The following is a 283,856-nucleotide window of genomic DNA, read 5'->3' on the forward strand; positions in this document are numbered from 1 at the left end:
AGGGCAATATTGCAGATAAATGCGGTGTGAAGAGCTTCTGCGCCACAGAAGAAACAGGAAAATTACACTGTGACACCTCCGAATCAAATAATAACCACATTAGAGCCTTTTAATGTTTGACAAACCCGATCGCCGCAATCTTGTTCTTCAAAAGGTTTTCTGGTTTAACTGATCCACCCCCCTTTGTGTGTTGTCAATCCGAGAGAGGAAAGAGCAATTAATGACGTGTAGAAACAATTACAGATGATGGTTCTGAGGCTTGTGTGTTTCTGTCTGAAAGGGATTAAGTTGCTGCCGCGTTTGTGTTCTGCTTACTTTCAATTGGCTCCAGGCCGTGTGTTTGGTCTTGTCAGTGCCAGCGGCCCCGAGTGAAGAGTACACTTCAGCTGTGATGAAGTATCCAGGAACGCAGAGGCTACCAGTGGCTGCTAATTAACCCCACATTGTGTCCGCTAACAAAGAAACAAAGGAACAAAGTGGAATTTCAATGCAGGAGATTATCACAATCACAATGAGCGTAGTGCCGGATCATGCACTTGATAGGGATTTTCACACTGGCCGGGACAACATGAGATTACATCAAAGACAGATGAAGTTACATTAACAAAACAATGTGGCCTTGTTATGCAATAACAATCAGCCATCTGGGGCCTTCTCCGGGGTTAGGAGAGGCCTCCGAGTGTGCAGCAGCCACGCCAGAGCGATGACGCGTCTTCCTCCGCAACTTCTGCAAGATTGCATTTGATGGTGGGAACTTTACTGCGTCTTTGTTCCGTCAGAGAGGAGGTAGCATCCTTCCTCAAACACATCAAGACAAAGAGGAAACGGGCTGTGTGCTCTTCGCCGGTTATTGTTGCCTCTTGCCTCTGTCCCACCGGCTGAATGGCAATTACTGCCGACTTCCTATCCAGCGCGGCGCCCGGGCCCGCTGAGGGTGCCCTGACCCCGCAGTATCCAGAGGGGAGAGACGGGAGCTGTCAAAACTCACACCTCTCCCTGCTCCCGTGGGGAGTGCTCCTCCAGCTGCTGCCCCACGGGGCCCCCGCTGCACACTCCTGCTAATCAGCTCCATCTCATCTCTGGAAGGAACCGGCCCCAAGTGGATGCAGGCCCCTTTTCTCACCTCTGCTATCTTGTGCACCTTTGAAGTCCTGCGTAAGTGTTAGTTTATGGCTGGAGAGGGTACGATAAGATCCCAAGGAAAAGGTGATGAATTAGCTTTTCGTCCCACATTTAAAAGGGGAAATAGCAGGCTGCTAAAATCCACAGAATCCGTTACAGTTCTCACACCTAACAGCTAAAGCACTTGAGAAGCGAAAACATTGCGGTGTCAAATCTGTTAAGTGCCTTCATTAAAGCCGATTGTTTGTATTTAGTAGGCTTCCCACACCAAAGCTCTGCACCAGCAAGCATTTGGTCAGACTGTAGCTGTGGGACTATGTAATTAGGAAATAAATGTGATGATCAAATACCTATTCAGCAGGACAAGCTGGGACAGAGCCGACACTTCGGGCTCTCAGAGCACACCCTCCACAAGTATGCACATTTTAAAACTAGGCAACAAAAACCGATTAATCGACAGTTAACACAATAGAATTAGAAACTATCATAAAACCCTCCCCGATTGTGACTTTTGCTTAACTCACACTAACAGTGAAATTAAGGCGAGGTCCATGTGAGGCAGACGTGAGGTTGAGGTTGACAGGCCTGGAGCCTGAAGTGTGATTGATGTTTTTTTCTGTTGGTTGTCTGTCTGAACCTGCCTCACATTTTCACACTCTCAGGAGCCAATAACAAGACATCCATATGTACAGAGACAGCGTCGGGTTGCCTCACATGTTGGAAAGTATGACAGTTTTTCTGTTACAGTGTTGTGAAACCACTGTCCTGTCCAAGGAAAACACATCTGAAGATGTTGGTCGAGAAATGTCAAGTATGTTTTATGAGCTGGAAAACCACAAATTTTGCCTTAAAGGGCTTTACAGTGTGTTTCGGCACATGGTGATATCTCTGACACTGTTCGGATTAGGGAAAACAACTCCACAAAAACAGAAGGAGAAAAAGGAGGAAACATCAAGAGCAATAGTCGAGAGATCTGTGTTTGCAAAATGTGTTTCCACTTAAAATTACATTTGAGGAAAAAATGTTTCCCGAATGTGAAATTCTTGCACGTGAAAACCCTTGTTTTTATTTTCACCGCTGACAATGTCAGAGCGGGAACCTCTTTCATTTGCACCTCACACACCCCATCTGGGACAATATGCATCCTTATCTTGAATAACAATTACCACCCCATTTCCTAGGACCATTACATCTTCTTTGCGACACCCACTTCCATTAGAGAGCTTAAATTTCACCGTCTGCAGCTCAGGAACACGGCGGAAAAAACTCCCCAAAATATATTTTCACTCATTTTTTTACCATCCTTTTTTTTGTGTGTGTGTGACAAGCCTGAATACGAACCGAGAGACCTTTGAATTTATCGCGTTGAAAAGTTTCATCACAGTATACGAAACCTCTTCAAAATCTACGGCCTGCTGTAACTTCCGCCTCATACAGCCACTGTCTGCTGCAGCTCAGTGGAATTTTCTCCGCTGCCACCCGCTGACATAATTTGTTTCACAGTCACCACCCAGCAGCATGAATCAGATGTTGACACTCTAATTTCATGCACACATGGGTGTTTGGCTGAGCCAGCCTTGAATGCTGCTGCACTCCCCCTGCCTCTCCCTCCCCCCGCAGCTGCCCACTATACCTGCCCTTTGCCCTCCGACACAGCCATGTAATGTATTTAGCCTGGGAGTCACACATTATGACTGATGATTTAGCCATGTAGTCTCATAATGATGATGTGCACCGTGAGGGCAGGCGTCGTCATTCCCACAATGCACCGTTCTTTTTGTGACGTCAAATAAAGGCTTTCTGTACGAATCTTGTGTTCCTCGCGCGTTTGTTTAAACAGTTTGAAAGATTTACTGGGTGTGATTTGTGCAGCCGTAGTTAAAAGAGTCACGGTAGGTCAGAAGTAAGTGCCTGATAATAACGATCCTCATCCAGCAGCTCCCTTCCCACCCATCACCGAGCTGCTCTATTTACTGCTAAAATAAATGTGTTTACCGTGGTCCACGGCTCCGTCTGAAAATATTGGTTTTACTTTGTTGTTTTTATAGAAAAAAAAAAACTACAAGCACTTGCAGGGGAAAAAAATAAATAAACCATAGCCACTAGCCATGTTTCAAAATGTCAAAGCCTTGTCAGGGATTGACACGTTCCCTGAGCATAATTAATGCAAGTTTTTGTCTATCAGTGATTATTTTTGCCTCCTCTTTTAAAAGTCAGCGCTGACAGTCTGCTCTGGGAGAGGAGAAGAGCTACCTTTGTGGTGTTTTGGTCCATGTCCTCATTCTGTCAGCCTCAAAAAAAAAAAAGAACCGGCACCAACTCTCTTTTCTCCAACACTTTGGTGACCAGCAAGGAATAACACCGTGAGCACACATGTATGCCAGAGAGAGAAAAAGGTGAATTCCCAATATCTCCAATCTGACAGCCTCCTCTCTGAGTGAGCATAAATCCACAAGATAAACTCATAAGCAAATAAGTTATTTGTGTGCGGCGGGAGGCAGGATAACGGCCGGGCGGTTTATATCAAACACTTCCTCTTGACAAATATCCAAACAATAAACACACAGTAAATAACAGCACCCTGTCCGTATCAGCTCCCTACTTGAGGTTAAGTTGAGTTTATTGCGGAGGCCACTGCCTGCATGCATTAAGCAAATCATAAATTATACATGCTAATTACCTTAGGCCTCCACTTTAATGAATTATTTTAATTAAACTACAACATTGAGGGGTTTTTCGCATGCGGTCTATATTTCATCCTCCCCTGCCGAAGATGACCTTCTTCTTTGTCTGAAGTGGAACATAGTTGGGGGAACAAGGACAATGCAGAGTCGGATTATACAACTGAGTTCATACTGATGCTGCTGAACTGTGGAGGATGTCGCACCGGATGATAGAAACAACCAATTTTATTTGGATAGGGAGGAAAAGGCAAAAAATGGAGTAGATTTAAAAAGTGACGGGAAATTGTGATTTAATTCAGAATGATGTGTTCCAGGCTGTTTGTTTGACTGTCAGGTGTCTGATGAGTTTCCTATGTGGCGGGGGTCTGACATGTGTTTTCCTCCCACCTGTTACATCATCTTTTTTTTTCTTTACACTTTTTTTTCCTCTTTAGGGGTTAAACTTTTATTTGCTTGTTTGAACATTTTGAGCAGGAAATGCTAAAGGTGGTTATTAGTTTAACTGTAATGGAACTGAGTGCCAGCCAAACAATGCCCTCGTTGTGTTTGTCTAGACCGACTTCATTCCATTTATGTGCCACATTTCAGTCATCCCCCCTCATAAAATCATCCCTGTGCAGGCTGATTTATATATGTCAGTTTTTATATCTTCCTATTGTATATGTTTTTATTGTCTATGATTTTGTCATTGGTGGTTACTTTTTATTTATTTTTGTATCTTTAAGCACTTTGACTTCATGCCTGTTGTATGAAATGTGCTATGTAAATAAACTTGACTTGGCTAAATCCTAAATTATTGGCAGGATGTTTCTCTCTCTGCTCCAAAAAACATCAAGTGGAAACTTTTGGTCATTTTTTTTTTTTTACATTTCACCAGATAAATGACTTGTAATTCACAAAAAAAGCTCTTTTCAAACATACATCTATATATATTTTTCCATAAATATGTTTTTACTTATAACAATAGCAATACATTCAAAACTAAAGTAGACAGTAAACACACTGCAATCCAAAGTGAATAGGAGAAATTATGCCATGAGTATAAATGTGTAATAAATATTGTCACTATATGTTGGAACAATGTGTTGCTGGATTAAATTTGCTTAAATGTACTCAGTTAAAAAAATTATATATATATATATATATATATATATATATATATATATATATATATATATATATATATATATGTTTAAGTCGCACATGCTTGTTAATGTGATTTAAATGGTAAATTGTAGTAAAAAACAAATAAACAGAAAACAAAATAAATCGGGTTTCTGAAAATTAAAGCTTGTAATCTGTCGTTGCACTTTCAACACATTTAATCATCCAGAGTCAGAATTAATGTTACACACACAAATGCACAAAGTGAGGAGGGGGGGTGAAGAGAAGAAGAAGGAGAAGAAGAAGAAGAAGGAGAAGCAGAAGAAGAAAAAAAACTAACACTGTTGTCCAAACAGTCCAGGGGGGGAGGGGTGGATTTAAATTCCAAAAGGGTCTTGCAGCTCGTTTCCTAGTTCCCCAGTCAGCAATGTGTTTGTGAAAAATCAGTCTTTTTGTCTCGCTGAAAAAAGGCTAAATCTACATTGGTGGCCCAGTCTAAGTTTGCTATTCTTTGCACTTTCAATTCAAGTGAATGAGGGGGGAATGAAGTGGCCCGAGACCCCCTTTTATTTGATCTACTCGATTGCATAAAGTGACGGAATTCTAATGTATTTGTTTAATACCCCGAAATAGGCTGCAGCCTTTCTATAGGGGAGGCAGATAAAGCGCGTTTTTTTCTTATTTATTTTATTTAAGCCATTCTTTAAAAAAAAAAAAAAAAAAAAAAACGAAAAAAAGGCAGGCATTTTACGCGCGTTTTCTGCCTGTTTATAAACCTGTTGAACAAAAGAAAAATACAAATCCTGCGATGCGGTGGAAAGAGTGGGAAAAAAATCAACATGACACTTATTAATTTAACTGCCCTCCTTAGAAAAAAAATATGTGACGATACTAAATCGGACACTGTGTGCAGCCCTTTTTTTCTCTAAATGTTTATTGTTGGGGCTTAATTGTGTTTAAGCCTACAGCTTGATGAATGAGCCCGGTTGTCTGCGCTGTGACCGAGGCATCGCAACTCCATGCATCCTAATCGACTGCACGACTCATTTCTCTTCCCCACTGCCTCAGTGCAACTCTCACACTCTGGAATCACACAGGTCCGCATAGAAGGAGAAAGAAAGTATTATTATTATTATCATTATTATTATTATTATTATTGTTATTATTATTATTATTGAAGGGAGAAATCCATCGAAAAAGATTTTCTGCCATTAGAATAATAACAGTAATAATGTGTATTCTGAGACATGTGAAATAATAATAATAATAATAATAATAATAATAATAATAATAATAATAATAGTAATAATAATAATGACAGTCTTAAATTAAATCTTCAGAAACATTTTTGATTGTTTACTTCACTTTTAATGAGAAAATATTTCGATGACCAGCTTTTTTTTCCTTTTTTTTCCAATTCATTGCAGACTGTTTGCACACTTTTTTTCTCGAAAGCACGCATGCTTGCAAAAATAAAACAAACAAAAAAACAAACAAAAAACAACAGCATTAACAACAACAGGAACAACACAAATGTTTGTTTTTTTAGAAAGCATGCTTTACCTAAAAAATAAAATAAGATAAAAAAAAAAAAAAGTACAAATTTACAGCATCTGATACACATGGTCACCACAGCCTTTTAAATTAAATGCTTCACAGAACATTTTCTGGAAAATAGATATCTAAAACATAAAACTAAAAAGTGCATTTTACAACATTTCAGTATCAGTTATTTGCAATATTCACATCTTGCATTTTTGAGGACGTCTCACAAATACTACTTTTCCATTTTGAAAAGATTTTCATAACTCAGTTTGCTTTTTCATTTTTCTTGTTTTTTTCTTTTCTTTTTTTGTACAGGGATGGTAAGAACAAAATCTAAATCCTAGTCCTATTTGGTATAACCCCCTTACCCATCATTCCAGTAGTAGAAGCAAACAAAAACACAGAGCCATTGCCTCGCAATTTCATTGACATTACAGTGGTCACACAGGAACGGTGCAAAAGTTTTGCTATTCGATCAAGATTGAAGAGAAAAACTGCCACAGGAATCACAAGCACCTCAGGATCACAGCTGATGTTGGTGCCAAAAACAATCCCCCCCCTCTCTCCTCCTGGATCCCCCCCTCAGTGGCTCCACGTTCAACACGCACATGTCACAATAAACTGAAAAATAGAACTATCAAATAATTTATATTTTCAAGAGCAAATACTTCGCTGTGCGATTCTGTGCTGGACTTCTATGACACGATTTTAAAGCGACACATTCAACACATACACAAATAAATCGATATGCAACTGCAACTCGCCTTGATAGTTTTCCCGACGACAGAAAATATAAACTTTGGACTCGGTAAAAGGTTCGGGCCTGGGTTTGCCGGGCCAGCAGTTCGTTCACTCGGCTGATGGTCGAGCCGGTCAGTGCACGGCCACAGACTGCAGTGTGGAGGGGCTCGTCAGAGTCTCGCTCGGGGTCGCAGGGCTGCTTTGGCTCGTCGCTGTCTGTGGGGACGTCGGGCTCAGAGACTGTGGAGAGTTTGATAGAAACGCGGGGATGTGTGGCGGTAACGCCGAGAAACCGGACATGGAGGTCGGGGTGGGCTTGATTGGCACGGGGATAGCCGGTAAGGACTGTCCCCCGTGACACAGGGACTTGATGGGCATGCCATAGGCACTGTAGTCGCCGCCCGCCATGGAAATGGGGGCCGCCGTGTCAATCACGCTGGTGTTGTACATGTGGGGCCAGGCTGTCGTCAGCTGGTTGTGGAGCGGGTACCCGGCAGACATGGACTGCATGGTGGAGAACGCCAGGCTCCCCGGGACCTTGTACTCTCTGGCGATGATGTTCTCTATGGCGAACGGGTGCTTAAAAGTTGACGTCTGAGACACTCCGAGGTTGTACGTTGACATCTGGGGCAGGTGCGTGCCGGTGGCCGCCAGCGCGCTCAGCCTCAGCTTGGCTTGCTGCTGGAGGTAATGCGCAGCATCCGACTGCTTACTCGGAGCCAAGTGATCGGACGAAGTCAACACTTTGAACCTTTTGCGGCGCCTCAAGAAACTTCCATTCTCAAACATGTCCCCGCAGCTGGGATGCAGAGCCCAGAAACTGCCCTTACCTGGCTGGTCTGGGCGCCGGGGGATCTTAATAAAACAGTCGTTGAATGACAGGTTGTGTCGCAGCGAGTTCTGCCACCGCTGAGTGTTTTCCCTGTAATAAGGGAATCTATCCATGATGAACTTGTAAATTTCACTGAGGGGCAGCATCTTCTCGGGGCAGCTCTGGATCGCCATGGCAGTGAGGGAGATGTAGGAGTAAGGTGGCTTCTGGTCGCTGTACGTGTTTCTCCCCGGACGAGGCATCCTCGATGTCTTCAGGGGTGAGGGGGGGAAAAAACAGTTTAAAAAAAGTAGTCTCCCTTAATTCCTGGGCGAAAGCTTGCCGCTCTTCATGAACCCAACCGCGGTGGAAAAAGTTTCAGCACGGGCAGAGCCGGAGTTGCGTTGCGCGTAAAAAACAAAATCGACAGCCGGGTTGGAGCGCCTCTGCAGTGTGCAGGCGGGCGGGCGGTGCACATTTATGGAGTGACGGCTGCTGTAAAGTCTTTTCTCGCAAAGTAAGTCAGCTTGTCCCGCTAGCAGAGCTGAATAGACTTCATTTGGCGTCCTCGATAAGACGAGCTAAGTGGATGCCTCCATGGCCTTCCTCTAACCATCTGATAGTTTTATGTGGTGACATGAGCAGAAAAGACCCCTGTAGAGGCGCTCCATTAATGTGCCACCTCTTTGCTATCACATGACAATTGCCACGGGAGGAGGAGGAGGAGGAGGAGGAGGAGGGGGGTGGGTGGTGGGGGGAGGCTGGGAGGGGAAGGCATAATCTGGTTTCATTTACACCTATTTACATGGACACCTTGGGCCAATGGAAATCATTTCCATTTGAAGACAGAAAAAGGGGTGAAAAGGCTCGGCAGCCGGAATTGAACTGCGATGGCACTCAGTGTGTGAAGGTATGCGCTTCAAAAATACTTCTTCAGCGGGACTTTGCGCTTAATTCGCGAGTATATAATGTTAATGGACGTGAGGATGATTCGGCGTATTGTAAATGTACTGACATCGCGTTATTACTATTTGCTCTGTTTTTTTTAAAAGGCAGGTCTGCATTGACTTGGATTTATTAAAAATATTCCTGTGTGTGATGAGCAAACCTTTTATTTTTGTATTTTTTTTTTAAGATGAGCTGATTTTTACAGACTGAAATACGTGTTTTATTATTATTTCTTAATTTAGCTTCTTCTTTCTCGCTGCACTCTAAATATTGTTGACGAGACGCAATACAAAAATAATTAGCCACGAGCGAGTGTTGCTGATGAGCCCGACTATTAGTTTTTCTCTCAGCTAATTTCGCCCAGAGCTGAGCGGAGGAAGCAAGACCGATATGAAAACATCAACACAATGCAAACAGCAAAAGTAAAAAAAAAAAAAACTTCATGAGGCAATCAGGTCCATTGTGTTTATGTAAAGGAGATCCAAAAAAAGTACTTCAGAAATGCAAATAAACCCTTGAGGATGGTGTGGCGAGAAACTGTATAAAATATCCATAAGTCAATTATATGAATGTGAAAACCAAATGGGAAGCCTATTTTGAGCTATTGCCATTCAAGTCCTTTTTTTTTTTTTTTGGCCAGGGCCACCTTTCCGCTTGGAGGATTTGCAATGCCGGAGACCACACACACGCACACGCAGATTTGCTCATAATTTATGCTAATTTCCCCCCATAAATCCACAATGCACCCCATCACCAGTCTGACGGATTACGAAAAGAATCGCATTGCGGGGGGACACCGCAGCTATTTTTTTTCTTCCTTCACCCAGAAAGCAGGAGCAGGCTGGAGAAGAGGAGAGTAGAGAGGAGAGGAGAGGAGAGGAGAGGAGAGCGTCCTCGCTGCTGCATGAAGGCTGTTTAACAATCGTTAAAAAAAAAAAAAAACACCCGAATCAACACAAATAAGGAAAGCAAATGTAAAAAAAAGTGTCTTTTTAATTCTAGAAAAAAATACAAACTGGGAAAAAGTCTCGTTTTAAAAGAAACTCTCAGCGCTGGTTTCTTCCCCTGCAGAGTGCCTTTTAACACCTGTCATTTCCCATTAACGTTCAGCTGAAAAGGTTTTGTCCAAAAGGAAGTGGCCCAGTCGACCCATCTCGGATAATGACAACACACTGCCAAGTACCAAACATCATCTGACATCCAGCTTATCCATTCATTCCTTCATTCGTTGATTTAAAAAAGGAATAACAAAACAAAAAAAAAAAAAGAAAAGAAAATACATATCATGCTGCTGGCTCTCACTCAGATTAGTATGTCCCTGTGCATAGCAGTCAGATCGGCGCGTTTTTTGTTTTGTTTTTTTGTAACTGTCAGACTTTTTTATGTGTGATTAATATGAGCTGTTAAAATAATACACATACTAAGGCACGCAACGAATTAAAAACAGGGTATTTGGATTTTACGCGCGATTTTACGCGCGATCTTTGCACATGTTTGCTGTTTGCCAAACTATTTGTCTTCATGGTCTCAACTCACTCCTTTGCAAGTTAACCTGCAACTCTCGCATTAACCAGCCACACGGGAGCAGTAAGAGTATTTTCTTTTTCTTTTTTTTTCTTTCTTTTCTTTACCTCCTCCTCTCACACACAGACCGGTGTGGCTTTTTGAGCTCCAGGGTTATGGGATATTGGTAGGCCTTTTGTCCCTGTCGAATGCACACACTGAAAATACCACCATGACTCTGAATCTGAATGGGGTTTTTAGCTGCTCCCAAACTCCCCGAGTTCAAGCAGCAGTAGATCAAGTCTGCACTATGTTTGGTCATTTGTAGAAAAACCCGAACAAAGGTTGGGATAAGCCAAATTGCATTGCACTTGTGAACCGTGCCTCGGCCTGAAGTATCCTTTATAGCAGGAGAGGGGGGGTGGAAGACCAAGAACAATTTTGTATGAGCTTTCAAAAAAAAAAAAAAAACGAGGAGCGAAAACAAAGGGCACTTTCTGAAACATCTTAAAGTAGAGTAGTGAGGCGTGACATTCCCAGGGTGACGAGACACAAAAGCTGAGGTCATGGGGATGAAAAAGAGAATCAAACAGCCACTTTCACACGTCTGCCCTCCGCCGCTGCGCCCCCCCCCGCTCCGACACAATAGGAAACAAATGTTGTTAAAAGAGGATCGATGCCATTCATCCTAAAGCAGCGAATGATAGCCAAACAATATTGTCACAGTGAATTCGAGTTGAGATATGCTGCCACCCAGACCTGCGGAGAGAGGGAGGGAGGGAGGGAGAGAGAAAGGGAGAGAGAGGAGGGGGGGGGGGGGGGAAGAGAAAGAAAAATCTGGCTTTCAGGGAACCATTAAGAGGAATTTAAAGATGGGGGGGGCTTTTTTACGCAGGAGGAGAGTGAGATTAAAGTTAGGAAATTAAAATGATTGGATGTGGAAGACCAACTTTTATTCCTTTTTTAAAAAATATTATTTTAAATGTTGGTCTACATTTTTTTGGACCCTTTTAATGCATAGTTTTCTTTCTTTTTCTTTCTTTCTTTTTTTTAAAAGTCTACAGGCAGACAAATCGTTGCCCGAGGTTTAACAAATACGCATAATCCCTCCCGAATTATGAGTTAAAATCACCGCAAAACAATGATTTGCGATCTCTCCGTCACGCAGATTTATCGTGACGAGGCCCGCAGACTTACAGGGGGATTTTTGTTTTCCTCATCTACCTGCAGCAGCCTCCGTGCTGCGGCTCATACACGTCCGGTGGAGGCAGGTACAGTTTGTCTGTCTGTCTGCTGCAGAAAAAAAAAAAAAACAACTCTCCAACCCAGCCAATAGGCCCGCGCTGCTAATTAAGTCCGTGGTGATTTCATCCCCCGCCCCCCAGAGATGTTTTACGGTGCAATTAAGGACGCGCTGATGATAAGGTATGAATATTCAGCAGAATGACAATTAATTAGCAGACAGAGAGGACTCTTACTGCACCCTCTTCGATGGGAGATGCAGCCTATATGACGGGACACTCACACTACTTAAAGGCCATCTTCATCACGATGCCCCCCTTCAATAAGATTTTTTTTTTTTTTTTTAAGATAGAAAAATAAAACCATTCATTTCTATATTTGCAAACACGAACACCGATATAACTCTACGATATGGTGATTTTTTAAAAAATGTTTTTGTCCGTTTATTCTATAACAAACAGTGGGATTATGGTGCAGGCAGAGCAGCCCGCTCCATTAGTTAGTTGTGTCTGGGTGACATCAGAGGGAGTACCTGGCACCAGACCTCAGGGCATTCACAGCATATGCTCAGATTATGCTTAATGGTCTAATTACATAAATTAGGCATCCATTATACGGCACATCATCTGTAACAGATATCTCAATTTATACAGAGGCTGGAACTTGTGATTTGAATTCGTCTGTGAAGAGTTTCTTCTAATTAGACACGAAAAGAGATTAAGAAGGGAAGAAATGTTGACCAATAAGGATCTTTTCTTTTAATCCAGGACACCAAGGGATTTAAAAAAATAATAATAATTTCTTTATTTTAATATATATATATTTTTTATTAATTTACATTTTTATCTTAATTTACTTTATTTTAATTGTGGGCCTTTTTTCTGTGTTTGCAGCAGTTTCACTCTGTGACCATCAGATGGTGACAAGCCCTGTACTCTTTTTCAGTTACTGTGCTATCTATCTATCTATCTATCTATCTATCTATCTATCTATGATTTTATTTTGAAGGGGTCAATGTGACAATTTGTGCCCAGTATAGAAAAAACTCATCCACCCATCTATCTGCTGTATTACTATGAATTTGTGTCTGCAGGCACGTGAGTGTGTGCATGTGAAGTGTGTGTGTGTGTGTGTGTGTGTGTGTGTGTGTGTGTGTGGGAGGGCTGTCCCAGTTCATTGACTCCATATGGTGAGAAACAGCAGGACTGATGAGTGTACTACCTGAGGTCCGTGTTTGTGCTGTGGACTGTAACCAAAACACAGGGCCCCCCTCTCCCTCCCTCCATGACCCCTCCCTGCATAATTCATTACGGACAAGACAGTGCGGCCCGAGCTCTCATTTCATCATTTAGCTTTTTTTTTTTTTTTGGTGACAGATGACTCGGCGACAACAAATCATCCTGTTAAACTACACATGATACTTAGCCAGCTGACAGATGTGGAGAGGAAGGAGCAAAAGAGCAAGAGGGAAGTGGCACGGCAAGACGGTGAGATGGAGGGAAAAATTTAAATGGGGCGAAAGATGAGAGGATACAAAACAGAATAACAACACGAGTCCATTTCAATATTGAGAAGAAAATGCGGGAGCCCCTCACTGCTACACTATGTATGACTGTATAATAAACTGGTTCCACATGAACTACAATCATGGAAATTCTCACTTACTGTATATATTGTTGAAAATGAGAGAATAATGCAATGTGAGGTTATAATATATTAACAACAAACTCGACTGAAAGAGTGAACTTTCACCGTGAAGCAGGAAGATTAAAGGGCTATTATGCAGGAAAAGAGTATGAATTAACATAGTTCAATCAGACACAAAGAGTTACCTTTTCACAGAGGATGAAAATGAGGCGGACGGCTTTGAGATGGATCATCTGTGCAGCTGCACAATGAGGAAGAGATCATACCAAGTTTGGAGGGGGGGGGGGTCTTTTTGAACTGATGTACCACACAACCGGATGACATTTGACATATTGACTCAAGAGCAGAAATGGATCAATACTTTGGGTCACTTTAAGTGAAATTACATCCTCCTGAGGTCAATGTTGTGGGTTTAACCTTTCACCTTTCCTTTTCATTGCGGGGAAGTGGTTATTATTGGGGGGTTTTTGACGAAACAATTTGGTTGAAATCGACCACATCAGCATGACAGCACACCATTAAAATTATCACTCTGGCTTGTAATCAAACATTTTTGGAACTTGCCTTGAACCGAAGTGGTCTTTGTGGTTTAAAATCAACTTTCTTTAATGAATATAATTTATGGTGCTGTTAGATTTGCTGTTAGACCAACCCTGTTGATACAGGTACGTCCCTGCGCAGCAAGGGATACACAACGCTACTTGCTTAGAGAAAGGCTACATTTGAAGTTCATTTGATTGTCCATGGAAAAAATATTTAAATATTTTGTTATATATATCTACAAGATTGAGCTAGCTGAGCAGGTTTGTGTTTATATTTGTGGATCTGAAATTTCACCATCTCTATAAAGCATTAGTGTTAGCTAAAGTTGGCTGGCTGACTCGGCAGAGACTAGAAATCGTCTCGCTGTTGTCGGGTCGTTACCACGGTTCGGCCTACTTGCTGGAGTAGTAACCTAGACGTTTCATTACCTTACAGGCCGATAGAATAAGACAATATGCTAAACTGTTGTTTTCCAACGTTGCAAAACACCTAGCGGCCCTCTTCTCCTGCGCTGTTGCACTTTTCTAGCATTGTCAGAGGTTGAAATACGTTTACTACCTTTTTTTGGCGCAAGGTCCGGAGTTACGTCGCTTTTGCTGTTAATTACACATAGTGGTTGCATGTGCACACAGCCCTGCTCCACAGGCGCATTGTGCTGTTTTGTCCAAAACAGGCTCTTCCAAAGGGTTTTAAAGCGAACACACCTGTAGCACCAAGTGCGCCTTAAGGGTCAACTGACTTGTCTAAACGTTTTCTAGTTATTAGTCAGACTCCCACATTTTGATTATACCTTCTATTTTGTTGGTAACCGTTGAATGATTGCAATATTACTCTCAAAGGTGTATGCTAATAATGACAGTAAAGCAGTCCCTCTTGTGTATTATTGCTTAATTAATTAACAATCATTTTCTGTTTAGCTCTGACTGTTTGCCACAAATGAATTACAAGTTTGTAGGATGTGGGGATGGCAAGGTGGGGGGGAAAAAAGCTTTGAACTCCAGGATCAGTTCAGAGAGAAGTTGACATTGTTGTTCGTCCTCGGCAACACTGCCAACACGTCTCTCCTTTGGGGGTTAGCGTGTAAGACGTCTAACTGAGGCAAATCCCTTTTTTATTGTGAGCCTGTGTGGTTGGAAGGCACGGTCCTTTGTGTGTGGCTCATGTTCATCCAAGACCTTGGCAGTGATCAGAACACACTTAACCAACTGGGACCAAACGAGGGGCATTTTGCTCTGTCTTTCATCTTATACATCGGGGAAATGCCTGGTCTCCAAGGATCGGCTAACAGAGCCAAAGACCAGAAACAGCACAATACACAATAACAATACAGGAGTGTTTACCATGCACACATAAACAAAAACACACTGCTTGATGCCGGTGACACCCACAGGGAAGGTAACGGAATGAAAAGACTTGGAAAAACAATGCTAACAGAAAAAGTTTGCATGTGTGGACATCCGGCTGTCAAAGCAAAAGAGAGACAAATTAGATACATTCTGACCTACATCTCCTGGGTGGCTCTTATTCTAGAGACAAGGCGCCATCCTGTGTTTTAATGTCACTTAGTATTTGTATTTTACAAGACAGCACTGCCGCCTACCAAAGCAGTGGTGGGTCCTTTTGCGGGATTAACACAATGACCAATCACCAAGTGGCACTTCTATTGATAGATTTTAATTGGTGTGTGATATATGCCGCTGTAAGGCTCAGATTTGCATTGCTAAGCATAAACAAGCCCCACGGTAAATCACAAAGAGCTTTAAAGAGAAACGCAAACAAGCAATGTGGCACGGCACGCCTCGCGCTGCTCCTTTATGCTTGACCAGCTCAATGTGCCTCCTGCTGAAAGGTAATGTGCATGACACATTTCCAGGCACTAATTCATTTGTTTAGTAATAGGGGAGCTAACCTGCGCTGGAAACACGGGTGCAGCGAGGAAAACATAAAAAGGTCCTGTTAATCCACGGCTAATCAAAAGGGCACAGGAAACAACCCCGCAGAAGGATTTTTGTCATATTAATTAAGGTGAGGCTTGAATATTTGTGCCTCTATAAAAAGCATGCTCATACGGCGGGGCACAGTGCCGGCTCGGCATCAATATTCCACCACCCTGCTTTGACACTGTCAGCGAGGGGATGCAACCCCTAGCTGGCAGCCAAGGACCTTGGAAAGCATGGCTAATATCTAGAGAAAAATATGTATTTACGTGTCTGAAATCCTGTTGATTAAGAGTTCTCGAAGCCACGTTGTAGCTGATGTACGAGAAGATTCCTTTCTTTTGAAGGATAGTGGTAATAGAGCTGATGAACTGTGATGTTGATTACTAGACCCTCGAGGGTCCACACTCGAAAATAATGTTGTTGACTCTGACCTGTTCAGGAGCGAGTACTCCAGATGAGACAAAGCATTTGAATTATAGATGGGAAATACACACAGACCGCACGCACACAGGCAAATGCAATTACGTTTCTACCAAACAAGTTTAATCTAGAGCTGAGGTTTGCGCCATTACAATGCACTGATGGAAAAAGCACGAGAAAGAATCCCATGAAATGTCAAGTGCCACTGCATGCCAGGAAAAATCCTTCCCGGTCACAGTTACTGTAGGCACAGACAGAGTATTAGCAGCCTTATCAGCTGGGGAAATGTTCAGTTCCCCTGTCTAAACCAAAGCTATTACAATCCCAAATAATTAACTTTCAGCAGAACGACCAGTTGTCGTGACAACTAAGATGAGAAGATCTGCATGCAGAAGCATTTTGATCAAAAGTATCTCTGTTTCACAAAGACGAGAATGAAAACTGCTCCATCTTTCTGTCTTCGTCTCTAAATCACAGACTAAACCGGGTTCAGAAACAGACGGTAATGAGTCAGTAAACTTTTTCCATGTTGATTTCGTGTTTTGATCTCAGAAAATCATCAACATTAAATTCAGAGCTCTGGTGGAAATGTGTCTGCTTTCTCTATGAAAGGTTGTTCTTATCATACAGCTGACAGATGCTGTATATACTGTTTATATCTATTTATATATATTCTCTGTATACTGATTTCAATAAATAAACGATTGATTGCGAGATGAAGCATTTTATTTCCATGCTAATGTAGGTTTGGTACGATGGAATGTGACAAAATGCATCATCGTCCATTGTTGACACTGAACGACAACCTTCACATGCTGCAGCTCCTCACTCATTCAGGGAGAAACTCGTACCCGGACTCTACTCGTATTTTGCAAAGAGAACATTCAAACTTTCCTATGAAACAAAATAAATCACATCACAATTTTCTGTATATTGATCTTTATCAACAAATGCTGATTACACACATTGATCCATTTGCTAATTTCCATATAAGTGTGCCAAAATGCGGTTAATCATCATGAATTGTTTAACAGTGAACTTACCAAATTGCTTTTTTTTTTTTTTTACATCTGTTTCCCTTTTTTCCCAAACATTTGGAAAAGAGCAAACTTCGTGCATTCAGGAGCAGAAGCACAGAGAGTTTTTGAATGGCTTGTTCATTAAAAACCACAAAACAAACACAGACAATCCCTCATGCAGTGGTGTGTCCTGATTCGGGTTGAAACTGTGTGAGATCTCAGAAAACATCATAGTTTACAACGAAATGAAAGGGTTTGTTTTTCCTTTGGTTTAACAAACACACACAATATGACAACATTATGTCCTGACAGACATGAAACTTGATATAAACTTGAAATATATAAGATACAGTAGAATGCAATACTGTAGAAATTCAAATGTGCACAGGAAAACAGTAAAGTTTCAGATCCCAGTATTTTAAATCTGTGTACCGCTGCAACCTGGAAAAGTGGAACAACAGGTTGGAGATAATGAAAATACTTAAAAGGGTAAAAAAAGGCGAACAAAACCTGGTTATTTACTCTAATGAATATACTGCACTTGACCCTTTCAAAATAAAGGTCTGAACTCTGTTTCTTCATTGAGATATTCTTAGACTGGTGTTTTTGTCTTGCCTTCTTGTTGTAGAACGTTTTCCATAAGTTGTTAGTCATGTGATTCTGTACATAAGCAGTCTTTGAATATTTGAGCAAACTTCTTAATGTTGAAAGTTAACAGCCCTGACTGGGAGGGAGCGACGGCCTTTTTATAAATAGCATTTTCTAGGTTTTAATCGAAGTGCTGAAAGTCAGCTGCAGTTCCGAACTGCCCCCCGAATCAGTGCTGTTATTCAATCATTACTCTGTTTATGTCCTCATCTCACTGACAGACTTCAACAGGCGTTAAACCAACTCAGGTAATATAGCCTAATAAATCGGCGCCAATAAAAAGCTTTTAATCGTGAGTGTCAACATGATTAATTGCGCACTAAAATCCATGTGAGACCTCACAGTCATGGGGGCAGTGAAAAAGGCATTTTGCATTTCAGCACAACTGGCACCAAGACGGGCCGTTATGTGTGTATCTGCTCACAGAATGGTATGAATATCAAATTAATAATTAGTCATGTAATTTCTCCTCAGGAATTACTACGCCTCAAACTGGTTGGTGAATTTAATTATTAGCAGCCTTTTTGTTTCCATGTCCCTCTCATTACTGTCAGGATTGATGTAACATAAACTTCATTAAAAATTAAAGCAGGAGTCTTAATTATGAGGCTACACTGACTGAAGTTAGAATTAGCCAACTCAGTGATGTGCAAATGAGAGCATTATTTAAGAAACACGCTGGAAGTAGTTATGCTAATTTCAAGAGTTCACAGTAGCAGACCTTTTCACTTGCAGTTGCATATTCATTAAACACACTATGCAAATTTAATGTAGCAGTCTTAGTAATGCCTTGTTAATTTATTCAGATTTATTGAGTACGACTTGTAAAAAGTACCAATTTAATTACCCTATCTCCTTGGAAGGTAAGGGATGTGGCCAAGGTTTTAAACTGTGTAAATCAGGATTAGTGTGGTTTGATGGAGAAAAAAGGGAATGAAAGGACACTGCTGTTAATGGCCATGCTTGAAAGACATATTGATTTACTTAAGACGTGATCCAAGTAAAAATCTATCTCTAAAGCACACGCTGCCAAAAAAAAAAGAAGGTAAAGATGGGCAGCATATGCGCTGTTATAGCTGGAGTAGCGTTCATCATGCAGGGTCGTCAATGTCACATAATGTAGCAAATACTGTCTCCTGAGTGTGAGTTTGTTGTTTTTGAATGGATATGATGTGAATTTAGAAACTTCATACTTGTACTTGTGCCAGAGACGGACCAGTGAGGGTTTGTTGAGGATTTAGTGTAAGTGAAAAAGCATAAATATAAACTTTAGAGGCAGTGAAATAAGTAAAAGTAGTAATACCAGTGTCCAAAATGATTGAAAGTCCTGCATTCAAATTTGAAGGACAAATACAGAAGTATTGTCTTAAAATGTACTTCAAGTATCAAAAGTAAAGTTCCATACTATGCAGAAAGGATCCGTCGAGTGTGCTCTATGGATATAAACCATATATAAATCTATTTAATTGTTATCATTGATGAATTAATGTTTAAAAGTCCACTGTGTCAGATTTAGTGGCATCTGGCTGTGAGGCTGCAGATTGAAACCAACTGAATACCCCTCCACTCACTCTCCCCTTCCAAGGTGTCTTAGTGTTACAGTTCTGGTAGTAAGATAATAAACCTACTGTTTACATAAGTACAACACTCAGTTCAGTATTGCTAGAAAAGACACATGCACTTATGTACAACAGCTTGTCTGTGAAGATGAGAAAACACATGTCTTTAAACTGTTTTCACAAACAAAGAAGAAGAAGTTATGTGACCTATTTCTCTAATGGCTTTTCATTTCGTTTGTAACTTAATAAAAAATTTATGCACTGTGTCACTGATCTACAGGTCGACACAGACATAGTGTATCTCTGCCATTTAAAATGCACATCACGTCTGGAGCCATCTGACATTAGTCTGTTCTATGTTCTTTTTTTCTCGTCAAGCTTCAGTTTATTACCAATCCTATCACAAAGTTTTCCAAAACCGCGAGGAAGTCTCAAGTGTCAGCACGCAACTTCCCAACTTCCCTCAGGTTCTTCATCACCATTTCAAAATAGGAATATCAAGCAGTGTTATCAGATGAATGTAAGTCCTGAATGTGAGGTTAGAAGTGGACTATATAAACACTAACAAAGGTGAGCAAGAAATGCATCATGAACCTTGTAGCTGTCTTTTCATATGAATGTCCACAACTCTGTTGACTAAAGCATCATTTGTGCTGTAAAAAAAAAACCCAAAAAAACCCCACTGTAAATAAAGATTGAAGGAGAAAGAGTAACCAAAGACGAACATCCAACCATTCAAGTGATTTCGTGAGGGTATTGGTAAAGTCTATATCAATTATTTTGTCTGAAATATTTCTTTGAATATAAGAGGAAACAGATTCTCTTTCCCTTCACACAGTCGGAAAAAGCAGTTCTCTGACTCAAAAGATCAACATGTGAGCTTGTTCATTTTCTGGAGCCTGAACTTTTTCCAAACTTCCATTTTTGGGAAACATAGACATGATATTTTATAAGTATAATGTGTGTACTCTAACGTTGAAAAAGACAGGGACCACAAACACACCAAAATATCTGTTCAGTGGTTGGTACAACAATGGCATCATTTCAGTTATTATATTGAATTCTTTCAGGTAAGTTATTTGAAAAAAAGGGAAAAAAACTTCTATAACCCATCTAATCGTGTTGCTCCAATAGACTGTGACGATGCTGCCATGTGTCCAGATATAAGCGACTGAAGTGCTGAGTAAAATTGACAATAAGAAATAACAGCAACAAATGAGACCACGGCTGTATCAAAAGTACAGCTTTCCATTATGATTCACTTCCTGCATTTAGACTTAAAATGTTCCTCATTTGCAATCTATAACTGTTGTGTCAGAGCATGTAAAATGCTGGTTCAATGAAAGGTGACTATTACAAACAACACAGCAATAAACATTTGCATCTGAGAGCCTGTTTACTGCGTGGCCCACATCCAAATGTAAAGAATTACTGCACAAAGCGAGGGGTGTTAATTAATATGCACTTTTAATTCAACACATAAACCCCTGAAGAAAAAAATAAACATGTCTGCGCACATCTGGGCATGGCCTATTTATTATAATAAACCTTTATTTTACAGTCACATCTTCTTACGGAGCAGCGTTTGATCTGTATTCTAACAGCACAACGATGTCGTGTCAGGTAACAGAGACTTCAAAAAAGTGCGAGACAGGAAATGAAAGCTGGAACGCTGTGCAACCAAATAATCTTGTTAGTTTCAAGTGGTATGGTCAGTTGCCAGTGACTTGATGTTAGCCCTCGGGGACTGAGTAGAAAAGGCTGAACTGGAGAAAAACATCCTTGGGGCGTATGTGAGAAGAAGCCCCAATCATTGTGGTGGTAAAAACAACCTGCAGACGAGCACTGAGGGCCACACAGCTCTGACCGCGGCGGAGCAGAGCTCACTGACTACATACACCACTCCAGGAGATAATTACGCCGGCTGGGTGTCTATCGCTCGTGTCTGTTCCTCATTCCCTGTTGTCCCCCAGTAGTCCCTTGGGGTGTGTATGCGGGATTGTGTGTGGGTAAGTCTGTGTGAGTGTGAGCACTGGGGCGACCCAACGAGCCGACAGGCCAGTACAGAAATCACCTTTTACTGCTTTGCTGAACAAAAAATTAACATGTTTGTCGCAACCATCCAAACAAAAGTTAAAATAAAGACACAAAACCTGTTAAAACACACTTTGTGCAATTAAGCTGCTTGGGGTTATATTTATTTTGAACTGAAGGAAAAAGGTCTGGCTTGTTTAATTTTTTATTTTTTTCATTTTAATACAGCCTCCATAAATAAAATAAAATAAAAATAAAAAAGGCACTCAGAGGAAGCGAGTGTAAGTGCCCGAAAAGATTGCACACGGTATAAACCACTGAAGTATGTAGGCGTTAACGCTGCACCACAAACTCCTCTGAGTTGATTACATAAATATTGCATTACTCAATTATTTATGTGTTATTAATTAAAAAACATTTTACTTGAAAAGGAAAATATTTGTAAGTAGAATCACCAGATTTTTTGTTTAATATATTGAAGCAAGCTTTAGCAGCATAAACATGGACATTACTGTATTCTGCACGCTCGGGGTCAAAAATTATCCCAAATAAAGGCTGAAATTGAATTAAAATGATAAAATGTTTTGTTATTTCAATGCAGGACTTGCAGTTTTACATAATGTAAACCCAAATAACAACCTGAGAAAACAAAAAAACTTGCATGCATGGGGTTTCACTTAAGGGAGAACATGTTACCTATTTACATACTTGAGCTCACATCTTTCCAGCCATATGGGGAATTTGGTCTATTTCACTCTTGAGTTTTTTAGTTAATTGATTTGTGAGTGGGAACACTGAATGCATGTTACAAAAAAATGACAAAACTGTGTCATTAGTATATTTATTCAACCAAATATCCAAATGTACACATTTAGATGCCCTACCCATTTAACCTCATAACAAAATCACTTCAGATAAAACACACATAGGCACACACAAAGGTTAACTATGATCATATATTTTAACTTTACACTCTTTTATTACACATTCTTTTAATTTTAAGTTGTGACAAAACTGTGCTGGTAGTCTGTTTAGGTTTAGCCAAAGAACCACTTGCTTAAGGTAAAGAAAAGGTAATGTTTTGGCTAAGATGGTTCTGTCACTATAAACACAACTGCAAAATGTCCAAAATATCCAGTGGTTTCATGCTGTTGGAACACAATCTTGACCATTGGTCTCTCATCAAAATTATCCAGTAGTTCCCCGCTTGCAAATGTTGAAGCACCATTTCGAACAGTGGTATCTCATCAGAAATATCCAGTGGGTTGATGCTTACAAATGTGGAAACGCCATCTAAAACAGTGGCCTCTTGCTAAAAACTATCTAGTTGTTCCATGCTTTCTAATGTTCAAATGCTATCTTGAACAGCATGCTCTTGCTATGAATGCTTCACACTTGCAAACGTTAAAAACATCGTCTCGAACAGTGATCTCGTGATAAAAATATCGAATGGTTTCACATTCAGATTTAAACGTAATTTCAAACAGCGGCTCCTATTTATAAACATTCAGTGGTTTCATGCTTGCAAATGTTGAAACACAGTCTGGAACAATGGTCTCTCACGCGGTAGCTGTCCCACCCAGCTGTAGAAATATTGATATGATGCATCTAAAACATACAAATTTAACATAACCGTGACATGGAGGTACAATGCCAACATTTGACTCTGGTGACTGGGCTGGAAAACACTAGAGTCAGATGTCATTATCTCCGTATACTTTGGTTAAAGGAGATGGGGTGTGTGGGTTTTCTAGCACAATGACTGTAAACATTGATAATATCACTTCTGCTGCTGCAGTTCTTTCCACATTATTCTGTCACTCCTATAGTGCTGATGTCAACATTAAAATGCTGATCGTATTCATCTCTATTGAACCTCCAACCAGCAGATGACTTAATATACATCCTCTATCATCTTGAGGGCAATCATTTCCATTTTTCTCACCAAGAGTGACAGATGTGAACCATCCCATTGACCATAATTAATCTGTGTTTAAAATGAACAGGCCACATAGTAGTGGAGGCATAGCCCAGGGTCTGAGGGCCTGTGTCACAGTGCTGTCTGTCTGGCCCCATGCATCTCACTGTAATTATCCCATTGCCATGAATAATGGGACAAGGGGGATCCGAGTGATGCTTTGATAGAGATGAGATTAGTTTAATCAAGTTCATTGCTTGGGCTAGGCCACCAAATCTCATCATCCCATCCTCTCAAATCACCAGACCCTCACCCCGCCCGCCAAGGCTCCCTTTCCGCCTGCCACATTAGCCCGAAAAATTTATGACATCGTTAGTTTTAAGTGCTACCTCTGTTAGGACAATGCATACGCAAAGCAGAGGCCTTTGTGACAAAAGGATTCATATTAAACGGGGCAAAAGCAGGAGACCTGAATCTGTGGGCAGACTGATGTCATATGGTCCGAAGGCACATTTACAACACAGGGGGAAAAAACAATAGTGTACAATAATTATGTTTGATTATAGTTGTGCTGGGAGTCTGCCCATAACAGTAAAAATGCTCAATAATGTTCTATATTTAGTTTAAATCAGACATATGGCATACCTCAGGTGCCTCATACATCCAGCTATAACCTTGTTAAAATAACTGAACAATTTGGTATCACACTTAGATCTATTATAAAGAAAAACTGTGGGTTTTCAATAGTTAAGGCACCTCTCATTAGAAAGTCAAACATAGGATTTATCATTGTAATGTGTTGCCCCCCTGAGGCGGATATTCATGTAAAACAGAAAGAAGGGCACTCTGGGTATTTACAGACAACAAATCATGTTTGTCAAAACTGACGAACCCAGCGTGAGACAAAGGCAGCGGACTCCTATCGTGATCTTAGCTAGGAGAAATCCATAAACACATGTTCCCTGCAGCGCACCATCACTCTCCACAGCCGGCCTGACGTCAGAGGACGGGGCTTAAACTGTCCACAGAGGACGGCAACTTTGCAAACAAAGCCCCAAGTCGAGACTCTCGGAAGTCCCGACTTTGACTTTCTCCTAGCTTCGTGTCAACACACCGCGCGAGCTGCGAGCTCCCTCCACAAAAAAATACCACTATTACAGCACAATTTGGGAGTCATTCATCAAATAAGACATAGGATTAATTAAGCCTGAGGACTGAATTAGCCTCCCTCTTCACTCATCAAGGTGTACCCTTGGCCTGGGGTTGGAGATGGGGGTGGGGGCTCCACGCTGGTGATAAAGGGGGGTGTGGGGGCAGGGATTTCATATCACGAGCATGTGTTTAGTACACCGAGCATTCACGCTGGGACAAAAAAATGAAAATCCCTTTATCCCCACTTTACATATGATGTATGGCAATAAAAAGCTCCAGAGGGGAATGGGACCACAGCGCTGTTCATTACATATTAGCTTTACGGCAACATATTTACTACTAGTCCTTGCAGGGGGAAAGTTGGTGAAAGATCGAATGACAAAAACTTTTTTCCACACAGAAACACTGTTGTTAACTGCTATCGAAACCTTTTGGTGTTGTTTTCAGTGGAATAAATTCGCAGCCGTCACAAGGACAAGCTCAGCAGACAGAGGTGAACTCTTCCCTTTGTACTGAAACACGATGCAGGTGGGTTGTATGTGTTGTGGTCGCCTGTAATAAGTAAAGATTCCCTCCCCTTGTGTACAGAGATATGACACACATACGTTCACACTACGCACTGGGTTCATTAGTCCACAGCGTCCCGTCCCTCACCGTAGAGGGTCACGCTTGATGAATGGACTGTGCAGCTTGTAGCTTGGGGCTAGGATTCGGCACCTCAAGAGGCAGAGAGGACCCAACTCCGGTTAGAGCGAAGACAGAGAAGAAAGACGGGAGGAAATGAGGGAGAGAGAAAGAGAGAGATGAATTTGGATTACCCAGGAGTTCTGTCTCCCCCGAGTCCTGCATCCGAGAGACATTAGGAATCTAATGTGCTATTATTCTCCATCACCCCCCTAAGCCTAAAACATCTGTCCTTGGGGTGTCTCCGGTAATAGACAAGGGCTTTCGGACCCTTCGCTAAGACAAGATAGCAGCTTCTACAAGGGCCCTTGACGTCCTGCCGACTTAATCTGCAAGTACTTTCACAAAATTGACATTGCCTAGAGAGTAAAGCAATCAGCAGACACAGCGTTACAGAGCATTTATATTTCAGCGGTGCTTCCAGAGACAGTGAAGCCTGACCTTTTCGGAGGCCTGGCAAAGAATTACATTTCTTTTCGCTGGTTTTTCTAACTTTAAAATAATTTCCTTTGCCATGAAGTTTCTTCAAGGTCAGCAAAAGGTGAATGTGTTCTATGTATTTTTTGAATATACAGATATTTAGTGTGTACACGAACAATATAAATAACAATATCCTGTATTTCTCTTTAAGCTTGAGCGTCATGTAGGATATCACAGTATTCTGATGGCTGTATTTGCATCATAGGAAGGGATTTATCATCTGGATAAATCTCTAACGCTCAACTCTTCAACGCCTCATATAGAATCAGCGCCTAGATGACTGTTGGATGAAATCAGTTGATCATTTGCTGTGATTTAAGTCAAATAGTACAGTGATTTTAAAAAGGAAACATGTTGTGGGCTCTAGGTTAACACTCCTCGTGCTGCCACACTCCCTTCCACACGTGACGTTCTTTTACCTGTGGATGTTTTATGCTCCAATTCCTGGAACCAGTTTAAATCCAAATCTTTACATAACCTCTTCACCTCCGTCTTAGATTGTGTGCAACAATGACTGTATTATAACAAGAACTATCCACAGCCAAAGCCTCACATCTCTCTATAAAAGCAAGGAATCTCTGTCCGTCTGTCTGTCTGTCTGTCTGTCTGTCTGTCTGTGTGTTCCTCAAATATCTCTGCGGATCAGGATCAGACTGACCTGAGAGTTTCAACATGGCTGCTGAATGGTTTAAGGGTGTGTGACGTCGGAGTTGTTTGGACTACAATGATACCGTTAATAAATTATTTCATAAATGCTTTACCAATTCCGCTAGCATTGTCAACCGTAGCCACCATAGCCACGTGCACACCAGAGCCAATCACTGCAGAGCTCAAGCCCACGACACACCTTAAGAAACAAGCGGATTTATACCTGCAGCGGCGCGAGCTGGCTGGCGGTTCGGTCCCGTTCTGTGCATCTAAACTGACTGTTGTGGATTAATGAAACTAAACGAGTCCGGGCCGAGTCTGTTCGGGTCTGAGGAGATCCGGAGACGCACGGACAACAAAGTGGAATCGGAATCTGTGGATGTTCATGTGTAGCTAGCTGCTAGCCCACCCCCACCTCCTGAGTCGACGGACGCGACGGCACGTCCAAAACCGGACTTTTGGTAAATAATGTCCGCCACACTTTTTCATGAACATTGCCGTCACGTTTGCGTTGTGTCTGGTGCGGGAAGAAACGGTTAAAACGGGCTTTTGTCACGAAAGTGTCGGCAATAGAGATCGCGAGTTTTGAGAGTTGAGAGATTTGTGACATATAGCGTGTTTGGAGTGTATAGTTAGTGTGTTATGTAGTGTAGTCGTTTTTTTGTGTTGTGAGTCAAAACGATGAGGAGACTGCTGAATGTTGAGAAGGCAGGGAGGAGCTGAGAGAGCCCTGAGGCACTGCCTGCATTTAAATGTAAATAGTTAATATAACTGTGTAAATTTCAAACACTTATGCACAAATTTAGCAAACAGCAATTTATATTTGCATTGTAAGTAATGAAAATGGTTCGTTAAACATATGTGTGGTTCTCATAGTAAAAAATCTAACTTTTTCCTACTCTGATTTTATGTTTTATGTGATTTTAGGTCCATTGTGTTAATACAGTATGTCAAAATGAAAAAATAACTGTACAGTCACACATGTGAGGTTGTGCTGAAAATAATGACACAAAACAAGACAAGGTAAATAGTTTTTAAGGTGAAATATATAGGTAAAATCAAAAGTAGTCAAAAATGGCCAATTATATCCCTGATGTCCCACCTTCAAACACAGCCTCATTTGGCCATCCATGAAAAAGCTACTTAACCTCCCACTTTTCAATAGAAATACATACTTCCTACGGGCAATGCACTAGTATCTATTAAAACACAATTATGAAGCTCAATGTTGCAATGGCTGAAATCTTCTATTTACAATTATTAGCATTTTTGTGTATTTTGATTCAATTCCATGTACTCCATTCTGGTGTCATAAACAAATCTGTACGTGAAACTAGTCAAAAGTTGGTATTCATGACGCTTTTTTTTTTTTCCTGGTATTTATTATGAAATGTCATTTTTATCTATTGGAGCTCTTTCTTTCTTTCAGTGTCCACTTAATATGAATTAACCTATTTTTGTGAAAGACTTTGGGAACCTTTATTCCTATAACGCTGTATATCTACACTATTTTTATTCTCTAGGTCCGGTAATTCCAGTTATAATCTTTACTTTCATATCTGAAAAACATGTGTGTCATCTATGTGATTGCAGGTGTGTAGCCACTCCCTTTTAAAGATGGCTTCTCATTGTTACAAACTATTTGCCAGATGAAGGTCTCGTACTCAAACATCACAAATAAATTTATTTTTGCAAATTAGACCAGATTCAGGAGTTTGCCTACAGCTTTTCGTGTGCTCATCCCTCCCATTTACACAACTGACTCATGAAATAGATGTTTTAAAATTGAAAGGAACATGTTGGGAGATGAACTAACACACCAGTGGTTTCAGTCTTTTAAGGGATTTATTGACAATAACAATGATATAGAATATTGCCAACCTTGTTCTTTAGGCCATGATGATTAACCACCAGAACTAAGACCCACCAAAACCTACAGGGTAAAATGTTGTCACTGCCAATGATCCTTTGGCTAAATACTATATTTATCATCTGACCATTTTGCTACACATTTAAGTGGGTTCTGTGTGGTGCCAATTCATATTAAAACAGTGTCTGTTGATGTGAACCTCACAGTCAAGACTTAATTTCCGTCAGATCTACTACTACCTGAACAATGCAGGGAAATTACTTGTGCAGGTTTTTTTTCTTTTTTTTTTTCTTTTTTTACATCTCCACAGCATCAGAGAATAATTGTTTTCATATGACCACAGATATATTATTATATATTCATGATACTCATTTTTAACATGAAAGATCTGTTAATGGAGGCATAGTATTTGATGTTGTATTTCTACTAATTGAATTAAATCTAGTCAAAGAGCAGAGATATTTGTCTTAAAGGCTTTCGAGCCCCCAAGCTGTGATTATAAATGCACCCCATTAAATGAAAAGAATATATCTTGAGTCATTAATTATTGATTAGGGGGAGAAAAGGAGGAGAAATACTATGGGTACTCATTAATTTAAGAGAAATAATGTCTCATCGTTACGTGGGACGGCATGGCAACAACTCCCAATAGATCCATCACGCTGGCTAGTGGAAAGCAAGCAACCTGTTTAAACGGGAAGTTTCTTTGTCAAAGAGATGATGTGGGCCGAACAGATGGCCAAACCTGTGCTTTTCACTCCTGCTGCTGTTGAGCAATTAAAAGTTTCTGGCTGTTTTTCTCCCTTCCCCCCAAAGTACAGATTGCAAACATGACAAGAGGTCAAATATCTGCAAGGGAAAAAGGAGTGGAACAACTGTTCCACCGAGCTGCTCTGGCCTCAGCTGGTGTGCAAGCGGACGAGTATTCACCTGAACGAGGACTGGTAATCACCCCACACCAAAGTGAATAATTAGTGCAATAATTACCAGGCTTAAAATGAATCTGCGAGCTGCCCTCTCTCACAATGCCATCAAGAATAACAGGTGTTGGAAGTGCCTTGAAGGGACAGAGATTAAAGATTATTTCGTTATCCCGGGTCTCCTTCAGGCACAACTGTCTTGTGTTTTATCCTGTCATCCACAGCGAGGGTCGTGTGGGGGCTCATTTTCCTCTGGCTTGGCAGTTTTGGGAGCTAGGCATGTGACAGAGAGTGAATGTTGTTTAATCTGGGAGTGTGAGCCGTCCTTGAGCTTCCTGGACACTCCATGTCCACATAACCTCCAGCTACATGGAGTTAGGTTGTACTAATGGTTATTATTAGCTGCCACACTGTCTTTTCCGTGTGATAAAAAAAAAAAAAAAAAAAAAGAATCATACAAATACGAAATACATTTGTGGTGTGCGGTCATATGATGTAAACAAAATTGCACAAGGGTTAACAATATAAGAATCCAAACAATAAATCCAATTAATTCAGAATCTTTCCAGAATCAGAAATCCTTTATTGATCCCTGAGGGGATATTGATATGTTTTGTTTATTGATGTCCATATGAGCAGATACATAATGAGTTTACACCCTCTCAGACAACCTAATAGCTCATATTTTCCTCAGTGTTGACCATTTAATCACTTCACTTTCCTTAAAAAAAGAGTGGGCACTACTTATCGGATTTCCGTGGCAGCCTAGTGGCTGTATGTACTCTCTGTTTTGACTTAAGCAATGAAGCAAGTGAGCCTAGGGGTGTTTGTTCTTGTAAGAATTACTTAAAGACTTGTCAAGATGCCACAACTCGTGCTTCGGTTCCCGGGCTCTTTCTGTGTTTGTTATTCAGACTTCCTGTGTGTTTTTGAAATTGCTACAGCAGGTGTAACAGATCTTAGACATAGAGGATTAAATATTTGTTTCCAATGCTTAACAAAGTGTATTTTGTGCTTTAATTACTGCAGAACTGGAATAGTCCCAATAGTATACGGCTATAAATGGCCGTTATTTTTCTCCGGCATCACTCCGATAACGTATCCAGGAACAGTAATGTTGTGATATTCTTGTCGCAAACAAAAGGATCCGGCATCATAAATAGCGATTTGTGTGGGATTCCTCGGCGTTTCCATTCAGAAGTCACGGGTATATGTGAATGTCTATGCAAAATCAAGATGAATGTGCGGTTGAAACAGACATTGGTCGATTATAATATCAGCATGACATCCTGCACTTCATCTTTTACCCCTGCTCTGTTGTCTTATAATGTTGTATCATTAGTTTCCCTGACAGTGATTTAGCATTCAGCCATCTACCCCATTGACCTGTGCTGTGTTTAAATGTAACCTTCTTTTAGCCCCGGCCATCATTTGTCACCTCTGAGCTGTCAAACGCACATAAATTGGACACGACCTGCCACGGCCGGTGACAAGAGGACACAGAGGGCCCGCAAAACAGAAGCAATCAGCTGCATCTATTACATTTACATGGTCTGGGAAGGTTAGCAAGTTGTTCCTGAAAGATTACCACCTCTAATTTCTTTGGGGAGGATGGGACCTTGGTGCTGCTGCCAAGCCTGCTTTTCAGGTCAGGGCCCCCTGAATGTTAACTAAGACCCAGGAGCAGGTCAGCAGGCAGGCCAAGGGACCAGAAGAGAGCCCGCGCCCTGCTCTTGCACTGGCGGCCAGCAAGTCGTGCAGAAAGTTGCCATCCATCTTTGGCACAATGCTAATGATCCATTCTGGGAGAGGTCTGTGGTTAGGACAGCTATCCAGGTATAGTTCTCCACTGGTGCCTCCCTGCTGCTAAGTGCAACACCAATTCTGTAATCTCTGCCAGCAGAAAAGACAAGCCCGCTCACCAAAAAAATTCTCTGGTACTTCTTCAATAGGAGGCAGAAGTGTTTGATGTCCTCACAACCGCTCGTCAACCCCCGTGGTTGTCTTCTTCAAGCTATGCTGCAAGAAATTTCCATGTGGTGCCACAAAGGGCACCTCCCGCTTTCGTTTTTTTAACTTTTACTTTGATCCAAATTATCATACAGTTTCAGCTCCGGCTCAAACTGTGATGAGCACTGCAACTGTTGTAACACTAGATCATTTCTGAGTGACTTTACAAAGTTACAGATAGTTATACTACATAATACACATAACAAGAATGTGTCCAATACAGCAGCATCTATTTGAAATCTCTCACGGGCAAGCAAGCAACGATAATAAGTGGTGAACACATTAATCATGGTCTGTTCACGATTGTTCCTGCATGCTCTTATTATGAAATATGTCCAAATACATGCATGTAATATAATGTAGAATACTACAAAATAAATGCATTTACATTAATTCTGATATTAATGTATAATGCACATCTTAATATGGCATGGACAAAAATAAACCTGCTATTTTGGTAACACTTTATAATTACCTTCATTAATCAGTGGTAAATAGTACCACTGTAAACAAACAAGGAAATGCTTTATAAATGATTTATTAAGCAACTGTTCATTGGAAAGTTGCACCTGATGATTACAATACTTTGCTAATAGTTAATAAATCATGTGTAATTTAACTATGAACATTATTTGACATTGCAACTGATGTTTATAAATGTTTACACTTAACATGCTTAATAAATGGTTTATGAAACATCTCATTGTTTAATAACAGATGAGTAACCATCAACTAATGTTTCATTAAAGGTATAATTTTTTTAATGACGGTAATTATAAAGTGTTACCTATATTTTTTTCACAATACACATCACAGTAAACACCTGTGTTTACATGATATGCAGCACATGTCACAATACCCACATTCACATGACCATAAACAGGTTATACACTGAAATAATGTTGACTTGCACGTTTCTAGTCCACATCCTAAATCTCTTACGTTTGATAAGAAAAATAATACAATAGAATTTGTCTTGACCATATGTCGCTAGAGATACGAAGGTGAACAAGAAAATAATAAACACTCCTGTTCTTCAGAAATGCGCCCGTGTCATTTTATCTAATTTGGTTGACGATGAAACGGCCAATTAAAAATAACTGCATTACTTTGTTAATAAAGCAGACGACTGACTCGAGGGAACATTTCATTGGCAGTTAATTATGCAGCCTGGTATTCTCAGATGTTCTGTGCAAATGTACAGTGAGACTATAAAGCTGCTATTGTGCTCTGGTTCCATTTCATATTTGCATAACAGAGAGAGCGCCATGTGTTTTGTTGCTTGCCGCCACATGCAAACAAGAGGCTCGGCATGTTTAGAGAGAAATGCTGGCGTTATTCATAGGTGCGTGGAGATGCATTTTTCAGTACGTCATACCTCACTGGATTCAGTTTCCTGTGACATAAGGTGGTAATCCCCAATGTTTGATTTTCAAAACATGAGTATAATCATATATTTATGTTGTTGATGCTCTGTAATCCACGGGTAAACATGCGCAACACACTGAAGAATTAATGTCCACTATGAAAAAAAAAACACATTTAATGTTCAATATATAAAAAAAATATAAACAAGCTATGATTCATTTTAATCTGATTTTTTTTTCCATCAGTGAACTGAACTGGATGCTGAAATGCTTTTACCCGTCTTAGTTGAGTTGTGCTGTGAAGCTCACTGATTCTGTGTCTTTCTGAGGTAAATGATGCTTGAACAGCAGGGAGATCGCTCACTGTTAACCATATGGTTTCGTGCAAAAGGTCACCAGCATGTCTGAGGGTTAATATCAAATGCCCAAACATAGACAAGAGGGACCCATGCATATTAATGATAGCCTATATTCCCTTGTGCAAAGAAGATCAGGTAGATGGCAAAGCATTGTTTTTTTTAAAGACAACAGTGATTTCGGCAGGCAATTAATTAATGAGCATTTTCAACACAGTCTTTTCTAACCAGACCATTACGAGATTAACCAAAAAACAATCTTTCCTAGCTATTTGCTCAAAGTAAGGGCAACAAAAGGAGTGAATTTCAGTCAGTTAAGACAACTATCATGCCACATGGACTAAAAACGAACTGAACTCATAAAGTTTAAATATATAAACTTCACGAAGGCTTACATTAATATGTGATTTTTCTCGTAGGTGTGATTTTTTTCCCGCTTTCCTTTGTCGACATTTCTCTTTACATTGACAGCGAGCGGGATCAGTCTCCCCTTGGCGATAATACGAAATATTGGCTTTTAACAGCCACTTTAAAGCATGTGGACGCTCAAGGCCATTCCAACATTGTGTTAAAAGCCTAAAGGGAGCGTCGTTTCCCCACAAATCTGCAGCACGCACCAAAACAACTATCACTTTATGTGAGAATTAGCAAATAGTTATCATTTCTGTGACATAAAAGGGCCCATGCCAACATGCACTGAAATAATAAAATATTGAAAGGTCTATGAAACATAAATGTGAATTCTTGCTACATCTGTCTCTTGCTAATTGAGTTGCTACCAAGAATGTTAGTACTCTGGAGAATAATTTGTCAGTGCAAAACATCGAATGGACCAATTTATTGGTTGCTGCAGGCTGTGGAGTTCCAACAGTCTTTGATCAACCTTTTTAGGTCAGTATCTCTCGAAATACAGAGAGGAGAATTACATAGCAGAGAAAATATTTCATCTTTTTTAAAAGAAAAGAAAAAGTATTTTTGTAGTTACACTGTTTGGCTGAAATGGTGAATAAATTGTTAAGAGGGCTCAAAGCCAGAGTGGGGGGAAATAGCAGCTTTTGTACAAGCTATTTATTGTTTTGTGTGGATGGTAACTTAAACATTTATCATAAAAAAGTGACAGAGAGAGTAATTATAAGTTTTGCTTTTTCTCATCTCTCCCTGGGAGTGAGACGCAGGCACTGACAGTTACCGGTAGGCTTTTCTGACACAGTAAATTAAAAGGATGCTTCAAAGAGGTTCCTGTTGGCTGAGGGGTTGATCAATCTTTGATTTTGAAAGATCCTTGGCATTTTGACAATGGATGCACTAAAGGTTGTTTGAGAGCTCAGTCAAGTGTCAGATTTTTATTTTGCCAAAATAATATGATAACTCTTTACTGAGTTGTGAGCAGTGTGCTGGTCTTTGAGATGAATGTCCTCAGTGAACCCGCCGCCGGAGGAAATTCACTGATATTGTATCAATAGTGTTGTGCCTTGATCTGGGTTACTGCACACATCAACTACGTGAACTCAATTAGGCAGTATCTTAACAGTAACAATAAATATCACCAACATTACAATATTACCTTAAGTGACTCTAAACTAACTCTAAAAAACATGAACTCAGTACTACAAATTCACACGGTAGTTATGCTGTAAATCAAAATATCTTCAGCTTTAACAGGATGTGACAATACAAGATGTGCTGATATCATACAAACTCATGTTTTATTTCAAATCCAAATAAACAAATTATAAACAGACCCCCTTCAATGACATCGTGTTCAACCATTCTGGGTAATACTTTACAATAAGGTACACAAACATGTGAGTAATTTCTGAGGAGCAAGTAAAGAATGAATCAGGAATGACTTGATAGTTAATGAATCGTTAATGACAATTCCTGAATAACTGAGATTCAAGGACTGTTTAGTAGACCGGGATATACTATATTATTGAATCATTAAGTCATGATTAGGTCATAATTGACATACTGACCACTTTCTTCATGAGTTGTCCCTGATTAACTAGAAAACACCCATCGATTAGGATGAAAGTAAGTAATGGCTCATTAATTACTAATTAAGGATTTATTAATAACTCTTACTGTGCACCTTCAAGTAACGTGAAACATGATAGTGAGTAGTTACCAAATAGACTCACTAAATACTGATTATGTAATCATTAGTTACCACTAACTTAATCTGAGAAGTTACCCAATAGACTCATAAAATACTAATTACCTAATCATTAATTACTATTTTCGTATACCTCCAAGACTCACTAAATACTTATCATATCATATCATATCATCATATCTTAATCATTAGTCACACTTTTTGTGTACCTTATTGTAAATTGTTACCCAATTTGGCATTACAATGTCTGAACAACATAGACCATTGTTTTATATTTGTTGAGTTACTTACATTATCCCAAATGTTTCAAACTATGTTCAAACCCAGAGAAATACGTAATTCTTTTCAAGGTAACAGTATGTTTCATTTGGTTGCCTGTTACGTCTTACGTCACAAATCAGTTACATCACATAGACTTTGTCAGCTATGATGGTTGTTTAACAATGAAGTCAAAAAGAGTCCTATGATCCTAAGCCACTTCATGATGGCACCAAACCACAGCTTTTGTTTCCTTTGTTTTGGTTGAGAAACTCCCAGCGACAGTCGTAAAATGGTGTGTGGTTATTATTAACCTCTATTTGGATGCGGAAAAGGTCATCATGACCATCATTCCTACTGTTACATAAATCCACTTCATACTTTACAAGGTAATTAACTGCACATGTTGGTGGCCCCACAAGGCAAACAGAGGTAACTGTAGTGTGGTCTGCAATACTGCAACACATGTGCAGTCATCAATACAGTCACTTCTGTTTGTACTCAAATGGTCTTTGAGTACAGATCAGCTTCTTAAAGTTGCTACTGAATTCATCATTTTATATTACCTACAGTATTTGGTTAGAAAAAGGATTGTGAATCCTCCTGCCTTCTCTGGATGATACAAAACTCGATAAAGGTTTGTTTATTTGTCTTAATTGTCACTGACCACCCAAGAATGTGAGTCAGTTCTCCCTGACAACCCTTGCTTTGTAAGTGTATAAAGACTATGTTTACTATTTGTAAAGACAATGCTTTCAAGGCACCCTGGGCCTTGTTGCCATAGAAACAGACAACAAATCCTTGAAATGTCTTACAGTAACAGGTAACAGCTGGATACATCAAACAATGCTGGGGATGCTATAGTGTTATTGCAACCAATGGCATGGTGTGTTTTAGAAAAAATAAAAATAGCCTGTTATATGACACACATTGTATTGTAATAAGTTAAAGGAACAGTTCCCCCCAAAATTGGGTTAATTTAGCCTTTAAGAGTACAGCTGGCTCATTAAGCAAATTCAGACAAATATGGAGAAGAGTCTATGCTGATCGCCACCTTTAACTATTCATTATACCTCTAAATGATCCCTCGGTCACATGGCTGGAAACTGCAACTATGCGAGCAGCGAAAGGATAAAATGGAATAGAACATTTAAAAATGCTGAATTGCTTTAATTAATTTGGAAATAGAAGCTACAGTGGAGGCCTATATCCTCCTGTGTGCCTTCAGAAACTGCTGCCTCAACACCAGGCTATAGCTTTGTTCATCTGTGCCCGTATGAATCTAAATGTAGTTTGATTGATTGCTTTATTTTCCACTAGTATTCACACTTATGTAAAGAGCTGCAGTCTTGTCTTGCCGCAACTCATCTAACAGTAATACAGCAATAACCACTTCACGTGTCGACCGCTGTGAGAACCTAATTACAAAGCAAATATCAGCTTAACAACTCGTTTCTGATCACAGCTCCATATAAAATCTCTGAATTATCAGCCGAGAACAGACACAATAAACTAAAACATGTTTGCTTGGAATATATCCACACTCCATAACAGTGAGGTCATGCAATTCCTTTCTACTCAAAACATTTCAACAAGGCCCTCAAGATAAGATATCAGGTTGTACAGCGCACTACATCATTAGCTCGCACATGTACAGCGTCTCAGAGGACCTTTAATTTGAGTAGGAAAAGTCTGTTCCTCCGCTATGAGGTTAAAGAGTGGGTGACAAGTGAGGAAAATCACAGCGGAATGCATTAATTAGATAGACCTAAAAGCATATTTATCAAAGGCTAAGCCGTATGGGAATTATCTCAGAAAAGGATCTAATAAAGACAGGACAGGTTAATAGAATAAAAGGCCTTGAACAGAATGTGTGCGTGTACATAAAATATCAACCTGATCTCACATGTAAACGAATCATTAGGATGTAACCATTAAATGTTATGGCGAGCGGAGCCTCCGCAATTGAAATGACCTTCATGTGGTCTGACAGTGACAATTGGCTTCTTATGTTCACTCTGATTAAAATGTAAGAGCCTCTGACTTAATTCATCACGGCATTTGAAAGATTCCACATGAAAGGGGCCAATATTTGCTCAGAGTGAAACAGACCGATTGCATCAAGTTGAATAAGCTGATATCCTTATAAAATAAATATTTCATGAACTCCCCTTAATCAGATAACACAGTACACTGTTGTCTCTAGTCTGCAGGGGAAATGAACAGCCCAGTGGTTCTGACTGAATCATCTAAACGGTGTCAATCACAAGTGAATATGGAGGGCCCCCGTCCTGGCTAGTGATGACTGATGGCCCTTCAGTGGCGGTTGAGACAGACGGAGCTGATTGAGAGAGCTTATCTTTATGGTGGAGCCATGGAATTGTTAACAGGATGTGATGGCTGGCGTCCGCCGAGTTGAGCTGGGAAATAAAGCTGTTGGGCTCGGGCTACCTTGCCATCATTCACAGAGGTAATGATCTCTGTCTGGCTCAGAGGTAAGTAATAGTCTGCCCATGGGTTAGTAAGGGCATGGCACGGCGACGCTGACAAAGTTGAACTTGGACAGATGAACGCAGGTCAGCACGCTGCTGAATTTTTAATAAATTTAAACGGCAATTTAAGAAAGATTAGAATATATTGTAAAACCTAAGGTTCATGAAATTTAAGTGAGAGACAAGAAGCCCGTTGATTTGTGGCCATGGACGTTTTTAGATTGTTCCTCATCGCAAGGAATAATGTAGAGAAGAGCAGAAGGGTGACCTGCAAAATTAAAATACAGCTCTTTAAAAAGTCCCACATGTCATTACACCATAATGAACCACGAAGGGAAGTGTTCACGCTGACCACATGTTTTGAATGATGGTGATGGCGGAGATGAGATTCTTCTTGAGATCATAATGGAGGCAGGACTACGTTGAGAGGACACAGTCAAAGATCTAACTCAATTATCTTTAGCAGGATAATTAATCAATTCAGTATACACATCCAAGTCTCAGAGGCGTCTTTGAGATAATTGTTCTCATTGACTTGAATAATTATTTGTTTGCTGATTTAATTATTTTCGCATTTGGAAAACAAACGAACTGTGCTGGTACATACAACAGACTCTTTTTCTCTTTCGATGCTGGCAGGTGGAATTTTACAACATGTATCAGAGTATCAGATGAGAAAACACTGATGTTATGAGTGACCCTAATGCAGCACGTCTCTTGAGAAATGAACTACAACCATATTCACAATTTATGTCATTATGTGTTTTTTGTTTTTTTGTTCCAGAACCCTAACCTCAACTTGAAGAAGGTCAATAAAACATGAATTGTTTCTGCCTCGTGGCATCAATACAAACTACACTGAATCAAAGGCTAATATTTCTCAGCTATGAGGTCAGCCCTGGGTTACAGACACAATGTCTTCACATAATGAGTGGCACGTTGAAAAACAAGTGTCGGAGTCCTCGTTGCGCAGCATTACGAGTCTGAATGAGACCTCTTGGCTACTGCAGCAAACAGCACAAATTATGAGGGTCATTTTAATGCCACTCACTACTATTTATCATGCCGTTTTAAATGTTTTCCTCATTTGTTTCCATTAAATATTTCATCTTCCCTTAAATATTCATTTAACTTCCTCTTTAAATTTTTTACCAGTCTCTTTGCAGTTGCTATCTTTTTTGCCTCCCTTTTAGGCTTTGCAATCATAAATAATTATTCATCTACACCCAGAAAGAGATTGCATAAAACATGCACATGAATCCTTTTTGTCTTTTCTCATTAGTGATATACTTCGAGTAGCCTAAATACTTCCCGCTACCCCACTTATGGAAATTGGTTGGCGAACCGTCCTAATGATTCTGCTTCACAAATAGGTTACAGCTTCCATCTCTGATCCCAGCGCTCAGCGCGCCTTTCATCATGAAAGGAGAGGTCTGCTGCAGCATCTGTGCTCAGATCTGGAGTACATGTATTACTTTTAAAAGGAGGAATCAGACACATCCTGCATTAGACAATGGTGCCTTAGCTTTTATTGTTCAAAATGACTGCTAGGCTACAGTGGAACTGTTACGAACAGCCCAACAGCTGCTTGCCGACTCTTCATTTTATATTGCGAAGAGAGATTTGCTTTAATGAACAATGCAACACGAACGTTATTCTGCTCCTTTTACAAAGACTACATAGCACCGGTTCTTTCTGGCTTAACAAGATCTTTTTTTTGGTCAGATTTTTTTGTGAAAATTCTTCCCTTTTTTTCGTTAATCTTATTTTGGATGTTGACACATGATCTCGGGATAAACTTTAAAAAACATTATAATTGTATTATCATTCATATAAAATAAAATAGGGATGAACTAAAAATGATATCAAATATCACGATTAATCAAATTCCAGTGTTATCGTTAGAACTGTCTGTGAAATTCTGGGTACAAATGTGAAATGAATTTACATACGAGTTAACGCTATACCCCGGCTCAGTAGATTTATCTTGTCTAAACAGACAACATTTGTCTTAATTTGTTAGATAATTGCAACATGACTCATTAGCAAACAGCACCATGGTGGACGGTGGAAGGGGAGCATAAACTCTCAATTTGACTGGATTATCCTTTTGTGATGAGGCCTAATGATCCAACAGAGTAAATAGCAACGTGTTAATTAGAAATTACACTGAATGATCCGCTGCACACAGAGGAGGTATTAACCATGCAACATCATTATGTTAGATCTATAGCTGCCTTTTCCTTTTTTTCTTTTTTTACAATGAGGTCTGTTGGTAAAATAGCTATTATAACTATCCCCAAAAGAGAAATTATAGTGCATGTGCTGCAGTGACTCCCTGCAGTTTGAATGTGTGTTTTGCAGAAAAGCTCTTAAAACGCTTGCTCCAGTCCAGTAATATCTACTGATAAGTTCTCTTGTGAGACGCAGCTGCAACATTTGAGATGATCACTATTTTCAAAGACATGCAGTTTTACCTGAATTACAAAGAAAAGTCACAACAGCATTTCGTTGCAAATTTCAGACAAATTCTAGAAATTAGTTAAAAGATGTCTCTTGTTACTCTAACTACAATGCGCAATTTCTGCTCATCACATCTCAAACTTTGATCCAGTTTTCTTTTCACGTTTAAGTTACAGCAGACTCTTTATCAATAAAGGCATCCCCCAGACTACAGCATGTACGTTAGCATCTGCCTCCACCTAGTGGCAAAGATTTGTCACCAAGTGTAAAGGTAAAACTTGGTGAGGTCAAAATCCTTTAAGTGGAATCACTATAATTAACAGAAATTATATATGAAATACAATAGAACAATTAAAATACATTTTGATACTTATTGTTATATGTGGTCTTTAAATTCCATCACCATACCTGAGCATGTGTATCCACAATCATCTAAGAGGGAAAAAAAGAGAAAGACGGTTAGATGCGACACTTACAATGACAGTGGAAGTCCACACTCTTATGAAGCTGTTAATTAACGATTAATTAATTCTGTCTGTTCGTTTGCAACACTATACAGTCTGACATTTTACCGTTCCCCAGTCTAACACTATGTATAAAGGGCTGCTGACTTCCCTTTATACATAGACTTCTTCTACTAATAGGAGGCCTACAGTAAACACTAATAGACCAGTGGTGGAAGAAGTACTAAGATCTTGAACATAAGTAAGAAATTCTGCAATGTAAATATTACCTGTTTACAAGTCAAAATCCTACATTCAAAAATTTGCTTCACCAAAATTATAGTATAAGCAGCAAGAAAAAAAATGAAGCATCAAAAGTCAAAGTAATTCTTATACATTATAGATATTTTCTGGGTGTTGTATTGTTATATTATCTGATTATCATTATTTATGATTCAATTAATGTAAGCAACATGTTAAGGTTGTCAAGGTGAACATTGCTTTGCATACTGCTGGAATGTTGACAATCAATGACAATGTATGACATTTTATAAGCTGATTGTATGTTTTGCACTCTTCTGTTAAAGATATAATATGTAACAGTTCTGCATTAAAATGTCTACTAGAAATGTTATATATTTTGCTGAGTTGTGTGCTGACTTTATCCCAAGTGTTTACAACAATGTTCCAACCCAGAATAATCATTCTAATGGCCAACTTAAGTGAGGTAACGCGTTTCATTTGGTCTTCTGTTGCTTTAGCTTCCACGGGAGCCACAGGGTGAGGAGGGAAGTTGGCGAATGAATTGAATATAGTTTTAAATTGTTACTTTGCCCACAAATATTTCTGCCCGAGTCACAGATTTTTCATCAGCAATGGTGACTACTGAACGATGAGGACAACAGCTCCCATGATCTCTGGTCTCTTAGAGACCCTTAGTATTGTGAGTTTAAATGGCACAGAGTTAAATGAACAGTACTTCTCTCTGGAATAAAGTAAAGCATAGAATAGCACAATTGAAAATATTTGTGTAAAATGACTTTAAATTATGACTTGATTTAATTGATTTAATGCTCAGTAACATACCTCCAACTATGTACAACTGGCAATGTAAATAGTCTTTATGATAATGTGGAAACATAGTGTGAAGATGTTATTTTCCCCCCATCAGCAGAGGGCACTGAAACCCTGCTGGGCACTGACACCTCAAGTCCAGAGCAGTCAAAAGTGGCAGGGGTGCCAGGTTTGAATATTTTCCACATTGCAGTCAGAAACATTAGACGCATATTTTTGTATTACCTATATAGGCTATGTATAAACCTTTGTTAAAGTTAAAGTGTTAACTATTGTCATATGAGATATTTTGAAGTACGGTTGGGGAGAAATGCGCGTTATCAACTTTGTTTGAATATTTCAACTTGTGGGACACTGAAAGGGGGAATCAGTCACTACATACAATACATTGTTGCATCGTGAGACGAGGCAGTTGACATGGAGAAAATGCCGCAACAAAACAGCGATGTTAAATAATCTGATGTGCTTTTTAGTGTGGACTTTGAGGCTTAGGAGAAGAAGACAGCGAGTTCTTATACAAACCTGCAGAAACACAACTGGCAACCCCACAGTACGCTTTGCTACCGCTAGCAGGAAAAGTAACAACAGAGCGCTCCAGTTAGTTAGCTAGCGTTGTTGGCAAACAACCGCTACAGGAGGAGCCGGTGAGTTAAATCAGCGGATACTGATTTTAAACTTTCCATGGATCAATGGAACAGTTGTCCTAACGTTGCGTCGTAGTTGACAACCGGGTTGATTTTGTGGCTTCATGCCGCCGTTAAGCGCACATTAGCTTGTGTTTTGCTGTGGCTAAGTGAGCTAACTGTAGCCCCGTACGCTAGCGTGACCAACGTCTGTTACGTTCACGGGAGAGCACTCTGACTTGGAGGAAGGAAGGAAGGGAGGAAATTGATAAGTAGGATCACTGCGCACCGTTGCTTATGCAAAGCTAGCGCACTTTTTGTACTCCCGACTTCTCCCACTGTGACGCATTTAGGAAAGGTGACTATATGTGCACCTGGTGTGACATTTAACACCGTTAAGCTAATAAGATATGCTGTTAGTTGTCATAGCTAGCTGTCAACAACAACAGCCCTCTTGGCTCGCCGTATAGCGGACGAGAGCTACCACGCTAGCCACAAACTTCTAAAGAAGTTGTGTAAGTCAAATTCGGCAATCTGATATATGCCGATAAGCAAAGCGGGGTTTTGAACGTGTCATTGTCGAACTCTTTCACCTGTTCTGAAACAAGGTCGACTGGAGAAACTCATGGCATCGGATGTGATAGAGAGCGAAGCTGTGCTGAAGGGTGTAAGTGATATGAGTTTGAACAATAGCAGCCCAGATTTTGTCACACCCAGGAGGACTCAGGAGGAGCTGGGAAACAGACATGCATCTAGTCCTTCATCGTCTGGAGTGTCTGGAGAAGGCTACGAGGAGGAATTAGACGAATTGCAAACTAGCACAGCGTCCACGGTTGAAAATGGCGAAGAGGCTCTTCAAGAGAGTCCAACCAAAACAAGAGGTACGCCACAGGAAAGGACAACTCCAGACAATGAGCAGAAACAGCCGGGAGCCAGGAGCTCAACCCCAGTGAGCATGCCGCCACCTGCACCCATTGGAAGGTCTGTATTTATGCTGGCAACATAAAACCATTAGCTACTTTGTGGTTTCATCTTTTCTGTTGCAAGAATGCTGTTCTCCCAGACTACCTGCGGCAGATGGATGTTTTTCAGTGCCCTGGGTGTTAATGTTGTTCGACATGCCAGAGATTCATCTCCTGGTCAGAGCCAGTGCCAGTGCTTATCACGCTGATTTGCTTTGCACAAGTTCAAATTTCTCTCTTACAGGCAAAAGTGACCTATTTGACCCAAAACCTACCCTATAATGGCTGTCAAACCTATAGCACTTTAGGAGGGGTTGAGCGATTATCTACCCTGGCCGATTATCAGGGCCGATATTCAGCATTGTCAGATTATCTGTATCAGAATCTGCTTTGGCTCTGAGTGCTTCATCCTCTCACTCACTGTCCTTACTTCTAACATGTCACAAGTAATAGTCTATAATATTTAATACATATAAACATTGAATAATCTGAATCTGCAAAGTGACCAGTAACTAAATATATCTAATAAATGTAGTGGAGAGTAAGTATAAAGTAGCAGAAAATGGAAATAGTCAAGTAAAGTAACTCAAAATTGTACTTACAGGGATATTCCGGTGTAAATTTAATCCATAGTCTAACACACCGTGACACCAAGTAAGACCCCCCCCCCCCGAGAGATCAAGTTTTCCGACCGCTAGCTTGTAGTTTTAGCATCCTCAGAAAAGACTGCATGATAACAATTAACTCCAGTCTATGCCTCCAACCAAGAAACCGCCATCCAAAAGCCACTCATAGCCACAAATAATGCTCAGAACACCACCAAACTTCAGCAACAGTACAAATAGGATCCCAGTGCATAGTTCGAGGCATCAGACATCTGCTAGCTTTGCCGGAGTTCTATTAAAAAGACAATACAACTGGCCACTCTCCTGCAGCAGCTTGCTCGTTGTGGGGAACCCCTGATGAGTTGATTACTGAGTGCGTTAGACCATGGATTGAATTTACTCTGGAATATCCCTGTAAGAACAGTACTTGCTTAAATTGTACTTATGTTTTAATATCGGTTTTCAGTCTGCTTGATTTCATAAATCAGTATCGTATCGACTCCTGCAAAGCCATATCGGTAGACTCTGACTGTTAAGACTACTACTGTTTAGATTTGTAGTTCATCGCCTGGCCTAAAAACAGACATTAATCCCAAATGAGGTGGAAATATCATTCCCTAACCTCTTGGCATGCCTGTGTTTGTAGCCTGGCCAGTAAAGCAGAAGCTAGTCTGAAGATGGTATGAAATTTATTTCCTGAACATCAGAGAGAGGAGAGACACAGTAACAGGAATACCTGTGCAATCTCATTTTACTGTGTCCAGCTGGGGTTCAAAACATGAGGATCATATAATAATACGAGGACTAGGACTAGAAAATTCTGCAAAGTTATGTCAACATTGGAAACTCTTAAGTTGTGCATATGATTGCAGGGGTGGTTTTTAGACTATCATATTGTGCAAGTGTAACTGTCATCTGTGGACAGCTGAGCAACGTCACTTGCACAGAGCATCACTTGGCTGACCTTTGTCAAATGTATTAAGGAGATGACAAATCTTCATCTCTGGTCCTTGGCAAACAAAACTGGATCAGGATGTTATTTCCTGGAAATACCTATTGTGTTGATATTTTTGAGAGGATGAGGCGGTGACATATTTTCTCTATTTGTCCTTAATCTTCAAAAAGAATAACCAGAAGTTTCAAAATTCCTTGGCATAGGAATTATAAATTTGAACTCTGAATCGGCCACTTTTCATCTGATACGGACAGATTGCAAAGTTTTAATACTAATCTGTAGCCAGCAGGGGAGAAGGTACACAAATTTTAACTTATGTACAAATAGTATTACTAATAACAGTCACTCTAATAACAAAATGTTCTTGGTTACTTTCCACCACTTTCTGTAGCCCAACTCGGCTCAACACCACTATTGAAATTATTAAAACAGTGCGCTTTGACTGCAATGGTTCCCTCTCAGGAAACCACATTCCTGTGGCACTTCTACCTCTCTCAGTTGGATTTCAACTGGGATGTGGGGATTATGCTATACATAAGCGAACAGCTAAACTGATACATTATGAAATGTTGAGAACCGAATGCCCAGAATGTTTTTGTGTCTGGGAGCACAAGTACAGTCATGTACACGATTAATGCATCAAAGGGAGCTCTGTACATTGAAAGATACAGATACCATGATCAGCATTAGCGAGTAGCCTTATGGTTTATAAACTAAGCCCTTCACACAAGCTTGTAAGCTATTCAAGAAGCCAGTGATCTGATTATGGGGCCAGTTGTGAGCTGAAACTCTTGAGGAGATTCTCGGTAAGCATGCAGGACTCATCTGTCCGGAAGCTGGTACAAAAAAGTTGTCATGTTTAATGTCTTCGTGTGTCAAAGTATTTTGTTTGTTGAAAAAATGCTGGTCGCTGGTCAGAACCACTGTGATAGAAGCACAAACTCCTTGGTATGTCCTGACTTTGTGTAATGCTAGGTGGTAAGTAACAGGCCATGCTGAACACACCAAATGAATAGTGGTTATTATCCTTCTAATTACACAAGAATTGGAAGTTAAAGGTCCACCCTGAAAATAAAAAAGTGGCCAAAGGTGTAAATATGATGCATGATCCCATAGTACTTCTTTCATGTCATGTAGGAGTGCACTGATCTGATATTAAGATCGGATATCGGCCTCGATATTCACAAAATAGCTGGATCGGAGATTGGAAATATTAACAGATCCACGGGCCGATCCAGTTTTTTTTTTTCTCCGTTGCAGCACATCCTACGTCGCACGTCAGCAGCATGTGTGTCGCATGCTGGAAGAGTTGAGTTAACCGTTAAGCAACATGGAGCAAGCCAAAGAGTTGGCTGTGTGGAGATATTTCGCGCTTGCCAGGGCAACTAGTTCAACGGCTGTTTGCAATGTCTGCAAAATAACTATTTCGAGGGGTAGTGGTAGTACTGCAAAGTACAATACCTCCAATTTAATCAAGCACATCAAAAAGCACCATGCTAAGGAGCATGTCGATTTCCTGCAGCTCAACGAAACCAAAGGAGCAGGAGAAAGTACAGCCTAGCAACTAACTTTGGCAGATGCATTTGAACGCAAAAAGTTTCCGATGGAAAGCTTGAAAGCATTGGCAATAACACAGAAAGTTTTAGAATTCATTTTTTTAGATGCTCAACCAATGTCAGTTGTTGAAGATGAGGGCTTCCGTCGCCTACTGGAATACTTAGAGCCAAGGTGCTCTCTTCCATCACGCAAGTATTTTTCCAAAGCCGGTATACAGTTTATTATTAATTCAAGAACGGTCTCGGATCGGTATTGGGTATCGACAGATACACAAAGCCCAGGCATTGGTATCGGGACTGAAAATGTTGGATAGGTGCACCCCTAATGTCATGTACATTGTTGAGCCTGATGGATACTGGATTTTTGGGGGCAAACGCCAAGACTGATTGGGTATCGATATTGCACTTGTTCATATTGCGATTTATATTTTTGATTAATTGTGCAGACTAAGCGCACATTAGACAACATGTAACCTGATACAAATATATCCTGATGTGTCTTTGATAGGCCTTTATAAGTTAAAAGTGAGGAGTAGGCATGATTGATTTGAGTGTTGGTGAAAAAGTTGTCAGTGAACTTAAAAGCCAACAGCTACAATATTGCAACAGATACAGATAACAACAGATAATACTTGTGTAGACAAATAAATACATACAATGACTGGAAAGCAAAGTCTGTTTACATAAATTAGCTCGTAGATGGGTCTGTCTGTGGTTATGTGTTGTTTTCTCAACATAGCCTTGCCTATTCACAACATTAAGACCTCCAACCTTGTTGGCAGAGTGTATAATCATGTGCTTTTGTGTAGTTTTTAATCATGTGTAGGTATTGTCTAGTAGTGTTTTATCACTGTCACTATCCATATCCACTAACTTTGTAAAGGTTTAAGATGCTTATGTATTAAATGAACTAGAATTACCTTTGAATCTTAGTTTATGTCTCCCCCATAATCCTTTGAGGATTGTACAAGTCACAAGCAAAATGTTGACGGATAACCAATTATGTTTGTGGATTTAGGTTGTCATACATAATCTCTCCTAGCCCAGCTCTTGATCTTAATACGTCTGTTCTGCAAGGGGAGTTTTAGCAATTACAAATCACTAAACATGAAAGATGGCATAACCTTTTTAATGTTATCTTTCCCAGCCTGGAGCGCCAAGAGTCAGTTGCCACAACAGAAGCCCGTCTAAGAATGGAAGGAGTTGAACTTAAGGAAGAGTGGCAGGATGAGGACTTTCCACGGTACTGTCAATCATCTTATAATGTTGTTAAATCACTTACGGATCACGGTTCAAAGCTTTGTATCACATGTTTGTGTTTTGAAAGTGAAATGGACAATAACCCTACTAAAGGCCTGATTACCTCCTGTTTGAATATTAGACCATTGCCAGAGGAAGAGGAGCTTGAAGATGAGCTTTTTGCAGGAACCTCTGAAGAGGCGGACCCTGGTAGGGAAAACAGACTTGTTTACTGTGCATCAGAAAAAATCTGAATGTATCCATTAATTGTTCTTTCAAACATTATAATCACTGATGATTTGGCATCTACTCTAGGCTATGCAATGAACCATGGCAAGAAGGCAAAGAAGAAGCTTGCAGCTCCAGAAATCAGTCTTACACTGGACCGCAGTGAAGGCTCTCTTCTCTCTGATGAGCTGGATGAAAGTACAGAGCTGGACCTCGATGACATAGACACACCTTCAGACAACAGCAATGAGTTTGAATGGGAAGGTAGGAACTTTATATCATGCAATGACAGTGCTACAATAGCAGTTAGTACTTCATATCTTATCACCTTGTTTGTTTTGTTCATACTTAAAGTTCAAACATACAGGTTGTGTTTACTTGACAAAGTGGGGAGGTACAGAGATAATTAAATAAGATTCAACCTTGTTGGGTGAAGCAAGTGTGTTTTATAAGACCAGATTTTTTTTACTTGGTGCTTTGATCCATTGGCTTTTTCCTTCCTTGATCTTACAGATATGGGTAGGCAGCTGACTGCCCCGAGTGGAGTTAAAATGTGCTCTGTTGTTTTTGTGTTTCCACACTGCTGCCTTCCTCTTTTTCACTTGGAAGAATTGTTTCCATTCAGTGCCTGGAAACAGGCAGCAGGCCAGCAACAGGTTTCTCTCTTCCGTGTGGTAAGGTCTCCTGGACAGCCCCCGTTTCTTTCCCTCCAAACCATGAGTCAATCAGCCCCAATTGTCCAGATTATTTCTTAAATTGTTCGACAAATCCTGGGGAAGTTTCACGTTTCATACCCTTCATTTTCAGTTGATGTTTTTTGTGCATGTCATTTTTCCTTTCTCTGACATTTGGATCTTGAGGAAACAATCAGAAGCAACTTGTCAGTAAGGAAGTGGTTTAATCTGCAGAGTAATGCTGCAGTTATCAGTTCTAGCCTTTTGAACTATTTCCTAACGTGCTGTTTAGCTTTTAGTCATATTTTCCAAGATATCACAAGAAATTAGACAATAATTGAATATCGACATCAAAGGATAATTAATATGTGTGCCTAATGAATTGCTTTAATTGGAGGAATATTCCAATTGTCATCGTACTCCTTGAATCTTACATTATTAACACAAGATAAGCCTTTATTGATCCCCAGGGAGGAAAACACGGTTTTGCTGCAGCACAAGGATATGAATAAGCACAGGTAGAGAGTGAATGCTACAAATGAATCATGCAAAGTATATACAATCAAATGAGAGTAGAAATATGACCTCACAATTACAAGGAAAGATTGAAACAGTGGTGTGATCAGTAGCAGCAATTTTATGCAGCATTATGTGATTCTAAATGTATTTTTCTTGATGGTTTCATAAATGATGAACATCTCACTAGTTATTTTCAGGCTAAATTTCTAAAGAAGAAACACAGATCGGTGTGTTTGATTTGTATATATTTATGAAATGGGCAGCTCAAAGAGAGATCCTCAAGAAAGCGTGTTGCTGTGATTTGGTTGCACTCTTCACTTATTTTTGATTCTGCTTGTTGCATGTTCAGTACACATGATCATTTCAATACTTTGCTTGATGTCATACACGTCCTACAAATGATGCGCAGATGTCTTCCTGAGAAATGTCAGTGGTAGTGTGTTTATTGTTTGTGTGGGAGTGTTTGTTCGACACATTTATTCGTATTTATTAAAATGTGATGTGACTGAGGTTCATGAGTGCAGTTAATTTTCCCCATTGAAAAAAAAAAAAAATGACCTGGAGTGACAGAGAGACCCTGAAGTTTAAATGTGATTGTTGGTGTTAATTTGGAGAGAAAGCATGTCAAGATAAAAACACCAAATTAAATGTAATGTTAATTTTCATTGATCGAAATGCATGTAATTGAAAAGTTTGATAATGAATTATTAAGTGAACCTTTGATAAATTATTTGATCAAAATGGATCTGATTTGATAATATCAGGCAGCCCTCACATCCAGGGGATGTAATATTCATACTGAGTCTTGTCCTTCAGACGATCTTCCCAAGCCGAAAACCACAGAGCTGCTACAGAAGGGTGTGGAGTCGGTCCAGGAGTACTCGGTCTCTGAGGAGAGGGAGGAGGGTCGACGCTGGCGGATTTTTCGTATTGGAGACCAGGAACACAGAGTGGACATGAAGGCCATTGAACCTTACAAGAGGGTCATCAGCCACGGAGGTTAGTGCCATTACATTGTAAAGTGTGGTGCACTCACACAAGAATACAGTCATTTTAAGTATGTCTATGCAAGATGAACAAGCCGTTTCAGATTTGTTAGACTTGAGCTGATCAGCCTGTGTCAGTGTTTTGATGCCGAAACATCAATTTTTTAAACTCTGATTTTTCACTGCAGGTTACTATGGCGACGGTTTGAATGCCATAATTGTGTTTGCTGTGTGCTTTATGCCTGAGAGCAATCAACCAAATTACAGATACATCATGGACAATTTATTCAAGTGAGTGTTTATTAGAATTCCTCTAGCCTCGCGAGCCAAATATTTTCCAACCAGCGCTAACGGAATTTTCCCGTCGCAGGTATGTCATCGGCACACTTGAGCTCTTGGTTGCTGAGAACTATATGATTGTGTATTTGAATGGGGCAACCTCTCGGAAAAAGATGCCAACTGTCGGCTGGCTCCGAAAGTGTTATCAGCAGATTGATAGGAGGTGAGTGTCAGTTGTAGTTTTTACAATTTGTAACAAAAAACAATGTGTGGCTCAACAGCTTCTCTCAACTCTTTCTGTGCAGGTTAAGAAAGAACTTGAAGTCTTTGATAATCGTCCATCCCTCTTGGTTTATTCGCACTCTGCTGGCAATCACAAAACCTTTCATAAGGTAACTTTAGTGTGTAAAGTCATTGGAATAATGAGATAAAGATCTTCTCGGTTAACCTTTAGATTCTGACACTTGATGCTTCTTTTCACAGCTCCAAATTCAGTCAGAAAATCAAGTATGTGTACAGCTTGGCAGACCTTGCAGAGCTGGTTCCGATGGAGTATGTGTCCATACCAGATTGTATCAAACAGTAAGTATGCTCCATTGAAACAGATCAGCACTTCTCAAGCTCTTAAGATTAGACAAAAGGCCTTTGAAAATATTAAATAAATGCTGTCTGTAGGCATATTAATATAAATCCAAGGCTGTAACAGACATTTAGTGAATGTGCCCTCTGGTTTTTATACCTGTGTGTTTGAATTGACTGTAAGCATGTAGGCATACTCATCATGCAGTATATTTACTTATCAGGGTGTTTCCCAGTTGAGGGTTGAATGATAGAAGACTTGTTCTGTTGCCATATGAAGTTGACCTGCCATCCAGCAGGTCTTTTCTAAGCTGTCATTTGCGCTCTGAGGTGCGATGAGCGAGGACACGTGAGAGCATCCCTCACGGAAATCTTTTTACCAGCCAACATGCCCCCTTAGTTATTGATTGGATGCTGCAGTGGATCACTTTCATCTGATACCTCAAAACGCTGGAGTCTCATACCAGAGTGACAGATAACAGTTTAAACTCAAGTGTGTCACCATCAAGTTTTATATTTTGCCTTTTCTGATTCACCATCGAGTTAAAATGTCACTTGTCACGGACATCACTTGACATGGCGTAGCAGAGAAGGGCTGTCTAACTTCTCATAAAACATTGTATTTCAACAGTAAAATGTAAGGAAATGACACAAGTGAGGGAAACATGGATGCAATTAAGAGAAATGGGATATGCACAATTCATATTTCTCCCAATTTTCCCCAGCAAAATTCAGACATTTCCCAAAATAATGAACACTCCCAGCCTATAAGCATGATTGTCTTACGTACACTATATGTGTTATTAGTGATGCAAAAGCACAAATATCTGTTCTATCTTTTCTTTATTGTTATGCACTATCTGAGCTCTTTGAACTTTTCAACAAGTGTCAGCATGACTGGAAATAATTGCATCTAGATAATTTTGTCCTTTTGAACTGCTGTAAAAAGAACACACTCTTTATTTTCTAGTGTTAACCTTGGCTGTTACGCATTGCTGTTGAGCTCATGCTGCGAAATGGCTCACGCTGTATTTTTCCCTTGATGTGGCTTAACCTGAGGGCGTATCTTGTACCCTCGTGGCATTTAAAAAAGACGCAGATACTCTTCAAATGTTTTTTTGCTCTTGGATGTTTGGTTGCTGTTGGCTGTGTATATCTCCTTTGCTTAACTCCATTTCCCTGCCCCCTCTTAAGGTTTGACGACGAAAAAAATAGGAAAAGCCGTAAAAGGTATATGCACCTGCACCCAGGATCAGTCTCAGCATTTTTTCCCCCTTTTTTGCAATTCACAAAACTAACAAGGCGATCCGTTGGCTCTCAGAAATGCACCAATACACCTCAGTCTGTTCCGTGTTTTTGTAGTTGGATGATTTGCTGCTACCCTCTAGCCAAAATCAACAACATTGCTCCCCAAATGTCCCACTTTTTTCCCTCTCAGTAGATTTAGCAAGTTCCCTAAAAAGCAGGCTGAGAAGCTGTCTGATTGGTTTCCAAAAATAGGTGGCTTGGTGATTATTTAACCAACTAAATCCCATTTCTGAGCCAATGCTGTGAAGTTAATCTCAAAAGCCACTTTGTTAAATGTCTTCTTTATTTATTTCCTCAAAATCATAATAGCTGTGTGTGGTTGGAAACATGGCATGTATCTTCGTAGCCTTGAGATCTGTTTTTTTTTTCTTTTTTTAAAAAAGTTGGTGTAGATGAATTGCTGCTTTTGGGGCATAAAGTAGCACTTAATGCATGTGTCTTTTAAAACCCAGGTTTAGATTTTGATGAAGTTGATGTTGGGTAAGTTTGTCTCTACTACTGAATTGGGTGCAACTACAAGGAAGTAGCTCATCTTAGTCACTGTGGTGTGTGGTTGCACTGTAACCATGTCCCTCACATGGTTCCTCTCAGTAACTCGCCCTCACCGAACACCCGGCCTGTCCACTCTCACAGCTCTCTGCATGACTCACTGCATTCCCACTCCCTGCTGATGTTTAGTAATCACTACAAACCTTTGTTAGCCTTCGCTCAGAGAAGTATTCTGCTCATTACTGGTAAGTAGTGAGCATTCAGTTAATTTGCAGATGGGATGTTGAACTAAACTAAACAATAACAACAGTGTTTTCAAAAAGACTCCTGAATTTAGATTTAAATCAACAAAAACAAATTTGCAAAAAATGCAAAATGCAAATTTTTAGCACAAAGCTTGTAATCATCACATGGCTATGGTTTGTAGTTAATTGTAGTTGATTGTTCACAGGTTTTCAAAAATGCGAAGAAATAGTAAATAGTTGTTGTCCAATTAGTTTATGTACAATATATGCAGTGTAGTGCAGTCCAAATCCCAGATTTTCAATGTTAAAGGGATAGTTCGGGTTTTTGAAGTGGGGTCATATAAAGTACATATCTATAGTCGATCTGTTTCCTACCGTAATCACCGATCAGCGCAGCCTCAGTTTGGAGAAGTAGAGAGCCGCTCCAGCCCAGACGCTCAGCTTTGTACTGCAGTGAACGGGGTCCAGCAAAAAAGCGAAATTAACCACCTAAAATGAGGCTAACGTAATTTTTTTTAAATCAGTTCAAGTGTACATTGTATAGGTAAAATTCACACCGCTTTACATCACTGTCAGACCGCGCTTTCTTTTGGCACTACATTTTCTCAACCACAGAACCTTCGTATCCCTACGCATTAGCGTAACTGGGCAACAGCTGATCTGCGAGCGGCGGCTGGACGAGAGGTTTACTTTCGATAAAAACGAAACTTAACTCTCCGTATCCTTCCGCATTAGCGCTCATGCGTAGGGATACGGGGGTTCTGCGGTTGAGAATATGTAGTGCCAAAAGAAAGCGCGGTCTGACGGCGATGTAAAGCGGTGTGAATTTTACCTATACAACGTACACTTGACCTGATATCGATTTTTTTTAGGTGAGCCTTGTTTAGGTGGTTAAATTTCGCTTTTACTCTGAACCCCGTTCACTGCAGTACAAAGCTGAGCGTCTGGGCTGGAGCGGCTCTACTTCTCCAAACTGAGGCTGCGCTGATCAGTGATTACGGTAGGACACAGATCGTCTTTAGATATGTACTTTATATGACCCCATTTCAAAAAACCCGAACTATCCCTTTAAGGTCACAATTAAATTTGATTTTCAGTTGTGAACATTTTCAGCACTGAGAGCTGTGCCATTGTTAGTCTATTGTGTCTTTATTTCTGAAGTTGAACACCATTGGTTTCCTACTGTGATGACTTTTGTAAATGTTTTATGTAAATATGTAAATGTATTTACAATGTTATAACTATGACTTATTTCACCTGTCATTTGGAAACAAACTGTTAAACACCAAAAACAAAAAGATGAGTCGAGAGGAAAAAAAAAACTAGGAAAATCAATCTAGATTAAATTCTGGATTAAAAAAACAAAAAAAAAGAGCTTTCAGTTCATCAATGAATTCAAAAGCAGGAAGAATGCAGGGTTAATTTAAGCAGTTATTTTGGATTTAGTCTTTGCCTCTACACAAAAGTGCTCATTAGTTTTAGTCTCGTTTTAGCAAACGAAAACTCAGAACATTGTAGCCAACAATTAGTCAATTATTTTCTCTCATTTAAGTCACTCAATAAGACAAATAAGCCTCTGCAAAGACGTCATATTGATGTCATTAAGTAGCACATACTGAGGTTCAAATAAGTGCATTTCTCTTACAAGGTTTCAAACAAAGTAAGAACCTCATAATAATAATAATAATAATAATAATGATAATAATGATAATAATAATGATAATAATGATAATGGTTTGTACCGCCCAGATATTTTAAGTGCTTTCACTAAAAAGATTACGGATAATATTTTAGAATGAATATAATATAAGTAAAATACAAACAGACCATTTTAGGTTTTATTTTAGGGAATAGTTTTGGTAAGAAAAAAAAAGATTATTCTCTTTGTAATAGTGTAAAGGTAATGATCACATTTCATGATGTGACTACCTGAAAAGTGTGTTTATGGACATTGTAGCAGCCTTGTTTATGTCAGCTGTTCTTGCTCTTATTACGTGGCTGTCTAATGACTAATGACTGAATTTGTCTGCAGAATTGACCAGGACATGCATGGCAAAGTGGAGATGGCAGCAGCTGCTGTTCCAGAGTGACCCTGCTTGCACTGCAAGATGTGGAGGAGGAGAGCGATGAAGAATGTTTAGACTCGCAGCCACTCTTGTTTATATTCTGGGCAACGCGACTGGAGACTTAGCTCTTTGCATCAAGAAAGTGCCTTTTTGAAACTATGCTGCCTGTTACATCCTTGAAGTCACTTCCGGCTTGATCCTCTGTGTTTTTTCCACATGCTGTCCGAAATCTTTTTAATCCTTTTTTTTTTTTTTTTTATCTACTGCGGTATATCATCATGTCAAACTTAGCTTATTGGTGTTACCTAGTGACTGTATCTACACTTTATTTAAGGCACTCTGTTACATATGGTCTATGCATGTTCTGCTTTATTACATTTAAATATATATTTATATTCAAAAAGGTGACAATGGAGAGAAATTAATATATTTTTATGGTTGCTCTGATTTTAAAACCGCATTTTAGGTCTCTGACCATTTGAGTGGCATTTCATAGAACAAGTTTTGACAGCACCCTTTTTTTCACTGTTCACTGCTGACGTTCTCTGTTTAAAATCCTGCCTGGGGAAAATAAAGTTTTATTTTTCGCCCCCTTACATGAATGTGCCCCTCTGACTGGTGAAGAGAGAACATTTGTGAGAGCAACAATCTGCAACAAAAAATTGTAGGTCTTAATGTAACATTTCCTCCAAGTAAAATCATCATCCACATCATTGTTTTGTATTTTGTTTATTCCATCTAAAGCCGGACTAGCAGGGTAACAAGACAGAGATAACAATATTGCGGTATTTAGAGACCGAAGGCCCGATTAAGACCATAACCACATTACAATAGGTTGTGTAGTTTTTTGTTCCCTTTAGATCTTTTCCACTAGATGGCACTACACATACAGATTTCATGGAAATCATAAATGAAGCCATGGGTAAGCTTGACAGTAAACATTAAAATACACAGAATATATTTAAAAAATCCAGTAAGATCCCTGGTAATCTGTTGAAAAACAATATAACTTGCACAGAATACAATAAGTCACATAAGAGCCATTTCAAAAAATTGGCTCTCACATTAAAATGCAGATTGCTACATAGGGCCCATATCAATACATTAACAACAATGTTCACTTGCAAAACATCTATATGAAAATTTACATGACAAATGTTAAAATATTTTGATAATTGACTAGAGAACAACCTGTTTTAATTTACATTACGATTAGCGTATTGAAAGGAACAGTTTATTTCAGGTAAAACATCCTTAACAATATTTAAATCATTAAAGGTGCACTATGATTCTTTTCACAGGCCTAAAAACAACCGATCGAAGCTCTTGGTACAAGCTACATCAGTTTGCAAGAGCTAATGTGAGCTTTAGGTGTCCTTTAATGGAGAGGGATTTAAAATAACATAAATACAAGAAGCAAATTGGCAATCTGAACGTCCTAGATTTCTAGAACAAAGGACAAAATAACTGTTATAATTGTTACCAAAAAAGTTACAGTGCCCCTTTAGTGTGGTTTCTATATTTATGATTAAGTATGATGAGCTGCCCTCACTGATAAGTCATATTTTACATGTCAGGTGATTACAAGCTCTGCAGAACACCTGCGTATTGACTGGTGAGCAGTGATTGCTGCCTTAAAGCTTTAAAATGCAGAACTGACTCCAGGCATCTTATCGCGACATCATCGACCTCTGGATCGAACTTATTTGCGAAGAGCTGCTGCTGGTCCAGGATCCACGGGAGGTCCCCGGCTCCGTACACGCACACCGCCCTCCTGTACTGCCCGGTGCACGGACTGTACGGGGCTCCTTTTCTCACGTCACCCGCCAAATAGGCCCAGTTCACCACACGAGCGAGCGCGAGCATGTCCGTGGTGTCGTACTTGCCGTTTGCAGGAACTGACCCAGGAACAGTGGGCATCCTCTGCAGGGTGGCCCACAGGTGCTCGTCTGGGCTGTACGTGTCCTTCTCCCACTCCAGAAACTTCTGGACCTCGCTGTCCCGCATCACGTGCTCCACAAAGGCCCTCGAGACCACAAAGTAGGCGCTACCTGAGAACATGGGGCTGCTGATGGGCGGGGGGCTCTTCCTCACGTTTGTCCCGATGACGCTGTTGGTGACGTCGTGGTGGTACAGCCAGCGGTTCTTCTTGTAGTCGCTGGTGACTTCGGTCTCCAGGCTGTTCCTCCCGTTCAGGGTTTTCAGCGTCTGGACCATCTCCCTGTTGGTTTTGATGGGGAAGTCGGTCCCGCAGGTGTTCAGCAGGTACCTCCACCTGACAGGTGAGCTCAGCAGGTCTCCCATGCAGTTCAGATCTGCCTGCACCCGGGACCACGACGCATAAATGACGCTCTCTAATTTACTGGCTACAAACACATTAGGAAAGCAGGAAACAATCGCCTCTACGGCCGCCTGAAATTCTTTGGAGGCCTTCTGGTCCACGTGCACACAGTAGATGTTCTGAGGGGTGTAGATGGCTCGCAGGAGCCGCTCGAACATCTCGATCTTCTCATGGATCACCATGGAGTAGGCGATGGGGAAGTCTATCTCCTCTTTACTGAGAGGAACAGTAAAGAAACCTCTGTTTTCAACATAACCCACACAGTCTTTTGTCACATTGAGGTAGAAGTCCTCAGATAGAATGCTTCTTCTTGTCCTGGAGGACAGCAAAACTTCCAATTCCCTGCTCATGCCCTCTACGTCCCCGCTGATGATGGCCGAGCAGCCAGGCAAGTCAACAGAGAGCTGCTCTGGTATCCTGTGATCAGACACCGCCTGCCTGTTAGAAGCAGAATCCCAGACTAGTAAATAAAGGCACGTACCCATGAGGATGAGAGGGAGGCACCTCAGCAACCTTACAGGAGACATGTCCTTGGCTTGTGGTGATTTTAAGACCGGTGACCTTCTTGTCCTTAAGTGCGAGTGAGATTAAATGAGGAGATGCCACAATGCTCCTATTTATTAGGATCAGCCTCCAAAGTAGGTGTGTCAAACTAAGGAGTGGAAGAAACTGCTGCGTAAAATCTTGGAGTAAGTCAATAGGATCCCACCAATTGCATGTGGAAACTGCCAATGATGTATGAACTGAGAATATAGGTGGAGTCAAAAGACAACACCTTCAGATGACAGAAAACTTTGCCTTAAAGTTTGTTCATGTATTGTTTGCACATACTGTAACTGCACTGTCACTAACGCTATGTCACATAAGCAGCTCATTCATGTTGGTTAGTCAAGTAGGACCTGCAGATATCCTCAGGTTCACCATCGTTGAGGTGAGCCTGAGAGCACCGAAAGCATTGAGTGAAAAAGATCTTTTATTTAATTTATTTCTCTATTTACATCATATCATGCAGATTTTCAGTGATTACACATGATCGTTTGTTCGAAGGTTTAACAAATATCTCATCGAGTAAAAAAAGACATATACATACATATACACATATATGTGTTTTTTTTCACCGTTTGCTCACAAATGCCTCGTCTAAGAATGTGCATTGTACAGATACAGGCACTTTGTAGAATAAAATAAACACCTGAACGCAAAAAGCAAAACATAACTCAACGGAAAAAATACGACTACATTCTCGTCTAAACATTAAGTAAACTATTTTGAATTCTCCTGTCAGCCTTGATGATTTGAACGTCGACAATACATTCTTCTTTAACTGTAACATCTGGGGGGGTATTAAGAAGCAAGTTCAACACAGCCAGGCTTTTATTTGCATGAGCTTTAGTGTTTGTATCATTTAACTCTTCTTTCGCACAAAATGTGCTGGTTTACTCAGCCTAGAGCAGGGCTGCTGACAGTTTTTTTATTTTGATAAATAAAATTCTACACCACCAACTGAACGCTTAGAGATTGACCTGGCAAAAAAGCACAACTCAATGTAAACTCTCTGCTTGCTCTACTGTAAATATACAGCTTTGTTTGACATTACCAACATATATGCTTCAGCAAGGATTAGGTATATGACATTATAAACCTGTCTTTAGAGTCAACATACAGCACCTAACTAACCCATTAAACTTGCTTTGTAATACACCCCTCTGGTATGACTGTATCTAAGATTGATTGAGACATGTGTTCTCATCCACACCCTGGTCTGCGTCTGTGTCCTGCTCGTGGATGAAGCTGTAGCGCCTATACACCGATCCTCCTTTGCTGGTGTACACCACATCCACCTCGTCTCCACTGTCCGGCTCCGGCACACCATGGGGCATGCTGATGCTGCCGCTGCCGCTCAGTCTCTCATAGCTTTGGCTCCAGCAAAGCCTCTTCCTGGCATGGGCCTTAACCAAGGCAAACACAGCCAGAGCCAACCCCAACGCCAACAGCAGTGCGATAGGCAAGGTGGCTGAGGTGTGATTCAGAGCTCTAGACGACATGTTCAGGTCTGTCTCCTGATCCTGTCCTGACTTGGGTTGGGGCGCCTCCACACACAGAGCTAGAGGAAAAAAAAAACTGCCTTTAGTTCATGATCATATCCAAACAATTCCATGTTTATTATGATAGACAGGGTCTATACCGGAGCGGCTGTCACAAACACAGCAATCGGTGTAATTCCCTCCAGCTTGACAGCAGCGGGCACACCGGTTCTCCACAGCATGGAGAGAAGAGTCTCGGTGACAGGTCAGACACTGGTCTGGCCTGGGGCCGGTGCAATGCCTACACGAGCTGTCACATGGCTCACAGGTTTCCTATAACGGTTCAATTTAAAAAGTCATTGTACAGAGTAAATAAAAGAAAAACATTAAGCCAGTCAGCAATGTGGGAACAGAGATGTGCCTTTTATTGACATCTGCTATAAGTACCTGCTTACCTGTCACAGTTTTAACAGCTTTAAACAATAATTCTACACTAGAATATATATTTCAATTATTTTGATCTATATTGCAACTTGAGTAATGATTTCAGTTGGACTGCACTTAATTTTCACTGGGAAAAAAAAAAGGTGATGATTTGATTTTTGCCAGAATATCATGGAACAATATTCGCTAAAGTTTGGAAAAGTTAGCCAGTATTTACTTTTTCCTGATAACATGCCACGTAAGATTAAAAAAAAAAAAAAAACAACTTCAAGACTTTACTTCTATACGCTATAAAAAAATGTTGTGGGCCAGCCTATCGCTAAATAAACCGACCACTGCTGCTCGGTGATAGCTATCCTTGGCTGTAGCTGGCTACAATTAGCTAATTAGCTGTAGAGCCAGTTGTGCTAGAGCTTGTTTAGACCAAGACCTCAATCTAGACCAAGATCTCCACTAGCAACAGTTTAATTTGACATAACCAGTGTTGACTGTGGAAAGACGCACCAAATCTCTTTAGTTTGAATACATTAATAAGGCAGTTTAGCTCATCTTGGTTCAGTAAAAGAAAGACATTTTGAAATTTGAACTGATTCAGAAGGTGTTGGTTGTATTTTGGGTTGTAGCTAGGGTAATTCCTTCCTTGACATTAAGTGAGTTTATTTTGTTCATTAAACAATCTGAAAGCTCAAACAGAGCTTGTGAAATGCAGCGACTGCCACTGGCAAATATCTCCCAGCTATAATTTGTATCTTGCTGTATAAAGTGTTATTATGTGACAGGGCAGTCAGGGCTAGCTGGTTAGCATGCTAATTTCAGTAGACATGTCTACAACACAGTACATAGACTTCTTAACATGCTAACATTCTTCACATTCTGTTGATACTGTTTTTGTTTAATGTTTTGAACTAAATTGTTGTCTTGATCTTCCAAATTGTTCCTTTATGTATTTCTTTACAGCCTTAAATACTAATTTCAATCTGTACAACAAGCAATAGTTCATATTTAATACTTACTTTATCTTGATTAATAATGTTCTGTCCACATCAGCAAACAATACAACTGTCACACATTGATGTATGACTCAAAAGGTTAGAGCATACCTCTACTGAGAAGTATCGCCCCTCCTCACAACGTGGGTAGCAGACTTTGTCCTTTAAAGTGTTGCCCCAGTCGCATGTCAGGCAGCCCTGAGGTGAGGCATCTGCAAACACACATGCATGCGCAATCTGGTTCCTGACAAATCAAATCTAATATTGACCCACTGGGAGGATAAAGACCGTAATCGCTTATCAGGAATATCCTTTTAAATGTTCAAACAAACAATTCTAACAAAGCAGAAGATCTCATGTCTGTACCTGTGCAGGTCTGACAGCTAGTGTGGCACTGTTTGCAGATGTCATCAAGCTGATAGAAGCGGTGTGGGCAACTCTCGACACACAGCTTGGTGCCTTGCAGCTCCAGAAGAGGAGGTGAACAGGCCCTGCAGGACTCAGGCCCTGGTCCTGTACACCGCTCACAGGACCGGTCACATTTCTCACAGTGAGAGCCCTCTCTGTAATACCTGAAGAAATTCACAGATTTATCTATATTAGAATATGTATGTAGATTTTTGATTGTTGAATTTCTCTTAATTTAGTCTGCAGGATTTAGTGCCATTTGATCCTCCTTAATCTTACACAATGAACCTTACAGTTGAAAGTAGTCATGATGAATTGACAAAAAAAAAAAATCCCAAACCACAGGAAAATTTTAAGAAATAATAATTTGTAAAAATACTAATCATAATAAATCACCAACAGTTGCATGATTGCAAAGGAAGTTGCTCTACTGCTGATGAAACTCCACATAAATGAAAGACAGTGGCTGTGTTTTTTTTTTGTGTGTTGGTTCCAGTGGATAAAGGGTGTGGAGGAAGTTCAACAAGTCCCGCAGTAATAAAAAGTAAATATTTTCCATTCAATGATCAACTTGTACCCTGTGGGACAATGAGTAACACAGAGCTGAAGGAGGCGCAGGTATCCTTGGGAGCAAGTGAGACAATCTCTCGGTGATGCACCAGTGCAGGTGGAACAGGCGCGGTCACAAGGCAAACAGTAACCCAACTCTGTTCCGTCCGCCTCCTGACGCGTGTTGTATGAACCAGTCGGACACTCGCTCACGCAGGTTTTGTCTGAAAAGGAGCACAGTTTATTAGTGCCTACTCATAAACTTCTGTCGATTCACTTAAGAATTCTTATCTCCAACAATTCTGAATTGATTCACAAATGCTACAAAATCAGAAAAAACAGAAAAAGCTGTGACAGTACAGTAAATCACCCAGACGGGGTATTTTATAGATAACATTCATTTCAAGCTAAAAAAGCAAATCTTTTGAGACACAGAACCCACTGTGGTCTCTCTGCATTACCCCTGATTGTACTGTTGAAGCAGAGGGAAACATATGTCACCCAGTATAAGGCAAGTGTTTAGTACTAATGTAGATGGTGTAACGTAACTTTAGTACAGCAGCAGATGGGCTGTTCTCCACCGCTGGAGACATAACACCACGTTACTCCAGAAGTCACAGATCAACTGATTTAAGAACAGATTTAAAAGGTGCTATGATAATCATTCTAAATTCCTTAGATTATTTTACCGTCGGAAAAACAGGTGGGAAAAGTTTTTTTATTTCAGTTTTCATCCATTCTGAATCAAATCTTGACACAAAGAATCAGAACTGATTTGGATTGTGAGATTGCTGAAGATTGCCATCCTATAACTAATCCCTCTTTAAACTGCAGGTCAGACCCGACATCACACACATCAGAAATGATACATCAAAATGTTCCCACAAGCCTTCTTTATCTCAAAATGTAAAGAGATAAAGGATAGGCGTCTACTTTCAGTGCCGCTGAAACAGAAGGCTGAATCCCTCCTCACTTTTCCTTGTTCTTAACTTGCAGCGTTGCCTCCCTTTTAGTTATTTGGCTGACACTCACACTTGAACTATTTTCAGGGTTTACACGTCAATATTGCTCAATAACTCCAAGAGTTGAAATTTTAAGTGTTATTATTTTCTGCTCATTATTTTCTTAATTTGGTTAAGACTGTTATGAAGTCCCTGGTCAGCTGAACGTTTGGAGATAGGTGGTTTAGCTTTATTTCACTGAATCAATCCAGTTGAAAATTGGTGGAAAATGCTCACTATGGAGGTATTTGGGGATGGCGCAGGTCTGGCATTCATCGTTGCCCGGTCCCTCGCACGAGTAACAGTGGCGGTGGCAACCCATGCAGGTGAACTGGTCGTCGTGTAGGTAGGTCCTCGGTGGGCAGTCCGTGTCGCCAGTCACGCCACACAACAATGTGTTTGGATCAAGCACAAGTCCCTTCTCACACTGTGTGCACTGGTTTGGCTCTGGGCCGGAGCAGCTCATACAAGTCTGGTGGCACTCTGCACATGATCAAACAAAACACCAGACGTCATGTCGCATTCACAAAAGAGGGTGTGATCGCCACCAGGTTACACAGGTAAATGATTACTTTTTAAACAACTATTGTATTTAATAATGATTAAGATAACTCATGGGTTGCAGTGACGCTGTTGCGTTTCCAGAGACTGTGGGTTAAGTGCGTTCTAAATAATAAGCAAACTTCCATACAATGGTACAAGTAGTTTCAATCAAAGGTTTCCATCCTGTCCAGTTTGTTGTAGAAGAAACCCAGTCCTCTCACAACTTCTTGGATAACCTGTAAGTGCAGGAACTGATTTTTCTGAACAACCATTTCATAAACCCTTGAAAGCCAAAACACGAGCTTCCTGTTCCTGCTGGATCTCAATTTCATAAACATCACTGGAAATATCTCAATTGTTCAAGATTTAACACAACACACACACACTGTACATATTTTTCTTTCTACTAGACTAGACTTGACTAACGTCTTTATTATTTCTATTATTTATTATTTATTTCTTAATTTATTTGTTTAACCCTCTGTATCTTACCACAGCTGTTCAACACAATCCATGGTAGGCATGTGACGGTATGAAAATTTCAGGTCACAACTATGCAGGCCAAAATACTTGTAACTTTTGAGAATAGCACTACTAAACTACGAACATACTGTAATCACTTGATTTTACATGATGTTAAGACACAAACATTTTTACTTAGTCACAGAAAGGGGACACGTCTTTAAAAAGGTAATCACAAGGTCCACCTGCATCAATAAAAGATAAATAAATGGAGGGCACGTCCCAGTCATTCTTTAGTTTGGAACGCTAAGCACTTCCACACATCTGATTTAGGTGTAGGATTTTGAAATGACTGGAAAGATCTGGAATTAGGAAATCAATATGCTGCAGGCCTCTAGATTGTCCAGCAAGACCACTTTTCAATTGACTCTTGAGGACAATCAAGATTATCCAGACCATTATCTCGATACATTAAATTCACCAGAATCAACAACAGTGTTTTCATGAGGACTTTGCTTTTGTTATTCTACAGTTCCTCTTGTGTTATCTTTGTGTTACACACCATAACAAAAAAAACCGTTTTATAACTTAAAAGGTGAGATGCCTTCACACAGAAAAATATGGGACCTGATTAACAATTAGATGCACAAGATAAGACAGTGGCAGATAGAACATGTAAACGAAAACTATGTTACCCAGCATAATTCAGCACTGCTTATCTAACTTATACCACTTATGGAATGTAATTACATGCAAGTACATTTTCTCAAGTACTTTGAGTAAATTTTACGAGTTACCAAAGCAGGGCATTTTTAAATTAATTATCCGTAGTGGCAACCAAATTAAAAAAATTCTAGTATTCTAATATTCAAAAAAACCTGCATATCAGATCAGATAATTGGCCAGAAAAATTGGTGATATCAGATATTTTAAGACTCTTACTCAAGTACAATTCATGTACAATGGGTGAGTTTCACTTTAACCAAAGTTAGATTTTAACATGAAGTCTTTACTTTCACAAAAGTACAACTTTTGGGTACTTTTTACAACACAGACTCACCTTGACATTCCATAGCTTCAGTTTCATAGTAGGTACCACTGGGACAGTCTTTGGTGCATTCACCCTTATAAAGTTTGGGGCTAAATGTTGAGCACGTCTCACAATCATCTGCCAGAGGCCCTGAACAGCTGCCACAGGTCGGGTGGCATTGACCACAGCGGCCCTCCTCTATGTCCTCATAGTAGCCCATGGGACAACTGGCCTTACACACACCATTCAGCATCAGGTAGAGGAAACTGCATTCTGAAATGATATAGAAGAGAGTTGTGTCAACAGGTTTCAGGATGTGATACAATGTCTTATCACCTCTTGAAGCTTAGCTGCCCATAATTGATTATAACTCACTGAAACAGGTCCTGTCATCTGAGCAAATGTCACAGTGGGGAGGGCAGCGTCTGCATGTGCCATCATCTGCAGGGTATGACCGCAGTGAACAGTTGAGTCTACACATACCACTCTCTAAATAGTAGCCATCAGCACAGGACAGACACTGTGACTTGATGCCATCACATGTCAGACAAGAGCTGTCGCAGGCTTCGCACGACCCCTCTGCTGTCTCAAAGAAACCTCTGAAAATAGCCATGAGATATGGTTATGCATAAAGAGGAACATACAATACCATCATTAGAAAAAGGTTATCCAACATCTTATGGCTTAGCTTATCCAATTTTCGTACTCTGGGCAATTCGACCAACACCGTCCCTGGTGGAGAAAAAGTTTATAGCTGCTTTTTGAACAGCTGATGCAGTTATCGCTGGTGTCCACGCAGGCCTCACAGTTTGGCGAGCAGTCTTCACACAGCTGAGTTGCAGAATTTGCATAGGAGCCGGATGGACACTGCACTACACAAGAGCTGTCCTGGTCCAGGAAATATCCTGTGACACAGGATATTTGATAAAGGCACTGTCATCGTTCAAGGACTAAAGACAGTAAACATATAAAGTATCACAAAATACCTTTGAAGCAGGAAGAACAATCCAGTGCTTGTGGGCCAAAACAGGTTTTACAGGATGCATCACAGGCTTGACATTCACTATATTTACCTGGAAGTAAAACAATAAATGGAGTAACTGTATCTCATAGTATAATAGGTAAAATGTCACATTTTACATATTATAAAGATAAGTATCACATCCTGTTTAATCTGAGGGCTGAATTGAGAATATTCTGTTTTACCCACCTTCACCACTAGAGGGAAGCACAATAAACTGTAAACAGCGTGTCTGAGGCACAAATGGAAGTGATGAATAATAAAGTGCTTGCTGGCATTGATTGGTCAACACTGACAGAGTGCAGTGCAGGTAACATTGGGTTTTCAGTAAGTGGTTTCTAGCAAACACTTGTGTTACAATCTTAATTTTGTCAGCATATTGTATATGCTATGATTTTCTATTGTGAATTAACTCTGTACACACATCTATCTCATGTCTGCCTGCCCTGGGAGAAGGATCCCTCCTCTGCTGCTCTTCCCATGGTTTATGCTTATTTTTTTCCCCCTATGAAGAAGTGTTTTGGATTTTTTTCCTTATTCAAAATCAAGCATCAAGGACACTGAGTATTGTATGTCGTGCCGATTATAATAAACCCTTTACTCAAATTTGGATTTGTGATACTGGGCTATATACATAAAAGTGACTTGACTATGAAACCTGCAACATATTACCTACTATACAGTGTCTAACACCTCTTGAAACACTGTTACAGCAACTCGACAGGGGATGTTATTGTGTGTGAAAAATGTTCTGATGGTGGTTTAGACAAAATGACGACAGGCTACATTTAGAGGGACTGCTGACATGGAGCGGGAAAAATTGGGGAGGTCACTGAACTATCATCATGGCACATAAAGCGCATGGTCAAACCTGTACATTGCTCAGCTAACTGTTGCGGTCATAAAACATACATTGCATTGTAAATGTAAAATTGCATTATTGTTGAGGACATAAAATCAACACCAGTCAGAAGCAGTAGGTCATTTAGCAAGAGACTCAGCTTAATGACAAGCGATTTTGACAATGAATGGCCCACTGATGCAGACATGGATGTAAATAATCAAACCAATGGGGCAGAAATGTACAGGGTCACCCTGTATGGTTGACAACAATGGAGTACTGTTGACACAGACACCAGAGGGGAAGCAGGTGAAGAGGCCTGTGATTGAGGCAGAGGAGCATTTTCAAAATTGCTCCACTAAATGGCTCTTGAATGAAAGGTGACAGAGTACATGCGCAGCAGGGTGACACAGTGAGTAGGCGACCGTCCTTCAACCTAGAGGTCCTTCAGCAGGGTTCAAACCCCCGTCTCAGCGGCAAGCATCTACCATGCTAAAGTGTCCTTGAGCAAGAAGCTGAATCCCTCCAAATTCCAGGGACACTGTACTGACCTGTGCTAACCTCCCATAGGTGGAAAGTAATTATTTCTATCAGGGAATCAGTCAAGTATCATGTTATTCAGTCCGACTTCACTGCCACATAATAGTCAGAAGCTGTTCAGTACAAGACTCATTTTGTTTTCCTGTAAAACATACAAGGACACACACCAGCATTTAAAGCTTTGTATCTCTAAAAAGAAAAATGACCAGGATTAACATCTAAAAATTGGATCCATGCCTCCTACCGTCATAGTACTGTCCCAACGGACAGTTAACCAGAGGACACTGCCCATGTAGTGGAGCGTTTCCACCAAGACAAAGATCACAGTCTGACTAATGAGACCCGTGGCATGTCTGGCATGAGCTGTAGCAAGGCTGGCAGCGCCACCCACTGGAGTCACTGAAGGTTTTCTGTGGGCACTGTTTCATACACTCACCTCCTAGCAGGGCAGAGCAGAATAGGAAGGACAGGAAGGGACATTTTTTTTCCAGTACAACATCCAGCATACATCATCTGTATTAGTGTTGAATGGTTTCTAAAACCTAGAAGAGGCCATATAATATCTATTTACAGCCTCACTGTCTTTTTGAATGTGTATTTATTTGGGAAAGTTTCACTAAAAGCAAACGCCCTGATCACTTTCTGTTACTTAAACATAAATAATTTTGAAAGAGTGATGAAAAAAAAATCTAAACTTGCTTAGCGTTATAAAAATACATGTTTTGGTTCAGCTGGCTCCGTTGCGGTCCCAGAAAAGATCTGCTCATCACTCCTTTTTTCTCCACAGATGTTTAAATCCTTCACCATCATCTGCTCCTCTGGGTTCTCTCAAAATTCAACTGTCCAAATACAGAACAATTCTGTAAATCTTTTCAAACAGGACCTTGTAGCTGAAGAAGTGATCAATGGCTCTTGTCTATCACAATGTGCCTGTACGTGGTAAAATAATATTTATAGTGGTCTTGCTAATCTTGTTTTTAATAGCTAGAGGCTTAAATTAGCTTTCACTGAGATGCCCGTAGAGAACAAAACCTACCAACACAAAGCTAATTCCTTGTTTGCATAAACCATACATTTGCATATCTCATGTTACAGATTTGCTGACGTGGACATGATTTGCAATCCAAATAGAGACTCGGAGGACCAGCATTAGTCCTCAACAAGAATGATTGATTACTCTAACACGCTAAGACTCAAGAGTATATTAAACGCGAACACTACTAGTACTGTATAGGACGAAAGGGTCACCTGAATCCTTCAGTATGTTAGTAGTTACAAAATATACATAGAAATGATAATGCTTTGCTGTACTGGTACCATTGAGGAAGTAACCAGGTTGGCAGGTGAGGCAGTGTGTGTTACTCCTGCAATCTGTGCATGGTGCTGGACAGGCCAGACACACACCCCTGCCCCAGTCCTCGTAGGTGCTCTGGGGGCAGTGCCTGCGACACTGATGTCTGAAACTAGAAAAGAAAAAAAACAAAATCAGAAACTATTCATCAATAATACATTTTTTTCTAAACCTAGCGTTGGTCTATGCGTGTGTGAAATCAGCCAAAAAATGGTTGACAAAAACTTGCTGTCACAGCTATTCAACAAAAGGAGGCTTCATTTGCTAACGCAAACATGCAGAACAAAGCTACTGAAGTATCAAAGACATGATGAAAACTATTGTGATTTAATGGCACTTTGAAAGCTTTATAGTGAATGAAGAATGATGTTGTTGCAGGCAGCCTTCGCCCACATGGATGAGTCTGAGGCTACCAGAGAACCAGAGAAAAGACCAAACACACCACATGCAAGAGGCCATGCACTGTGTCAGTCCACAGCACACCTGCAGCTGTATTGTTGACTTCAATACAAAAGGTGCACTCAATCAAACGCCAGTATTACTGATGTTTCATCCTTACAGTGAGGATGGCAAACAAAGGCGAAAACATAAAGTAGGCTGCTTTTCTTCAAGCTTATCATGCTTCTATTCTCCTCTTAAGGCAGAAAGTTAATTGGTGTTTTATTTGTAGCCCAGAGGCATGGGGAGATTTCTGTCATTAACCTGTCCTATCTGTCCTTCGGGGCTTAACTGAGCTATTAAACAGGAGATGGCTGTCCTAAAAAACTCTAGCCTACAGGAGCTGATATATTGAGTTGCTAAGATGTTACACATAAAACATTAATGTAAGAAAGACTCCTACTTTACAGACTTCCCAATCTAAATTAAACAAGTCATAACAGCAATAAGCAACTAGCTTAGATTATAGCACAACATCCTCTGCTGCCTCTTTTGCCACTTCCCGACATGAGAGAATCTGACCACTGACAGCCCAAGCTGCACTTCCTACTGCGTTGCCGTGGATCTGGTGCTAAGATGCGGTGGTTGTTTGAGAAGGAACAGCTGGAGGCGCCACACCGCATCCATCAACTCACACACAATAGCAGCTGGTGCAGACCAGGCCCTGTCTCTGGCCTGGAAACAGTACACTACTTAAGAATCTGCGGGATGTTTAAGAATCCCTCTGCGCAAATATTAGACTATCCATTCCAGGAGAGAGCATTAGCATTACCAAAGCAACTTTTGTTTAGGGCTGTAAACTCCTTGAATTAATTAAGAAAAGGTGAAAATATGCTGCCGGTAGTCCCTAAAGTTAAGACAGCTTGAGTAAATAAATAGTATAAACCATATTAAGAGTGAATTGCAGCCATTTTTTAAACATAGCTCCTTAGAGAGGAAGGTAAATGTCAATAAATACCAAGCATCAATCATGCCGTGACTCTTCAATACTCAGAGTTTCATTCAAGCCCCATAGATTCACAGTTACGCCAAAAGTGTCAAACTGTAACATTTTTCATTACTTCTTGCAAAGCCTCAGTAGCGGAAATTCTTTAAAGTGCCTAAAACTGTCACAATCTATCACAGAGAGGCAGTTCCTGCAGTTCATGATCGCCCATGCTCTATTGGGTTTCTTTTATTGGTGTTTGCCTCACATCGTAGATGTAATAAGTCCAGCAGCCACAGAAATTACCGAGACGACCTGTCATTGTAAATCTCTAAAACCATTACTATGAAAGTAAAAGTTACACAAGTAGATTCACAGGAGAAGACTGAGTGTCTTGCCGCACCTATGTAACAGCAGTTAAAGGAGGTGAGTGCAGTGAAGCAGTGAATTTTCTTTCAACCCTCCTCTGCTGTGATTCGCACGAGCAGTCAGCGAAGTCAAGATGGTGCACCCTATATAATCACACCTGCTACTGACTGTGCTTTCCACTTATACTTGCTCCCTTTTGTCTCTCTTCTCCTCTCCACCTGACATAGTATAACATAAAAACACACCCTATTAATTACCTCTGAGAAGCAGACTACACTTCTGTGCTCAAAACATGGCTCAGGTAACAGTGTATGACTCCGAATGGAAGGTAACCTGACTCACACAATACCTGGAGGCCTAAACCCAGGGGGGAAGTAAACAATTGGAGGTCTGTTCGAGCTCTGTAACCTGTGTTAGATGCTGGGTCCAAGTGATAGGCTGGCGTAAACAGAAATACAGGTAAAATGGAGTTTCTTGTGGAGCAAGGAAAAATTAACCACATTCTGAAAGCCAATATATGTAAACCCACATACTGCTTATTGATTAACCCAAGGTAATGGTGATGCAAGGAAAACATTTACAATGAGATTTTGAAGTTAATTGTCCTGGCAGGATATTTAATGACCATAATGCAAAGCAAAAAACACCAAAATGATCTCATTCCAGCTACTCAACATGAATATGTGTTGTTTTTCTTAGTATTCCATAGATGTAAAATGAATATCTTGGCTGCTGGTCAGACAATATAAGCAATGTAATATGTCAACTTTGGCTCTGGGAAATGGCATTTGGCATTTTTACAAACAATGTGTCAATTAATCAAGAATATAACAATTACATTAGACAAAAATAATTGCTAGCTGCAGTTTTGTAGTTTCTATTAATACCTGAGAGTGCATTTGATTTCAGACCAGAGAATATGGGAGGCCAGAAAAGTCTGCTTATCAAAAGAAAATAAGAAAACACTCACAGAAAATAACCTTCAACACAGCTGTTGCAGATCTCAGGGTCCTCTGTGTGAAAATTAGAAAAGGTGATTAATTAGAATTCATGCAGAGAGGCAGACTCACACAGTAATGGCTATATTCATATTGTGCTGCCCAGTGCACAGTTATCACCAGTGTTTTAATGTACACTTCAGATGCTCTTTACTGATGGACTTACCTGTGGAACATGTTTTGCAACCCATCTCACAGTCAATGCACTCTCCCGTGTCAGGGTCCTGCACCTGCCCTGCAACACAGAGACCCAGCATAAAAAGCCTGAATGTATTTCTCTTAAGCTACAGCCAACGCAGAAACTCTGCTTTACATTTACCTATGTCACAGGACGCTGTTTGGCAGACCCCGTTCTGGAGTTTGTAGTGTTCCCGACATTTGGCACATATGTTGCCATCTGTGCAGAGTTCACAATTGGCTATGCAGGGCAGGCAGGCATAGTGACCCCTGTCAGGATAGAGTCCCCGGGGGCAGTGTGTCCGACAGCGTCCTTGGTGAAGAAAACGTTCCTGTCCATCTTCATCTGAGGGGGAGGAGGAGAAGGAGGAGGAGGAGGAGGAGGAGGAAACAGAGGACTTGTTTACATAAAGCCTACTCTATTTTCTCCTCGGATGAAGATGTCATTAGCCATATGGAACTCCTGCCAGGTAACGGCGTTTACAAAAATCTGGACTCTTCTGAAAATGAAAATCAATGAGCTTCTCATAATAAATACAGAGGTGGAGCCAAATGGATCTGACAATTACATGGATGAGGGAAAGATGTAAGGACTTGATGCCAACTGTGTGAAAGTTCAGTGCATTCAGCAAATTACAGCCTTATCGCTCATTAAAAAAGCAAAACTGGTTGATTGAAAGGAGAAACAGGTTGCAATTACTAGCAATTATTAGGAAGAAGAGAATTCATACATTTCAATACAAATGCATTCAGTCATATGAAAAGAAAATTAATGCCAACTATTTTGAAAATCAATTATGATTGTCATTTTTCATCAAAAATATAAAACATATACTGGTTACAGCCTCTTACAACTTCAGGATTTGCTCCTTTCTTTCATCATTAAGGATTGTAAATGAAACTCTGGGATCTGGATTATTTAGTTAGACAAAAGAAGCCATTTAAAGATGTCACTTTAGGCTCTGATACATTGTCACATTTATTTGACATTTCATAGACTAGATAATTAAATAATTGTGAAAGTAATGGGCAAAATGATCATTAGTTGCAGCCCTTCACGCAAGTGGTGACAAAATCTGAAAATAGTGAGAACAAATGGATGTTGAAGTCATGAACATCATTGTCGTGAACTGACGGCTGCAGCCCAGCATGTTGACTGTAGGCCTGCAAATAATTGATCACAGTGTGAAATCACTTCCTGGCTGATGATGCTCCAACTTATGTAAACAAGGGCAATCAGAGGCAGATGAGAGATCAGAGCTGTGGGCAGAGACAGGGTCTTGTGTTGGCTCTAATGATTAATACTCCGCCACCTGCCACTAGCCTAGCTGTGGCACCTGAGGCATCTCTGGAAGCAGCTGAGTTACAGCATTGTCTCATCTGCTCAGCGCTGCACAGAAGATGTGTGAGACAGGGAGGAGAGGGGGCAACAAGCTGCTGCTGCTGCCTTTCTAACCCTTTAACTTCCCTCACCCTCAGCATCACACTGGCTTCTGTATGACAACAAACCACAGAGCAGGAGGGATAGGGTAGAGACTTCTGATGTTCCTCCACCAAGATACACACTGGGATGAAATACTTACTACTGTGTAGCAGAAAAGTATACCCAACAAAAAACATCTGCAGCAATGTACATAAAATGTAGTCAGTGAAAACAAAATGCATGATTGCAGCAATGTCACAGTGCGTATATCTAAAGAAAAGGGTGAGTTTGTGAGGGAGAGAGCGACTTGCAGGTTTTGCAGGTTAAGCCCAGTGAACTGCAACAGTAACACTTCTAGCTCAAGGGGATATTTTTTCCCTTTCCCTCTGATTAACAAAGGCCCCATTCTGACGTGATCAGATTACACTGTGAAAAACTCAGGAGAAAAATGATCACACCTTCATTTCTTACCTATTTCAAAAGGTGCCCCTGTGACAGTAAAATCAACATGTTCTGCAGCCAATCTCAGACTGTTTAACAAGAGTAAATGGTAAACCAGAGCTTAATGCTCCTCCTCTGATTCAAAAGCCCTTAAACAAGTTTGCTTTGTTAACCATTAAATAGTGCTGCTTTGAAAGAAAAACACCCCACCTCCATTTCAGCTGGATTAATGAGTCTGTGACATGGATTTATTTTAATCAGACATCTGTGGAGCCAAATAAAATCAAAACAGAGGAATTATCTTGGCCATTGGCAAGAAATTTAGTGATCATTTTTTTCACCATTCATACAGAATTTGTGAGATATCTGAAATTTGTCATATGATGCCAGGAATATTGTTTAACTTGCATGAATCCATTGTTGTAGATGTTGATTAATTTGTTGTCTTTGCTGAAATTAGACTACACAAAAGATTAGTTTGAACCCATCTTAGTTTGAAACGAGTGCATCGTGGTGTGACAAAAAATGAAACGTTTCGCCTTTTTTTCCCTTTGAAACAGCCACCCACGATTTCAGTACGGACATAGGTAATTGTACTCACTAACTCCACAGGTAGTGCATTCAAACAGCTCGTGCCCGTCGCACTCGGAGCAGGTGGGGTGACAGAGGACACATTGGCTCTTCAGCATAAACTGTCCACTCGGACAGGGCGACGAGGGTTTACATCCAATAAATCCGGCGCCGGAGAAGAAGATCAGAAACGCGGCGAAGGACCTCATGGCTGTGCCCGAGGACTTTCCCTGGAAGTGAGGAAAAATCGGCAGACAGAGAGGAGGAGTGTCTCCAAAGACGCAGTGTCCCTCCGTGCAGCAGGTATGCTGGCAGATCGATATGGGGCTCTGTGAACATCAGCCCAGAAATAACTTGCTGGACCAGTTCGTTCAAGTGAGATCACAGTGGACAATGAGCGTGGACTGCGGTCAGCCTTTAGTAAATGATCCTGGCAAGAAAAAAAGAGAGAACAACCCAGTTTCTGTGTCACGACAGACAGACAGCCAGACACACACACACACAACACAGACGCAGACAGACTGATACACAGATAGATAGACAGATAGATAAATAGTTATGTATAACTTTAATAATTCCTCACTACATATATCATTTCTCAAAAAGAAATTGTTTGCCCGATTAAAAACAGGGAACTTCCGGTTCTGATTACACCTGATAATAACATTACCTTACAAAGATACACCTGCGACTACAATTTGCTGGTAGGTAACAAAGGTATATACACAACAACCCTAGATTAAAAGTTTAAAAACGGAATTATATGTATATATCGTCAATCATCAAAATGGGTTTAAAAAATTAGAATATTTGTTTATTTTAAAATCATATGCCTCTGGTGAACATTTGAGATTTAGCTAATGCTAGGTTAGCTTAGGTTATGTTTCAGATAAAAGGCATAAAAATGATTTTAAATTGGACCTGTATTGGTTTACAGGTTAGGTTATGTGACTGTTGGTGTTGAACGGACAACTTTACTCTCAAAAGAAAGAATAAAACACAAATTATAGACTATATTTGTCTGTTCTTGTAGCCTGTGGACTATATTGCGTTAAGAATCATATTTAGCTGAACCGCTATTAGCTTAAATTATGTTCGCTTTCCCTGTCTTACCTTTCCTTGTGGTTCAAAACTCAGATACACATCATAAAGACGGTTAATGCTTGTGTTTATTGTATTAATATCGTGGGGGTGTTGTTATATATAAAGAACCAAGCCACTGGATACCATTTTAAGTCTCATAAAAATCAAAGTGGAAGTGTTTCGTTTCAGTGAAGGAGGCACAGCGGCCTCTCGCGGCGCCTCGCTGGACGTGTATCCCTCCGAGGGCGTGAGCCAGAGCCTCTTTCACCGGCTGACGTCACGCGGCTGTCGGAGGAGGCGTGGCTTTGTTCTGCTGCAGCGGAGAAATATGACATGGGGATGAGCGAGAGAGAGAGGGGGAGAGAGTGAGACAGCCCGAGAGGAATTAACGGTTCGTCAGAGGTCTGGACTGAAAACCTGAGGATGGGGAGCAATGACTGAAAACACAACGGTAAGAGACAGACATGTTTGTATTTTCCCCTCTCTCTCTCCCACTCTCACACACACTCACACATAAACACACACACCGCGACAGGCCGATCCGTGGCTCGTTTGATAGTGAACACAATAGGCTACCACTGCAGACAGGTGCACCTGCCTTCATGCGAGTACGTGCCTCGATGCATTCAACTTCAGGCTCTGTGCGAACACCCTTTTTTTTATTATTATTGTTATGATTATTTCAGGTCGAAGGCAAACGCATCGAGGCCACAGAATCTACATCGACGGTCTGGGGACGAGACGTCTCAGAGTTAAATGCTGTAAACATGGATGTGCTTTTAAATCTGTATGCTTAGTCACAGACCTTTGTGATGTGGAGCATACAGTAAGCAATGTGATGTAAATCTGAGACAGCTGAGCTGATTTTGTGATGGTCCAAAACAAATAGCCTCTTAGCTCATTGAGGCTATGCTTCTTTTTTTTTTTTTACAGACATGGAATATTAATCATCACAGTGTGTTTTGGGCCAGATGGCAGAGATGGTCATGAAATACATAACAACTATTTGTTTCGTGTAGTAAATCACAGCAGCAGCTTCACTTTCGGCTTTTCTGTTCATCTTGAAATAGAGGAAGCTTCGGCGAATAACTGCAAATCCCACTGCCTGGTTCATCCTGGTGCCCATATATACGTTTCTTTTATTGTTGGCCTGGTTCACAATATCCACCAACTACGCCTGCCTGTAGAGATGGTGAGGCCACTAATTCACTGCTGTGGGATTTTTTTAAAAACCATACCCGCATCCCCCTGACAAAGACCTACATAATAAAACCTTTAATCTATCATTAATATCAGATTATACTTGAGCTGAGCTAGATAAATTGAACTCTGCCATGATCTCCTCCTGGTCATTTGGAAGATGGTGATTTACATCACATCAACTTGCCTGCTGTCTCACCTGTATGACTTGTTCAGCCCCCTGTCACCCCTGTCTTAATGCTTACTTGCGAGTCAGTGCGATTGACAGTGGTTGAGTGTGATTTGGAGACAGCTTGAGTAGACGGGGCAGAGATACAAAGCAGGGCCCGTGGCTGCCAGGCCAAGCCAGGCCATGCCAGCTCCACAGAGGGCTTCAGTGCAGCAGGGCACTGGGGAGAGGGCGCTTGGCACCTGATCAGTTACCACAGTGAATTCTGTTCCTGTCACTGGCATTTAGCTACAGAAAAGCAGAGCTGAGATGACGGTTGTTGTTGAACCCAGTTGGGCTTTCATGTCACTGTGGCAGTGCCGCTTTATCAAACCGCTTCTCGACTGATACAAAATGACATTCCTTTGCAAACATCTGTGCCAGTTGCCCACTACCTACTTCAAGAAGCAAGCAGAAGCTGCCCTCAGCAGCTAGCATTGCAATAAAACAAAAGAAAAAAAACACCAGTTGCGTTATTAAAATAGTATTTTGCCTGTATACATGTTTTGCACCAGAGGATCCAGCAGCAATGTTTTTTTTGTTGTTGTTGTTTTACTGGTACCATTGGACGGAAATCTAAAGGAACATGAATCATTATAAATCTTCTTGTGGGCCTTGAAAAGCACCTGCACAGGGGAGGGCTTATATCTCCCATTTCTTTTCAAAAGAATCCCATGTGTTCATGCTTGATTCCCCCAAAGTTTAGTCCTTCAGAGGAGACGAAAATGAGTCAAGTGCCCATGGTAATCACGGCCCAATCACTGCACGACTTTGAAGTGGGCCCTGTTCTTCAGACATCTCTACAGGTGGGGAAGCAATGTTAAGTGCTCTGTCTGCAGCCAGTGGGAGGTCAGCTAGAGGCCACTGAGGCGGGCAGAGGGGCTCCTCTCTCACATCAAAATAAGGGAGGGTGGAGGGGGCACTGGTCACCCTCCCACAGTCACTGCACTGTGGTCCTGTGTGAATCTGTACACTGGCCTTGATTTTGGATAGATACTTTGGGGGGAAATGTCTCCAAGTGAATTTGTGGCAACATCGCAGTCAAATGATCCTTGTGCCGTAAAGCTGTAGTAAATCCTCACACCGGTATCGCCTTTCATGTTGTGGTAAAGGCTTCAAACCACGGACGTGTTGTAATAGGTCTGCAAAAACAATTTAACCTTGTTTTATGTACTCTTTTTTTAATAGTAAGGCTAGACTTGTCAGGGTTGCAAGGTCAGAGCGTGTGTTTTACATGTGTCTGTTTTTGATGTCTGAATGGCTAAAGGTACATTAAGGATCCTACATCCCCACGGTCTGAAGGGACACACAGACCTGTAGGTTTGATATCTTTCTAAGTTACAGGGGCTAGAAAAATCTAAATGAAAGCCACAGTAAGAATGAGCAAACCTCGACGGGGCTGAAGTGAGACATGGAAGTGGCAACCACTGTGGCTGACAGTGATGGAGTGAGACACCTGTCAGTCAAGTAAACACTCCCACATAGTCCCGTTTCACCCTTAACGCCATCCTAATGGACACGTTTGTTTTATTTCAGACTTGGGAGACTATAGACTGTTTCCCTTAAACTGGCATCTGACGGCTATTAGATGAAGTCTGTCCTGAAGGCACATTTTAAGGTCTGCGCCAGTTTCAGAATTGGATCGTAATGGCTGCCGTTTGATTTCTAGAAGTAGGAATGAGCCTCTCAGAGCAAAATCTAGTGCATTATTGTCTTATGGTCAAGTTGTTGAATCCAGATGCTGTAGGCAAAATGTTAGGGATGCATTATTACTGGCTGCTCATGTCCAATACCGATAAGATAATCAATGATTTCATTGTTTTGTGTTTTAATTTATAACCTGTAGCTTATGCACACCTGAGGGTAGAAAGGCTAATATATGGTTTGCAAAGATGGATGATTTTATACTCCATTGCTCTAATAAGATTTTATTTTTTGTTATAACTCTTTGACATTTCCCCTCCTCTCGTGGGATACTTGTGAAACACAAAAAAATTATTGCAATCATTTCCTCTTCCTCTGAAACCGTATCACACGTCCACACTGGCGACGACATGTCTGGCTCTCTAGTCTACACTGTTCAGATCTGCCCAGGTGCAGCAGGTTGACATCGTGAGCACGACGGGCCACTCTTCTTCTTCTTTTCTTCTTCTTCTTCTTCTTCTTCTTCTTCTCTGTGTTTATTGACCAACTTTAAAGTTGCAAACAGCTACATACTGTATCTTAGTTTACAAATACTCCTCGTCAAGTGAATGACAGCAATTTGGCTTCATATTATTGGTTCTATTTATCAGCTAGAACCGATAAGTAGCCGATAATATGAATTTCACGATATCAGGCTGACGATTTATCGATCTGATACATGTCAGGCATCCCGACAAAATATAGACCTTTCTTTTAACACAGAAGTCAATAAACTAAATGCTGTTTAGTACATTTACATTTAAAGTACATTTAACCATATATTATGCGTCTTTGATGGGATAAAGCTCTGCTACATCACAGAGCTACATGAACTCTCACTGTCTATCTGCAACTTTCACTTTTGTGATTGTGATATAATAGCAGAGTTTGTGTTAATATTCTGATATACCGGGCAGAAGACACAAACCCTGAATTGGATGTACATTGCTGTGCCATACAGCATGTAAAAGTAGGAAATTATAATAAGATGTTGCACACTCTGGTTCCATGTACATTTTGTCGCTTATCTGATGCGTCTTTTAGAGCAACGACCATACGGAGACGCAGGCACTGATATGTTATGCCAACCTTAACCTTTTCTGTTCATCTATTAGAAATCTTTATGTGAAATGCTTTCAGGAATGTGCCTGTATTATTGGATATTTAGATAAAGCTATTTACGATACTAATGTAGTGTTAATGTTTACCATTCTCCTTAATACGTATCATTTTAGCATCAGTTTATTCAATACCTTGGTAGGTATTTAACCAAAAGAAGTGGATTTTTACATCTGGTATTGTCTACATTTGAAGTAATTTGATTGGCTGTGTCCCATCTCCATCTATTTCAGCGTTTTTAGTCAATCAAGGCTTCTTCATTAGTTGAGGTTGGTTGTCTGATCACTGTCTCATGTGTTACTGGGCCTGTATTACGTATCAGTGCCTGTGTCTCAGTATAGTTGTTGATCTTGAAGAAGGCCTGAGGGCCGAAACGTCATCGGATCAAAAAGAAGAATGTGTGGCACCTTTTTCTGCTTTCTAGTCTTCTTCCAGTGATCGGCACCTCATTGTGTAATAAAAACAGTGACCACTGAGGTTCCAATTAACCCTCACGTTTTGCAACAGATGATGTTTCTGTGGAACGTTTAGATGACATGTAAAGCCTGACGTCCCAGTCTTTTTTTACAGAGACTAAACCTTCCTCACAAAAGAGGAGCTGATATGATCAAGGCTGAAAGTGACAACCTCAGACACAAAGACACCACAGTATTTGTGTTTGACAGACAGAGCTTTTTCTCAGTCTTTATCCTAACGTGACACAGGCAGCAACACGAGTTGGATGTCAGGTTTTGCCAAGAAGATATACTTCGTGACACCTATAGCTTTTGAACGCCTGTGTGTACATGTGTGTGTCTGCACTTCCTCTACCTAATTGCATTTGCGTTGCTTCACCCGTCTGGTGCTGAGTCTGGGAGCAGGCTGGCTGCTGGAGAGGTCTGGCGTTGTAACATTCTCCCCACAAGGCCCGACGGGCACAGCCATCCCCTGCCCTGCGTCGAATCAGCAAGGGAGCAGTTTCTAAATCAAACAGAACACTGTTGCACAGGATACCCTTGGTGACTCAATTTAGATTCATGCGGGCCCACAGCGTAGGTCATTTTCATTCATTCAGAAAAAGAGGTCAGTCCTCTTTTTCTCTTCAAAACTCTAGCTGCAATTGTTGGAAACTCAGTGTATCTCCATTTTGTCTCATGATTTATTTCCGCTGAAGGAGATATTAAACGGTAAATGCAGGTTAGACATAACCCTGAGAACAAGAAGAGCAGCAGCGCTGTTGTTCAACCTGCTCCCTACGTCATTCAATTTCCTAAGTAGAGAAAACAAATGCTCTGCGGTCCGTCACTGTCACTGCCCTTTCTACCATCTTTCCTCCAAAATATATGACAGCACATCTCATCAAATGTTAAGCAGAAGGGAGTTAATTCACTCATTCTCAGCATTAGAAATATGTTTCCCATCTATGTTGTCTCCTTTCTGGCGAGATAAAGAAGAAGAGATCTAAGATGACTCAAGAGGGTCAAGAAGTACGGTAGCCTATATTTTCTTACACTATATTTATCTCATGAAGGCTTGCGGGGAAAATTACTTTGACGCCAGCATCTGTTAACAGCCGTTTAGTTGCACATATACTGTACATTCATGTGTGGTGAAGATCTGCTCCAATTGTTCACCCTGCAGCTACTTTCCTCCCACTGCTTTTTTTTTTATGCCTCTCCTTCTTATTTCCATCAACAGATTCATTGCCCCCCCCACCCCCCCCACCCCCACCCCCACCCCGAATACCCAGTTAATTGTTATAAGAATATATCTGATATATTTGAAATATATCAAATATATATCATTGCGTAAAATAGAATGTAAAGGTATGCCATGCTCAGATTGACAGCTCTATAATAAACGTTTTAGTGCCTTAATTTAAACAGAATGTAATTTCTGCAGCTCAGGGACCTCTCAGTCAAACCAAAACAAAAGACGAATGTAGCGTGGGATCATGGGAGTTATCTTCATTGTTAAACAGCCACCGCTGCTGATGAAAATCCACCAATGTGACTTGGGGAAGAATTGTTCACAGACGAGAATAAAGTCTCATTCGCGTTATGTTTAGTCAAGTTCGCTGGCTTCCCTCCTCACTCTCGGACTCTCTCCCAGAAGCTGTAGCGACAGTTGACCAAATAAAACACACCGTTACCTTGAATGAAATTCTCTGGGTTTGAACATTGTTGGAAATATTTTGGGATACGGTATATTAGTTTTTGATTCATTGCAATCCAGAAATGTTATATATTACATTTTTAAGATTTCAGTTTAAGTAATTTTGCAACACCCTTTGTTGCAAGGAAGTATGGTTTAGTACTACAGGTCCCAGAATACGATATAGGATAATGGGGAGTGATCTTTGTGCATCACAGTAATAATATTTATATTACTTGTGCAGCTCTAATACAGATGTAATTACAGAGGGTAAATACAGACTAGATTAGAATAACATAAATGTCAGTATAGTAGTTTTTGACAGTGGCTGTGTCCGCTGCTGCTCACAGAATGTCCCAGAGTTCTGTGACCTTCGGTACTGAACCACACATGGATGTTAAATCAGTCAGAACGGAAATCATGGGTGACGGTGCTACCATTTTAATGACCACCATGTCAGTGAGAAATCCTTTCAAGAATGTATCAGACTGTACTGTAGGCTGTTCCAGATCAGTAAATCACTTCAAGTAATCATCTCTGCTGGTTCTATAGCACATTTCCCAGTGAAAATCCTTTGATATACAAAAGGGAAGCATAATTTTTTTTGCATCATCTTCCACTACAACATAATAATAAATGTCAGTTACTGATACTGGTCCGAGTATGACACATCTTTCCTCCGCAATGCACCCACACCCACTGAATGCCCTCTCCGTGGGTGCGTGTGAGGCCAGTTTAGAGAACAGGCATCAGACAAAGTAACGAAGTCTAAGATTTGTTTATTTATTTTATTTATTTATTTATTTTGCATCCAAGAAGCCAACCAACAAAAAAAAGTTTATATCAAAGATCTTGGTGGGACAGTGGATCAACCTAGTACAACAATAACCGATGTCTAAAATGACTCTAAGGTAATATAATGTAGATAAAAATTGTGTCGGGTGCTCTTGGAAAATGGAAAAAAAGAGTCCCTAAAAAAATCAAAGGCAATCCAGGCACTTCAAACAAGAAAAAATATTTAAAAACTTTTATTATAGTGGCTAAATCATTAAAAGTCCCATCATTAAAAAAGCCAACGTGTTTCCACCATAAGGTCTTTTTCAAGGCCATACAACATGACTGATGTCTAGTGTTTCTGGTCCTGAGCAATGGGAGTAAATTAATACATAATTGTAGCTGGGCAACTCATCAATATTATAATGTTATTGTAATATGCGACTATACAGTATGTGTCTTAGATGTTGTAGATCATCATAACATGATATGACATGAGTGTTGTCTTTTGCTGTTTTTTAAGGCTACATTACAGTAAAGTGATGTCATTTATGAGACTGTTGTAGTTGTTCTAATAGTTGATTTTACCGACTTAGTCACTTTGTCATCATTACTGATGATTATTTATCATAAATCTCACAGTGTTTACATTTGTTTAAGTACCGAAAGTCATCCCTGAATGAAGTGAAGAATATTGTGAAATTTGACGTTGATGTTCAGTCCCAACAATCAGGAAGCACTTTTGAGGAGCTATATTGAAATATATATTGTGTCTCATGACATATCTTTAAACCCTAACCCTATGACACATGCATCATATTCATCCAAACTTTTGCAGCTTCCATTAATTGTTGAATTGTGCTCTGATCATGTTTTGTTGACCGGCAAAGTCTGGGTGTCATTGAGCCCAACTCACAGTAGTAAAGTGCCGGATGCACATGGGGTCCTGTGGTTGAATTCAGGGTAATGCATGTAGCTTCCTTCAATAAGACCCAGCTGCGCATTTTGCTCAGTCTGATGTTGATATTGAAGCACAATGCTAAGAGCATTGTTTTCGATTCCGGTCTGTCTGTTTGAGAATATTTTTATTTGCTAGCAGTTCTAAAATATGTGGTACTTTACCTCTGATGACAATACACTGCCTATAGTTACATTTAGACTCTGTGGTGTTCTTCAGGTTGCTGAACACTCATGTAGCAGGAAAGATGTCCACATTCACATGTACTCGTTTGATGTGTGTACACAGGCCAAACCTTTGTGCATACATCTTTGTCTCTATGCGGGGTTTCATTTGATGTATGCACACATTGAAATGTAATTGGTTTCAATACTAGAACTCCAAAACTGAAAATGATCCTGGTGTACTGTGCCGGGGAGATGGGGGCGAGGGGAGGCTATAACCATATCTCATAGCTATAATTATTAATTTGCCTTTAAGTGACTGCACCCACCTACAAATTGCCTTAACTCCCCCCCCTCCCTCGCTTCAGTATGTTGACCTAAATGGGCCAAAGGACACTGTGACTGCCTACTGAAGGAAGAGCTGCACCCATTTAGTATTTGTTTTGATTCATAACAAAGAGCACAAAAGTGTTGCATTCTGGTGTTACAGCCAGAAAACTTTTATGTTTTTATTCAGGAACCTCCGGGTTTATGGGTTTTAATCTATTTTCCTTCAGATTCTATATTAAGAATGAGGTTATGTGATATTGCCCTTTCCGCCTACTTGAGCGTGCATGCACAACTGTGCGCACACCCACGCATCCAATAGTAGTACCACATTGTAAGATACAGGTATTGTGTATATGTGGAGGCTAAGATATAACAAGTGTCAAAACAATCTGTTCTATCGTTTCCTTTCTTATTGGATTTTCTTTAGAGAAAATGAAATTCTTAGTTTTGCGGCTCACTGTAGGACATCGTAGCTGGCCTATGATTTGAACCAGAGTTTCAGATGAATACAAATATATCCTTGATATTTTATTACATCTCTGATGCTTGTTTAAAGAAGCCACTACTGATACTGAAGTGATCTGGCCCTTATGACATTGAGCACAGCTTCACAGTTAATGCTTTTTTTTTTTTTTTCCTTCTCTTTCATGGTACCAGAATGAGATAATCAGGTTGACAAGAGAACATAAAGAACTGTACAGCTATGTATCTTCGCTGTCTGTGCTTTGTGTTTCTTGTCTGAAACAGAAAGTGTGGATTCACCTCATCTTTGTGATACCCCAGTGTTGGTGTTGTTCCTAGAACATCATAATTAATGTTGTTGCTGGACCATTATTGCAACTGCCCAATCACACTGGTGTGATGTCATTAGCTTTCCAAATTGCGTTGGTGTTGTTCCTGGAGCATCATAAGTTGTTGTGGCTGAATGGGTTGAGTACAGGACTGTTACCCAGGTTTGCGTCCCAATAGGAACATGTTATTATATTGTTAATTTTTATTTTTACAGTAACTTTTCTCATTATTTCCTATTTCTTTTCAGTTGTCTGTCGCTGTTTCGTCAGATTTAGAAAACTACAATATTTGCTTAGTTTTAAAGGAAAACAAAGTTTGGGTTCAAAACATGGACGTGAAATCCAACTCACCTTTTTTAGATGACTAGTTTAGATGGAAGATGTATGTAGAAAAGGCAAAGGGGCATTACAGTTGCCCCCTACACTTAACTCATCGATCTTGAAAACATTAATAGAAATGATTTCGCGTTTATTTAAGATTCTCTGAGAGACTGTTGAGGGTGACCCTCATTTACAATGATGTGGAGATTATACCATGGAAACAAAAAAACAACCAAACCAATTCAGCTAAAAAAGTGATCATAACCACACAGATCAAGGAAATTAACTGAAGCAGTAACAAGCAGGTGATGGACGGTTCAGTCATTACCGCTCTGATATTTGGCCTCAAACGCTTCCTCAGGATGAAATTATGAAAGTATATCGAGACACAAGGGTCCACCCACCCGTTAGAAGGTGAATACAGTAAATCTAGAATTAAGGAAACAACATCTACTCAGTTAAAACATTTTCTGGGAAAACCCCCCCACTCAAACTAATGGAGTCGCAAAGACAATGACATTACAAAGATGTGATTGGTCAGTTGCAATAATGGTCCAGCAACAACATTAATTATGATGTTCCAGAAACGACACCAACACAGCACTTTCAGATTGTGCATTATAACCTATTGTTAAACTGGGCTCAGATGTACAAAATATATACAGTGACAGCCTGCCCTCAATTATCACTGACCTGTAGGTGAAAAATCTTTACAGATAAAGCCTATTAGTCTTATATCGTATTCTCGGATCCCTTGGAGAGTCACATTATAGTTCTTTGAGCTGGTGGGGACGGAGGAAGCAAGCAAAAGATTGTGTGTGCTCAACACTTGAGAGGACACCCTCCCTCAGCACAAACACCAGCTGGCTTCAGCTAGTTTGTCTCACGTTGGATCAGAAAATAATTATTCAGATCGTAAGCAGTTCTGTACATCTCATCCGTGCGTATATGACGTCCTAGCTTCCGTGCTCGAAACCCCCCTTCCACTGTGTCATTAATATACCTCACAATAGCTGCTAAGTGTATAATTTATATCCACAGCTGTTTTTTATTTGTTTTTTGTTTTTTTCTTTCTTCGTCGTGTTCTTCTAATCAACAGAAAGTCAGGAACCTTCTGCTTCGGTAAAGCTTTGTTCCGTAGTCACAGCTGTCTGCTCGTGGCGCTCTGTCGAAAAGGGCCTAGCCTGGGAAAAAGAGGTATTGGCCGCTGTGTTTGGAAGGCTGCAGGGACTGACATTTTAAGGGGTTATGATCTTGTTCCGTGCCCCTCAGCAGCCAGCTCTTTGTTTGGGTGCACACTGCACACACAGCTGAGCTGCAGGTCCGTTGGACCTGAACATTTGTCTCGACTTTAAGGTCAGACGGAAGAACTATCAGTTGCTTTTTTAAATGTATTTATTGCTCATGGGGAAAATACTGAACAATGCTTTTGGTGTGCTTGAATAACAGCCAGTTTTGTCTCGAACAGTAGTCGACCATTTGGCGTTTTGTTGTCTGTAATAACATGTTTGTTTGGTACAGACTCCAACAAATGTCACATCATCATGATTTTAGTAGTTTTGTGCATTGAAAATGAAAATTGTGATGCAAAATTGTCATTCCTATTAATCATGATGAATCATTAAAAATCACCATCACCAAAATGATCACATGGCAAAATTGCGGCCCTGACTTTGATGCCAAATTTATGGCCTGAGCTTCTTAACTTTCTAACAAAGGCTGAAAGGTTTTCTAGGAACGCTGATGTCCCTCAGGTATACTCACAGTGTGGTGCTCCTGCTGTCCACTGCAGCATTAATTGACATTTTCCTCAAATATTAATGCGATGATGCATTTAGTGCAAATTGACAACAACTCCCGCTCCATGCATATGCTGTGCTGGCAGTGTGCAGCGCAGCAATGAGATGCAAAGTGACATTATTGCTTCTAGCAGCATCTTTCTCACAGCATGTGAGGGGCTATTGCACAGAAGTCTGGGTATTTTTTTATTTTTTTCAAGTTAAGAGAAGGATTAAAAAAGAGAAAGTGGAGGTATATATGCCAGTGTGTATGGTTTGATTACAGGCTTTCCAAAGGTCACGACTTGGGAGTGTTACGCTCTCTGTCTGCTTCCTGTCAAGGAGTGGTTAGTGTTTGACTGACATGCATCAGTCCTTCCACCTTCTTGGCTTTCCCTGTGCTGCTCTCCATCCTCTTGCATCTGTAAATTGGGGCTGAGCTGTTGCTTTCTCAGGGTGTCGGGGTGCTCTGAGGTCACGGCTGATAAATGCCGCCTGCGGGTCCTGAAGGCAGGGGGAGTCCCACTAGCGAACAGAGCATAATGGATTGATGAGGAGGGCCTCGGCACACTCTCCCAGGTGGTGGACGGAGAGAAAGACAGACATTGATGGAGCTCTCAGAAATCAAAATGGCTTAACTTGATGAGCTGGTGCCCGGGGTGAAGAGCACTCACTCGAATACGGTGTCCGAGGCGCTGATTGAAACACGTCATACATTCCATAGGCCGCCTGGATGTACGCACACGCACACGTTCGCTGCCGCTAGACGCTGAGCACTGGTGAGGCACACACACAATCACCTCAAGTACAAGCTTGCCATTGTGGCTGCGGGAGGAGGAGGAGGAGGAGGAGAAGGAGGGACAGACATTGAGGCTGACTGACTGATATGAAGGCTGAATAGCAAGTGCTGCTTCCACTCTGCATTGACATTCCCTGATTGAATCTGCTGCTCTCAAGCAAGGACTTTGAAATAGTGGAAGTGCTTAGTATGTAGTTTGGCAAGACATTATAATATCCCATTACATGAATTTTCTATGCCACTTAAGAGTGCTGTGTTATGAAGCAGGCTAATGGATTGTGTTGATTGCCGATGCAAGGTGGAAATGATCTGTTTCGCTGGAAATGTGCTCATTTGTTTCCCCAATATACAATTACGCCAAGTCTAACGTAACACTGTTTTCCGTTGCTACCTTTATTCATTGAATTACATCAATAACAGCTTGCACATTATTTTGAAACTGTCGTCTGGCTTTACTGTTTTCCATCTCGTAGTATATTAAAATAGCCATTGTTTCAGTAAAACATTTCCGGACCATAACTGAAGCTTGACATTTCACTGTGCACAGGCATGTGAGTGATGAGAACTGGATGAGAATGAATGCCATCTTTTATTAGCTGTCTTCTGTGTTTTGGCAGCCCTTTGTGGAAGCACTTGCTCTGTTGGCTTTGAGATTGGTAAACACACTGAGGGCACACTGAGGAGCGAACATGCAATGGTTAGTGTTTTTTTTTCTTTTTGCACACACATATGCGCTCCGAAGACAGGGATCACGGGGCGGTTATATCTAGCAGCGTTGAGCACAGCAGTTTGAGCCTGTCGGTGCTTTGGCCCGGCTAACTGCAGCTCAGCTCACACGTTGGTGATGAAGCCACATTGGCCCAGCGGCGCTGTACGTCCAGGCCAGATTGTAAAATTTCATTCTCCTCCTGCCCCCGGAGAATCAAAAACATTCTGTCCATCAGAGGAGGGATCAGACACTTTGAGGCTTAATTGACTCAATTTGTGTTTAACCAACAAACCCACATCTTATGTCCCAGGCTTGCTAGACCAGTCTCTTGCTACTGTTTTGTAAATCAGATTCAGGTTTCAGGTTTCAAAGGTCATTTTGACTCTGTGGATTAGTGCCACTTGTCTGGAAGCTCTGGATGTATTTGAATCAGTCCCATCAGATTAACTGTCTCATTCATAATTGTTGTTTTTGTGTGTGTGTGTGTCTGTGTGTATATATATATATATATATATATATATATATATATATATATATATATATATATATATATATATATATATATATATATATCTATATATATATATATCTATATATATATATATATATATATATATATATATATATATATATATATATATATATATATAATCTCATATGTAGCAAAAACTACACATCCATGAGTGTTCTTAATGAATTATACATTAAGTAATTTGCAGAGCTACGAGATATTTAACTGTTTAATGTAGTCAAGAATAATACATTTCTCAAATCAGATCATACAGAGCGATCTGTCAGAGACATTTAGACCTAGGAGAATTTCTGATTATATTCCACAGCGATTAAAACAAATAAAAATGACAAAAATATATATTTTTAGTGGGAACATGCTTGATGCTAGCTCATCGTGCTGTAGCTGATGTCTTCATATTGTGTGTTTTGTTGACACAACAGTCTCACACCTAAGATATATTCAATATCCAGTTATATAGGAGAAAAAAAGAGAAAACTGAAAAATCTCACTTTCAAAATACTGAAAACAGCAAGTGAGTGGCGTCAGCCTTAATGCACTTACCACATTTGGTCAATTTTCTTTCAGTCAGCTAATCTATGACTCAGCTAATTGGTTCAGTTCAAATAATATATTCTTAATTAATATATATAACAATAATATATTCAGCTGCTAAGCCTCCTCTCCACTCATGATAAGACACCTTCCTCGTGACAGAGTTTACTTTATGTGCTAATGTTTGTTTTTTAACATTTTCCTGATTGGTTGTTGGTCAATAACCACAGTGAACCAGACTTTTGTCCTCTATGATTGTATACTTTGTTTATTGTAATATTACCTTGTATATTTCGGCATTCTGTGGACAGCACAGGAAGAACTTCATTGTACAGAGGAACATGTTTCCTTACTGTGCTATGAAAATAAACACTTTGAATCTTGAATCTTGAGTACGCATGTTAGGTTTTCGTAATTTAAATAAGCGTTAATACATTCTCTGATTTTGTAAGTGAGCCATTTCACCTTTTTATATTTAGGGGTATAACCATCATTAATAAATGGTTAATGTGTTGTTTATTTTATAGTTACTTCTCTGTTAAAAGATTTTTTTTTGTCAGCTATTTATTCAGTTGTTGTTTAGTGTTAAGTTGCAACTGGTGTTTATAAATGGTTAGTAAACGCTGTGTAGTTCATCTACAGACATTGTATGGAGGACAAATTTATAAACAATCATGATTGCTTAATAAAAGGTTTATAAAGGATTTAACTGTTGACAGTGATCAGTAGAAAGACTTCCAAAGGGCACAATTGTTTCCATTCATCACTATGAATGAAATTGAAAATCAACACCCTGACACTTACACCAACACCAACGAGCTGCAGTATTATTCATGAAATATTTTAAGATTACTGGGCCTTTCATTTTGTCCAGTGTAATTGTTTCCAGACAGTGTGACGTGATTCAAAGTTATTTCCACAGCTACGGTGTTAGGAAAGCCTTTTAATTACGGATTACTTACATTTATAAGGCATTTAATGGGGATTCTTTGCTAACCTTTCATACCATTCCATCATACGAAACAAATACCAGACGTGCCAATTTATCCATTGATGGTCAACTCAGATGACCAGAACAGGGTATTAAATGGCGTTTTCTGTGTGCATGTGTCACAGCATGTCATGTGTGCCTGTATGCTCTATTTTGGAAGCGACTCTTTGGGAGTCGCGGAAAAGCATTCTGTATAACGGAGGAAGTCGTAAGCCGAAAGTAGAAGCAGACGAGGCAGATTTATGGAAAGTGGAAACAAATCATAAAACGATAACAGCGTGTAAAGTTTAAAAAAAGAAGAAGAAGTTCCCTCACAGCTTCAGTATTTTTATGCTGTAGCACACAGTCTACACAAGTGTACTCAGACATCTACACAAACTCACATTAGTGAAAAAAAAACATAAAAATCCCATGTCAAAATAGCAGCTGCCTCTTAAAAGCTTATTTAAGAGCTTAACTGCAAATGTATACGCTGCTGTTAACCTCTGTGCGCCTGTATAGGATTCACAGCCACGACCATTTTTCCAGTTACGGAGGAGATGCAGTGCAAAGAGTGGAGTATAAGTGTTTGTACAGTATGTTCACCTCCCACCTGCTGTGTATCTGCCTCGCATGTGGGCGATCCCCACTCACTATGGAGACAATTATCTCCATCTCTATAGCTATAACTCATCCTATTACTCTGAAATGGCTAGGTATGTGCACGTACATCACGGAAAGATGGACCTTTTTATTTTACGGGAAAGAAATAAAGCTTCTGTCGATGGGGGGGGGGCGGGGGGGCTGAACCACTCGTGTGTCATTTTTCCTGTGACTGTATTGAAATCTAAAGTATTCACAGAGAAAAAGGGCTGCAAGTTTTTCATTGTTCAATCGTTTCACATGTGCTAATCAGCCTACTGGTTTTTACTGTTGATTTTAAAAGTAGTGACGCTTCAAATAGTGTTAAACATAAAAAGGAAGTAGTGGGTGGGGGAGCCGTTCTACAGAGTCAAGATGAATGCTGCAGGGTGGTTTTTGCATTTAATTTTTTTTTTTTAAAAGCAGGGTTAGAAAACAGCTGTGTTGGTAAGAGGCACTCACTGACAAGAGATCCCGTATTCTTTTTTTTTCTTTTTTTTTCTGAAAACATTAGATTAGATTTTTAACACCTTCGACGCACCTCGACCGAAGAACTCACACAGGTACGTTCATTGTCTCTTGGTGTAAAGAATGCTTTTAGGTGTGATTGACGGTCGATAATGATTGAATCGACACGGCGGTAGAAGATGTCAAATACACACACTACTTTTCAAATGTCACCTGAGAACGAGAAGCGCTTGTCTTTTGGTCCTTGAATTACCAAATGTCAGCAAGGTACGGCTCTTGGCTGGTGTAGATCCGACAGCTCCCCGGGTGGCTCATTTATAATAGTCAGTTCTGTGCAATGTTTTGCTTGCATCCAAATGATGGCTGTGAAAAAAAATGTATTTGAGCGTGCTTAGTAGGTGTTTCATTTAAAGCGTGTCTGATGCTGACAGCTATAATTGTAAATGCGAGGTTCTATGGCTGCTGTCTCTGTTGAGTGCACTGTGATGCTGAAGGAGAGTTCAGTAGACTTTCCTCCATTGATTAAGAAACAAGTCCCGTGTCTCTGTTTTTTTTTTTCTACAAACGGGCCCTTGTAAATACTGCTGGCAGAGTGCTCACGGGTCAGTGGACCATAGGAAATAAACAGTGCGGTTGTGCGTGAGTACGGTAAGGAAACAACTGGGCTCCTCTCTGTCGCTAATATGTCCGGAAGATTTGAAAGAGCAAGAGCATGCGAGTGAAAAATGAGGCGGTAGCTGTATACAAGGCCACACGTTTGTATCAAGACCGCAAAGATCAAAGATATCGCCTGCAGAGAACGCTGTTCATCTGTGACCTAAATATACCACCAGCACACACACTCTGACTAATCACCAGGTGTGGAAACATTCTGCGTGCGTACTTTCAATATTAGAAGTCAGTGGCATTATCAAATGCTTTCTGATGATCTCTAAAATCGCTTATTCTACGTTCACCTGAATATGAAATACAGTGTTTGCTCTCTAAATAACATTCACTGATGGAAGAAGACCATTTTCACAAGTTATAGTAACAATTAAGCATTATAAAAATACTTGTCTTGCGTTAGAAACATACATTTTACAGAGGTACTGGCAATGATATGTAATTATCGGACCTCTGTCAGGGTTTTAGGCTTATTTTTTTCATTTGGATCAGAAATCCACTTGCCTGAAATCAGTTCTTACTTGCTGTATTTGTACTTAATTTATTAGCAGTTATCAAATACCAAGAGACTGAAGTTGACTGTCATGTTTGATCTAAATTTAACTAAAAGAGTTTAAATGAACCAGGGCACAGTTTGTCATAGATGCAAAGCAGCAAACATTTTTTCTCTCCCCCGTTCTTACCGGAGACGAGTGAGTGAGCACGCTCTCTCTGCTCTGCTGACTGCCATCTTTGTACAGCACACTTAGTATCAGGCAAACGACTCGCCAGATTTACCAGCCTGATGTGGCATTTGACTTGCCCAGGCAACTGGTCAGTCGTTTCTGTTGAGCCCTCAGAGTGCAGGATTTTGCGGCACCCAGTGGTGAGGTTGAAGACTGCCTCCAACTGAACACCCCCCGAAACATGCTCCCCCTATAGCAGTCACTAGAAATATGAGAAAATAAATAGGAGAAATTTAATAAAATTAAAACGAAAGGCCGTCTATAGAGCCGGTGTTTGGTTTGTCCGTTCTGGATTACTGTAGAAACATGGCTCTGCGACATAGCGAACCGCGTGGAAGCTGACCTGTTCCCTCTTCAGATAAAAAAAAGACTCATTCTAAAGTAACGAAAATACAATGACTTTTAGTTTCACTTGATTATTATAGATTAATCAAAACAAAGCTGTTACTTTTCTCCTAATAGATCCTGAATGCTGCACTGGACCTGTGAAATAGCAAATTTTTGTGACGCACGATAAAAATATTCATATTCTTGGATAATTAATAATTTAATCCATAACAATGCTCCATATTTTCAAAAGCAGATCATATGTTCTATATGTAAGATCTGAATATGAAAGTAACTGTAGATGAATAAATAATGTGAAGAGAAAGGGCAAGTTTCCCCTCTGACATGTAGCACAGTTAGATTATAAGTACTTAAGAGCTCAGTTAAAGGCAGTTAGTCGCTTTCCACCGATGACAGAACCTGCAGAGAAGCCAACCGCAAAATTATTGTGGCTTGGAGGAGAGTTTGAGTACATGCAGCTCAGTTGCACGCTGCAGCTCGGATGGCAGAGGGGTTCGGACATTAATTGTAAAGCTGGTGGTCTGATCCCTGGCTTCTCGTGATGACGTGTCCGTGAGCAATGCGCCGAACTGTGATGTCGTTTTAACATTTAACTTCTTGCCATTCACAAGAAAAGATTTCTCGTTCGGAGAAGGAAACGGGCATCACTAAAGAGGTAATGTGGTCAGTGGCGCGTACTCATGTTGAAATGTTGGTCATGATCCTCTCCGGCGGTCTTTCACAATGACTGTTACCCAGACAAGCTTTTTCTACTCAAGAATTTCTGCCTAATTATTTTTTAACAATCCAACCTAAGAATCATATTAGTCAAGTAACTTCTGCTCGAGTGAGTTGTTCTTGTACTGCGGCACAGGTTGAAGTGGTGTAAGTTGTTCCACCATTGTAGGTGACGATCCGGGCAACAACAGAAACTACAAAATAGAAACCAATCTGTGACTTTCTTAGTTCAAACACTGTATAACCGCTAGTTAAGTTAAGATTTACTTTGCTGTCATTTCAATCGAGGTATTGCTCTGATTGTTAAAGATGCTGTGGTTAAAGTTGTTCAAATAAATAGAGGACACATCGCACTATATGAACCTTTCCTTTTTTTTTCTTTTTTACTGTTCATGTGAATTATGCATGACACTGAAGGATATTTCAGTCGCACTTAGGAGTTCTTTGACGCCAACTCCTCGGCACTTCGCAGTCTTCTTGCTGAGAGGGTGGAGAGAGTCGTTGGCTGGTGTGATCCACCGGGGACAATGGAGGAGTGCGCTCGGAGTTTCCACTGTTGCTCCGTGCGGGGCCTCTCTCTAACTCTCCTCTCACTGTTTCAATAATCGTCTTCCTGCTTGCTGCGTCACGCCGGACCAACCTTCCCCTGCCTTTACCGGCGGCATCATCATGTGATCAGCGCTCTTCGTTATGCATAAAAGCAAAGATCACGAGGCCGGCTCTGTACTTTCTTTACCCTGCTGGGGTCACACACACACACACACACACACACACACACACACACTCACACACACCTGCATCTGAAGGCGTGAACCTGAAATGTGTTCCTTCAGAAGGCGGGGGCTCCTTTTTAAGTGCTGCTGCTGCCTAAAACTTTGCAATTCGAGGGAATGTTTAGGAGCGCCTCAGAAGAAATGAAAGCTGCTTTATAGGGATCTCACAGCAGCTGGCAGGTGTAGTTGCACACATCACAATGCAGATTAAATCCCTCTGCTGCTTGAAAAGGACTCAAGCATGAGATTAAGTGGTGTAATGACATAAAAACTCATTTTGGGGATAAAAGGATGCAAAATTAGGAAAATTAGTCTTTGATTTTCAATCTGTAATTAAATACTGTCAGCTGGTTCGATGAACAGGCAGTAGACACAGTGGTTTTCTAAATGACGTGTGATGAAAGTAACGGCTTGAGGGGTAATTTTGGGCTCGCACATTAACACTGATGCAGTCACAGGTGCGTGTCGGCCGTTTTTTTTTTTACAGCTGCCCGCGAATTGAGGTCAGTGAATCAGAACTAATAATCAGGGCCATAACTTTCTGTTTCAGGATGATCACTTTCAATATTCATATCTCCGTGTGTGTGTGTATGTGTGTGTGTGTGTGTGTTTCTGTGTTTGCTTCAGGGTTCTCTGCATCCCCGGTGTCTTCCTCCTCTCCTCTGCTGCCTCTGAAGCCATGGACTAGAGCTGCGTTCTGGTCCGGACAGTCCCGTGGTCATCAGATGGCTTCTCAACAACCCTCAGCAAAAATACAGAAAGTACGTGAGAGTATTAACAGAAAAAAGGTTGAGTCGCAATCATCCCACATTTTCACTGACAGCTGCTAAATAACATTAGTGGAGGTATTCTGAGTGTTTCTTATTATCAGCAAATCCCATGAAAAGACCGATACAAGCGAGGAATTGATCCTGTTACCAAGTATCGCCTGTGTGGGCAAATATTGATTTATAACTAAATCACAGACCTCCATTGTAGTCCAGTCCAACAACAATTTAAAACTCCTGAGAAACAGCATCACTGTCGTTATGATGAAACAAGCACAGTAGTTTCCTTCAGTAAATCACACGTACACTGTCCTGCTCAGTATACAGTGATGGAATGTAACCAAGTACATTTATCTAATAACTTTACTGAAGTATGAATATGAGGTACTTTAGTTTGATGTAACTGTATCCATCTACTTCCACTACACCTCATTGGTAAATATAGTACTTTTTACTCAAGTACATTTGTCTGACAGCTTGAGTTACAACTCGCTTTTTTGTATTAGTCTTTCATCCAGCTCCTGTTGATTGAAAACCACGCGTCTCCAAATGCGCTAAATGTAAACGTTTGTGATACATTTCTCATTTCACCATTTAGAAATCCTCCTCATGAGCGCATGAATAGTTGACTTTTTAGAGATATGCGATCCTGACAGGGCAGCAACACTAAAACCATATGAGGATCTTATAGAATATGATGTATTACTGTAGATTAAACTGCCAACAGTGTTTAAAGTAGTTGAAATTGGCTAGCCCTCAAACATCTACGAGAGTAAAATGCAACATATTCATTAATGCATTTGTAGTATTAATCCTAAATCATCATCTATAATAGTAAAACACTGACAGGGATCATTTACCTCACAGAAAGAACTTTTAGTTAGGATACCTTAAGCAAGTTTTGCTGATAATATTTAAATACTTTGAAAACATCTGGATACTTTCTCCACAACTGTATTACTGAAGTAAATGTGGCAGTACCACAGCAGGAAATACTCCATTAAAAGTTGTATAAGTTAGAGTAATGGAGTATTATGAGCACGCAGAACTGGAGGCCCTGTGATTGTCATACTGCTAAACACAGTATCTCATACATTATGCATTAATATGGAAAGCACAGGCATAATTGGTAGAGCTGCAGATGATTTGAACTGCATTATATACTGTTGGGTGGTTCAGTTTGTCACCCCGTCATATGTCAAAAGCTGATCACACAGGATGTTTTTGCATTTAAGATCTTAGTCAGGTAACAGCTGATTATAAATGTGTATATATATAAACATAGTGCAAATTTTCCTTCTGAATTGTAGTCAAGTAAAAATGCTAGATGAGTAAATGTATTTAATGAGGGGGAAAAATAGATTGGCCAGCTGCTTCAGGAGAATAGTTTCCAGAATTAGTGTGTTTTTTTTAAATTAAACTCTATAGTATGAGCATTAACACGTTACTTCTCGTCTTTTCATGGGATATGTTGAAAAAAACAAAAATGTAGACATTATCCTTTTAAAGACGATTTTTGTCCCCATTTGCTGTGCTGTTCTAATGCATTCGTGTTATGTCGAAGCCTTATCCACCGTGCGTGTGACAAATATGCAAATTGTCATTATGATTAACAGGAAGCCGAACAGTCCCAGGTTCCTCTGGCCCACACGGCTTTACGTCAAGTAGAAAAACACGCATTAGCATGTTTCTGAGTCATAATTACCTCCCACAGGGAAAGCAATGTGAATAGGGCTGTTCTTAAGGGAAAAGATGAGGTCATGACTTATAATATTCAGCTTTTTTTTTTTTATGTGTGTCTCGTTCCACACCACTAGACTCGAGGCTTTTTTGCCTTGCAAAGCATTATTCTGATACTTTTCCTGATTGGCAGCCTATTATTCTGTACTGAGTTAAGTGTCCACCCCTAGAGAGCGTTGATGATGTGCACATATGTCGTCTCTTTGGTCCTCAGAGGAGACACGTGCCTCACAGACGTGCTTTAGAGCCTTTTGTAATAAGTACGCTGGCCTTTATTAAAAACAGACAGTAACAATTTGTATCAGGATACACATATTAACCATTGATTGGTTGCTTATAAGGATGTATATTATTAACATATTAGCTCCTTGTTAGTCATTATGAAACACTTCTCACACTATCTGACCATATTTTACTACGAAATATATATATATATGTATATATATCTATATATATATCTATATATATATCTATATATATATATATATATATATATATATATATATATATATATATATATATATATATATATATATATTACTTAAAAATGTATCTCTTTCTGTGTGTTTTGGCCTTTCGTACATCTAAACAGCATTTTATATCACTGAAATTTGAGCTATTGGAAAACTAATTCCAAAGATATTCAGAAACTCAATTTTCGGTGTTTACGTCCAGACAGGCAGAAATTAAGATCTCTCGAAACAATGATGCAGACTCAACAGTTTATCAGTGTTAGTGACAGCATTACCAAATGTGAATTTGCAGTGTGTGTCATGATACTAGAGTATATTGGAGTTTGGAGAGAGATTTGTTTGTTTCAACACGTGTGAAGTAGGCAGGTGAGGACCTCACTTTAGAAAGGGACCTTATTCTTAGTCGGAGAGACTTAATATATTTGGATGGTGTTAACACTTGTAGTTTTGTGTTTTGTCTCATAATAATAGGCCATATTTATTAATATTATTAAGACAGAATGACTATTGTTGTGGTATTGCCACCTTTTAAGGCCAATATTCATTAAAAAAAAAAACCATCATGATTCATATCAGAAAACTCACCATCAATATGAAGAAATCAGGAGATTATTGAGGGAAATCTGATTAACCTCCTAAGTAAGTTAATGGGTAAGTAGTTGTGGAATATGGTCATACAAAATAACACATTAATAAATGCTTATTATGACTAATAAGAAGCCAATATGCTGCTAATATGTGTGCTAATAAGCAACTAGTCGAGGGTTAATATGGATTCTCTAATATAACGTGTGACAAAACAAACATTTAGTTTATGTCTACGAAAGAAGCACTGTTAAAGAGAAAGCAGGGCTCTTCAGAGATGCGTTTCTGTCCTCATTGATCTGATAACTTAATGTGCATACACCATAATCTCATGATCTCTGCCAGACCTGTGGTTCTGACTGCTCCAGGTGACCACTCTGTGTTTCCTGCAGTTCACATCTGCTCAGATTCTCTCAGTACAACAATGCAACACAATGCAAATGGCTGACAGTAACTAGGTCAGCTAAACTACAGCTTAAGTGCAGCTTTGACTCATTAATAATGCATTTGATAAAGACTAAAGTTGCCGGGTCTCGAGCAAAGATATTTTTCTCTCCGATGCCGACAATCAAGCGGTGCTCAGCCGTCTCTTTTCTGTTTGTCATGAGCTTGTAATTTTAATGCGACGATAATACCGACTGAGAGGACGTTTCTCAGATTGTTCTGTCACAGTTGGGGGGGGAAAAAAAAAAAATGCCACGATGTCCCCATCATCCTGTTGTCAGAGTAATCCACTAATATTCCAACAACGGCATATGCTTTGCATCAGCTCTATTTAGTGTCTGCTGGTTCACAACACTGAGCCAAAACCCGATGGACAGTCATGTAGTGTGGCACAATTCAGTCTGTGTGTCTTCAGCATGCTCTCTCACTCCTCTCTGGGTCAAAGCCGCAGACCTGAGCCACAGTCAAACCTCTGGTCCGCACCCAGAGGTCCCCGTGTCAGAGCTGCGAACCCGTGGGTGTGTGTTTCTTCGCTGACAGTGCTCTGAGCGCCGTTCCTCTGTCACCCACACAGCCTCTAGTGGAATGAAAGCTATGCGTGGAGTCATTCATTCCATGAACCGAGGGAGTGCATCTCAGCAGTGTTGTTTATGATCTAACAAGGCAGTATTTGTTGATCATTAGAGCCCGAGTGCCATATAGCCGTGTTCCCTCTACGAAATAACATCACACTGAATCACTGGCTCCACAAGCACTCAACAACATCCTTCCTTCGCTGTCCAGCTCTGAGCACTGATGTGGTTGAAGAAACTGGATCATACCCAGAAACCTCTGGTTGACACTCGGTGGCAGGAAGAGGGTTAGTGTTGTTATGATCGTGGGCGGTGGGCCAAAGGCTTTGGAGATAGGCAGGTGTGTCCTGGATACGACCTCTGGCTGTGCTGTTGATATTACATCTGTGCTGCTGGATATCATGTTATGACTGCTAGCGGGAGCAGGGAGGAGCACTGGGAGTGGAGCGCTATTCAACTCTCAGCTCTATGAAGCATTACACATGAGTACAGGCAGGCTGAGACTACAGGCTGGGATTAAAATAAGAGAGAGGAGGCCGTCCGATGACTGTTTTTCTCACAGGGGGGTTATCTGCTGCTGTGTGTTTAAGGCCCGCTGTGTTTTCTCGTTGCTTTTTTCCCAGATGAGAACGTGAAGGCTGGCGTCCACCAAGGCCACCGCTGCACCTTGGGCAGCGCACACACATGATCACATGACTCTGGACATGGACGCGGTCCTGTCAGACTTTGTTCGGTCCACGGGGGCGGAACCTGGTCTGGCAAGAGACCTGCTGGAAGGTAAGAGGCCAACGCTGTCCTTATTAGAAGACTCAATATTTCTCTCTTTTTTCCTTTTTTTTTTTTTGATCAGCCGCTCCCTAATGTGCCGCGGTTGCGCTCGAGCGATTGTTAAGAACAGAAGAGGAGAGGAAATGAGGGGAAAAGGAGAAGAAAGGAAACAAAGGAGGGGAGGAGAGGAGCAGGGGATTGCAACAGCGAGCCAGCTTGCTGATTTAGAGGCCAGAGTGACGGTTTTACGAGTGCACTCCCCTAGGAGAGCTTTGTGCCCATTCATTGGAACTCATTGAGGAGCAGAGTGCTACTGGCACTTGTATAGCTTACGTACAGTGGTGGGTGGGGGGGGGGGGAAAAACAAAAAACAAAACAGGAGAGCAAAAAGTGCACGGAGCAACAGAAAAGCTGGTTGATGGTCAGCTGAATTGGCAGCGATACCCAGAGCTTGTAAAAAGTAATGTTAATGTTTTTGTTTTCAGTTTTTTTAAAGTGTTCCAGTTTCGCACTGCAATTCCCGGATCGGGTCAAACTGCAGTAAAGAAACGCTGAGCCTTTAATGCAGATGCAGTTTTGTCTACTTTACAGGAATAAAAGCATGCTCCACATTAATCAGACTTCCATTAGGGGATGAAATCCTTCTGCAGGATGCGTGTCCTGGAGATCTTTTTAGTCTCTGTGTGTCTATTATGCAGCTGGTGTCTAGTCTGATAAAAGAATTAAAGTGTTGGGTGTCTGTCTCTCCCTCCCCCTCAGTCATTTTCTTCTTTTTTTTTTTTTTACTGATTCCGCCTTGGCTCAAAGCCATCGGGGCATACTTGTGACACTAACAGGCACCAAACAAGACAGTGCACTCAGACAAAGACAGACGTGGGCATGGATGTCCTATTTCAGTATCATGCCTGCTGCCTTCTTGTGGGTGTTAGCTTAGCTTTCCAGGCCCGGCATCAATCAGCCGCTCTGTGACCCTCTGCTCTGAGTCAGAAAAGGTGTGAGGAGGAGCGAGAAGAGAGGCGGAGAGAGAAATGTGACAGTGCCACATATGTGGTGCTTCCCCCTAGAGGCTGGTTTGTGTACAGAAGAATGTGTTTGACCACTCACATACAGTATGTGAGGACGGTTTTTTGACCTTTAGAGCCCAGTCGAGCTCTTGGGTGATTTTCAACAAGAAAGGAAAACTTTATAATCATGTAATTTGGATGTTGTTTAATTGAAGAAATCAATTAGATCAGTTGGTAAAGCATGCTCATAATCAAAAGCCAAATCAGGTTCACTGCTTATTTTTCATATCTGAGGACGCAAGACAAGTTGAGATGCCTGAATAGAAATAAGGGAACTGTCGATAATATTTGAAAAATATCATTAAAAATGATATGTGCAATATGTATCATTATTCAAATGAGAGAGCTGTGCAGTTTTGTGAAAGAAATGTGCACAAATATTGACCGGGGATTGTGCACTGATTTACTTTCACTAGGGATGCACGACATGTATCGGACTCGGCAGATAACCAGGATATTTAAAAAGGAAATATCGATATCATGTTTATTTTACGCATGATGATTTTGTGTTAATTATACATCACAGTGTAAATCATTTCTGTTTGCCACCCACCATAAAGCAGACACTTTTATTAAGGTTATTTATTTTTAATTTCGTTTTTTATGCAGTTATGATTAAAGACTTACAGTTTTCTGAGGAAGGAAACACGATTTGCACGTTGCAATACTTTTTCAGTGAAGGTTCAGGGAGTTGGGAACAAGCCTGTCCTGTGGAATATGAAATCATCCATCTTTGCTCACTGCATCTTTGCCGTCCTTACCCTCAGGTGTGCATAAACTACAGGTCATAAACTTCTGTTAAAACATAAAAATGTGAATTTATCGGTAATCTTATCAGTATCCTCCATGAGAAGTTACTAATTATCGGTTATCGGTATTGGCTGAAAAATCTTATTTTACCTACCTTTTACTGTTCCTGTATAGAAAATCCTCTCATGCAACTGGTTTAATTCAAAGTTTTTCGATGTGATAAAAGGAATTCAGTGAAGCTGCTGTGTTTCTAATAGATGGAGATAATTCAGGTTCATACTGCAGATGAATATATAAGTGTACCTTCTGCTGACGCCAGCCATTACAAATGAAGGAGCTGAAACAATGCCCTCCATACCACAGTAAAAGGAGGCTAATGCAGAGGCTTTTACAGTCTGTGCATTAGATGCTGATGTATGTTGCGGGACTCTAAGTTGTATTCCTGGATCTGTGCTGCTCGAGATTGTGGAGATGCTCAGAATACAATCAGTTTTGCATTGATTGGCGTGAGAGACGGGGATAAGCGATGCCAGGTTTCATGTTCAGACTGCTGCTAATCATCGTGTCTGGAAGTCAGGAGGAGAGAGGACAACTTCCTGTAGGTCTCTTACACAGGGAGTGCATTAATGGACCCAGCCTCGAAAATCATGCTCAGATTACAGGCAGGTGCCCTGTGACTGGCTGCAGTTGTGGAAGTCGATGTAAGTTTTATAAGGACTGTTTTTTGCAGACAGTTCCTGTGGCATCACGAGAAGGCACGCTGAGTTATAATAAGGCTGAGGATTGACTCATGTCTCTTAAACCTGCGAGGGAGTTCTGTTAGAAACACCAAGAGGAGACGTGTGTGTGTGTGTGTGTGTGTGTGTGTGTGTGTGTGTGTGTGTGTGTGTGTGTGTGTGTGTGTGTGTGTGTGTGTGTGTGTGTTGATGGCGTGCATGTGTAAGCAGTGTGAGGGTCCCTCCTGCACATCAGGATACTGCTGTCACTCTGTTAACAGATCTGTCTCCCGTCACTATCTTCATTGTTGTGGCACCGCCCAACCTCAACCTCTAGTTATTGTCAGTATGTTGCAGCATCAGGCCATTGATCTGCTTAATTTACGATTTTCTGTGTTTCTAGTGTTTGTTTAATGTTTCAAAAATAACCTGAGCTGGTTTGATCAGTTACTTGTAGGGAATCTGGCTTTTTTACAACATACTCAGCAGACCTTACCCCCATTGTCCTCGTCACTTTCTGCTTTCGGTAGCATGTTATGGGTTATTCACCCGGAGATAACCCTGTTTACTGTAAACTGCGTTGAACAGTGTCTTATTGCACCAGAAAAACGACACATTTTGATGTGTGGGAACATAACTGTTGATATTTTTGAGTGAGAATCGCAAAAGAAATCCCGTATTATTAATGTGAAACGTTCACCCTTGATGTTCATAATCAGCGTTGACGTGCAATCAACCAGCTCTTTGCATACCGCAGGTAAAAACTGGGACCTGAGTGCTGCTCTAAATGATTACGAGGAGCTCAGGCAGGTCCACACTGCCAACCTGCCGCAGGTCTTCAACGAGGGCCGCTACTACAAGCAGCCAGAGACACGTGACACACCCACCCATGTCAGCAAGATCGACAGGCCGTGTGCACAGAAGCAGGAGGACAATGCACAAGGTACGAGACGGCGCCTCGACACCATATTATCGCCTTGACGGTTTTGTTTTTCCTCACTCGCCCGCCACTCATCAATTCTTCTCCCCTCCTGTCCCCTCTAGAGAAGCGTCTGTCCCGTGGGATCTCCCACGCCAGCTCCGCTATCGTCTCCCTGGCGAGGCTGCAGGTGGCCAACGACTGTACCAGCGAGCAGTTCCCTCTTGAGATGCCCATCTACACATTCCAGCTGCCGGACCTCAGCGTGTACAGCGAGGACTTCAGGAGCTTCATAGAGAGGGACCTGATAGAGCAGTCCACCATGATGGCTCTGGAGCAGGCCGGTGAGTGTCACAGGATATATTATACCGTAGTACATCTCCCGCTACTGATATGAACCGTGTAACCAACTCTTATGCGTTTCACCGTATTCTTTATTTAGATTACACCGAAATGCAAGCACAGAGCAGAACCCAATGAGGGCTGCCTGTAATGTAGACAGAGACATAGAGGGTGAGACAGAGACAGAGCAGATCAGAGAGGCAAGCATCATCTGGAAGCAAGACGACAACAGCTAATTCAAAGCATCCAGGATCCCAAAGGATTTATCTCCCAGCTGAAGCTTTGAACTAACGGAGAGAAAAACTAGTTAGCCAAGTTTCGAATCTTCCTGCAGATTTACTCCCCCCCCCCCCGCACACAGAGACTGCAGAGATCGTAAAGCCTTCCTCACCTAATTCAGTGCAAAATCTAGAAATGGCGAACTGAGAACATTGGGACACTTAAATATATTGACCTTCATATTTCTATATTTCATAAACACATAAATAAAGTCTCACAGTCTTTTTCAACAGTGGCTTAACCAAGCAGAAGATAGAGTCCGATCTCCAGTGATAAGTGAATATATATACGCATCATAAACTGCTGAGACACTCTGATAAAATATGTGTCTCTGCAATTAAGAAAAAGGTAAGATAAAGTACAACAGGGTGCTCCAGTAGCTGACTTAGTTGAGTGTGTGCCTCGTGTATAATGAGTCCCCGGCTGCCCTTTCCAATAATAAATGCGCATAAAGTCAGAAAAGAAAATATAAATAAAATAAAGCACAACAACCAGGTGTGTATGAGCTTCACTCCACTGGTGATTGGATCTCAACCAGCATATGGATCAGTCTCGGCCCATCGTCTATCATAACAACACTGTATATAACATACAGCTAAAACTCACTGGGATGTGGCAGTTTCCCATGTTTCTAGAAATTGAACTTCAATATCCGCCATGTGAAAATACGGAGAGATGCAAAAAAAGATCTGCATTTCCTAGCCCATCTACACCGAGGGGTAAATCATTCAGAGCCTCTTCTGTGTTTACTGTTGTTAAATAAATGATGCAGTCAGATCACCCGAGGCTCGGAGCAGCGAGGCTGCCTGCAGTACAGCAGCGTGCCGTGCCCACGGCTGTGAAGCAGTCGTCTCTCCCTCGGGGACTTGGGCAGGGTGGCGATGGAGCAAAAAGCTGGAGATACTGTGAAGAGTCGGGCTGAGTCGGCCTGTGCTAATCATTGCTGTTGAGGCTAATTACAGTGTGCTTGTTGGATGATTGTTCTCGGTGGGCAGTTACTGGTAGAGAAGCTGACCACATCTCCCCCCTCCGAGCTTCCCGTCCACTTATTCATCCCCCCTGGAACGATTAACAATGCAATAAATAATTAGAAATAATGTGCTGTGCAACTTTTTTATGAACATGTGTCCTGAGACTGATCTATTTAGAGCTACTTTATTGGTCTCGTTATATCCTAATTAGACTAGCTACAAACCTATAGATGCATTTCTCTTATTTCCCCACCCACAGCTCCTGTTAAACCTGTTATTTGACCCTCACGTCAAATAAGCGTCTCTCATTGAAAGGTCCCAGTCTATGTTTCCATATTTTGAAACATGTTCAGAGAAAAGTATTTGAAGCTGAAATCATCACGGCGTGTCCTGACACCTGCTGGACTGAGCAGTAGCATGTTGAGCTGAGCAGCTGACGTGACCAAAATAAACTGGTGAGATTGAGATAAGTCAACCCGAGGATTTGTGTGTGTGCTGATATTATACCTCTGGGTATTCAGCAGTTGACACAGATGAACCATATCAAAAAATATCTTGTTACACATTTACTTCTTTATCAAATCCAAATAAATACAAAATACTGGTGTGAGAAAATTTATTCATTTATTAAGATTGCAAGTGATTTGTAATTAAAAAGTATATTTCGAAAGAATACACTGTACACACTGATAATTTTACATTTTAGCCATTTTGTAGAGTCTGTCTGGGTTGGATGTTGTTGAACCTCAGCAATTAAAATTAAGTTCACTGTTTTGTGTTATGTAGTTTATCATTCAACAAACTTTGTGTTTACTTTATTAGTTCTTTTAACTCCGAATGTTAAAAGCATACTAGGATTTTGCATCAAACATGGATCAAGTCGGTGGTTAAAACAGTTGGAAAAAAAACATCCAACATTTTCCATTTATTATTGACTAACCGCTATTTATTTATTAAAGCAGCCGACTGTCATTTAGAGAAACTGCTTTGAGTTTGCATCCCCTAATTGGACCATACAATGAAATTTGACTCAGGAATCTTATTACCAATAATTTTTGTGTGTTTTTGACTTCGTATCGCCACAAATGTCGTTGAGTGTGTTTTCTCCCCTTCTGTTTCTCAGTTTTGCGCAGAGTTCACAGCCTCTTTATCTTGTACGTTGCGTGCAGGTCGTCTGAACTGGTGGTCCACCATGTGCACGAGCTGTAAGAAGCTGCTTCCTCTTGCCACCACAGGGGATGGAAACTGCCTGCTGCACGCTGCCTCTTTAGGTGAGCTGCTCATGCACATTTGCGGTCTATTTCACATGTAGTATGAGCACAGCATCCATCAGGATTTCTTGGTGTGGGGCAACTGGGTGAGTCGGTGTCACAGCTGTCTCATAACAGCGTCTGTGCTGCGTCACAGCTGCTGGAGGGGAGGGAGAGAGATAGCTGACCTATACGTTGCAGGAAATTGTCAGCCGCAATGTTCAGGGGGGCAGCAGGGTATTCAAGTCCCTGCTGAAGGAGACTGTTGCTTCCCCAGTGTGAGGACTGCTGGAGCAGCACAGGAGCCGTCAGGGTTAGAGGCACCAGAGCTAACGTAATCTACCCTGACAGTTAGACAACTAAAGCCCTTTGATGAGCGATGAAAGGCATTTTTAGACGTGAAGTTAAAAAGCTGAGGTCATCTCGGTATCATTTTATAGCCACAGTTAAGAAACCCAACTTCTTGTTGTAGCCAGCCATCTCGTGTGTGTGTTATCCTTAACATGCAATTAAAGGTGTTGTGTGTCTGTGTTGTGATCAGGGATGTGGGGCTTCCATGACAGAGACCTGATGCTGAGGAAATCCCTGTACACCATGATGAAGAGCGGAGCAGAGAGAGACGCTCTGAAGAGGAGGTGGAGGTGGCAGCAAACCCAACAGAACAAGGAGGTTCGGAGAGCTTCACGTCGTCACAACCCTCTAAATGCATCACATCCCCTTTCTCTAACGAGGTGTTGATAAGCGGAGGGATGAGCTGCTCGTAGCCTCAGTTAATAAGCAAAGATTTCAGCTTCCTTACCGTGGTCGCACGTGTGGATTTTTGCTGCGACGAATAAGTCTTTCTATTATACCAAGAGTGCATTAGCAGCAGTGCTGCTAATACTGGCAAATCCTCTGCACCCCCTATCCCTTCTCTAGATGTTCATGGATTAAAGCATTTTGCTAATCTATTAGAAAAATGGTGTCACCAAAGATAGCTCAGGCAAAGAACTAGTCCAGATGCTCATGTTTTAATAAATGCCCGAGGCGTCCTGGTGGCCCAGTGATCTGAGACACATCACATGTAAACTCGGTGTCCTGGTTATGAATCTGGCCAGGGACCTTTGTTGCATGTCATTTACATTTCTCCATTAACCCATATTTCCTAAATTACAGCAAAAAGATGATTTAAAAAAATAATAATTTAAAAACCCATATGATGCATAAAGCTTCAGGAAACACACCTTCTAGATGCAGACGGAAATAGAAAGAATGAATAATAATAATGGGGATTGTGTGGGCAAGCATCAGCACATGCTAACCAGAATTTTCATTTGTGTGTGTGTGTGTGTTTGTGTGTGTGCAGTCGGGGCTGGTGTACACCGAGGAGGAGTGGGAGAGAGAGTGGAACGAGCTGCTGAAGTTGGCCTCCAGTGAGCCTCGCACGCACCTCAGCAAAAACGGCAACACCAGCGGAGGGTAAGCTGTCTCGCCTCGCGTTTATCCCCAAAGAAACGTCCTACGAGCGCCTCACCCTGAACTCTCGAGACACGACACATATTACTTTTACTTTAATCATAAATCCAGCAGTGTTTGCCCCGTGATCATCATGTACTTTGGAGAGAATTGCAGCAGCAGTAGAAAGCCTCGCTGCTCTCGTAAATGCATCACAAGTCACAGCGTTACAGTTGAAACGCTGCAGCGCAATTAAAAACAAAAGTGACCTTCTCACTGAGATGGATTTGTCAGGGAAACTCGTTGTTCCCACTCGGGCTGTTGCTCTTTCAAAATTGCTTCCTTGATTCAGTAACAGTCTGGGAGCTCTCATGTGAGACTGTGCCATCTACTGGACGCCACCAGTATTAATCACTTCTGCAGCCTCCCCTGAGCTGCAGGTTGCTTTTAGCCGCAGCAGGTGATGTGATCCGTGCAACCCCCCCCCTCCCGTTGCATAAACAACTGTAAGAGTGGGTTTATCTCAGGCTGCAGAGGCAGATTGGAAACTAACTCTGGTTTCCTCCTACGCACAGAAACCTTGTGGTTTGTCTCTTGTTTCCATTTTTCACCGAACTAAACACACGTACTTTCGCAGGTTTAGCAGCTGCTTCCTTGGTTTTTAATCCGATGATGAACAGAGACTCATTAAGGTTTCTGCTGCAGATTGATATGTCATTTAATTACATAAAATGCAGCTCAAGCAAGGTTGCGGTTGTCTGCTTATCAGTGTTTCAAGCGTTGTCCTTTTAATTCACTGTTGCTTTCCCCAGTGTTAAGGGGCCTATCGCTAAAAATATCCAATTAAAGAGCGTAATTTGCTAATTTGGTGTGGTGGTTTTAACCTCTCGTTGAGTTCGACTGTAATACAGTAATCAGGTTAGGGATGTTTGATGGTCCTAGTGCGAGATGAGCCCCTAAATAGGATGAGTGGGATTCACATATTAAGAGGCTCTTTATTAGAGTGAATTTGGCAGCGTGGCTGTTTGTGTGGCTGACAACTTAATTGTTGCACATCCCCTGGTTCCCTGGTGGTTGCACGCCTGAGAGCTCTGCCTCTGCTTTTCTTTTCTCTCTCTCTCTCTCTCTCTCTCTCTCTCTGCCTCACCCCCTCCGCTCCCTGTTTCTCTCCCCCGCTCTTCTTTCTTTCAAAGAAATAAAAACAGACGGATCTCGGCGCTTTGTTGTCCTTGTCTTTTAAAGATAGACAGAGGGGGGAAAATGGATCCGAGTTAATTGCATTAGATTACACAGGCGCGTAATTAGCAGGAACATTTATTAGGGATCAACTGATGTGTTTCTTTCAGGTACCGATACTGATAGCTATTATTAGTAATCAAGGACACTGATTATAGATACTTAGCACCAGCAACAAGGAAAACCTCTGTGTCCAAATTGACAATAACAAGTGATGGAATGTATGTCAAATTTACCCAAGTACTCTACCTAAACTGCAAGGAACTTTTAATTGGTTATCAAACAGTCATGACCTACATATGCAAACAAGACCATCAGCAGACGATTGGATGTGTCTGTGTATTTGTTCTAGTTGTTCTTAATGATGTGCACCTGGGTCATAAAATTAAAACTATTTTTTATAGCGGAGTGCTGAGGACGAATTGATCTGTCTGCCAATAAAGTTTACATTCTTTCACAATCGCCCTGTCATTAATCTCACATAGCCACGAAGAGAGAGTCATTACGTCATCACAGCTTTGTTTAAAAAGAAAAATAGTACTAATCTTCTCGTGATACTTAAATCAATGTTTTAAAAGGTTTTGCTATGCATGTCTTGCTCCATGGCCAAACAATGGCAGAAGAGTTGATTCATTAATTCATTCATTGTGTTTATTACTTCCTAAAAGATGAAAATGTTGATGACTCACCATGCACTGAGGGGGTGCACACATTTTTTGTCCAGTAACCTTTTTCTTAATTTTCATGATGTATTGATGTATAAAAAGACGGATACCCAGAGTGTTTCTGGGGAACAACACAACTTTATAACTTGTGCATAGAGGAAATTTCTAGCTCATGCAAAACAGAACTTTTTAACTTTATTTACTGATTTAGGTGAAACTGGATCATTTTCTTGTGTCGTCTGGCTGCTCTGCCTCAACTTTGCACCGATGGCTTAACTTGTTGCCAAATCAAATAGCACTCTGCTAGTCGCTTCATGTCTTACTTTCACTTGCTTTCAAAACAAATGCACAATAATTTAGTTTATTTTTGCGGCAATTGGACATAAAAAAACAATCACTCAATAATAAAATTGCTGAATACAGATCTGATTACACTTGCAGATAATCAGTCTATCCCTAATGTTTACATATGTATTGGTCAGTACCAGTTGAGGAAACTGTTATAGTCCCACTGTGATACATGTTTTCTCATATTTATTGTTGTTTTGTGTATGTTTGTTTTCAGGGTTGATAACTCTGAGGACCCGGTCTATGAGAGTTTGGAGGAGTTCCATGTATTTGTGCTGGCCCACGTGTTGCGCAGGCCAATTGTAGTGGTGGCTGACACGATGCTCAGAGACTCAGGAGGGGAAGGTAAACTAACTGCATCTTGCCTCCGTCCTCTACATTACAGTAGAATAAGCACCGGACCGTCTGACACTAGATGTGGTGTTCTTACTGTATTCCAGCGTTTGCTCCCATCCCGTTCGGAGGGCTCTATCTGCCTCTGGAGGTGCCGCCGAGCCGCTGTCACTGCTCCCCTCTGGTCCTTGCCTACGACCAGGCTCACTTCTCCGCGCTGGTGTCCATGGAGCAGAGAGACCAGCAGCGAGAGCAAGGTAGGCGATCGTACATCATCACACTCACACTCATTTTTTGATTCTTTAAAAATCTATCAATCACACAAATGTGACCCTTCATGCACCCGAGTTAGATGAACAACTGGTTTTCAGTGGCAGCGCTTTCACCTGATATTAATGGGCATCATAGAATGAATAAGATATTAGATCAAAACACTTTTCGAAAAGCCGGTTGGCATTCGCAGATAGACGTACGAGATACAAACCATTTCTTGACTTATTGCTCTTTTTCTGGCTGCTGTAATGTTCAGTAGTCAGAGGTGGAAGTCAGAAGTCGAAGATCTTTAACTTAATTAAATGTAGCAATGCCAAGGTGCGGAAGAAGTATTCTGTTACTAGTAAAGGCCTGCATTCAAATGTGTGCTACTGAGCAAAAGTACAAAAGTCTTAGCGTTAAAAATATACTTAAAGCACCGAAAGTAAAGAATAGTTGCACTTAACAGAATATCCCATCTAAGTATAATGTATATATTATATTATTGTATTGATTCTTTGATGTGTACATTTCATTAATGTTGCAGTTGTTGAACTTTCTTACTAAATATGCGACACGTGGCTTGTAAATTCAAACAAGGGATAGAAAAAGTTTTATCTTAACCAAAACAATACATCACAACTGATTTGTTGATTACAGTTTTAATCATTAATCTGAATCCACAAAGTAACTAGTAACTAAAGGTGTTGAATACATGTTGTGTAGTAAAAAGTACAATATTTGCCCCTTCTAACTGAAGTGGTGACCATGTGGTGAGTTCTAAGGTAAAGCTTTAAAGTCCTGGTAATTAGCGTCAGTGAATTTGTGAGAAGGCCCCTGTAATTCCTCTTCAGATGCTGATTAACATTATTAGGAGTTAATAAGACTGTGTAAGTATTAATAATAGCATCATAAACATGTTTATTGTTGTATAATAAGACGTTTATAAGCAGTAAACTTTGTTAACAGTTTACATACTGCTTAAGAGCATTGGTGAAAGAGCTACCTAATAATAAAAACATTTATATTATATCATATATTATATATACATTTGTAATACATATTTTGAGTCAAAATATAGAAAAAAAAGTATGAAAATATAAATGTAATTGCACGCTGGATTGTACAGGGGACACGCAGAGATTACACAGGATGGTTGTAATAGTAAGGTAGCAAAAAAATTGAAGAACTTTAGTACAAGTGCCTCAAACTGTAATTTAGTTCAGTACTTGAGGAAATGCAATTAGTTTTACTATTAGCAATAGTTAAGTTATATAATAGTTAGACAGCCTTCGCTTTTAACTTGGGTAGATGGCGCGAATGAGGCCGAGTAGTCTGCCTGTCCTGCTGCAGGTGAATAATGTATGAGACAGCCGTCTAATTACCTGTGATCCATTATTAAAAGGGGCCAGTTGGCAGCAGGAAGTGGGGAGTGGCCAACATGGAGGGGAAAGTGGCCGACAGGCTCCTTCCTCGTGACTTTTTGAGCTTTGACAAAATCATGCAAGCCTGTATGTTACTGTATGTCCACATTTTTCCTTCTGGAGTCACTCTTGGTCCAATTTAGTGTGTTCCAGGTGGTGCGTCTGTTTCTGCGTAGGACTCTGACATGGTGCCGTGTGGAACATATTGATCGTTCCGTTTTTGTTGAGTGACTCTTGTTTTTGTGTTGTTTTTTCGCTTGCTCAGATGCCAGTGTTCCCACTCCGGATGCGTTGCTTATTCTCGAGGTCAGAGTAATCCTCACATGGAGTTCCTTTAATTGACAAATAGAGAGGATCTCCTTGACAACCAGTCTTAGTAGTCAGAGCACTCTTCTGTATCTGACTCAGTGGGTGGAACTCTCTTGTCATTTGCGTGGGAAGCTGGCCAACTCTGTCTCTTTTTCTCACTCTCAAGTACAAATGCACTTGCGCAAACTGTTTCTTTCTTCCTCTCTCGGTCTTCCTCCTTCTCTTGTACTTTTCCGAGTACGTAAGGTCCTATTCTCAGGCCCGCAGACACCAACCTAGCTATTAAGTCTGGGTAGGACCACTGCAGACAGACATGATTACTAACCTGCCATCCCTGCCCTGAAGTATTCCCCTTTTATGCCACCAGTGCATCAAAGCCAGCCTACGTAACTATCCAGCACTCCCACTGTAGTTTGTTTTAGTGTGGCGGAGGGGGTGGGTTCTCGTTTTGTCCACTAGATGGTGCATATGGCCAAAGAACTGTAGCGGTAGAGCTCGATCACAACACCACTGCATGACTGTACTTTTTCATTCTGGTACACTGTGTCCTGTGATAGGATCAGAGTGCGTTTTGTCTGCAGTCTCTCTCCAGGATGTTATGAAAACACTTGTGTGCGTAGCTTGGCGCGTTTGTTTTTCACCCGATGAATCATATTGCGCTGCAATGATACAATGTGCAGCTTCTGTTGTGCTTTTCTGGATGTTAGAGGTATAGATTTCTCTTTTATTTGTTTGCATTTTCTCTTGTATTTCTGCATTTGGCTGAACAGATGCCAGACAGACAGACGGGCGGACAGAGGGTCAGACGGGCGGACCTAATCTTCCACTGCCAATTAGGGCAGAGTAGCCCCAGCCGGCCCCTAAGCCCTGACCACATCGCCACATATGGGCAGAGTCCCGGGCTGCAAACCAAACCCTTCTCTCCTGACAGTCGGGCCAATGTGCGCTGGTCTCAGGTGGAGGCTTGCTCTCAGCTTCCCCCCCCCCGGCATGGCGCAGAGCATCCGAGAGGCCGTTGGCTCTGTGTGTGTTCAGGTGCCATAGGCTAAGTTAGAATACTGGCTCTTTCTTTGGCTCTCTGTATGGAAGATTATAGCAAAGTCCATCTCCCCCCCCACCCGGCTAGTAACCTGAATCTAAATCACACTGACACATCACGCCACTGCCCCATTAATGGCCTGCATACTGTATATATGGTGAATGGTGGGGGAAAAAAAAAAAAAAAGTGGAGGGGTGAATGAAGTCGGAGGTCATTGCTGAGGATCAAAACTTTATTTTTTCTGGTTTTTATTGGTAAGGTAGTCAGGTGACCCTGGGTTTGTTTTCTATCAGCCCCACTGCTGCTCACCTGCTGTGTAATAATGACTGGCTCCTCAGTAGACGCCCGCTGGCTTGTCTTTTATCAGCTTGTTTGTGCTCCCGTGGTTAAACGACGTATGAGTGGAACTGGCCCTCGAGGAAAAAAAACTCTGGAGCTATTTCAAGCCCTGGTCCCGATAACCAAAACACTTCCAGGTTTTCCTTGGCATCCCCTCATCAACCCTCTCACACCTATTTGAATGGAGGACTTTTACACCATCTACACAAAGACCACCTACATAACAGTACAGCTCTGGACAGGTTTCACTTCTCCATCTAGTAAAGACACCCAGTGTATTACACCTCATGCAGTCAGCATAATTAATCCAATATGGGCGATGAGGATTAAAATGCTATTTGTTGTGGTTTTTATGTGTTGCTCCAAATGCAATGCTCTTGTAATTACCACCCTGGTTCCGCTGTTAAAAATCTGTGGCGAAAAAAAAAAGGCCCAGGCTTGTTTATATGCATGACTGCTGTTTCCTCTGGTGAATTGGGCCCTTTAAGTCTGCAGCTGTGCAGAGTGACCAAAGTCAGGAATTCAAATTTGTGCAATTTCCAGACAGTACAAATTGTTCTTGAATCGCAAAACAGAGGAAACATTGGCTCAGTGTTTCTGCTGTGAATCGAAGCTTGTAATGGGTGACTTTGTCCTCAGAAAGGGAGTCAAAGAGGCGAATCTTCTCCCTTTCTGCTCTCATCACACAAGGCTTGAAGCACTTGACATGATCATATTGCGCAAATTAAGAAAAGATATTTATGTCCAGTCCGATCATGTGATTAAATGCTCAGAGAGGTTATCTGCCTCATTTCAAACAGCTGCTTCCTCACAGGTTACACCCGAGTTTCCTCCCCGCTCTCCCGGTCTCCATCCCTGCGAATCAAAGATGCAAAGTGAGCAGGGCGAGGCGGGCGGGCGAGCAGCTATGTTGCTGAGTACACAACTCGCATACCACAGAGGGCTATGATGTCATCCATGCATAAGCTATGGGAATCGGTCATTCAAGGACAACAAAACAGGGCTGCCAACAGGGATCGTAAATACATTACAGCACACTTTAGTCCCCCAGAGCTCAATTGGCAGTGTTGAGGCTCTGAATCTGGACAGGGCCCAAGCGGGAACAACAGTGCTCACACACACACACACACACACACACACACACACACACAACCACACAGCACTTCGGAATGGCGAGAAAAGGAGGACAGCTGCATCGTGGGAGCCAGGACACCACCTCACAGACCTCAGCTGCCTGCTGCATGACCCGAGTGGGAACTGAGTGGGAGCTGGTCCACTGTCCTCTGTTCGCCTGTGTGTGTGTTTGTGATTATGACTGAATTTTTCTGGGCAGGAGTGTTTTAGGAAAGAGTTGCCTTCAAGAAAACCTCTCTCTTTTCTCTTTCCCAGTTTTCGGAGTTGCCATGCCACCGGTGTCATTACAGTGGCCTCTGTGGGCACAGGCGTGAGTCATGCCTTTTTTTAGGTAGAAGGTGTAAAATGCATGGTAATTTGCAGGTGTGACGCAAAAGCAGCCTTGACATTTTCGGACGGACAGAGCCTGGTCCGTCAGCAGCTATATAAGTGATATATTTACTCAGCTGATGGAATTTGTTTGCCGAGCAGCTAATGGTGTCCGATATAAATAAGTGATCATCTCAGCAGTGCTAATGTGGGCGTGGTCGCACTAATTCTGCTTCAAGAACACAAGGCCATCACCACAATGCTGCACCAGCACTATTTTTGACACTTAACATCATGAATCATGCACTTTGCACCTACACAGAGGTGCTTGAAAAGAAACACAAAAAGGAGAGAGTTTGACCTGCAGTTCCATCAGGGACACAGAGGGAGGCCCTTGCTGCCGCTGGTGTCTGTGTCTCCATGAAGCCTGCAGAGCAGAGCAGCCTATTGGCAGTGGAAGAATTGATGAGGCTGGGAGGAGACTGTGTCTTCCATCTGGGGCTGACAGCGAAGGCTGGAATGTCCTCGGCCCGAACAGCCTGCCTCTCTCTGCTGTCATGTGGACAACAGCCCCCACACACTAGGTAGCCCGAGGAGAGCTGTCATGCGGGCCAGTGGGGTCGAGCTAGTCCTCCTCGCGCTGTTGTTTTGAAAGGCAGCCATGCACTCATCATACTACAACACGTACACGCCCGCACTGTGCACATACTGTAAGCACGCCTCCCACGAGAGGAAGCCCGGGTGGGTGTCTGTTTTGTGTTCTGAGTCCAGTGATTAATGTTGAAAACCCCTTCCTGCTTGTAAGTAGCTGATCCTATCAGCGAGCTATGAATGAAATTATTTCAGCGCTCCTGCTCTTATTCTGTACTGCTGCGTCTGATCGCGCTATATTACTAAACTAAATCATCATCTACGGTCCAGACCAACTATAGAGCTACTCTGTTCAATGTAAATCTTATCATGTCAAGGTCAGTAGTAGTGCTAATATTAGCACAGAGGCAGTTCCAGTTTATCACAACATGGGTCCTGTTTGTCTTGGTTTTGTAGATTTGGCATTCATATTTCATGGTTAATGATAACACTGGACCCTAAAAAGAAGTCAGACAGGTCAAGAAACATAGACAGCATTTAAAAAACACCCTCGGTTAGCCAAACTTACTTGCAAGAGAGAGCAAGAAATTATGACCCAAGCTGTCAGTTGTAGATATGACAACACAGTTTACAGATTTACTTTCCATTTCAACTTCGACCAACAGAGTTCCAGTGTTGTAAGGACCTAAAGGTCATACTTAATTATAAGTAAAGACATTGGGTTGAAAGTCACTCATACAATTAGTACTTGAGCAAAAGTTTTAAAGCATCTAATATTTAATGTAATTAAGTATCACAAGACATTTTCTGGCAATAAACTTACTAAAGTAACAAAACTAAAAGTAAATTGTACATATGTTCATTGTATATGTGTGTTTATTTCCTGTATAATATGAGTTGACTGATTATTGTCCTTGACGATCATTGGATCTGATATATCTGGGGGTTGTTTTTTTGGGTTTTTTTTTTACGTGATTGCGGTTAAGTTACTTAATTTGCATGTAATCTGCAGAGTAACTAGTAACTAAAGTTATCAAGTACATGTTATGGTGTATCACATTCCTCATCAGGAATGCGCTGAAAGACAGGAAACAGTGGAAAGCAGCACAGACCCCAGTGTCGGTGCTACACTGGCTACTTTTCTTTGACTTCGGTCTCTCCTTCAAACTCAGCGCCAGCTGAACAGTTGAGTTTGAGCGTTGTTTGAACAGAGACAGATGTAAAAGTCTTTACACTCCCAACATCCGGAACTTCAACCCGCGTTACAGTGTCACTCCAGAAAATGTGTGGGGGGGGAGGCCAGATGTTAGTAAGTGTTTTTTTGTCTAGTTTAAAAGGTGTACCAGTAGCTTTAAGCCAGTTGTAGCAAACCAGATTTTTTTTCCCCTTGATTATCTTCCTCAATGTTATAAATATGTTTGCACTCGACGAAAGAAGCAAGCGTAGAAGCTACAGTGACCCAGGACATGGGGCGGTCAGTGTTATAAAAGAAGCAATCAAGTTGAAGCTTTAGAGAGCCACTGAGCCTCTTCCCTGTCTGGATGACTCAGTAGGAGTGACACTCACTGGTCACGGTTGCCCCTCTGCCTAAAAAATAGATGACAGATAGAACACAGACATGTTACCCTACGCTAATAGGCATCTAGGATAATTAACGTGGCGTTATTCTAGTGTGTCATTATGGCGTCACTTCAGCTCTGACACCACGGCGGTCTTGAGAGGGAAAACGCGTGGCATGCAAACGTAGCGTTCCGGTGATAAAGCCTGTCCAAACTAACCTTCTGATAATCTCATCTCTTCCAGCTGTTATCCCTTTGACCGACTCGGAGCACAAGCTGCTGGCACTCCATTTCGCCGTGGACCCTGGCAGGGACTGGGAGTGGGGGAGGGACGACAACGATAATACCAAGCTAGCCAAGTAAGTCCCGTATAGTATATCACGGGGTGCTGATACTTATCAACAGAGCTCACACAGAGGCGCTGATTATTAAGGCAGGGCGAGAGGGTAAAAACCGCAGGTGAAGGCAGTTCTGTTAGTCTGCCCACAAGGCTGCATGTGGGGGATTTAACTCTGATTATAGGCTCCGGGCTCAGGTCACTTCAAAGAGTGAGCAGAGAGAGAACAAATTGTGAGTCACGTCAGTCATCCATAGGGTTTTCCCAGGAACGGCCTCACTAAAGCAGCAACACCCTCTCTGAGTTTAGCAAAGAGTTTATGTTAGGGTTTCTGTTTCACATTCCTGCCAGTCAGGGGGTTAGCTTATCCTCTAACAAGCTGCAGTATGAACAGTGCAGAAGTACAGAGGAGAGATGCTCAAACCACTTCACTAATACTACCCCTTGTATATTACCCTTAATGCATCGCAGGCGTGGTTCGGCTCTGGAAAATGTCATAACCAGAGCCATAAATGTGCTTCATATGCCATTAGGTTTTAGCGAAATTGTTTGCTGCATGTCAGCTGCGTTGTACCGTCGCTTGTTGTTAATTATGTCTGCATCTTCTTTCCCGCAGTCTCATCTTGTCTCTGGAGGCCAAACTCAACCTGCTGCACAACTACATGAATGTAACGTGGATCCGAATTCCATCTGAAACAAGGGTAACTTGTTCCCACGCATGTGTCTTGTTCGTCATGGTGGGTTTAGCTCTGGAGAGGCTCCTCCGTGCCAGATGTTATTGAAACCGCCAGTTCAATCAATCAATTTTATTTACTGTCAGAGTCCAATAATCTCAGGCATTCATGTGTTTTTCCTGATTATGAATCACCAGCCGGCGAAGCTCTGCTTGAGTGTTTTTCTGGTGAACTTGTCTGGAATACATTGAGAGTCCTTCAAAGCGCTCCACTCTTAAACTCATAAACATACTGAATATGTTTTCTTCATCGCTGTAATGTGTTTGTGTGTTTCTCTGTGCAGGCTCCCTTGGCTCAGCCAGAGTCTCCCACAGCCTCTGCAGGTGAGGATGTCCAGTCTCTAGCTGAGTCCATGGACTCTGACCGCGAGTCTGTCGGCAGCAACTCCAACGTCAACAGCGGCAAGCCCAGCAAGGAGAAGGACAAAGACAAGCAGCGCAAGGACAAGGACAAGAGCCGGGCTGATTCTGTAGCCAACAAACTAGGTAGCTTCAGCAAAACCTTGGGGATCAAGTTGAAGAAGAACATGGGAGGTCTGGGTGGCCTCGTGCACGGCAAAATGAACAAATCTAACTCTGGCTCAGGGCGCAACGGGGAGAACGGAGGGGAGAAGACGAAGAAGAAGGAGTCCAAGGCAAACAAGGGAAGCAAGGAGGAGTCGGGCCAGTCGGCCAGCTCCACCTCTTCTGAGAAGGCCACAAGCCCCTCTCCTACAGATAGAGACAGACCCTCTAGCTCCTCCCCCACCGAGAGACAGGACAGTGCAGGGAGAGTCTTGGGGGACAAGACCCTGGAGAACTGGAAATACAGCACCGATGTCAAGCTCAGCCTCAACATCCTGCGGGCTGCCATGCAGGGGGAGCGGAAGTTCATCTTCGCGGGGCTCCTCCTCACCAGCCATCGACACCAGTTCCACGAGGAGATGATCAGCTACTACCTGACCAACGCCCAGGAGCGCTTCAGCCAGGAGCAGGAGCAGAAGAGGAAGGAGGCGGAGAAGAAGCCCCCCGCCGCCGTCGAGGTGGCCGTGAAGAAGCCAGAGCACGAGAGTGTCTTCCAGAGGGAGAGATCGGACAGCTCGCCTCCGGAGAGCTGCTCTCCTGTCCTGCCCCATCATACCCACACCTACAACCACAACTCACAGCCCCCACTGGGTCTCAAGATGCAGGGCAGGAACAGTCCCACTCCTGTAGCCCCGCTTGTCTCCGTCCCAGTCCCTCCTCTCACCCCGCCAATAGCCTCCCACCACGTCTCCCACCCAGCCCCAGCCCCTGCGCCTTACTTGTCCCCCAGTATTGGTGCTAAGAGACCTGGGCCCGTACCTGTGTCCGCCCACTACAGCCATACACCGCCCATCCAAAGGCACAGCGTGATTCACTTACAAGATGTCAACATGCAATCCTCCATCTTCCAGGATGACCCCTATAAGCCTGTGGTGGGCACCCTAAAGACATGCGCCACCTACCCCCAGCAGAACCGCTCGCTCTCGTCCCAGAGTTACAGCCCTGCTCGCCTGTCGGGGGTCCGCACTGTTAACACCATAGAGACGCTGTCCTACAACATGCCCGGCGAACACAAGTCCCACACCTACACCAACGGATTCGACGCGGGAGACATTCAGGACTGCCTGGAGTTTGCTGATGAGGACAACTCGTCTCACACCTGGCTCAACCAAGACAAAACCAAAGGGCGGAGCACTGGAAGCCCTTTGTACTGCTTTCAGCAGCGCCGCTGCAAGAGGGAGAACTGCTCCTTCTACGGCAGACCAGAGACAGACAACTACTGCTCCTACTGCTACAGAGAGGAGCTGAAACGCAGGGAGAGGGAGAGCAAAGTGCAGAGGCCTGCATAGCCATCACAGCCACTTCAGCCACTTGTCAGCAAGGCCGTGGGAGACCTGAGGGAACTACACCATCTGCACTCTGCATTTAGAACAACATGGTGGCAAACATTTTCCTATTTTGTTGAAGAATGCTCTTGTATACCTGTCACCCTTCCCTTGTTAGTAAAGATTCTTACTTTATGATGGGGGAAGCAGAACTTGAAACAGTGAGCAGCTTTGGCCAGAAATCGTGCTATTTTGTTTATTTGGGAGTTTTTTTCTGTCTCATTGAACTTAGTCTTTTACTTGTTTTAGAGTAAAAGTCATCTCTCTGTGATGTAAATTTTCTGTATGTTGAGGGAAAGTTCTTTATTTTTCAAAGTACTAAAGATTTGCATCTCATCAGGAGGGAACATTTTAGCTCTTTTAATCAGTTTGAATGCAATACCTCTGCTTGGTTCTTCAAAAAATCTCTGTGGAAAAAATTTGTTGTTTTGCAATCAAAAGAAATTCAACGGGAGATCAATATTAGACTTTAAAGCAATAAATTGGTGATTTTTGCTACACCCTCTCCCAATTTTGTCTATGCACCAATAATATAGTTACTGTAGGTTAACTGTGTCTTGTAAATTGTAAAGGATTGTCACGGTGTGCTTTTGTAAACAAATTTGATCTACAGGAATTAAAAATGTGTAAGCATTATAGATTGTAATGTTGGATTAGGATGAAATGTACAACTATCTCATTTGTTAAGTGTACTTTTGTTCTTACCACGGTGCAAAAAGGTTTGCTGTGTCACAATTGGACTTGAAATATTGTGTAAGATATCATTTCACACTTTTGCCCGTCTGACGACCACAAGCACTGCCAAACTGGCTTCTTAGGAAAAAAAAAAAACAACAACTTATGATTCAAAAATGTTCCAATTTTTTTTTTTTGTGGCAAGCACCAAACAATGTGCATAGGATGAATCGCTTCTCAAGTATGCAGTGTTTATGGTGTGTTTTCCTGCGAGTCGCCTGTTAACTACTATTCGGTCAGTGTGTTTAGATGAGAAGAATTTGTGGGTAGCGAGAGCAGGCCGATGCGTATTTGTCTGACGTGTGATTACGTGTCTGTCCCCCCTCCTAAACACACAACACAATGTGCAATCATGCTACTAGCACTATGTGGTGACCTGCAGTATAGATGTGTCACCGGTCCAGTGTGAGATTGTCTGTTCTTCTTCCATATCTAGAGGCCGTTTTAAAAAGAAGCACCTGCTGCTAAGAGCACCTCAAGCCTTTTGTGATCATCAGTGCTTTAACCAATCAGTGGGTTTGTAAAACCCCAGGCCTCCAAGTGCTTTCTGCTCATTCGACATGACTACTGTAAAGACGCAGTGTTTGTGTTGCTGTTTGTTCTGGTGATGCTTGGATAATGTACCATGCTGTCCTTAACTAAGTGTGTCCTGGCCAAGGATGTCCACTGCTCCCTGGGTTCGCTTCTGTCTCTCTCTCTCTCCTGTACACACTGCAGTGTTGCTCCTCTTCGTTTCTATGTGACCAGTTCATGGACTCTCACCATGTTAGGACTGTAAGATATGATTTTGTATTCCTTTAAGAGTTTTACACTACTTTAAATTATTAATTTGCACATTAGGTACAGATGTAAATATGAACAAAAAAAAATAGTTTATTGTTACAAACATGGTGTGTCTGTGTCGTTTTTGTTATCGCCAAAGCAGGTCATCATGAGAAATCTAGAGATTATAGACTACATGTTCAGGTTGTGGAGTGTTTAGTTGATATTGTGTTCTGACGGTTTAAAGTTATTTATAAGAGTCACGTTTAGGTTTTTCTTAACCCAGGTAAGAACACAATACACTTTTTGCTAGTGTCTTTTTTCCAGTGACGCCTCAAACACAAGATAAAAGGTTCAAATCACTGTATTGGTGTAGCATTTTACATTTTTAATAATTTTTCACTTATCTGTTCAGAAACGTGCAAATGGCAGATCTAGTTTGTTAGTTTTTATATTGAAGCAGCTCTAGGTGCCATATAAATACTGTAAAATAACTGCTCAGTCCACAGAGAAATGCACAAATATAGCCGTCAGGACATCTATAACGATGTTACACTATTACTTGCAGCAGCTACAATGGGGTCTATTCGGGGACGACACCCAATCGTTCATCCAAGTTTTGTAGAAATCCATTCAGTAGTTTTTGTGTAAACCTGCTGACAAACAAACAAACCTACAGGTGAAACCATAACCTTCTTGGTGGATGTAATAATGGGAACATTAAAGCATGAAAAACATTTTCTTTTACACATCCAAAGTAAACTGAAGATGAATAGTTAAATGTGATGCAGAAGAGAGATTATTTTAATGCAAATGTGGGTCAAGCTCCACAGAAAGGCTAAATCCCACAATTCTCAGAATGCAAATACATTTTTTTCCAATTATAAAATCCTTCTGCTGTGTTTTAAACTCCATGCCTCAAATCTGTAACCGCACAGTATACAACATGTCAACTAAGCTGACCTTCATATGTAAAATCAGTGCAGTGCCCCTTTAAGAGGCTATATGAATTTTTAGAATAGGACACTTTTGATGGTTATTTATAAGACTCAGCATTGGAAAAAAGGTAATTAATCTTGTTTTGAATGAGTCAAGCTAAACAGAACGAGGGGAAAATTTCCACCGAAAATCGGTCTGAGGTTACAGAGTTGAGATTCTCTGAGAGTGAACTGCCAAGTAGGGCAGCATTCCAGACTGAGAGCTGTAACTCTGCCGTATTCCTCCAGAGACACTCCTACACTGGCAGGAGGATTGAAGCCACACAGCGAAACAGGCTTTTCGAAAAGCGGCAGAAAATCTGCAAGTGCTTTCATGTGAAGTGTCCTCCATCCCTGCGATGGTTAAATCTGGTGAGGGGGCTTGCTGCATGTGAGCATAAGTCACATGTCAAGATAAGTATCAAACGCTACATGAATAAAATGGCTGGTAGAAAGCGTTTTAATGATTTATTTCTCGTTGCGGAGGGGTAACGATGAATTTAATTACAGCTACAGTTAATCTTCAAAGCTTGTGAGAATAACAGAGTAGGAAGGGTTTTTCAAAAGCTGCTTCTTAAGGCTTCCAGTCTGTTTATCATTATTGGTTTTACACGCACACAATCATGAGTTTGAAATTATACAAAGTCTTTAGGGTTTGTTTCTCGATTGGTCTGTGCCACTATAGTGCTGACTTAAAGGGACAGTTCACCCTAAAATCACAAACACATATTTCTATCCATGGATTGGGGGGGGGGGGGGCGCATAAGAAAACTGACTGCATCCAGGGTCCAGGATATATGCTATGCCCCTGAAACAGCACTACTGGTAAGTGGGAAAATATGTTAATTCTTTGAATAGCTCAACCATTGGATGTGTTGTTATTGAAATGAATCATAATGACTGTGGTGACCCTTTTACTTTTCATCCAGCACTACTACCGGGCGGTCAAATATTTAACATCATCTCGAGTGGTGATCAACCCGGCCGGTTCATCCTGCCATGTGGTTAACATTTGTGGTTTTTGGGTCAAATGTCCCAACAACAATCGGATGAATCTCCGTAAAATCGCATGCAGACATTCATTTCCTCCATGGGATGAGTTGTAACTTTGGTGTTCCCCTTAAAGGATGAGTTCACTCAAAAGGGAAAATTCAGTCACTGTGTACTCGCCCAGAAGTTTGAAGGGAACAAAGCACTTCTCGAGCTTCACAGCAAAACACAGTTGCAACATGCTCCTAAACAACTTAAGTAGATGAGGTTGAAAAACAAGAATTGGAACAGAATTGGTTTACGCTATAACAGCTTGTTTAGGGTAAACCAATTCTCCAGAAGTGCTGAAATCCCTGATAGATTGGAAAATAAATTATTCACACCCTGTTTATGGACAAATTCTTCATTAAAGCTGCAAAGCTAAAAGCTTTAGTGCACACCCCATCTGAAGTGGGTGCACAAATATGACCAGGAGAAAGGGGAGTTGGATGAAGCCATTTGATTTGATTTTTTCCCTGTTGTTTTTAATTTTTTTTTTCAAGTCTTAAAATAAGTCCCCATCTACTTCAGTTGTTCAGGAGAATGTTGCAACACAGTTTTGCTGTGAAGCTCCAGACAGGATTTGTGGATTACAAAACTTCACCCAACTTTCCATCACTATGGGTGTGAATGGATTATGAATGAATTCTCATGTTTGATTAAACTTACCCTTTAACTTTTCTTCTAGGGCCATCAACAGGTCAAAATATTACTTTCTACAGTACTTTGGTTTATGAGATGACTGCTAAACTTTCAAAATTGCCTCAGGTGTACTTGTTCAGTGCTAATTTGCAAATGTTAGCATGCTAACACGCTAACCCAGTGTTTTTCTGGCATGCTCCCCTTCAGAATTCCCCCCAAAAGTTTATACTTGCTGTAAAAAGGATCAAAGTTAAATTTTTGTTTAATAAATGCAAAAAGAAAATGAACCCCGCTGACAGAGGACGCAAAGAAGTTGAAGAGGAAATGAGGTGAAATAGCTGAACAGGCGGGCATTCACTAGTTATGTCATAGCTGGTATGTTTCCCCAAGCAGACTCAAGACAGCTCACAATTAGCGTTCCTTCTTCAAGATCAGTAAGTAACAAAACCGGCCTACTTTCTACTACAAAAACCAGGCGTCAAACTGGGATTCTTTCACTTGTTTTATGCTTTGGAACAGTATGCTAGCCATGCTGCTAGCAGTTGCTATGTTGCTAATATTGCGTTAGCGACAGCGGTGCCGACAGTGACACCGCAAGGAGGCGCAAGAAGAGGGGAAAGTTGAAAAGTTTTCTGTTTCTGCTTTAAAATTAGTTTCTCTTGACATTTACTCCCCCAACCCCACCCCGCCACTCGCAATCTGCTAACTCAAGATGATGAACAGGGTAAACATTTTAGCATGTTAGCACGCAGCTCAAGGTAGCGCTGTGCCAAAGTGCCGCCTCACAGAGCTGCTAGCACTACTGTAGACTCAAAGGTCTCGATAAACTATCATACCCTCACAGATACTTAAACATGTGGAGAGAAACAATGGCCTGGATGCCTGCTGGAAAAAATAGCATAGACCAGCATATGTTGTGTTTTGGTGCTGGTTTTAGTGCTGGTCTATGCTGTTTTTTCCAGCAGGGACACAATGTAAAATGAAGTGTAACGAATCAAATTCTGACCATGTGTAAAAACTCATGAGCTCTAAAAGATTGCTTTCGATTTAAAAAGTGTTTTTAATAGAGTACGAGTAAGAGGTAAAATTAGCCGCGGCTACAGTCGGTACAGCAGCAGCTGACTGAGTTGGTGTAGTGAGAGTGAGAGGAGAAGGTTGTTCAGTGGGCAGCAGCCTGTTATGTGTGGGATGAATCGCATACTTCAGAGTGAGCGTACAGTCTCGTGACTGTGGGCTAGACTCACTCCTCCAACTGTTGCCCCGCACTGCAGGTCACGGTTGTGGACCGCGGACTGCAAATAATATGGACTGACTTGTTAGGTTTTCGAGGATGAATTACATCTCCACGTGACGCCTGATGTTAGTCACACAATGGCACACGAGGGCCCCTTTTTCTCCAGAGCAATGTATCCCGGGCTCTTGTGTCCCTGCGTCTTCCATAACAAGTGCTGAATGAGACAGAGTGCATTGTCTTCTTTCTTGGATCCGCTTTTCTCAGAATTTCCTTTGAATTTGCATGCGGGACCTCCCTTTGCTTTTTTCAGAGCAACAAAGAGCTCCATCAGGCATACAGCAGCCGTTTGGCAGGCCTCTCATCCTCTCGAACGGCAAAGCACAGCCTCCATATTGTCAAATTCACTCAACTCATTTTCAAACCGAGGATACAGAGATTCTGCCCCGCTTCTTTACTTCCCCTTTTCAGATGCATCTGTCTCCTTTCTCACACAATTAGAAGCCTTTAGAGGCCTTAAAGCAACACAATGCTTCATAAATATTGATTTTCATGGTAAGCAGTTCTCTCATTAAGACGCTGAAATTAAAACGCGGCACAATAACGCACATCCACGGTTACATAAATTGAATATTTATATCCTCTTTGCGCTATTCGCGTCGTCCCGGATTGTGAACCGCTCTACCTGACAGTATTTACAGTGCTGTTGTGTTTCGAGCAGGTTGCTGGCTTTGATGCCTCTGCTGCAGTGAGTAGTAATGCCAAACTCTCTCTCCCCCCCTCAACCCACCTCCCATAGCTAAGCCTTGTTCTCAGCCAGTGCCAGCCTCCAATATCTGAGCTCATCCCACCCGCTCTGCAGGATCTAGCGCCAGCCCTGCCATGCACTGCACTCGAGAGTGGGTGGCATCACATGGCCCTTCAGCCTGCCTTCTGGGGCTTGGCATGGAGGAAGAGGGACATACACACACACACACACACACACACAGGCCTCTGTGTGATTAGGACCACTGCTGCTGCTGACCACATCTCTCCCTCTTTTTTTTTTTCCTGTGGATTAATTCCACCGAGTCTTGAAGTCAGCGATGCCCACACACCTCAGTGGAGCAGAGACCCTTTCCAGCCCACAAAGCCTCCCACGCTCTAGACTTTTGAGTGTGTCTAGGTTGGGCGCACCAATCAGCGCAGGGTAACACCACCCACCCACCCACCGCCTCATCCTCATCTTCAATCCCTCTCACACGCTGTACTGTACTATTCCCTCAGACAATGCATTCAAAGTAACTTGAGGTTTATGGCCAAAAAAAACCAGAGTTTGCTCTGCGTACGGAGGTTCACCTGGAGACTGTGTTGCGCGGGAGCTGATAATCCAAAAGAAAAGGTGTGACTGAAGAGATAAATCAGTCAAACTGAAACCTCCTCCTCCGCCCCCGCATCCTGTCAGCAGGGTGATACCAGCAGAGATGTGCTCTCACTGCTCATATAACTGTCTGTACTTTGCCCCGCATCTGCAGCAATATAAGTCACTACTGAGGGGAAAATGTGTCATCTTGAGAATCAACACGTGACTGAAAGACGTGCAAGCCGGAGAGAATATGTGCCTCGCCCACACAACCAGCAACAACTCGAGATCTTTCTTGTAATATGGCGTGATATGTGTGAATTAGCTCAGTCAGTGGTCTGCAGAGGGACGCTCTACCGTTGCATGATCAGAAGCTCCACTATCACAGCAGGGTTTTTTATAATTTAGGAGCTCAGTTTTTCCTTGACAACAGCCCCCTGCCGACATCCAAAGCTTTAAGACAATAAAAACGTACTCGACGCATGAATATCAACTCTGCAGAAGTCCCTCATGTTGCCACACAAACATGAAAAATAAGCTCTGGGAACATGCCGGCTGTGATGGCACACCAAATTGTGTGGCGGTGCCAGGGGTGGCAGCTTGTCTGTTAGCTCAGCGTGGTGTGATGGTAGCTCCAACCTGCCCGGAGACAGGAGGTGTGCAGATTGAGCGGGGCGAACACCAGGGCTCCTCATCAAGAATTTGAATGCCTTCGCTCTTTTTCTCTACCTTCCTGTCTCACTCCACATCGCATGATTCATTGAGAGCAGTAAAGGCCACGCCTGTGATCTCTGCTGGTGTTGGTGGGCGCTCTCGGCTTAAGAGAGGGATAAAAGCATGATGGCAGTGATTCTTTTTTTTTTTTTTGCAGGGCAGCGAATGCGGATGGAGGGGAAAAACTCTGCTTTTTTGGCTCTGTCACACAGAGTTAAAAGTGCACTTTGCACAGGAGGAGGCTGCAGTTTTGGAGTGAATCATCCATTCTTCTGAAGTTGCAAGTGCACTGGGTATATACAGGAAACCTCACACTATTTATCAGTCTGTTTGGCCTGAAATGCAATAAGGAAGGAAAGAGTCCCCAGCATTTGTGGTGCCCCGCCCATTGTTGATACCCCAGCAGTTACTGTAAATATTTGCATGGGTGAAGTGAGGGAACAAGGTGTACTTCCTGTTGCAAGAATAATACTGAAGCTTGTGAGAAAAAGGCTGCATTATAAATGCTGGTTGTAACTCTCCACCCTCCGGCAGTTCTCTGCTGTAATTGTTGCTGTAAACTTTCAGATATTTTACAGTTGCAAATGAGGAACTTCCTCAGAGGAACACTGGCACTGAAGAGAAACTATGTACTTTTAACAACAATCTAAACACATTAGAATTAAAAAGAATCATTTAGCTTTAAAACACACACTTGTTCAGTTTTTCCTCTTCAGCCTCATTTGGTTTGACCTTTAGCTAATGGTGGCTAATGCTAGCTGAAATTACTGATTCACTTCGGTGACTCAAATAAACAGTTTGCAGTCTTGCTAAGAGTTGGGTGAGAAGCCTGATACCACTCATATCTGGACAGTAGATATCACATTAAGGCTGCAGCTAACTACTGGTTAGCTTAGCTTAGCATTAAGGCTGGGTACACTGTGAAAACAGCTAGCTTGCTCTGTCCAAAGCTAACAAAATCTACCAACCAGAACCTCCAAAGCTCACCAACTAAATTTTGCATCTGTTTGACTAATCGCAAAAAAAAAGTTGAAGGACTCTCCTTTTCTTGCATTGCTAGCCTGGAAACATGCATCGTCTCGCAGACGATACAGCACGGGATGTAAACATTAATGACTTCCTTCTTAGCTGAGCTGTAACGGTGGCTAGCTTGATTAACTATGAAAGCACTCTGTGGATTATCTGTTGAGATACTGGATCCTGATTTCTATAAAGAGACATTGCTTTTGTTTCAGCCAGGTTGACAAGATATAATTGTAGCAGTTAACGTTTCTGCCAACCAGAGATATGTTTGTGTTCGAACATCTGTACCAAACATGGTCTATGTTCATTATATGCCCTTTTCACATCAGGAGGTGCAGGGAATGATCGTGGTGTTATTACAAGCCAACATGGCTGCCAAACGGAATCACACACGACTCAATATTTTTAAGGACACCTGGGAACTCATTCAATTTTTCAGAGGAAATGGGACCATCTCCATCTGTGATCATGGCAACCAAAACAGGTATTTTAAGCCAAACTATGATTTTTACCTCATCCTAACCAAGTGGTCATTGTGCTTAAACGTAACCAGAGCATAAGCTCGGCGTTGGCCGATAGGTATCTTAATCTATTCTATTCATGAGACGACAGACATCCCCACGGCCGATATGTCCAAAACTCTGCAACGCTACAAGAGAGTAACATTTCTTGTATTTTTTATTATGAAGTGAACGATCCCTTTGACAGGAAAGGGAAATAAGCACCAAACCAATTGTAGCTGCTTATTTTATGAATTTATTTCCAAATGTAAACTTCACTATTTCATGCATACAAGTTATGACAACATACATTATTCAACAATCTGTTATTTTTCATATTTGCATAGGACATGGTCACAATATATTGTCTAACATGTAAAAAATAATGCCATAAAAAGGTACAGCAGAGCAGCTAAGACCAGCACATTATCATGTGTGTAGAATCCGAGGAACTGTACAACTGTAATACTTGAATGTAGTGATTTTGGTTTGCTGAGAGAGAAAAAAAATGACACCTGAAGGTTAGAGTGAGGTCATTGAAGAATGTACTGGCCATAGCTGAGTCAAGAGTTATTTACAGATTAGATTATATTGGTGCTGAGAGGGGAAACAGCACCATGGAGTCACTACAACAGGCAACTGATGGTGATGGGCAGAGGAGAAACGCACAGAGGTATCAAGAGAGCAACATTACACTGAGGAGGTACATTGAGGACAAACAGGTACAGGAAACAGAACCAAAAGGCTGGTGAGAGGCTCTCTTTGTAATCAAAGGGAGGTCATTCACAGCACGCCGTGCCGCATAACCTGAAACAGACAAAATCCTTTGAGGGCAAAACTATCCGACGCTTGAGCCAAACACTTCTTGTCAGTTTGCATTTCTCTACAGTAAAGAGCAAACGCCGCCGCGCGGTATCAGCTCAGGCAGTTAAGCAAGACCACACGGTCGGCAAAGGGTTCAGACAGATGTGGTCTGCTGTGCTGCGTGCTCCTGCTCACTCAGTCTCTTTTGTCTCTTGTCTATCGACTCATTCAGAATGCGTTTTGCTCGTATGATTAAATGGGCACTGATCATTCAAGTGATAAAAAATAAACAAAGTTTGCTTATTCGAGATGTAGAAAAAGGTCCATATTTAAGCACGACATCCATTGATAAAGTTGAAACCCGGGGGGCCCAAAATTACTGCAACATTCATCTTTCCCTTCAAAGCCTTTGGTAACAACAGCTCCTAAGCGTGGAGCGTCTGATGAGCTCCCTCTCACCGCTCGAGAACCACTCTCTCCTCCCATGGCCGCCTCTCAAACATTATCCCAACCTTAAAAAAAAAAAAGCCTCAGGCCTTTGTCACGAGGGAAGACATGCGCCGTATGTCCTTAACTTTTAAAATTTCACATGTCGTAATACTTTAAAAATATTGCATGTGTCATTCGAATCGGCTTAGCCTAGCACAAGGAGCCTGAAGAGGAGAAAAAAAAAGGAGAGACACAACCTGGGAAAATGTCGACAATGAGAAACGTACCTTGTGCACAACTCACAATGTGTAAAAACCTCACAGTCGAGACAGACTTCTACTCATTACCTACAAAAATGCATCGGGTCGATGTAAGCAGCACATTTATAGCAAAATGCAAATTCTCAATCCTTTGGAATGGTTGGGCGTTTGTTATCATTAAGATTGTTTTATGTCAAAAAAATACCTGTAATAAGCCATTTTATACATTGCTTGAGTATTGTACAGCGAGAAGAAAAAGAAAGAAGAGGAAAAAAAAATTAAATAACAAATGGAAAACAAAGCTACACAATCAAAAATGTTTGACATAAAGCAGAAAAGAAAAATATTACTGTACATTACATAAAAACATGTCACACTTTATAAAACTGTACAGGTTTTGCTAAATGCCTGATAATAGCTAGGTTTCTCTCATTTTCTTTTTTATGTCTTTTTTTTTTACCCACATCATCTTTATGAAGTTTCCGTTATAGTTTTGGCACACAATTGCATCGATCATGCTTGTACGCTGAGATCACTCGTGAAGATTTCAGTTGAGACTGTCTGATCAGTGATATATTCATGAAGACTGTTAGTTCTTTATATATTAGGCAACAATCAATTCACTTTCATTTATATATACATATATATATATATATATATATATACATATACATATACATATACATATATATATATATATATATATATATATATATATACACATATACATATATATATATATATATATATATAAAGAGAGAGATATATATATATTTTTCTTTTTTTACAATTAGCAGAAAAAAGATAACTTGTACACGGCCGCGGCATCTTGTAGAAACCTTGCATTTACATTTTGCCATTGTTTAAAGTCTCTAACAGATGTTTGAAGTCTGTAATCGTACTGAGATTACAATCGTAAAGTTGGATTAAAAAATGCTGACGTTGTAGTTTGATAGTAATTTACAGCTGACATCATCCCTCTCGTAGAAAAAAGTTGAAACTAAGACAAGTATGTGGAGCTCAGTAGGGAAGGGGATGCATTAAATATATCGTCTGGAACACAAAACAATAAAAAATAAGTTTTTTTCTTATTTCCTGGAAAGATTACTTTGAGTCTACGAGGATGTGCACGACCCTGACGACATGGGATGGTTATATAAAAATGTAGCCCAGTGTTTTGTTTTCATTTTTTTTTTTTTTGTACAGAAAAAAGTCTCTTTCTCTCTTTCTTTCTTTCTTTTCTTTCTTCATTCAAGTAGGGGCAAATAAAAACCACTGATTATTTGTGCTACTCGTCAAGCGAACGTAAGCTACATGATGGATGTTTTTGAAAAAAGATATGAAGGTACAACATATTTCAAGAGGTATGATTTTTGAGAAAAAAAAATGTACAAGCTTAAACATTTCATATGAGACACACAAAAAAAGCAATAATAATAATAATAATAATAAAAATCATGACTACATTGCTAACTCACAATGCTGTGGTCTCTATATTCTTATGGAAAAACGTTCAAAAGAATCTAAAAATAACAAAGAAAATGAGTCACTCCATCTGAAATTCTCGTACATAAGAGGTCAGGAAGTTTCCTTTTTTCTTATCGTCACCACCGACCGATCCTTTCAGTTTTTGACTTGGAGGAATTTTTTTGGATAGCCGGCTAACTGGAGTAACCAGCATCCTGACATCAACAGAGTAAAGTAGCTGTTCTGATTAAAGGGGTGAACCCCGTTAGTGGGGCTTAAAATGATGTGTGTTTTTTTTTCTTTTTTTTGCGAACAGAGTATGGTGCTTTTAAAAACAGCCCCGACACAAACAGTCATCCTTAATGCTGCGGTAAAATATTGAAAAAGAGTTGCTGAAATGACCTGAAGAAAATGGAAAACAAAACAAAACAAAACAAATCAAAAAAACATACTGTACACCTTTTTTTTTTCTCCAGAGAGGTTAATTATCATTTGACAACAAAAGCAAGTACAGTAAAAATGGACAATGTACAAAACTGTGTTCAATGGCCTTTTGTTTTGAATTATTCAAGTAGATTTGATACAGTGAGATAAAAAGTTATGAGACACTCTGCCTGTGGAGGCCTACATGTCACCGCTGCAGTCTGGATGGATGGATAGACTGGGGTTGTTCACACGGTCACAGTCGCTTTCGTTTTCCCGTCGCCTACAGTAAGTCCACTGACACGGAGGGGGTCAAACGACGGTGTTTTAAAGGGGCGTTTCACTGAAAAAAAAAACGGCTCCACAGTGCCCAGTGCTTACTATAAGACAGGACTGCAGGATGTTATGAAGACATTATAGGCAGGAGCTGGACCCCGTATCGGAGGCGTTCCTGTGTTTCCAGTGTGGTCGGACACTGACCAGCAGTGAGCACGAAGCACCCAGGAACACCAGGGAGGGGGGGATGGGGGATGAGGAGAGGGCTGGCAGACATATCTGTGCAGCAACTGGTGTTAGAACAAAAATCCACAAACTGTCTCACATCTGCTTTGCGGATGTCGACCCTGAGGTAAATGTGCAGATTATGGATTAAGATGTGATTAACTAAACATGCTTGAGGGTGAGCTACTGAGATTCTTTTTTTTTTGTTTGTTGTTGTTGTTTACACTGCAAATCGAGTCAGAAATTGACCAAAAAGAAAAAGAAAAAGGTTGTGGATTGAAACCACGAAAAAAAAAGCCGCTCAACGGCAATTTTAAATTTTCCTTTTTCCAGAAACGGTAAATGTAAAAAAAAAAAAAAAAAGAAAGAAAGAAAGAAAAACCTCTCAGTGCTTCTTTTTCACCAAGAGCTGCTGATCAGTGGCATTCAAAGTGTCATCTTTGCAGCCTGGAAACTATTTTAGCATCTTTACAGAGGGTTGTGTTTTTTTAAGGAAACTACTGCGTTCGATCTAAAATAAGGGATGTTTTCTTTCTGGAGGATGTGACAGAGCTGATTCTTCACAACTTTAAAGAGAAGATGGCTGCTGCGAAGGGAACGGGGGGGACAAGGCCCGCCATTCATGAACCTACACCTGCCAGAACCGCCTCAGAAAAAAAGCCCTCGACGCTTCCAAAGGCAAAGTTGTTAGCATGCATATCGTGTGAAGCGCTGGGCCTGCAGAGGGGAGCGGTTCGAGGCTGACACATGCGATTCACGATGACGACCGTCTGGAGGGGGTCTGACGGGACCAGATACATGGATGAGACGGTTTCCGGCCGAGGCATTAAAAGAAAATGTAGGCATAACACAGACTGGCGGGGGCTGCAGCAGTTTTGATAGTGGTGCCCGTTTCCATGGAAGGTTTTACTGTGCCTTTTGCCTGACTTATTGAGGCATGTCTGTCTAGAAACACAAGTCAGCTTTCTCACGGGACATCTGAGCTTCACAGGCAGGACGACGTGAGGCTGGTGGAGCGCTGCACTTTGCTGATATGTTCGTTTTGGTTCGAATGTTTTTACAACAGTTTAAAAGCCCCCCCGTTTTTCTTTTTTTTCTGCGAGCGAGAAGTTTGAAAGCAGCTGTTTGAGTGAGTTTTTGGAGCAACATTTTTCCTTGGCATTGTGAAATTTTTGACTCTCCAGCAGTAGCAGTAGTAGTGGAGGATTTTCTCCCTGTGCTTAGGATGGTACATCCCACCCACGCTGCTAGCATCGTCTAGGTAGTACTGTTGTTCGTCTCTTTCTGTCTTATCACACAGGTTGAATCAAGCCACTAATTACAGCCATTTTTTTTTTCGCTCACGGTTTCTACAGTTGGAGGGAGGAAGGAGGAGGTGGGGGTGTCCGCGACTGGGTGTCTCCTCCTCTGTACTGCTCGACTCTTGATAAACCTCTCCTCTTTTATCAGGACCTGCCCTCTCTTGCCTGTCTATTGCAGATAGCTGCTTTGTTCGCTCGGTGATCCACGATGTCTCGGCCCAACCCCGGCTCTGCCCCGACACTCTCTGGCCTACATTTGACCCCCCCTGGAGTTGAGCAACCCTTACGCAATTTTGAGAGGCTCCACTCTCTGGCAGGACAGGTAGAGCCAGATGGGTGAGGCAGGACTCCCCCAGCAGTGGCATGTTTGCACTCCTCCTGCGGGCTGTGAATGGCTTCTTGTGGGATGCAGCTGTTTCCTCCAGGGAGGCCACAAAAGGCGAAAAGGCAAGGAGGAGGGAAGTGAGCCGGCTGTCTGGCTCTACCTGTGATACTGCCAAACACCAGCCCCAGGCCTTGATGAAGGGCGGCTTACAAGACTGAATAGAGAGCTTTCATTCACTCTTGTCTTTGGTACTTTTTCCTATGTGCTTGAGAGGAGAAGGATAAACATTGTTTCAACTAAAGTCCCTTTGTGTCCGTTTCGGCTGATGATACAGCGCTTTCTTTTTTTAAAAGAAAAACAGCTGCTTTGAAACTTAACTGTCTCTATTTAAAGAGTCGCGAGCTTCTTAGACAGGGTGTATTTATAAAACCTGTCGACCCAATATTATCCCGATCCTCCCCACAATGCAGATTTACACAGTATACGCTGCATACGGCCGTGTAATGAAACACATATTTCACCCAATGTCACAGCAACTGAATATTAGGGTTGCGGTGGAGGAACAGCTGTATTGTGTTTACTGAGGTGGGTTCTCTTCTTAAACACACAGCGTTTACATTACATATGAAACCCCCCCGGAACACCATGGGGGAACAGAGTCCTGTGTACGATTGACCGCGTGACCGCAGAGCGAGTTTCCCTCGAACGTGAAAACCAACAAATAAAAAAAAACAAAAAAAAAAAAAAACAACAGAGTGCAAATTGTGTTGAGTGTAAGGCTGCTATATATGTACTGTATGTTTCTCTCTCTTCACCATGTTCATTCTTTCAAGCTAACAAGGCCATCCCTGAGCAGGGCGTAAAATTCAACCCCCGTTGAATTTCAGAGTAAAGTGATGAGTATATTGTGCAGTCAATGTGAGTACTGTTAAAGTACTGTGGTATTACAGAAATAGCAACTGTCTTCAATCCTGAGGTGTGTGTGTGTGTGGCCCCTCTCCTCACCCATTAAAAAAAAAAAAACAGAGAAAAGCACCAAAAAAAAAAAAAAAAGCCATTTTGATAAGACTTGTCAGGGTGTCTGTTTTCTCTTCTTCTAAACCTTGTTTAGCTGACTGCGAACATACATTGGACAACTAGCCATGATCAGAAGCTAAAAAAATACAGACATATGGTACAGAATGTAAATATTGCCATCTGGGAAAGGCATTACCTTCTTTTAGGATCACACGAGTAATTGCACTACAATAAGCAGTTATGTACAGTATGGTACACCACAGCAAGCGCAGGAATAGCAAAGGGGCGGCGGGGAAGGAGTGGGGGCGGGGTTCTGACAACTGTGCAACACAAGTGTTATGACAGAAACACAGGCCTCCCAGGTCAGAGGCAGAAAGTGCGACAGGGTTTTCAGTTTAAGGCGAGTTGGCTGGGCTGAGGGTGGGGCTGAGGGTGGGGCTGGAGGCGTCCGAGCGGCTGTAGTCGCTGAGGGAGCTGGGACGTGTGGTGGCACCGCCGCCGCTGCTGCCGTGGGGCCTCTTCAGCATGCCAGGCTGGAAATCTGAGTGGCGCCGGGCGTGCTTCATCAGGTGGTCGCTGCGCATGAAGCGCTTGTCACAAAGCGGGCAGCCGAACTTCTTCTCCCCCGTGTGGGTGCGGTAGTGGCGGGCCAGCTCGTCGGAACGGGCGAATTTCTTACTGCAGTCGGGCCAGGTACATGGGAAAGGCCGTTCTCCTGAAACACACAGAGGGAAGGGGAGATGTTAAGTTTTTGTTTAGTTATGATTATTTACTTGCTGCTGACCATTACCTACATCATTTTGCACAGTTTTCCCATGAATCGCAAGTTTAAGCGCACACACACGTTTGGAGATAAATGTGTATTTGAATAAAAAGGTCAATGTGTTTTCAGGCCTTCCCGCCTGTCATGGTTTTTTTCTAAATTCAGATTGATATGAAAACCTACTTGCAGGGATGTGAAACCTGAGGTGCGGTGGAACTCAAAATAATCAGCGAACTTTACAGCTGCTGTTATTTTTTTAAGTAACATGCTTGTTGTGTGATATTTTTTTCAGGGCGCACTTTCATATCGATCCATGTCCAAACAGTCATCAACACGCACTAACTTTGACACATAAAAACAAAAGATTTCCAACTAACTAAGTCTCTGCAGGTTCATTTTACATGCAGCCTTGCTTCTAATTTCACCTTGTGGCCACTCACGGTATTGCAGCAAAAAAACTAACAGCAACAAAACTGTTGACAGGACAACTCAAACTGCAAACAAAGCCAATTCTGTCTTCTTCTATTATCGGTTTTTGATCAGTGGAGGATTTACATTTGAAAAACTTATGTGACATCATCACAGTGAGATGTCTATGAGCTCAGAACTGATGGGCGGGGCCAGTGGACGAAACACTACTGTGTGTATTTAGTGGGTTGTACGACCAGGATGTTATTCCAACATGTCAGCACCATGGTAACATGTCACGATCATAATATTACCATGATCTGAGACTTTGTACTGTCTTGGATTGTGGATATCAGTGTATCGTGATATGACATAAGTCGTTCTCTCTTTCTGGTTTTAAAGGCTGCAATCAACAAGACTGTTCTAATACTTTCCTTGATGCACTCATTATATTCACATTACTGATGATTATTTATTAAAATAATCTCATTATGTTAACATTTTGTCAAAGGACCAAGAGTCCCGCCTACATTATATTATATAAAAATTGTCTACAAATATTACAATAATTATTTAAAGGCCATATCACCCAGCTTTACACCTATGAAATGAATTGGAGTCAATGGCTCCTGAAACATTGGAACAACCCAATCAAAATTCAACTAAAAAAATGTAAAATTATAATCTTGTTGTGTTGTAGGACTGTTTCTAAATCACGTATAGCAAATAAAAACACTCTGATGGGAAATCTAGTGCCCGCTAAGCACCCGGTGGCTCATCAAAGTGAGAGATGTGACTCACTGTGACGGTTACAGGTTAACAAGTCATAAAAGCTGCCACGCACAGCTAACAAACATTTTTTTTTCATCCAGAAGACCCGGCCTGCAGAACAAGACCGTGCTGTTTTTTTTTGTACATAATAACCTCTGAGTCATCGGGGAGTAATAATGTCAAGGTTGTCTCTGGGTCTCATAGGCAGCCAAAGAAACTGTCTTCAAAACATTCAAAAATCGGGACAGAAAAAGGCCGTCGTGGGCCGAGGGAATTGGGGGTAAATCACCTAAAAATTGGCGCTGTGCTGGAGGAGCAGACACAGTTTAATTATCTAAGCTCCAGATGCTAATCAGGCTCACAATGGTTACCCAGCCCATTTTCCAACATGCAACTATCTGTGACTCGGCACATGGGAAATTACACCCTTCCCCCCTCCATCAGGCAATAAAAAAGTGGGCTTTGACACAAATCTAGTCAAAGCCAGATGGTACTATATATCTTGTGGTTTCCTTCCATTCTGATGTGGAAACAGTGTGCATGGAGCCTGAATGCAGCGCTCTGCATCTACTGCCCAACATGTCTAATACTGTACTCCGTTTAGTTCCATTTCAGTGAGTTTCTGCCTGACAATAGCCACATCCAGCATCTAAATTTACCAGCGTGACATTGCAGTACTATAGCGAAGGGCAGGAACGCATTCCTTTAATGTTATGGTTCTTTCCTGAGAAAAAGAAATAATCGTTCATCCTGCACAAGCCCATGCCAGGGATTTGAGGTATGAAAAGAAATAGATGGGGAGATGCGTGAATGTTTATAGGTGGCATGACAAATGAGCACATAAGAACGGGCCTGCCAAATGCTTTCCTTTGTTCTGCGGCTTCCCTCAGGGCCACAATGGAAACAGTGCTGTTCAGCATCAAACACTCCTAGGCTACCTGATGCCAGTGAGTCTCAAAAAACAAGAACTCTGTGCGCGACTAGTCTCGGTCCCTCCCCACCCCCCTATACTGCATGGTTACAAAACATGCAGACAGACAGAGCAAGTCTAGACAGCCCGGTCTGTGTTCCTGCCTCTGACGCCTCACCTCAGCTCCAGACAAAAATCAGTCAGCCCTGCCCACAACAGCTCCTGCGGGCTACTGCAGGGCTCAGTGTATGTAAACTCTGTAACTGACATATAGACATTTGCATGTGCACACAGACAAAACATCTACACTGTTCCCTGCAGGAGTTCACACACACAGAGAAACCATCCATCTGCCCTGCACGGAGTTACGAGTGGAAATTCATAGAAAGGAGGAGGCCACGGATGTTTGACCCCGTTACACATCCTGGATTACACCCCAGAGAAAAGGAGGCGGTTTAACTTTTTAAGGCACTAATCTCATTGAAGAGACTCGTGATAGTCTGATTTCATACCTTATTAGCTAGAGAAGCAGCCTGTGTTGCCACCTGGTACTGCAAACGGAGTTATTGGCTAAAAAGTGGAGCTAAGCTCTGCGGGCTGCTTAAGGCTCAATAACCAGCGTAACGGATCCAACAACATTAATATTTAACCAGACACCAGAGAGCCAGGCTGAGATATCCAGTCGAACTGCCCTGATACAGTAATGCAGTCATAGTGGAAGCATCAGGTATCCGACTCAACTCATCGAGACGCGTCAAATTATTTAGAGCTCCGTGACTTCTGAGAAAATGCAGGATAAACAGCCACGTCGGCCATTTTCACCTCGCGCTGCACTGCAGTTGGCATTTAGGTCACTGGTATGAAAAAAAAAAAAAAGCATGCTTTAATGTCAGCCTGAAAAGATTCACTTACATAAAGAAAACAAATGCAACGCCCCATTTCATTGTGTGCTTGTTTTGTAACATGAGGATTTCCATGAGGGCACGAGAAATCTTTCTGGAAACAATCAGGAGGTTTTAGGGGAACAAATTCCCTCATCCTGAGAGGAAATGATGATCGCCCGTGTGGCTGGAGGATGTCACTCTCCCTGAGATATTTCAATAGACTGCAGCTATTACTCAGCATCTCTCGCAAGAAGAAAGCTGCAAGCTACTCCCCTTACCCTGGCTCGTGTTCCCATCTAGCTCCAGTGCTGTCACAGCGGGGCGCCGTGGTGATCGTGACGCCGGGCCCCGCTGATTGGTTATCCCATCCCTGACAGCGTCTGCATCCAGGGAGTGGTTTGTCTTTCTCAGAATGCGTCGGTTGCAGAGGGTGAGAGCGGGGGGGCTTGTAATGAGGGAAGCTGTTCCCGCACGAACACAGTGACCCAGTTACCCGTTACGTGAGTTACATCATGCACACACAAACTGTACCTCTACTAAGCACTAGTGTCCCCCCTCCAAGGAGATGTGATTATGTCACAGGTACTCTTGTTATATAACTGTTCTCTCCGAGGCCACTGGGTCAGTAAATAAACAGCTCATCTCTGTTCCCCCCCCTTCTTCTCTCATTCATATCTAAGAAGCTCGGCTGCAGAAATGGTTAAGAGGAACGGAATCCGAGTCCGTCTCCCTGGTGTAAGAGATGCTTCTCACAAAAGAGGAGATCAAATCTCTTTTTTGACGTGAGCAGCAGCGGCGCAGGAACTCAACTCGGTCACCTGCTCCAACAGCAGCTACCAGCATTTCAAACAAGTGCAGATAACATTCCTAGTGTGTCCTCAGGCATGGGCCAAATTCACACAGTGTACAGCTGAAAATGTCCACGTGAGCCTGCCAAAAGAGAGCTAGAGTAAATAGCTCTGCAAGGTGGGGAGGGGAAAAAACACAGTTCCTGTGGATACATCAGAGATCACCTTGAAGTTACCTTTGCTCTGCCTGTGCGGTGAGAACCTGAACAGGAAATATCTTTTACAGAGCTCAGAACAAAAACAAGGTGCACGCTAAAAACCTGCGTGGACAAAGCATGAGAAGAGAAAGTAAAGCCGGAGTCAGACTGCAGGTCACAGCTCATTAGAGCTGGAGCTACCTCACTTCAGCGCTGGCTCAGTGGCACAGTCATCTTGGCAACACGAAATGAGAGGGGTACCACTAACTCCAGTGGTAGGGCTCAGTGCAATCCTGTAATTTGGTTGCGTGTTTACAACAGACTCTGACCCGTAACCAACCAGGAGCCGGCTACTCTGCCAGCAGACAACCATTCACAGGGTTTTAGGTAATACCAAAATGACTGACTGCACGGAGTCCTTCATAAGCATGAAACCGCTGGCGCAGACAGGGTTAACCTAACCAGCAGCTCCTACGACACGCACCATCACATGCCAAGAAGATATAAACACTAACATGTGTGTGCAAGAACAATGCATATACATTAAGGCGTTTGTGGCTCATCGTCTCTCGTTCACAAGGCAGCATATGCAGGCTTCGTTTGAGCAAAAATAACAACAAAGGCTCAGAAGGCTCTGCGGTCTGTAGGAAGGGAAAAAAAGGCACTGCTTGATTTGAAACACATCTGAGATCAGAGCAACTGTTTACGTGGCTATTTGTGTATGAAAAATTAACAGAGAAAATCGCTCACTCAAAACATGTTTTTCTGAGAGGCTTGGTTCAGAGTTTGTCGCACACACGAAACTCTGCAGGAGAGATGAAAAAAGGACCCTCGGGTGGGTCAGGTGCCCGTGACGAGGACAAGCTCGAGCCTGTCAGGAGAAAGCTAAGAAAAACATGCAGCATTTGATCTATTATCATCTTTTGTCTTTATTGAGAGGAAACCTTGCCTCGCCGTTGAATAGCCTACCTCCCCTTGTGGGCCTATAGCTGTCGGGTTGTGAACAATAGCAGCAGCCTCGCTCCCAGCAGGAGAGGCACTCCTGTAATGCATTTCAATCAGACAGCCTATGCGCACTAACCGTAACTCACTCTCCTCAAGTCTGCGCTGCACAGGGCGATTGACATTCACCTGGAGACATGAAGCGGGGTCAAGTGTGACCCGTCTGATTCCAGCACACACTCAGCCATACATTACTCCATCGCCTTAACTCTTTAAGGGGAAAAAGGCCGGGATGGCTCGCCTGCATCGACCAGCTCATCATATTTGCCTCAATTAGTTAGAGTGGGCACTCTCTTTCAGCCTTGAGTGCATGCTAAAACAACCTGCAGCCTTGGTGTGTTGCAGGCAGCCTCCTTATCTTAAACTCTGGTTAACTAAGGACGTTCGAGCAGCTGCAGCCTTTAGTGGGTGTTTACAGTTTAGAGAAGCAGGTGGGAGCAGGGATGCCCCATCATCCGTGACTCTCACTCATGCAGTACAATGCCAGCTCATTCCACTGATGGAGTCTTGACACTATAGCTCATATGAGACTGATGTGCCTCACTGACCAGCGCTGAACAAAGAGCCATAGCCCTGCTAGCTCCTGAGAGGCCCCGCGATAAGAGCAGATACAGGCTGGAGATAGTGCCAGCTGTCCAGTGTTATACCTGATACTCCGAGGGCGAGCCGGAGAGAAATATTTTCATGTCTCACAGAAAAATGATTATGCCTTCCTTCCCCCAAGACGCCACAAAAACACTCCTCATCTCGTGCTGAGGACCACACCCCCATGTGTCGTGGTCTGCCACAGTCTGATTTATCAGGCTGAGAAAGGGGACACACCTTACATACCGTAGGGAACATAAACAGCCAGCTAGAGACACAACACTCCCTCTGACATTAGCTCCACAGTAATCTTCAGCCATCCCTCCCTTCTTCAAGCTGAACTTGGAAAAAACAACACAGTGGACACAGTCAGAGTCTAACTCTTTAGATAGGACCCTGTGAGTGCCGGGCTGACAGGGGTGTACTCCACTGCATAGGTCACAGCCCTTCAAACGTTAATCAGATTAGCTGCAGATGCAGCTGAATATATGACCTACATCAATGGAGGGCATTGACAGTGAATATCCCAGTATCTAACCCCACCCCCACCCTGCCGCACTGTATATTCCTCGGCTTTGTACTGCAGATCCCTCCCTTGCATGCGAGATGTGGTTTTTCACAGTGTTCCACAGGTCTGTATCCCTCTCTTCCTGCCGCCGGTAATCAACACCACGCCACAAGCCGTGGCCGGGCTCGGCCTTGCAACACAACACGCTCGAGCACCTATTTTGCTTTGCAAGCTGGATATGGGTGGGAGGGACTGCTGGGAGAATACACAGAGCAGCTTTTATAGAAGTACTCCAGAGCTAACTAAAGAATACATGAGCCCTGTGGGCCACTGAAAGCGACGTGGAACTGCTTGACAGGGGCCTTCAGTGTCCACCATGCATGCTTGGCTGCTTAATCACAGTTAAATCAGGTTTATATTCCTACATGAGCGAGGAACCGTCAGCTTTACATGTGCACATATAGGAGAGCATATGGGCAGCACGTGCACCAGCACACGCCTCAGAGATATCTCTCGTCGGGCAGCAGAGGATTAGAACAGGCAAGATGGCGGCACCACTTTGGTTTTATTTACATCCCGTGGATCAAGTAGATTTAACTAATACCTTGTTTCCATACGACACATACTGCACTGTAAACGTGGCCTTCATGAGCCAACCAGATTTCATTCAACAGAGCTGCTTTTAGGAAAAAAAAGTCTAATGTCAGAAGACAACACGAGAGTTTGTGCATCAGTAAATTATGACAAGATTAAGAGTCTGCAGCCATGCTCACTGCTCTGTGTGGCTGTAGTTAGCCACATTGGTGCTTTCAGCTATTTGCCAATGTAGACGTGCTAACAATGACAATAAGGGCTGGACAATATATACAATTTATATCATTATCATGATATAAGGCTATATACTATCTGGCTATATACTACTGTTTGGGTGCAGTTATATGGCAATATGGCATAGGTATTGTCTTACTGCTGATTATTTATCAAAAATCTGATTGTGCTAATGTTTTGTGAAATTACAGATATTGTCACAATATTAATATTGAGGTATCTGGTCAAAAATACTGTGATTTGATGCTTAATCACAGCAATAATTAAGTGCTTTTGATGACATTTATAGTGTATCACGATATAGCTATATAGATAATTTAAGGCCTTACAGCCCAGTGATATTATTGACATGCAGATGTTCAGGTTAGTATGCTTACATTGCTAATTACCACTAATTACATAGTATGGTTAAGAATGCAAAAGATCACAAAATTCACAGTGTGAATTGTGATACACATCCAATCAGTTTTTTCAGATGAGCAAAAAGAATGTCTTCTAAATCACAGAAGACTTCTATCATGTACATGTTTTCACTGCAACTCTGCATCGAGATTTCAGTTATTAATACTTGAAACATATTGGTGGTAGTATTTACATTGTGACGGCTACATTTTGGCATTAATATGCTGTTCACATGTGTGCCGAACCAGGAGGTACAATCCATAGCTTACAGTGGCTGCGTTCTATCACAATCCTACTTGAGGCTGATGTGAATTTCTCTAGTTTTAGAAGTATTGTTGACCTCCTGCGGGCACTGGATGTAAAGGGGATCGAATAAGTTATTCCGCTTCATCCAGAAAGGAACATGTACTGAATTTCTGTACCAAACACTGTGGCACACTGTTGGGACACTCTCACTCAAAACCACAAATGTCACCCTCATAGTGACCGACAGAGTCATTAGGATTCACCATCTGGGAATCATGAATGTCTGTACAAAATTCCGTGGTAATCCATCACAAAGTTGTTGAGATATTCCAGCCTGACATACACAGTGCTGGCATGGCTAAAAACACAACATCTGTAATGTCACCAGAATGGGAGCAAATGGAAAACTGCTGAGCGTCTCCTGACTGAAGAGTCATCGTTTTATTAGCCATCAGGAGAAATATGGCTCATCTGGGTGGGATGCTGGAAATCCTGCCGTGGGGCAGGTAGACAGACTGACCTCTTGTGCCCCAGTGGAGTTTTTACCCAATGCGGTGCCAAGGTCAGTCTTAGCAAGAGCAGGAAAACCCCATCTCCACCCTGCTACCTCATCACCAGCCACACAGGAACACTGTGCACTCTGTGTAGCAGTGCAGCCAAATATAAAACCACTGGCAAGGATGCAGCATATATAATCAGAGACTCCTGCTTCTTTTTTCCATGTGGAATTTGGGATAATTTCACGTTTAAAAAACTGTCATTAACCACAGTTATTCGGCTGAAAATAGAAAGCATGCATGAATAACTGGGTCTATATGGCAGTGGAACTGTGCTGCCAGGTGGTGCCACTTAATTTTTAGGACAGGGATTTACAGTCATCTCGCAGTATTAGACGTACCCCCAGTCGAACACAAAAGAAATCCAGACAAAACATCAAACCAACTGTAAAATATGTCATTAGGCTCTTTGTCTATGAGAAACATTGACCCTGTTCCTCCTGGTGATTGCAATAGCTTTCGAATGGACAAGATGACAAGATGGCCTTTTGTGAGGCCCAGCTGTGGGGGGCACAAGAGGCCCGGGCTGTTCTTTCAGAAGGAGACATGACTTGTAATGAGTTTGTCAGGGGCCATCTCTCCTTTGGACATGGCAGTCTGCATGACATGAACAGAGCAGAGTAATGAGGCTTCACAGAGAACACCATGTACTCCAGGACCACAAGACACCTCTTGGGAAAGTGGGCCTTCATCGTTAGAGTCGGTTATGCAGCTTAAGACAAAGAGGTGAAAAAAGCCGGATTTCTAAGGAAATCCTTAGAAAGAATCAGACGCACTTTCTTTTATACAGACTTCATTTGTTCCATTATGAACAGAGTTTGTCTGTACATCTGTGTTACTGCATTTTCCATACTGCTGGATAAGTATATGTGTTGGGGGGGGAGCCCCACCTCCCACACCGGGACATCAGACAAAAGCTGTCTGGTAACCTAAGACCCCTAAACTGTGCAGGATTCCTCACCATCAAACTCAATGCAGTATAATGAGCAATTTAAATTCAGCGCGTACTCTCATGTCTGCTACATCCCTGTGTCGGGGAAGACAACTGTGCATTGAGAAGAGACCTAAAATAAACCCTGCGTCTCCACTTGAGGGACCAGGAACTTTCTAATGCCTTTAAAGCATCAAGAGGTCCCAGATACTTGAAATAATCCAAAGAAATTCACTCTGGGCAGTTTTTCCTGCGTAGTTTCCAATGAAAACTCTTCATAGAAAGGTCTTGATCACATTGTTTCCTGAATTACTGCTGATAAAATGTATGTTGTGTTAATGCTTTGATCACAGCAACTGAACTTTATTACAAGTATCATTACATGAGAGTGCAGAAGTCGTGCTAATAAAAAAAAAAAAATTACATCCTCAAGTGCAATATTGTGATTATAAAATGGTAAACAACTAATCAAATTGTATTCATTCAGTATTTGCTCTGGAAATCTAAAAACAAAGTGTTTTGCTGGTGTCATCTGCGTTTCCCTGAAAAAAAATCACAGGGTCCGACTAATAACTGGAAAACAAATCAGTCACATCGGTAGACATTTGTAATGAAATCTGCTCCAGCAAGTAATCCGACCCTTAGTAACAACCTAGCAACGGAGATGTAGTCCCTGTTGAGTCAGCCAGCCAACCTGAGCTAGCACTAATGCTTCCTAAGGATCATGGGATTTCCCAAACTGAATAAATACCACATATATAAACCTGCTGTTTTGAGATATCTGCTGGGAAAGAAAAAATAAATTCTGCGGACAGATTTAGCTACGAGCTACATCCGTGCTAGCAGCGCTGTGTCGGGGACACGTGAAATGTCGTCCCTGTTATATCAGCCAGCCAACTTGAGCTAATGCTAATGCTTCGTAAAGATTGCGAGATTTCTCAAACTGAATCAATACCACTTGACAGTAAAACGACTTATTTTATGAGGGTTTGCTCAAAGGAATGTAGCCGCTGTTTGTTTTTACCCGCTTGATTCACATTGTAAGCTTACGGGAAAAGTCTTTCTTGGCCCCAGTGCATCACGTGACGTTGTAGTTACACAGTTTGGCCACTAATGTCAATAGGCTTCAAAGTCTGGTGCCTGTACTAGGAGCTCGATCTGATCACATCCTCTAACCAGTCCCTCTTGGAGAAGTTTCGTTGCTGCGCTCACCGATTTCTGTGAATTCGGCAGGACCTTGAGTTTTTGTCTTATCACAGCAACTTCTGTGCAAGTCTGACCAATCATGACGCTGTGTTTGGACAAAACTGCAAGGTCGAGCAGAATTCACAGTGATCAGGACTTCCTTGGGGAACTACGTAACGTCTGGTTAATCCAGCCATTAAGACTGCCTGATGAGAACTTCTTGTTGCATAAACACCTCTGTTGTACTGAAGCAAAGGAGACCAACTTCTTAAAACCTCGACAAAAGAAGCTGAAACTATCTTCATGGCTCAGTTGTATGCAAATCGGGGTGTCTGACACTTCACATTGCTTCAATAGTTTGCAAAAGAAAAGTATGGAGATATTGCATTTAATTTGTTTTTGGAAACTCGCTTGACTATAGTTACTCTTTTATGGCTTAAAATAAAATATTCTGACGCCTCGCACAAGACATGACTACCGAGTGAAGTTCATTTTGAGCTGGTAATGGGATTGATTTCTCTGCGTGCCGTAGACATTTCATGAGAAATACAATGTAGCTCAGGTTTCAGCTCCTCTTGTGCTCTGAGAAATCACACACCAGGATTGCAGAAGCTGGGATGATGAGGCTTTGGGCGTTACAGAAGTCAAGTGAGGACGCCTTGTGCCTGGGCTCTTTGTTCAGTGTCTATAACAGTGTTTTCCCCCCTCAATTAGATAGCGGTGTTTGGCCGCGGCTGACTGTGCTGGAATCCATTCTCTCCTGACTCTGCTAGTCGGGGCTGGAGGGAAGCACACTGCCAGAGTCTGGCTCTGTGAAAGCACTGCAAGGCTGAGGCAGCCCGCCTGAACTCAGATGACCCACATTCTGGGACTATCCAATCAAATAAGCAGAAAGAGTCATTATTATCAGAATTTATGGGACACAAACCAATCGTCAAAGCCAGACGCGGGAGCATATCTAAACAGAAAGGCAGGCGAAAGGAAACTCTTAATAGGCATAGAGACAAGGGCAGGGCTAATACGGAGCAATAAAGCCGCTCTAAAAACACATGGTCTGGGGCTGAAGGGAAGCACACGGAGGGCTGGAGGCTGGCTCTCTGCGAGCGCTGCTGCAAACCTGGCCGAGACATGAGATGACTCACGTTCTGTGAGCGGCCGTCCAATGAAACAAGCAGAAATCGGTTCTCATTATCAGAAATTATAGGACACAAACCAATCAGAGAGCCAGACACGGGAATGTATCCCCCCAAAAAGAAAAGGAAAGAGACAAGGGCAGGGCTGATTGACAGGAATAAAACTGCACTGAAATAAACACAGGAGGAAGCGATTTAACTAATGATACTGGATCATTATAGACCCTTATTTTATGCACATGCAGGAGCCAAATCAGGGCTACGATCTCGACACTGCAGTCAGCTTAACCCGGCTGCAGCTGATGGATGGGCGTGTATGACATTTTCAAGAAGCATGATTAAAATACAACGCCAGTACAGGAGCATCCGCAATCTACGAGGACAAGTCACCCTATATTTATCTATGGTTGTGTTTGCTTGTGTGACATATGGCATCCATTTGAGAAAACGCCTCTGAAGCATAGGTGATGTGAGGACACAAACACCAATCACAGAGCCAGATGGGGGGGGGAGTGTATCTTAGGACAAAGGCAGCAGAAAAGGAAAAAGCTTAGCAGGCAGCGAGATGAGATTCTACCCTCTCTGCTCAGACGGATCAGATTTTTTAAAACCCCAAGACAAAACGAGGGGAGATGAGTTGTGCAGAGAGAAGTGAACTCTGTGTGTTTCCTCTCACACGCTTTGTCGCTGTGAATTTTTCTATATGACTCAAATGTGGGTCAAGTTCACACGAGGCGTGTTTTTCTTTTTCTTCTCATGCTATCCAGAGAGATTTATGTTTGTTTCTGTGCTGTCAGGGCCGATGTGTGTGTGTGTGAAGTGTGCATGTGAAGTGTGTTGCAGCAGCAGCAGCAGCAGCGGCGGCAGCAGCACACAGAGCTGAGGAGGCTCCTCTTGAGTCGTGGCTCAGCTAGCTGAGTCTGTTGCTGGCCAGATCAGCTGGCGGTCTGTCTAGCGGGGGTGTGGCACATCACAACAAAGGGCTTTGGGCAGACAGGCGACTGCACAGCTCTTATCAACCCCCCAATTTGAGTCCATCTACATCTTCCCCCCACCACCACCACCACCTCTCTGCCTCTCTCTGTAGCCTATCCTGCGGAATGCAAAGAGCAAACACAAGAGGTATGGTCCTTGAGGAAAGTCAAACGTTATCACGCCGCTGCTGATCTGCAGTGTGATTGGGGCTGATCTCCAAAACTTTTCTGTGCATGCCCACGTCTTATTCTGTGACATGCTGAATCTCCTTTTTATTTTTATTGTTTATTTCCCTCTCCCCTTCCTCCCTTCCTTCCTTCCTCACCGACTTGTTATTTAACGTGACAGGCTGGGAACTCAGATCTGTGTCAATTTTTCTTTCCTGCGTTTTGCACACTGCAGTTTCGCTTTGCACACACTGTCCAATGCAGGGGAGGATGAGGAGGATGATGATGATGATGATGATGATGAGGGGGAGGAGGGGGGTTGCAAAGCAAGAGGGAAAAGCAGTGACAAAGCTCGGAGACTTTGAGTGGGAGTGGCACTATTCTCGACTCCCCTCCCCTCCCCAACCCGAAATTAAAAGGACATTTCGCAAAAAAAAAAAAAAAAAAAGTTCACACAACTTAAGAGGAACAATGCGATCATTAAAGCAAAGCTAGGACTCTGGCTTCCATTGTACCGCTTGTGAAGGATTAACAACAACAACAATAATAATAATAATAATAATAATAATCATTTTAAAAAAAAGGTGGATCCGTGAATATTTACGCACGCACCTCCTGCTGAACAAACGCCGGACTGACTTGTCAAGAGAGACCGACGCTTATCTGTATCTTAATTTCCTTTTTATTCCCACACAGCCAAATGCAACACAGCAGCAACAAACACCACAACAGTCGCATCCAATCACAAACTGACCTGTGTGTGTCCTTAGGTGGGCTTTGAGGTGGGATGATTTGCCATAAACTTTTTCACAACCTGAATAGTGGCATTTGTGCTTTTTCTGAGGCGACTCTTGCTCAGTCCGACCCCGCGATCTTTTGCCTCTTTGTTTGAGCGCAGGATCGGAGATGGTGGTAGGTGTGGCAGAGTTTCCATCATCTCTGAGGCTCGGCGTGCTCTCGTCCTTTATTTTTGCCTGCTCGGCAACATTGTTGGGAGTCTGCTGCTGGTTAAAATCCGCCAGGATCCGCGCCACCACGAAGAGAGAGGAGTTGTCCTTCACCAGGGGCTCTTTGATTTCCTCCCCGTTCCTGGAGGAGGACGGGATCTCTGGTTTAATCTCCCTATTCCCTTTAGGAGCGTGGACAACTGCACGACTGGACATTGAAACAAGGCACTCCGCTGCAAAGTGATCCATTTTGTCTTTGAAACAGCCCCCTCTGCTTCTTGATGACATTCAAAAAATAAAATAGAAAATAAAAATAAAAACGATGGCGTGTGAGGGGAAAAAAGAAAAAGTACTTGTTCCGTGGTTCCCTTTGTGTGGTGGTGGTGGTGAGAGGAGGAAGAGGAGGAGGAGGAGGTCGTTCTCATCAGAGAGAACTGACTTTATGATCTTACCCGGCTTTATCCAATATCATCAACATCCTGTGAGAAGAAACGCCTCGGACAAAAAAACGCAGACAAGCCCCCTCAGAGAGAGAGAGGGAGAGAGAGACAGAGGGAGAGAGAGAGAGGAGATAGAGAAACCAAAAAAAAAAAAAAAAGAGAAGAAGCCAATGTCTTTTTTGTTGTTGTTTTGTTGTTGTTGTTTTCAGTGCAACGACGCTGGGAACAGGACCTCCAGAAACTTGGTTGTGTTAACTCCCATCGCGGCCACACAAACACTCTCCGGCATAGTGAGCGTGTCTCCGGAGCGCCTGTTCCTGCTGGTTGTATCCATGCTGGGGGCGTGTCGACCGGCAGCGCTCGGCGAGCCTCGTCAGAGCAGCCGCTCTCGTTCATTGGGCGCCGCGTGTCCCTGAATGCACCGAGCAGCACGACTTTCCTGCAAGTTTCACCTCAGGTTGCCTCTGTGCATCTAGATGATGTAGGCTAGCTCACGGGGGTGGCACGAGCAACTGCGGAGACGTTTCTTTTGGGGGGGGGGGGGGAGAGCGCCGTGCACATGAAGTAAGGCTGGTGGGTGGTGGAGGGGTGGAGGGTGTTTCTGCAGCATCCTGCTCCATCTGCATGCAATATAGGACACTTTGATCCTTTTTGATGGTGAGATGTGCTCAGTGTGCATTGGATGACGTCGTTTAGGGTCGCAACCGACTGTTTGTTTGTTGTTTTTGGCCCGATTAGTCGATTAGTCGTCAGGGAAATGTGTTTTTTTTTAATAGATTTACAGTCAATGATATGAAACAGGTTAGAGCTACAAATCATCACATTGGGGGAAAAAAACCTAAATCAGAGAAAGTTTTAGCGTTTTTTGCTAGAAATATTTCTGTTATTATTACACTGAGCCAGCGTCTTGTTATCGGAAGGTCACTGGTTCGTTGGTCCGAAATGTCCTTGGGCAAGATGCTGAGCCCCAAACTGCTCCTGATGTGCTGGTTGGCACCTTGCATGCCAGCCATCAGTGTATGAATGTATGACAAAAAGCGTCTGATAAATGTAAATGCATTAGTCAATAATCAAAATACAGCTGCAGATTGATTTTTCTCTGATCCACTGACTGATCGACTGAATTGTTTCAGTCCTACAATTGGTAAAAACAAGCAAATTACAAACAGCTGTGCTCAATACAGATGTAGCTGATGGGAAACCAGTGCTGAAGTATAAAATGGATATTTCGTTTTTTATATAACCTGGGCTCAGTTTCCCTCATGAGACTTTATTTCGGGAAACACTTTGTATAGTAGTGAACAGAGTGAGTTGAATTGAGCCATGAATCACACGTATGATGTCCAATCATTTTCAAAAGGTACATTTTCAACTTGCCAAATTTGTAGATTGCCATGAACTGATGAAACATAAGACCATGAAAATACGTAATTTTAAATACGCGTTAGTGACGTTGTCTCACTGATCGTTACCAAAATCCATAACCTGCACCTCACAGAGCTGGTCCTGTATGTTAGCGGCTCACAGAACTGACAATCCTTCCATTCACATGACTGCTGTCGTCAGTATGAACAGATTTAATGTGATTTTCATCTTTTTCAGTATCTTTTCTGTGCAGAGTTGGCGGCCATGTTGGTGTTGTTGGTCTTTAATTACAACAAACTGCGACATCATACATCATATGAGTAGTTTATGGCACAGTTTAAATGGAATCAAAACAACTTTTTTGCCTTTATCCATTCACTACCATACAAGGTTTTTCCAAAATAAGGTTGCATGGGGGAAACCGGAAGGGGCGTGGCTTCACCTCTCTACATTTATTTATACTCCGGGCTGCAACATAATCCATAGGGGCGCCTCCGACCATCAAAGTTACCTCCACCGAAAGAGCTAGTTTTTTTGTCAGTCACAGGTCGAGGGTGTTATTTTTAGTGACTGACATCATTACAGAAACGATACCTACGGAGACAGAACCTTTTTGTGAGCGGAAACACAGAATCACTCAAAGAGAAGTCTCGCTCTGAAATCTTTATAGATTTATACAACATACGGTGCACTTCCAGTGGAGTGAATGTGATCAGGTGCCCTGTAGGGTGCCTCTATAATAGACAAAACACAAGCAGTGACATATAGTCTTCCCTGCATGCTAGGAGTGTAGTTGGCCCCTATGTCTGTGACTCCAAATGGTTAAACAGTTCATCGTCGGCTCAGCCTCACATCCTGTCAGTCCACCATGTTGGTGTCACAGTTTGCCTCACCTAGGTGTAAAAGCACACTTGTGTATGTAGGTGCACTCCCAAACATAGCATAAAAAGGAGGAAGTTAGGGTGGTGGAGTAGGTCAAACAATGGACTTTAACCCAGTAGACTGCTGTTTGTGTCCAAAAGTGAAACCAAGAGTCACTTATTTTAACTGGTGAACATCCTGTCAGTTAACTTACGTAACACGCTCAATTTACATCACGTAACATGATCCTCTCCTCAGCCCAGACAAGTGGTTTCAGCACCAAAACCAAACTGTGACCTTGAGCTGAAAAGTTTCTCAGCAAGCTCGAGTTAGAAAGTCACAGAGCTAACTTCTCCGTGTAATGAAAACTCATACATTTCAAGCCAATTTCAGGCAAATCTTGACACTTACACGGTGGATGTCGGGTCTATTACATGCTTTGGCTTTTAATACTTCCCAGGCAAGTTTTTAGCATAGAGGTGTGGTCCATCAACATTAAATCTCAGTTATATAATTAAACAAGCTTAATCTTAACCAGGGTTTGGAAATATGTCACCATAAATGCACCATTAATTTCTGTGCGCCGGTGCCCTTTTTATATTTTTTCTGCCCATGCCTCTCGGACAGCCTGATGTGTGCCACTGAGATGACGCGGATCTCAATAAAAAGCCGTCGTGCAATATCGAATTCTCCTGTTACACATAATCCAATCCCGAATGGAGAAATGATAATGAAAAGCACACAAGTCAGACTGGAACAGTAACTGTTCTGAGGCGAGTGAGTTGTCTACTCTGCAAAATGGGCTGCAGTTCATCATCGACAGGATGTCTGTGATACTTTGAATATTATTGTGTCACCTTCTTGGAGCCATCAGCACACTCTGGGGCCTCTCGCCAGCGAGACAGTGAACCGGCAGAGTGCTCAAACGCTTCGAACTGCCAAATTATTGGCTTAGCCTGCTGAGATTCCACACAGGCAGAATAATTCTTCTTTGCAGCCTCGAGAAGGCTTTTAATTACATCTTAGTCAGAGAAGGGATGATGGTGTAAACATGACAATTGTAATAACTGATCCACTGGTTCAAATGTCTGTGTAGCTTGTGAGCCTACTTGTTACTGTAATGCAGTATTAGCAGAGTGCTTTCGTAAGACACAGTTAGGTTGAATGTATAAATGCATACATGAAGACAGAAATGGAGAAGTTGCGTCATATTTGCACTTGCTGCCTTTGACGGCTCAAGAAAGGCATTATGACCACTGACTGAATAAAGTAGGGTCGACGCTTTCAAGTCTGAAAAGAGGCCGAAGTGCCTCAAACCTGCCTTCTTTCTAGGCAACTCCACTGGCTTAAAAAAAGAGGTACGATTGTATGTAAGCTTATGAGAGAATGACCCTTCTTCCTACTTAATTTATTACCTCAGTAAACAAGTATCCTGATTTTAAATTATCGTCCCATTTAGAGTGAAATGGACGATATCTTGTCCAGAGGCTCTCAGTCAGATCTGATCAAGATGTCCTTTCCAGCTCCGCCCTCTCCTCCGAATATGGTCACCTCTGGCTCCAAAATGATTATCTTTTTAAACAGACGTGACAGCCATAATTACAAACTTTAACAACCAATTGGTGGTGTCACAGTGAATTTTATGCTTGATAATGACCCATTCTCAAGAGAACTATTCCCAGCGTGACATCAACTGTTTGTACGTTATTCAGAAGTTGGTAGCTTCCTTTCAGCAAACATAAAATTTACTGAAATCCCTGCAAACCAGCCAACCGCCAGAGTCAGTATGAAACATCCAAGCCATAAAAAACTTTTCATTTGTTTCCAATTTAAGATTTAAGCACAAAGAGGCCAGCCTGGTGTGGAAAAACAGCACAGCACCAGCTACACAGTCTCAACTGAAAACAAACCAGCTGATGCTATTGATTAGCAGCAAGGTCGCGCTTGAATGTCCCTGTGAACATGCACCCAGTTTAACCCCACTCTTCATGTCATAAACAGTTTCTCAGGACGCGTTTGTCTCCACAAAATGTTGCTTTGTACGCGATGTTCCCTGTCATCAGTTCTGCAGCATTTCATCTCGTATTTATCAAGCCCGAAGCCCAATTAACAGTCCATTTAAGCAAATTTATTAAGAATAAGAATACATTTGCACTCTGCCAATGCAGGATAAGACCTGCTTTTCCTGCAGCAGCTGATGCTCTCCTGTGAGAATGAATGCACACTTTCAGCACTGTGCACAAAGGCCCACACTAGAAAGTTCCCAGTGTTCAGTGTCAGCAAGGCGATGTGGCATTCAGAAGGCCATCTGGCTGTATTATTTTACATATTCTTTCACCACAAAAACGTGGTGTTCTTGTGTTTCATGTGGTGCTTTGGCGATCTTTTCTAACGAGAGCACGACAAGAGGGCACGGTTCCTCTTTCACAGGGTTATTTCCCAGAGCTGTGTAGAAACTGCAAGTGTTTATCAACTCCCACCGGGTGTCAAGCACGAGAAGGCCAAAAGAGACAGTGAGGAAATCAGCTGCAGCTTATACAACCGAACCTCTCCAAAGGTAACAAGCAGCTGTAGAAGCGATCGTTTTGGAGAAAAAAAAAAGAAATCACTCAGAGGGAAACAGTGAAGTGTCTCTCTCTCTCTATCTCTCGCTGTAGCTGCAGCAATGTGATGATTCAAGAGACCTTTTGTACGTTCCCAAATCCCAGCACCAACCCCCAGTGCGCGGTGTCCAAACACCACACTCACTGGCACTGACATAAAGTTCTCAGGCAGGAACAGCACTTTGATTGGCCTCTTCTCTTCTGTTTGTAATGGGAGAGATCCTCTTTAGTCACAGGGCAGCCCGACCACTATAACAATCAAGCCGGACTGCTGTGTCGAGGCCACGCTCTCAAGGCAGATTTAAAAAAAAACAGAAAAACAAAGAACCATAAAAGCACAAAACACCACAAGTGGATTTGGATTGTTGGCAGAGTTTTCTCTTCACCGCAGCAGGCGCTGATGTTCAGTGGAGGGAGCTGACCTCTGGCTTATGACCGGAGTTTGATCCCCGCATTTGGGTTAAACACTGAGTCAGACGACAAGCCCTCGTTAAGTGTAGGTATAGTGGTGTTTTGTTGTTTTTCTTCATGTTTGGCCCAACCAATGACAGAGCCCTACTCCCGGGACTCGACTTTCTTCAAACAAAACAAGTCCTTATCTGATTTATGGCAGGAACATACAACAAACCCAAAGAAAAGATTAGTCAGTATTTGAACAACACTACACCGATGTTAGAAGCTCTGTGAGATTTGGCCCAAGCACGGTGGTGCTTTAAGCTAAACGGCAACATGAGCATGCTAACATGCTAATGATCATGCAGATGTTAAACAGGTATGTTTACCATGTTCGCCATCTTCTTTACCGTTTTGACAGGAAGAGTCCATATGAATTCCCTCCTTTCTGTGCTGTTCACAACTTCATAAGTTGTTCCCAGAAATGTTGGAGGCCACAGATGCTCTTTTTTTGGAGGATGGCTGACATAGAATAATTTTAGTGGGCAGATAATTATAGTAAGTCTGAGGAAAATTATTTTAACGATATATTTGCATTTCCTACACTACTTTACCCGCTCATTAGCGTGCTAAATTGTTAGCCTCGGTGGCCTCTACATTGCAGTTGCCTATCAGCAGTGTTCTTACGACTTAAACTCAAGGGCTATACCCTGTACATGACTTCCTATTTCTTCACCACAAGCTCATAAGCTTTATTTGAAGGCAGCATTAGTGTGTTAGCATTCTAATAATTGTTAATTAGTACTAAGCACAAAGCCCGAGTTTATTATATCATTAGTTTTCCACATATTTAATCAAATTAAATGACATGTAATAACATGTAAGTTAGTGATCTTCTCTCCATTCGGGACCCCTTTACCCACATTTTTTTGGGGTGCCCCATACATTTGTCTTGCTTGCCTCTCCTGACGGTTTACTCTGCATGTTTGTCATCTTGGTCGAGCGTGTTTGCATGCTAATACTGGCTAATTAGTAGGCAACTCCAGACAAAGTGCAACTAAGTTCACAAGGAGTTCAATTAGTGTTGCAGGTACTATCCAAAGTACTGGACAGTCTGAAGTTTGGACTTGTTGATGGCTACACATTAAGCTTAAAGTTAAGGTATCAACGCTATCATGGCTACAACTGTATTATGTTGTTTTTGCTTCAAATGCAACCATGCTCATAAACCCTGATCATTTATTGACTATAACTTCCCGCAGGGTTGCCTTTAATCCAGTAAAGTTGCAAGACCAAAACTTTTCGAACTTCCCCGGAGCAAAAGTAACCACCTCTTATCAGAGCAGAAGTAATAAAGCTCTTAAGGTTGGTTTTGGTGTGGAGCCAGCTTGTCTGTAAATGTCACCTGTTATTATCTGCTATTGGATTGAGGAGAATATTACTGAGACGTGTACCAGTGGTTTCATGGAAATCAGAGACACTTCCACAGATAGAAATAAACTCAAGCTGTTTGAGTGGTAACCTGATACGGAACATAAGGTGCTATAGTGTGGTTACTTATTATCATTCTGCTGTCTCTCTTCTTTGTTGTTGCGCTGCAAAGCTTACTCATCATTAGTCACACAACAGTCGGGCCCCATGACTAATGATGAGAAAACAGGCTACAGTTTCACCTGTACAGAAGAACAGAGGATTAGTCAGACCGGAGCCGTTTGTACAGGTGTTAAAAGAGTAAACACATTCATGTAAGTCGCCAGCAAACACCCACCTCACGAGCCTCTCTGCAACAATGTGGTTCACATGTGCTGCTGCTTCACTAGGCTACAGGTGAAACTGAAATGTTGATCCTTGTTCTTTTGACTGAAGAGGGGAAAAGAACACCAGGTACTTCAGGAATGAATGCACAAGTAGTCACATGAGTCAGTCAAGCGTAGGTGAGACACAAGTCAGTAAACAAGTCCAAACTACATGTTATTGTAACAAAGCGTGACCCGGCTGGCTGTCTAGCAGGATATACTTGTTGCAGCGTTATTGGGTGCTTATCACCAAGACTCTGTCATGACATTTACCCGCAGACAGACAAAGTGCAAACATGAACTAAGTGAAAGCCAAACGATTACAAATAAGATCACGTGGCCCTGCTCCTGTTCCATCTTATCCCGAAGAATTATCAAGGTTTGCTCAGCCTTGACTGCCATGAGTCAGTAACCCTGTTTTAGTTTGTAGAAGTTTTCCTACCACAAGAAGGCTGCTTGCTGATCAGTTTATTCATTTGGTTTTGGAAAAGTCCATCAGGGATATGGTGAGTGGAGGAAAAGCATTTTTGGGTAAAACACTCGTGACTTTTTGGTTGTGGTGTAGGAGAGAAGATCAATACTACTGAGTGTTAGGTTTAAATCTGTTAAGAAATGAGACACGGACACAGAGATTGTCTTTCTAGGCAAAGGGGAAGAGCAGAAGTCAGCACACAAAGTCTGGGCTTCCGAGTTCCAATGAGCTGCTCTCCCCAAGCATCTTTTATTCACCTACAATAGGGCGTAAGCGTATATGATTGGCTCTTTGACAGTACATATGAGTCATACAGTTGTTATGCATGATGGAGAAGTACACGTACACACTTTCGGACCTACGGCCTTCAGCATCTATCCTTCACACAAACATTCTGATGATGTCCACCATCAGTTATTCACACAAGATGCCATTCGAGGCCTTGTGGTCCCGCTGGAGGGTGAGTGTTTTTCTTCACAGTACTTTTCCACGAGCTCAGTACACTTCCACAAACATATTAAGGAAGACAAGCAGGTTATATCAATGCAAAGCAAGAAACTGATAATATAAGCATAATTTTTCCAACATTTCCCTCCTGTTTATCAGTTTTATTGCTCGTACTTTTAATTCGTCAGGTTCTTATCACTTGTCACCATTTTCGACAATACCTTCATTGGAAAAAGACGAGGCATAAAACATTTTTAATCAGCATAAGGTTGAGGATTAACAAACTTATACCTTTGGGATAATAATTGCATTTGCACAAAACTTTGTTGAACCATTTTCTCAAACATCGATCGTATACAGGGTATCACACAAGAGATGAAACAGAGGAACAACAGCATGACTATGAACACGGGTACGAATGCCTTTAAGAGAACCTGCCACCAGGTGCCGTTAAAGAATCCAGTCATCCAGTCTGGGAGTGGATCGGCACCGATCACTAAGAATGGAAATAAGGGGAAACAGGTTGCCTATCTCAGCCCAATAGTAATTAAAATCCATCTAATAGCATAACTAAAACCTACTAATTAAACACACTATGTACTGTATGTATAATACATGTGTCATTTTACGCTGGGTTGTGTTTGGGACTATTTCTTTGTCAGGCACGTTCTGATCCGAAACCCAGCCAAGAACTAGTCTGACGCACGACTTCCTGTAAAAACCACACATTGTTTCCACAGATTAAACAAAGAATATAATGCATCCATTAGTTAACTTTGGAGTGGATTTTACAATCTATGGACACAGCAAGGTGAGCTGTTTCCACCTGCTTTGTGTCTTTATGTAAACCTAGCTAACCATATCTGACCTGGTGGCAGCCATTGTGAACAACCACATAGAAATCTTCAGTCTTCCCCCTGATGGTCTCCTTTGCTTATGTAAGTCATATAGAGCCATCAGTACAAAACTGAGACTGTTTCATAACAGGTTAAATGTTCCCTGTAATATATTTGTGTAGCTATAAATACATCCTTTATTGCCTTCTATAAATATATAAAAAGTACTGAGCAGTCCAGGTACAGTTTGTGCTGCCATGCAGGCGTCCACCTCCAGCTACTGCTAGACAGTTGAGACTGGAAGGAGGACGAGTACCGCTGTGAAGACTGATGGCACAAAAGAGGACTCCAAGGGGCTCCATGAGGCACCTTGTAGGAAGGGGTTGGAGGCTGAAAGTTGAAAGCTACATCAGTTCACAGAAGGGTGGGAGGTGTTGTTTAAAATGGAAATCAATTTGGTCGTCATTCCTCCCTCTGCCTGTGCCTCCAGGCTGTCCATGTTCAGCCACACAACAGAGGCAGCCTTTTTTCACCAGTATGTTAATCCCGCCTGCCTGCCTCCCCCGCCTTGGTGCTGCCTCTCCGCCACACCAACCGCAGAACACAGTGCTGCCCAAAACACTCATTGATAGAACATTTCGGCGCGTCTGTTGCATAATATGAAGGGAGCCCTCTCAAGACAGACTGCCCTTTCCCATCCTGTGACGTGAAAGTGACGACCGCCATGCATGTAGAGTTGAGTCCATCATCACAAGCTAGGAGCCACGTCACTTGTTTGACCCCCGGGCTGAGCCGTGACTATGTACTGCCATCATTGTTCCTTCACATCACAGCGTGGTGGCTTTGTCCGCTGCAAACAATACAGCTCAAAAGAGCAAAGTGAAGCGGACGCAGTTTTGTTTTCGCACCCATTTGCCGGTCAGTAGTGGCCCCATTCAGAATGCATTGATCAGTGCAGTGGCCGGGGAGGGATGTGCCTCGCAGGCACTGGCGAGGGGACCTGACTATGAAATACGCCATTCAGCTGGGTGGCGAGTCCGCGGGCGCTGCATTAACTGGTGCTGATGCTAAGGAGCTGAGGGTCTCTTTTCCAAGGCCATTCAACAGAAGCACTTAAATGGCAGGTCAGCCGCGAGGAATAAACCTGCAGCGCGCTCGAGACTGCAGAGAGTAAAAACTGCAACAATACACTGACAATACAGTGAGACACTTGACCTGGTGGAAACCAAGAGGACTGACTGATTATTGTCTCTATAAGTCAACCAGTTCACCTTCTATTCAATTCTATACTTTTCTTTTTACTCATATACTGATGTCATACTGTTTTTACTGCGTATATATACATATATATGTATCGTTTACATTTCTTTTCTCTTTTCTCTTGTCTTTAGTTGCATATGTTTGGTGTTGAGGTAATCCAAAGGGCCGGAAAGTAATCAGGTTACATCACTTTAATGTACATATTTCAACAAGTAATCCTCCCAACCTGTCTCTACATGTTGTAGCGTTACACCTTTATCGCCTACTTAAGTGCTATTATGCCCTGTTTTTATTTCTTCATACAATATTTTTTATATATTTACAATTTCTCGAGTGGAGCTTCTTAGCCAGATCATTTCACACGAGTGTACTTGTACAACCGGAGTGACAGCAATTATCTTGAATCTTGAATCTGGTCAATAAAATGTAAAAAAGAAAGAAACTGTGTCCTCAAATCACTTGTTTTATCAGACAATAGCAGCTCACAACTCGAAAAATTACTCCACAACAACTTAATTTTGGGTTCATTAAACAATTAATTGTATCTGCGCCAAGACAGTCTGACCACCTTTTGCTGTTTGCATCACAAAAGAAATTCTTCAAACCACACTTCTCAAAATTAGACATCGAAATAGACATTATAGTGTTTTATTCTGTGACATGTCTGAATTCTTGATTCTGTCTTTTAGGAATATCTTCGGTGCCCAAAACAATGTGACACATTTAATGCGCATGAACATCTGCCTGCAACCCATATCCCAATATCTCATTTTGAGCGTTGAACCTAAGTGATGTAGCGTGACTTTCTTTTAGAGAGCTAGAATTAAAAAAAGCAGCTTCAGTTATCCTCCAAAAAAAAAAAAAAGACAAGAAAAACTGCTCAGTCTTATAGGTCCACTTGGAAAACGCTTTACTATGAGCTCCTCTGTACTTAAAGCCAGACTACCAATTAGATCACTGGCTGACATAAATAAACATCAAGACTGTTTTTTTTTTGAGTGTGTGTCTCGTGTGTCCTCACTTCAATCTGACTTTGAAAAGTTCTCCTTTGTGTTTTTTTTTTTTCTTATTCCAGGGTTAGACATCTCCTTTATATTCTCTTTTAGATGTATTAGATTGTAGATTTTTTTTTGTAATACGTTAAAAAGACGCGTCAGGAGCGGCCTGTGTTTTTAAATTAATTTTGAAAAAAAAAAATGCAAAAAAAAAAAAATGCAAAAAAACAAAAAAACAAAAAAAAACGAGGTTGAATTTCAAAACATACGATTTCCAAAGAGGCACTGTTACATCATATGACTGTTTTCCGCGCCTCGACCAGGAGTCACCGGGTTCACATGTGGGCGAGGCTCCACGCTGACTGGAGCGGTGCGTGCGTGAGGCAGGCTGACCGCAGGGGTTGCGCCCGGTGCGGGGAAGAGGAGGAGGAGGGGGGCGGGGGCGCGTTCGACTAAAATGTGAGAAGTTGAAGCGTCTCCCTCAAAACTTCCCGGGTTTTTTTTTTTATTTTTTTTTATTTCTTCCCCAATTTTCTTTGCGTCGCTTGACGTAAACTGCGACGTCTACCAAGAAGTGGGGACGGGGACGGGGACGCAACTTGTTTATCCTCGAGTGACCCCGATGCCGAAGCGAGAACATCCCGTCCCTGAGATATTAATAGCTCTCCTTGCGTCACCGAACTGTGGCGCACCGCTTTGCTAGACACGCAACGGATCCGCGAACTGTGCCAGCAACACATTTTACCCTCCAGAGCAAAACATGGTTATAAAACAGGTAGTCATCGTCATTTCTCCGAACCAGCTGTCTGCTGCTGCAGCCAAAAGTGATTACCACTTGCAAGTGTTACACACGTTGTTATTAAAGGTGGTGAGAGCTGACTCCTGATCACAGCAACTCAACCGGTGCATGCTTTTATTTTTTTTTCTGTGAGGGGAGTCTGGTGTCAGGGGGTTTATTATTTTTGTGTGCACAGACAGGAAGCGACATTTTTCCAACACAGTTTTCTGCAGCAGGAGGAGGAGGAGAGCTAGTGTTGTTGATGAGCTGAAAGCCGAGCCCACAATGCACAATAAGCCATATGTTAACTCGGTCCCTTCCCCCAATCCTGGAGCCCAGTGGAGGCTGGAGAGCCACAGAGCCTGGCCTGCATAGCTCCAGAGGAAGAGAGGGGGAGAGAGGTGGGAGGAGAGTTTTCTGTTGCTATGTTCTGTGGGAGTCTCCTGTCTGGAGGATCTATGGGGCAGGCTGATTTTGAGGGCTGACATGGCAGTGTTGTATGTAGGTCAGCAACAGTTAAACAACTCGGACAGCCCTGAAAAGAAAAAAAAAGCAACGCCGGGGCGGAGGAGCCACGTTCAACATGTAGCCGGTATGCGAGAGGCGCTCAGTCACGCGGGGGTTGAACCTGACACTCTTCTTATTCCATCCTTTTCCCCCCCCGTTTACTGTGGCTGGGCGCCTCCTCCACACCTGGATCCACAAGCGCAACAGTCGAGGCGTTCACCTCTGGATGATGCGCGATTTTCAGAAGCCAAACCAAACATCCTGCGGGATCACTAAAACATTTTTTTGTCCATGTGTGATGTTGCGTAAGCTCAGCTGAAAATTGTAAAAAAAAAAAAAAAAAAAAAAGCTGAAATAAACGAGCACAACACGAGATCCGCTGAGTTGACGATTGCACAGTCCTCATCGGTGGAGCGGGTTCCCTCAGTTTCCACTGAAGTGGCCTCAGGAGTTGGACTTGACAGCTCATCCTTGACCTCAGAAAACAAAAACAAACTCAGGTCTGCTGAAGTCAAGATTGTTTTGTCATCTGCTATTTCCAAGGTCAAGAATCAACTGAGCCTAAAGCTTCACTCTACCTGCAGTCGTTTGAGCTATAGAGCAGGAAGCTGCTGATTTTTGTGAGACTGTCATAAATCCAGTTTATGTTCTCTCTCACAAAGTTTGTGGGTGCTGCACGCACACAATCATCCTGGTACACACTTTGCTGCAGGGAGTTTCTGTATTACGTCAGCCTTACCTCAGCCAAAACCCTTACTTCCTGTGAGTGTGAGGAAACAGCATGTTCTTAAGGGAAATGGTTTTAATCTCAGCAGAAACGATCAGACCAAAAGGCTCAAATGAAACTTCATGACTGACACGGCTGAACACAAGGCTCTACATGGGAGTTAGCAAAAATGATACTGAGGTTCAAAACCGAGAATAACTTTTGAATCCTGATTAAGCAGTTTTGGTGCACCAAACCAACACCAATACATCACAGGTGCACCGAGCTCCTAGTCCAGGCTGCTAGCTGCATGGCTAACTGAGCTAAGTAGGTGACGGTAGCTACAGTTAGCAGCAGTAAGAGGTTATTCTGGCGATAATCTTCCCCTCCTCTTGTTTGGAAGTACAAATTCAACACAGAGTCTTCCGTATTGCACCTTTGCAAGCAGGTGTTGATCTTTTCCTACTCTTAACCAAGTTTTTTCTTTTCTGCCTAAACCTCACCAGACTAAACGAGAGAGCACAGAGCAGTCACAAACTAAAATTGAAAGTTGAACCAAAAGAAACTGTAGTTGCAACATACAGAAATGTGAATTTTTCAACATAGCCGTGATGCGTGCAGACGTTCAACATTTATCTGATCCCTTTTTGATTCCTTGGATTTCGGAAGATTGCCTGGATGCACGACACGCCTTGAGCGATGGTTTAAAACGTTAATGAACACCAAGAGCACATGACCTCATGTGATTCAGTGGCCCTTATTTGATTAACTGCACTTAAGGTCCATCAGACTACACGCATGCCTACAACTGTAACACAGTTGAGGGGGTTACCTCAGCAATACAAAGCTGCAGTTAACGGCTACAGACCGACCACTCCCGATCAGGTTCAATGATTGGAGTGTTTAGCCTCCGTCAGCGCAGGTATTTAAAGATTTGTCTGTACCCCGCAGCCCCAACCGATTACTGCCGTTCGCTTAGTCTCCCACCACCATCTGTGTTTCAGATCATCCAAGGCAGTTGTAATTACAGTCACAGGCAAGAGCCCGTAGATAATGACAATGCTGCTATGATCAGCAGGATTAGACAGGTGCTTGTCCACTTGGGCTTTTATGGTCCGCAACACACACATCGGACAATCAATGAGGAGATGAGGACCTCACTGACTCTTTGTCTCCTGCTCAGAGACACTGACAATCCAATTTCAAAGCATCAAACAGGTGTTTCTTGTGGCATGTCTGTAGAGTTTGTAGAGCTCTGTCTCGTCACACGCACGTAAACACCGCGATAAGGGTTTCGGTTTAATTAAATTTGGTGAGAATAGTTTCGAAATTGCCTGTTGTTGAAATCGCACACACTTCACGCAGATTATTCGCAAAGAGAATTAAACCAATTTCAGCTGTGTGTCGAGACACACTGGTTGATGTAATTGGCTGGTTGATGTATAATGTAACATTGCCGATGCACTCATGCAGGAAAGTTGCTACAGACTAAAAATACTATACTGTAAATTGCAAAGAAATTTTCCAGTTGTAACCATTTAGCTTTTGGGGACAACAGCCAGTGTTTCGGAGCTGTCAGTGTAGCAACCGGATATCTGGATAATGGATCATTTAACTGTATATGTACTCAAATAAATGATGATGATCGTTGTCAGGCGATGGCTAGCGCATTTTCTCGTCCTGCTTCTTTTGCTCTCCACATGGACTCTTTGTGATTACCAACATGCAACCAAAGCCCGCTCTCATGCATTTGGTCAATCGGCAACAGATTGTCCCTTGCCTACAGATTCTACCTTCATACAATATGTTAATTAAAGTGATTATTTTTATTGACCTCCCTGACCTTGTGCCACTCTCACGGCAACTTATGAATGTTAAGTCAAATAATTCGCAAGGTAAGAACCAAACTGATGATGTTCACTTCATCTAACAATTTCATATTGTGTGTTGTGATACATAAAAAAAACTAGTGGCGCTTTAGATTATTCATTATTCTTCTCATGAGCGTTCAAGTTTAAACCACATCCATTTGTGGCCACGCGATGAACGGTTATCTCCGGCTTTTGGTTTGGAAACATCGAGGCAGCTTTATTAACTGCAGATTTAGTTTATTTTATTCAGATGGAGAAATCCGATTTAAATGAACTAATTGTGTTGTATACTTTTACACTAAGTCAGCACAATAAGCCGCGTCCATGTGGTCCGGTGATTCTTGGCGTTTCAGTTGGTCGAGACTGGAGCAGAATGAAAAGAGCTCATGGTTTTTCTCGTGCAAGTTGACGCTGTGTTCTATGTATGACCCAGTCACAGACACGTCTCTGTGGATTATACAGGGCTCACATGCATTAACAGCCTGTGGCTCGGACGAAGCGCCCAACATATTGACGTTTTTTCCCCTCATAATGTTCAGTGCTCCCACTCGCAGCAGCTCTAATCAAACAATCACAGCAATGACTATTGATTTTGCATGTTTACATCTGAATCTGACATTCATTTGCATCTATTAAACTGTGGTCATGGTCCAACACAGAGACAGCTGTATCATGTGGCTTCGGTTCCTGGTGCGAAACTGTTGGTCAGCAGTTCCGTGCTTTTTTGTCTGTCTGGCTGTCTGTTCCCGTCTCAGATCTCCAGAGTGTTACTGGAGGGCAGCTCCCATCTTTTTCTGATCCGTTTTCATGGCGGTCCTTCATAAAGGTCATCCAAAGTGTGGTGGGAAATGAGGCTTTCGAGTGTGAATCCCACATCTGGTTGTTTAGATGCTGGACTATAAGTTGATTCTGGAAGTTTACGCAGCTGAGCGCAGGACTCAGCGTCCCCTCCTCCAGTGAGAAAAAGATCTGCTTCACCGCTCCCTGGGAAAGGCTTATGTGCTCCCCCCCCCCCCGACAGCACAAACGCTGCAATCACAAACATGGAGGTTTACGAAACTCCTCCGATCAAAGGAAGGAGCCACTGTTCAGTTCAGTATGACTTATTGTGAAACAGAGTCAGTGGTTTAGTAACTTCCTGTAGGTCAAGAGAGCTGCTGTTTAACAGCCCCGCTGCAGCATATGGATTCCCTGTTAACCTTTGTGTGGGCCCCAGGTCAGTCTTTGAAAAGACTTACGCCAGCGTGCACTCAATGAGGGGCTGAATAGAGATATGTACACGGTCAGCCGTTTAGCAGCACCAAGCAGGATATTCATGGAATGCGTTTCTCCCTGGGGGACGGGTTTCCAGGAAAGGTTTTGCCCTAGTGGTGTGCAATGAGCCAGTCAGCCAGCAGAAACAGACAGCTGGGTGTGCACGAGCCTGCCACAGCGTTCAACGGTGAATTTGTAGGGCACAGGCAGACCTGTAGTCTGCCACGCCTACTTCCTTATAATCCGTTTTGTGCTGACAGCAGTGCGCAGAGGGACCACTCCTATAAACACAGAAACCCGTCTGAGCATCAGTGTTACCGTAACCCTCAGGAAGACCCGTGGCTCAACACTACTGCTTATGCAATTTTGCCCATCAACACACTCTGGCCCCTCTCGAGTCCCAGACATCGTAAACATCCTCTTTCTGACATTGGTGGACTCTACTGAGACTCCACCTCCTGCGAGGGGACTTCCTCCTCTGGTTTTAAAAAGATACTCCATATTATTCATACATTCTGTATGCAACTTACATTACCTGCTTATTAAAATGGGTTTGAAGAGCCAGATTATTATTTTGACATTTTAAAAGCTCCTGCAAGAGTTTTGGATTCCCAGAAAAAAAGCACGTAAAAGGCCTCGATTTAGGGAAACTTAAGGCTGAGTCACGGTGCCAAGTTCTCGTCAACTTTGACAGAGCCGCAAGGAAAAGCATTCTGACTGGAAACATCACAAACTAGCATGGTTCTTGCACAGCCCAGGACAGGACAGGAAGGCTCCGCAGATCATCTCTGGTACCCATCTAATGAGGATCAGAGATATTGGTGAGGTGAGATGTCTGCAGAGACCAAAGGTTACTAATAGTCGATTCTGATCACCCTGCTGTCATTTGGCAAAACATACACAAGTATCTGCTGCTGCACCACCAGACGACGGAGTAGCTTCTTCCCTCAGGCTGTGAGACCCCAGACACCCCCCCCCCCCAATCCTCAACGCTCCACCACAAAAAAGAGTTTTTCTTGTGCAACATAATTTGAATTTTGCTGTGACGACGAATAAATGAACGTTAAATCAGATGTCGGCTAGCTTAGATAGCAAAGAGCGCTTTCCACTGTCACATACAGCACATTCACTACAGGATTAGACAATAACATTTTATTGTCATTGCATACAAAGTGCAGTTTGGCATCGAGCCAGATAGCGTGAAGCGCAGCGAGAGTGAATATATGAATACGAAGAGAAACAAACATACACAGCGAACAACTGAACCAGTCATGTACCGAAAGTAAAAAAACAGCACTATTTACAAAAGGGGAGGTTGGAACGAATGCAGCTATGATGTGTCTGCACGTACAATGACAGCGTAATGATATGTACCGTATGGACTGACATGAAGTAATATATATTGCAGAATATAATGTGTAGGGGAGCAGTGTAAAAGACGCAATATTCAATGATGGAAGAAGTATTATCTATACAAAACAATATTTCCTGCATTCTTTAACTTAGTCCTGCAAAAATTCAACTCAAGCAAAAGAAAAGCCGTATTATCAGCGAACTGGACTTTAAGTGTTAATAATAAAAGCACTCGTTTGTTTCTGCTGATGCATCAATGTGTTAGAAGCATTGCAGTGCTTGAGCTGGTCGAGGTCGAGCCACTTTCAACTGCATTACACACAGCTGTCACGTATTATAGTTTTAATGCACATTTCCATAATGTTATACTTTACATTTGAATACTTTTTGAGTAATTCTGTTCATACTTTTTTCTCTATGTCTATCTTCTTCACATCTACAGTTTGATATTTCCACTGGAGAAGGAGCAACTATAAAGTACCCTTTTTTCGCCCGAGGGGATCCATAAAGTCTTTCTTTTCACATCAGTAGTTGAGTAAAAACTGAAACATTTCCCCTGAAATGTGCTTGAGAAGAACTTCACACTGGCGTGAAATGGAATGCAGAATGGTGGATAATTTATGGAAAGTGTAACTAAAGAAATAAACACAAGTTCCATTTCTAAAATTGATTTCAAATGTGTCCAACACATGCAGCATATACATATATTTATAAAGCAGTATGCATTCAACGACGACGCTTATATTTGTTTACATTCTCAACAGCCACAGCTAAATGTAACGCAGATTTAGCATGTTATGAACTAAAGTCAGTCTGTGTTTGATTGGCTCCGTCCCACAAATTTTTTCATGTATCCTTTTGTTGGATTTGTGACTCGCAAATCATGTTTTCGCTGTCACGCCTAATAAGTGCTTATTATGTGGGGATCCCAAGGTGCTTCCATGGACGCGCCGCGGGAACATGTCCTGACACGAACCACTCATAACAAACCACTAAAGACCGCTTCCTGCCCTTAAGTTCAGGCGGTGTGTGTGTCTGGTCTGGAGAGAGAGAGAGAGACGAAATGTCAGCAGTCAAACATCTTGTGTGTCATGCTATCTGCCTTTATGTAATGTTTTCATTAACGCTGCTTTGCGTGCCGGTTGATATCAGGTGAGCGTGTTTGCCCTCCTTCTGCAGTACTGAGGGACTTAACACGCCTGGAGCGCCGAGGTCTCAGGTGAGGGTGTAGTCTTATTTCCCTTGGCAACCAGGGAAAACACTGGCTGAGTGAAAAAAACAAACAAACACACAAGTTTCATTGTTACGTTGCTGTAGGTCACTGCTGATCGCGCAAACAAAAGCAGACGGAGATGCCTTTGTTTGGTGTTTTGTTTTGTTTTTTTCACTCTGCGGCGCTGGTGCTCCGTTGTACATTGAAAATGTTTGGGTTTCCTTTGCCAGGGGTGGTGCCTCCAACCACTTTACAGGAACAAAGGAGGGCTTCCACAGCACAGCAGACACAGTGCACCAAGTGAAACATGCCCCCCCTCCTTGAGCGGCGTCTTCCTCCTTTCCAGAGAATCACACGCGGAAGTTGTTGTTTTCAGCTTCAACCTGCTCTCCAGCTGTTTATGCCATCTGGCCCCAACTTGATGACATCAGTCACACAAGAAAATTTACAAATTATCAGGTTGAAAACAACCGAGGGGGTTGAGTCGAGCCCAATGTGAAGCAGGTGTCTCAGATAAAACCGCGTGGTGAGAGAAAAGCAAGAGCGCCTTTTCCTGGCGATGTTTGCAGATTCGTGCTCGCGGCTCAGGCGACGCTGGTGGGATGTGACGTACAGATATAACCTCAGACAACCTGACAGAGCCAAAGTACAGGGTGTTTCTTACAGCCACTGTAGGAGGCCTATAGTTAGAGATGGGCATGAAGTCCCTGGTCATGGAAGAGTGCAGAGCGCCCTCTTGTGGCTGAACGGGGGGAACTCTCCTCTGTAGGAACACCTGTGCCCTGCGCCAGTCACAGGTTTGTGGTACATTGTGTCCTGCTGCTGTGTAATCCTGGCTGCACAGATTGTCCTCAAATCACAGGAAGCTGTCACATTAATTCTGTCTGATGAATTAAATGCTTGCTCGTACATATATCTACAATGTATGTGTATAGATACAGAATATTTTTACATTTCTATTCTTGCGCCAAGGGTCTGTCAGGCTGACTTCTAAATAATTGTGTATTTAAATCGTCTCCTGTTAGTATTATTTTATTGCACTCTGCACACAGGTCTCACTTGTAAATGAGATCTTCAGCTCAGAGTGACTTGCGGAATAAATAAAGTATATTATATAAGAAGTGTTTTGAGTAGAGTGTGTATCATACATAATATATCTTATCTTTATCTTCTCTATGTGTAATACTATTCTTTTTTTTAATTTTACCACAAAAAGTATTGAATCTCTTGCATATGTGACGAAAAAAAAACATTGAACATGCTTATTATTTGAACTCACTGATTCAATATTCAAATATGTGCGGCAGAATTTGGGAACAAGGGAGATCTGTTTCAATTCTTTCCCTTCTCCTCCAACAGGAGATCAAGTTGATCAAGGCCCAGCGTAATTCAAGTTTCCATAGTGACACTGTTTGCCATTTTTCTTTTTGGTTTTGCTCCCACCGCACTCCCAAATCAATATTCCTTCCTTCGCTGCCTGCTCCATTCAGAGCTCTGCCTCCTTCTGAAGAACAGGTAATCTCCTGGACTGATACACGCAAAGCCACTGGCAGATGATAAAGCTCATTTGTGTCTGCTTACTAGGAGAAACTACGCATTATCCATTCTTAGAGGCGGGCAACGCCGAGACACATGGCTGGGAAGGGAGTAGGAAAATTAAGTCAATCATTCATTCATGGACTTCTTATCAAGACTCTCTCTCTCCGCCGAGTTTGAGATAAAGACCAGCAGCAGCAGTCGTCCACACAGGTAAGGCTGGCGACTTTCAGCACAGCAGATACGTGGTGACATCACACAGTAGTATTGTTATTTCCTCGCAGCACTTAAATTAACTTGTTGCAAAGTCTTCCATGTCAGATGCTGTCCTCATTTACCCCTTTCACTGTCCCTCTGGTGTGCAGCCAACCTCTCATTACTGGAGGATATCGGAGAGTTTAGGAGGATATAAATCACATCATGATTAAACATTTGGAGTTGATATAAAATGACATGACAATCCACAACTGAAATAACCTTTCACTTAGTGTAAACATCATATACTGTAGCCTCAAAGACGGGCTGGGATGCATTTATACTACATATTTATACTTTATTCTGATACTGTGAAATTAGATGATTTTTCATACCTTAAAGCTACTAAAAAAAGGAAATGAAAGGGAAAACTGGATGTCAAGGGTTTTTCTCTGGTTAGCTTATTTTATTGTAAAGCAAATGTCTGTTGAACAGGCTGCCTCCTCTTCTTCCTCCTCCTCGCCCTCCTATTCTTCCTCCTGCTTCTGCTGGTGTTTACTTTTCCATCACATCTTTCCATGATAAATTTAGATATCGCTCTGTGGAAATGTTGTTTTTTGCCGTAATTTGACCCCCAAGGTCAACTTCAAACACTCCTGTGGGTTTCCCTTGCACCCAGGATCCAGCAGAGGGAGTTGCTGCATATGTTATTTGTCCAGCTAAACTGGACCAAACCCCTTCGATCTGTTTCATTCAAAGACAGAGCCAGCATACAAACGAACACCTCGCTGCTCTCATGCATGCAGCATCCTGTCACAGACCTGCTACGAGGCGGCAGGGAGCTCAGATCCTTAGGCTGAGACGTCGAGGCCCTTTTTATAAACATCATGTTCCCTGTGCAGCCAAACATTTCAGCAGCAAATAATGAGTCATAATGGCATTGCGTAACAGGCTCCAGTTGTTTCTGGAAGTGATAAATTCAGCATTAAAGTAGCACAGTTCATTGCCGCTAATGTTTTTTTTTTTGTTATTTTTTTCTCTTCACCGCGCTCTGCTAATGAACAGCGCAAATATTTGTTCAGGGTAGACCAAGAGCAGCGTGGTATTAAGCCTTAATAGTTTAACTTCCCATCATTTTTGTTGGCGTTATATAACAGGTCAACCCCTTTAACAATACTTAACATCCAGCTGCTCTAAATCTGTGTTGCCAGACTACTCTGTGTGGAAACAAAAATACATTTAAAATGTTCCCATCAAATGGAAACAAGAGATTAAAAACCCCACCGCGCATTAAATTCTGCTTTATTCTAATGGTTAACAAAATTACAGCAACCGCAGGACAATGGGGGATTTTTTTTTTTTTTTTTTACCCTGCTAACAAAGATCAGAGTTCAATCTGCATGATGGTAGGCAGGTGTGCAGGTTCGCCTTCTGCATCACACTCTGTATGTGCGCATGCCTTTGTGTTTGCACCCTGTCTCCAGACACACTGAGCCTCATCTGGTGGGACAACCTTTGGCTTCCCGCCGGCTAACTTTAGCCTCACAGCTTGCATGGTCTCTCTAAGCCTTTTTTGGGGTTGTGGTGTGCCAAAGTAGATTTACCTTCAATAACCATTTATTAAATCTCTATCCATTAGACCCCGAGGCTTCGTAAGAGCTGGCTGCATTAAGCCTGATTATGGGATGCCCGGCAGAGGAAAAGGGTCTATGTGTCAAGTGTGTCATCGAGTGATTTATATCCCTGGCTGGGATCTCTGTCTTGTCAGTCGGGAGTAAGCCGCAGAGAGGAGAGAGACGCACTGTAACCTGCAATGATGTGAAACTTTGATCCATTTTTTTTTTTTTGTCAGTGTGAGTCAAGAGGTTGGCGTCATGCCTCTGTTCTGTAGTGGGTATCTAGGGGTTTCTGTCTGTTTCTAATGCTGACACTGCTACTGAACCCTGACCTGTCGCCCGTCGCCGAGGATCCCTTTTTAAGTCAGTTTTGACTTAAACTCTGAGTCTTCAACATGGACCCCAAGGGCCCGAGTAGCACCTTTAAACGTTCCTCCCTGAAACGCACCACATCCGGCTCGCAGAAGGTAAGATGAAGCCTGTTCGGGGCACATTCAACAGGTGACTCTGTACACTGAGACGGCTCTTACTTCTTTTCACGTCTTGTCTTGAGGGGAAAAATGTTTCACAGTGTTTTATTGTGTCTCCTTTCTCTGAAACGTAGTTGTGGCATTCATTTTAAAGGTAAATGTTTGATGTTGCTTTACAAATGACCAACAGCTGCACTTTATCTTAGCTTCTTCTTCGACATTTTTTTCACTTTTTTGCATCCCGAGACCATATGACTGCTCGATGAATACTCAGTGTCACATGGGGCCGTCGCTATGGGTATTAGTATTAGTTCCCAACCAATCGCTTCAGAGCCTCTTTGTGCCGCATAATGACACGAACCATTCAAGACTGCCGGTCATATGTTGGTGTGCACATGGTCTGCAAATTTACCACTAAGTGTTGTTTGAAGCTGAGCAGGCTCCACTCGCTCCAGTACTACGCTTTAATCCCTCATAATGGCCCAGTATGGACGACCACAGCCATGACCGATTAAGCACTTCTATGTCTTACTAAGTCTACTTTCATGTGATTAACATACTCCTGTTAACATGTCCTTGAAAGCATGATAGATGCTCTTTTTATATATATATATATATATATATATATATATATATATATATATATATATATATATATACGTGCCGGGATGCTGTGTGTTGGGATGAACTAACTCAGTTTATGTTGCTTTTGTGGACTCATGTAATCGCAGAAGAGCGGTGATGCATTTGAGGACAAAAAACAAAACCAGGTTACTTGAATTGTTTTAAAACAAAAAAGGTTAAGTAGACCTTAACAATTCAAAATTCATTTAGTTTCCAGAAAAGGATAAATATGGAAGATAAAGGGCGATGTAAAGCATTTAATAGTGAACATCATACAGCCCTTGTCTATAATCAGCATCAAAATGTTCCAGCCAACATGCATTTTCTAAAATTACCGATGTGGATAAATCTGCCAGACTCCTGCTGTACATTTCAACGGTACATCTGACACTGACTGACATCATTAAAAAGACCTGAGTGATGGGTTTCTATAAATTACACTGAGCACTATTTGGCGAGATTAATATTCTACATTTAATCAATGGTCTTTTTATGTACAAGGTTTTACTCTGTAAAGCAATCACCAGTGTCGTGGCTCTCAGCTGAACACAGCTGGACTTTTAATGAGATCGGATATGTTTCTAAATATAAACTCATTGGCTGCACTGACAAGACTGCAAAGAGATGGCATTGTCCATTTCCATCCCCCTTCTGATCATGCATTTTTGTAATAGTCCTTAATCGTGGATTTATCCACTTTTTTTCAAATGGCAGGCGCATAATCATTTACAGTGGGTCAGTATATGCAGAAGGATCTATTTTTAATCTACGGTATCGTAAATCAAAAAATGGAGCGAAGGCAGTATCTCTTTGAACACGCGCTTGGACGGATGACACTTGATTAGAAATGAGGTTAAAAGTCGTGCCACCGGGAGCCTCAAAACAGAGAGCACATTCATCTGAACGCGGTCATATGATATTACCTTGCTGCCATAAATGAACCGAGTGAAGATTTGTGCCGTTCTGTCCACAGATAGCAATGTTCGCCGGTAGATAAGATGAACTTTTAGCTCCTTTGCTTAGATTTTTAGAGGGAAAGAAACGGCCTGAAAAGCATCTGACGAGTCTGCACCCCTTTAACCATGTAAAACTAGAAAGGCGACAAAAATCAATTCAAATGTGATTAACAAGTCCAACTCTCTTCTCTCCGGGGCTTGCGAGATCATATGACCGGCGTGATGTAAGCATCAGCCTCCAGGTCAGGTGAGGGCCAAGAATCTGCAAAAAAAAAAAAAAAAAAAGCTTTAAGGCTCAGGTCAGGATTGAGCACTAATGTGTGCAGAAGGGTCACAGGCCTGGTTACAGCGCAATGTGAAAAATAAAAGTTAAGCGAGTAAAAATCTTCGAATGTGGCAGCATTCTGGAATAAAAGTTTATTAGGTTTCTCTTGACTTGTTGGGTTGTCTAGCCTTCAATCAGATGGACACTGGAGGAAAATTGGTTCGCAGATTTAATTCTGCTTTCACTCCCCATAAAGTGGCATGTCAGAACGAGGCGAAACATTTACCAGTGAGTGACTGTGACCATGAGTTGACACACTCTATGTTGCAGAATTATCAAAATGAATAAGATAATAAGTGTTACAGTCGCAGCATTAGTTGTTTTTTGTGATAACATGGCACATAATCTGTGATGTACATTCACTAAGGTACTATAGTTAAGTAGAATTTGAGTTTCTTGTACTTTACTTGAGTATTTTCTGCTTCTTTAAACCTCTACTCCACTATATTTATGCGATGACCCTAGTTACTTTGCAGATTTCACGCTGCACCAGAGCCAAAGGACCACATGTTTAATGTTGGTATTCTGATAAACCCATCAAAATCATGAATATTGGATCTGATAGTTGTCCAGGCCGATAACCGGTCCACCCATAGCACTCACGTAGTACTTTTGATACTCATTGCCAGATTCTCACTTTTGAGATGCAAGTACATTTTGATCCCAGATACTGGGATCTTTTTATTCAAGTATAACTTATAATTCCAAATAATCTTAAAATGCTGTTAAATATTCATAATTTGCTGTAAATTAACAGTTAATGTGGTTAGTTAAGCATAAAAATTGATAACTTTCATCTATCAGCATAAAGTCCAGTCACTATATCGCACTGATGAAAGTCGGCTAACGTCTCTGTTGTTATACCTTCTCATGGTTGGACAAGACTGATAGGTTGTTACCTGTTCCTATGCTTTTTAAAGGTTTTAAAGTTATTGTTAGTTTTTAATGAAGGCACGATCTTTATTCTGACGCCCTGATTTGATCTGAAATGGAAGTTTTGTCTCCCTTTTCACTCAGACTTTCCTTTAGGGTGAAGCACAGACAAACAGCAGCTTTAAAAACTTGTCTTATGACTCCCCTCCACTCTGGGGGATAATCAGTGACATGTTGGCCTCATGTGATTGCTAACTGGATTTTCAAACCCGGGCAGACAATGAGCGCATTTACAGACAGCACCGAGGGGAAAACAGTTAGCCTCACAGTCGATGCAAATTTGCCTATCCAGAGCCTATGAGCGTGTCACTTTGTCAAAATATCTTTTTACCCCTCCAGTGAAAATGTGTAAAAGGCCGCTTTTTATTCGGTCCACGTGGGATCGATCATGAGTCTGGAGGTTTTTAGACGGTAAAAAGGGGTCTACATGGGTTTCCTTCCTGTCACACTGCATCAGGCTCTGAGCGTGTCGCCATTCAATACCAAAAGCCGAGCAATTAGTTGCTTTTATCTTCAACCCTGGTGACATCACATTCCATTAGGACCCCCAAATCCTTTCTGATCCATCTCACTTGTGCTGATGAGGCTTTTGTTGTGTGAAAGCCCGTCGTTACTACAAAACGACATCAAAATTACGAATACGGTTCTTTTCCAAAGCCACCTGAGGCCGGTTGTGTTCGAGTCTGATGAAAATGCACATAAGTAACAGCCGTGGCTTCACCTTTCTCCTTGTGACTGTGGAAATGAATCCTCTGTGTAATTGTAGCAGCACTGAAGCAAATTTGCTGTGATCTGGTTGCTCGCTAAGCTGCGGGTCAGGAGACCAGGACCATGTGATGCCGGTGCAAAAAGTCACGGATGTATGGCACACCGTGTCTCGACTCACACAAAAACTTTATCGACTGCATTGTGAAAGAGGTAAAAAAAAAATGTTTTAAATCAGGATGGAAACAAGTAAAACCAGAGTACTCTACTGTGTTATAGTGTCCTCACATAGCCAGAATTTGATGCATCACTGCTTATATAAAAAAGAGGTCATAAATATATTTTCTACCTTTCTGTGTCCTCTTCGGCAATCAGGCAATTATTTCTTTCTCGCACAATTCCCTTTTGTTTCGAGTGACCTTTTTTTCTCAGAAAATTCTGCACAATGGAATGAATGTGGCTTATTGTTCCGAGGCTTGTCTTAAGTCTCGTTAATTTGCTTGGTGTGACACAATCAGATCCTGCAAATATCTAATTCCTCAAGCCCCTTTTTCTCTTCGGCTGTCAAGCGCTCAGGGGCAGCTCTCTTAACAAGGCAGCTGGTTTTTGCCAACTGGATTTGGGTTTTAATTGCTGTGGTTAATGAGTTTAAGTACGCTGAAATAACTGCGTCATACTCACCGAAACCCCTTCTGGAAATGCACTTTGTTTTCTTCGGCTATAATTAACAGCGGCCCACGTGCATTTTCTTTTCTTTTTTTTTGTTTTTGGACCAGAGCAGGACCAAACGGGGGGGGGGGGGGGATGTTAGCCTCTTCTCTCTCTCCTGTCTTTCTGAGTCATCAACCACCAACCTCTCCCCTTGTCTTTATCACTGTGAGTTACAGTCAGGCTCAAACTGCTCATTTCAACCATAAAAGGAGCGCTTATCATACCATTTCACATGAGGAAGGTTTTAAATGGATGTCTACAACTTTGTGCTTGTTAACTCCATCTCAGCTTTTTACTTCAGCTAATGCCTCCCCCCCCTAGCTATTTAAGCATGCACCTAAAAACCCCTTAATGACATTAAAGCCCAACGTGTACAATAAACAGGATTAATTTAAAACAAATCTAAATAGGTCAGATTTGAATTTTCCCAAATGAAACAGAAGCCTGGTGGATCTATTTTTAGGCTACAAGTTTACAGCCAGTAAGCTAAACGTGTAACATCCATTCTCAGCCTGCTGGGAGGCTGTTTGTTGCACTAAATGGCTGAGGTTTTTTTTTAATAAATGCAAATCCACTAAAACATGACCAAAATGGATAAAGCAAAGACTAGAGAATATTGAATAGCCGGTGTGCTGGGGTTTTTTTTTTCTCTCCCTCCACAAAAACATGGTGGGTGGAAATAGAGATTAACTGCAATTAGCATTGACTGACCTTGCCCCCAACTGGAGACCAGTCATGTCTTAACAAGGCGCCTTCCAAAAGAATGCCTGCATCCAATTCTCTCAATTATGCAAATTGGGTTGAAATCAAAGTAGTTGGAGGGGGTGAAAATTTGTTCTAATGAAAAGTCGGGGAGCCTCTGAAACGAGACCGCAGTGCTTTTAGGTTAGCCAGCGTGCTCCTCCACGCAGGCTAAGATCTTCCACACTGTGAAGTGAACACAAAGAAAGGAGTTTTCAACAAATTGGGGAGATTAGGGGCCGGTTATCAAAGTAGATTTATTGTGCCTTGTTCAAGCGAAGGATGAAAATACCCTGTGGGCATGGAGAAGGGGTCATGGGACTCCCAAAAGGATTACCTTGAACTGGAGTCATGAGACTTGGGCGAACAAAGACCCTGCTCACATGCTCATCATATTAACTGGCCCTCATAAAGTGAAGAAGTTTCATGTCCTGTGGGATTCAATGAGAGCACTCGACTGGGAGTGCAGCAGCAGCAGGAGCAGGGCTCTGCTGAAGGAGCAGCAGACTGTAGGCTTTCCTACACTCCACTCTTAATCTCCAGCAGCATTGGAGGTAGAAGGAGCCTGCAGCTCGGACAGAAGACCGTGAGTAAGTGTACCTACGAACTGCAAACTCTTTTTCAAACTTAATTTCATCTTTTTGTGACAGTATTTGTGCGACACTGCAGAGCGGCGAGAGATAGAAAAGCGGATTCATGAAGCGGGGAAATGTGAACGGGCAGCGCTGTACGAGCTCTGCGGCGCTTAATGATGCGTGATAACACTGAGATGGAAAACTGCTGAGACAAGACAGGCAGCAACAACCATGCGGCGCCTGGGACATTTTTTGAAGATACAACAGGGCGATTGCATTTGAGCAAAAACCTACCTAAAGTAAAAAAGTATTTGTCGATTACATTAGCGTTTACTAGTTGCACTGCTTCCACCCAAACAATCAGGTATACATTTTAGTGGGAAAATACAAAAGATGCAAATGCAACAAATCTGCTGTATTTAATGACTTCAGCATTACTTTGTGATTTTATCTGCTTAAGCGAGTCATCATCAGATAACTGCTTTGGAGACAAAATGAGATGACTCTTAATGAGTCTGATGGAGGGGGAGAAAGCAGGATGGCCGGAGGTTTAATTTTCATTTACGGGAAGGAAGAGGATCGTGGATTCGAAAGAGAATAATTCATTTATCACAAAGTAGAATGTATAACTTGAAAAATAGACAATATGCATGTGTGTTAGACTTTATGCAAAGAACACAGCATCTACAAAGTTAATCTTTGCATCTACAATACTAATATAATAACAATATCATAAGTATGTGGTTTTCCCAGCTGCCTGAGGCCATTTGTGTCAATAATGAGGGAGAACAGTCAGAGCACTGTGTTAAAGGAACTTGTGATCACTGCTCACAAGACCAGGATTTATCTACGGTCGTTCATTTATAATCATGTGACTTAAGCCTCATAGGTGAAGTAAAAGAAAAAGAGAGAGATTACAGCACGTTTAAATCCATCAATACTGCTTGAATATCACAAAGATTTCTTTTCAGTAAACGTCCGAGTGTTTTTTCTTGGAAAGATTTGCTTCCAATGCTTCAGTTTTAATTGGGCCTCCGTCGTCAACAATGGCCCTCAGAGAAAAACTTTCCTTTGTACTTGAAGGTCATCTTTTGCTCAGCACTGGAAAAACATCAGACAGCAATCAGGGCTGGATCTGACAGAGTGCGTGGGCATCGTGCTTTTTTTTGTTTTTCACTGGCTACTTATCAAGAGCATAACAGGGAAAGGTGTCTTACTCCAGGACAACAACTGTGTCTCTAATAACCTCAGGAGTTACAGAACAAGCTCGGCCTCACTGTATGAGCTGCTTTTGCCTGTCGACACTCGATATAAACTGTATTTGGACTTTTATTTATAGGATGCATACGGTCTTCATCTTTTAGCCAGGATTACCACTAAGAGGATTTTGATAGTGAAACTTACATTTAGATATCAGCAAAGATGATCCCCCTGTGACTGGCGTATGACACCGTGTCTGCTAACCCTTCTTTTTCCATCTCTCTCTTTATTTTTGTCTTTACAGGCGCAAAAAGCTTGGATTGAGAGGAACTTTGTAAAAAGAGAATGTATTCACATATTTCCCACCAAGGACCCAACCAGGTAATTGCTTCAAATGACCTTTTAAAATGTGTTGTTTTTTTTAGCAGCAGCTCTAACCTAATTGTTTATTATGACAGTCCAAAACTTACATTTCTGCCAAATTTATCCAGTTTAGTTTCATTGTGGTACTCAAAAAAACGATTTGTTGATGATGATGAATGCTTTCCAAGTCTCGAAACTCGTGACAGTGTTCATAACCAAATTAAAGTATGAACAAGGCTGCCATTCATCTCCATATTCACTGTGAGCAGTGTTTTAAATAGATGAGAAATATTCTCTCGACTTGCTCATTAATTTACTAAATAATGACACCTACGACTACAGATTATCAGACATTTATCAGGATGAAAGCAGATTTTTTTTCGGGAGTGTACTGAAGGACAGGGTTACTATCCTGGGCGGCGAGTACAGGCTGAGAGCAGCCAGGCAGCGCGGGCCTTTGTTCATCGAGGCACCCGTTTCCCAGAAATGGGCACAGTCATGGAAGAGTGTGCGCCATTTGTGTTTCGAGGAAAAAAGAAAAAACACAAGCTTCATGAGCAGACTAAACAACAACCCCCCTGAATTGGCTCACTCGCTGCTATTCATGGTTCATACGCTGGATAGTATAGCTCAGGGATTCCCGTGAATGATCAACACCGACCGGGTCTGACGTGTTAACTCGTGTGGTGCTTCTCCTGTGCTCCATCTAGATGTGCCTGTGGTCAGCTGACAACGCAGCACGTGGCCATCCCTCCTGGTGCCAACTCGCTAGAGGAGGCACACCAGTTGGTGCAGATCGACACCCCAAAGGATAAATGGAGCGTGATCAAGCACACCAGGACCTACCCAACCGACTCCTTTGGCCTGATTGAATTCCAGGGTGGAGGGTTCATCAACAAGGCCATGGTGAGTCCCAATTACGTGGCTGGTCAGCGATTGCAACAGCATTAGAGAAGAGGGTTGATGCTTTTGGTCAAACATTGTAATACTGTTCTTTTCTCTGCTAGTATATCCGAGTCTCGTACGACACCAAGCCGGACAACCTCCTGCATTTAATGGTGAAGGACTGGCAGTTGGAGCTGCCCACTTTGCTCATCTCCGTACACGGAGGCCTCCAGAACTTCGACCTGCAGCCAAAACTCAAGCAAGTGTTCGGCAAAGGCCTGATCAAAGCCGCCGTCACCACCGGAGCTTGGATCTTCACAGGCGGAGTCAACACCGGTAAGGACGCTGCCAGTTCAGGATTGTTAATGCTCACTTAACAAATAACAGTTTGTGACATTAGAGGATTACCTTTGTTCTAAATTGTCATTACATTACACCTATTCTGCAATTTCCTGGGGGAGATTTGACCGAACCCATTGTCACAGGTTTAAGCACTGTAATTAAAGCTTTTGCGGGGTAAATTCATCAGAAATGACAATCTGTGTGGATTTTGCGTGCAGTTACCACACTGTGTCCCATGATGCGCCCCCATTAGGCAGCTGAAAGACTCATTACTCATGCTCTTTACACTTTAGGGGTGATCCGTCATGTCGGGGATGCCTTAAAGGAACATTCCTCCAAGTCACGAGGGAAGGTGTGCGCAATAGGAATCGCTCCCTGGGGGATCCTGGAAAACAAAGAGGACCTCATCGGAAAAGATGTGAGAAACATTTGCGGCTGCAGCTTGCTGACATTTCCTCTTGAACATATTCAACTCATTACTTCTTCTTTCCCCAGGTAAACAGACCCTATCAGACGATGGCGAACCCGCTGAGCAAGCTGGCTGTGCTCAACAACAGCCACTCGCACTTCATCCTGACCGACAACGGCACCTGCGGCAAGTACGGCTCCGAGGTCAAACTCCGTCGGCTGCTGGAGAAGCACATCTCCCTGCAGAAGATCAACACGCGTAAGTGACACAGTGCGCCACGCACACTCCAGAACACATTTCATCATGGTGTGTATGTGAATGAGCCAGAGTCTTGCTGGACATGTGGATGGAGAGCTCCTCTGTGACCTGTGGGCTTCCCTTTGTCATCCTATGCCTGGAGCTCGGATAAGGCAGGGACAGCAAAGGGATGCTCAGCTGTCACCACTGACGTCACCTCCTTCCCTCCTCTGGTTTGTCTGTTCATGCATCACCTCGACGTGTTCCGCTTAACATCTAAATCCTAAAGTTTGGCTACTGTGAGGTGAGACTGACTATTTTTTCGCTGGTGTGTTCCAGGTTTGGGTCAGGGGGTCCCTCTAGTGTGTCTCATAGTGGAGGGAGGTCCTAACGTGATCTCCATCGCACTGGAGAGTCTGAGGGACGAGCCTCCGATCCCCGTGGTGGTGTGCGACGGCAGTGGCCGAGCTTCTGACATCATTTCCTTTGCGCACAAGTTCTCAGAGGATGGAGGGTGAGATTTTAGATGATGTCTGGACCCAAATGCGGCCACAAAAAAGACAGGAAAGGAAATAGGAGGGAAAACAAAACAGGAACACACAAGGAGCAGGGAACAGATACTGGAGACACAGGATGACAACAGACGAAACCAACAAAAAGTGAGGGGACAACACGGGCTTAAATGCAAACCAAACTAACAAGGCTGAAGGGAGACAGGTATGGGGAGGAGCACAGGAGCACAGAGCACTAGGAGCACAGGTGAGCGGGAAATAGGAAGTGACAAGAAGACACAGGAGGAAATATTTACTAAATAAAACAGGAAATCAACAAACCAAAAACCCAAAGCACAACTGTTTCTCCTCTGCTGTGTTTGGCTATTATTCCTCGGGCAAAATTAGCTGAAACGTTCTCCTCTCCCTCCTCCTCCAGCCTGGTCAACGATGACGTCAGAGAGCAGCTTCTGGTGACCATTCAGAAGACTTTCAACTATAGCAAAAGCCAATCGCAGCAGATCCTGCTCATGGTCATGGAGTGCATGAAGAAGAGGGAGCTGGTGAGTAGAAGAATAAAGGTCGAGCTCCACGTCGCTTATCCTGTACTTGTCTGTGTCGATCAATAAACATTTTCTGACTTGTGAAACATCTGGTCTCCATCGTCATTCATCCATTCCACTCATCTATGTGTTTTTCCATTAACATATTGAATAAACATAATCCCACGACGTGCTTGTCTCATTTTCTCCTCCTTGTTGTGGTCATGTCATGTAATCTGGGGCATTTGCAGCTTCAACGTGGCTCAACGCTAACCCTCAAGTATAAGCACACAGGCGTAAAGTGGTGTCGGGAGTGTAGAACTGTTAACTTTAATGTAAACAATGCAGCTCGCCGCTCTATAAGGAAGCGTCTTCACAGATAGCAGATTAATCCCCAAGCTGAGAGTGTTTCTCCCGAAAGTGTTTGCCCGGAGACCTTGGGTGCATAAAGAGCGGCAGCATTTGAGCATCCTCTGGACAGCTTTCCATAAGTGATGTGATTAGTAGTTTGTAATACCCAACGTACGTAATCTACAGACTCCATACATTTGGGTGGGAAAGATCAGCGACCACTACCACCTGCTTAGCAGAGCCTCTCACTTCATCCATTCGCAGTAAGCATGTAGCACACAGATGGAGGAGAGCATCCATCTCCCTAATCCCCAGGCTAGGTCCCTCTTACTCTCTCTGTCGGCCTGTAGTAGAGTGCCATCACTCCACCAGCGACTTTGCATCCTCTATCCCCCGGCTGTATTAGACCGCCTAATGCTCCAGCACACTCAGATAAGCAACTTAAACTGCTTTTTTAAAGATCATATCGCCGCAGGCTTTTTTTTTTTTTTTTTTTACGCACCATTTACTTTTCACTGATACCCGACCCAGACATTGTGGCAGAACCACAAGTTGTTTGAGCACTTTATACGCGACTAAGAGGGAACAAATTCGCCCGCTCTTAATCCAAAGTGCCATGACTAACCTACAGGTGAATGAGAGTCACCGTCTAGTCCCCACATAATCCTCTCATCCTAAGTGCATCCCATATGAACAGCTGGGTTAGACACATAAAAACACTCATTTGGAGACAGAAATTTGCTGTAATGTAACACCAGGAAGCAACGTTTAACCGAATTAGGAGTTCAACAATTCTGAAAAAACTCAATTTTCTTGAAAAATAAAAAAGCACACAACACACCCTACAACTATCTGAAAGAGTGATACAAAGTCTTTCCGGGGCTGCTCATTATCAATGCATCAGGAGACCAGCTCTGGCGTCGCGCCATTCAATCATGCCAACCTAATCCCATTTATCATGGCTGCACATGTGACGGTCCGGTCAGCGTAATTCCATTGGACATAGTTCGAGTTTGAAACAAGGAGAGCTCTATCAAGCTGTCTGACGAGTAAATTAGCTGTTTGTGCTGGATGGGTCCGGCCGGAGAGAGACAACACTGCGTGTTTACAGCCGCTGTGAGTAGTGGGAACACTTTCCTGACACCAGTTCACTCCCTCATTCAATCACGCATCATTGTGTGCTTTGTTTTTAACCGATTTAACCATCGAAGTATGACGCCTGCAATTGCCTCTTCTCTTTCCGTTTCTTTTGCCCACATGTAGATCACGGTTTTTCGAATGGGCTCAGAGGGACAACAAGATATCGAAATGGCCATTCTCACTGCCTTGTTAAAAGGTATTATCTCAGTCAGTGTGTGTGCTATTTCTTCAGAGCAATAGTTTTCACCTCATGTTCTTCATGCCACCTACTCTCTTTCTCTCTTTCTCTCTTTCTCTCTGTGCACTTCTGTTTCTTTTGCATCAGGAACAAATGCTGCAGCAGCCGACCAGCTCAGTTTGGCTCTGGCCTGGAACAGAGTGGATATTGCTCGCAATCACATATTTGTGTACGGACACAATTTACCAGTGAGTGGTGATCCCGTCTTAATAGTGTAAACTGATCGTTCCACAGGAGTGCACTAAGTTGACGAGGATGCACAATGAAGGAAATTTGGTCAGGAGAAATAGGGTTGCCTAAAATCTCCCTCCACTTATTTCACTTGGATGTTCTTCATGTTTAGACTTTGACACTTCGGCTGTTGAAGGGGAGAAAGTTTTTCTGGTGCTCACTTTTAATTAGAGTTGACGACGTAATCTGGCAACCAACTGGCCCACGGCGGTCATTTTCCTCTGATATCGGGAAGCTCAAATCAGGCACTGCTGTTTTTCAGGTTGCAAGTCCTATAAACACGGGAAATCTGACAAACTGTTATCATCTCCTAGCTTCCTGATTGATAAGCAACTGAAAGACAACGGAGAGTGATAATCATAAATTTTTGAAACATTATGTTTGACAATCCGTAACGTTGGCATTCATCCACATCTGTTGCGCTTAAGACCGTTACGTGATAGGATAGGAAAGGCACAACATTTATTCTAAAATGTCAGCACGCATCTTGGACACAGTCATTTAAACCTGGAAGTGAAACACACTGGGATACACTAGCGAGAAAATGGTTCAACGCTAACCTTAGCTAAAGGGCGTCAAATATGTTGCTTGCAGATTTTCGGGAAGCAGTACCTGAAACACAGCAGCACAACTTCATCCCAGCCTGCGAGCTTTGTGACGTCAGAGGAAAAGGGCCACTGTGTGAATGTGGTCTATTGAGATTCAATATGCGACTTACACGTGGAAACATAGCTCCAGCTCACATACTGCGAGAAACGCCCTTTCAGTGAAGAGTGGGGCATCGACTTTTCAAAACTTTTCAAAACAAAAGATTTTGGAATGATTCTTGATAAGAGGGGGACGGAGCTGTACAATGTCCTAAAAATCATAATGCAAAGTAACGGCTGGGCTCCAATTAAATGTGCAGCTCTTTCAGCCACTATATTACTCTGAATATCAGGGGCGGTTCTAAGGGGGGGTCTACAGGGGCCAATGCCCCCGTAACTCTGAGTCTGGACCCCCCTGTGGCCCCCCCGACAGGGAGTCTGCATCAATAATACAACGACAGATTTCTTGCACTGATTTTGTTTTGAAGGGAAAGGTGGAAATATAGTGCGTCAGCAGTTTACTACCCAATCAAAATTGATGAAAATGTAAACATTGTTTGAAGTCCCATTTATCCCTTGTCTGAATGAGGGCTTTATCTTTTTTTCCGGGTTGTGTGTGCCCCCTAACAAAAAAGCCAGCCCCAACCTGGCCCCCCTATTAAAACTGGTCTAGAACCGCCACTGCTGAATATTCTGAAGGGAGGACAGAAATATTGTGTTTGAACTATATATAAATATTCAAAGTGATCAAGTACTGTCGATAGCAGAGAAGAGACTGATACGTCGATGCCTAAGCAAAGAGGAGCTACAGCTACGTCTATTTTCCTCATTAGCCTGCCGGCGCCATCGCCAACACTGCAGCCTCTGGAGCCCCGGCCCAGGAGAAGCAAAAGAGTCCTGCCAGCGCTCCTCGCAGCAAAACCCGGGGGAAGAAGGGGAAGGGGAAGGGAAAGGCAAAGCCTGAACCTCCAGAGGAAACAGACCCACGGAAGCTGGAGATGATTCGTTGGGTAAGAGCAGGGTTTCAGACAAAGAAACTCTCCCTTTATTTCAAAAGACGAGACTATAATAAAGGCTGTGATGTGTAAATAATAATTCATCGTCTCTCAGGTGAACTCTCTGGAGCAGGCCATGATGGATGCTCTGGTGCTGGACAGAGTGGACTTTGTTAAGCTGCTCCTTGAGAATGGGGTCAATATTCACCACTTCCTCACCATTCCCAGACTGGAGGAGTTATACAACACGGTGGGCCTGACACACATTCTGAATTTCTCAAAATACAGATCTGACAAATATTAAGAAAGGGTTAACACTTATTTCTAATCCTCCCTCGTTTTCTTCTCTTCGCTCAGAAACTTGGCCCTGCTAACTCACTGAATGCTGTGGTTAGGGACGTCAAAAAGGTAAAAAATCTCCCAAATCAAAAAAGCTTTAGCTGCATAATATCTAATCTTTCAGACCGTTTCAGGTTATATACTTGCTATATCATATTTCTCTGGTGATTCTGCAGGGAAACCTTCCTCCAGATTATCAGATCACCTTGATTGATATTGGTCTGGTGCTGGAGTGCTTCATGGGTGGAGCTTACAGGAGCAATTACACCAGGAAGGCTTTCCGCAACCTCTACAATAATTTGTACGGACTAAAAAGGGTACGCATGGGTGGAAGAAAATAATTTATGATGGCCTGTTCATCATATTAAGTAACATTCAATATTAATAAATGATCATGTTTTGTTCTGTTCTTGCAGCCAAAGGCTCTAAAGCTCCTAGGAATGGAGGTGTGGTATCCTTTCCATAACAGAATGCCATCAAGTTACAATACAACGCACATGCAACAGAATATTCAATCTTTTTTTTTTTTTTTCATTTAGGATGATGAACCCAGGCAAAAAGGCAAGAAAAAGGCAAAAAAGAAGAAAGAGGAAGAGGTGGAGATTGACGTGGATGACCCCGAGGTCTGTCGATTCAAGTTCCCCTTCCACGAGCTGATGCTGTGGGCGGTGCTGATGAAGCGCCAGAAGATGGCACTGTTCCTCTGGCAGCGTGGAGAGGAGGCCATGGCGAAGGCCCTGGTGGCCTGCAAGCTGTATAAAGCCATGGCCCATGAGTGCTCAGAGAGTGAACTGGTGGATGACATCTCCCAAGACCTGGAGAACAACTCCAAGTCAGTACCTGTAACATGTGTCCTCGCTTCTCTTGCTTCTGTTTTCAGTTTTTTTTTTTTAATTGATGTATAACTCACTTGACAAGTGCTGTATAAAATATATCGTCATTGTTGCCTCTCTTTCACAGAGAATTTGGCCAGCTGGCCTACGAGCTGTTGGACCAGTCCTACAAGCATGATGAACAGGTGGCCATGAAACTCTTAACATACGAGCTGGTTAACTGGAGTAACTCCACCTGCCTGAAGCTGGCTGTTGCTGCTAAGCAACGTGACTTCATCGCCCACACCTGCAGCCAGATGTTGCTCACCGACATGTGGATGGGCAGCTTGAGGATTGGCAAAAATCCTGGCCTCAAGGTTGACACTACAAAATGTTTTTCATTCAGGCATTCATAAAGAATATTTAGCAATAATAATGAGAGACATCGCTGGTTTTAATTCTTGAAGTGTTGCCTTTATAGTATAAAGACAAATTGACTATAGGTACTAACTCATCCTTTTCTCACCTAGGTTATTCTTGGAATCATCTTCCCTCCCCTGATCCTACTGCTTGATTTCCGTCTTGGAGATGATGCATCCTATCACACAACTGGAGATAAAGAAGATGGAAAGGACAAGGACGACGATGCAAAGTCCAGCAAGGTTGACACTGAATTTGTCTGATTCATTAATTTTACGAATGCCGTTTATATGCTTTGTCAAGAATGAGCAACAATTTGCTGAAACAGAGCGTGTAATGTTATGTTGCAGGACCCAAACGCAGATACAACTTCCCGTAAAGGGGATGAAGAGGAGGGCAGCCATAATGTCCGAAAAATCCCCATTGGCAAAAGGTTCTTTGAGTTTTACGATGCGCCATTCACCAAATTCTGGTTCAACACTGTAAGTTTCCTTCACGTAAACAAGAGGAATGTCTTACAGACTTTTACTTCAGAGTGAAGAGGCGTAGGTGTTCTGACATTTTGGTGTTTTCCTCTTTCAACAGATTTGCTATCTGGGCTACTTGATGTTGTACAACTACATAATCCTGGTGAAGATGGAGCGATGGCCGTCTTTACAAGAGTGGACTGTCATTGCATACATCCTCACACTTGGCGCTGAAAAAGTCAGACAGGTACAAGCCTAATAAAGCAATCAGAATCAGGTCATTGTATGTGTGGAAAATATTTCGAGGGACTCTGCGTGACCCTTAAACTCATGTGTCTAGATTCTGATGTCAGAGCCGGGGAAGCTGAAACAGAAGATAAGTGTGTGGCTGGAGGAGTACTGGAACATCACAGACCTGGCCGCCATTTGCACCTTCCTTCTTGGGCTAATGCTGCGGCTGCAGCACGAACCTTATATGGGCTACGGCAGAGTCATCTACTGTATCGATATCATCTTCTGGTACATCCGCGTATTGGACATCTTTGGCGTGAACAAATACCTGGGGCCCTATGTGATGATGATAGGGAAAATGGTAATTGAGTGTTCCACTCTGAGCTGAACAAAAACCGTGTGAAACTCACGTGACAGACATGAGACACATACAAATGAACAGGAAGTGACATCGAGTCAAAATTTATATCTGTTTCTTCTCTTTTAGATGATAGATATGATGTACTTTGTGGTCATCATGCTGGTGGTGCTGATGAGCTTCGGGGTGGCTCGGCAAGCCATCCTCCACCCTGATGAGGAGCCGACATGGCGCCTGGCCAGAAACATTTTCTACATGCCCTACTGGATGATCTATGGAGAGGTTTTTGCGGACTCGATAGACCGTAAGACTAGAATTCATAGTAAGATTCTGTTTCCTGATCCTGGGCAGATGATCAGTGTTACATTAACTTCTGTCTGAAATTTTGTGATGTTTAGTAATAATACATAACACTGTGACCCCCTTCAATACTTTGTCTCCCTCTGCTGGCACATTTACAATAGATGTTTTTTTTTTTTTAAGAGCAGGATCAGTACTATTATCTCATCTCCTCAAACTTGATCATCTGCCTTCCAGTTCTTTTCTCTGTCTCAGTTTCTTCTGTCAGGGTGAAGGCAACAAGGCAGGGTTAACAGTTATTTTCTGAGGACGTTAATATTCTGTATATTGGCACTGAAAGCTGCATATTGGCTTGCCGCAGTCTTTGAATGCTCCACATTCTTGATTTAGCTGAACTAAGTTCCAACTAATTTGAAAATCGGATTCACCAGCAAAATTTAAGTTAAATAATGAGGCCACAGATAGTTACTGTTTGAATACTGGCAAATAAGAGGAAGATTTTGTCGAAACAAGTCCACGGTTTAACGGACATCAGCTTGACCTTGACAGAAGCATTATATAAAAGTCCTATTTTTGATTGATTTTAACGCTCTCTCCGTGTTTCTGCATGACCGCGCTTCTCTGGAATTTCTCCAAGTCTATGCGATGGAAATCAACCGTGAGTAGTCTTCAAGTCAAGAATGTAAATCAAATCAGTTAGCTAAAGATCTCAGAATAAATGTTACATCTATAACTTCCTCCCACAGCTCCATGTGGTGAACATTTATATGACGAGGACGGGAAGAAACTGCCTCCATGTATCCCTGGCGCCTGGCTCACACCTGCTATAATGGCCTGTTACCTTCTCGTGGCAAACATTCTTCTGGTCAACTTGCTCATTGCAGTGTTCAAGTAAGAATATGCTCCAGTGTATAACCGCTCTATCATTTCACAGGAAACATCTACTATTACAGTGTGTATTGACTGCTCTTGGTCTTGGTTTCCCGTCCCAAAGCAACACTTTCTTTGAGGTCAAGTCCATTTCCAACCAGGTCTGGAAGTTCCAGAGATATCAGCTGATCATGACGTTCCACGACCGTCCCATCCTGCCACCGCCGCTCATCATCTTCAGCCACCTCTACATCGTCTTGAACAGGCTGTTTCGGCGTTGTGCCAGGAAGAGACAAGAGGGGGAGCTGGATGAGAAGGACCGCGGACTCAGTACGTCACCTCGAATGATTCGAACAAATATATTTCACATTAAATAGGAACAGAAAGTGATTAAATTTAGTCGAATCCCCGATCAGGCAGCATACAAATTTTACCCCACTTTAGTCCATAGATATACACTTACAGAACACTATTGGTCCTGGCAGAAAGACACTGACCGAAATCATGTCATTTTTTGTTTCTCCCAGAGCTTAGGCTGAATCCAGAAGAGCTGAAAAGCCTGTATGAGTTTGAAGAACAATGTGTGGAGGAATACTTCCGTGAGAAAGAGGACGAGCAGCAGTCCTCCAGCGATGAACGCATCAAGGTCACATCAGAAAGGTGCACCCCGTTTTCTGAGAATAACTTCAGCATTTCCAAGAATGCTAAGGACAGTTCATACTGACATAAACTTTTTATTTCTCTTGGCAGAGTTGAGAATATGTCCATGCGTCTGGAGGAGGTAAACGAGAGGGAGAACACTATGAAGGCCTCCCTGCAGACCGTGGATCTGCGCCTGGCCCAACTGGAGGAGATCCACGGACGAATGGCAGTCGCCCTGGAAAAACTTGCAGGGGTAGACAGATTGGAGCTGACCAGAACCTATTCGCGAAACTCCTCTGTGTGTGACCCCTCTTCCCTACTTCGCCAGGGTAGTATCAACAGCGCTGATGGTTACAGTCTTTACCGCTTCCACATGGACATGGAGGAGTTTGCATCGAAGCAGAAAGACACAGACGAGGCAACTAAAACTAGTGTTGAAAGACAGAGGAGTCTGCGGCAAGCCTCTAGTATATGTAATCTCAACGCAAAAGAAGGTGGGCAGACCCTAGAGGTTGGTGGTTTGGATAGATCACGGCCAAGTTCATGCGTTGACATTCTCATATCTCCCTGTGAACCAAAGCCTGTTTCTGCAGCATCAAGTCAAGATCCCCTCAGACAAGGCAGCACAATGCTGCTAAATAGACTACCAGATACAAATAGGCTGAGGCCTTCTTCCCCTCCAAAAAGGACTAAATCCTTGAAACACTATCCAGTTGAAGACCAAGCCCCCTGTCCTTTGACAAAGAGGAGGTCGATGAGCACCATCATCGTCAGCCCACCTGATGAACCAGAGGAAGCAGCCGAGCCCATACAGAAGGCAGAGCTACCGCAGCAAACCTCCTCTTCCCCAAAGAGGACTAAATCATTAAGATATATCCCACCTGAAAGCCAAAGCCAGACATCTCCCATCACTAAGAAGAGAGCTATGAGCAGCATCCTCTACAACCCAGACGAGGCAGGTGATGATGCGCTACACCCTCCAGACTACAAGTCAGTAATGGAGCAGGTCAGTAAATCACCAAATCAGTGGCCAGTGAACTTGGAGTACCAGGTGCATTCTAGCACTTATGGTCAAATGCCGAAAGTTTCTACAGTCAGAGCTCTTGCCCAGCAGTTTCAAACTGGCGCTGAAACAATGAAAAAAGAGGAGACTCCGACTGATCATGTTTCTCTAGAAAGTGAAGGAGCCGTTCCGGCAGAAGAACCTGTGGTAGACCAAACAAAGATGAAGGCCAAGAGAAACCTCTCAGACGCTACTGACTATCTGACTGTAGCTGATGCAAGGTGCATGCCGTCTCACCGTTCACAGAGCTGGAATGAAACGGAGAGGAAAGCAATGTACTCCATGGGCAGCAGGGATCGGAGAACCTCCAGCAGCGAGAAAGACCTTGTCGACGCCTGCAAGGTGGCAGGAGAGGAAAACAAGATGGATGCGGGGAAGAGAGAGGATGGTGCACAAGAAAAATAAATGACAGCCACAACGAGAGGGGATCAATGAAGGCAGCAACAGAGGACAGTAATGCAGACAAAGAAGAAGAGGAAGTGAATGCTACCAGTGAGGAGGAGAACTGTGAAACTGTCAATGTCGTTGACTGGAGATCATTACTGACTGGCTTTATCAATCTTTTCACAATAATGAGAAAAATACAAAGAGAGCAGTGAAAAAAATCACAACAAAACGCTTCAATATTTTAAGTCACAGTGCAGCGTAGAAAGAAATCAACAGGACTCTCTTTAAATATCTTCTTCCTTTACTGTCTTTTCGTTTCATTGGTGTAGCATACAGTTTCTTAAAATGACAGCTTTCCCCAGTCATTGTGTTTTAATGTTGGAGATGTCAAGGAAACTTGTTGGATGTCCACAGTTGAAGGTGAAAATAAAGTATACACACAGCAGCTCGTTGTGCTGGCATGTACGCAATGTAAACGGCAAAAAACATGAACTTCCTTTACGAATGACACTTTCAAATACTTTCTGTAAACATTTTTTTTTCTTTTCAGATACTGTAAAATGTGCTTAACAATGATCCACTCCGAGGTATCTCTACAGCTTTCATGCAAATACTGACAATCGCGTAACAATATGTAGTAAGTACGGCTCCCAAGAAACAAACAACTTCTTCATTTTTTTTTTTCATTTTGACACAGAAACCTGTATAAATAAAGGTTGCATTAAAAAGAATACAAATGGGTTATATTCATACATATTTTTGTCTTTCCATCACAGTTCTGTGACTCACTCTAGGCACAGATGAACAAATAGAGATGATGCCAGTGCTACAGAGGCATCTTAATATACATGAAATACACAGACAAATACAATCAATGCTGAGACTTGATATGTCTATCTGGCAGCATCGCAGTGGTAAATATGACAAAAGGTAGTGTGTATAAAACAATGCTACATCTTATGAAAGAATCTTTTCATTTTTTTCCCCCAGATCGTAAAACAACTATGTGTAACCTAGATATTCTCATGAGATCAAACAGAGGTATTATATATCTATGTATATATGTGCCAACAAAATCACTGCCTCCTGTGAGCAGACTCTGCAGCGCCAGCTACAAACCAATGCTGGCGATCACGTACAAGTCTTTTGCATGAGCAGACATACAGTATCAGGCCTCATTCCTCATTGATCCTCCCCGGGACAGCAGATTAGGATGGCATCTCAACCACTCGTGAACCTGTGAGCCTCAGCTGGCAGTGTAAGGCCCTCTGAGTTTGACCACTTGTGCTGCTGCTGCGAGGACGTCCGGGAGGCAGGAACCCTCCAAAACAGTCAAGCTAGAGCCGTGCACACTGTAGAGGAGTGAGCCTCCTAGAGAAGCGAGCACTTTAAGAATTTTATCCTCTTCGACTTCTTCTCTGTGATCTTGATTGGTTTGCCTGATCCTCCGGCATTGTTGTTGTCGGTCTGGCAAGGAGAGACATGAAAGTCGAGAAATGTCAGAACAAGATTAAACAATCAGGGCTTTTACTTTTAGATGCTGTTCACATTTGGTATCAGCGTCCATCCTGAGTGATCCGATCACAAGTCGACGGCTTTATGCCCCAAAGTTTGCTAAGTTAAGTTTAAAAGCGGTCCTTCATTGTGGCCCAGGACACAACGTGCGTACACAAACGGCCCTTTACACCTTCAGTTGTGACGATTCAGTGATTGGATCTCAAATGTCAACACGTCTTGAGGGTCTCACTTGTACTTAGAGCTGTCCGCTTGTGATCGGATCACTCAGGACGCATGTTGATATCAAATCTGAACAGTCTGTGTAAAGGGCGTAAGTGTTGTTTCACAAGGGTGCTATTTATAGCAAATGACATCATAATTAAACACATAATCAGGATTTAAAATGTTAGAAATCATATATTCATTGTAGCACTATTAGTACACCAATGTCACTTAAAACATTTGGTTTTCAATAATAGAGAGTTATATTAAACAGTATATGTGCATATTTCCATCAAAGTCCTCTGCTGCCTAATGTTTAAATGATCTTTATAAGAGAATACTGACGATAAACAAACATATATTCTTACACTCATCTAAGATACAAACTGGCTGCAGGTACAAATATCCACCTATGAGTAGTCTTTTTGTGGTCTAGCACAGGGTAAAGAACGCCTGCTACTGCTTGCGTAGCTTGATTGCTGTGAGTGAAAGCGACCTAGATGAGTGTATCGACATTTTTATCAGCTCCAGGCAGCTGAGCAGTAAGACGACTTTTTCGAGAGATTTCAGTGATTAAATCAAACGGAAGGTGTAAGAGTGTGGGACAGAACACATTTGTAAAGTGAGAGGGACACTTCCCCTCGATCCTCAGCAGACATTACACCCTTGGCATTTGTTATAAAATGATCGTATCCACTTACTGCCTTCGAGCTCAGATTGTGTAATATGTCTCTTCCCATTGTGTAAAAAGCCTAGAATGACAGAAGAACATACAGAATGTTAATGTACACACAGTGTTTATCAGTCGTGTTAAAATGGTACTTTTATGGTTGAAACATTTTTGCTCACCTCTTCTACATTCAAGCTCGACTTTGCACTGGTTTCCAAGAACTTAACTCCATAATCAATTGCCAGCTGAGTAAGATAAGAATACAATGTGAGTGTCACGCGACGCCTTTTGGAAAAGTGCACAGGATTTCTATGTGTTTGAGACTGCTTATCAGTAATGACCGGCTGCAGAGGCTCACCTTTTCACCTCTGTCTTTGGACACCTGTCGCCTGTCAGTCATGTCACATTTGTTGCCCAGGATCATCTTCTCTACATCAGACGAGGCATGCTGGGAGAAGTTCAAAGACTCATTATGCCTCAGTACACAGTAACGCTGTCAAACAGCAACTTCTACCATGAATAAATTCATTTTATTAATATATTTTAGCTTCATTTCAGAGCTCACCTCTTCGATATTTCTAATCCAGTTTTTAATGTTTTCGAAGGACTTCTCATTGCTGATGTCATACACCAACATAATGCCCTGTGAAGAGAAACAGTCATCCTCACAAACAAGATCTCAGACCATGTGATGTATGAGATAAATTCAGGAGGAGGACGTGTAGGATGGAGCGCAGACTTACCATGGCTCCTCTGTAGTAAGCTGTAGTGATGGTGCGAAACCTCTCCTGCCCGGCAGTGTCCCTGAAAACATCAAATCAGCTTCAACGGTCAACAGGCTGCTTTGTGTCACGTAATTTTTTTAAGAGAAAAAAAATATATAAATTGAACTCACCAAATTTGAAGTTTGACTCTCTTTCCATCCAGCTCGATTGTTCTGATTTTGAAGTCTATTCCTGCATTTGAATAAACAAACACAGACTGAGACTGACGCTTACTGCATTGATTGATGACATGTAAGGGTGCAACTGGAGGTTGACTGATATGGTTTTATCAGGGCCGATACCGATCGTTAGAAAATCAAGGAGAAGGAAAAACGATATTTGGGACTGATTTTCATATGCAGTTCAAATAAAAATCTTTGTGTAAAAATTTAGAACCAGAGATTAAATAACCCTAAATTCAGTCTACTTAATTACTGTTCTTAAGTACAATTTTGAGGTACTTTACATGAGTATTTCCATTTACTGCTCCTTTATACCTCCTCACCACGACATTTATTTATTCACTACTATTACTAGGCACTGTGCCGATTGCAATTAATCAGTGTTCATAGGATATTCATTGTGACATGTTACCAGTATTGTTGTGGGCGGGATATTGAGTGAGGGGATACTGCATCAGAGCCAAATTAGCAAATTTTTTAAATGTTATCGGCAATCTGGCAGAATAATGATGAATATTGGCCCCGATATTGGCTGATAATCAGTCTTCCACTAGTTGCAACAGTATGAGATTTTCACAGTACGATAATCATCTCAGAAAACATCATAGTTTCATGGTTTCACAGGATACGATTATTCACATTAACAATTATAATCATCAGTTAGCATGACCCACGGTGGAACAATTGCTTTGTTATAATTTGAAAAAAACATTATATGCTGCCAGACATGAAACTTGACTGAAATATTTTTTTAATCATCAAGTTTCATACCACAGTACTCTTTTTGAAAACGGTATATCGCTGCAGCCCTTGTGGCATAATATTCTAAAAGAAAAATTGCATACCTGACAAACCAGGCACTTTGTCAGCTAAACAAACGCCTTTTAAATCCTATATCAAGTTGTCGTAGGACCTCATTCAAAGTCACAGCAAAATCAACAGCTGCATTAAGCTGCACTACAGAGCTTTATGAAGGTTGTAACAATATTATAAGCAAAATCTATAAGAAACACAGCATTTTAACAAGGTCTCCTAATGTCTGACATCTCTTGATCTCACTCTGATCTCATATTTAACCTTACTGGTAGCGATGAGCCATCAAGGACAGGAGATCATTACAATGTGTCTCTCAGACCCATTGTCTTGCTCTTATGCAGCACTGCCCCTTTAAACAACGTGGGTCTGTATAATATAATACAATATAATTTACTTCCATATAGCTGTAATTGCCACATTGAGCAACACCCGCGCAAAGCAAAAAAAATCATAATTCTGTCCTGTTCATATGAGCATGCATGATGTCAGATATATCTATCAGAGGGGCGGCTGCTGCCGCTGCCGGGCACTCACCTATTGTGGATATGAAGGTGGTGTTGAAGGAGTCCTCGCTGAATCTGAACAGCAGACATGTCTTCCCGACTCCGCTGTCTCCGATCAGCAGCAGCTTGAACAGATAATCGTACGTTTTCGCCATTTTTAAAACAAACAAGAGAGCGCAATGTTTCGAAAATGTATAAGGCCGGGATCTCCTGTCTGGAAATCCTCAGCTGTCTGTGGCAAGGCTGGCAGCAGACCGGTGCCGAGAGGAGTGACGCCACGTTTCGCTTTGCATTATGGTCCATGTAGTCTTAAGCGGGTTGAGCGCCTGACTGCAGCTTACCATGTATTTTATGGGGGAAAAAACCCCACAAAGGCACACAAATGTTTTGTGTCCTCACCTGAACCCAGTCCGTGCTCTTATGTCTTAAAACGGTTTGTCAAAGCCTATCAATGTTTTTTTTATATATATAATTTTCTGATATCATAAAAGGCAGAAAAATATCATGATTAATGATCTCGATATTATCTGCAAAAAAAACCCAACCAAAACAAAAACCTTGCAATAAACAAATATTGTTTTTTACAAATACTTAATGATACAATGTCGAATTTCATTAAAATATTAGATTCTCTATGTTGACAATTCCTTTTTAAATAATATTTATATTAGTCCTTATTATCTTTATTTTCTTACCTACCTTTGTGCAAAGCTTGACTGAAGGCAGTATTTAATTTGTGTTTTAGCACCCTGCTCATGGTGTTCAGGGGTATCTCAGCCCCTCTGCTCTGACAGTTCCTGTTGCTGCACAGTTTCTGTTCCACCAGCACCACGTTCATGCGCAGGAAAGCCAGCCTAGCACCGTGAAAATGCCTGTAAGTTGCATTGTTTTTATGCTGATTTGTCTAAATCGAGTTCATATACAGCGTTGTCAGCTGTCGGTGGTTTTATTATCGACTGTCCTCCGTCGGACAGTGCAGTCGTGCCCTCGGTCTGAGACCTCTAAGTTGTGTTGTTGAAACGTAGCAGCAGCAGCACATGGAGGAAAAGTTAGCTAGCTCAAGACATGTCCGGCTCGGGTGACGACTACTTGCTGGAACGCAACCGCGTCGGACGCGTATGCGACGCAGGTTGTGGCGGAGTAGTTTTGCCCCAAGAAATAGTCTGTACCTGCAAATATTTTTTTCCACTGTAGGCCCGTTTTTTGTTTAGTTTTTTAGCATATAAAGTGTAAACTTGTTTTACAGCGTTTACTCGTCGTTTTATGTGTTGCTAAAACGTAAGCTAATGTCTGGACTTGTTTGCCATGTGTAAAAGTTTAACGCTAGATTTTTTAAAAAAAGATAACAAATGGCACCTACCTTGTGCATCAATTAAGTGGCGTTGTTATTATTAAAAAGACGATGAAAATATCGTTACAATGACTTGACTGATTGAAACCCTCTCATTAAACGTCTCCTCTCCCTGTTGTTTTTATTTTATGTATTTATTCTAGCTGGCTAAAGATCTCCTCCACCCGACTATTGACCATGAGAGAAGACAACATAAGAAGAAACGGCTTGTCCAGACTCCTAACTCTTACTTTATGGATGTGAAGTGCCCAGGTATACCAATAGAGTATACTTAAATCCACTTGAACATGTGCTACATGCAAGAATAAATGCACTGATGCAGTATTTTATGCATGGTAATGGAAAGGGGAAAAAAAACCTGGGGTGAAGTGATCTTATTTTTTGTATATAATCCTGTGTGATTTCAGGCTGCTACAAGATCACCACCATGTTCAGCCATGCACAGACTGTGGTGCTCTGTGTGGGATGCTCAACAGTGTTGTGCCAGCCAAAAGGAGGAAAGGCCAGACTCACAGAGGGTAAAACTTCCACAGAAAACTTGTGATTATTGGCTTAGGTAATGTCGAGAAGATAGAGCCAAGTGGCATTATCTGTGAAAGCTAATTTGTTACATTTTTTTCTTTACAGGCTGTTCTTTCAGGAGGAAGCAACATTAAAAAAAAGGAATTACACACTTAATCATGTCTGTAATTAAGCCCTTAACTTTCCATTGATTACAATGTAGTTGTACATTCAATAATGACAGGTTCTGTCACTGTACAGATGTTCAACAAGACACGTTTAAGAACTAACGTTTGTAATATGCAAAAATCTTAAAAGGTGAAAAATCAATAAAGAAAGCTGTTGTAAAAGTTGAGGCATCATGGTAGTTTTATTGAGAAATAACCAAAATGTTTGTCACAACTGAAATTACCTTCACAGAAAGCATACAAGTCTGAATGAAAAGGAAACTTTTGTGCCATAGATTTTTTTGGGAAACCAAAACATATAAAAGACACTGATTTTAAATAGTGAACAGAGAAGACAAGAACACCAAAACACAGTTCTGATAAATTTGTGAATACACCACTTGCATATTTGTATGCCAGGACAGTCCAACAACAAAAGAAACCCACATGATCTACAACATATTTTCTATCACAGACTTTGATCACTGTGTCTGACACTGCACTCCGCCTCTGGGGCCCTCGTCGTCATCGCCGTCTACCTCATATGCTTCTCTACTGCGGCTTCTCTGTTGTGACTGCACATCCACCCCACTGAGCTCCACCTCCTCCATGTCATCAGTGATCATCAAGTCCTCCCTGGGAGGAAGCAGTCTTTCCAGCTGGTACATGAGGTGCTCCGGGAGAAAGTGATTATCTGGGAATTCCACCTGGGGGATAAATGACAATTATCCTAAATTATACACAACAAAAGAATCTGACAGAGAGATTAAAACCAGGGGTTGTAACACACTGGTGAAATGTTTTGCGATTCGTCTTACCTCGAAATGAATGAAAAGCTCTCCCTTCTCATACGGATCCCTGTAAAGCGGCATGCCCTCATTCTGAACACATTTGATGTCGCCGTGCTTTATTACCTCACCTGTTGATACACAGACAGACCTTAATGAAATCTGAGTGACATATCAAATACGGTCTACCAAAGTTAAATATTGTCCACCAAACAAACCAGCAGTGGAAGACAAGCTGATCACGGTCAACTACCTGGCTGTGTGCTGATGATGAGCGTTCTGTTGTCCAGTGTATGAATGGTCTTCTTGAAACCACACAGGGCCTCAACCAGTTTGATTTTCATCTTCATCACCAAATGATTGTCTTGCCTCTGGAAAACATCGTGGTCCTTCTGATCTAGCACAATAATTACATCCCCAGGCTCTAGCCCTGGTTCCTGGTCACCTTCTCCTTGGAATGTAATTCTCTGACCATCTTTCATACCTGCACAACACATTTATCTTTAGTTTAATTTGCATCGCTTAACATGTTCATACCACTTAATACATTTTAAACACGAGAATTGTAAAAAAAAAAAAGGAAAAAAAAATAATGCACCTTTGTCGATGTTGACTTCAATAATTTTCTTCTTCCGTTCTACTTTGTGTCCATTGCAATTCTTGCAGCGGTCCTTTGAGTTAAATTTCTCACCCTGTCCCTGGCAGTCTGAACACATGCTTTGGATCTGCTGGATCATGCCTGGTCCGATCTGTTGCACTCTGATTTGTACTCCTTTACCTTTGCAAGTTGAGCACTTCTCCAGGGTACCTTTCTTACCACCATAACCTGTAATAAACAAGGATAATGTCATTTATTGTGCTTTTTACAAAATTGTTCGAACAATTATATATGGGATTGAAAAACACAACACACCTTCACATTTTTCACAAATGACATTCTTCTGAAGACCAAGCTTCCTGGTGGTGCCTTTGTACATCTCCTCCAGTGTGACACCGAGCTGGTGGATAACATTCTTGCCTACAAAGAAAAGCAGATACATTTAAGTTAAAAGTAATAAGCTGTGAGTGTTTTAATACACCAGTTCAACCTGCTGCTAGATTACTTAAAACACTGAGAAAATATATACCTCTTCTCTCCCTCTGCATCCTTCCTCCACCTCCAAAGAACATGTTGAAGATGTCCATCGGGGAAGATCCTCCACCCATACCTCCTTCTTTGATTGCTTGTTCCCCTCCTTGGTCATACAGGTCCCTTTTCTTTGGATCTGACAGAACCTCATATGCTTGAGAGATGTGCTTGAACTGTGGCAAAACAATAATTAAAAAAAACAAAACATTAAGTCAATTTGGAAAACAAGACAGCATTTAAAGCCTCTCAGTAAACAGTGGTGATGGAAGTTAAGAGTCTGACCAATACTGGACTTTTGTTGCACGTGCCAATATTGGGGAGTAATTAAAATAGTATATCAATATACAGAGAATATATGGACAAACACACGTCTTTTTTGCATTGACCTAATAGAGGAAGGTTATTTTGAAGTATAATCCATTGTCCAAAATGGCATCTGTCCATACGTTGGGTAAACTGGGAATTTAGTCACTAAAAATATCAAATTTCCATATCAGCGCATATCGAACAACATATACACTGACAGTGCTATAGCTGTGATGTCAAATAACAATAGAATCAATACAATTTTGGTAATATTTGGGTGCAACTATTACCAAAGTTTTAAGTTTACAAAAAAGGTATTTGTGGGTATCCTGAAATGTCCTGGTCTAGTTTAAAATTGAGCTTATCTTAACTACATCATATATTCAGTGGAGTAGTTTAATCTACAGCAATGAATCATAGTCTATACAGGTCATATGTTGTGTCCTGCGAAAACCACATTATTTTTAAAATGTCAGCTCAGAACTGCTTAGAAAAACAGCCTGTCTGAAGGTTTGTGACACTGCATTTTTCAGCTAATCCAAGGGGGGTTTTGTAAGAGTTCAATCTTAAGAAGTAGGAGAATTTTCTCAACCCATGAAGCAATACTTCATCCTTCAGCTGATCACAAACAATTAAAATCAACACATTTGGAGATGCACGGTATTTAAAAAGTGCAACCTGAAAAGTGACTACAGACTAAACCTGCCAGACAAATTTTGTGAAGTAAGAGAGACGAAAAAAAACAAAACAGGTTTGACTGATTATTGGTGCTGATATTCATCATCTCTAAATTGAAATACTCAAGCACTACAAAACTGTACCTGAATAAAGCCCTTGGGTGAGTTGTTACTTGTATTACACCAAAGGTTATTCTAAATGTTTATTCTTTTTTACTGCAAATCAGTTATCAGTGTCCTTGATTACTAATAGGCTAATCGCTTTCATTACTGGCCCTGAAACAACCATTTCAGTGAAAAGTACACCATTTGTCTCTGAACTACAGCAGGGTTGATGTATAAAGTTGTAAAAATAGAAATGTAGCCTATTTCAGTAGTCATTTTCAGCATATTTCATAGTATGTCAGAGTGTTTGCAAATGGCAGACATTTGTCAAACCAAGTCAATCAGCCTGACGACCCCTCAAGTGTGAAGATACAGTCTTAAAAATGAAAGTAAATGACCAACTTGGTTTCTTTCATTTTAATATTTAACCTCACAGCCTTCTGACATTGTGTCCGGGGGCGTTTCAGCACAGTGGGAGGGCTTTTTCCTCCAGTATCTAAAAACACAAGAGCTGGATCCTTCCAGAAAGTTCCGGCTGTCAATTCAACCGGGCGTGCCGTTTTAAAATTAGCAAAGGCCGTTTCCATCGGTCCATAAACGGCTACACACAGACACCCTGACGGTCTCTAACGCTAAATGTAGCTTCACCCACCTTGTCTCCTCCACTGGGGTTCTTGTCGGGGTGATATTTCAACGCCAGCTTTCTGTAGGCTTTTTTCAACTCGTCCTGCGTGGCTTTGGGGCTGACACCCAGGAGGTCGTAATAACCCGTTTCGTGGACCATGGTGACAGCCTAGCTAGCTAAAAAAAAAAAAAAAAAAGCAACAACAACACAATAAAAACTCATTAGCATCAAGTTGAAGATGAAGCGGTGTTTATTTTGTCCATGAGGTTAAAAATAAAAAATATATGTAACAGCAACAAAGTTGACATGTAGCCACATGGTGAGGCAGCCTCGGACGGACGACATGAGGTGTCTAAAAGAGGCGTTTAAAGACCTTTTCCTGGCAGGGCTCGTGGCTACTAACGGTCACTAACGACTGAATGAACCCGCTAGTATTTACCTGCCGTACAGCTAAATATTCTTCCACATCCACGCCACAGTTTACCCACTCACCAAGTCTTATCGCTATCCGAAAGTGCTCGCTCGCTCGCTCGCCCGAGTTTCCTCCTCAGTGTGGCCGGTGACGGAAGATGGCTGGGTCTTATAGCCGCTCCACAGCCGTGCAGAACTTTCTGGAGAGCTCTGAGAAGAGGGAGAAGAGGGGCCGCCGGATGTGTCGTTGGAGCTGGGCCTGGGTGAAAAAAAAAAAAAAATGAAGGCAAGAGGAATGAAGGCGGAGGGGGGCTGGAGGTAATCACACCAGCTCGTCGAACCGGTGTATGGTAACCGATGAAAGTCTGTAATACTTTGGTTTAATGTCGAACAGGTAGCTGCGCTGAAGGTGCACGATGGAGCCTCGTTTTTGGGGGAAGACATTTTTAATCAGAACAGAAAGAATCATCGTTGACAGTCTAAACAGACCGAATAAACAAAATGAATAAATCGAATCAATTGTATATATATTGGCCAAAATCACAATCGCATCCTCTGTCTTTAGATCCTGGAGTTGAGTGAGGAAAAACAACAACAATTTAAGAGAAAAGACAGAAGAAAACCTCCGGAAGAGCCACAGAAGAGGGGTCCCTCTCCCAGAAAGGACAGACATGCAGTAGATGTTGCATGGACAGAACAGAACCACCAAATCATGATGTACAAATTGCCATGACAGAGTATCTAATACTATATATATATAAGGAGAAAGTACAACAGAGGAGAACAATGATCCAGCGAAAGCCCAGGGTATGATGATCCAGATCCGTCAATATGTACGGCAGCAGGATCCAGGAGAGGTAGATGTTCCCAGGGGCCCCTGGTCAATCGGGATGGAGCCTGAATGAAAAGATAGGAGGAGGAGGAAGAGATAAAGAGTGGACAGTGAGATAGCAGCACAGCTTGCAGCTTGAGGGAACATAAACCAAACAAACAAAAAAATAGAGATATACAATGTTGAAGTAATAATACAAACTCATAAATATTTCCATAACTGAATAAACATCCTGGAAAATAAGTTGCAGGACGCTGTTTTTGAAGCTAAACACGCAGCAGGGTCCGCCGCATATAATCAGAGTAAAACGGTATGAAATTGTGTTGTCCTTTAAAGTGATGATCTCGAAGATTTTCATGTAAATAAATATCTGTTAAGTCACTAACCATCGCTGAATGAGGTAACGCAGTGATGATTGAGCCTGAAAGGCCTTGGCATCCACTGTAATACCAAAGATGTACAATGGGTGTCACTGGTGATCACCCTTTAAAAGTATTAGAGGCCTATACAACTTTTTTGATTACTTGAGATTGTAGTGTTGGAGCCACTCAAACACAAAAGATCAAACTTTTGGAACACTAAACTCAAAGACCAGGCTTTTATTATTTCCATCAAATATATTTGTCCTTGGTAAAAGCCTAAAATGTAGTTATGATTTGGGTTTTACCTTTCTGTGTGAGATTTAAGGGAGGGTTATATTCACTCTGTTTTACATATGAAAAGATTGAACTCATTTAAATTCTGGACATGGTCCTGAGCGATCAGTCCATTGCAGTGCTCACAAGGACTTTCTGACTTGTTTCGCAACCATTCATCACTTCATGCAGTTCAACTCGTTTGTCTCTTTAGTTTGCTCGTTCATGAGAAATACATGCGGTTCTATAAAGTGTGAACATAAGATTTAGAAAAGTTTCTCCTTTGAACAAATCCAGAGGCTTGGACCTGCGTAACTTGTATCCACGCTGCCAGGACTACCATACTGACGAGATGGAATTTTCAGATGAAGAGAAGGGCGGTGATCAACTTGAGCAAAGGTAAGCAACATATAAAAGTGATCTCATTTTGTGTCTTTAATCTAGTAGATGAGGAGACGGTGTAGTCTCACCGGACTTCACTAGTACTCTTAAGCACAAGTTACCAATTCATCCATGTATTTTCAGTTCAGATGTGGGACAGCTTACAGCACTTTTAAGTTGAACCAGTTTCAACACATGCCGTGCAAATTCATGACAATGAAAAACTAGTGTGACGACGATTGCACAAAGTTTTGTCCCTGATCACGTCTCTTGTTAGGCTGTATTCTTTAGAGCAGGGGTGCCCAAACTTTATCCCTTGGAGGGTCAACACTGAAACTGAAAATTGGAAGACTGGAAGTGGGGCCAAAAGCAGTCACATACTGTAAAGCATTTTTAAGATGCAAATGGTATCAGGTTCCCAACTGACTTAAGAGTCACTCTGCCCATCGGATGTTATCAGATTGTGAAAACTAAAAATTAATTAGGGATCCTACATATTTAAAGAGCATTTTTCTATAAACAGACATTTGTATTCTATAATTTAAAGATTCAATATATAAGAATGTAACACCCCTGGAATTCATAATTAGAACAAAAAGCGGGAGGCATTTCACCAGAGTTAGTGCAAAAAGCTACCAATAGTGGCTACCATTAGCTAGTTGGGTAGGAATGGAGCTAGTGGTCCAGAGGAACATCGAACAGGTCCAGGACTGGCCAGGGCTAGCTGGTTAGCATGCTAACTTCAGTAGACACCTCTTCAACATGATACTTCACATTCTGTTGGTACTTTTAGTTAATCTTTGAATGTTTCCAACAAAAATGATTAAACCTTGCACCTTTTAATTTATGTTTTTGTGTTCTCTCATAGCATCTGGTGGTCCAATTTTAACCTTATGGTGGGCAGCTCTTCTTTAGAGTATCGATAGAAGATGTTGGATGAATTTTAATGTCCACTTTGTACAGTCCTAATCTACCCCTCTACGAATACAGATAGAGGAATGGAAAGTAAAAGTCAATACAGTCACATTTAGCAAGTATATTGCTGTGCACAGGGTTTCTAACCGTTACTTCTCAATTCTCTGGTTAAATCAAACTAAATATTTATCAGTATCATATTTTTCTCAGTGAGAGTGGATAGTCCATTGAGCTCTCATTGAATATATTTTGTCAAACAAAGCAAAGGGGGCTTTAGCTGTGCCAAAAGCCTGACATTGTGTTGGATAAACAATGCAGCTGAAAATTAGGACCCATGTGATGAAATGAAAACACCAGGCCAAACCATTGCAGCAATGTGAGGGTGGAGTGTGGATATGAGCTGCTTGGAGCCAATGTTTCCTCTGTGTGTTTCAGTGTTCAGGAGTCTATGGCACACGAGCCGACAGATAGGGAAGAAGATGCCCCTGTAGGTAAGTTTTAAGCACATGGGTCTGCTGCCCACTGCGGTGCAGGAAGCCCTTCACCAGTAGACCCCACTGGTTCTGAAAAATACTGGTAAGGGTACAACCGTACATTTTATTCCTGTGTGAAGGACTAGATTTTGTTTTTGCTTTCTCTCTTATCTCAGGTAAGAAGAACATAGAAGAGGAGTGTGCCGGCACACCTCTTGCTCCGGCTCTTTCTCTTTGGACCTCTGACGCCAACGGCTCAGTAAGACTGAGAATAGATGAGGGATGCCCTGAGGAACCTGTCACAGTTCACCAAATATTCAAAGCGTCAGTCGAAAAATATGGAAACATGCACGCCCTCGCCAGCAAGAAGAACAACAAATGGGAGAAGATAACCTTCTTAGAGTACTACCAGTTCTGCAGGAAGGCAGCCAAGAGCTTTATAAAGGTATATTATACAACTAACTGACAACTGTTGAGTATTATCAATGGCCTTTATTTGCAAAAGATAACAGACATAATTATTTTGTTAATGTGTGTAGCTTGGATTAGAGCGATTCCATGGAGTGGCAATACTAGGATTCAATTCAGCTGAATGGTTCTTCTCTGCGGTCGGTGCCATCATGGCAGGGTGAGAACGACACCCTGAATCAGCCTTTACATGCTCCTAAATGCACTGTGTGGCTGTTATTCTGCTGCTATCACTGTTACACCTGACACATGTGGTTCTACATTGGCCTGTTATCTTCCTACAGGGGGATAATGACAGGAATTTATGCCACAAACTCACCAGAAGCTTGCCAGTATGTGGCTAGTGACTCCAAAGCCAACATCATTGTGGTGGAAAACCAAAAGCAACTGGATAAAATATTGCAGGTACTGTTAACTTAAATATATATAAAGGATTCTACCTACATTCAAAACATGCGATTGGTAAATTTCTTACTCTTGATACCACAGATACGTGACAGGCTGCCCTGTTTGAAAGCCATAGTGCAGTACAGTGGAGAACCTCAGCAGAAGATCTCCAATCTTTACTCTGTAAGTCCTGACACCACATGAAATGATAGGGGTCACAGTGTGGAGCTCATGGTCTGATGCTGCATGTTGCTGTTTTTGGACAGTGGGGGGAGTTCATGGAGCTGGGTCTGGATGTTTCGGAGACAGAAGTAGATGACATCATCAGCAGCCAGAGAGCCAATCAGTGCTGCATTCTGATATATACCTCTGGCACCACGGGCAAGCCGAAGGGAGTCATGCTTAGTCATGACAATGTAAGCTTTGGTGTGGCTATTTTTAAGCTGTACTCATTACAGCCATGTATATAGGGGGGGTTGCAAAACCAGAGCAAAGTAAACAAGGCCTCTGTCTCAATCTGTTACGAATGTTCAGATCACATGGACCGCCAAAAACGCAAGCAGGGCTGGGGACATGCAGCCGGCCGACACTAAACAGGAGTCACTGGTGAGCTACCTGCCGCTCAGCCACATCGCTGCTCAGATCTATGACCTCTGGACGGGCATCCAGTGGGGCGAGCTCGTATACTTTGCACAGCCAGATGCCTTAAAGGTGAACAAAAAAACCCAGATCACACAAATGTTAAAAGCATATATTAAAGCAGTTTTCATCAAAGAAATCGTTTACTCAGTCAAAATTTACATCAATGTAGGGAAGCCTGGTAACAACACTGCGAGAAGTTTGTCCCACATCCCACATGGGCGTCCCGCGGGTATGGGAGAAGATGATGGAGAAGATAAAAGAGGGCATCAGTGAGTGTGGATATCTGAAGAAGAAGCTGATCACATGGGCAATGTCAGTCAGTCTGGAAGCCAATCAGAACTACATGTACAAGTAAGAACTGATGAAATTGTATATGTGACCATCCAAAACAATACACATGAATGCACTTTTGCTGCAAGACGATTTGATTATATCGACATTTCACCTTTTTTTATTCTTTATTCAGGGAGGATGAGAGACCATTCCTCGTGTCCCTGGCTGACAGCCTTGTGCTGCAGAAGCTTCGGGCTGAGCTTGGCCTGTCTTGCTGTCGGAAGTTCTTCTCCGGAGCCGCTCCGATCAGCAGCGAAACTGTGCAGTTTTTCCTGGGCCTGAATATCTGCTTGTATGAGGCATATGGCATGAGTGAGAGCACGGGACCTCACTTTATGTCAGGTCCCAAAGCTTACAAACTACCAAGGTAAAAATAAGAGGGCCGTAACAATGCATGTCAAAAAATACCAAAGTTACTCTTGATGTGCTTTGAATGCTGTGAATACAACCCATCAGAGAACATTATTTTCCATCTAACAGCTGCGGTAAGGTGGTGCCTGGCTGCCGATACAAAATGGCCGACGTCGACTGCGAGGGGACGGGCGAAATTTGCTTTTGGGGACGTAACATTTTCATGGGTTTCCTGAACATGGAAGACAAGACGAGAGAAGCTTTGGATGAAGACGGATGGCTCCATTCTGGAGACCTGGGGAAGATAGACGAGGAGGGTTTCTTGTACATCACAGGGAGGATAAAAGGTAGAGCTATCTGGGCAAATAAGGCTATTGTAAGAAAATTGCTTTTCTTAGGTCACCGTAGACCCACACCTTGTGTGAACGGAGGATCCATTATTTTTGTTATAAACCGTAAGCAATTCTAATGTCAGGGTGTCCTCTCTCTCCATTCAGAGTTGATCATCACAGCTGGAGGGGAGAATATTCCCCCTGTTCCCATCGAAGAAGCAGTGAAGAAGGAGCTGCCAATCATCAGCAGTGCCATGCTCATAGGGGACAAGAGGAAATTCTTGTCAATGCTTTTGACCCTCAAGGTAATCTTTGTTAATATCCGTATAACAGGAAATGCTGTAATGCACTAAATGACAACCTTCCCAATTAGTCATCATTTGTGTTGAAAAATGTAAGACTCCAGGATTTTAATTCTGTGTTCCAGTGCTGTAGTGATGCAGAAACCATGGAACCGACAGAGGAGCTGAGCCCGGAGGCTGTGGAGTTTTGCAAACAGCTCGGCAGCCAAGCAACTAAAGTGTCTGACATCATTGGAGGAAAAGACAAAGAGGTGTACCAGGCAATTCAAGATGGAATCAACAGAGTCAACTCTGCTGCCACCTCTAATGCCCAGCGCATACAAAAGTGGACGATTCTCAGAAAGGACTTTTCTGTTTCTGGGGGAGAGCTAGGTAAATTTAATCAATCAGTAGACAATGGTTTCCTATATAAATTATGCTTAAAAGCTATGCAATTTTGAGACTTTTACCGTTATCTCGTTCCAGGCCCCACTATGAAGCTTCGGCGCCCGGTCGTGTTGGAGATGTACCACAAGGACGTAGAGAACTTATATCAAGAATAGTGCGACTGACTGTGTAACTGTCTGAGAATCACGTGGTACCTGCATATCTCATCATTCTTGTGGACATGCATGGGATTTAATTTTATGTGTTATGTGTATAGAATGCATAAAGAATAGAGGTACTATATTTATTTATTTTTAATATTCAAGAGGAAACCAAGATTAAGTTTTAAATAGTAAATAATACTTGCTAATACAATATTAAGAATTTCCGAACATCACAGCTTTTTCATGCATTTCTCATAGGCTTAAATATGTGCTTCTAGTTCATCTTTGTCTTCAGTCAACAATTAGTTTTTCCTGCTTAAAACCATACCAGCTACATTACTTGCATTACAGGATCTTATTGTTTATTTTGTGTAAATGTTTGGTGATATAGAGTATATGGTTTACAACCAATTCAGAGAAAAACACAACTTTCACCAGTAATCTAATCACAGGTCAAGCACATAGCAGCTAGAAGGGCATATGACACCCCTGAGAGTCATTTGTGTAACACTGAATAAAAAGTCTTGCATTTCTGAAGTCATTGTTATATTCATTTCTCTTTATACATTATACATGTTATTTGCTTCGAGGAAAACAGAATGACATGAAAAAAGACTTGGTGCAAAACATCGATAAATATCACGTACGGAAGCTTGATTATATTTAAGTCGTTGAAGCCCCAATCTGTATTTTTTAACCACATGTATTTGAAATATTTTCTGACAGGTTCTTGATTTATAATGGCCGTTACAGATTGTGTTTTTAACATTGAAATAACAGTGTCAAATACATTAGACAAGGGGCCAAGTATAGCCAATAAATAGACATCATCCACCACATAAACAGTTCAGGCATAAAATGCGTATCACATACACTAAATGTTGCTCAAGAGTTTTAAGACAGTGCTTTTGAGTGTGCAGAGAAAAATAAAACATTCAGGATCCCAAACTCCTGAGTCTTTTTTTAAATACGTATTTTGGTTTAAAATGTGCAGATACAACATGACATGATGAAAAGACCCTAATGATTAACTCACAGCCCCATCAGCATCCTTTACTGCATATCTCGCACTCTTTGACATATTGCTTCAGTGAATTCCGAGCACTTTGAGTTTCCTCCCAGGTCTTTTGTGCGAACCTTCAAGAGAAATAACAAAAAGCTTTATAAATCCGAGTGGGAACATGTCATCAAAACTGCACATCTCACTTTCCTGTCAAGTAGGTTACCTTTTCGTCTCGAATGGTGTCAAAGCAGGCAGCTTCAATCTTCTTGGCGTGGCCATGCAGGCCCATGTGCCGCAGCATCATGACCGCACTGAGCAGCAAGGCGGTCGGGTTGGCCATGTCTTTTCCAGCTATATCTGGGGCAGTCCCATGAACCTGTCGGGAGAAATGGATTACAATCAATCGTCAGCGTTGACATGTCTATAAAAACCTCATTTCTGAAAAGAGAAGAAATACAAAAAAAGTGTAATCTCACACCATTAATTGAAACTGCACAACTTGTACTTTGATCATGGGAGTAACTGGGAAACTTAAGAAAAAGGAGTCTGATTAAGAGCATACCGACTCAAATATGGCAACACCATTGGCGCCAATGTTTCCACTCGGAGTCACTCCAAGGCCTCCAATAAGTCCAGCGCAGAGATCACTGCAATAGTCAACACAGTAACCTTTAGGCTATACTTGTGTGCACTTTCAACTTGATAATAAGATTTAATGTATGTAGGCACATCATTTTTAACCGATACTGCGATCTGCCATTGTGACGTCATCTTCAGCATTTAGTGAAGTTTTTAATCACCTTTACTTTGCCAAAGAAAAGGTTTTTGTGATTGTTACTCATCATTATTTAGGTTAAAATACAGCCTGGTTGAATCCTTGCAGTCAGCACTACTCACCTAGTCTACATACATTTTTACATGTACACTGTATGTACAAGTAAATATGTTTCTATTTGGTACAATTTAAAGACGCACAAAAATAACGGAGAACATGCCCTCTAACTTACCTCAGGATGTCTCCATACAGATTTGGCATCACTAATACATCAAACTGTGTGGGATCCTGTACCATCTGTTAAAACAGGTATAAATAAAGCCACTATATCAATTAGGATTGTTAAATGTGCAAACTTTCAAAAGAACCACTGCATTCTTACCCATTTCTTACCCTTCTTATACACACATTCATGACAAAAGCTATTGGGACTTACATTAAGGCACACAGTATCCAAGTACATCTCAGTGAATTTCACATCTTTGTGCTTTTCAGCAGCCTCTCTGCATTTCCGGAGGAAGAGCCCATCTGACATGCGCCTACAAAAAAATGAGGATAACCATTTAACTTAAACGGATTACTTTAAAGTGACAAATTAGATAAAAATGATGTCTATTGAATCCAACTTACATAATATTGGCCTTATGAACAGCAGTAACACTGGCCCTCTGGTTATTTCTGGCATATTCGAAAGCATAATCTGCGATGCGTTGGCTGGCTTGCTCTGTGATGAGCTTAATACTCTGTACAACTCCATCAACAATCTGAAAATATACACACCCAAGGTAGATTCAGGGCAACTACAAATAGCATTTGAATGATTTCAGAAACAAAACACTAACAGTCATATTACTAAATACCAGAAGGCATCTACAGCGAGGAAATTAAAAAACATTATTGATGCTTTGATCCACACAAAATGACTCAGTGAGGATATTATCAAAAGGTCAAAAGAATAAAACTGTCATCAATAAAATGTAACAACCAGACAAGGGTCTTACCACATGTTCAATCCCACTGTATTCTCCCTCAGTGTTCTCCCTGATGGTGACCAGGTTCACATCACTGTACGGGGTCTTATAGCCCTCGATGGACACACACGGACGCACATTGGCATAGAGGTCGAAGGTTTTCCTCAGCAGCAGGTTCATAGATGGGTGGCCAGCAGCTATTGGCGTCTTCAAAGGACCTGTATTTTGTTAACAAATTCAAAATTATTTACGAGTTCACCTGCCAACACCTTTTTGAAGGGATACAAATTAACTGCCATGTTTGTAATGAAAAGGTATATATCAGTTAAGTATTTATGAAAAACCTCTTTCAAACACAAAGGATAATAGTACTTTACTGGTTTTAAGGTTAACCTTTTAGGCCAATTTTGTTCCTGTCCATTGATTCTTTGGCATCAGGAGGGATCATCCACTTGCCACCAGGTCCTTGGATGGCTGTAACATTTCTCTCTTCCCACTGAATAGGAGCCTAGATCAAAAATACAGCAATGTTAGTTCACTACATTACTTTTCATCTTGCTGTTTTTAAAAGACGTTTCTAATCTGATCCGATTTTGTTAGATTCATGGATATAAAGTGTTATCCACTGGACCCTAATCAATGCTTTTGCGGTTTATTGCTCGCGGTGGACAGTGATGTTCCGCTTCTCTAGAACTAACCTCAGCTGCCTCAAATATCTTCATGACAGCAGTGGAGATCTCCGGACCAATCCCATCCCCAGGGATTAGAGTAACAGTTTGAATCTGTGAGGCAGGACATAAATAACGTAACATTTAGTGACACATGAATAACTATGCACTTCACAGATAGTCAACATTACAGTAGCTCCAAAGGAGAGGCACGTACCCCACGGGTGAACGTCCTGGCCTGTGGAGTGCCTTTCTTCACAGCTCCGACCGCCCATGACACCTGACAGTCAAAAACAATCAGGTTAATATAGGTACAAATCTAACACTTCCACGCAGTATAAGGATGGGATGTGAATTGAGAAAAGCATATTGGAGCAGCGGACATACTAGGAACAAAATGATTCAAGAATTCTGCACTCTCATGTTTACAGTACTTGATCTGGAAAACTGTGAAACTAATGTAATCTTTCTTTAACAAGTAAGTACATAAAACATGAATAGTAGTACAATCACATGAAACACGCAAGGGATGAATGTCTACATGAACATAGATAGATAGATAGATAGATGGATAGATAGATAGATCAGCTCTTAACTAGCATGTTAGATGTGTTGCAAAGTCATTTTTCTGTTGTCTAGTTCAGTATAATATGTGTGATTATATGACTATAAGCCAATTAATTAGCCTACGGCTTTAGGGCCCATATACCACCTCAAAATCCCCGCACAAAGGGCAAAGACAACCATGACAGGAAATGAATGTTGCAATGTACAAAAGATGACTGAGGCGAGAGGTCACCGTTAGTTTTGAAGCACAATCGGTAGCTTGCAGCAGATAACTTGGTTATCTTTGCTAGGCTTAATTGCAGAAATTGTGGAAGTGCAATAGAAAAGAGGATCTGATTTAGCAAATATGGCAAAAGAAAATGCCCATACCAGATCTGAATATAACACAGCTACTGAGGGAGATCGCTAGCAAGCTCTTCTCCTACCGCAGCAAGGACAGTCAACCTTGTAGTTAGCTTAATACGTATGCTTAACTTACTTCCTGTGCCTTGATTTTATCCTTGCCACTGAGCCATGTTCTTAGTAGATTAAGAATCTGTAGACGAGGGACATTTCATTGACATGTGTTGCAATACGGTGCCTAACTTCAGAAACCAGTTGTGACTTCTACGACAGTATTTCACAAGAGAAAATTTAGCTAGCTAGCTAGCTAAATAGCAATCAAGAGTCAGGTTGCTATAGTAACCACAGACAAGTAGCCTATGCGTTAGTGCCTAGCATGTTAGCTGGGTAGACGCTGTCTCTGCTGTCTTTGACTATGTCACTGACAGTCAAAGAGAACACACTCAGTTGACGAACACACTGCCATGCATTTGGTGCAGTACTTATGAACATTTCTGCCGTACTTACAGCTGACCTCCACGCTTTCCCTGCCATCCTCAGCCAGCCAAGGTCGATGCAGCAGTAGCAGCCCTTGTCAAGCTAGCAACAACATCACAAAGCGGATTTCCGTTCTGAAAATCCTCCTCTTTCGAAATAAACCGATATTAAATACATTCACACATTACATAACGTCAGAATGTGAGAGAATTTCACTTATTTTGTAGGAGTAAAAGCGCCTGATTCCTGACCACTTTACAAACACAGCAACGTTGCAGTCACGATTCTCTTCTTCTCTGGATGTCTTCCGGGATTAGCACTGGGTGGGATTAAGGAAGTTAATTGAATGAAAAAACAAACTAAATGCAGGTTTCTCACCACAAACAGGCTAACAAAATACTGTTAGTCTTAAGTACGAGTGTATGGGACACACAGGGTATCCATCACTGATAAATAAAAACCCTGCTTTAACAATATTGTGCAAGTCTTCTGACTGGAATTTATGAAACGTATTTATTTTGTGCTATTGATTTGGCAATATTATTGTTGTGTCATTCATTAAATTATAGAAATGTATGTACTGTATCCACCTATTAATGTATATAATCTCTAACCCATTCAATAAATCCCTTTGCACAATTTATATTTAACATAAACACCTCTTTGCTTGTATAATAAGCATTGCACATTATATATATGAGACCTTCAAAATCAGGTTTCCCTCATTTGCAACGATGTCGAGATACACAAATATATGCAGAGTTAAAACAGACTATTTTGGTCATTTTGGCTTTATATATGCTTATTTTACCATTTTTGTTGTCTGCTGTATGTCGATTTCTAATTTAATATAAATTGTTCTTGTGTATGAGTACACTGTGGGCATATCATAACTGGACTGCACACATTTTTGGCCAGTGTAGCTGATTGCGATTAGTTTTGCAGGGTAGTTTAAGGCAGCAGGTGGCGCCAGTGGACTGCAACAAACCCCACCACAAGTGAGTTCAAAGGGTTGCCCATTTCTTTCAAACACACATGAAAACAGCAAGTACAATCTGTAGATCGGAATAAAAATCAAAGATGTGAAGTACGCCTTTTATAAGCACAGTAAATCCCACAAGTTGATTGTACACTTAATAAACTTTATGGTATAAAACAAGTAGAAACAGCCGAAACAATCATTCAATCACATTTTGCAAAAGTTCAACTTACATAGAAAGCATACAGCATGGGACGCAGTATCTCCCAAAAACTATCCAGCAATGCAAAATGGAAAAACAGCTCGTAATCACTTACCTATAGAAATGTTTTAAGCAGCGTAGCTCTTGGCATAATTGCAGGCTACAACATGGTACAAAATGCACACTGTGCAAGTAAAGACATCTTGGAACCAAACTGAGGGGTGTCAGTATGGATAAAGGTTTTTCAAACCACTTACATGTATCGTCAGTTACATAATGCATAGGATGCGATACAACTTCAACAAATGCCTCACACTGCAACACAGAGCGAGTGTGTCCAGCAATGATACGGATCAAGCATTTGGATGTAGCTTAGTAATTTCGAAAAATCCTACAGTACATTATAGCCATGGTTTTATCATACAACAAAAAAGTTGCTAAATGTTGCACACAAATGTGTCCAATATTGCCCAATTCAGATGGCAAACTGCTTTGGCTGCTTCTTCAGGCTCATGGATCTTTCGGTTTGCGAAATGACATGAGTGGCTCTGTTGTTGAGGAGTCTGCATTCATGAAGAACATCTGAAGAAACAGAAATGGCGCGAGGATTAGACAGGATACCACTCCGTAAACACAACATAGTCGAGTAACACCTTGTAAGATCACATGCAGCACTTTTCTTACCGTTAAACTGTTTGTAAGCCTCATCAATGATGGCGTTGTTTGATCTCTTTATCTCCCAGTAACTGTCCTCCACCCATGGTTTGCAATCAGTGTGTTCAACAAGCTGTCCATTCTTGTAAGAACCAGCTAAAACATTTATAGAAAGAGGAATCAACAGTTCGTTCATCAATATTTTACATGCACAAGACGGGGCAAACACAACAAATGCACCACAGACTTGATGAATAAATACTACGTCCAACAACTGAAGCTAATCTGATGAATGGACTGCGGTCACAAGCTGCCAGTGGTGACACAAACCACATTAGTTAACACGTACCTTTGATGGTATCATCGATGTCTTTGCATAATTGGTACAAGTCACTCCCACGTCCGACCACTCTTTCACCTACAATTTTTAAGAGATTTTTTTTTTTTAGACGTCCAATCCAGACACACATTCAACATCATCTGAGAGTTAATGTTATGCAAAGAAAGTGAAAAGAAAACACAACTTACCATCCAGCACCTTGATGTTGGGGAACATCTCAAGAACTATTGTTCTGTACGATGCGTTCCTGCACACTGACAGAGAGAAATCATTGTGAGTTCCCTGATTTAGATTTTTCCATCCACATTGTTGTTTTCAAATAAACTCTGAACAAATTACCTGGATTGGAGTAATTGTAGGTGTTGTCTTTAAAACGTATATTTTCCAGCTTTTTCAAAGGCTGAAGGCTGCTTAGGCTCTCAATGCTGTCGAGAAACAAAAACATATGAGGGATTATTTTACATGACCAATTCAGAATACTGCTTATTCTTTTTAAATATAATAACTAGAAGAAAATATTTGTATGCATAACATTAATAACAGATGTAATTGCTGGCACACACCTAACAATGCAATTAGGCACATATTCATGGCTTTATTCATCTAGGCTAAGCATTTGGTCAAGGGTTATGTAGCGATACCTTGATATAATATTACCAGCCACGTTTAAGTTCTGTAAACTCTCACAACTACGCAGGGGCTCTGAAATGACAAAAGCAAAAAACAGCACATTAAAATATGTAATTCTATCCATGACAGGGACTGAAAATAAAGAATAGATTGCTCTTGAAGTCTCACCTATATTGGAAATCCTGTTAGATGACAAATTGAGTGAAGTAAGATGCCGCAGAGATGCCAGAGGACCTAAATTCGTGATGTTGTTTCCAGAGAGGTCCAGTCTCTCCAAAGTCATACACTCACCTATGCATCCAAGGTCGTGAATTCCTGTGAGACAAAGAAACAACAATTAAAAATACAATTAAAACATTATAAAAGAGGCATTTTTGAAAGCTCAATCTGTAGCATATCTTACCAAGACCTCTCAATTTGAGGAACAGTATCGACTCCAGATCAAATTCCCCTGTTCGGGACTTGAGCAGCGCAGCAGATATCTTCTCACAGTCTGCATCTGAAAGAACCAAGAGGGACAAGACTGCAGCATAATAACAAAGCGCAGTCACTTTTTTTTTTCTCCTTCTAATCTTAACTATGCAATACAATCACAGACTCCTTATTTGTGAGTCATGAGCAGAATGCTGGAAGCGATGTGTCTCTTCTGCTTTACGGTGGGACGATCAAATAACCCATGCAATCGTCTCGAGGTGAATACCAATTCAAGCGGACCACGGTTTTCTCATATCTGGCAGCACGCTGGGCTTGTCTCCTGTCAGCTCCAGAGCACAGGGGAGGTCAACAAACAGGCAGATGTGCCGGCTCCTGTGTGTTGACTGTGATGGTATTAGCTTGAAAGCGGCATGCATGAATAACAGCTGAGGGGGAGTTATATTTGGTTTAATTTCCTGAGGCAGCATCAGACCCCTGACTCTTAACCACACATGAGTAGTCCTTCATGAGCCTGCACATAATGAAACAGTGAGTCCCTGAGGAGAGCAAGTGTCACTGGGAAAAATAAGGTTTAACCAGGAATAATGATGTCTGGGTCCCCATTTCACCATTAGATTTAAATCAACACTGGTTTGATTTAATTCACTTAAAATTTTAGACCATGACAGGACAGGACAGACACACACAACAAAAATGAAAGAAGACAGTCGTGGGTGGGATGAGTTAGGGCCACCAAACACACACATCTTGCAAGTTACCACCTGCAGACATACAATTTAAAAAAAGCTGATGGTGTTTAGCTTAGCTTGATGCTCAGCAAATGTGTTTTTAAGCTAATGTGGGTAGCGACCTGCTCCTGAACTATCAAACGTCGTGAGGAACAAGCAGGCTGCGTGATTTCATGAGGATGATTCAGCCGGATGAAAGTGGGTGGGTTATTCAATGAAATGGTAATTGTGCTGTTTTTCCTCCCCCCTCTCTCCAAAAAGCTGACACACGTACATTTGTATCTGTGCAACGGACGAATACGTTGTTAGCTAGAGCTTAGTTAGCTTTAGCCCCGGCTAGCTAGCGCTAAGCCGCTTGTGTCTAGCATAGCGACGTAGCAACAAGCTATCCGGAGACAACTTACCTTGTTCTTTATCTCGCTTTGAGTCCATCGTGGAGCAAACTTTGCTACGTTTAAACAAGAAAAAAGCTACTTATCGCAATTAAAACGCGACGGGATGTTTTTAAATAACGCAGTGGGGAAAAAAGGCAAAGGCAAGTGGTCATTTACGGGGAGGATGTGAAATTGGCATCTGTCCTGGGGTGCAGTCAGGACACGCTCACTGTACCGCTGTGCTGCAATAGCACGCAGGTGGAGACGGACTGGAGCCGTCCGCAGTCCAGCATAAGCTAAGCAGGAGGCGAGAGACTGTGATGATGGAGGAGGACGAGGGTGGAAATCATCCCCACCCCTGCGTTTGTTTTTTCATGTCGCTACCGAGCAACAGGTTCTGTACCAATTAAAAGTTTCTACAGAACTGACCTGGAGCGGTTTCTGTGGACAGATCTGTAGCACTCCGCTCTGAATATGTTGTAAAATGATGGAGTTATTAAATGTAATGGATGTGTACTAAAGCAGGAGGGAGACAGGTTGGAGCATGGGTTAATGTAAGTGCCAGAATCAGACATGTTTACGGGTAGCTCAAGTATGGGGGCCGATATTCAGCTTTTTCCAAATTATCGGTATCAGGGATTTTTTTTTTTTTTTTTATCAAATGTATTTTTGCCAATGAAATATAATAGTGTGCTAAAAAAATGTGATACTTTGGCTGTGATGCAACATCCTCTTACACAGTATCCCGCTCACATCAATATCTGATCAGCAACACGTCACAATTAATGGCCCATAATCGCTGACTCTGCAGAGTAACTAGTGTCTTAATGTACAAAATAAATGTGGAGGAGAGGACGCCTAAAGTGGGAGATAATCTAAGTAAAGTACCTGAAAATTTTACTCAAGAACAGTACTTGAGTAACTTGCACTTATTTTATTATTAATTCACTGGTTGTTCTAAATTTTCGATGCAGTTTCATTTTTACTGCAAATGAAAATCGGTCCCAAAAATATCGGTTATCGTCTCCTTGATAACTGACAGTATCGGCATCAGTTCGGAAAAAAGCCACATCGGTCGACCCCTAGTTGTATTAGTGCCAGTGATGGCAAGTACAGTAACTAAATGCATTTACTCAAGAACTGTATACAGGTATAAATAAATGTACTTGCACACACAAACAGTAATTTCAGGATTGCGGTGCACAACATTTAAGTTAGATTAAATTAGATTAAGTTAAATTGCCCAAAAGCACACAAGTCGTAAAGCATTGGCACACTGATTACAGGTCACTGTAATTATTATAATAATAATAATAATAATAATAATAATAATAATAAATATGTGTACACACACACACACACACACACATATATATATATATATATATATATATATATATATATGTGTGTGTGTGTGTGTGTGTGTGTGTATAACAATAATGATAATAATGCACGTAAGCTCTTTTCTCTACCCAAAATAATAAAGTTGTTGGAATTTCAGTGCATTTACTCAGCATTACATTGCGTAATTTAAACAGCATTAGGCAGAGTTCGCTTATTTAAGTCAGCCTCCTCGTCAGCACCAGGCTCTACCTATTTATTTATTTACCTGAGGTCCTATTGGTCTGTCTCGCCTCCGGTGGACAGCAGCAGCAGCAGCAGCAGCTGGGTGCGTAAAGACACCCGGATCAGTTTGCAGGTCTCTCTATCTCTCTCTCTCCGCGGACACAACGAGGGCACCGCCATCTCTACTTTACATTTTTCAGCTTTAAGCATCCTCTGCTTTTTTTTTTTTTTGCAGTCATGGCGGACATCTCCTGCAAGGACAACAACAACAGCAACCCCTTTTAAGAGTTTTTCCCAGCGTCGTCGAGCCCTTCCTGTGCGCAGGGGGGGACTCTTGTCTCCGAGGAGCCCCACTAAATGCCTCTCACTGAGAAAAGGCTTCGGACGTTCAGTGTTGTGAATGCGTTCAAGCGAACAGATGATTTGATGTAAGATGGGTAATAAGCAGACTATATTTACCGACGAGCAACTTGATGCCTACCAGGTAAGACACCTGCAGCGTCTTCACTCCACAGTGGATCATTTTCAGTGTGACTGTAAATGTTAATCTACAGCAGTCTTCCAGCATTACAACCAATATACACCCTTGTGTGACTTTTAATCGCTATTCCACAAATATATCACAATGTATCTGTTTAATTCCCGGTGTTGACCTCCTGATGGTCGCTCCAATGCGTCTTGGGTAAAACAGAAAATGGCATTAACCTCAGTAAAGATCATTGATATCACCTGACCTCAATCTAATGCAAGCCTTGTTCCCAGTTGCTTACAATCAATAACAAATTCCCTATTAGAGTCCGGTTGGTTATAACTCCACTGTTTAAATATTTAGTCTTGATAGCTGAGAGTAGCTGGAGGTTTTTGATGTCATTGCAAACTGGAGGATCTTGTGCCACCATCTCATTTGAGAGGATCTGACCTTATTCTTGTGTGACAATCATCCAGGTTTTTCACTGTGAATCCTCGTGTGCACAGGTTTATCATGAGATTAGGTGTGGGCTTAATAATTGATGCCAAGCAAGCGTGATATGCTGTGCAACTCTACTCTCAGGAGACAGTTTGGTTCTCAAGAGCCTCTCTGGTTACTCCTGCTACTCTTTAAAACCCCATATTAGACTACCACAGCTTTCTGTTTGCCTTTGTAGTTATTTGTCCTCCTGGGTAATGGTATGTATTTTATTTCATTTCTTTTAGCTTCAAATACTTTAGATAAAAGACCCAATGGGACATCAACAAAGTGAGCATGAGTATTTTGTTTGTTCACCAGCAGTACTTCACTCTTCAATGTGTAGGTTTCATTACCTTCATCAAGGAGGTTATGTTTTCACCCTTGTCCTTTGATTGGTTGGTTAGTTGGTTGGTTGATCTGTTGGTTGTCGGTTGATTCTTTGGCTGGTTGATTCATTGGCTGGCTGTTTGGTTGGCTGGTGTTTTGATTTGTTGGCTGGTAGGTTGATTTTTTTTGGTTAGTTCATTGGTTGGTTGGTTGGTTTGTTTGTTGGTCGGCTAGCTGTTTAGTTGGTTGATGTGTTGATTTGTGGATTTGTTGGCTGGTTGGTTGATTTGTTGGTTGGTTGTTTTTTGCAGCATGACACAAAAACTACCAAACGTGTTTTAACAAAACTTGGATGGACTATGGGTCTTGGCCCAGAATAGACCCCTTTAACCTTGATCTTGATGAATAAAATCAGGCATGTCAAAATGGTTGGTACATGTCAGTGGGTTGCAATATGATGCAGATCCAAATAAATCCTGGATCCAGCAGATTTGGATATGTTTCATTTGATAATTTTATCAAATTTAAAGGGACTGTTGGGCTGTAGTGGACGTATGCGCTCCACTGAATGCCATTCTGGTTTATAGCGTAATCTGACATGATGGAAACGATATAGTCAGATACTGCTTTACATATACTGACACACAATTATCATAAACCCAAATACTTTAGTAGGACTGTTAGAATGGATGAAACAACAGTGACAAAGGCTCCCAGGAAAGCTTTTTTTATTTTTGTTAATCACATTGTCTGCAGCGCTCGGCTGGCTGCGCTCTGCTTCTCACACTCAGGAGCACAGCTCAGACAGAAGGGAAACAAGCGCAAATGTAAAATGAGGCGCCTCCACTCGGGCTGTTGGATAATGTGTGTGCCAAGACATGCATGTCAGACAACAGCAGATCATGTTGCTCTGCCTCACCGTTCCTATTGGAAGTGGCAGGCGACAACACACACACATCGTCGCCCGAAAGACACCAGACACCTCAATGAGCAGTTTGCAGGAACGGTAACACACGTGACTTCAGAGAAACTGTAATGTTATTTCGTATATGACTCACAGATGCGCCATTCAGAGTGTCTTTAGGGCCTTTTATGGAAGATGAAAATAGTTATTGTACATTAAACAATTTATCATTTTCCCTTTGTCAAACGATTTGTCATATTTTTGTGCTGAGATGGTGTTTTTCTCTCTCTGCAGGACTGTACGTTTTTCACCCGCAAAGAAATTCTGCGGTAAGTTTTATTCAGCTGTAATTCTTGATTCTAGTTCATTACTTACAGCCGTCCGTTAGTTGTAAACTACCTCCTGTAACCCCATAAGATCATACACCTAATCAGAATGAGATTTCTGATGTATGATCTAATAATAATAATGGTATACACATAAGTCTGTCCCGCTGAAGAAATTAAAAGTTTATGTGTGAACCATGCCAAGTCCTCAGAGCATACTGCTTCCCGCTTAGGAAACTTAATGCTGAAGCTGATTTCATTAGCAGCTGCCATGCGTAAAATTTTGGCAACATTCAAAAGGGGAAGATGAAACAAAATCATTGTGCGTTGTGATAATATCCTCTGATTTACATCTGATTATTATTTTAATATGTCAGAAAATGGGTGAATATGTTGATTGTTATTTCCCAATTTCTCGTTTTTTCCACAAGCTGCTCCTCTTACGCCTTCATGGAGGAATAAGAAACCAGAAAATATTCACATTTAAGAAGCTGGAAACTGATATCAATCTGATCAATCGGGTATCAAAATAGTTGCCGTTCATTTAATAGTTGGCAACTAATCGATTAATCGTTGCAGGATCACAGTTGATTAGAGAATGATTTACAACATTTCATTTGAACTGAGAATCAATCGAATGTGGTAATTAAGTAATCTATCATCAAGCACAAACTTGTCATTTTAAGTGGTGAATGTACTGCTGCCGCTACTGTATATCAAGGAAATAAAACATTATATCAAAGTGCCAAATAATGAGGCAGAAGGCAAAATTAGGTGATTTGGTAATTCCTGTACGGAAAAAGTACACAGTCATTTAACATTTAGTGGCTGCTAAGTTTCCTTGTACAGACTGACATCCTAAATTATCCTCTTATCCAAACCTTTAATTATCTCCCCATCAAAACACCCCAGTACATACAAACAGACTGCAGCATAGCAGCCTCTCCAGACACCTAATTACATCTATGAATGGCTCCGTGTTGCTCATGCAGATTGCTGGTAAAGATTTTCAAGCGTTACTCGATGAACATCCAGAAGGTTCGGTCGCGTAGAGGCATCACCATGTCACCGCGTCATCTAAACCTTTGAACGTCACGTTGACCTTTTCACTGCGGTGTTGTTTTTCAGCGCCACCCGAGGAAGTGTCACATTTCTACGTCCACTGGCAAGGCCAACTTCATCACTTTAAAAAAATGAAATAAATATAATTCTACTCTCCATGATTGCACGGGGGGGGGGGGGGGGGGGGGGGGGGGGGGGTATCATGATTCATCAGACAACATCATTTTTGTCTTCCTGACGCTCATCGCCGCGATCACAGGCATAGATTAAACCAGTTGCATGGTTTTCTTTTTAATTGAGTTCACCGCTGACACTAATGTTTCGGTATCTTTTATCAGTGGTTGGAGATGGTGGAAGATAGAATCAGCTACTTAAAGAAATTAAATGCTGGTTCTCACAACATCTTGGGGGGGGGGGGGGGTCTGATTTACCCTGACGTAGTTAAGGTTGTTTTTAAAAAATCAAATTTAACAGGAATCCCAGCATGCTTGTTTTATCATTCGTTGTGAAATACGATAAATTTTTAGGGTGTGAGGTTTGTTTTTGTTGAAAAAAATACTGCATATCATCCAATTATGTTGATTTTTCTTTCCAATTAATGTTTTTTTTTTCTCCCCTTTGGCTTATAAATGATTTGCTTGCGTGTAAACCAAGAGTTGATATCGAATTAACTTATATTCCTAGGCCATCAGCATGATCAGCGGACCGCAGACTCAAAACTGACAATCAGCAGAGGGCGTCATTGGGTCCTCCGTTTAATGACCTTCATAAAACGCTCCTTGTTTCTGTCTCGAGCTGCTCGGCTTTACTACACGTTCGTGTAACTTCAAAGAGACAGGTCCTCTTGGAGGGTCATAAGGTCATTGGTTCAGCATAATATTATTTCCATGTTTGCTACATCTTCAAATGTGGAGTAGAATTAGAATTTAAACCACACGTTAATACTCGATATTGTAGAATTTGCAGAAGCTGTGCCGTCCGAACACTTTCAAATGTCCTGGTCCATTAGAATTGCAGGTTTAGCCGCTCATGTGCCGCAGTGTACCAATGAAACTCCATCATTTTGACGGGTTTATCTAGTAATTTAATTGTTTGTGAGTTTGCCCTCTAAGACCAGTGTCCCTGCTGATAAATGGCTCCGCTTTGACGACGAGGTACGCCATGACAGGATTGGCCAAAGGACAGCGTGAAAGATAAGCAAAGACAGTCCCGACATCATGTGTTTATCATTCATACTGCCTCCTTGCAGTTTGTTGACATCGTTATCAATAATGAATGACATTAAACTAAATATTCTCTCAAGAGCGAGAGAGGGAAAGGTTAAAAAGAGGACCTTTCTACAGCTTTACCTAGAGGAAATATGTTGGAGTTTGCATTATGTCCTCAGTAAAGCCATCGAGGATAGTTTCCGGCAGGTTAGGCATTTTTAATTCCATGTTTATGTCCGATTTTTTCTTTTTTTCGTAGTCTGTGTATTCTTAACATACAGTTTCTGTAAAAGTTTTGTTTTGTGTGTATTCTAGGTTGCACGGCAGATACCATGAGTTGGCTCCACATCTTGTACCGATGGACTACACCAAAGATCCTGATTGTAAACTGCCTTTAGCCTTAATAGTCAACATGCCAGAGTTAAAGGTAAAGGAACTTCAATTTTTGACAGAGCCTCAATGATAATGCAAGTTCAGTCTTCCCTCGTGGATCGGCCTCTTCTTATCTTGACTTTTTTGTTTGTGTTTTTCTTATTTTGGATTGTGCTACTGGGACACTCTCTAAAACATCAGTGACACCTACTGCTCATGTGGGCAGACACCTAATCAATACAAGCGCTCTTTCGGGGGGAGAGAATTAATTTTTAACCATCATCATCACCTACTGATTCTATGACACCACGTTCTGTGAGCTAATGAAAATTAAGGTGCCTCTATCCTCTCCTATTTTTAAGCAACTTCAAAAAGAACAACATCCGGAAATTTTTAGAAAAGCCATGTTGCGTAACATCACGGCCAAACGAGTACCACACGGTTTTATATGGAGTCCTTATCCACCAGAAGCTTTAGCACAGAGGCTCATAATGTGTGCTGCCTCTGGGCATAATTGGCCCCTCGCCTGTAAAACTGTCTCATGACTGCAGGGCCTGTAGGGATGGCAGGAGGAAGATGGAGGCCACCAAAGGCGGGATTGATGATGCACACAAAGTCTTCATAAATATGTTTCACACTCACTTTTAACGAGCTGTGTGGAGTCGGGCTGCGCTGAGTCAGGCTGCGCTGACTAGTCTTCCGATAAGCATCACTTTATATGGCCGATTGCTGTTTTATTTAAGTGGGTTATTTTTGCTGAGCTCATATTCAGCTCAAACTTTTGCTTATAGATTTTTGTTTTATTACAAGTTGTGTGAAATCAGCTAATTACCAGAGGCTTTAAAAGATATATATAAACTTCTGTTTGAGCAACAGAGGAAATATTGGCTTCGCCATAGCAGCAACGAGAGAGAGTCAGGTTTTTTTCAGTTGAACCCTGGCATCAGCAAAAAACATCTTTCAGTTTATACCGCTGCAGCTCACATGTGAAACTGACAGCAGCATGTAAAAACAAAAGGTCATGCAACCTCTTGTTCCTTCAGGGCACGCCTGTTGAACTTCTTTTTTTAGAAGGGCCGGATATAAAATAAGGTGAAGTGCCAAGGGGCCCGGCTTTTTACATTCCCTATGTCTGACCTTTAAAGCTTAGAGTTAAAATGTGTTAAAACAATGCACTTTTATTCCTACTTTTCAAATCTGAAAAGGAGACATAGACGTATGAAAGTACAGGAGAAGAACAATGCATCTTTATGATACTAGAAGCAGCTTTGGTTCTTGTAAATTCCTCCTGCTGAGATAGCCTGGGTTAAAACTTTTAATTAAGAGTATTTTTTGCGAGGCAGCAGACATATGTAATGGGTCGGCTAATTAGCCTACTAACAAAATAATCAAAGCGCTTGAATTAGGTCGTTAAATGGCCACATTCTGCCCAAAGGCTTTCATTTTAATAGGCCTGCTTCGGGTTATTTTTAAGATATTGTGCTTGTTTTTCTTGTCCAACCACATATTCCTACATTGACGTAAATATTTGTCTCTAGGAAAACCCATTCCGCAACAGGATCGTAGAGTCTTTCTCCGAGGACGGGATGGGGAACCTCAGCTTCAATGAATTTGTGGACATGTTCTCAGTCCTGAGCGAAATGGCCCCTCGAGAACTCAAGGCCATTTACGCCTTCAAAATATACGGTAATTACATGTTTTAATTCAAATTTAACACATTTCTAACTCATAAAATGAGAAAAAATATGATTGTGTCACCCATAGATTTCAATGTGGATAATTACCTGTGCAAAGAAGACCTGGAAAAGACTCTGAATAAGCTGACGAAGGAGGAATTGACTCCTGAGGAGGTGGAGCTGGTGTGCCAGAAAGCCATCGAGGAGGCGGATTTAGACGGAGACAACAAACTCTCTTTTGCTGACTTTGAAAACATGATAACTAGGGCTCCGGACTTTTTAAGGTAATTGAATGCACCTCATATAATATATAATATAATATTATAATATTCTCATATGACATTTATAAAAAAGCAAGTGTCAGCACTCTTTACTTTGTTCAGGCAAAGGCAGTGCATGCATTATTCCTCCAGCTGCAGTGCGGTGAGCTGCGGCTTTCATTACCCAGATGGCCGCTAATCATTTTTATCATTTAACTGTCAGCCTAACAACATCACTTTAATCCTGAGCCGCCGCTATGCCCATTCATTTGTATGCAAACAGCCTCGAGACTATCTGTCCTCACTGACATGACAACCCAATCACCAGAATAAATGTTGTGTGTGTTTCTGCAAACCATGGATACTGTAAGCTGAGAAGTTTTGTTTCATATGCTGAAACTTTTTGTTTCTTTAAGTCAATTTTTTTAGTTTAATGTTGTGACATGGTTCTGCTTATGCTCTGGTTAGACTGAGGCACAAAACAACCTTATTAAGGTTGGAAGAATGTTTTGTCTTATCTGGTTATCTGATTCACTAAAAACATGGCTGTAAATTGTCCCCAAATCTTGTTAAAAAACACACAGTTTTCAACTGCAAATTGTCCCGGCGCCTTGTTAAAACTGTCTTGTTTTGTAGTCACTAACATGGAAAATGTCGCAACCTCTCGTGTGAATATAAAGTGGTTTCACACTTTTCAGATTTTGACACACCATTTCAAACGGTGGTCTTTTTTCTCACCTAGCTGTCAAAGTATCACCATCCTCCCCTCCTAATGACAGTAAAGTCAGTTTATATACACTGCATGTTATATGAAGGTGTTGTATTACAGGTGTGGTGGTCAATATGAAACATACAAATCTAAAGTATACTTAGTATAACAAGTATTAATACTCACATAAACAGTTAGTCAGCATGTTTTCACACACGCAATGACTGCTACTGTTTCAATGCTAGCTTCTCACATTGCCTCTTGTGTCCCTGCAGTACCTTCCATATACGAATCTGAGGCGACTTGGTGAATAATTTTCATGGAGGGAAGCGTGGTGAACCTCAGGACCCTACGTGCACCCTGTCCTGGGTGCCTGTCTCCCACCCTCATCGTCCAAATATCGTACATCAGTCTTCTCCAACCTCAGTGAAATCTGCTTAGTTAGAAAGCAAAATACTGGATACGGTGGAAATTCTCACAATCCATGTATTATTATTTTACCACTGTTAAAAGGGCTTGACCTGCATTGGTCTCTTGTTGGGAGAAAAGGCTATTCTTTCTACATTTGGGGAGTCAGTGAAGAATGTATAAAATAATTACCTACCTGTATTGCACATACGATACCCCCAGTGAAGTCTTCCTGGTATGACACACTAGATATGAAGTATTTATAAGGCTCTGGGCGACACTTGAAGAGAGTGAAAGCACAGCGTTGGCATTAAGGGCATACAGATGTTTTTAAATGAGCTATGCAATATTTTTACATGCAGTCTGCTGCTTTTTGTGATTTTTAAGTTGTGTTATTCGCTTGCGTAACTGGAACACGATGACAATCACATCTTACTGATCTCCAGTTGGATGAAGGGCTCTGTCATCTCAACGTGTTTTTTTTTCATCTTCTGCCTCAGCCATTGTCATGATGAGATATTACATACAGCCATCTTTTGGATACACGTGTAACAGTATTTTATGTGACTTCAGGTATTTGTCTTACTTTGAATAAATGTTTTTTTTGTGTGTGTGTTCTGAGTGAATTACATTTTTGTGGTCACTGCTGAAAAAGAAGGTGCAAGAAGTCTCCCTTAAATGCAGGCGCTCTCTGTGTTGTGATATCCCGTCTGCATAACCAGCTCGTGCCAATCCATCCACCCTCGATGATCGAGGCGTGTGCACGGTAAAGATCAGGAAACGGCCGTGCCTCTGTACAGCCCAACATATGAGCAGTAATAACTTGTTAAGCAGGATGTGATCATTAGGAGCGAGCTGCCTCAGCACTGACAGGCGTGATTACATCCTGCACACACAGTTAATCTCGACGGGGGGGGGAGCTGCTGGAAACGGCCTCGGCTCTGTTGGCTGACGATTATGGTTTCTGAGCTGCAGGGTATAGATTCACATCAGTATATGGAGTGTAGTTGTTTGTGTTCAACCCAGGTTGTGCTAGTGAGTCATACTGCACAAGAGACAAAGTCATCTTTACATCTTTGCTGCCAAGCACAGTGACTGCAAAATAAGTATGACCCGATTAAATGGTGCTGACTCTGACAAATTCCCAACTGTTGCAAAAAATGAGATTGGGACACAAGCTATAGGCTAAAGGAACCAACATAAGCAGTGACAAGCTATTCTCATGTGATTGTTGAGGCTGAATCTTGTGTGTGACAAAAAAATGAGTCAACATCAAACTATGAGTGTGACAAAATGAGGAGAAGTTGAGCGTCTCGTTTCATCTGAGACAAGAGGCTGTCGAAGTCAGTTAAACAGTGTGCAGTCACCAGAGCAGCCGGTTAATTCTTCACTCCATTATCTCCAGTTCCCTTTATGAGGGCAGTATCAAACATTCAGGGCAATACAGCGCTGATTGTGTGGCTTCATTAATTACCGGTCTCACCGAGAACATCTGTTAATTATGATTCCAGCAGAGAAGCTTCTGGTGCAATGTGATACTGAGGCTGTAAAGCAGCCGTTAACTGTACGCAACCGTTTCTGAAGTCGAGAGAAGGGCCAACCAGCGCGTGAAACTCACACTGCTTTCACTCCACGGGACCTTGGCTGTCTTAATTTGATCAGATTTAAGATACCTGGAGGTTTTACAATGTGCTCCACGGCCTATAAAGAGAGTCCTGTGGAGGTTGGTGCTGCATAAGTCTCCTACAAATGTACATTTTCTTAGAATTGACACACTCTTACTACAATATAGAGTTGCAAGCACAGAGACTGTTGAGCTTTGAATATATTTTTCATTAACTATAACTCCTGTGAAGCCTCTGTGAATGTCTGACAGTATTACAGTTATCATCATATGACAATGTTTTCCCATTCTATATGATAATAAAATTATTCATTATTTCTAATTATTTTCTCAAATGCGCAGTATGTGATTTTTGGTTGCTAGGTGTCTACTGACTGTCAAAACAAAACAAGGCATAAATAACGAGGTATCATGGGAGTTGTTGTGAAAATCTCTCAGACATAATTTCACTTTACGTTGCGTAACATTTTGTCACATTCGCTGACTTTCTTCCTCAGTCAGCCACTCTGGGTTTGAACATCATTGGAAACATTTGGGATGATGTAAGAACACAACTTTACAAAATATACAACAAAGGTCTTTTAAGTGAGGACCGACAGATTAGATCGGTCGACCTATAACAGATGTCGGCATTTATGTTGCCTGATGTGAAACAGATTATTATGCAGAAAAAGATGCTCGGGTTATTTCTAAACAATACATTTCCAATTAAGTATTGGTTTCAGTGCACTGATGTCATTTTACATCATTAAGTTTACAAGTCAACCATAAAATATCCTGTTCTCAAGTGTTTGTTAACCTCATTTGAGAGATCATTGCAATAAATTAATTTGGGGGATTTTGACTGATCAATCTACATCGGCCCCCAAAAAATAAATATCAGACAGGTTTTAGTTTTTAGAAATTTTAATGCAGAAATGTTGCATATCAATATAAGTATCAATACAGATAAACATTATATCTTCAATTCACCATGATAAGTGAGCAAACTCACTCTGCTGATGAAGGCCATGAGATACAGCTGAAAGCTCCAGGAGACGTAACCTTTTTTCTTTTCAAACTACTATCTCTGTTGCACCTGCGTAATAAAGCCCTCCTGTGAATGGTTAATGTTTTATATCACACTGTACAATTTGTTTACACAGCGTTACCAATCATTAATTATCTTTGTTATGCATAATTACAAAAATATATGTTAAGAAACACTAGTAATAGATTAAAGCGTATCATAAGTTTTATATATACTGTGTATAAAAGCTTAATATAGACTTAAATAAAGTGTTGCCAGTAAGGGATGTGATGCTAGAATTAATATAATTTTTTCCAAGTGTTAAGTGAACAGGTGCAGAAACCCACTGACACAGACTGACATCAAACACAACGTCTTGCTCATCTGTTATAAGAAGTGACACACGTTTTTTTTTTTTCTTTTCCAGTGACGCCTGATTTCCTGTATCTAAGTTGTGAAAGAAAAAAATGGCAGAAAAAGTCATGGATAAATTTTTCATTTTCCAAGTCTGACTGTGTTTATATTTCAGTGAGTTGTTTTATCCCGGACTGCACGACATCACTGATGGGAAAACACCTAATTTCCTTATTCTGCCTCCCAAGTGCCGCATGAAATAGCAACAACAACCGTACCTGTATTTGAACGGCCTGTAAAGATAACTCTGACCATGGGAAACATTCAAGTACTGCACAGAAAAGACTGTTGAACAATGAGCGACACTGTGGGTTTAGCGAGTGCCATTAAAACTATAATTAGAAAGTAGAAGAGCGGCGTGTGATAAGAGATAATAAATGACATTTCGACATCTTTGATACGCTTTCCTGTTGCTTTTGTATACAGTACGAATTCTGTATGCAAATCAGGTTTCCTGAGAATGTGGGCCGCATTGATGGTAGCAGGATGTAGTCTGAACATATTTTAAAGGTCAGTAGTAAAACAAAGTGCAGCCTTTTTTCTTCTGACGTTTGAATTGATAAATCATTTGTGTTTTATTCAGCACGGCGGCTTACAGTACATGTGGAAAAATGAAATGTAAATAGTCTTTAAATAAATACATTAGAAAAGCAGACAAACAGCAGACGTCATTTAAATAGTTAGAGACATGTAAATCCATGTGAAATAGATATAAACAAATGTGTTTTGGACGGGGCCACTGTAGTGTCGGAGTACAATTAGAGAACCTTGTCGTCGGTAGCTGGTCACCTCCTCACCACTTCCTCTTGGCCTCGGGGAACAGCCATTTCCATTTATCATTCTGCAGGAAGTAAAAGAAATGCTAGGATGAACATTAAATACAACTCGAGGAGGGTGACGTTTTCCAATGAAAAGCGTTTCGATGACATAACTAACCTTGAACCCCGAGGCTGAGTGTTTGGGTCTGATGTCCTCCAGAGGCTCGTAAGTGTTGCTGTTAGGTTTAGGCCCAGCCGCGTCCACGTGGCCAGGCATCCGCTCGAACGTATTCACATGAGGGTAGCGGCCGACAACGCCTTCGCCAGGGACCTCGGCATACACCGAATCAATCTGCTGCTCTGATCTCGTCTCTGTAGTGCGTGGGCTGCCGGGTTTGCCAGCCAGGTGATAGACAGCGCTGTCGCTCATGTGTTCCAGGCTGTGGCTGCTGCACGAGTTCGTCGTCTCCATGGCTTGTCTGACGGGTTTGGGGGAAAGTCTTGGTGGCGTGTGAGGGGGTGCGCTCAGCCTGTAGGACTGCTCTTCGTCAGAACGGTTGTCCAGGAGCGGCAGAGATCTGCTCTTGCTGTCCAGCAGGCCGAGCTCAGAGTAAACGGAGGCTGGCGGAGGCGGAGGACTGCACCTCCTTGTGTTGTGATCCTGGGCTGGGGATCTCTCAGGTCTCCCTGGATTATCAGCGGGTGAATTGTCCTGAGAGGTGCGACAGAATCTGGGTGATTGCTTACTGAGCTGAGCGTACAAAACCTTGTCCTGGTCGTTCAGGGGTCCACTGTCAAGGTGCCTGCTCCTCCGAGGCAGAGGTGGTCCTTCCTTTTTTTTACAGAAAAAGCCAGGTTATTAAAGTCAGCTTGGAGATGTTGACGCAGTAACAATTTCAGCGTAACGTATTGGTTAGAATAACCGTACTCACCTTTAGTGTTCTGTTGGTCTTTGGTGGCCGTGTAGGTGGCTGCTCTGAACCATTTTGTGGTTTTGGCATGTTCCTCCCAGCGGCCACAGGCTTTTCTTTAGGGCTGATCTGAATGACATCATAAAGGCCTTCATTCAGCGCCTGCAGGGGCAAAAAAAAAAGGACCAGTCAGAACTTTATTCTTGCTCAACTCAACTTAACTTACTTAAAGCAAGCAACTTAGGAATTTATTCTCACCTCGAAGCACGAGTACGTCAGATACTCTCCGAACGGCTCAATGGGGCTCGTCTTGTAGTGTTCTATCAGGCCGAGGACTGTGCTGTGCCCCTCAGTGTCTCCACACACTACAAACTGGCCCGCTTCGCTTTGGTTTATCACGAAATGTCGACACCGATCCCTGCCTCTGCAACAGGAAAACAATGGTCTGTTAAAGCCTCTGGACGTTTGCCCCAGAAATCAGACAAGAAGGATTAAAAATCACAAAATAAAATGCGTTCCTTTGGCTAAAAAAATGAGAAGAAATAGAATGGGAGTAAGATCTGGGGTTGGGAAAAGATGGAAAAAAGTAGGATGTTTAGTTCAGTGTAAGTTCAATGAACACTTGAAACATCCCATTGGTGACTTTTGGGGTTTGGATGTTCTCGGATAAAATTTAACTGCCAACAAGTCACTTTACCCGTCCTAGAAATGTAACTACAGCCATATCAGCTCCCTCTGCAACACGTTGGTCAGACTAAACCAATACTCACTTATAAGACAGTATGTATCCGATGGCCTTATCACTGAGACGGATCAGGAAACAGCCCAGCTCCTTTTCTCTGAGTATTTCTTCTGCATCCCTGTCAATAAAACCAAGAAAAACTTTTTTTTTAAAAAAGGCAAAAAAAAAAACAAAACACCTCAATATAAATGTTTTCCCAAAAGCCAAGTTGGCACAAGTTGACAAGAACAGCGAGGCGGATGACGTACAGTAAATTCCGCCTTGGAAAGTACATCAAAGGAAAATCCATTTGTGTTTTCCATAAACCTGTCATTCATAAAGCAAAAAAAAAAAAAAGACTGTGTGACGAAATCATAGCTCGTGGTGTTTATGTAGGAGGAGAGGGCAAAGGTGAGCATGGGCGTGTTGACAAGTGGACACTTTCCATCATACAAAGCAAAAGAGCTGACCTAAACGTTTGCTGTACTGGTACATCCCTCAGTTACAATAATAGGAATTAATATATAAACCATAAACATTTATTTTCTTGACAATTTAATACAACATTTTAAATTAAAATTCAACAGATCATCTCTTTTCACTCTTCATTTGGAAAAGTTCAGCATAAAAACAAGACATGGCAGCACTTCAGAAAATGGGATATCTTAAATTAGTGTATTCAAATTCTGTCCTGACCCTTGAAATAATAATTAGAAATACATTTTTAGATTTTTTTTGAAAAATGTTTCCTCAACAAACACTCACTTTCTCGTGACGAAGCCCACGAACCAGGTGGGGAAGAAGCCGTTGTGGACGATGAGCGGCACCTGAGTGTCTATGAACCACTTAGAAGTCAGTTCCCTGAGTCTCCCCTCGGTCCCTTCGGCGTGAGAATCCGCCGGTGGTTCCCTCTGCTCCATCCTCGCCCGGTCCTAATCAAAGCCGCACAGACAACCGGTTAAGTCAACCCAACGGTCATTTCTCCAGTGTGAGCGGCGAGGCTGTGTTTTAGCCGTCTAATTTGCTTATTTTCCAGGAGGCGTCAACCAAAGCTCAGTGTCCTCATTGTTGTAGGTCAGCACTGGTGTAGCAAGAACAACTTCACAATCATTCGTGTGTGTACAGTACTTTAAATTTTTAGAAATATATACACTACTATATTTATTTACTGTTATATTGCAATACTTAATTATTATTCAAAAAAACTCCTCGGTGTCCTCAGAGTCCAAAGTCCGTTCTCGCTTTTGAAAACACTTTTCATGGAACAAGACTTTTTATTTACATTGACCTCCCTTGCTGTAATGTCACACTGATGTTAGGCAAAAATGTATTTTGCATGTAGATATGTGGTTAATAAGTCAGGCATTAATGCAGCAGGGGATCAGTTCGTGTAGTGACAGTACCTACCTTGAAGCAAAGTGTCAGACAGGTCCTGAGGCAGGGTGATTTGGTATGTCTCTGATCCTTTGTCCTGGACCCTGAACAGTGGCAGATCCTCTGTTTGTCTTGTCTGTGCAGTGTGCAGCAATTCCTTTCAATCCCTAGAGAAAAACAACAAAAAATGAAATGTATTCTCAGTTTAATGTAAAGCTCGTGTACTGCTACCATTAGCTGAGAGATTTTCTAGCACAGCTGGTGTACATACCTTTCCTTGAGATTACCAGTGTATGGTTTGAACCCGGTGTCATTTCAGCAAACGTTAAAATGCTTCTCTCAACTTCTGAACTGTGAGTATAACTGAGAGAGTATGACCCCTCATGGGAGATATAGACATATGACATTTACAGTTACACATTTTTTTCCACCGGGTTGGAAAGCAGCAGTGTTGAGGCAACGGCACACACAAAGGCGGTTCACACAGCTCATTTGCATGACAGGGACGGCTCAAAGTGCTGCTGAACAAAGCCAGAGGAGCTTCCTGAAGAGAAACGGAAAGTAAGACCGCACAGAAACTGTGGTTTGTGCGCACACAAGCGCGCTGGTTCTGCAAGAGAACATGTTGTTTTACCCACAGACTGTCTGCTTACTGTAGTAATGGGAGATACGTTGCGTCAGCAGTTGATCCAACCTGGGTTTGCAATAAATCATAACTGAAGCGGCCAAAAGTGTGAAAGGATGGAAATGTTTGGGAAGATTCACTCTGTTTGCTGAGATTTTTCAGGGGCACAAACAAGACACTAATAAGATGAGATATTTCCAGGCCTTGTTTTTAAGGTTCTCATGAATAATATCTAACTCATCCCCCCCATGGCTGAGGCAGTCGTCGTGAATCACCTCTTTTGGTTTCTGATCGGCGGCGAGGAGTGTACTGTAGGAACTCCCTGTGGGGGAGAAGCAATAACCAGAAACAGTCTGTGTCATACTGAGCGGGATGAGACGGTGTTTCAGCATTCCCCAATTTTAACGTGGCTCCCACTTTGATCTTAAATGACACACTGCTTCTTTTCCTCTTCGCCCAGCTGATCCGGTCTGCCTCTGAACGTGACACCAGTGTGGTTGTGGTTGTCTGTCTCCCTCCACTTTTCATACAGTCAAACTTACGGGCTTCTCATCCAAGTTCCAATATGACTAAATGTTGCTACAGTACCATGAGCTAGAATTTCAACATCATCTCAACCCTGTCTCATCTCAACAGATGGCTTTGTGACTCATTATACGCTCCTCTGGGGGTGTGAAGAGGTTTGGTGTCAAATGTTATCAGTGGTTCCGTGTTTGTAACATTTGATATTACGTGCAAGAATCATAGGACATAAATAATGAACTGTTACTGGCGCGCGGACAACACAGAGATGTATTTTATCGACATTAACCATAGAGCTAAATGGATATTTACGAAAGGAAGGAAGCAGAGGTGCCAGACAAACGGACGGCTAAAATGCTTTATCAGTCTGGTGACGCACCCACAGTGTGGGGGGGGGATGTGGGTCTTTAAAAAGGTCACAAGTCAGTTGATGTCTAAAATGTCATGGCAGCAAAATCGAATTGCTTTTGCCTACACTTTCCTTTTAACCGGAGAATGTCTATCCAACAGACGTCAACCGTAAGTGTACTAAAATAGTAATCATGTCACTTAGCAAAAAGCAAGCTGCACATTTATCACAGTTGGTTCTGTAGTTTTACTATATTGCCATTATTTAGAACAAATAGCAGAGGACAAGTCACCTTCAGTCAACAGCGTCTACAGACTTTTTTGACTTGCATGGCCCTAAGTGGGGTATACCTTCGCCAAGGCCCCACAGTCACCTTTAATTCAATCAAGCCTAGTCCAGTATCAACTCGATGACCATCACTCTGAATTTCAAACTACCCATAACTGCTAAAACCATAATTAAGGCTCACCAGGAGCCACATTAAATTGTACTCGTCTTGATTTATTTCATCGAGATCCATGCATTATTCTCTGGGAAATTAACGAAAATGTCAAAAAACAAAAACAAACAACAACAAATAACATCTTATCTTGCAATGATAAAGAAGGTGAGAAAAAGTTTCTGGATCCCTCCCCTTATCTGGAGCTACACTGTAAGTTCATGGGGTCTAAGAACCATCCTCCATCTAAGTTTCACATAGGTCTGTTCAGTAGTTTTTGTGTAATCCTGCTCACAAACCAACTAACCAACAAAAAACTGGATACAGGCGAAAACATAACCTCAAAATTATAAAACCCATTCATTCTTGTAGACGTATTTCTTGTGGTTCTTTCTTAAAGTTTTTGAATATCTTATGAAGGAAGGCCCAAACCTGGTTAAAACGAAGTGCCACCTCTGAGCAGACAGACAGCAAATCAGAGATGAGGAAAATTGAGTGGCACGTGGGGTGGCCAATCAAGATTCTAGAGGGCTAGGTCACTTCCTGGTTACGCCCCTGTCTGGAGGACCCTCATGCATCGTGTCATGGCACGTTCAGGTCTACAAACATCCATCAGCACGAAGCGACTGAACAATTTGTTCTGTGTTCCAGCAGGCTGAACTCTGTTCTGTTACAGACCTTTGTCCCACTGTATGAGTGAAACTGTGCATGTCAACAAAACAGCTGATGGATTTATTGATTAATGCAGCCTACTGTAGCTCCTTAAAAGACCAGAGAGAATGACTCATTTAATCTTCTCAAGTGCTGCGTGGTGTTTCATGTGTCGATCTTGTATTTCAGAATTTCCACTGTTTTATTACCTACTGCATAATGTGATGTAAATGTTGTAGTTGTTTGTTTTGCTTTGATTTTTATCTTCATGGACATATTGAGAGTCAACACAGGGAGTATGAAGAGAGAGAGTGAAGGCTATAGCAGTCCAACTCACAGTGAGGATTGTCCAGTTTTGTCATTTTCACTTCACTGCATTTATTTGTGGTTGTATCATTTTGCCGATTGGAATTTTACATTCAACATGGAAAAAAACTATAATAATCGTTTTGTACGACAGCTCTCTTTCCGCTCAGTGACAAGTTAATCAGATATTAGAAAGTTCTGGGGAATTTTGTCAACCTGTTCAGGAGAATTTAATCCTTAAACTGATCTGAGAGCATGTGAAGCTCCAGGCAGCAATAGAATGAAACTCTAATTCTTCCACTTTTTAGTCAAAATGTTGTACTTTTTACTCGACAACATTTACCCAAAAGATATACTTACAGTTCTTCCTATCAAATCAAGATTTCACAAAAAACTAAACTACACAAAATCACATCAGCTAGCTACAATGAAGTAAAATACTTTTACTTCAGTGAAAATTCAACTGGCCTACAAGACTTTTTAATTGTGACAGAGTTTTTTCTTTATAGAGTAATATTGCGGCTATTAACCTGTATTTTCTTTGTACATAGTTCTTATATTTTTCATACATTTTGCTTGTAGGGTTTTGGTTTTTTTTCTGGTGTTTTGTTTGTAGCTTATTAGCTTTTATGAATTATGTCTTTTGCTCTGCCAGGGAGTCTGACACAACAACATGTCACTAGAACTACGAAAATCAGAAAGAACAATACAAACAGTATAGATAGGAAACATTAACCCAATAGATATTTACAATTGCACATTGAGGGAAATATTTACACCAAAGCGGATTTAAATAAGGGCCTTGGTGCAATTATGTGCTGTTGGGCCTACACTGACTGTGCATACAACATCTACAAGGCACATATCATATATCTGCCACATAATCATATAATATAATAAATGTATAAAATATATGTGGCAAATAAAACATGTGTCATGTAGATATTTTGTATCCACAGTCAACAGGGGCCCAACAGCACATTTTTGGACAGGGGCCCCTTATTTAAATGTATGTAGTGTTTATATTGTTCTAAATGCTTTTTTGCTTACATTTGTTTATTTAAATATTTTTTCTATCATTACTGTCTTTAATTGATGCTCTTTATTTTTACAATCCTCTTTGCTGCTGTAATAATGCACATTTTCCCATTGTGGGATTTATAAAGGATTATTCACAAAGACTGATTTTTTTTTTGTGTGTTCCTGTTGTTATTGATTATCTCAGGAGCCATGCACATTGCACATCGCACATTTGCACATTTCACATTTATTATCTACTGCACACGTCATGTACACACAAGGACAGTTACTCTATAATATGTTTATCTTTTATTCTAATAGTTTTTTTTATTATATATATTTTTTCAAATTGTTATTTTATTCTTTCCAATATCTCTCTATTATTGTCCCTATTTTTTGAGACTTACTCTTGTGCTGCTACTTATTTCCCTCTGTACTGCCGTGTTACAGGTTAATTTCTCCCAAGAGGGATCAATAAAGGAACATCTTTAGCAATATATTTATTTTATTATGTGATTATCTACCTAACAATTTTAGGAATTTGTATTCTTTTATTAGTCTTCCAATTACTAGGATCCTCCTGCGGCTATATGAACATATTTTTCAAATGTCTTGAACGTTAGATCATAACTGCTCTTCTCTTTGACCTCCACCAGCAGCTGGAGTATCTGAGGGTGCACATCTGGTCAAACAGCGCCACCCAGCGGTTTCCGCCTCCTCCTCCACCCACGTCACCCGTCGAAAAAAATTAAACTACACCTCCCATGTTCCCCCTGGACAGGAGGCAGGCAGTCATGTGGATGGAAACAGGAGTGGGCATCCGCTGCGCTGCACGAAGAAGAAAGTTCGAGGAAAGATGCACGAAGAGGAGGATGGCAGCGAAGCCGGGTCCTGCGCAGCCTCTCGGGTGGTGGTGGCCTCCAGGTCCGTGGATGTGGCCGAGGCCGAGGGCGCGAAGGACCAGGCCTCCAAGCTGTGCGGCTACCTGAACAAACTGTCCGGCAAGGGGCCTCTTAGGGGCTACAAGCCGCGCTGGTTCGTGTACGATCCGAGGAAATGTTACTTGTACTACTTCAAGACTCCCCAGGATGCCCTGCCGCTCGGACACATCGAGATCGGCGACGCGTGCTTCAGCTACGACGTGGAGGGGGAAGAGGGCCAGTTCGAGATCCGCACGGCCGAGAAGGAGTTCCTCCTCAAGGTAGGAACTTTATTTTTTTGTTTCTCGTGCATGTTGTAGCACAGATCTGACCGTGTTGTGCTGTCATTTGTCACTTCCTTTGCCATTGTGGCAAAAGGGCAGACAGACACACCCATTCTAAATGCAACAGCTTTGATTTGTGCTGACAGGGAGTTGATCTGACAACTTCTCAAGAACATCTGGCTTTAAAAAAAAAGATCCACAAGTGAATCATGTTTTTTTTTCTTTTTTCTGGGCATCAGCACATGATCAGCTGATTGCATCAGACAAAACACTGACTGCCAACCCCCATGTTTACATTGCATGTAACTGTGAATTATTTATTATTTATTTTTTTTTTAACATACACATGAGCTCATCAGCCCTCATGTCAGCTGTGCCTTTTTATCTGGGGGGGGGGGGGTCACAGCATCTCATGTGATGCTGATGGTGATGCTCTGTCATATGACTTGTGATGGCGTCAGTGCCAACACAGGTGCCTCTGGTATTTTTTTAAAACTCCGCTCCGCCTGCTCGCTCGAGTCTGCATCACTCTCAGCAGATGGAGTGAATAGTTAATACCAAACAGCTTGCTCAGGGCCCCGCAGGCTGGAACTGAGACTGAAACCAGAGTCTGCCCTCATTCACATGACAGAATCAGAATTGTAACCTGTTATTTTTAAAGCGCTGGTGGACTCTTTCATATGTTGTTTTTTTTAAATTCCACAGCTGCTATCATAATCCTGATGTTTCACTTGTCTTTTCCCTATAAAAACTGATTGATGCGCGTGTGTGTGTATGTGTGTGTGTTTGTGTCTCCAGGCCCCCAGCAGGCAGGTGATGCACTACTGGCTGCAGCAGCTACAGCAGAAACGTTGGGAGTACAGCAACACGCGAGGCTCTGGCCAGAGGGACAGCTGGAGCTCGCCGACCCTGGCGTACCCTCCCAGCGGCCTCGTCGGCAAAGACAATGGTAGGCGGGTGCGAGCGCACACACACACACACACACACACACACACACACCCACACACACACACTCTCTCTCTCTCTCTCTCTCTGCATCACATCCAGGCACCAAGCTGAGAGTCAACACTTATATCTGATGGATTAATGTTTGCTCATGTTATTCTGATTCCTGTTTCCTGTAGAAAAAACGGGCTGTGTCACAGTCGAGCGTGCATTGAATGAGATATCAATAAAGGGAATGAAAGAAAAGGACTCTACCTTATCAGGGGTGTGTTTTATGTTAATGCACTCTGATTGTGCAGACTGCTCGCTGTTTGCAAGATACAAGCGTTATCATGGCAGAATAAATTCCGCCCAGCGGCATTTACAGTACAAACAGGAGGATGTACTTATATTAATATTATAACCAGCAGGGGCCTCAGCTTACATACATCAGCATGACACTGCTCACATTCCAGGTGTTGACCCTGGTGAAGTCAGACAGGTTAGTCACCTGGCTTGACTGGAGGAGAAGTGATTCACAAGTTAATGTCTGAAATGTCAGACGGCCCTTGACCCTTTAGTCAGTGAGCTGTGTTGAAATGCAACCAGACCTCCCACTAATGGACATTTGTAGCCTCTAGCTGTGAAGACATTAAATGTTTCATGTTGCTCTTTTTTTTACAGCGAAAGATTAACACGACTCAGCTTCACACTAAAACCAAGGTAATCGCTACTGACTGCTGTGACATGTGCCAGCCTTACTCTGCCGTATGACTCGGAAGCTCTCACAGGTTCAGAAGAGGATAAAAGGATTTGTTTTTCCTTTTTCTGATCATGTCAAAGTAGTCCTATCATTGAAATACTTGACCTGCGGTGTAACGACGTCTATGTGTTGGTGGCCACAGGTCTCCCCCTCGATACTTGGCACCATAATTGTGGAGCTGCGAGGCTTTTTTTTATATAAACAAATGTTCCCACGCGGTCCCGGCGAATTTCATTGAAGGGCTGATTTATATTTAGCATGCGGGGCAGAGAAAATGCTGCGCAGTGTACTTTCTGATGGTGAGAGAGCTGCTCGTGTGACCACAGACATCCACCCTGCTGTAAACGGCAGCCTTGGTAGCTCAAAATATTGCTTCATTTTACTCTGGAATCCGCTCAGGGACATCACAGTCTCATTTCCTCAACAAACAATTGAAGCTGCAAAACAGAAGTGGCGTTATGACTCTTCCTTTTATTGTTGTTGTGTGTTTTATTCTCAGATGCGTTTGTCTTCGAGAAGCTGAGTGACAGCATGGAGAAGGTCCGTAGCGACTTGGCGGCAGTGGAGGCGGAGACGGAGGGCGGGGGAATGGTGGGGATCCAGTCGGCCAGAGGGCCTTCCGCCGCGTCCACGAACCCCCTCAACTTCTCCCTCAGAAACTTCGGTACAGAACTCAGGTAAGCCTGCTACTGCCGTGTCCCTGCCAAACAGGCACAACGAGTTTGAGCTGCAATGAGGAAAGACAACACCTCTTCAATTCTCTCTGAGGTTGACGGCGGCAAAGGGGAAATGGTTGCATCCATAGGTGGCTAGTTGCTCTAGTTTGTGGCCACCGACAAGTTCCCCCTTGTTGGCCAACACGACACATCTGTTCAAATGACGCAAGGCGCTGACATCCAAAAAATGAGACGTGGTTTGGAATTCGCTTTGTCTCTGCAATGGAAGGAGAGGTCACTGATAAAGGTGCACAGGAATCTTGGAGGATTTGAGCTGCTGATAGCATATCTCCACACCCGTGTGCTCTACTTTTTGTGATAAGGGTGTTTTGGGATGATTGACTGTTGTGTTGGCTGACATTTTTTTTGTCTCAATACTGGTGCAGGATAATTCTTATGAAATATAATAGAGGCTAGTCTAAGATGTTATCTGTAAGATGCTGTTTTTTGCGTTTGAATCTGTAAGTTAAAGGAGACATTATGATCATTCCTGGGTTCGTACATTTATTTTGGGTCACAACCAAATAGGTGGAATAGGTTTACACGCTTGTGTGCTAATAAACACATTTGTCACACTGCCCTTTTGCTACAGCTCTGATTTAGCTTCCGTCTCTTTAAGGCCCCCCCCCCCCTCCTGAATAACCAGACTGCTCTGATTGGTCAGCTCACACACGCCTGAGCCAGCACTGTTAACAACACAGCAGCTGTGCTAAATCAATTCTTATATGCCAAACTAGCCACTAGGCAGAAATGATTCAAAAATGTTTGACTATGTGACGTAGTGTGATGTCACAAAGTCACAGAATTAAAGGCTGGAATATTGACGGGGCGTTTCGGGAGCAGTGTTTTCTGTGGGAGAGGGGAGCTTCTGTTGGCGCAGACTTTGACCTTTTGAACTGTCAAACCTTTTACACGCTCAAGAACATGTATAAAACACTGAAGTCTGATACTTCTCCTTTAAGCACGATATCATAACTCATGATCAGAGCAGAAGCAGCGGATGCTCGAGAATGATAACTCCAGAAATGCTGTGTCAGAAGATTAGTTTTGGCCGCAGTGAATCAGTTATGGTGGGGCGGCTATAGACAGACGCTTTGATTAAAATGGCAGCATGTGTGCCCTGTCAGAAGAGAAATGGCCGAAACAGGTCCAGTGTAGACGAGGTGTGATGGCGTGAACATGATCGCGCTGCACTGAAATAGTCGCGCGTTTGTGCCGATCTCACATTCAGAAGTGTGAGAAACACAAGTGTGAAGGCTTGTTGTCAGTCACGACCCTGTTTGTATTATGCGCAAGATAAAATGTGAGGCTTCCATTTGCTGTCTTCAGATTATTATTTGATTTTAAAAAGACATGTTCCTCCCATAGAAGAGAACCTGGACAGGCTGAGCAGATCGGTACGTATTTCCTTTTACCTGTATACAGCTGCAGTTCTGTCGTCCAGACAAAACAAACAAAAAAGACAACAACAAGGCTGTTCGTGCTCATGGTATTATTGACAACATAGCAGAGCATGAGGCTTCCCTGCAGTTTGTCCTTGATCCCTGTGGATTTTTCTCAAAAGCTTTCACATCGTAGCAGCCACTGAATGTCCAAGATAACACTGAATGTCCATGGTCTTGGTCTTACTCATTCTTTTGTCTGGTTTCTGTTTCTGTCAGGAACTCTATGTCTTATCTGCGGCCGGGGAGAGGAGGCGAGAACAGACGCAGTGTGTTTTACACTAGCAACAGCAGCGCCGAGGATTGGGAGCTGGTGGATGCTCCACCCAAGGACTTCCCTGAACAGAAACCTCATCCAGACACACACAGGCGTACGTCCATTGCGTCACTCATTCGCTCACTGCTGTGACTAGTGGATGAACAATGCATGTTTCTGTCTGCTCTAACCTCCTGAGTCCATTGTTAATTTTTACGGAAAACACCAAAGAGTCATGCAGTTCTCCTCTCTCTCAGATTCCTTTGGGTCGGCGTTCGACTTTGTGCGCAACCCTTCGCGGCCTAAGAGGCCTTTGCTTCGAGACATGATGGGCTCCGGGAGGTTCGGGCGCAACAGTTCAGAAAATGTCCCAGCGGAGTGTAACGGCAGCAAGCCTTTTGAGCTGCAGCTTCGCCTCCAGAGCCAACAGGAAGAACTGAGCCGCATGCAGCAGGAAGACGCCAAACTCAGAGAAGAGCTGGCCGGTCAGAAGGTACAGCGGTCCCACTCTTACTTATAAAATGTAATCGCACAACAACAACTATATGCTGGCTCGCTGGAAAACTTTGTTCACACAAGAGCCTGATCATAACTGTATTTTTTTGTGGCTGATACCAATATTAGGAGGTAGAAAAAAAAATATACGCAGAATAATACGAAAATAAACATTATTCTGTCCACAATGACATCGGTGCTCTGAACCAATAAACTTCACAGGGATTTCGATAATTAAATTATTTAATTTAGTTCAAAGCACAGCTGATGTACTCTAATTTTTTAAAATGTTTAATTATTGCCCCTTGGAATCGTTATCATGAGTAAATTAGACCAACCTCATTTTTGCCGTTCCTTATGTTACTTCAACACACTTCTGTTACATTGCTGTTGCTCCATGTGCATGTATCTTTAAAACCAAATATTTTTCCGTCAGCCTCATCTTTCATTAGGCTATTTGTGTTAGCTAAAGACTCATTTAGACTTGATAAAGAGCAGCTTTTCTTCTGTTTGATGCCTTGAAAGTCCTCTCTGATAGTCTTCTCACCAGTGTTTCTTGTTTACGATAATTGCAGTATTTAAAAAAGCGATGTAGCAAAGACTTGATGCTTTTCGCAGTTAACAGCAAAGAACCATGACTGACTTCATAAAGTGGGATTTATCTGGAATAGAGGGGAAAAACCAAGCTGACTGGGGTGCTTTTTTTTTTCTCATTTTAATTCATTCGGCGCAGGCCTGGGGGTTGTGGTGCCTGACTGGGCGGTTTGGTGTAATCAACATGCTCTCACTAATACAGGAAGACAGCGAATGATTAGTCATGCTTCAGCAAGAAACGAGGAAACAGCAGTTCTCCTAACAACAATCACAGCTGTGTCGTTCCGTCCCGCTGCTCTCTGTTCTTGTTTTACTGTTTTGGGACCGGCCGATTGGTCACAACGGCTGCAGCGCGAGTCGGATGAATGTGTAATGTATGTGCGTATTCTTCCCCCTGTCAAGTGTTTCACTGCCAGCTCCAACTTTAACAGGAATTTACTGAGTAACCGAGTCAGATGGCTGCTCTGCGTAGCCACTGTAGGAAACATTCTGTCACTCCTGACTGAAGCCAGCATTGTGTTGTTAACAAGACTGTTTCGCTGTATGTCCTCCAGGTAACGTTGGGCCTAGACTGAATTTGATAATCACATTAGGCCCATACTCTTATTAAAGGGTAAGTGCAGCCAAGTGACAAGGAACGATGTTTTCCCACAAGCCGTCTCTCGGTTTTTGTGCCGGCAAAGTTTCATTATTACATCTCCAAAACGGGGACGTTTCTCTGTGGACACTTTGTCAGCATTTCCTGCCTGTGTAAGAGAACTTCGCCAAAGAAGACTGTACCTTTTATTTATGTAACTTCTATTCATTATTCTTGTGTATTGCTTGTTGTGACTGCGTGCACGTGATGCATCAGTGCATTCGCGTTTGAGCCAAGTATCTGCACACTGCAGCGGACTTAATGAAATACACAACTATGATAAACTTTCGTTATTGAATTTCATGCTCTGTGATTGGTTTAACAGGGCGTAGTGGTGCTGCATGTTGCTGCTTGGGTCAGCATTACTGTAGCCTCTGTCAAAGAGTGTGAACGAGAAGGAAACATTTTTTTTCAGCCGATGTGGTTAGCCACTCACATTCTGACGCATCCTATTGCATGCAGCTTGTACACGATGTTGTAAACAATAGCCACAGTCAATATGATGGTTTTTGCAGGGTGAATTGGTGCCGGGTCTGATGTTGGGTGGTCTTTGTTTTTAAGTTCAGGTGGCCAGGGACATCAAATTAACCTGGAATCCCAACAGATCGGACGAGGCACCTACATTTTAAGTGGAGATCATGACCCTGCAAGACCACATGTTGACTAAAAAACACCCTCTTTACTTAAACAGGAGCTGGTGAGACTTCTGCAGCAGACTCTGAGGACCACCCAGTGCGACAGGCAGCCAGCGCAACGTCCACCCCCGGCTCCGGACTCTCCTGCGGCGTCAGACCAGACTCAAAGTCCAGCAGTAACCCAGGGAGAGATCGATCAGTTGGAGGCCCTGCTTCAGGAGAGGGATGAACAGATCCAGTCCCTGTGCGGCCACATGGAGCGTCTGGCCTTGGAGAAGGACAGTCTGCAACAAGAGCTCAAGGGCCTGAAAATAAAGGTGGGGGAGATAAACGACCAGCTGGGCATGCTGATGGAGACCATCCAGGCCAAGGATGAAGTCATCATCAAGCTGTCACAGGAGAGCTCCGAGCAGAGCGGCAACCCAAATGATCCTGGTTCACCGTCTCCTAACAAAGACCAGCAGGAGGTGGACATCCTCAAGGTACAGACGGAAACACTTATGTTATTATGAGAACTGGGGGCGCTCATTCGGGTTGAATTTGTAAACCAAACTGAACGCACGTTTCTCCAATTTCAGGACAGCCTTCAAGGCTACAAATCCCAGAACAAGTTCCTGAACAAAGAGATCCTGGAGCTGACGGTGTTACGCAGAAATGCAGAGAGCAGAGAGAAGACGCTGGAAGCAAAGGTACGAGCGCGCGTCGGTCCGTTAACGGTGCACTCTGTTATTAGAAACAGGAAGTCTGAGTAACTTTTAGGGGAAGTCCAGTACTGACCTCAGCTGGTGCCCTCTAAACCTAAAATGCTAAGTAGGAACAATGAGTAACCAACTGTAATCGTGCTCTTGTTAATGCTAACGTGATTCTGCTGTCTCTGCTGCAGTACACGGCCCTGGAGGCCAAGCTGTGTCAGGTGGAGAGCAAGTACCTGGTGCTGCTCCAAGAAGTGAAGACCCCGGTGTGTTCGTCAGAGCAGAGCCCGGCCCGCGAGGTCATCTCCAGATTGCTAGAGGACGCGCTGCAGGCAGAGAGCCCCGACCAGCAGGAGCAACACATCTTTAAACCGAACACTGTCAGGTACGGACGGAGCCTTCCTGAACCGATTTGTTCAGATTGAAGAGTATGTTCAGTTCGTCTGTAATGGATAGCATATTTGCTTTAACTTATTATTACGAAGTAAGTGTTGATTGCACAATGTAGTGGCTGTAGAATAATTACACAACAGGTGAAATCCCTGAGTTCTCCCTGAAAATGAAAGGCTCAGTTCACGCTACGACCTGATCTGCTTTCATTTCTCTCTCACAGACTAAATGGATGAATGAACTTGCACTTTTTCTCCCGACATTTTCCTTCTACTCTCCCCTCCATCCCTACGCCTGTCCATGCTGTAGTTACCTGTTTGTGCGGCGCAAAACTCAAACTGTGTTTTTTTACTCTTTATGAAATTGAGACAGTTTCCGTTGATCATTTCGTCACAAAAATGTGGCAACAAATTCAGCGTTTCCTGTGTTGCTTGTCGTTCTCGAGACAACTAGAACGAAACCGATACTGACGCCGATCATTAGCCATTTTGTTAGAATTTAGAATAGCCAGCAAAGTTTCTTGCTTATCTATTTCTTCTGCTTCTTTACACTTCCTCTCCACTGCGGTTAGTCGACACATTTAGTTACCGGTAACTGCACAGACTCGGATGGTTCAGTGTCGATATCCCATTATTCATGACGTGTAATCAATGAGAAGGCGTTGTTGGCGGGACACTGAGTGAGACCACAGAGTGATGGATACTGACAGACAGACAGTGGATCAGAGCATCAGAGCCAACATTTTTTAATTGATCTAGTTTATCGGCAATTGCACGCAAAAAAACACAGACATCAATCATCTGAACAATGCTGAATATCGTCCTGGATAGTCTGCCACATGGAAACGCGAGAGGGGAGGAAGTTGAAAAGTTTTCTGTTTCCGCTCAGTGTTGCAACAATTACAAAGCATTTAACATCTATACTAAGTTTTGCAAAGGTAATGACTAAATGTAGATCATATCACATCAAGTCACAATGGGAAATTTTAAGCACCAACACTGAAGTAAAATAGAAAACAATCCACAGCGGTGTCAGTCCTTCAGCAACAAAGGCCTAAGGTTGTTTGTAGACATGGCAGTCCTCATGTAACTAATTATTATTAATCCGACGTAGTCACCAGACCTGTTTTACATTCACACATGGCTGCATTTCATTTTTCTTAACTGGAAAAACTTGATCTGCCAATTGGTATTTTGGACTTGTGTGCGTGTTCACGCATGTCCTCATCAAAATGCGTTGTTTAGGTAATCCATAGGTGATCGAGTGATGTCGGTATCCCTAAAATGTTAATTACTTTTGGAATGACTTGAATAACGTTTTCTCTCTGCCTTGGTTCATCGTCAGTGAGTATGACGCGTACGGCTTCAAGACCGTCCCTGAGGAGGAGGAAGAGGAGGAGAAGCTGGTTGCGAAGGTGAGAGCTCTGGAGCTGAAGTCCCTGTCCATGTGTGATCAGGAGGTGTCCGTCGGGGTGAAGTGGGAGAACTACCTGGCCAGCACCATGAACAGAGACCTGGTGCGATCCCCTGAGCTCAAGGCCCTGATTCGCTGCGGCGTCCCCCACGAGCACCGCTCGCAGGTGTGGCGCTGGTGCGTCTCCTTCCACGTCAAAAAGTTCCGGGACCAACTGGCGCCCGACTACTACGAGACCTTACTAAACGTGGCCCGGGACAAGCCCAACCCGGCCTCGAAGCAGATCGAACTGGACTTGCTGCGCACTTTGCCCAACAACAAGCACTACTCCTCCCCGAGTGCAGGCGGCATCCAGAAACTCAGGAACGTCCTGATGGCCTTCTCCTGGAGGAATCCAGACATCGGCTACTGCCAGGGACTGAACAGGTACGGGACAACTTCTGGTATCCTCCTTTTTCTCTCTCCTCTGTCAGGCCTTGTAACCATTACATTTCATCGCCTGTTTCTCCCTCAGGCTTGCAGCTATTGCCCTGCTCTATCTGGACCAAGAGGACGCCTTCTGGAGCCTCATAGCCATCGTGGAGGTCTTCATGCCAAGAGACTATTACACCAAGACTCTGCTTGGCTCACAGGTAAACAAGCTCAAAGGTTGTGTGTCTTTTGTTTTTTCAAGGACACTTCCAGGATTCTGCGGTGTCAGCAGTGTCGTAGTCACGTGACTGAGGCCGCTGCTCGTGAGTAATCAAAGAAAGAATGCAGCGCAGTAAACAGCGCCGGTTGTTTTCTTGCGTCTGTGCAGGTTGACCAGCGTGTGTTCAGGGACCTGATGAGTGAGAAGCTGCCGCGGCTTCACGCCCACTTCGAGCAGCACAAGGTGGACTTCTCCCTCATCACCTTCAACTGGTTCCTGGTGGTGTTTGTGGACAGCGTGGTGAGCGACATCCTCTTCAAGATCTGGGATGCCTTTCTCTACGAAGGGCCGAAGGTGAGAGACGGAGGAGAAAGTGAAACCGTAGTCCCTCTGATCTTGACAGACACAGAGACATGTCCTGACATGTTCACAGAGTTCTAGAGGACCTTTTAAAAAAAAAAAATTGTGATGTGGCCATACAGACAGCTGAGTTTAGTTTCCTACCATCATTTTCTGATTTTCTGATTATTATGTATTCTTGTCAAAGCATTATGAATAAAATGGCCACTGGAGAGAATAACCAATATGTAATAATCCTGCAACTCTGCAGTTCTTCTTCAGGTCCACAGAGCCTTTTAGCTTTTTATTTCTTTTTAGCTTTATTTTAGCTTGTTGTTTTTGGTTTTGGATCCCACAAGCTGTGCTGTTATAAACCTTATTTCCAGCAGAAAAAAGCTCTCACAAACTAACTATATACTACCTGCACAGCACCGGTTGTCAGATGGACAAAGTTGGCAATCTTTTCTTGAAGGAAGGAAGAAAGAAAGAAAGAAAGAAGGAAAGAAACCTACCCAGCTGAGACTGACTCATTATTCAGATGAATACACATAAACAAAAGGAGGGTCAATATTGGGCCTGCTAATGTTGCTGGATGTGCAAATAGTCAATTGTTTGCTAAGATGTTAGCTAAATGTTTTTAAGCGGTAATGTATTGACACTTAATGGTTTAAGGCTGTAGAAGAAAAATCAATCAATGCATTTTTAAACCTGCTTTAAATGAGTTTTGGCCACCAGGGGGCAGCGGAATAGTGGAATAACACTGACTTACTGTGTTGTCACTGTTCAAATTATCATTGGGGTTCATTTGTCTTTGCATTCATTGATGAATGTAAGTCCAACCATCACTCTCTCTTTAGTAGGTGGTGTTGTCCGTCTCCTGAGGGAAACAGCTGGTTATTTAGCTTCTAAACGATCCGCTTTGTTCACCAGCTGGTCACTAACTTTGACCATCTGCCTGTTTTGTTGCCGGGCATGTAGTGTACAGTGTTAAGCTTTTTACGTGAGAGACAGCAGCCTCCTGTGGCTGAAATCAACACAATCAGGGAAAAAACAAAAGCTTCTGTAAAGCTTGTAGAGTTGGGCGATAACTCTCTGCATTCATTCCTACGAGCGACCACTTTCACAAACAGTCAGTCCTGTGATCAGTGATCATATATTTATCATTTCAGGGTCTGTGGTGGCAATCAAACTTTAGTTCAACTCTTGTCAGCTGTTAATCAGTAAATAACTGAACATCTGAACACACTGTGCTGCATGCTCAGACGAAATACTGTTGTGCCCACACGCACATCTAACAGCGGCATGTTTTCAGTCTGGTAATGTGGCCTCGCATGTCAGATGGATGATGTGTGCCGCGCGGTACGTGAGGCAGATTTCACGCCTTTGATCATTTTTTTTCCCCCACAGATCATATTCCGCTTCGCCCTGGCTCTCTTCAAGCACAAAGAGGAAGAGTTTCTGAAGTTGCAGGACTCGACGGCCATCTTTAAATATCTCCGCTGTTTCACACGCACCATCCTGGACTCGAGGTACAGTGACCCACGTTGACAATTTGTTCTGGTATTCGCCATCACGTGTACAAAGCACAGTATGTTCAGACATCTCTGAGGACGGCGTGTCTGCAGGAATTAAGAAGCGAGATAATTAACCCTGGAATAGCTGATCCTATCTTCTTGCTGGTGTAAACAAACTGAGTCATCTGTGGGTTCTGCATTCGTAGACATGGCAACTGGGCATAAACAATATGGATATATTTCAGTACGGAAAACGGATAAATACCTGCCTCTCATAGCAGATACCGATAAGATAAAAAAATGCTTTCTCTCTTTTTGTATTTTTACCTCCTCTTTGAACACTAGCAGAACATGTATTGCAAATTGCAATCATGTATCCCTCTGAAACTTCTTCTTCTTCTTCTTCCTCTTCTTCACACAAGACTGGGGCACTTCCATAGACTGGGGTTCGTTTGGGTTAGCAGGGGAAACAGAAATATGAATCTGCCAGGCCTGAGCCGACATCGTGTATTATGAACATAGCGATATTTGCCATCGTCTGCAGTATTTTTTTCACAATATCGAACTGCTGTGTGCTTCTTTACCTGAGAGGAACCAGCCTGAGTGTATTCTAAACTTTACTTCAATTTCTTACTCTGTCATTTCTAATGCACCGGATGTCGCAGGCTGTTTTGTTGCGTTTGTGATTCATTCTTTGCGCCAAAGTTCTAATTTAAAAGTTCTTATTTATATTATTTTGTTATATAAAAGTGTGTTTTTTTGCAGAGAGAGGTAAAGAAGTGAACAGCATATCAATCTCTCATTCCTTTATTTATTCATACTATTCATACTACTAATCAGCGTACAAATAAAATAAAATACTTGATTATAAATATACCCGACGATAATATTGTCTAGTGCGATATTTGTGCGGGACAATATGGTGACATAAAAAAAACCCAAGCCTAGAGTCTACCTTCAGTAAAATCAGTCACATTGGGATCTCTTGCATAATAATTAGGTATTAATTAATGCGTTGTGGCTTCGACCACAGCTCTTTATTGACCAGAGCATGCTGAACAATATAAAACCATCCTAGGCTGACAGAACTGTCTCCTTTCCTTTTCTTTCTTTCAGGAAGCTGATGAGCATCGCTTTCGGGGACATGAACCCGTTCCCCATGCGGCAAATCCAGAACCGCCGCTCCTTCCACCTGGAGAAGGTGCGTCTGGAGCTGACGGAGCTGGAGGCGATCAGACAGACCTTCCTGAGGGAGAGGGAGACGAATCAGGACGGACGGAGCTTCGTCAGCGACGACGAGGAGGATAACTGACCGTAGCCTTGTCACGTTTCCCTGGCACTTGTGGCTTAAGTATGAAGATGAGAACCTTCATCACCGACACCAGTGATGTGCTGCAGCTTGTAAAGGGATTTTACTTTTCCTAAAGAATTGTTGGAGTTCAAATCGGAGCCAGAACAATCAACTTTCGATCAAGCAAAATCGCATCGAAAGACCAAAACATCACAGCCGATCAGGCTTTCTATCAGTATTCCTGCCATTGTTTTGGGTTTTTTTTGTAAACGCCTTATTTGTTGTATGCTCTTGTGTTTATGTGACAGTACGCTGTGATCATGGCTGTTCAACCCGCAGTGCCAAACTACATTCTCGCAGTCCCAATCAGTATTTCTAAAAACATGGCTGTGATCTTTTAATAGTCTGCAATTTTATACCTTTTTAAGGACTGATTGTATTTTTTACTTTTTATTCGCTCCCCAGTTCCTTCCTTAAATGTCTTAAAATTCTTTACCCAAAATTTTTATATATATATATATATATATATATATATATATATATATATATATATATATATATATATATATATATATATATATATATATATATATATATATATATATATATATATATATATATATATATATATATATATATATATATATACATATATACATATATATATATGTGTATTTATTTTTTTTTCAATATTGCCACTCAACAACACATGTATGTGTTTGATCCCTGTGTCTCATGATGCACTTGAATCACTTATGCTGCAATTCAAATTTTGCTGAATCTTAGAAATTAAGTCTTAGAGCCGACTGATCACTAGGTCGCCCTAGATTGTACATATCATTCCATACTCTTCATATTGTCAACTTATTTTTATACCACTTAATTACTTACATTTTCCTAAAGCAAAAGTCTGAAGAGCTCAAACTATTTTGCACCGACAATTTTCTTTAAGGAAAAATTCAATTAGAAATGAAAATTCAATCATTATTGCCTCACCCTCATGCAGACGGAGAGTCGGGTGACGTTTTGTGGTTAACAAAATATTTCTGGAGCTTCAAAACGGCGTAATTCAAATCGACGGAAGCCCCAAAAGCCCATGTTGATTTGAAAAGACATTATTTGCATACAGGACGACTGTCGAGCTTGTTCCCTTCAGATGGGATGGGATGTGGGCTAACGCTTTTAGCTTAATAGCTAAAGTGAAGATGTCAGCTTAATTAACATCTTTTCATGTCAATTTGGGATGTAGGTAGCCATTTTACGGTGTCTCCGTTTATTTCAGTTGTTTAGGAAGCTTGAGAAATATTTTGTGGACTACAAAGCATCTCCAGACTTTTCATCCTCATGAGGGTGAGAATATAATGACTGAATTTCCATTTTTGGGGGAACTTGCCCTTTAGACTAAAAACAGTCCGAAGGCCACTGGATTAGTCAGGAAATTATTACAGTAATTGGCACTGACAGACATTGATCAGTACAGATTCCCTCATTAGTTTAGTATTTTTTTTTTCTTATTAGAAACCTTGTTAGCTTTAGCAACATGGTCGCTAATCCTCCTGGGGTCCTAAAAAAACAACAAACAATACAAATTCAGATCTAATGGTATTAGTAAGACGAAAAAACGATATATAAGCCAAACATTCCAGTTTTGTTACAATGTTTTTTTTTTTTTTTGTACCCCTGCCTAGATGTGCTGCTCTTAAGTGTTTTGTTTTTAGTCTTCCTCTTGATATAAGGTGTTTTTAAAGGGTTCAGTCTCCTCCGACTACAACCTGGTTTGAAAGTTTTACAGTACATGCAGAATGCTGGGATCCCTTTTTGTTCTGAGCCCCGTCCGAAAATGCTGATTGTATTTGCATCCATTGTCCTCCGAGCGGCAGTATAACACTTGTCTACCCAGTGTTCACAGGTACCCACCACACAGTATGAAGTTTGTCTTACTGGATTTTCAGCTTTGGATGACGTGTCTGTGAATTCAAGTCTGTCAACATGATGTTTTTGTTTGTTTTTTTTTTGTGCAAAAAAAATGAAAGCAACATTTCGTAATCAATGAGGGAAGTATTTCAGGAGGTTGCTAAATATATGTAGCAACGTCTCTCTCGCCTTCCACGTCCAGGTACTTTAAAGACGACAGTTCACTTTTCAGCATTCTGATCTCTATTGCACCCACTTTAAATCTCGACTGCGTAGCAAACCAGAACAAAAACGGTCAATGTACCACGCGTCAAAACTCGTTTCTCTTGTATGCTGATTTATTGTTTACAGTTTAAACTTTTAATATCCTTTTTAATTGTGTTTCACTCTGAGCTGTTTACAGATCCGACGACCGTCTCTCTGCAGTCACAGTATTGTCAGCCGTAGCATCAACCTTAACTTTTTTCTCTGATGGAACACATGAAGTTGTGAACAAATGGCAGAATTGTTGTTTTTGTTGTTTGGAAGCAGATGTTTGTTTTATTAGTTTTCCTTCATGAGAGCCGGCCTCTCGTGAGATCAAAATTTACAAGATTTAAAAGAAAACAAAAGAAAACTAAAGTTTCTTTAGGTTTTGTCAAAGGGCTCATACAGTAGGTTTTCAGTGTTTACCAGTATTCTATTATTTGGCTTGTTTGCTGTCGGTTTTGATTTTCACATTGAATAAGCTACATTTAATTTGTTATCATCCTTTTTTTCCTTTCTTTCTTCTTCTTTTTTTTTTTTGCTTTTTCACAGCAACGTATTGCACAAGAATACTTCAGAATATTATCGGGCACTTCACCCCCTTTTTTTTCCTTGTACGCCAGTCTCTGTGGTGTAATGTTCGATGTTAATCTGTATCCACTCAGTGATGAAAAGTGCCACGCTTTTTGTGTTACCGCAATAGGCACGCTCCACTGTATACTTTTTGTAACGCCAGTTAAGAGACAATTTCAATAAACAAACGGCTGAACCGAGTTTGTTCTGCCTCGTCTGTAGTAATCCTCGCTTCCTTAAAATGCTTAGAATATACTCCAGTCTCATCTTTATTGATAGCCTGCCTACTCTCTCACGCTGCAGTTTCATAATAGAGCCATCAGGGGGAGGGACTTGTGAGGACACAAAAGCCTGATGGTTGCTGCCACAAGTGACAGAAAACAACAGGGAGGCTGAAGGAGCAGTTTTTGTGTGTGTGAGCTCATACATGAGGAGAGCGGAGCAGCTGTAAGAGAAGTTTACCATCAGCTGTGACAAGAAGGTAAGACGGTAAAAGTTTTGGTCGCTGTCAGTGTTGTTGAGCCGTTTAAGTGTGAGAGGAAGTTGGTGGTATTTCAGTTTTCTCAGAAGTTTGTGGTCTTCACAGTTCGTGTTCACTCTTGCAGTGTACAATTAACTACTGTTTTATGTCTTTAATTCTAATTTAGAGACGTGGAAATTGTTTTTTCTAGTGCTGCCAATGTTAACCCAGACAGAGTGTTTCATAACAGGGGCACATTTCTCAGATAGACTGCCCTAATTAGCCCAAAAGCTATTTTCTTTTTAATTTCTAATCCTGTTATAATCACACAAACACTGTTGCACTGCTCGGCTTGGCACAGTTCTGCTCATTACACTTTAAAGCCAATAATCAGCATTTGGACGAGGAGGAGGACAGACTCAAGACTTGTTTATTTCCTATGCCATATGTCAAGTTATAGTGCATAGGCTGCTGCAGCAGTGAAAGTCTGAGATGGAATGCTATACAGCAAGCTGGAACATGTAGTTAACTTTGTCACGGCTCCAGTCAGATATGAAAGTGAACACCTCTTTGTATCAGCAGGGTTGGACTCGCTGAGAGAGGTCTTCAAGCGGTGCACATCAAGGAGAGAGAAACCACGTCAATGAAGACACCTGGCATGGCGGTGTTCAAGCAACAGAATGTGGATGATTTCTATGAAATTGGAGAAGTGCTGGGGAGGTGAGTATTTCTCTCTCAAAGCCGTCTAATGAAGGGAGTACAGAGTCGCAGATGTTTAATTGCAGCTCACAGAAAGTGATCCTCCTCCACTTTTTTGTGTGTGTGTGAGTCAGGGTGTGATTCAGCTCTCTACTACCCAGCATGCCTCTTGACGCAGTGGTCCCCGGTGTGTACGTAGGTATGCAAACAGCTGGCCTGTTTAAGCTTGAAACGGGGAGTGTAGCTGTGTTGAAGTAGGTTGAAGTTTACAGCAGGAGATAGAGTTTCAAAGGTAAACGCACTCCAAGAAAACAGGCTGTGTCTGGGCCACAGTGTGTGCGAGAGTCAGATATGATTGGTTCTGCCTTTTGGTTAAGAGCTGATTCTGGGTGGTGCATCAATATGTTGAGGAATGTTAATCAAGCCCGTGCAGAGCAGACGTCAAGGAAACCGGCTCCCATGGGGAAATACATTAAAGGAAGTTGGCCAGGTGCAATATGGATTTGAGGAAGCTACAAATCCATCTTTGCACGGAAGGGCAGCTCGGGCATGTGCAGCACTCGCTAACAGATAGAGAGGGCGTGGAGGGAAAGCCTCTGACCTCTGACCTTTCACTGCTGGGCTGTGTATACACCATGTCCCAGTATTCGCTCATCAATTTAGTGTTACAGCTTCTTTGACACACCCTGACAGGACAAACTAAAAACCCGCTGTTGAAATGGATGCTCCCAGCATGTAGGAAAGGTTTCGTGTCTGGCTTTTAATCGTGTTTTACATCGCGGATTCCTTGTATATTTGCCTCAAATGAAAGGATATTATTTGGAAAAACTGGTTATCCACTTAGATGAAGACAGGTGCCATTTTTCTAATCTAGCAGCCTTTCTAAGTTGCATCTAATGGTTCATTAAAGGAGCACTATGTAGTTTTTGGGGAAGACATTTTAATCAGAAGAGAAAGATCATCATAAACAAATTGTTTTCATGACTAAATAAACTGAATAAACAAACTGACCTTTGTTTTTGTTTTTTTACTTTGTTTATATGTGGCGGACCCTGCCACCTTTTTAGCTTCCATCTGTGCTCTGGGGACCTTATCTTCCTCTGAGAACAGCTTGTTTATTCAGTTATGACAATAGTAAATATCTATTGTATGTTGTTGGTTTAAATTGCTACTCTGCCCCTTTAATGGTTAATAAATCATGTGGAAATGCTTAATAGATCAGTTATAAGACCTTAATAACAACAACAACTTTTTAATGGCTTCGATTGTTACTCTATGAGAAGTAAGTAATTCATGTATTTATAAACAGTTATGAACTTGTAGAACTGAAGAACCTTAAAACCATTTAACTATAATAATTACTTTTTAAAAGATTAGGGATGCAGGATATAAATCCTCCATACCAGACTCTCCAGCTCAGAACACAGACACAGGCACCAACAACATTACATTTCCACAACAGTCTTACTTAAAACAACAATATTTATGCCAAGTATCCTTTGTTGCTTAGGATGCATTGAATCTCATTTTAAAAGCGTTAACTGCCAGAGGCCACACTACATATAAAAGCTCACTGCTCGTGTTCTGTGTGAAGAGAGGTGTGGGCATGTGTTGTTTAAACACTGACCATATCGCTGAGCTGTGGTTTGCAAACACGTTGCTTGAGGAGACGACTAGGCTTGTGATGCGAGCTCGAGCACCAGCGTCATGACAAAACTCTGTTGTGGTTGAAAGCCGCAGATGTTCGCAACCGGAAGCAAGAAAGTCATTTTCAGTCGGGAGGTGTCTGAGAATTTTGTCACCAATTCAGCAGCTGAATTTTTTTTTACTGCTTGTAGTTCTTGTTGTGTCAGCTTTGTGCTGAGTGCTTGGAGGACACAGCCCACCCGCCCACGGTTTTTGAGAGCCTCTTGGGTTCAGACCTCTCCGACGTGCACCACAATGGAACTGTTACTCAATCGTCCTCTCGAGAGGGTGGGGAAATTTAATGAGGGGGGCCATAAAGTGATATGTGATGTTCTGTGCTCTCTGGAACTGTTGCGCCATCCGCCACAGGAAAGTCAATTAATCATACTGTCCACCCCCTATGGATGGATCTTAATGTCACGGGGCTCCACGCAGTTGTACTCAATGTTTCTTTCCACTGATGACGTAGAAGGGTTTTTGGTAAACCTATCTGTAAAACAAGCCTTGAGGCATTTACTGACAACTTATCCTGTCTTACCATCTGAGTGATGAGACTGACGATGACATACAGTAGGATGTGTCTCAGTGTGAGCCCACAGCTGCCACCTGCCCTCCCGTGAGACTGGTGAAACTGTGGCGAGCTGTTATACAAGTGACCGTCACGGCAAGGCGGAGGAAGGAAGGACTTCCGAGCAGATGGTAGAACCCTACCTGTCAACAACTGATTCATTCTCGGTCATAACACCCTAGACTTTTTTTACCCAATGTCCTTACCACCACTTTTGTGCGATACATTGGTGGTCATCAAACACTAATTGAATGAATCTTTGTTAGTCATCATCAAGCAATGTCAGAAATTCACAGGATACGCTGTTGGATGGGAAGTTCCATTGTCTTTGCGTGCCCGAACAGAAATAAATGGCTTGTAAACTTCCTCCTCGTTTTGAAATCTTGATATGAACCCTCACTTGCTACTCGTCCCTTTGTACAAAAAGTTGGAAGTATTTTAGCATCAGGACTCTGTCTGATGGCAGCGTCGGACATTGTGGGTCCCCAGAGGATGAATCCCACTGACTTTAGCATTCTCAGATTTTTCCTCCATGCCACCACGAGACATGTATGGTTCTTAGTGGCTCTAACACATCCTCATACCTAAACGACTGACTACGTTGTTTGTCATTGTCTGCCTATATAACATGTTTGTAACGTTCATAAAACAATATAGTTGCACCGTATCAGCGGTGCACGTACTGGACCTTTGTCGTACGATTGCAGTTTCATTAGGTTTAGGCGTGAAAAGTACTTGGTAAGGTTTAGGAAGCGATCGTGGTTTGGGTTTAAATCACTATGTTAAGACTGTGACTCCTTATAAGGACAAGCTGTTTTCATGAAACTCCTCCAGTTTCAGAAGAAGTCTGATTCTATGTTCTCATTGGAAAAAGCTCATTGGAAAATTACCCTACTTAATTTAATACCTCAGTATACAGTTTCCTGTTGAGTTTGTGGTCTCAAGTCCCCTTCATTACATCATGATGTTTATTTTGAACAATGTAATTATGGTCTCATTTAGAGTAAAATAGATAAAGCAGGAAATGCATTAGGGTGTTGCCACCTGTGATTGACAAGTTGCTAATGCGGTGTGTCCCTTGAGTTCTCAGTAAGATCCAATCAAGATATCTTTAGTCGCTCCACCCTCTTGTCAAAATATGGTTACTTCTAGGCCCAAATAACCAAGATGAAGACATCCGTAATGCCAAACCTGAGGCTCATGTCTAGATGGCAACCCCAAACGACGCAAAGTGATAATTTTAACCCAAAGGCTTATCTTTCCCTGTTTCTGTGTGTCAGCCTTAACAGATTCTAACCACGGCATTGTCACATTATGAAATATTATTGCGGTAGACCACAAACCGGTGTGTGTTGTCACGGCAGGTTCAAACTTGTTCACAACCTTGCAAATCTCATAACTTTACCATCAGCCGTAACTGTAGTCTACTTTGTGTGCAGTGCTAATTAGCAAATGTTAGCATCCTAACACGCTAAGATTAAAATGGTGAACATGGTAAGCATTGTATACCTGTCAAACATCAGCATGTTAGCAATATACTTATGAGCATGTGAGCATGTTAAAGTTATCATTTATCTGAAAGCACCACTGTCTCGACACTCAGCACATCCACACAGAGCTGCTTACATGGCTACAGACTATTAAATTACTCCAATGTCTGCTTCCAACCAAATGCAGGGAGACTGAAAAGGTCACATTACACCACATTTGTTATGCAAAGTATTTCCAAATATGCCTCTGGGCACTGCCATATTTGCAATATCTAGAAACATTCTGCAGGTTTGTTCTGAGGGATACGCATGAGAGACATGTTTCAGTATGGAGAGGATGCAGGGAGGGCAGCGATGCGCACTGTAAGGCCTCCGCACACTTGATGTGTTGAAGTGAAAAGAGCTGACAGTCGCGAGGCAGACAGGTGCTGCTGATGAGCACAGCAGAGTGCCAGAATTTCTCCAAAGGGATTTACTGTACATGATGTATCTATAGCAGGGTCAGTGGGCATGCATGTTCGAGGAGCAGGACGAGGCTGCGTGCAGTCGGCTCTGAGGAGCACACATTCCTACTGTTGTGGGTGAAAAATGTGTTTATTCAGTGCAGCCTGATGGCGGGAACTCCATGTTGAGCTCTCGTACACACCCAGAGTTCACGCTTGACAGGGGTCGGCACTGCACTGCTTCGAAACAAAGTGGGACTCTAGAGTATCCTGAACACAGCACTGGCATAAATGTTGAGATAAATCTGCAAAAATATATCGATTGGTTAATCGAAAGACAACAGGTTGTGAAATATTTGGATTATCAATTAATCGTTTCAGTAATATTTTTTAAGCAAAAATGTGAAACGTCTGCTGGTGTCTTTGAGTTTTGGACTCTTAGTTAGACACAAGAAGCAATTTAAAGATGTCTCTTCAATGAAACAAACGAGACGAATGACGGATCAGTCGGGGTTAATTGTTAAATTGATAATAATACAGAACATATATTATCCGGTGATGAATTTAGCTGCTTCTTCTTCACATTCGATTACAGATGCTGAGGGTGGGATGGGGACGGGGCTCGGCCAATTACGAATCTGTCCGTCTTTGGTCCCGCCGCCCCAGAGGTTGTTCAGCCGAGAAATGTGTTTAAGTATTGGGCCGGCGCCACTTGTCGTCCACAGCATTCCTCCAACCCTGGCTGTGGATAATGACCTTCAGCTGTTGGAAGTGGAAACTCTGTGGGGAGATGGTACTCTCAGCCCCACCGGCCAGCTTAGAGCTAATACAGCCGGCACGCCTGGCCCGCTGTGGAATACCACTCCCAGCATCACCGCTACAGTAACAACACTCAAGTTAAAGCCCTTTCCTCTCACTCTCGTATTGTGCAGTTTCTCAACAGAGAATTCAAGGAGAGGAGCGATTCTGTTCTGTCTCGCAGTCTTGTAGCTGCTCTTCTTCCATGTGACAGATCCTCCCCTGGGGGGCGAACTTTACACCTGTGTTTCCAAGTGGAATTCATTGAGTGAGTTGCCCTCCTCTTCGGTTCACACCTTATCATAGCCATCTCTAACGGGGTCAGCCTTTCAGGGATGTCTCAGGGGTGGAACTGGCCTGTGAATAGAACGGATAGAGGGAGCGTTTGAGATGCCGCGCCGCAGCGCCTCGTCCGCCATGTTTTTATTCTGTCTCTGGAGACAATTGTTACAACATGTAACTCCCGCCCTTCTCTCCGTCTTCTTCTCCTGCATTCTCTGTCGAGACATGTTCATCACCAATTTTGTGTTCGGGTTTTTGGTGCTCTGATACGAAGCAAATTAGCTCAGTCATAACTTCCTGTTGGATTTGTGGTTGCATAAAAAACATTCCTTATTCCTTTTCATGCAATCCAATACGGGTGCCCTGCAAACCAAGCCTCTGTAAGCTTGTGAGGCCGCTAATCTCATTCCTATTCAGACTGTGTCAAAGAAATGCTGAATTAAATATTTGCGGGCCAGAGTTTGCAGTGTCGCTATGCTCGATTGTGTAACATTGCGAAAAACATGTTGTCCCTGCAGTGTAGTCACCGAAGGTCTGGTTTTTGAGAGAGTACACCTCTGTGAAAGTTGTTTTGTTGTTTTTGAGTGAGCCAACTTCAGAAAAATGTCAGTGGAGCTGGTCTGAGGACAGGGTGTGCCTCGGAAAGACAAAACTGGCTCGACGTTCCTGCACTGAGGAGACTTTAAACCACAAAGACGACTACTTATGTGTGTAATCCATTTATTTGTTTTGTTAGTAGCTGGAGCTAGTAGTCGAAAGTGTCAAACCGCTCAGTGTGGATGAGAGGGAGCAGGAGAAGCTCTTCATCCAGCAGCTCGTCCCAGCGCTCCTCCACCTCGGCCCAGCAGGCCTTTTCCTTCTTCCCAGCAGCAGCAGCGGAGAGGTGGCAGGTGGAGAAGGAGCCTGTGGACCGGAGCGCTATTCTTAGCCCACTAGACACTGTGATGATAGTGGACACGGACTGGACAGCCTCTCGCAGCCACCCTGGAATCTCTGTGTGGACAGTTATGTTGTGGAAACGTACGAAAAGCCTGCCAGTTATTATCTGTTTCCTTTCTCTTGCGCTCGCTCTTTCGCAATGTCCTAAAAATACACCAGCTGTGAGGAGTTTGGCGGTGGTAAATTTTGTGGGCCCAGTCATCCAGGCCTCTGTTCTGTTCGCACACTCGGCTGAATGTTCCTCTTCTGTCTTTTCAAAGATAACGTTTCATCCTCCCCACTCTCTCAGACGCTCTCTGCCAGCGTCCGTGACTGAGAGGCTTGTTTTTTTTTGGAGGTCTGAATGCATGTACGGGTGGGCAGGTCACCCACAGCCGCAGGAAGCGTGTAAATTAGACTGAGTGGCAGCAGCGCTTAGTCAGGCCCGAGATTATAAGTGCTGGTCTGATAATGAAGCCGTGGAGACTCACAACATATATTTAACTCGGTGACGCTGCTGGAACATGCTCTTGTACATCTTATTCGGTCTGTCAGTGGGTCAATTATGAATGAAGTGACTCTGTAGTTACGTTCGAGGAGAGTGACAGTGAAGGAATGTGTTTACCCCGCGGAGTCACCCCATTCCTGAAATATAAAATGACCATATTGGGTTAGTATGGCTCAGGATTTAAACTCATTATGAAGATGCCACGACCACATGTCACCAGGCTGCAGCATGAGACACAAGAGCACATTGAGAATGAAACAATAATCCACAGAGAGATGGTCTCCAAGCCACACCTCTGTTGTGAAATATTCAGAGTTTTGGGGATTTTTTTCTTTTCAGTGGACTGATCTCTCGAAAAAAGGATGGCTGGAAATTTGGCAGGAATGTTGCTGCCGAAGTGGGAGGACAGCAGCTCTGTCCACACTGCGGGCTTGTCTGATTGTTCACTGTCTGGCTAGGAAACAGGAAGTGATGGACTGTGCTTTAATATTTCAGCCGTTTTTTTCGACACGTGGCTTCCTCCCTGACGTCCGTCTTCACCCGTGGCCTCATCCGGTTGCTAACTGTTAAGAGTTTTTTCTATCTTGGGAAATGATGCCTATAGCACACATAACACACGAGAGAGAGACGACTTTAGGATCTGTCACATTAAAATGTAGTCGATTAACATGTCGTTTTTCCTTCTTTTGTCTCTGCAGTGGGCAGTTTGCGATCGTCAAACGCTGTATAGACAAGAGTACAGGCATCGAATATGCGGCCAAGTTCATCAAGAAGCGGCAGAGTCGGGCCAGCAGGCGTGGCGTGCGGAGAGAGGAGATCGAGCGGGAGGTGGACATCCTGCAGCAGATCACGCACCCCAACATCGTCGCGCTGCACGACGTGTATGAGAACCGCACAGATGTGGTGCTCATCCTCGAACTGTGAGTCACTGCAGCACACCACAACATCTGCACCGTGGTTGCATCATTGTATCAGTGTGACACAGTGGTGGACTCAAATACTGAACTCTCTACTCCACTACATTTAGTTACAATTACATTTTCCCTTACCAATTCTCCAGACATTTAAAGGAAGTGTATGATATCTCCAGATGCCCAGATGTGTTGATTCTGAATGTGTTATGTAATTTAACCATTTTAAACTATGTGAAGGTAATAGTTTGAAAATGCATCGTCGCAAAGCTGATTTCAGTGATTGGAATGTAACAAAGTACATTCAAGTAAGTACAATTTACAGGTACTTGGACTTTACTTGAGTATTTCCATTTTCTGCTATAGGCAAACATTTTTTTTACTTACCTTTAAAACATCCAAACACATGCACCGAAGACTTTTGCATTTCCCCTGAGGCCACTTTGCAGACTGCACAGCTCACGGCATTTTGTCTTGATCAAAAGCCATGATGTCAGCGCATCAGAGATCACTTGTGTCATGTTCTGATCTGCAAACTTGTGTCTGTGTACACAGATTGTTTGCTGAACCTGTGTTTGCCGAAAAGCCTTCTGCCATGCATGGTCACGTGTGCCGGAGAGAACCGAGCTGTGTCAATAAGGCTTGTGCTGAAAAAAGGGGGCCTCAGAGGACCCCGTCTGGGTCCACTGAGTGCCTGGGAACATGGAGGGGCACAATTAGGACTAAAGGCGAGCTCAGTCCAATCAGAACTGACTGACAGAACAGTTCCTGTTAGACGCAGGGCGACACACTGCGCGTCAATCGGTCCATTATGTTTTTCTTTGTGCAAGTATGAAAAGAACATTGAGTTTACGGGCCAGCTGCTCAGAGGGCATTTTATACCACTTTTCAGCAGCTTTACAAGATCGTTATAATGAAAAGGTTGACAGCATGATTCATAGGAAAGGCAGACGGACTCAAGGCCGACCTAAATAGCACAAACACACATATCTAAGGCATCCTGAACCCCTGCATCCAAATCCTGAGAACTCACTTTAGATAACGTTTAAGAGAGCCATTGCTCCAGATTGCAGGATGGGTCTCTGACTGTGTGTGTGTGTGTGTGTGTGTGTGTGTGTGTGTGTGTGTGTGTGTGTGTGTGTGTGTGTGTGTGTGCGCACTTTACAGGGTGTCTGGAGGGGAGCTGTTCGATTTCTTGGCTCAGAAAGAGTCTCTCAGCGAGGAGGAGGCCACTCAGTTTATCAAGCAGATCCTCGACGGAGTCCAGTATCTCCACTCCAAGAGGATCACGCATTTCGATCTGAAGGTACAGAACGCTCCCGTCTGCGCAATCGCATGTAAATCTATATTCGTCTCGTGATGACTTCTTTACCTCCACAGCTCCAGATCTTGTACATTCACTTTAGGTCGACTTTAATGTCAAATATATATAGCAGGTGTCTAATGTTCGTGCTGGTAGAGTTTCTCTATTCTGATTCACACATCCTTCCTGTTTTCTGTGGCTGGAGTCCAGGCTCTCAGATACAGACACCACAAGGTTATCTGCTCACTTTCAGAGAGCAGCGTCTCCCACGCTGCACTCTTGATTGTCACCGTCCTGTTTTTCTGTGCAGCCGCGGCTCCTGTTCACTCCTGACGCTCGTTCGCTTTGGCAATTAAGGAAAAAAACGTACGTTTGCTTGACATTTTCTGTCAAATCAGAAAGATAGTAGTCAGAGAAAATGTGACAGACTATCTGTGCTGACTGGGTGCGACGGAGCTTATGACCTCGGCCTACTTATTAGCTTTATCAAAAAGTGGGAGATTTAAAGAAATTATCTTAATTTGCTTTCTTGCTGCTTGTCAGATGAGAAGATTGATACAACTCTTTTCTCATTTGCATGCTCCCTTTGGTCATAAACCCAATCTGATGCCCTACACTAAAATGGGAGTTTTCTTTCTTGTTGATATGTAGCGCTGCATGTGCAAGTGCTTGTCGTCGACAGTGACGATGTTGGAGATGACGACACAAGCCACTGCAACAATACGTCCGTTAATATAAGACTTAGAAGCGCAGGCCACTAGCTAGCAGTAAGCTAACGGTGCACACACAAACACCTCGCTCTTCTCCTCTCTGCTCACGTGTGTTGAATTATTTTCGTTAATTCACCCGTCAGTCCTCAGTCGCTACATTTAGCTCGGGGCGCCATTTCACCTGTTCATGAGACATTGACTGCTCTTGGCGCTTTTGAGTAACCGAAAGGGCATGTTCCATGAGCGCTCCGTGTTTATGAACGGTCCAGTTTAATCAGAGCGGCTATTCGCGAACGCGCCCTTAAATAAGAGCTCCTGCTAGCAGCTGGCTAACTTTACTGTAGCTTAGCGCAAAGAGCGAAAACAGCGAGCAACAATCCACTGAGTGGTACCTCTAAAGCTCACTGATTAACACGTTGCTTCTTGTTTAATCGGTTAAACTATGTCTTGAATTATTTCCCAGCTATTTCTTAGTCAGGACCAACTCACTGTAGTCTTTTCTGATTGCCTAGTCTTCATTCCTGACCAAGACATAGTCGGGCACATTACGCCTTTAAAATGGTCATTTGTCCTTTTCACATTGTGGCTTTTTTGTAGGGATTGAACAGATTGGACATTATGTGTTAATCAGCGAGCTTAGTGTAGCTTTGGAGGTGATGAAGATTTTGTTACTATTGGACAGAACTGAGCCCGCTGTTCCTACTGTGTCCTGTCTTTGTGCTTACTGTTAGCAGGAGCTTCATATCATTCCAGATATACGACACGACATCAATCTCCTCATCCGACTCACAGCAAGCGCTTAATTACCTTTTAATGTTTCACACTAATAATGACCTTTGTGATTGTTTTTCTTCAATGCTTACACAAAAGAGGGCTTTAACCAGGTAACTTGTTTTACTCAACATCAACTACGTACCTCTCAGTCTTGGTGTTCGAGGACATTCGCTGACCAAAGTGCCTCTCTCTTTCTATGTTTTGTTCTTTTTGTATTCAGCCTGAAAATATAATGCTGCTGGACAGGAATGTTCCTCTACCCCGCATCAAACTCATCGACTTTGGACTGGCGCACAAACTGGAAGCTGGGTCGGATTTCAAAAACATTTTCGGAACCCCTGAATTTGTCGGTAAGTGTTTTTGTACGAGATCTGTTTGCAGCGCGGGACATGTTAAGAGGAGGCTTGGCTGTGTTTGTGATGCCGGAGTGTGCGCTGTCTATTTTCAGCTCCGGAGATAGTCAACTATGAGCCACTGGGATTGGAGGCAGACATGTGGTAAGAGCCTTTAATTACCCCTGACTCTGCTGCCTTTCACACAACAGGCTGCAGTGCATAACTCTGGATTAACCTTGTGCTGTTTTTCACAGGAGCATTGGAGTCATCACATATATACTGTAAGTTGGGGAGATTCGTGCTTATTAAGGGGAATCTTAATGTACCAAAAGAGATTGTCGAGGACAGTGTTGGCGAGAGTGTGAAGACCTGTGCTGTTGTTTTCAGTTTGAGCGGCGCGTCACCGTTCCTCGGCGACACGAAGCAGGAAACGCTGGGGAACATCTCGGCGATGAACTACGACTTCGACGACGAGCTCTTCAGCAACACGAGCGAGCTGGCCAAGAGCTTCATCAGACAGCTCCTGGAGAAGGACACGAGGTAAAAAAGAGCTGACAAACAGCTGAAGGCCGAAGGTCAAGTCTGACAATTCCAGTACAAAGCCCGGCATTAGAGGTTTCGCTGCAATAAAGCTTAAGCGTATTAAATTCCCCGCACCTGATCCAAATGAGAATGAAAGGCCGGCAGCCAGTCCGCAGAAATCTAGAGCAAGGATTTGGGCACATTTGTTTTTGGTACACAATGTAACACACTTAATAAAATAAGCTAGAATAAACATTATTAATACTCTGAACCACAGGAAAAAAAACTGCTTAACACTTGCTTGTACCATGCAATCGTGTTCTGGTAGTTTACAGGAACTGTTAACCTCACCCAAGATCAGAAAAGCATATTTTTTATGTTAACTTTAGTTTATTCATGTAGATTGTTGATCCATCCATCTAGAAGTCTGTCTGCTCTGGAATATATTGGAACCAGATGGCGCTCGGCCTGTGATGCTCAAAGAAATATATCTGAAAAAACTCAATGGCAATGAAAAGAAATTACCCTGTTACTCAAGGTAATCCACAGACCTTGTCGTGAGCAGTTTCACATAAGCACTATTTTATTTCATCCACTAACTTCGTCACCGTGCAGGAGGAAACAGACGTCTACTCCTCGACTAGAGGTAGGACGTAAACAGTAATAGTCTCCTCCTGAGCTGTAATGTGAGCTAGCTTAGCGAGCTAGCCTCTTGTCGCAGCCAGAAACATGTTTCTCGGCAACCGTCTTAATGATGTAAGCCTCCTCCTCAATGTGGCTCTTTAATGGGTTTTCAAAAAAATTTTCTCACCTGAATCTCAGCAAGAAAGATGAGAAGCTAGCTAACTAGGCTAACTATCTTGCTAATGTCGCAGCTCAGCTTTTAATGTTTACATCCCGCAGTGTCACGAGCGCTAGCCTCTCCTCCACGCGTAGATGCACGCCTCCTACTGCGCAGTTTTACAGTGTGGTTAGGTAGAAATAGAATAGTTCCCACGTGAAACAAGGTCTGTGGATTATCTCGAGTAAGCGGGCCATGATTTCTGAGAAGTGACGTCGGCGTCAAGACTTTCGAATGCATGCTTTTGGCGCTTTGAGCAACACAAGCCAGCCCTAGTGACATTGAGATGGCAGAAATCTCTACGGATGATGTCTCCAAAATTCGGCAGCTCACACCAAAAAAATCCAGATGGATCAATAGCTCTATGGGCGTTTACCATGCGTTTACCCTGTCCCTTTAACATGTGTTTCTATTTGAATTCACCTCCAGGAAACCGAATATTCCTGTGAAAGCTGTCTGAGCATATTCCTGAGAGAGTCGCGTCCTAAAGCATGACCGCTCACAATGCTCCATGTTCCGGGTCTATTTACTCAGCTGCATTTTCTCTCTCTCTCATCGTTATAGAAAACGAATGACCATACAAGAAGCCCTCAACCATCATTGGATTAAGGTATGATTTATGCTTACTACAGCATGTTTTTCGTGTTCTCAATAACTGCCATCGACATGTGAAATGGTGTTTAACGGTCCACGTCAAAGGTAACTCACATTTGTTTTTCTTATCAGGGAGGAAAATCCGTCTTTAAACATGCCAAAAATACACCCACTAACTTTTTTACATTTGTCCTTGGCTTGTTGAAAACATACTTAATCACATTGCCGTACATTGTTTCCATCAGAGCACCACACCCATCTCTCTCTGGGAATACTTCTCTCACCCTCCACCTACACATCTCGCACAGCTGTTTTCTGTCAGTCGTGACATTTTGTCCAGAAATCCAAGCGATCGAACTGACGCAAGATCTCACTAATTGTTGTTTTTAACGGCACGGACGTTTAACAAACCCGTAATGTTGAAGGCGTCTGCTCCAACATTAGCCGCCGAGATGCATGCGAATGGTGTTTTGCTGTGGAGTCTGCGTTCCCCCCCCCCCCCCCCCCCCCCCGTCCGGATGCTAGCATGAAGCCGGGAAGCATAACGCACTCTCATCAGGAATGTTTGTGTGGCTCTCTCACCTGCCATGGCTTTTTGCGCCGTAGGGTCACACACTAATCCCACAGTGCCACGTCTGCTGGAACATCTGCCACCGTGTGTGTTTTCAAGATGCAACAATGAGACGGGTTCTCACTCAGTGTCCCCCCACCCCCTCCACCCTTCTGTCTGAAGTCCTGTGGCCCCATGGAAGAGGACGCCGCTGCGCTCGAGGCGGAGAAGAAAGCGGAGCAGCTGCAGACAAAGCGTCTGAAGGAGTACACCATCCAGTCCCACTCCAGCATGCCCCAGAACAACACGTATGCCAACTTCGAGCGTTTCGCCCACGTGGTGGAGGACGTCAGCCTGATGGAGACGGGGCTGTCGGAGGTGGCAGGGGCCCACCACACCCTGCAGGGTGACATAGACGCACTGCTCTCCATCTACAACGACAAGGAGGCCTGGTACAAGGAGGAGAGCGAGACCACAAGGAAGCAGCTGTCCCAGGTCCGCTACGAGTTCCGTAAGGTGGAGGCCACGAGGAGGCTGCTGCAGGAGGACATGAAGGCCATAGACGCCAGTCTGGAGAGCATCAGCGGGAAGTACAGCCAGAGGCAGCGTCAGCTGGACTCGCTGAGGCAGGAGCTGAACTCTGAGCTGCAGTGGCTGCAGGAGGTGACGAGCTCTCTGCACCCGGAAGGAGCCAACGGCAGCATCCTCAGCAGCAGTCTGAACATGGACGTGAAGCAGGCGCTGATGGAGCTGCTGCATCAGTCCTGCAGGAGGGAACTTTGTCCTGAGGCCGACCCGCCGCTCACAGAGTCCGGCTGACGGATGAAGACACTTTTATTGATCTTACAAAGCTTTGAGGTTTTTTTTAGAAAATGAGGCTGTTTGAATTAAACAGTTTTACTTTTTTTTTAAATGAATGTGTTTTTTTAATGTGTAGTTTCATTATTTCAAATGTCTTTTGTATAATTTATACAGTTAAATATATTCTAGGAAAAGGAATTTGGAGAAATATGTTAAATTCATATCTAACGGACAGATATAGACCATATTTTCCCAAATTGTACGTATTCTTTTAAGAAGCTTAATTTAGGCACAATTGGGGAATTATTCTAACACTGAAGTGATGATTTAACCAGATTTATTTATATATATTGTTTGATTAAGCAGGTTAAGTAGATTTAATGAAGATTATTATTGATCATGAATGTTTTCACTGTGGTACGACCAGAAGACGACACAAGAATTATTTTTAATGGAATAGAAAAATTCATATTTTTTGATTGATTTATTTTTTAATTCCATTTTGTTTTTTTATGACTGTATGAATGTTGTTTTTTTTACGATGGTTATCCATTCGTAAAGTTACATGTGTAGCGTTTCTTTTTGTCACATTATTTTTCATTGACTCAACTATGCACTTTGACTGAAGGTTGAATTTACTTATTTATTTTTTAAACCTTTTCGATTTCTTTCTTTGAGCCGACAGGAAAAAACAGCATCTATGATAAGATCACGAGTGTTTAAAAACGTGTCACTTCCTTATCAGTGTCTTTTTTAGCTTCTGATCAGATAAGCACACGCTTGTACGCATTTTTGCTTCCCATCTGATGTGCACGCAGACATTTCTCACTGTCATCTACGCACTGAAATAAATGTTCATCACTTAGAATGTTTCCCGCTGTGTCCTGTGATCTGAGCTTTCAGTGTATTTCCTGTTTCACCTCTGCTCTGATTTCAGCCAGAATTAGACCAGTAACCAGTTTTTGAACTTGCTTGCATAAATACGACATTAACGCGACAGATACCTGCTCTGCTATTTCATCCCTTGTTGTGTCTCTGCAGCCTCTGAATCCCAGACAAGCCATGGTGAAGAGGTTGTCCGTGGTCAACTTGGAGAACTTCAGGAGACAGTACGCCAGACGCAGGTGGAAGGTAAAGTAAAATCAGATTATTTCCCAAAAACATGAAACATTTTTTGCTCTTTATCACTTTGGGGACTCATTCTTTTTGCTTCTGTCTGTTCAACAGCTGTCGTTTAGAATTGTTGCTCTGTGCAACCACTTAACGCGGATCATGAAGAAGGGTAACAAGCTGCCTGAGCAGGACGGGGTAAGAGCTCACTGAAGCTAACAGCAAAGGCTCAGCCTTGAAATTTTCCATATTTGCTTTCTTGTTTAGGAGTTAGTCGAGAGGATGCCACTCTTGTGTATGTAAGTTAGATATGAAGGTGCTGTCGGCAGTTGGCTAGATTAGCCTAGTTTAGCTAGGCATAAAGACTGGAAACAAGGTTTATCAGCGAGCATGCAATATGCCTAGCAGCCCGCCTACAGCCTGCTGATTAATTCATCATATATCCTTTGTTTACTCTGTAGGTGTGAAATTGACAAGTTTAGGTTTCCCAGGGGTGTTATTGTCACAGGGCACCCAATAGAGGCTTTGTGAAATTCCTCCAAACAACCAAGAAATAGTACATTAAAAAGTCAATCTTTGTTTTTATGTTTCAGAATTAAGGTGTAGGGTGCTTGTTTATGGATTTCGGACCATCAGAAGAACCAGGCTAGCTGTTTCCCCCTGTTTTCCTTTTGTGCTAAGCTAAGCTGACTGGCTGATGGCTGTACTGTGCAAACTTGATATTAGTCCTCCCAAGTAACTCCAGCAGGAAAGCATATAAGCGTATTTCTCAAATGTCCAACTATTTATTTGCAGTAGCAATGCAGTATATTAACTAATATGTGACACACACTGCATTGGACTCCTTACATGACGTGTCCAAGCTGGTGTTTTGGTGAGCAGCTAGTAATTCTGGACACTGCTTTCCAAAAATAAATCCAAAGAAAAGGAAATATTCCTTATATTTTGTTGGGGCCCTTAATACCGTCATCATCACCTGTCACAGCTGAAAACAATGTCACAGCTGTTGCCCAACTGAAACATTTTGATGATTTTCAGAGGGATTGTGAAAGCGACCAGGAAGAAGAAATCCTGAAGAGGAGACCGAGGACCAGAAAGAGAAGCAGCACTTCCTGAGAGCAGCAGCCGGCTACAAGTGTGTCGGTCGGCGACGTTCCGGTTGCAAAACAGTGACTCTGCACCTTTTTTTGACGCACACTTTGCAGCTGTTACTTGTCTTAAGGACTTTAGCTACAGTATTTGTTTTGAGTGACGGGTGTGAAGGCAGCGTTCTGATAGGCCAAGGTGACTTTATCCGTCGCGGCGACCCACAAAAAAACAGCAGATCATCTGATAGCGTTTCCGCCATTTTTTCTTAATTCGAGCTACTGTTTTCTGCATGAGAAGATATAACTGGATTGTTGTTGACAGGAACCGAGAAGCCAATGTTAGCACACACAAAAGAATGTAGGCAGCTTCCTCTAATGACGGCAGTCTTAAAAGTCCCTCAGCTGTTGTTTAACAGGCGACTGTAGACCGGGAGTTAGTCTTTTTATTGTGCGTGGCTGCATGCGGAGACTGATAAAAGTGTTCAGCTCCTCAGGACGACAAGATGGTAGCAGATCTTCATAACCAAATGTTTACATGTTGTTCTGCTTAACATACACTGTTTACCGTTCACCTCTGTACTCACCACATCAGGATGATTTACGTTTACTGTACTGAACATAGGATGTTGTTCATTACTGTTGCTCCTGTCCAGTAATGTGACAGTAATTCTTGTGTATACATAAAGACAGTAAAAAATACTTTAAATATAAAAATACATTTCAGAGTTGAATATTATAAAGCAAATGTTAGGTTCTGGTATGCAGTATATTGCTGTATTTATGGTTTAAACATACATGAATGTCAGCCAAATGTCTTAATTGCAGTTTTACTCTTTTTAAAAAGGAGCATTCACGTCCTTTAAACACGCATACGCTTTTATTCTGTTCACTTGTACGTACTGTAAATTGAAATTTTGTTTAATAAATTAATGAACGTGATTGTTTTTTTGCTTGTGAGTTTCCATAAAGTCAAAAAATCAAGGACTCAAGGATTTGAAAACGAAAGTCTTGGATATGAATCCCCGCCATAAAACCTTTTTCGTTTTCTTTAAAAGGTTTGGGAGGATCATGTTTTCTACAGTAACCAAACACTGGCTTTAAAGAGGTATTTAGTAGCCACCATAGGCGACTATGAGGTGATGAGTATTTAGTTGGTCTCAGTATGTAAATCCTACACACTGGACCTTCGATGCAATCATTATTATAAAATGGCCTCTGTAACTATGATCCAAAGCTGTGATTATGAACATCTGCTGGTTTAGCAGTTTTAATCAGCGTCCAGAAAACCCTCAGAGACCTTGTTTAGCACAAAACCCATTTATGTAATGTGCTGTTAAACAACATGATGGATGTCGCAGGCCAATGCCTAAGTCAAACCAAAGTAAGATTATAAAAGACAATCCATACATTATTAACTCTCTGAACATCAATGAGCACTAATCTGTCATTTCTAATGGTTTCCCAGTAAGTGGCCAGTGGTCAATTATTCCGTTTCACAACAGTTATGTTGTTTGGGCCCAGTTAGGCTGAAAGAGATTGGAAGGGATAAATTGACCTGAACTAAATAACAGTTTTGGCATTGACACAATGTATGCCAATTACTCACCGATGGTATGAAAGGAATCATAATCAACAAGTGGGTCAGTCTGAAATCCGTAATCCTGTTTGTGCCTTGGTGTCCCGTTACTGAATTACTTTAGTCAGTCAAAACTGTGATTGTGACACTAGAAGGCTGTTTTCACATTCATTCATGTTGAATTAGTGTAATTTTTCTCTGTGCTCACTGAAAATCTGGTACAAAAAAGCCTGCAGACGAACATGATTTATGACATCAGAAATAGTTTGGAGGTCAATCTTTGTGTAATACTGTGGAAAGCTCCAGCGCACAGACACTGATGATGGACAAGAAAGTGTGGTAATTATTCATTTTGCTGCCTAAACCACATCAGAGATTAGATAATTAGATAATGTTGGTATGCCTCAGTGCATGTGTAGAGGGAGTCTTTAATGTTCAGCAAGAACCCAAGTTCTTTGTACACTTCATGTTTAAGGTGTAATATGTAAGAATGTTAAAAAAAAAAGATTACTAGAAGAATTTTGAAGAAATCAAAGTTATGACGTTATGATGCCTATATATTATTTTGACGAGATATCTGCTGAAGTTAGCATGCTAACCAGCTAGCCCCACAAACTCTTGTCCAAAACTCCACCGTCCCTCTGCTGGACTGCTAACTGCACGGCTAACTGAGCTTAGCAGTTACTCTGGTGATACGCTGCCCCACTATTTGTTTTGAGAACAGGCGGCCAATTCTTACATACTGCATCTTTAAAGTATGTGGAGTGTGAAGTGGCAGCGATTTAGTGCCACACTTTCATCTCAAGAGACACATTTCCAACAAGAAAGTGGCTGAGACATCCAGTCTTCATTCTCATGTGTGGGTCAAGACACCAAAACAACTGTATCTTACATTTCCCATAATGCAACATCAGTTCAGAGATCACTTTTTCATACTTGTACATATATTTCCTTTTCTTTACTGACAAGGAACAGACAATAAACCATCTCATGTAGGTATTAAAGACGGTAGAGTTATGAGAGGTTATGAAAGTAGACAATGACTTCCAGACTCAAGATATTTCCTTCACGCCATGAGTAAACTGATTGTTTGGACCGTCAGTGTGTCAGTTTGACAGCAGGAAACACAATACTAGATAGGAGAAACATTTGTTTACCCACTGTTTTCCTCTGCTGTATATAAAAATGTGTACCTCTTCTTTCAAAAGATTTGTTTCTCACAATTAGATAAAAACTTTTACAGCTTTTTGAATGTCTGTGTTTTATTTACTTCAGCCTGTTATACTGAAATAAATACGTTTTACTCTGTATATAGCTGTCAGAGTGAAAGGGGAAAACATCACACTGGTGACTTCATACATCTCAAGTCCTTATTAGAGCATACGCTTACAGTGATTTTACAGTAGAGTGATTAATGACAACCTGTGAGTTACTGGCAGCAGATACAGCACGCCCCGGTCGTCTATCTCCAGGCTGGTGACTGTAAATATTTCAGCCATGTCTCACTGACATACGAGCTTCGAGTCCTTTGTAGCTTTGTCATTGGTAGAGAGTGAAACGACATGCCTTCCAGTCAGCCGTTACAGTTAGGTCTTAAGCATCTCGTGTAACAGAATCACAGCTGGTATGTCGGGATCAATTCTGTGGTGGACCAGCGACAGGGTTATGGGATCATTGGATTCCAGCAGACTTACCCTGGGATGATCTGATGGATGGGCCCTTCGCACAGACAAATAAGGAGCACTGTCAGAAATTGGACGCTGTAACACAAAACCACATCATTCATCGAAAGGGACACAGACGTCTTTTGAAGCAGTCATTGACTCAGTGATGTGTCAGGAGGCCAAACTATCATATGTGTTGTGATGAGCAAGAAGTGGGCTTAATCCATTTACTCAAATACTGAACAGTACTTCCATGATGTACATTTCCATGTGATGCTACTTTCTACTTCTACTACTATATGTTTTAGAGGCAGTTGTTGTACTGGATTACATTTATTTTAAAACTTTAGTTACTAGTGACTCTGCAGATTGAGTCACCAATAGAAAAAACATAAATCAGCTAATAAATGATAATATAATCATAAATCAAGCTTCCAATCAGTGTATTAAAGTTATTAAAATCAGCTCCAGTTGCAATATTAATGAGATGTACACATAAATAAATCAATAATTATAATCAAATTGAAGTACATTTACTCAAGTATTGCACTTAAGTACAATTTTGAGGAACTTGTACTTTACTTGAGTAATTCCATTTTTTGCTATTTCATACTTCCACTCTGCCTTTAATTCAACTACCTTGTAATTGATCAGTTTAGTTACTAGTTACTTTGCAGATAACTGGCTGCATCAGAGCCAAAGCAGCACTTTAAAAAAAGATAATTAAATTTTACTAAGTATTTAAGTATTATTTGTATGTGTGACTTTCACTTTCACCAAAGTAACACGATCCCTTTTTTTTTTTTCACTCAAGGATGATTTTTGGATACTTCACGCAACACTATAAAATACTTTTGTTCTCTTACCTAAGTAGGATTTTGAATGCAAGACTTTTGAGTGACAGAGTATTTTTTTTACATTTAAGTGTTTCTATTTTCCTTAAAGAAAGGATCTAAATACCACTTCCACCAGCTGTCAACGACTGTCTGACTGAATGTTACTGTAAGGTGCCTGCAGGTAAGTCTGAACTGTTGGTTTCCATGGTGACATTTGACACTTAAAGGCAGCCTTATGTAAGCGCGCTTATAATCCATATATTGACTTTTTCCAAATGGTAACCTCACTGCTGTTGATTCAGTGTTGGACCTCTGCTCAAAGTGAATTCTCATGCGTACATTCCCACCCTGTAGAGGCTCTGAGATCACTGCATGGGCCTGTTACGTGTGACCTTATTGTTAAAGAATTAAACTTTGGTCAGAGGGGAAGCTTTCCAGTGAGAAAATTTGTTTGTCTTTCACAATGGTGCCACCTCCTGGGCACGAGAAGGACATGTGGTGTGAGATGTAAAAGAACTGGTACAAGATAGTGAACAAAAAAGGAAAAGTCAAGAATCAGGAATGTAGAGAAATCACATATAATCATAAATATGTAAGTATTATATCAGTATGTGCAAATTCCACAAATAAATCTTACTTTTAAAGGCATGCAGACAACATGAACAAACAAAACCTCATGAGCATATCAAGTCAACTTCACTGTATGCCTCTAATGTGCATTTACAGTATAAATATATCCTGTTCTCACGTGTAGAAAACAAAATATGAGACATTCTGTTCTTCGTGGACTTCTATATTTTCAGCAGCCAGCCATATGTCACATGAATTTTGTATAAATGAGTCTTGTGCAGATATTCTGTGTCTTATATTACAGCAAAGTGCGCAGTGACAAAATGTCAACAACACATCTTCGGTAGCCTGCAGTGACTAAAAGTGCAAATTATTTATTCTGTGGGCTCGTAATGCTTTTGTGCTCAGTGAACAAAGCCGTGAGAAGCTCTGAAGGCGGCGGCGGCTGTGTAACTCTGAGAGACAGACCTGAGGGCATTAATCATGGATGCCAGCCTCTCACTTTATCTGTGTGATCATTAGGCCATACTTGAGCATGATGATCACTCCCTGGAAATGAGCTCCAGGAGGCTGCTTCCATTATTCATACCTACAAGAGCGCAGTCTGCCCCCTATTCTGGGAAATGAGACTTAATGAAGGGTGGCCATATTTAGGCTCTGTGCTCTTGATACGTCGTCATGTTACACTTTTTTGTTTGTGCTTTCAAACCCCCGCGGCTTCGTACTGAGCAACCTGCTTCCATGGTACCTGCGTGATTACGCCCATGGGAGGTGACAGGTGTTGCTCATTAGGATGCTGAGGACGACTATTATAGGCCCCTTTAAGGCAAAGCATTTCATTTGATTGGTTGACCTTCTCATCAAAGTACAGTAGTGTTTCGTAGCTATAAGAGCAACTGGATCTGACAGTAATTCTGTCAGGCCTGTATTTTATCTTAAGTATTAATTAGTATGGAAATGTTGTGCTGCATGATCGTTTTTATACATAGTTCATCATGATTATTTGACTCTTTGATCATTTATTAAATATAAAACCAGTCACACTCTGTTTTAGAGCACAATAAGACGTAATAAGCTTGACTTTTTGTCAAATTAGGCACAAAGTAGAAGTGCTATTGTATTTTAGACAGTTAACAAACACTCTTATATCCTAAGTAAGCTTGTAAAATGTGACAAGCTGAACTTTGTATGGACAGAGAAAAAAGCAGACAATTGAAAAACTTTACTCAACTCAACTCAACTTTATTTATAAAGCACTTTAAACAGCCATAGCTGGGACAAAGTGCTGTACATAAATAAGAAATAGAACGTAAAACATAAAACATAAACAAAACTATATAAAAACAATAAACAATAACAATGTTAAAACAATAAAAACAATAAAACACTAAAACAAGAGCAGAGTCTCATGCTGGGTTGAATGCCAAAGAATAAAAATGGGTTTTAAGATGAGTTTTAAAAATGTACTGTAAGTAAACTTGTCTAATTAGACACAGTTATTATATATGAAAGTAATGCATCTCATAATTGGGTACTCTATCTTCTGTGATAAATCACACATCTAGTTAATACATTTATTCTCATGGACTCAGACACTTCATTAAATGTGAACGGTCACAATGAACTTATGTGAAGGAATTAGATGAAAAATGTATGTGTAGTTGAAATAGTTAAAGTCACTCCTTAAAGCTGCTGTTAGCTCGGTAATCGTTTAAGGTCACTTCCTGTCTTGTTTTGCAGTGAGCAAACTCTCCTGAACACAGACGGTCATCAGACATAACAGCAAACAGGAGGATCCTCATCTGTCTGATCGCAGGCAGACAGGACCGCCTCTTTTTGGAGTCCTCTGTCCTGACTGGATACAGTGGACAGGGATACCAGGAAAAGTTAGTGACACATGAGTTTCTGAACAAACACTCTATAACAATGATTACTGCTGGAATACGGCGCTATTTAACACTTACAGCAGTTTAATGAAGGTGTTGTGGTCCGTTGATCCGAATATATGTGCTATGATCTAATTGTGTCCACTTTCCTTTTCGTTACAACGAAGGCACAGTATGACATTAGACTTTATTAATCCTGACAAAGGAAATGGAGCTCAAAATAACATAAACTACAATAAAGACTGTAATAGTAGGTACGTGTTTTGGAAGATATTCTGCTCCATATTATGTATATATGTTTACACCCAGTGGGACGCAGGGATTCCCAGATGTACTTGGCTAAACTGCTTCTTGTTTGTTCTTTCCCTGCACAGTTTGCGTCTTCCAGAAGGATCAAAAGCCCACAAGAATCAGTTCTGCTCCTCTGCTCCACGACTAAGTGCAGATAATTAGCTGGGAATGTGTGGACTGTTGTGGTGAGAGGGCTCGATGATGCCTCGCACGCGTAATTGGTCTCCGAGGCCCCCGACGTGTCCACATCTACAGAAACTGCTCGCAAATTAACCGGTGAAAAACGGAGCTTGTGTAAGATGTTGAATCAGTGACAGCTGACCACGTTGTCAGAGCATACTGAGTGGGTTGAATTTCATAATTAATTCAAAAAGTCCATGTCGATATATAGTTGAATTCCTATTAATCCTGAATTAATGACTCGCTTGGATTAAATGTTTAATTATCTCATTCATGACCCCCTCATCACATTCTGCTCTGTACATGCTCCGTGAGGCATTCGTCAGTCCTATAAATAGTCTTGACAAGTGATCATGTATGATTTAGCTTTTACATCATGCTCGAGCCTTCGTGTCGGTTCCCACGTGCACGTGAACACCGTTCACCATGTGTGCGGAATCTCACCTGCTATCAGAACAAATACACCAAATCAATCCTGTTGGTAACACCTACTCAGAATAGCAACATTGCTCTTTGAACATTGTTCTTTCTCTTAAAAGGGCCGAGGGTAACCTATTGGAGACGGCAAAATCAATCGCACTGTGCTGAATTGCACAGAGGGCCACTGTCGGTGGCCATTTGGCTCCGGAGACCAGAACATCCCCACTGCAATATCGGGAAGAAACAGCACCCTCCCTTACACAGCATCGATCAATCCACGTCAATACCACGTTGGATTAAACTATAAATAATAAATAACAAGCCATTAAAATGCATCTGTCTTGTTTTCCGTGCACCACAGCTGAGACAGCGACTGACCAGACCTCCCCGCTGTTGATGCAAACGCCCCAGAATCTCCCTGGTGAGAGGCAGCGATGAGCGTTTGATCATTTGTGTAACCTGCTCTTCAAATAATTGAGCGGGGGATATTTTGGGTTCACAGGTCTCTTAATTAAAGGTGCTCGGTCCTCTGACAGATGAGATCATTATCTCCGTAGGGTGTGAATGAGTCTGCCGCTGCACAGCTCATGATAACATTATGAGTCTGTCCAACGCTTTGATCAGATCTCACTGTGTGGCTGCCGTCGTTTGCAGAATGCCCTGAAACATGCTGCTCCTTTTCCTCCCGCTGCTCCAACAACCTGTGAATTATCGAGTAAGCCCGTGTTTTTTTTTCTGTTTTGTTTTATCGATGCACTCCTCAGCGGAAAGTGAAGATGTAATGGATTTGATTTTCCATGTGAATCCATTGGGCCCTTTATTTCTTGAATAAAAAAAAATCATTGATCATTAAGATTTAGGCCTTAATGTTCACTCAAGTATCTGACATTCGAGACTTGGGAGGTAATGAGAGTGATTATTAAACTCTCTCGGGTCTGAGGATGTGAGCAGGCAACCATAGGCCGTTGCCTTACAGAAGCAGAGTCAAACATGAGGGAGAGAAGAGTGAAGCTTTCTGGGACTAAATATAAGGCAGTGGTATACAAACCTTTTCAGCCGGTAGATAACAATGTTTTCAAGCTCCCCCAGCCCTCATCTTTTGCTTGCAGACTGCTTTTAGAAAATATCTCTAACACTGTCTCTTCAGTGTGATATCATTCTGAAAAAAATCAAATCAGTGAGGGACAGTCCGACATTATGGTGGGTGAATCAGAAGTCCAGCATGCATCCTTTTTCAAATTTTGAAAAATAAAATTTTCTCGCCAAGAAAACACATTTAACTGTTTTACTGGTGAAGCCGAGGGCGAAACATTCCTCATCAGATTTTCCTCGTCTTTGTTTAGGTCGACGTCACGTTTGGTGGAGAATCATCGTCTGCTTTATATTTCCGTCCCGAGCTCGTCCATGCTTTGCCAGCGGTGCTAACCATGCCTCGTTCATTTAGCCGCAACCCCTGCTAAACTCCAGGCCGCCCCCTACAGGTCGAAACCACCTTTGATTACCAACCAACCTATCACAGATATATCAGTATTGGTTTATATGTTTGTCTGAACGTAATGCAGAATAAGATGCTTGAGGCAATGTATGATTATCACATTCCCAGTGGAGTTTACTGTTCACTGCTCCAGTGTCTAATCTTTTGGACGATGAGGTTTATTGTTAATCTGTAAATATCCTGCCTCTGTTGTGAATGTATCTTTGTTACACGTGTTTGATAACCTAAGCTAAGGGATCGTTGCAAGGAAGCGTGTTTATGTGTACATTCTGTGTATCAACACATATCAGCCAATATCAGTCGGGCACTAATGCCAGGAACCTGCACATAAATCAGGATGCCAGAAAGCTGCTCCCAACCAATCAGGAGAGCCGAACGATAGCGTTGAGGCTAACGTTGCTTGCCAAGATGTTGCATGCGTCAGTACAGGAGCCACCACCTGTGAGAGAGAGAGGATGATGACGATCATAGCCGAGACGTTCAACATGTGTTTCTGTGGAATAGAGAGAGCACGCATGCGCTGATGTGAGTGGAGCAGACCTGCAGAGGAGATGCTGCAATTATCTGCCCTTCTTTCACTACCTGCACCGACATGTAGAGGTTTTGTCTCACTTCTTGTATTTCTTTTTTCATTTATCTCTGATTGGGTAGCTAACAGTTCTGAGTTGACTTCTCATTTGCCTCCGTCTGTCTGGAAAGACTTGAGAAAAAGAATTACATAGATACAGCACACATAAATAACTGCAGCTGAGTGGAGCGCCGGCACCTTGGCTCCGATTCAGCACCACACCGCCTTGTCATTTCACACTCAGCTGGAGCTCGAATTAATGCCAATTTACAATGAAAGGGTAGCTGCACAGAATGAAGCGCTATTTATTATTCCTTCCGGCTTTTTGCAACTGGAACCATGGACCTGTCCTCCCCCCCCCCCTTTCTTTTTCTCTCCCACTCGCCTTTGAATAGATGCAACAAAAGGCCCACATCTCTGCTTCTCCAGCAATAATTAGCCTTTGTAGTTTTGGCCACACACAGCCCGGACAAAACACTCAGATATCAATCAGTTCTGTAAAGCACAACTTCTGGAGCCTTTAAAATGGATAGAGGGTCGAGCAATTTGCTTAGCTGTGTGTTAAACTGTATGAGATGCACTAGAGTTAGCTGGTGACATTATTGACCGGTTAATTCTGGTACAATTTAAACAGATGAACACGAAATTGGGCAAATTAACATCTACTTTAGAATCATTTATGGGGTATTCTGGCTGTTCTTACTGTGGAATTGACTTTTGACCAACGAGGGGTAAAAGCAGAGGGGGGCACATCTGGGACGCCAGGTGTTGCCGTTGAGCCCTTTGGAGGTGTCGTGGGCCTTTCAACGAAACACCAATGAAGGAGGGTGCCCACCTGAAGACCCCTATGAAGCATTTACCCCTTTACCCCCACATCTACACCAAGTACTGATTATCCAAGGGATTGTACTATCTAGTCCTATAAGCTCAACTTTAATTTTTCTCTTAAACAACATTGTTTTCAGAGCAGGTCCCTGTGGCCCTTCACGTCCTCGCATTTTTTGTTTCGTAATGTACCCAAATGAGGTATCTAATCTCCTATTTTGATTATATTTGTTTGCAATTTCCCTTCACATCACATGTTGCTCGGCTGGCAGCCGTTTCACTGCATGTGATTTGGTCCAACTCCCTCATAGAGCTCTCTGAGAAAAGGTGCCTTTCTGTTGATGCAGCTCTTCCTCACATTCAAAACAACTTCCCTTTTTCAGGGCGAGTGCGAGGCAGATCTGTGCCAGCTGTCTTTGGACATGGATGCTGTCAGGTCGTCTGTGCACGTGAGTCCAGACCATTAGCTTTGCCCTGGGAGATGGAATCTGGGG

General features: G+C 42.0%; 17 protein-coding genes and 1 long non-coding RNA gene across 34 annotated transcripts; 8 read left to right on the forward strand and 10 right to left on the reverse strand.

Annotated features, from left to right (window-relative positions):
• Window positions 1-322: 322 nt before the first annotated feature.
• LOC115586698 (uncharacterized) lies at window positions 323-42,420 on the reverse strand. Its single transcript, XR_003984902.1, has 3 exons — window positions 42,284-42,420; window positions 40,653-40,676; window positions 323-452 (listed from the first exon to the last, which is right to left on the reverse strand). It is a non-coding gene; the product is annotated as an uncharacterized LOC115586698 (long non-coding RNA).
• foxb1a (forkhead box B1a) lies at window positions 6,256-8,681 on the reverse strand. The gene has a single exon (XM_030425962.1). It carries the CDS (start codon window positions 8,268-8,270, stop codon window positions 7,329-7,331), a length of 942 nt encoding a protein of 313 aa, XP_030281822.1. The 5' UTR covers window positions 8,271-8,681; the 3' UTR covers window positions 6,256-7,328.
• On the forward strand, window positions 42,173-55,787 carry bnip2 (BCL2 interacting protein 2). 5 transcript variants are annotated; one of them, XM_030425960.1, is made up of 12 exons: window positions 42,173-42,405; window positions 43,102-43,365; window positions 47,610-47,705; window positions 47,844-47,911; window positions 48,017-48,193; window positions 49,939-50,121; window positions 50,297-50,399; window positions 50,479-50,610; window positions 50,693-50,779; window positions 50,871-50,969; window positions 52,161-52,196; window positions 55,041-55,098. In XM_030425960.1, exons 2-12 carry the CDS (start codon window positions 43,340-43,342, stop codon window positions 55,096-55,098), a joined length of 1,065 nt encoding a protein of 354 aa, XP_030281820.1. In that variant the 5' UTR covers window positions 42,173-42,405; window positions 43,102-43,339. The 5 variants fall into 5 exon arrangements, with proteins under 5 accessions (XP_030281820.1, XP_030281818.1, XP_030281819.1 ...); XM_030425958.1 differs by adding an exon at window positions 52,727-52,754 and having other exon boundaries at window positions 42,365-43,365; window positions 55,041-55,787; XM_030425959.1 differs by lacking the exon at window positions 52,161-52,196 and adding an exon at window positions 52,727-52,754 and having other exon boundaries at window positions 42,367-43,365; window positions 55,041-55,787.
• Window positions 55,781-57,979, reverse strand: gcnt3 (glucosaminyl (N-acetyl) transferase 3, mucin type). The gene has a single exon (XM_030425961.1). The coding sequence runs from the start codon at window positions 57,940-57,942 to the stop codon at window positions 56,656-56,658; it is 1,287 nt and encodes a 428-aa protein (XP_030281821.1). The 5' UTR covers window positions 57,943-57,979; the 3' UTR covers window positions 55,781-56,655.
• Window positions 57,980-58,370: 391 nt separating this feature from the next.
• LOC115586616 (proprotein convertase subtilisin/kexin type 5) lies at window positions 58,371-75,252 on the reverse strand. Its single transcript, XM_030425776.1, has 17 exons — window positions 75,073-75,252; window positions 73,991-74,389; window positions 71,668-71,871; window positions 71,515-71,583; window positions 71,321-71,363; window positions 68,585-68,730; window positions 67,512-67,706; window positions 65,852-65,938; window positions 65,572-65,770; window positions 65,241-65,464; window positions 64,896-65,138; window positions 63,068-63,313; window positions 61,858-62,053; window positions 61,239-61,444; window positions 60,984-61,084; window positions 59,601-59,772; window positions 58,371-59,519 (listed from the first exon to the last, which is right to left on the reverse strand). The coding sequence occupies exons 10-17, from the start codon at window positions 65,344-65,346 to the stop codon at window positions 59,137-59,139; spliced, it is 1,653 nt and encodes a 550-aa protein (XP_030281636.1). The 5' UTR covers window positions 65,347-65,464; window positions 65,572-65,770; window positions 65,852-65,938; window positions 67,512-67,706; window positions 68,585-68,730; window positions 71,321-71,363; window positions 71,515-71,583; window positions 71,668-71,871; window positions 73,991-74,389; window positions 75,073-75,252; the 3' UTR covers window positions 58,371-59,136.
• Window positions 75,253-75,274: 22 nt separating this feature from the next.
• otud7a (OTU deubiquitinase 7A) lies at window positions 75,275-121,578 on the forward strand. Of its 2 annotated transcripts, XM_030425774.1 has the most exons (13): window positions 75,294-75,493; window positions 95,012-95,145; window positions 99,589-99,742; window positions 103,021-103,206; window positions 103,308-103,526; window positions 105,944-106,045; window positions 106,566-106,693; window positions 107,370-107,482; window positions 109,925-110,052; window positions 110,148-110,297; window positions 117,241-117,355; window positions 117,950-118,034; window positions 118,351-121,578. In XM_030425774.1, the coding sequence occupies exons 3-13, from the start codon at window positions 99,658-99,660 to the stop codon at window positions 119,917-119,919; spliced, it is 2,880 nt and encodes a 959-aa protein (XP_030281634.1). In that variant the 5' UTR covers window positions 75,294-75,493; window positions 95,012-95,145; window positions 99,589-99,657; the 3' UTR covers window positions 119,920-121,578. The 2 variants fall into 2 exon arrangements, with proteins under 2 accessions (XP_030281635.1, XP_030281634.1); XM_030425775.1 differs by lacking the exon at window positions 95,012-95,145 and having other exon boundaries at window positions 75,275-75,493.
• A 9,998-nt stretch (window positions 121,579-131,576) lies between these two features.
• klf13 (Kruppel like factor 13) lies at window positions 131,577-150,450 on the reverse strand. Its single transcript, XM_030425605.1, has 2 exons — window positions 149,432-150,450; window positions 131,577-136,152 (listed from the first exon to the last, which is right to left on the reverse strand). The coding sequence occupies exons 1-2, from the start codon at window positions 149,910-149,912 to the stop codon at window positions 135,833-135,835; spliced, it is 801 nt and encodes a 266-aa protein (XP_030281465.1). The 5' UTR covers window positions 149,913-150,450; the 3' UTR covers window positions 131,577-135,832.
• Window positions 150,451-172,287: 21,837 nt separating this feature from the next.
• trpm1b (transient receptor potential cation channel, subfamily M, member 1b) lies at window positions 172,288-192,271 on the forward strand. 3 transcript variants are annotated; one of them, XM_030424621.1, is made up of 27 exons: window positions 172,288-172,588; window positions 179,666-179,742; window positions 180,435-180,630; window positions 180,732-180,945; window positions 181,245-181,369; window positions 181,447-181,618; window positions 181,937-182,111; window positions 182,528-182,651; window positions 184,245-184,317; window positions 184,447-184,547; window positions 186,011-186,187; window positions 186,288-186,422; window positions 186,530-186,580; window positions 186,688-186,828; window positions 186,928-186,957; window positions 187,051-187,343; window positions 187,472-187,700; window positions 187,854-187,985; window positions 188,094-188,225; window positions 188,329-188,457; window positions 188,551-188,802; window positions 188,929-189,121; window positions 189,737-189,757; window positions 189,846-189,990; window positions 190,094-190,299; window positions 190,497-190,629; window positions 190,720-192,271. In XM_030424621.1, exons 1-27 carry the CDS (start codon window positions 172,517-172,519, stop codon window positions 192,077-192,079), a joined length of 5,088 nt encoding a protein of 1,695 aa, XP_030280481.1. In that variant the 5' UTR covers window positions 172,288-172,516; the 3' UTR covers window positions 192,080-192,271. The 3 variants fall into 3 exon arrangements, with proteins under 3 accessions (XP_030280481.1, XP_030280482.1, XP_030280483.1); XM_030424622.1 differs by having other exon boundaries at window positions 188,929-189,103; XM_030424623.1 differs by lacking the exon at window positions 172,288-172,588 and adding an exon at window positions 177,717-178,176.
• Window positions 192,272-192,344: 73 nt separating this feature from the next.
• Window positions 192,345-198,215, reverse strand: LOC115585951 (ras-related protein Rab-8B). 2 transcript variants are annotated; one of them, XM_030424630.1, is made up of 9 exons: window positions 198,076-198,215; window positions 196,747-196,840; window positions 195,346-195,406; window positions 195,194-195,254; window positions 195,016-195,093; window positions 194,809-194,898; window positions 194,630-194,695; window positions 194,482-194,532; window positions 192,345-193,528 (listed from the first exon to the last, which is right to left on the reverse strand). In XM_030424630.1, exons 1-9 carry the CDS (start codon window positions 198,082-198,084, stop codon window positions 193,433-193,435), a joined length of 606 nt encoding a protein of 201 aa, XP_030280490.1. In that variant the 5' UTR covers window positions 198,085-198,215; the 3' UTR covers window positions 192,345-193,432. The 2 variants fall into 2 exon arrangements, with proteins under 2 accessions (XP_030280490.1, XP_030280489.1); XM_030424629.1 differs by lacking the exon at window positions 198,076-198,215 and having other exon boundaries at window positions 196,747-197,238.
• On the forward strand, window positions 197,443-198,922 carry rps27l (ribosomal protein S27 like). Its single transcript, XM_030424631.1, has 4 exons — window positions 197,443-197,589; window positions 198,210-198,318; window positions 198,474-198,584; window positions 198,694-198,922. Exons 1-4 carry the CDS (start codon window positions 197,584-197,586, stop codon window positions 198,720-198,722), a joined length of 255 nt encoding a protein of 84 aa, XP_030280491.1. The 5' UTR covers window positions 197,443-197,583; the 3' UTR covers window positions 198,723-198,922.
• dnaja (DnaJ heat shock protein family (Hsp40) member A) lies at window positions 198,913-203,017 on the reverse strand. 2 transcript variants are annotated; one of them, XM_030424625.1, is made up of 8 exons: window positions 202,857-203,017; window positions 202,392-202,540; window positions 200,650-200,824; window positions 200,436-200,540; window positions 200,121-200,348; window positions 199,776-200,006; window positions 199,553-199,653; window positions 198,913-199,441 (listed from the first exon to the last, which is right to left on the reverse strand). In XM_030424625.1, the coding sequence occupies exons 2-8, from the start codon at window positions 202,521-202,523 to the stop codon at window positions 199,217-199,219; spliced, it is 1,197 nt and encodes a 398-aa protein (XP_030280485.1). In that variant the 5' UTR covers window positions 202,524-202,540; window positions 202,857-203,017; the 3' UTR covers window positions 198,913-199,216. The 2 variants fall into 2 exon arrangements, with proteins under 2 accessions (XP_030280485.1, XP_030280486.1); XM_030424626.1 differs by having other exon boundaries at window positions 202,392-202,536; window positions 202,857-202,999.
• A 1,324-nt stretch (window positions 203,018-204,341) lies between these two features.
• Window positions 204,342-209,893, forward strand: acsbg1 (acyl-CoA synthetase bubblegum family member 1). The gene is made up of 14 exons (XM_030424624.1): window positions 204,342-204,641; window positions 205,974-206,029; window positions 206,188-206,456; window positions 206,551-206,639; window positions 206,764-206,884; window positions 206,969-207,049; window positions 207,133-207,282; window positions 207,401-207,577; window positions 207,678-207,859; window positions 207,975-208,208; window positions 208,322-208,539; window positions 208,690-208,829; window positions 208,952-209,198; window positions 209,292-209,893. The coding sequence occupies exons 1-14, from the start codon at window positions 204,595-204,597 to the stop codon at window positions 209,366-209,368; spliced, it is 2,088 nt and encodes a 695-aa protein (XP_030280484.1). The 5' UTR covers window positions 204,342-204,594; the 3' UTR covers window positions 209,369-209,893.
• Window position 209,894: 1 nt separating this feature from the next.
• On the reverse strand, window positions 209,895-214,422 carry idh3a (isocitrate dehydrogenase (NAD(+)) 3 catalytic subunit alpha). 2 transcript variants are annotated; one of them, XM_030424627.1, is made up of 12 exons: window positions 214,190-214,422; window positions 213,819-213,875; window positions 212,991-213,053; window positions 212,804-212,887; window positions 212,499-212,613; window positions 212,136-212,323; window positions 211,765-211,898; window positions 211,571-211,673; window positions 211,367-211,431; window positions 210,922-211,006; window positions 210,583-210,735; window positions 209,895-210,493 (listed from the first exon to the last, which is right to left on the reverse strand). In XM_030424627.1, the coding sequence occupies exons 1-12, from the start codon at window positions 214,214-214,216 to the stop codon at window positions 210,410-210,412; spliced, it is 1,158 nt and encodes a 385-aa protein (XP_030280487.1). In that variant the 5' UTR covers window positions 214,217-214,422; the 3' UTR covers window positions 209,895-210,409. The 2 variants fall into 2 exon arrangements, with proteins under 2 accessions (XP_030280487.1, XP_030280488.1); XM_030424628.1 differs by lacking the exon at window positions 213,819-213,875 and having other exon boundaries at window positions 214,190-214,414.
• Window positions 214,423-215,240: 818 nt separating this feature from the next.
• On the reverse strand, window positions 215,241-218,892 carry lrrc61 (leucine rich repeat containing 61). The gene is made up of 9 exons (XM_030426562.1): window positions 218,532-218,892; window positions 217,368-217,463; window positions 217,133-217,279; window positions 216,976-217,036; window positions 216,674-216,759; window positions 216,523-216,588; window positions 216,344-216,412; window positions 216,025-216,150; window positions 215,241-215,922 (listed from the first exon to the last, which is right to left on the reverse strand). The coding sequence occupies exons 1-9, from the start codon at window positions 218,557-218,559 to the stop codon at window positions 215,816-215,818; spliced, it is 786 nt and encodes a 261-aa protein (XP_030282422.1). The 5' UTR covers window positions 218,560-218,892; the 3' UTR covers window positions 215,241-215,815.
• Window positions 218,088-228,889, forward strand: cib2 (calcium and integrin binding family member 2). 4 transcript variants are annotated; one of them, XM_030426565.1, is made up of 7 exons: window positions 218,088-218,349; window positions 220,303-220,551; window positions 222,542-222,576; window positions 225,159-225,270; window positions 226,754-226,901; window positions 226,980-227,175; window positions 228,136-228,889. In XM_030426565.1, exons 2-7 carry the CDS (start codon window positions 220,501-220,503, stop codon window positions 228,155-228,157), a joined length of 564 nt encoding a protein of 187 aa, XP_030282425.1. In that variant the 5' UTR covers window positions 218,088-218,349; window positions 220,303-220,500; the 3' UTR covers window positions 228,158-228,889. The 4 variants fall into 4 exon arrangements, with proteins under 4 accessions (XP_030282425.1, XP_030282423.1, XP_030282426.1 ...); XM_030426563.1 differs by having other exon boundaries at window positions 218,088-218,329; XM_030426566.1 differs by having other exon boundaries at window positions 218,088-218,325.
• Window positions 228,890-231,320: 2,431 nt separating this feature from the next.
• LOC115586071 (SH2 domain-containing protein 7-like) lies at window positions 231,321-235,520 on the reverse strand. Of its 2 annotated transcripts, none has more exons than XM_030424834.1 (8): window positions 235,351-235,520; window positions 235,113-235,246; window positions 234,471-234,637; window positions 233,755-233,844; window positions 233,243-233,408; window positions 233,006-233,146; window positions 232,252-232,905; window positions 231,321-232,177 (listed from the first exon to the last, which is right to left on the reverse strand). In XM_030424834.1, the coding sequence occupies exons 1-8, from the start codon at window positions 235,484-235,486 to the stop codon at window positions 232,109-232,111; spliced, it is 1,557 nt and encodes a 518-aa protein (XP_030280694.1). In that variant the 5' UTR covers window positions 235,487-235,520; the 3' UTR covers window positions 231,321-232,108. The 2 variants fall into 2 exon arrangements, with proteins under 2 accessions (XP_030280694.1, XP_030280695.1); XM_030424835.1 differs by having other exon boundaries at window positions 231,321-232,156; window positions 235,351-235,519.
• Window positions 235,521-239,785: 4,265 nt separating this feature from the next.
• On the forward strand, window positions 239,786-253,436 carry tbc1d2b (TBC1 domain family, member 2B). The gene is made up of 13 exons (XM_030424585.1): window positions 239,786-240,192; window positions 240,994-241,144; window positions 242,382-242,559; window positions 244,260-244,411; window positions 244,554-244,789; window positions 246,714-247,139; window positions 247,236-247,346; window positions 247,541-247,734; window positions 249,084-249,578; window positions 249,667-249,784; window positions 249,952-250,137; window positions 251,530-251,651; window positions 252,753-253,436. Exons 1-13 carry the CDS (start codon window positions 239,848-239,850, stop codon window positions 252,946-252,948), a joined length of 2,910 nt encoding a protein of 969 aa, XP_030280445.1. The 5' UTR covers window positions 239,786-239,847; the 3' UTR covers window positions 252,949-253,436.
• Window positions 253,437-255,986: 2,550 nt separating this feature from the next.
• dapk2b (death-associated protein kinase 2b) lies at window positions 255,987-273,990 on the forward strand. Of its 3 annotated transcripts, XM_030426172.1 has the most exons (12): window positions 255,987-256,141; window positions 256,703-256,840; window positions 264,211-264,432; window positions 265,591-265,729; window positions 267,431-267,560; window positions 267,659-267,707; window positions 267,800-267,826; window positions 267,933-268,085; window positions 269,473-269,518; window positions 271,895-271,984; window positions 272,081-272,161; window positions 273,002-273,990. In XM_030426172.1, the coding sequence occupies exons 2-12, from the start codon at window positions 256,764-256,766 to the stop codon at window positions 273,077-273,079; spliced, it is 1,092 nt and encodes a 363-aa protein (XP_030282032.1). In that variant the 5' UTR covers window positions 255,987-256,141; window positions 256,703-256,763; the 3' UTR covers window positions 273,080-273,990. The 3 variants fall into 3 exon arrangements, with proteins under 3 accessions (XP_030282032.1, XP_030282030.1, XP_030282031.1); XM_030426170.1 differs by lacking the exons at window positions 271,895-271,984; window positions 272,081-272,161; window positions 273,002-273,990 and adding an exon at window positions 270,236-271,725; XM_030426171.1 differs by lacking the exons at window positions 271,895-271,984; window positions 272,081-272,161; window positions 273,002-273,990 and adding an exon at window positions 270,236-271,725 and having other exon boundaries at window positions 256,024-256,141; window positions 256,700-256,840.
• The last annotated feature ends 9,866 nt before the right edge of the window (window positions 273,991-283,856 follow it).

The sequence above is a fragment of the Sparus aurata genome, chromosome 8 (assembly GCF_900880675.1).
Source record: "Sparus aurata chromosome 8, fSpaAur1.1, whole genome shotgun sequence".
NCBI classification, from domain to species: Eukaryota; Metazoa; Chordata; class Actinopteri; order Spariformes; family Sparidae; genus Sparus; species Sparus aurata.

What these genes read in the sequence shown, in the direction of transcription:
- idh3a (XM_030424627.1), bottom strand. Translation starts at nt 214,216, where the DNA reads ATGGCAGGGAAAGCGTGGAGGTCAGCT. An exon ending in GAACAAAATTGGCCTAAAAG is followed by an intron (nt 212,324 to 212,498) that starts GTTAACCTTAAA and finishes AACAAAATACAG; the next exon opens with GTCCTTTGAAGACGCCAATA. An exon ending in GTGTTGCCATATTTGAGTCG is followed by an intron (nt 210,736 to 210,921) that starts GTATGCTCTTAA and finishes TTCTCCCGACAG; the next exon opens with GTTCATGGGACTGCCCCAGA.
- LOC115586616 (XM_030425776.1), bottom strand. Translation starts at nt 65,346, where the DNA reads ATGTGTAGACTCAACTGTTCACTGCGGTCATACCCTGCAGATGATGGC. An exon ending in GTTACTCATTGTCCCACAGG is followed by an intron (nt 61,445 to 61,857) that starts GTACAAGTTGAT and finishes GAATTTCTTCAG; the next exon opens with GTATTACAGAGAGGGCTCTC. An exon ending in TAGCTGTCAGACCTGCACAG is followed by an intron (nt 61,085 to 61,238) that starts GTACAGACATGA and finishes GTGTGTTTGCAG; the next exon opens with ATGCCTCACCTCAGGGCTGC.
- cib2 (XM_030426565.1), top strand. Translation starts at nt 220,501, where the DNA reads ATGGGTAATAAGCAGACTATATTTACCGACGAGCAACTTGATGCCTAC. An exon ending in AGCAACTTGATGCCTACCAG is followed by an intron (nt 220,552 to 222,541) that starts GTAAGACACCTG and finishes CTCTCTCTGCAG; the next exon opens with GACTGTACGTTTTTCACCCG. An exon ending in ACCCGCAAAGAAATTCTGCG is followed by an intron (nt 222,577 to 225,158) that starts GTAAGTTTTATT and finishes TGTGTATTCTAG; the next exon opens with GTTGCACGGCAGATACCATG.
- klf13 (XM_030425605.1), bottom strand. Translation starts at nt 149,912, where the DNA reads ATGTCATCAAGAAGCAGAGGGGGCTGTTTCAAAGACAAAATGGATCAC. An exon ending in CCACCTAAGGACACACACAG is followed by an intron (nt 136,153 to 149,431) that starts GTCAGTTTGTGA and finishes TGTGTGTTTCAG; the next exon opens with GAGAACGGCCTTTCCCATGT.
- bnip2 (XM_030425956.1), top strand. Translation starts at nt 43,010, where the DNA reads ATGGCATCGGATGTGATAGAGAGCGAAGCTGTGCTGAAGGGTGTAAGT. An exon ending in CAGGATGAGGACTTTCCACG is followed by an intron (nt 47,706 to 47,843) that starts GTACTGTCAATC and finishes TTTGAATATTAG; the next exon opens with ACCATTGCCAGAGGAAGAGG. An exon ending in TATCAGCAGATTGATAGGAG is followed by an intron (nt 50,611 to 50,692) that starts GTGAGTGTCAGT and finishes CTTTCTGTGCAG; the next exon opens with GTTAAGAAAGAACTTGAAGT.
- rps27l (XM_030424631.1), top strand. An exon ending in TATGGATGTGAAGTGCCCAG is followed by an intron (nt 198,319 to 198,473) that starts GTATACCAATAG and finishes GTGTGATTTCAG; the next exon opens with GCTGCTACAAGATCACCACC. An exon ending in AAAGGCCAGACTCACAGAGG is followed by an intron (nt 198,585 to 198,693) that starts GTAAAACTTCCA and finishes TTTTCTTTACAG; the next exon opens with GCTGTTCTTTCAGGAGGAAG.
- otud7a (XM_030425775.1), top strand. Translation starts at nt 99,658, where the DNA reads ATGACTCTGGACATGGACGCGGTCCTGTCAGACTTTGTTCGGTCCACG. An exon ending in GCAGGAGGACAATGCACAAG is followed by an intron (nt 103,207 to 103,307) that starts GTACGAGACGGC and finishes TGTCCCCTCTAG; the next exon opens with AGAAGCGTCTGTCCCGTGGG. An exon ending in CAGAGACTCAGGAGGGGAAG is followed by an intron (nt 110,053 to 110,147) that starts GTAAACTAACTG and finishes ACTGTATTCCAG; the next exon opens with CGTTTGCTCCCATCCCGTTC.
- LOC115585951 (XM_030424629.1), bottom strand. Translation starts at nt 196,870, where the DNA reads ATGGCGAAAACGTACGATTATCTGTTCAAGCTGCTGCTGATCGGAGAC. An exon ending in GGATTAGAAATATCGAAGAG is followed by an intron (nt 194,899 to 195,015) that starts GTGAGCTCTGAA and finishes AACTTCTCCCAG; the next exon opens with CATGCCTCGTCTGATGTAGA. An exon ending in CGAGCTTGAATGTAGAAGAG is followed by an intron (nt 194,533 to 194,629) that starts GTGAGCAAAAAT and finishes CTGTCATTCTAG; the next exon opens with GCTTTTTACACAATGGGAAG.
- gcnt3 (XM_030425961.1), bottom strand. Translation starts at nt 57,942, where the DNA reads ATGTCTCCTGTAAGGTTGCTGAGGTGCCTCCCTCTCATCCTCATGGGT.
- acsbg1 (XM_030424624.1), top strand. Translation starts at nt 204,595, where the DNA reads ATGGAATTTTCAGATGAAGAGAAGGGCGGTGATCAACTTGAGCAAAG. An exon ending in AATCAGAACTACATGTACAA is followed by an intron (nt 207,860 to 207,974) that starts GTAAGAACTGAT and finishes TTCTTTATTCAG; the next exon opens with GGAGGATGAGAGACCATTCC. An exon ending in AAAGCTTACAAACTACCAAG is followed by an intron (nt 208,209 to 208,321) that starts GTAAAAATAAGA and finishes TCCATCTAACAG; the next exon opens with CTGCGGTAAGGTGGTGCCTG.
- LOC115586071 (XM_030424834.1), bottom strand. Translation starts at nt 235,486, where the DNA reads ATGTCATATGTCTATATCTCCCATGAGGGGTCATACTCTCTCAGTTAT. An exon ending in ACTGGTAATCTCAAGGAAAG is followed by an intron (nt 235,247 to 235,350) that starts GTATGTACACCA and finishes GTTTTTCTCTAG; the next exon opens with GGATTGAAAGGAATTGCTGC. An exon ending in GTCTGACACTTTGCTTCAAG is followed by an intron (nt 234,638 to 235,112) that starts GTAGGTACTGTC and finishes GGCTTTGATTAG; the next exon opens with GACCGGGCGAGGATGGAGCA.
- dnaja (XM_030424625.1), bottom strand. Translation starts at nt 202,523, where the DNA reads ATGGTCCACGAAACGGGTTATTACGACCTCCTGGGTGTCAGCCCCAAA. An exon ending in GATGCAGAGGGAGAGAAGAG is followed by an intron (nt 200,541 to 200,649) that starts GTATATATTTTC and finishes TTTTCTTTGTAG; the next exon opens with GCAAGAATGTTATCCACCAG. An exon ending in CATTTGTGAAAAATGTGAAG is followed by an intron (nt 200,349 to 200,435) that starts GTGTGTTGTGTT and finishes TGTTTATTACAG; the next exon opens with GTTATGGTGGTAAGAAAGGT.
- foxb1a (XM_030425962.1), bottom strand. Translation starts at nt 8,270, where the DNA reads ATGCCTCGTCCGGGGAGAAACACGTACAGCGACCAGAAGCCACCTTAC.
- lrrc61 (XM_030426562.1), bottom strand. Translation starts at nt 218,559, where the DNA reads ATGGACTCAAAGCGAGATAAAGAACAAG. An exon ending in AAAGCGAGATAAAGAACAAG is followed by an intron (nt 217,464 to 218,531) that starts GTAAGTTGTCTC and finishes TGGTTCTTTCAG; the next exon opens with ATGCAGACTGTGAGAAGATA. An exon ending in GCTGGTAATATTATATCAAG is followed by an intron (nt 216,760 to 216,975) that starts GTATCGCTACAT and finishes GTTTCTCGACAG; the next exon opens with CATTGAGAGCCTAAGCAGCC.
- trpm1b (XM_030424621.1), top strand. Translation starts at nt 172,517, where the DNA reads ATGGACCCCAAGGGCCCGAGTAGCACCTTTAAACGTTCCTCCCTGAAA. An exon ending in CACAGGCGGAGTCAACACCG is followed by an intron (nt 180,946 to 181,244) that starts GTAAGGACGCTG and finishes TTTACACTTTAG; the next exon opens with GGGTGATCCGTCATGTCGGG. An exon ending in TCTCACTGCCTTGTTAAAAG is followed by an intron (nt 184,318 to 184,446) that starts GTATTATCTCAG and finishes CTTTTGCATCAG; the next exon opens with GAACAAATGCTGCAGCAGCC.
- dapk2b (XM_030426170.1), top strand. Translation starts at nt 256,764, where the DNA reads ATGAAGACACCTGGCATGGCGGTGTTCAAGCAACAGAATGTGGATGAT. An exon ending in CGGAACCCCTGAATTTGTCG is followed by an intron (nt 267,561 to 267,658) that starts GTAAGTGTTTTT and finishes GTCTATTTTCAG; the next exon opens with CTCCGGAGATAGTCAACTAT. An exon ending in CTCCTGGAGAAGGACACGAG is followed by an intron (nt 268,086 to 269,472) that starts GTAAAAAAGAGC and finishes TCATCGTTATAG; the next exon opens with AAAACGAATGACCATACAAG.
- tbc1d2b (XM_030424585.1), top strand. Translation starts at nt 239,848, where the DNA reads ATGCACGAAGAGGAGGATGGCAGCGAAGCCGGGTCCTGCGCAGCCTCT. An exon ending in AACTTCGGTACAGAACTCAG is followed by an intron (nt 242,560 to 244,259) that starts GTAAGCCTGCTA and finishes TGTTTCTGTCAG; the next exon opens with GAACTCTATGTCTTATCTGC. An exon ending in TTTAAACCGAACACTGTCAG is followed by an intron (nt 247,735 to 249,083) that starts GTACGGACGGAG and finishes GTTCATCGTCAG; the next exon opens with TGAGTATGACGCGTACGGCT.